This window comes from Canis lupus, chromosome 19 (assembly GCF_011100685.1).
Source record: "Canis lupus familiaris isolate Mischka breed German Shepherd chromosome 19, alternate assembly UU_Cfam_GSD_1.0, whole genome shotgun sequence".
NCBI lineage: Eukaryota > Metazoa > Chordata > Mammalia > Carnivora > Canidae > Canis > Canis lupus.
The window spans coordinates 40,527,240-40,815,597 of record NC_049240.1 but is presented as its reverse complement, the minus strand read 5'-3'; the positions used below and the strand labels follow the sequence as shown (position 1 = coordinate 40,815,597).

The 288,358-nt window shown below is 40.8% G+C and overlaps 4 long non-coding RNA genes and 1 pseudogene across 5 annotated transcripts; 1 reads left to right on the top strand and 4 right to left on the bottom strand.

Moving 5' to 3' along the window:
- The first annotated feature begins 21,858 nt into the window (after nucleotides 1–21,858).
- On the top strand, nucleotides 21,859–21,988 carry LOC119864525 (annotated as a pseudogene).
- A 54,487-nt stretch (nucleotides 21,989–76,475) lies between these two features.
- Nucleotides 76,476–209,236, bottom strand: LOC119864393. 2 transcript variants are annotated; one of them, XR_005373808.1, is made up of 6 exons: nucleotides 209,143–209,236; nucleotides 187,446–187,556; nucleotides 179,512–179,599; nucleotides 122,998–123,094; nucleotides 98,398–98,482; nucleotides 76,476–77,366 (listed from the first exon to the last, which is right to left on the bottom strand). It is a non-coding gene; the product is annotated as an uncharacterized LOC119864393 (long non-coding RNA). The 2 variants fall into 2 exon arrangements; XR_005373807.1 differs by lacking the exon at nucleotides 209,143–209,236 and adding an exon at nucleotides 187,681–187,737.
- A 1,349-nt stretch (nucleotides 209,237–210,585) lies between these two features.
- LOC111091069 lies at nucleotides 210,586–226,196 on the bottom strand. Its single transcript, XR_005373806.1, has 4 exons — nucleotides 226,144–226,196; nucleotides 224,599–224,760; nucleotides 222,753–222,835; nucleotides 210,586–210,963 (listed from the first exon to the last, which is right to left on the bottom strand). It is a non-coding gene; the product is annotated as an uncharacterized LOC111091069 (long non-coding RNA).
- A 71-nt stretch (nucleotides 226,197–226,267) lies between these two features.
- On the bottom strand, nucleotides 226,268–260,207 carry LOC119864392. The gene is made up of 5 exons (XR_005373805.1): nucleotides 260,087–260,207; nucleotides 258,872–259,052; nucleotides 258,625–258,771; nucleotides 228,568–228,650; nucleotides 226,268–226,302 (listed from the first exon to the last, which is right to left on the bottom strand). It is a non-coding gene; the product is annotated as an uncharacterized LOC119864392 (long non-coding RNA).
- Nucleotides 260,208–277,739: 17,532 nt separating this feature from the next.
- LOC111091068 lies at nucleotides 277,740–280,165 on the bottom strand. Its single transcript, XR_005373804.1, has 3 exons — nucleotides 280,025–280,165; nucleotides 279,821–279,885; nucleotides 277,740–277,877 (listed from the first exon to the last, which is right to left on the bottom strand). It is a non-coding gene; the product is annotated as an uncharacterized LOC111091068 (long non-coding RNA).
- Between the last annotated feature and the right edge of the window lie 8,193 nt (nucleotides 280,166–288,358).

Genomic DNA, 288,358 nt, shown 5'->3' with positions numbered 1-288,358 from the left:
GTTCAAAGACCTATCTGGTTCTCCAGTCTGTGCCCCTGCATTACTACAGCGGGGCATGCAGCAAACCTATACTGGTGTGCAGCAGAAGTAATGGATGTTTTGGTTGTAGTACAGCCACTGAGACTTTGGAGAGGTTTCATAACACAGAATAACCTAACCTGTCCTGACCAACACACATATGATAAAGCTACTGTTCACATCTAGTTCCTGCCTGTACCTGTGTCTATATTTCAATTGATGTGAAACTGAGTAGCTAAAAGAGGAGGAATTCTTGCCTAATCCTTTCTTGAACTCTCTATCCAAATCTTACCCTTTAGCATCCAGATTTTCCATATTTGCCTTAGTATCTTTCTTTGCTCCTCAACACTTTTTCTTTTCTTTCCCCTCTGAACAAGGCATTTACCTAAAGATGCAAATCCTATGCTTCCAGGAGCCAGTCAGGCAGCAGAAATGGGTAATTGGGAGAACTGGAGGGAACCTGTCTCCCCTAAAGGCATCTCTATTTAATTAAAAGAAAAAGACACACTATCTCAGGCAAATAAATATAGCTCTGGTCTGCTGGGTTGTGACCTTTGTAGAATTCATAAGAAATTCATTTCTTTTCCTGGTGTTTCGAACTATTATTTTGAGCTTTCACTTTGTCTCTATAAGTGGTAATGAATAAAAAGTGTTTAAATATTATAAGTGGCTTATTGCTTCTCTCTCCAGCAAGAATATAAGTTCCCTGTAGACAACAATTAGGTTTGCTTCAACTCTGTTCTACATAGATTCTGAAACCAAAAAAAAAAAAAAAAAAAGATTCTGAAACCATACATTCATAAATGGTTTTGATATAATCTGCTTTGAGGAACAGGAGGTCCATTACAAATTGTAGTAAAATTAGCCTACGATAGTATATTTTATTAGTATGCCTAAGCCACCAGGCATTTCTCTTCCTTAAAATCCCTATGTCATCCCTTTGCCTATGTCATGGCAAAGTAATGCTCAGTGCCAATAACACCATTATTCTTCCTAAGTGTGACTGTCCTTGTCTCTTGATGAGTTAGGCTAGACGGTGGGTTGGGTAAGCTGAAAAGGCTGTCCTCTGATTGATGAGAACCCTAGGACAACGATGTCTCTAGGAAGTTTCTAGACTCTGGTTGACATGGCCTGGGCTTCCACCTGGCTTAAAAGCAGGTAACAACAAAGGGTTCTTTAAAAAAAAAAAAAAAAAAAAGAACCCGCTGGCAGCCCTTATGAACTCCAGATGCTCCTCAGGACAAACAAGCTCCTTTTGGGCTATAGAATTAACCTATGACATGGTACCATTACCTGTTTCAAGTTCATTTACTTAAAACTAATTAAATTCATCCATTTAAGGTCTTAATCTCTGCTGGTATACAATGCACCCATCACTGCAGGACATTTTTTCCCCAAATGTCAATCAAGCCTACTAATTGCCTCCAAAAACACAAGGGCAGTTTCCTGTTCTCAATGAAATTTTTCCAACATTGTCCATGGTTTTATCATTTCAAAAAGCCTTCATCGAGCAGAGAATAACAAAGCTCAACAGGAAAATTGTTTTGATGTAGAGAGAAAAATGTCACACATATTATTGAAAATTTGAAGTGGGCTCCATTCAGAGAATGTCTGGTTGCCATCCTTATTACTTTATTAATTCTCATCTGGGAGCTAAAAAACACTCTGCCCCACCTCCAGGCTCTGAGATACATACATGTCCTAGCAACTGGAAACATCACCACCATCATCACCATCACCCTCCCTCTATTGGTGAAGAACACTGGACCAGAGCTTAGAGTCCAGAGACCCTAGGAGACTGGATTGGCTGACTACTGATGTGGAGTCAATCCTTAGCTCATTGCTGAAGTGATGGGCTGTTGCTCAATCCTTACATTTAAATGTGGCCCTCTTGCTCTCCTTAGAGAGCATTCCTGATCTCTTTTTCCCCCCAGAATCACTATCTGGTCCAAGAATCTTCTTCCCCTATCTCTGGCTTCAGTTGTTTGTAATGCCTGCTTGCTCCTTTCTTGCTGTAAGTTAAGATTTACTTTAGAATTGACAAATTTTGTAGCAGGAGTCAACCCCTTACTCCCAAGAAAAAGATATCCTTATTTCTTCCTAGGCCTCCCTCATCTGTACATGCTATTCCTCCTGCCTAGAACAGGAGTCAGAGCTTGGATCCACCACCTCTGAGATGTGTGTGCTGTCAGGGTAGAAAATAGGTAGATGGGTCAGGGCTCTTCAAAGTCTTCCCTGACCACTTCTCCCATGCCATAGAAGTGATCAGGTGCCAATTCTCTGTGGGCCCAGTTCATCTTCAAGCCCCACCCCCCCAACCTCATCAGTGTCATTCCTTTAATGAGCTCTCCCCTGCCAGACTATAAACTAGTTGAGAGCACTTGGCATTATTTATATTTGTGTCCAAGGCTCTTTGTTAAGGAAAGGAAGAAAAGGAAGGAAGGGAAGGAAGGAAAGTATGCTTTAAAAGGGTCTTTCAAGGGATCCCTGGGTGGCGCAGAGGTTTGGCGCCTGCCTTTGGCCCAGGGCGTGATCCTGGAGACCCGGGATCGAATCCCACGTAGGGCTCCCGGTGCTTGGAGCCTGCCTCTCCCTCTGCCTATGTCTCTGCCTCTCTCTCTCTCTCTGTGACTATCATAAACAATAAAAAAAAAAAAAATTTAAAAAAAAAATAAAATAAAATAAAAGGGTCTTTCAAAATAAATAAATAAATAAAAAGGGTCTTTCCTTTTTTTTAAAGATTTATTTAAGAGAGAGAACAAGCAGGGGGAGGGGCAGAGAGAGAGAGAGAGGGGGGAATCCTCAGACTCCCCATTGAGCGCAGAGCCCAAGGACTTGGAGCTGGATCCCATGACCCCGAGATCAAGACCTGAGCTGAAACCAAGAGCCAGCCACTTAACCAAGTGAGCCATGCAGGCATTCCATTCTTTCTTAACCTACCATATCATTATCATAATAGTTCATTTCCCTTGAAATGTAACAGAATAGTTTAAAAATGCACCTAAAATACTAAACAAATGAATGCATGAAACACTTGAAGAAAAAAAAAATGGTAATTACAATTAATTGCCTGATTTTAATTAAAGGTCACTTTAGTCAGAAACTTACTAACACAGAATGTAATCTCTCCCTTACATCTCTTGAGGCAGAACAAAACACAGAGTCCCTCAGGCCAGGAATCTAACAGGTTGTGAATTCATAGAGGATACTATCTTTGGGGGATTCCAATTACTGGTGGGAAATCATTTGCTCTTTAAAAGTCAGTTTCAATGATACAGAAAAATGTTCATAAATCTTAGAGAGTCTGACCAACTAGCAGTTTAACCACAGTGGATTTTAGGACAAAGATCCAGGAAAAAAGAAGAAAGATAAATCTATTTAATTGTTAGCTCTAGGAACATTTCACCTTGTTTGAAGGTAATCTAGACTTTGGATCCTATTTGGAAACCATTATCTGTGGCCCTTCTGGCATAAAAGTGCCCCCAGAAAGCCATGGACTTGAGTTGTGGGCAACCTAATTAATGGAAATAGCCTCTAACTCTAACCCAAGACCTACCTATTTCACAGTTTACAGGAATGAGATTAATGAGCCACTTTCTTGGGAGGCCAGAAAAAAAATCAGAAGCAAAAATATACCTTCTACTGTCGGCTGGCTTCAATCTGTGTTATGAATTGAGGTTGAGATAGAGCAGAGATCTGGGGATTGGAGCAGCTATTTCTGTAACTGGTAAACATACAGACTGCCCAAAGACGCACACAAGCAATCCTACTGTTGTAACAGGATTAATCCTATTGAAGAAGCTGTACTATCTGCCCAGTACTTGCTGTGATAGAGACAGGGAATACAAAGGTAGATGGAAGATAGTCTCTGCCACCAAAGACCTCACAGTCCAGTGGGTAAGACAATTAATACTCATTAATATCAGTTTAAATTTAGAATGATATTTCAATAAGAGATAAATAAGTCACAAAAGTTATTGAGAGAGGAAGTTATTCTCTGTCAGAAATATTCAGGGAAAGCTCTACAGAAAAGGAAGGACTTTGAAGAATGAATAGGAGTTTTCTAAGTGAAAAGATAAAGGGGCATTCTTGGCAGAGTGACATCACATGCAAAGGAGAGAGGTTTGAAGTACTACAATGTGTTCATGGGGCACCTGCGTAGCTTAACTAGTTAAGGGCCCAACTTTTGATTTTAGCTCAGGTCATGATCTCAGGGTCCTGGACAGAGCCCCATATTGGGCTCCACACTCAGCAGGGAATTTGTCCCTCTCCTTCTGTCCTTCCCCCAGCTCATGTTCTCTCTCTCTCTCTCTCTCTCAAAATCTTCCCCCAAAATAATACTACAATGTGTAGAGTAAACTACAAGAAGATTGCAAGTCCAGAACAAGACTGAATCAAAACTTTAGGTTGCCTCATCTTTAGAGCACCTACACTTAAACACATAGAATATGTAGATGCTCCATTAAATTATTCTTGGGCTTCATGGGCTAGGGAAAGGGGTCATCCATTAAATTAAGATTGTTGGGTGGTTTCTAAAAATGTTTGAGAATGTGTTGCTGTGCCCACACTGCTAGCCCCTTGGGTCAGTGACCATCCCTGGGGAGAGGGCTCCAAGATCAGGCTAAACAGGAAGTGTGCTAGAGAAGGAATGAAGACTTCTGATTCTATAACTACAAAAGAGATAACTGGGCATGTGAATCTTCAGAGATAAACGGCAGCAGTGGGTCTGAGTCACCCTTCTGAACAGGAATAGCTCCACATCTTTCCAGATTATATGGGTTGTCTCCACAGGTAAGCTATGCGCACTGCACCAAAAGCTTTCTTTTGACCATTTTCTTCAGCTGTTGCGTCATTGCTGTAAGGAGATGTGCATTGTACATCACTGGGAGCACATAATCACAGAGCACGGCAATGTAAGCAAAGAACAAGCAGTTTACCATTATCTTCTTTGTGACAAGTGAATGTGAAACTTGTATACAGTATCAGAACCTACAAGATGACTCTGTGATAGAGACTAAATCATACATATATATGTGTTCAAACACTCCCACCCTCACAAGTAACTGTGGAACACCTGCACATATACCCACATTTTCCACTAGATAGAATTATCATTACCTTTACCAGGTACTAAAAAGATTTTATGTCTGAAATTGGCAGCAAAAGCAAATCCACATTCAACACCACCTCCCCTTTTCAAATAGACTTCAGTTTAATAAATAAAGGATAGTGAAAATTGCTTCACTAATCCAGGATTTTATAGTAGGGACTCTGAATCACTTGATTCGGGTGTTTTAAAGTTTTCTTACTATCTGTAATTCAGCCAGCCTTCTGGACGGTGAATTCTTCCTTAGTAAAATTACATAATGTATGCTATATTTCTAATTAACTGCCTCTAACTCTTGTTAGCCACTGAACTCAATTTCTAACTTGCAAGGTTTTTCTAGAATTGGCTGGATTGTTATTGGATCCCTGAATTGTACTTTCAAGGGAATTGGGTAGACAAACAGGTACAATTGGTTTATTTTTCATGTAGTAGGAAATGGTAATGGAAAATCTCACCAAATAACAAGGTGTATTTCAAAAAAAAAAGAAGAAGAAAGAATGATCTTAGCCTTGCAAAGTAGCTTTCTAAAGTTATGCAGTTCTTTTCAGAAAATGTATTTGTCTGGAAAAGTCAAGACTAACCTCCTGTGTGTCCCATTTATATGTTCTTCAAATTTTCCCTCCTCCTACTTTACCCCATCTCAGGAGGCTAGGGGAACACAATTATCTATTTTTGATTACCTCAAGTATATATTATGATTTTAAAAAATCAACTTCAAGATAAAGGAGAAATTAGAAAAATGCCAAATTTGTTTTAGAACACCTGATTTCAGTCACAGCAATCTGAATATTTTGGGGGTTCTGAGTTGTGTTACACACACAGGCCATTTCTGAGATTGTTGCTCTTTTTTCTTTTTTTCAGAGGCAACTGACCACCAGGGTTTAGGTAAGCACATTGATAACTGGGACTTGCCATATGAGCAAAACAAATCAACCACAAGTAGCAACATCAACCTCAGAGACCTCTATAAAAGTCTAGAGAAAAAAAAGCCTCCAACTGCTTTCCAACAAGTGCAAAAGCATAAGACTGCTTCATGCATCTAATAAGGGCCCACATGGGCTTGGTCAGATTCTTACTCTGTCTCCTAGTTTGGGCTCTTATAACTGGACCTGGATCTGTGGCTGCTAAATTTTGGGTCCTTTTTTATTTACTTCCAAAATGTAATCTTCTGACCCAGGAAGGACAATCAGATTTTATCTCCATGCAAACTAAAGAGTAGAGTTCAGAGAAAAAATAGGGTGCCATAAAACTTCTGTTTCTAGCAAGAAGAGGGACTAGAAACTCTGACCAAAAAGGAAAAAAGGCTCACTCCAAAAGAACTAGATGTTAGATAAATTACAATGAAGTTAAAAATATTGCTGAGCTCATATCCCTGTATTTATTGCAGCATTATTTGCAATAGCTAAGATATGGAAGCAACCCAAGTGTCCATCAAAAGATGAATGGATAAAGATGTGATTTTATATATATAATGGAATACTACTCAGCCATTAAAAGGATGAGATTTTGCCATTTGCAACCACTTGGATGAAGTCAAAGGATATTATGCTAACTAAAAGAAGTCAGATGGAGAAAGACAAATGATACTATACAATTTCACTTGTATGTGGAATCTAAAAATAACAAATGTATAAGTAAACAAAAAGCATTATTAGAGCCATAAATACAGAGAACAAACTGCCAGAGGAGAAGAGAAGGGGAGATGGGCAAAATAGATTAAGGGAAGGGGAAGTACAGGTTTCCAGCTATGGAATGAGTAAGTCAAAGGGATGAAAGGTACAGCACAGGGAATATAGTCAATGGTAATGTATTAGCATTGTATGGTGACAGATGGGATCCACACTGTGATGAGTATCGTATAATAAATAAACTCATCAAATCACTATGCCGTACACCTAAAAGAAATTTAACATTGTATGTCAACCATACTTCAATAAAAGCAAACAAAAGGCATCGCTGAGCTCACAAAAATGGAGCTAAAGGAAATTCCCAAGGGCAAAAGACCAGCAAACACAACAACAAAGTTAGGGTAAATAAAATCAGGGCAGTAAATAATCAAATGCCTTTATCAAGAATTACACAATTTGGAATTAATGGCTAGCCATGCAGGAAATTAGAAACTAGCATTGCCCAAGTATGAGCAAAACCCAATCTGAGGACCTGAGATGCTCTCCTCACCACACACACACACAAAGACTTGAAAATAAAAAGCCGGGGGAAAAAATAATACTCTGCCTGCAGGCAGCAAAGGGAGAGGACAAGGAAATCCTCCCATCTCCACCACAGCTGTGTTAGATGTAATAATGACAAACACACCATCTCTGTGTACAGGTAACCATGGGCCTGGCCCCACATGGGTCTGAATACTGAACATGTATTACACTAATGGCCAGAAAAATGAACAAAGTTAGTATTATTTCTTGTCCTTAACTGAAATCAAATAAATTCTCTTTGGAGGAAAACAGGGCAACCTTGGCCCTCTTAGAAAACTCACAAATTAAGTTCAGATAAATATGGGCTCACAATAAAAAAAAAAAATGACCAAACATTATAAGGAAACAGGCTACCATGAATAAGAATCAAAATAAATGAAGAAACAATAGAGGATCCTTAAAGTACTATAACTTAGTATTATCACATAAAAACATACAAAAGTAGTTTAAAGAAAAAATATGTTATATAAAAAATGAGGAAGATTCCTAAAATAGATAGATTTTGGGGAAAGAAGCTAATAAAAATTTTTTTTAAATAAGCACTGAAATTAAAAATGGGTGAGTTGAACAGAATCAATACACTGATTAATAGGAAATTACAAACCTAAAAGAATTACACTGAACTCATCCCAGAGAGACAAGGAGGTGGCAAGTATGAAGAAGAGGTTAGAAATCAGAGGCTGGAATGACTAGCTCTAATGTGGGGGGCCTACTCAGGGACCCCTGAGGGAAAGAAAAGGATGAAAAGTGTGAAAAAAGAAAAGGGAAGACCAAGCTCTTTTCAGGAACATAGATTCAAAATACCTCATCAAAATATTGGCAAGTCTAGGAAAAGTTAAGAAATATAATGTATCAAGACCTAGTTGGGTATATCTCATAAATTTGACTTAGGAGGATGTTGTTTCTATTAACTCAAAATATATGAGTGTAACATAGCAGAAATGATGTATGATTATCAACAGATGAAGAAAAATTTGATGAAATTCAGTTTTTTTGATAAAAATTCATAGAAACTAAGAAATAAAGGGAATTTCTCTAACTTAATGAAGCATAGCTACCAAAAACCTACAGCAAACATTCTTCAGGACGAAAATTTAGAAACATTCTCTTTAAAATAAGAACCAAGACCAAACTACCTAGAAAACCTTCAAATTATCCTGAAAATCTATGAATTCGGCCTGAGATTTAAAGAGAGACCAGCTGGAATGCAACAGTGAGAAGAGTTCGCGCTTCTATCAAGGTAGGAAGACGAGGAAAAAGAAATAAAGGAACAAAGGCCTCCAAGGGGGAGGGGCCCCGCGAGGAGCCGGGCTGAGGCCGGGGCGAGTGTCCCCAGGACAGGAGAGCCCCGTCCCGGAGGAGCAGGATCTGCACCGACCTTCCCGGGGGGAAAGAGGCTCGCAGGGAGTTGGAGCAGGACCCAGGAGGGAGCAGATGCCCTCGGGCTCCCCGGGACAGTAACAGCAACTGCGCGCCCAGGAGAGTGCGCCGAGCTCCCTAAGGGCTGCAGCGCGCACGGCGGGACCCGGAGCAGCTCGGAGGGGCTCGGGCGGCGGCTCCGCGGAGGGGGCTGCGCGGCCCGGGAACGCGAATCCAACAGCGCAGGCTCCGGAGCACAGGGCGCCGGGACACAGCCCAGGATCCCGCCTTCCCCCGGGACAGGCAGAGGCCGGGAGGGCCCAGGACAGCGAGGACGCTCCTGCCCCAGCTGAGCACATCAGCAGCCCCGCCCCGGAGCCTCCAGGCCCTGCAGACGGAGTTCCTGCCGGAGCTGAATCCAGGTTTCCAGAGCTGCCCCGCCACTGGGGCTGTTCCTCCTGCGGCCTCACGGGGTAAACAACCCCCACCGAGCCCTGCACCAGGCAGGGGCACAGCAGCTCCCGCAACTGCTAACACCTGAGAATCAGCACAGCTGGCCCCTCCCCCAGAACACCAGCTAGACGGACAACTTCCAGGAGAAGCCAAGGGACTTAAAGAACACAGAATCAGAACATACTCCCCTGTGGTTCTTTTTTTTTTTTTTTTTTTTTTGTTGTTGTTGTTGTTGTTTTTGTTTTGTTTTGCTTTTTGATTTGTTTCCTTCCCCCACCCCCTTTTTTTCTCCTTTCTTTTTCTTTCTCTTTTTCTTTTTTTTTTTTTTTTTTTCGTTTTTTTTTTTCTTTTTCTTCCCTTTTTTTTTCTCTTTCTCTTTTCTTTCCTTCTTTCTCTCCTCTCTTTTTCTCTTTTTCCCAATACAATTTGCTTTTGGCCACTCTGCACTGAGCAAAATGACTAGAAGGAAAACCTCACCTCAAAAGAAAGAATCAGAAACAGTCCTCTCTCCCACAGAGTTACAAAATCTGGATTACAATTCAATGTCAGAAAGCCAATTCAGAAGCACTATTATACAGCGACTGGTGGCTCTAGAAAAAAGTATAAAGGACTCAAGAGACTTCATGACTGCAGAATTTAGAGCTAATCAGGCAGAAATTAAAAATCAATTGAATGAGATGCAATCCAAACTAGAAGTCCTAACGACGAGGGTTAACGAGGTGGAAGAACGAGTGAGTGACCTAGAAGACAAGTTGATAGCAAAGAGGGAAACTGAGGAAAAAAGAGACAAACAATTAAAAGACCATGAAGATAGATTAAGGGAAATAAACGACAGCCTGAGGAAGAAAAACCTACGTTTAATTGGGGTTCCCGAGGGCGCCGAAAGGGACAGAGGGCCAGAATATGTATTTGAACAAATTCTAGCTGAAAACTTTCCTAATCTGGGAAGGGAAACAGGCATTCAGATCCAGGAAATAGAGAGATCCCCCCCTAAAATCAATAAAAACCGTTCAACACCTCGACATTTAATTGTGAAGCTTGCAAATTCCAAAGATAAGGAGAAGATCCTTAAAGCAGCAAGAGACAAGAAATCCCTGACTTTTATGGGGAGGAGCATTAGGGTAACAGCAGACCTCTCCACAGAGACCTGGCAGGCCAGAAAGGGCTGGCAGGATATATTCAGGGTCCTAAATGAGAAGAACATGCAACCAAGAATACTTTATCCAGCAAGGCTCTCATTCAAAATGGAAGGAGAGATAAAGAGCGTCCAAGACAGGCAGCAACTGAAAGAATATGTGACCTCCAAACCAGCTCTGCAAGAAATTTTAAGGGGGACTCTTAAAATTCCCCTTTAAGAAGAAGTTCAGTGGAACAGTCCACAAAAACAAAGACTGAATAGATATCATGATGACACTAAACTCATATCTCTCAATAGTAACTCTGAATGTGAACGGGCTTAATGACCCCATCAAAAGGCGCAGGGTTTCAGACTGGATAAAAAAGCAGGACCCATCTATTTGCTGTCTACAAGAGACTCATTTTAGACAGAAGGACACCTACAGCCTGAAAATAAAAGGTTGGAGAACCATTTACCATTCGAATGGTCCTCAAAAGAAAGCAGGGGTAGCCATCCTTATATCAGATAAACTAAAATTTACCCCAAAGACTGTAGTGAGAGATGAAGAGGGACACTATATCATACTTAAAGGATCTATTCAACAAGAGGATTTAACAATCCTCAATATATACGCTCCGAATGTGGGAGCTGCCAAATATATAAATCAATTATTAACCAAAGTGAAGAAATACTTAGATAATAATACACTTATACTTGGTGACTTCAATCTAGCTCTTTCTATACTCGATAGGTCTTCTAAGCAAAACATCTCCAAAGAAACGAGAGCTTTAAATGATACACTGGACCAGATGGATTTCACAGATATCTACAGAACTTTACATCCAAACTCAACTGAATACACATTCTTCTCAAGCGCACATGGAACTTTCTCCAGAATAGACCACATATTGGGTCACAAATCGGGTCTGAACCGATACCAAAAGATTGGGATTGTCCCCTGCATATTCTCGGACCATAATGCCTTGAAATTAGAACTAAATCACAACAAGAAGTTTGGAAGGACCTCAAACACATGGAGGTTAAGGACCATCCTGTTAAAAGATAAAAGGGTCAACCAGGAAATTAAGGAAGAATTAAAAAGATTCATGGAAACTAATGAGAATGAAGATACAACCGTTCAAAATCTTTGGGATGCAGCAAAAGCAGTCCTAAGGGGGAAATACATCGCAATACAAGCATCCATTCAAAAACTGGAAAGAACTCAAATACAAAAGCTAACCTTACACATAAAAGAGCTAGAGAAAAAACAGCAAATAGATCCTACATCCAAGAGAAGAAGGGAGTTAATAAAGATTCGAGCAGAACTCAACGAAATCGAGACCAGAAGAACTGTGGAACAGATCAACAGAACCAGGAGTTGGTTCTTCGAAAGAATTAATAAGATAGATAAACCATTAGCCAGCCTTATTAAAAAGAAGAGAGAGAAGACTCAAATTAATAAAATCATGAATGAGAAAGGAGAGATCACTACCAACACCAAGGAAATACAAACGATTTTAAAAACATATTATGAACAGCTATACGCCAATAAATTAGGCAATCTAGAAGAAATGGACGCATTCCTGGAAAGCTACAAACTACCAAAACTGGAACAGGAAGAAATAGAAAACCTGAACAGGCCAATAACCAGGGAGGAAATTGAAGCAGTCATCAAAAACCTCCCAAGACACAAGAGTCCAGGGCCAGATGGCTTCCCAGGGGAATTTTATCAAACGTTTAAAGAAGAAACCATACCTATTCTCCTAAAGCTGTTTGGAAAGATAGAAAGAGATGGAGTACTTCCAAATTCGTTCTATGAAGCCAGCATCACCTTAATTCCAAAGCCAGACAAAGACCCCGCCAAAAAGGAGAATTACAGACCAATATCCCTGATGAACATGGATGCAAAAATTCTCAACAAGATACTGGCCAATAGGATCCAACAGTACATTAAGAAAATTATTCACCATGACCAAGTAGGATTTATCCCTGGGACACAAGGCTGGTTCAACACCCGTAAAACAATCAATGTGATTCATCATATCAGCAAGAGAAAAACCAAGAACCATATGATCCTCTCATTGGATGCAGAGAAAGCATTTGACAAAATACAGCATCCATTCCTGATCAAAACTCTTCAGAGTGTAGGGATAGAGGGAACATTCCTCGACATCTTAAAAGCCATCTATGAAAAGCCCACAGCAAATATCATTCTCAATGGGGAAGCACTAGGAGTCTTTCCCCTAAGATCAGGAACAAGACAGGGATGTCCACTCTCACCACTGCTGTTCAACATAGTACTGGAAGTCCTAGCCTCAGCAATCAGACAACAAAAAGACATTAAAGGCATTCAAATTGGCAAAGAAGAAGTCAAACTCTCCCTCTTCGCCGATGACATGATACTCTACATAGAAAACCCAAAAGTCTCCACCCCAAGATTGCTAGAACTCATACAGCAATTCGGTAGCGTGGCAGGATACAAAATCAATGCCCAGAAGTCAGTGGCATTTCTATACACTAACAATGAGACTGAAGAAAGAGAAATTAAGGAGTCAATCCCATTTACAATTGCACCCAAAAGCATAAGATACCTAGGAATAAACCTAACCAAAGAGGTAAAGGGTCTATACCCTCAAAACTATAGAACACTTCTGAAAGAAATTGAGGAAGACACAAAGAGATGGAAAAATATTCCATGCTCATGGATTGGCAGAATTAATATTGTGAAAATGTCAATGTTACCCAGGGCAATTTACACGTTTAATGCAATCCCTATCAAAATACCATGGACTTTCTTCAGAGAGTTAGAACAAATTATTTTAAGATTTGTGTGGAATCAGAAAAGACCCCGAATAGCCAGGGGAATTTTAAAAAAGAAAACCATATCTGGGGGCATCACAATGCCAGATTTCAGGTTGTACTACAAAGCTGTGGTCATCAAGACAGTGTGGTACTGGCACAAAAACAGACATATAGATCAGTGGAACAGAATAGAGAATCCAGAAGTGGACCCTGAACTTTATGGGCAACTAATATTCGATAAAGGAGGAAAGACTATCCATTGGAAGAAAGACAGTCTCTTCAATAAATGGTGCTGGGAAAATTGGACATCCACATGCAGAAGAATGAAACTAGACCACTCTCTTTCACCATACACAAAGATAAACTCAAAATGGATGAAAGATCTAAATGTGAGACAAGATTCCATCAAAATCTTAGAGAAGAACACAGGCAACACCCTTTTTGAACTCGGCCATAGTAACTTCTTGCAAGATACATCCACGAAGGCAAAAGAAACTAAAGCAAAAATGAACTATTGGGACTTCATCAAGATAAGAAGCTTTTGCACAGCAAAGGATACAGTCAACAAAACTCAAAGACAACCTACAGAATGGGAGAAGATATTTGCAAATGACATATCAGATAAAGGGCTAGTTTCCAAGATCTATAAAGAACTTATTAAACTCAACACCAAAGAAACAAACAATCCAATCATGAAATGGGCAAAAGACATGAACAGAAATCTCACAGAGGAAGACATAGACATGGCCAACATGCATATGAGAAAATGCTCTGCATCACTTGCCATCAGGGAAATACAAATGAAAACTACAATGAGATACCACCTCACACCAGTGAGAATGGGGAAAATTAACAAGGCAGGAAACAACAAATGTTGGAGAGGATGTGGAGAAAAGGGAACCCTCTTACACTGTTGGTGGGAATGTGAACTGGTGCAGCCACTCTGGAAAACTGTGTGGAGGTTCCTCAAAGAGTTAAAAATAGACCTGCCCTACGACCCAGCAATTGCACTGTTGGGGATTTACCCCAAAGATACAAATGCAATGAAACGCCCGGACACCTGCACCCCGATGTTTCTAGCAGCAATGGCCACGATAGCCAAACTGTGGAAGGAGCCTCGGTGTCCAACGAAAGATGAATGGATAAAGAAGATGTGGTTTATGTATACAATGGAATATTACTCAGCTATTAGAAATGACAAATACCCACCATTTGCTTCAACGTGGATGGAACTGGAGGGTATTATGCTGAGTGAAGTAAGTCAGTCGGAGAAGGACAAACATTATATGTTCTCATTCATTTGGGGAATATAAATAATAGTGAAAGGGAAAATAAGGGAAGGGAGAAGAAATGTGTGGGAAATATCAGAAAGGGAGACAGAACGTAAAGACTGCTAACTCTGGGAAACGAACTAGGGGTGGTATAAGGGGAGGAGGGCGGGGGGTGGGAGTGAATGGGTGACGGGCACTGGGTGTTATTCTGTATGTTAGTAAATTGAACACCAATAAAAAAATAAATTAAAAAAATAAAAATAAAAAAATAAAATAAAATAAAATAAAATAAAATAAGAACCAAGTCAAGGTCGCCCATTCTATTCCACACTGTATTGTAATTCCTAGAAGTATAAAAGGATGGAAAAAAATAGAGTGTAAAAGATGAAAAGGAATTTCATTATTTCTAAGTGATATGATTTTTAAATAGAAAACTCCTAGAAAATCTTAATATTTGTAATTACTACGAATGTCAAAGTTACAGCACATAAGATCACTATGTAAAAATTTATACACAATATAGAGAAATTTTTTCTATACACAAGTACCAAATAAGAAATAGGGGATTTTTTTCAAGATAATTTGCCATGGCAACCAAAATATAAAGTAACCTGTGATAAATGTAATGAAGTTTAATAAATCGTAAAACTTAATTGAACTTCATTAAAAATTTAAATAAATGGAATATAATCATAGACAGGAAACCTAAGAATCATAAATGTATCTATTCTTCTCACTGATTTAATAAAATTTTATTAAAATCCCAACAGATTCAGTGTGTGTATGCATCTATAAAGTGGATTCAAAAGTTTTATCCTGGGGAGGGGAGGGCAGGATGGCGGAGGAGTAGGGTCCTCAGCTCACCGGGCCCCACAACTTACCTGGATAACTTTCAAATCATTCTGGAAACCTACAAACTCCAACTGAGATGTAAAAAGAGAACAGCTGGAACGCTCCAGGGAGAAGGGTTTTTGCTTCTAACAAGGAAGGGGAGAGCGGGGGAGTATAAGAAAGAATCAAGTGGGGCGGGCAGCCCAGGTGGCTCAGTGGTTTAGCACCGCCTTTGGCCCAGGGTGTGATCCTGGGGACCAGGGATCGAGTCCCACGAGTCCCACGTCGGGCTCCCTGCATGGGGCCTGCTTCTCCCTCTGCCTGTGTCTCTGCCTCTCTCTCTGCCTCCCTTTCTCTCTGTGTATCTCTCATGAATAAGTAAATAAATCTTAAAAAAAAAAAAAATCCAGTAGGGGAGGCCCCCGGGAAGCAGGAACTTTCCACCCCGCCCTCCTCTCCCCGGAGGGAAAGGCCTCCAGGGCGTCGGCAGGGGGTCGGGCAGGCCGGCAGGAGGGCGGGGGAGCCCCCAGGTCCCGGGGTCACAAGCAGAGGAGGGAGCCGGGGGAGAGCGCACCCCCACCGCGGCCCATCTCGGGGCAGGGCTGGAGCGCACCCCGGGGCCTCGGGGGAAGCCGGGGGTCGGGCAGGGGCCCCGGGAGGGGTGGGGGCAGGGGACACGGGCCTGGGGGGCAATGGTGCCTGCCTAGCCGGGCACCTGGCGGGGGCGGGGCATCCCCCAGGGGCGCACACCTGAGACAGCACCGCAGGCCCCGCCCCCGGGAGACCAGCTGGAAGGACGGGGGAAGGGCGAGCCCCGGACCCAGCAGCACTGGAAAGCTCCAGGGGAAGTCGACGGATTTACAGTATATAGAACCAGAGGATACCCCTCCTATTTTTTTTCTTCCTTTTTCCAGTACAAAGCGTTTTTATATCAGACTGTAAATTTCCAATTTTTTTTCTCTTTTCCAACCTTAACTACAATATTTTACCACCTCTTCATTTTTAAGATTCTTCCTTTTTGACTTTCATATTTCTGCAATTACAGGTCCTAGGTATATTTTCCACTTCTAGATTCCCTTTAACATACTCAACTTAATTTTGGGAGATATACAAGATCTGTTTTTTTGTTTGTTTGTTTGTTTGTTTTGTGGTTTTCTCTGCCTCATTTTGTTCTACACTGGCAGAAGTTAATACCTTCTAAAACATGACCAGTATGCACCCAGAACCAAGTGGTATGCCATGCTGGTTCATTCTGTGAGATGCCTCATTCCCATTCTGCCCCCCTCTTTTATCTCATTTGTGTTTTGGTGGTCAATGTTGGTGCCCTCTACAAGTATTTCTGGATTATATAAACTTGGGACTGACCATCTTCTAACATACAGAACTTAATAACTCAGAACCAAGAGGATCACCCTCTCAAATGCCTCATGTAGACTACATTCTCCCTCCTAGTGACTTTGTCACTACCACCATCTCCCAGTCCCCCCGCTTTTTTCTTTTTTTTTCTCTCTTCTTTACAATTCCTGGTCTTTTATTTTTTACTACTTTGTTTTAAAATTTTCTTTTCATTTTACTGGTCATTTATTTCGTTCTCATCTTTGTTTTCAATTTTTGGTCTCTGACCTCGTCAGAATCATCTAGAGTTAAATTTACTTAGGTCGTGGTTAATATTCTAGACTCAGCCCACTCATACAGCCGCTCTGCACTGAGCAAAATGACTAGAAAGAAGAACTCACCACAAAAGAAAGAATCAAAAACAGTACTCTCTGCCACAGAGTTACAGAATTTGGATTACAATTCGATGTCAGAAAACCAATTCAGAAGCACAAATAAAGCTACTGATGGCTCTGGGAAAAAAAAGCATAAAGGATTCAAGAGACTTCATGAATACAGAATTTAGATCTAATCAGGCTGAAATTAAAAATCAATTAAATGAGATGCAATCCACATTGGAGGTCCTAATGATGAGGGTTAATGAGATAGAAGAACAAATGAGTGACATAGAAGACAAGTTGATGGCAAGGAAGAAAGCTGAAGAAAAAAGAGAAAAACAAAAGACCATGAGGAAAGGTTAAGGGAAATAAATGACAGCCTCAGAAGGAAAAATCTACATATAATTGGGGTTCCAGAGAATAATGAGAGGGACAGAGGGACAGAAAGCATATTTGAACAAATCATAGCTGAGAACTTCCCTAATTTGGGGAAGGAAACAAGCATTCAGATCCAGGAGATAGAGAGCTCCCCCCGCCAAAAAAAGGCAATAAAATCGTTCACCGCCTTGACATTTAATGGTGAAACTTGCAAATTCCAAAGATAAAGAGAAAATCCTTAAAGCAGAGACAAGAGATCCCTAACTTACATGGGGAGAAGTATTAGATCAACAGCACACCTCTCCACAGAGACCTGGCAGGCCAGAAAGGTGTGGCAGGATATATTCAGGGTCCTAAATGAGAAGAACATGCAGCCAAGAATACTTTATCCAGCAAAGCTCTCATTCAGAATAGAAGGAGAGATAAAGAGCTTCCAAGATAGGCAGAAACTGAAAGAATATGTGACCACCAAACCAGCTCTGCGAGGAATATTAAGGAGGACTCTGTAAAAGAAAGAGGAAGCCCAAAGAAATAATCCACAAAAACAGGGACTGAATAGGTTTTAGGATGACACTAAATTAATATCTTTCAAGAATAACTCTGAATGTCAATGGGCTAAATGATCTCACCAAAGACGCAGGGCTTCAGACTGGATAAAAAAGCAAGACCCCTCTATTTGCTGTCTACAAGAGACTCATTTTAGACCTAAAGAGACCTAGAGCCTCAAGATGAAAGGTTGGAGAACATTTTACCATCAAATGGTCCTCAAAAGAAAGCAGGGGTAGTAATCCTCATATCAGATAAATTAAAGTTTATCCCAAAGACTGTAGTAAGAGATGAAGACGGACACTATAGCATACTTAAAGGGTCTATCCAACAAAAGGATCTGACAATCATGAATATTTATGCCCTAATGTGGGAGATGCCAAATATATCAATCAATTAGTAACCAAAGTAAAGATATACTTAGATAATAATACACTAATACTGGGAGACTTCAACATGGCATTTTCTGCAAAACACAGACCTTCTAAGCACAACAACTCCAAAGAAACTGGAGCTTTAAATGATACACTGGACCAGATGGATTTCACAGATATTTACAGAACTTTACATCCAAATGCAACTGCATACACATTCTTCAAGAGCACATGGAACATTCTCCAGAATACACCACATACTGGGTCACAAATCAGGTCTCAACCGACACCAAAAGATTGGGATTGTCCCCTGCATATTTTCAGACCACAATGCTTTGAAACTATAACTTAATCACAAGAAGAAATTTGGAAGAAACTCAAACACATGGAGGTTAAACAGCATCCTGCTAAAAGATGAATGGAACAACCAGGAAATTACAGAAGAATAAAAAAGATTCATGGAAACTAGAGAAAATGGAGATACAACTATTCAAAATCCTTGGGATACATCAAAAGCAGTCCTAAGAGGTAAATACATTGCAATATAAGCATCCCTCCAAAAATTGGAAAAAACTCAAATACACAAGCTAACCTCACACCTAAAGGAATTGGAGAAAGAACAGCAAATAAAACCTACACCAAGTGGAAAAAGAGAGTTAATAAATATTTGAGCAGAATGCAATGAAATAGAGACCAGAAGAACTGTAGAACAGATCAACAAAACCAGGGGTTGTTTCTTTGAAAGAATTAATAAGATAGATAAACCATTAAAAAGAAAAAAAAGACACAAATTAATAAAAATCAGAAATGAAAAAGGAGAGATCACAGCCAATACCAAGGATATTCAAACGATTTTAAAAACATATTATGAGCAGCTATACGCCAATAAATTAGACAATCTAGAAGAAATGGACACATTTCTGGAAAATCACAAAATACCAAAACTAGAACAGGAAGAAATAGAAAACCTGAACAGGCCAATAACCAGGGAGGAAATTGAGGCAGTCATCAAAAACCTCCCAAAACACAAAAGTCCAGGGCCAGATGGCTTCCTAGGGGAATTCTATCAAACGTTTAAAGAAGAAACAATACCTATTTTTCTAAAGCTGTTCTGAAAGATAGAAAGTGATAGAATACTTCCAAACTCATTTTATGAGGCCAGCATCACCTTAATTCCAAAACCAGACAAAGACCCCACCAAGGAGAATTATAGATATCCCTGATAAACACAGATGCAAAAATTTTCAGCAAGATACAGCTAATAGGTTCCAACAGTACATTAAGATTATTCATCATGACCAAGTGGAATTAATCCCTGGGATGCAAGGCTGGTTCGACACTCATAAAGCAATCAACGTGATAGATCACATCAACAAGAGAAGAAACAAGAACCATATGATCCTCTCAATAGATGCAGTGAAAGCATTTGACAAAATACAGCATCCATTCCTGATCAAAACTCTTCAGAGTGTAGGGATAGAGGGAACATTCCTCAGCATCTTAAAAGCCATCTACGAAAAGCCCACAGCAAATATTCTCAGTGGAGAAATGCTGGGAGCCTTTCCCCTAAGATCACGAATACAACAGGGATGTCCACTCTCACCACTGCTATTCAACATAGTACTAGAAGTCCTAGCCTCAGCAATCAGGCAACAAAAAGAAATAAAAGGCATTCAAATTGGCAAAGAAGAAGTCAAACTCTCCCTCTTTGCAGATGATATGATACTATACATAGAAAACCCAAAAGACTCCACCCTGAGATTGCTAGAACTCATACAGCAATTTGGCAGGGTTGCAGGATACAAAAATCAATGCCCAGAAATCAGTGGCATTTCTATACACTGAGACTGAAGAAAGAGAATGAAGGAGTCAATCCCATTTACAATTACACCCAAAAGTATAAGATACCTAGGAATAAACCTAACCAAAAAGGTAAAGGATCTATACCCTAAAAAGTACAGAACACTTCTGAAAGAAATAGAGGAAGACACAAAGAGATGGAAAAAATATTCCATGTTCTTGGATTGGAAGAATTAGTATTGTGAAATTGTCAATGCTACCCAGGGCAATTTACACATTCAATGCAACCCCTATCAAAATACTATGGACTTTCTTCAGAGAGTTGGAACAAATTATTTTAAGATTTGTGTGGAATTAGAAAAGATCCCTACTAGCCAGGGGAATATTGAAAAAGAAAACCAGAGCCGGGGGCCTCACAATGCCAGTTTTCAGCTTGTACTACAAAGCTGTGATCATCAAGACACAGCTTATGGTACTGGCACGAAAACAGACACATAGATCAATGGAACAGAATAGAGAACCCAGAAATGGGCCCTCAACTCTATGGTCAACTAATATTCATCAAAGCAGGAGAGACTATCCACTGGAAAAAGGACAGTCTCTTCAATAAATGGTGCTGGGAAAATTGGACATCCACATGCAGAAGAATGAAACTAGACCACTCTCTTATACCATACACAAAGATAAACTCAAAATGGATGAAAGATCTACATGTGAGACAAGAATCCATCAAAATCCTAGAGGAGAACACAGGCAACACCCCTTTTGAACTTGGCCACAGCAACTTCTTGCAAGATACATCCATGAAGGCAAGGGAAACAAAAGCAAAAATGAACTATTGGGACTTCATCAAGATAAAAAGCTTCTGCACAGCAAAAGAAACAGTCAACAAAATTAGAAGACAACCTACAGAATGGGAGAAGATATTTGCAAATGACCTATGAGATAAAGGGCTAGTATTCAAGATCTATAAAGAACTTATTAAACTCAACACCCAAGAAACAAACAATCCAATCATAAAATGGGCAGAAGACATGAACAGAAATTTCATCAAAGAAGACATGGCCAACAAGCGCATAAGAAAATGCTCCGCATCACTTGCCATCAAGGAAATACAAATCAAAACCACAATGAGATACCACCTCACACCAGTGAGAATGGTGAAAATTAACAAGACAGGAAACAACAAACATTGGAGAGGATGTGGAGAAAGGGGAACCCTCTTGCACTGTTGGTGGGAATGTGAACTGGTGCAGCCTCTCTGTGCAGGTTCCTCAAAGAGTTAAAAATACACCTGCCCTATGATCCAGCAATTGCACTGTTGGGGATTTACCCCAAAGATACAGATGCAGTGAAACGCCGGGACACCTGCACCCCGATGTTTCTAGCAGCAATGTCCACAATAGCCAAACTGTGGAAGGAGCCTCAGTGTCCATCAACAGATGAATGGATAAAGAAGCTGTGGTCTATGTATACAATAGAATATCCCTCAGCCATCAGGAAGGATGAATACCCACCATTTGCTTCAATGTGGATGGAACTGGAGGGTATTATGCTGAGTGAAGTAAGTCAATCAGAGGACAACCATTATATGGTCTCATTCATTCGGGGAATATAAAAAATAGTGAAAGGGATTAAAGGGGAAAGGAGAGAAAATGATTGGGAAATATCAGAGACGGAGACAGAACATGAGAGACTCCTAACTCTGGGAAATGAACAAGGGGTAGTGGAAGGGGGGGAGGCAGGGAGTTGGGGTGCCTGGGTATGGGCACTGAGGGGGGCACTTGATGGGATGAGCACTGGGTGTTATAGTATATGTTGGCAAATTGAACTCCAATAAAAAAAATATACCAAAGAGAGAGAGAGAGAGAGAGAGAAGCTTTGCACAATGGCAGTATTGTAGCCAATGAGGTTTATCAGAGGCGTGATTATTGCTAATTGAAAAAAAGAGAGAGAGAAAAGAGAAAAAAAAGTTTTATCTTGAAGATCAAGGTCAAAATAACCATCATATATATATTAATTAGTATATTGTTAGTTCCTAGAGCAAACACATTCAATTCAATATTTCCAGGATGATTTGCTTCTCACATAAAAATCCAACACAGGTGGATCTTTTCAGCCACCTACCCTCCGTGTGGTCCTTTGGACTGAAAGGCCCCCATATTTAGCTGGCCAATGAGAAACCAGTACAGACAGAAATTGTCCCTAATCTGCCTTGTTCCAGCAGTGACACACATCACCCCAGCTGGAAACCTTTAACCACAAGAGAGACTAGAGACTAAAGTCTAGCAACATGCCCCAGGAAAAGTAGAATTAGGCTTGGGGAACAGCTAACTACTCTGCCTTGACACCTCTAAGGAAACAAGAAGGTAAGGGAATTAATCCTATTGGATTTCAAGACAATATAGAACTACACACGCATATTCTATAATATGTATTATACTATATATTTTTATATGTTTCTATATAATGTAATTATATATATAAAACACTACAGAGAAATGAATTGACAAAACAATCTTCAAAATTCAGAAAAAGAACCACGAATAGATGAAAACTTGATATATACTATAAAGGTCATTGCAGATAAATAGGAAAAAGATAGTAGTCCCAGACATCTGCTTATAATATGGAAGGAACAAAACTGGAAACTACCTTATACCATGTACAAAAACAAATTCAATATAACCTAATTATGTGTGAAAAAGAAAAACTGTAAATGTTTTATAAAATGATACGGGGGAATGTCTTTTTGTCTGCAGAAGAGGAAAAAAGTCAACAAAAAACCATAAACCAAAGGGGAAGATATTAATAAACTTGACTATATTAAAATTTAGAATTTTCATTTGCTAAGATATAAGAGAGGAAAATATAAGCCACAAACAAGAACAAATTTGTTAACATATATACCCAGAATATATAAAAGAGCCTTTATACATCAATAAGACAAATATGCTAACAGAAAAATGTGTAGAAAATATAAATTGATTAACCATTTCATACCCACAAAATTAGCTGAAATTTTCAAATCAAAGAATACCAAAAGTTTACAAGAATGTGATGTAATAAAAACTTGTATAGGCTTCTGGCAAGAGTATAAGGGATATAATCACTTTGGATAACACTGTTTTTCACACTGTTGTTTGGATAAGTTACTGTAAAGTTAAAGAGGCACATATCCCACAAACCAGCAAATTTTACTCTTGGATATGTACTCTAGAGAATCTCTAAATACCTGTGCCCCAGGGCACAAATACTAAATGTTCAAATCAGCATTGTTAATAATTACAAAAAAAAAAAAAAACAACAACTGGAAATAACCTCAATGTTCACTGACAAGGGAATGGATGAATAAATTGGAATGCTTTATAGCAATTAAAAGAAAAGTCTTCACATGCATGACCATGAATGAATCTCAGAAATTCAGTGTTAGGGGAAAGAAACAAGTTGATAAATATGTACAGCATTTCTTTATACAAAATTCAGGAACAAAACTAATATATTGTTGAAGATATATTATTTATCTAAAACTGTAATTAACAGGGGCACCTGGCTGGTGCAGTTGGTTAAGCATTTGACTCTTGGTTTTGGCTCAAATCATGATCTTAGGGTCCTGAGACGGAGCTCCACCTCTAGCTCTATACTCAGCGTGGAGCCTGCTTAAGATTCTTTCTCCTTCTCTCTTTGTCCCTCCTCCTTCTCTCACTCTTGCTCTAAAACAAATAAGCAAACCGTAAAACAAAACAAACAAAACAACTGTAATAAACAGCATAGATAAACTCGAATCAGAATATTGGTTATCCTGGGGCAATGGGAAGTGGGCTATGATCAGGAAGGGAACACAGGAGACTTCAGTTAGATTAGTAACATTTAACTTTGCACATAGAGTGGTATGAATAGAACTTCATTGCACTTGGTTTCATACCTTATTTCCAGATTTCTTTATATGTGTGAAATATTGGTAATTATTTCAATTTTTAAAGAATTAAAATGTGTATACGCACACATATATATATTATATATATAATTTCAGATTCAGTTGTTTACTTATTCTCTCAATATGCCCATATGTAAAATGTCCCTTTCCTTAGATCCAAAACATGTGTTTTGGAAATAGAACATGTAACACAAGTATAAGTGATTATTTTAACATGCAGCAAAAAATTTTTGTGGGTTTATCTTCTTGGCTCTGCCATTTGGTGGCTATAAGACCTCGGTAAAGTTACTGAATACCTCTGAATCTCAGTTTCTTCAGCTGTATAACAGAAATAGTGGTATCTAACCTCAAAGAGTTGTTGAAAGGATTAAACAAAATAAAGAATTTAAAGAATCTAGTTATTTTAGTCAGGAATTGTTTGCTTGAACATAGTAGAAAAATCACTCATTTACTTAAGCAAAAGAGAAAATTTAAAGATTAGTGATTTTACTTAAAAAATAAAAATAAAAAAATAAAAAAAGCTGTACATGCATTTGGGCCTCCTGTGAGACCAAAACCAATGACTAAAGATCATTCAAGAAACAGGTGGTACTTCAAGAAGTTCCTTTCTCTTCCTGGAGCTGCACGGGTTCCTACCTCTGCCTCTCTCTGATCCTGGACCTCACTCTTCTTTATGCCTCTCTACTCCTATGGGATAAGAGGTCCTCTTTCCCACTCACCCTCCAAAATGTCATCCAATGAATGCTGACTATCCATTAACAGTCACAATTCCAAATTCCCAGAGTAAATTCAAATTGGGTGGGGTGTCCATTCCTGGTCCAGCCAGCTGTGGCAGTGGTACAGGAACACAAAGCATAAACATGGTCTTTCTAGTATCCTTATAGTATCTGACACTGCCCAAGTACTTGATAAGTGAATTTTCTGGTTATTTTTTTAAAGCTTTTATTCATGAGAGAGGCAGAGGGAGAAGCAGGCTCCGTGCAGGAAGCCCAACGTAGGACTTGATCCCAGGACTCAGGGATCACGCCATGAACTGAAGGCAGATGCTCAACTGCTGAGCCACCCAGGCATCCCAAATTTTGTGGTTATTATTGACCAAAATACCAGGATAAATATCATCTAGTTCATCCTATAACTTTGTCTTCTCATATATGTGAGATTTCTCTCCCAGGTAATTACAGAAAAACCCAGGGAAATTGGTTGTGTTTATCATGTTTTGCAGTGCCTTATTGAATTCCAAGAAGTTATTCGTTGGGATGGAACTGGAAGACTGGGATTATTCAAATGAACTTCATACCAAGTTCATCAAAAACCTCTTAAGCCACAACCCTCAGCAAAGGCAGTTGTTGATGGGAGGAGACTTTTCTCACAAAGATCCCCACAAGGAACAACACAGTGATGGGCCGTTGATATGGCATGTCTACACAATCTTTGTTGAAAGGTTTTATTTGGTGAACTACTTATTTACAGGAGCACGCCATAAAGAAAAATCTTTACGGATGCCATCAGGCTGCTTAAACAGAAATGGGTAAACACAGCAGGTACGAAATGCAACATGAGGTCATTGTTTTCAGGTCTCCCTTGGAACAATCAGACCTATGATCATATATTGCCTATCTTAGGACCAGCACTCATCCCAGATAACAGTGTCAGAAATCAGGGCACCACTTTCAAGACCTGGGTGGAAGGTGTTTCTCCAAGATCAACTCTAAAGAGCTGCCTCTCCACAGCCAGACACAGGATGAATCACAGGTAAACATGCTGAATGTGTTGTGAAAAGGGTATAGTTTTTGAATTCAAATAAATCTTTTAAAGAAAGTTCAAATCTTGACTTTATCACTTATAAGCTGTTTGATATTGAATGAGTCACTGAACATCTTTGAGCTTTGGTTTCTTCATTTGTCAAATGGAGAATGTAGAATTCCTCCTTGGATAAATAGAAATAGGGATCAAACAAGTAGCTAGATATTCAGCTCCTGAGTCATCATGAACCAACAAAAACAACTTAAAGGTCTTTAGAAGACTAGAAGGCAAAACAAATAAGTAAAATAGGGTATATAAAGGCAGTAGAGGTTTTGATATAAACTGTGGTGGACTGGCATTCAAATTCGATTTTTAAAACTGTTTTTCAAGAACAAAATCCCATTCAGTCTCTATGTTTGTGCTCTGTGCCCTGACATTCAATAAGTTTTAGTTTGTCATCTTTCCTTTCCTTTTTCTTTCTATGCAGACAATGTCCCCTCCTTTTTTTCCATCTATTTCGGTGACTCTTAACACAGTGAGTTTTGAAAATCTATAATGGCATTTTTGATGGTGCTAAGCCATCATTTTGATTCACTAAGCCGAGAAGTTAAGAGTGATGGTTCATATAATAAAGAATCTTCACATTCATGAGGGTGAAATATAGCTTAAAAATATCTTAGCCTAAAACCTCTTTTTTTAAATGGAGACACAGGTATTTATGCACCATTTGTGATACACGCTACATTTCCAAGAATACAACTACCAGGGAAATTGAGCAAAGAATGTGCTTTGCCTTATATGGAACTTTACCAGAAGTCCTTTGTGATGGACTGAATTAGGTCTTCCCAAATTCATATACTGAAGCCCTAGACCTCCACTGCTATTTGTTATCTCCAGATAGTAATTACCTGACCTTTGGGAGGTAATTAGGTTTAGGTGAGTTCATGTGGGGTCCTCCTGATACGATTACTGTTCTTATAAAAAGGGACCTGAGAGCCCTCTCCCCTCTTCACTACCATGTGAGCATACAACAAGAAAGCAGACATCTGCACAGTAGGAAGAGTCTTTGTCAGAACCTGACCATGCTCACACCCTGATCATAGACTCCCAGCCTCCAGAACTATGAGAAATAAATGTCTGTCATTTAAAAGCACCCAGTCTATGACATTTTGTTATGGCAACCCAAGCAAATGAAGATATCCTTCATAATTTCAGAAAAATTATATACATGCAAGATGTCAGTTCTTCCCCACTTGATCTATAGAGTCAATCAAAATCCCAGCAAGTTATTTTGTGAATATGAACAAATAGATTCTAAAATTTATATGGAGAGGAAAAAACCCATAATGCCCAACACTATATTGAAGAAAAATAAAGTTAAAAGACTGATGCTACCCAACTTCAAGACAATATAAAGCTATAGTAATCAACATAGTGGGATATTGGTAAAAGAACAAATAGATTTGTAGAACAGAACAAAGAGCTCAGAAATAGACCCACAAAAATGTAGTCAACAACTTTGACAAAGACACAAAGGCAATACAATGGAACAAAGACAGCATTTTCAACAAATGGTGCTAGAGCAGCTGGGCACCCACATATAGAAAGTGTATCTAGACACAAACTTACATCCTTAACAAAAATTAACTCCAAATGTAAAGCACAAAACTCTAAGTCTCCTAGAACATTAGGGAAAATCTAGAGGACCTTAGGCATGGCAAGGCCTTTTTTATATAACACCAAAGGCACAATCCATGAAATAATTGATTGGTTAGACTTGATTAAAATTTAAAACTTTGCTCTGTAAAAGACAATGTCAAGAGCATTAGAAGACAAAACACAAACTGGGAGAAAATATTTGCAAAAGACACAATTGATAAAGGATTGTTATCTAAGGTATTCAAAGAACAAAGAACTCAACAATACAAAAATAACAATTGATTAAAAAATGGGCCAAAGATCTTAACAGACATCTCATCGACAAAGATATGCAGATAGAAAATAAGCATATGCAAAATGCTTCGCATCATAGGTCACCAAGGAATTACAAAATAAAATAATGAAATACCACTGAGCACCTATTAGAATGGCTAAAATTCAAAATATTGGCAACACCAAATGTTAGTGAGGATGTTAGTGAGAATTACAAATTAAAACAATGAAATACCACTGAGTACCTATTAAAATGGCTAAAATTCAAAATATTGACAACACCAAATGTTACAGCAACAGGAACGTTCATATATTACTGATGGGAATGAATGATATAGCTACTATGGGAAACAGTTTGTTATAAAACTAAACATACTCTTACCACAGGATCCAGCAATCATGTTCCTTGGTATTTACCCCCCAAAACTAGAATCTTAAGTACAACAAAACTGCACATTATAGCAACCCCATTCATAATTGTCAAAACTTGGGAACAAACAAGATGCCAAACCCAGTAAGTGAACGGATAAATAAACTGTGCTACATCCAGACAATAGAATATTTATTATTCAGCACTAAAAAGAAATGAGCTATCAAGTCATGAAAAGACATGGAGAAAACCTTAAATGCCTATTACTAAGTGAAAGAAGCTAATCTGAAAAATCTATGAGCAACATAATTCTACTATAGGATATTTTGGAAAATGTAAAACTGGAGTGCTGGAGGTGGTAAAAAGATCATTAGTTGCAGAGGGTAAGGGAGGAGAAGGATCAACAGGCAGAGCACAGAAGATTTTTAAGGCAGTGAAAATATTTTGTATGATATTATAATAGACCTGTCATTATGCATTTCTCCAAAACCATAAAATATACAAAATCAAGAGTAAACCCTAATGCAAACAAAAAGAGTTTGGGTGATTAAATGTGTCAGTGTAGGTTCACCATTTTAACAAATGTATCACTAGATATTGATAATGAATGAGGCTATGCATGTATTGGGATTGGGGGTCTATGGCAAAACTCTGTACCTCTCAATTGTGCTGTGAGCCTACAGTTGCTCTAAAAAATTAGTATTTTTTTTAAATCTCATGAATGAAAGTAATGCCATCTAGTTTTTAAATCACCAACAGATCAGTAGGATTTTGCATTTAATCATTCTTCATAGAGATATAAACTCTTGACAACTTCATTATGTCTCCCAATATAGTCCTGCTCCAGCATTTACATTTTGAAATACACATTTACTATAAATTACTTATCTCTTATATTTTATCTTACAGGTAAGGCATTATGTTGACATTTTACAAATATGAGGAGGTAGATAATATTATCTATGAAATTTATTTCAGGGTGATGAAGGGGGCATTATAAAATATTTTCTATGAAAAGAGTGGAAACTTCTGCATAGGAAGAGTGTGAACTCACCTCCCACAGACTCACCAGATCTAGAGTTACATATGAATCATTGCCTTTTTTCATAGATTGGAAAACAAGATGAACTCCTCCTTCACAACAAAGGATAAAAAGACCACACTGCATTGGATAGGAGAGGCACAGATACAGTCTCACCAATGACCCCCCCCCCCCCCAACATGATGACATACAATTGGTAGGAATCTTACCAGTCTGGTGCTTCTTCCAGAGGAACTAATGGTTAGTGCCCTTTATCAGTCACACCAACCCCTGGGATTTGCACCAGAGAGACAAGACCCAAAACATCTGACTTAAAAAACCAATGTAACTGATATCCACAGGACCCACAGGGACATAAGGAATGGAGATTACTCTTCTAAAAGACTTGCACATAGTCTCGCTAACTCTGAGAGTCCACATAAATCAGCAGCTTGAAAAGCACCTTGATTACATGTGAAAAAGATTCATTCGCTAATCAAAAAGCATCTGCTGGAGGCTCAGGTGAACAACTGAATCTATCGCTGGAGATGGAGGTGTTAGTGGATGCCATCATTGAATGCTCTATCTCCTTTTAGCACAGGTAGGAGAGCTCAGATATGGTATCCTCCTGCCACTTTACTAAGACAGGCAAGAGCAAGCAGTCACAGAATTGCCTGCTGCCTTACTAGCCAGAGAATATGGGCAGTTGCAGCATTTCCCCACTCCCTGGCTGGGGTAGAACAGCACAAATGGTCATGGCATTCTCCTGCTCCCATCCTAACACCAGTAGGTATGTACAGACAAGGCACTCTTCTGATGCATTCCTGAAGCCCGCAAGCATGGCACTCAAGATATTTTCTCCCTGCCTTTCTGAAGCCAGGTATACACCCCATCCCCTACACTCTCCAGATGTCTAGCTAAAGCCAGCAGGTGTGTGCCATCCACTTGATTGCCTGATCCTGTTGGCTAAGGGGGTTGGTGTTACTGATCTCCATAGGATTATAACAACCAGACAGTCCTCGGTAGGCCAAACCCAGGTCATTGCACAGAGAGCAGATTAAAGCACAACCCCAGTCTTTCTGTAAAAAAAAGTCCAAGTTACTTAATCTGAGGTTTCAGCCTGAGGGACAGGTTTCAGCCCACACATCTAGAGGCTAAGGAGGCACTCCCAGGGAACATAAGCAGGGAGACACCATCCTTGCGCACACTGTTGGCCTTCCTACAGCTCAGTGAGGCTTCCCAGAAAGGAGCTTATACACCTTTCTGAGGTCCTATCTTTTCCACGGTTGCCTAGGGGATGCCTCCAGATACCCTGGTCTGGAAATCAGTAGAGATTAGGACTGTGGCCCTACAGAAACAAATATTTGCATACTATAAAAGCTGCTGCTTGAGGGAGTGTCTTCTGATCAGCCTGAAATTAGGTGCTAAATGATATTCCTCCGCTTGGAACACTGACAGGTTTTAGCACACACTTAACAATGTCTAAACTGCCTTATATATTCTTGATATGTCCAATCACAAAAGGAAGAGAGTTAGCCAAGAGCTAGGGCAAGGTTGAATAAGAAGTTATATCACTTACACAAAGCTATTTCTTCAAGACTGAAAGAAGTAGCTGTTTTGTCTAATATATAGAAACAGTCAAGAAAGATGAAGAAGTAGTATTTTGATATGTTCCAAACAGAGTAACAAGACATAAACCTCAGAAAAAGACCTTAATGATACAGAGAACAGTAAAAAATTCTACATGATAAAGAATTTAAAGTAGGGACACCTGGGTGGCTCAGTGGTTGAGCATCTGCCTTCAGCTCAGGGCGTGATCCCAGAGTCCCGGGATCAAGTCCCATATCAGGCTCCTTGAATGGAGCCTGCTTCTCCTATCTCTGCCTCTCTCTGTGTCTCTCATGAATAAATAAATAAAAGCTTTTTAAAAAAAGAATTTAAAGTAATGATCATAAAAATGTTCACTGAACTTGAGAAAGGAATAGATGAGCAAAGTAAAATTCAAAGAGTAGAAAACATAAGTACCAAACAGACGTCACAGTGCTGAAGAATAAAATGACCAAATTTAAAAATATACAAGAGGGGTTTAACAACAGACTGGACAAAGCAGAAGAATGGATCTGGAAGGTAGAAGATAAAGCAATGGAATTCACCAAAACAGAGCAGGGGGAAAAAAAAGTTGTTTTTTTTTTTTTTTAAGTACATACCTTAAGGAACCTATGGCAAAGCACTAAACAGAATAACATTTGCATTATAGGTTTCTCAAGAGGAAAGGAGAGAAAAGGGCAGAAAACTTATTTGGAGAAATAATGGCTGAAAACTACCCTAACCTAGGGAAGGAAACCAAACTCTAGGTCCAGGTAGTCCAAAGAGTTTCACATAGAAAGAACCCAACGATATCTATAACAAAACACATTACAATTACAATGTCAAAAGTTACAGATGAAAAACAAATCTTAAAAGCAGCAAGAGAAAGATAATTACATCAAGAGAAACCCCGTAAGGCTATCAAATTTCTCACCAGAAATGTCCAGGCCAAGTGAGTGGCATGATTTACTCAAAGCACTGAGAGGAAAAGACTGCCAAATAAGAGTACTCTACCAAGTAAGGTTACCATTCAGAATAGAAAGAGAAATAAAGAGTTTTCCAGATAATCAAACGCTAAAGGAGTTCATCACCACAAATCCGCCTTAAAAATGTGAAAGGAACTTTCTTTGGCTGAAAAAACTACAATAATTAGTTAAGGGATAATGTGCAAAGATGTAAATTGGGACATCAAAAACATAAAAGGGGGGGAAGTAAATATGTAGAGTTTTGAAATGTCTTCATATTTAAGTTGGTAACAACTTAAAAATCAAAAACTGTTATATACATAGGATGATATATGTGAACCTCATGGTAAGTACAAAGCAAAAGCTTATAGTAAATACACAAAAGAAAATGAAAAAGGAATCTAAACATAACTCTGAAGTCATTAAACCACAAAAGAGGAGAAAAAAATTTTAAGGATAGTAATAAGCACACACCTATCAATAATTACTTGAAATGCAAACCGACTAAATTCTTCAATAAATTTTAGGATTATTTGTTCTAGCTCTGTGAAAAATGTCAAAGGTACTTTGATAGGGATTGCATTCAATGTGTAGGTTGCTCTGGGTAACACAGACATTTTAACAATATTTATTCTTCCAATCCATGAGCATGGAATGTTAATCCATTTCTTTGTGTCTTCCTCAGTTTCTTCATAAGTGTTCTGTAGCTTTTAGAAGTACAAGTCCCTTACCTCTTTGGTTAGGTTTATTTCTAAGTATCTTACAGTTTTTGGTGGAATTGTAAGTGGAAGCAATTCCTTATTTTCTCTTTCTTCTGCCTCATTGTTAAGTGTATAGAAATGCAACAGATTTCTGTGAATTGATTTTATATCCTGCCACATTGCTGAGATGCTGTAGGAGTTCTAACAATTCTGGGGTGGAGTCTTTTGGGTTTTCCACATCATGTTGGGAGCCTGTGTGGCTTAGTCAGTTAAGCATCTACCTTTGACTCAGGTCATGATTCAGGATCCTGGGATTGAGTCCCACATTGGGCTTCCAGCTCAGCATGGAGCCTGCTTCTCCTCTCACTCTGCCTGCCACTACCCCTGCTTGTGCTTTTTCTCTCTGTTAAATGAATAAAATCTTTAAAAAAAATTTTTTTTTAAGTAAAGTATCATGTCATCTGCAAAGAATGAGTGATTTCTTCTTTGCCAGCTTGAATGTCTTTTATTTCTTTTTGTTGTCTGATTGCTGAGGCCAGGACTTCAGTACTATGTTGAACAACAGTAGTGAGAATGGGCATTCCTGTTGTGTTCCTGACCTTAGGGGGAAAAGCTCTGTTTTTCCCCATTGAGAAGGATATTCACTGTGGGCTTTTTGTATATGGCTTTTCAGATGCTGAGGAATGTTCCCTCTATCCCTATACTCTGAAGAGTTTTAGTCAAGAAAGGATGCTGTAGAGGTACATGTACCCCAATGTTTATAGCAGCAATGTCCATAATAGCCAAACTATGAGAAGAGTCCAGATGTCCACTGACAGATAAATGAAGATGTGGCATTAACACACACACACACACACACACACAAATGGAATATTAGTCAGCTATCAGAAAGGATGAATACTTACCACTTATATCAACATACAACAAATCCACAGCTAATATCATATTTATAGGTGAAAAGATGAAAGCTTTTCCTCTAAGATCAGGAACAGGATAAGGATGCCCCGTCTTCTCACTTTTACATAGTATCAGAAGTCCTAGCCACAGCAATTAGGTGAGAAAAATAAAAGGCATACAAATAAGAATGGAAGAAGTAAAACTATCACTCTTCACAGAAAATATTGATAACTATACCTAGAAAATCCTAAAGTCACCACCAAAAAGAAAAAATGAATTCAGTAAAGTGGCAGGATACAAAATTAACATACAAAATCTGTTGTGTTTGTATACAGTATCAGAGAAATCAAGAAAATAATCTCAATATCTAGGATAAATTTAACCAAGTTGCTGAAAGACCTATACACAGAAACTATAAGACATTGATAAAAGAAGTTAAAGAGACAAATAAGTGGAAATATATTTCATGCTCTTAATTGGAAGAATATTGTGAAAATGTCCATACTACCCAAAGCAATCCACAAATTCAGTGCAATTGCTATCAAAATTCCCCTGATATTATCCACAAAACTGTAACAATTTTAAAATTTATATAGAACCACAGAAGATTCAAATTGCCAGAATAATATTAAGAACAAAGTCAGAATATTCTACTGCACACTTCCTGATTTCTAACCATATTGCAAAAGCCATAGTTATCAAAACAGTAAAGTACTGGCATAGAAACAAACACATAGATCAATGAACTGAGTAAGAGCCCAGAAATAACCCCTCCATAAAGTTATCAAGATATACTAAAAGGAGGCAAGAATACACAATAGGGAAGAACAGTCTCTTTAATAAATGCTATTGGTGAAACTGGATAACTACATGCAAAAGAACTCAAAAGAACTGGACCACTTCATTACACTATATAAAAAAATTAACTCAAATTGGATTAAAGACTTAAACGTAAACCTGTAAACCATAAAACTTCTAAAAGAAAAAATGGGCAGTGAGCTTCTTTACAATGAATCTTTTTTTTTTTTGGATCTGACTCCAAAGGCAACGATGATAAAAACAAAGACACAACTGGGACCATGTCAGAGACAAAAGCTTCTGGACAGCCAAGGAAACCATCAATAAGATGAAAAGGTGACTTCCTGGAGAAGAGAAGCTATTTGCAAATCATATATTTGATAAAGAGTTAAAATCTGAAATACATAAGGAATTCATACAATTAAATAACAAAAAAATCTGATTAAATAATGGGCAGAGTACCTGAAAAAACTTTTTCCAAGATGACCTACAGATGGTCAAAAGACACACAAAAAGACGTTCAACATCACTTATCATCATGGAACACAAATCAAAACCACGACAAGGTATCACCTCACAGCAGTCAGAATGACTAGTATCAAAAAGACTAGAAATACCCAGTGTTGGCAAGGATATGGAAAAAAGAACCAGAATACTCATGTACTATTGATGGAAATATATATTGATACAGCCATTATGGAAAACAGTATGGAGGTTCCTCAAAAATTAAAAATAGAACATATGACCCAGCAATTCCACCACTGGGTATCTATCTGAAGAAAATGAAAACACCAATTCAAAAAGATATACGCACATCTATATTCATTGCAGCATTATTTACAATAGTTATGATAATTTCCATCAATAGATGAGTGGATAAAGAAAATGTGGTGTACATATACAAGGGACTATTACTGAGTTATATGAAAGAATCAAATCTTGCTATCTGTGACAATATGGGTGGACCTCTAGGATATCAGGCTAAATGAAATAAGTAAGGCAAAGAAAGACAAATACCACATGATTTCACTTAAAATGGAAATCTAAAAAAACAAACCAAACCCAGACCCATAGATTCAGAGAATAAATTGGTTGCCAGAAGACAGAGGGCTGGAGGTAGGGGGACAAAATGGATGAAGGGGAATAAGAAGTACAAATTTCCAGTTATAAAATAAGTGAGGTCATGATGATGTAATTCATAGTTTGGGGAATACAGTCAATAATACCATATTAACTCTGCATGGTGATGATGGTAATTAGGCTTATCATGATCACGTTTCAATGTATAAAAATGTCAAATTGCTATATTGCACATCTGGAACTAATATGAATATATTCCAATTACACCTCAATAAGGAAAAATAGAGAATGTTAGAATTATGAAAGTGAGAAAGGTCTTATCTAGATTTTGGTTTTAAAACCAACTCAAGGAAATTACCTTCAATCCAACTGGGTCATCATCCAACCCCACTGATAAACTCTTCTGCAAATTCGTGAAAGTAAAGAGAACCATTCATGCGATAATAACAGTAGAGACAAGAGTATTAAAAGAGTATTGAATTTTATTGGGAAGAGTCACCAATGCAAAGAAATGCAAATAAAAATCACACCTTTCTCTACAGAGTATGGCTGCAAGTCATTAAGGTGAGGGATTTGTCAATTTTCTGCCTATTTGCTCCTTCACGGAGTCTGTCCTACAACGTTAATGTTATTTTAATGTCGCTTTTACTCTATAAATTTTGCAGGATAAAATTTTATTTAGTTATCACCTCTCTAACTGCTGCAATTAAAGAAAATCATATATTTAATTAAAGGAATCTGCTTATTCGTGGAGAGTGGAGCAAAATCAGTTGCCTGTGTAATGCCCATGTTTAATGTGGAAGTTCTGTGTAAGGATTTTGCAAAATAACTTTTTGAAGCTGGATTTCAGATGTAAAGTAACATCTCGCAATGGCACAACACATTCATTGAAAGAAGAGCTGCCTCAAACATTTCACTTTTCAGCCATAAGATATTTATGTGAGGTCCTAACATGTAGACGGCAGGAGAAATATTCGATCAATCCAGTAGTGAGTTGAGCTACAGAATCAGATTGACTTGTTTATTGAATTGATCTCACTTTTGACTGGGTTGGCTGACACTTTGATGGATTTGCCAGTGTGGACAGGATGCTCTCTCCCCCAGCACCCTCCAATCATACTGCCAGGGGAGGACTGACTGTAATGGAGAGTGGGATCCGGGTATCTCAAGGCTCCTGCACCTGGCTTCAGAATGAACTGGGCTTCTGTTCGAATGCAGATTCCTGAGCTCACCATAGGCTGCCTGACTCTGGAATGGGTCCCAGAAATCTGTCAATCAAGTACTTCCCATGTCTCTTAGAGAATGATTTGCTGGAGTTTCTGTCCCCAGGGCCACATTATGACATTCATGGAGGGACTTTTGCAGGCCTTTGTGGCCTACTTCCTTCGTTAAAAATAAGTAAATAAAAAACATTAAAAAGCATATTTTATAACTGTATCAGTATAAAGATGAATATATAAATACAAAAATTAATATATAAACATTTTCTTCAACCGGAACGTTCATTTTCTTCTCATTTTAAAAGAAATGAAACCATTTTGTGGGTCCCCGAAAGTATTGTGGTGCCCACTGTGTACATTGGGTCTCATTGATACATCCGTGCCTGTCTCAAAATCCTTTTAGTTCCCACAACGAGTGGACTTTACTTTCACCACTAACCAAATCCCCTAATAAGAGGTTGAGACTTACACTGGTTTTGTGGTGGAGAGGATTTAAAGAAATAAAAATGTAAGGGGGCCCAGAAGGGGGCATCACGAGAGAGTTATCAGGATCTCTGAGGAACTTTTGAAATACAATATTTATTCCCAACACCCAGGTTGGGGTGAGGGTGAGAAGATGTAAAGTTTGCAAAATGAGCCAGTTGGATTCCCCAGCTCCTGGTCACTGCTCAGAAGTCTAGCACCAAGCATCCTGTGCCTAATCAGGTCCTATCCATCGTTGCCTTAATAATTTTCTGCCAGGTAGTGTGCTAAGTGCTTCACACACAATATCTCATTTGATCTTCTCAACAATTACACCCCCATTTAAGAAATGTGGGCACTGAGGTACAGAGACATTAAATAAACTGCCCAGTCACCCAGCTAGGAAAGATGGAAAATTTCAATTTGAATGGCTTTGATGACAGAGCAACCATTCTGACCCTTTGCTCTCTGCTGCCCTGGAGCTGTGCTCTGTCCCTACTTCGCACTAACTGAATTCAAGTTGTGTTTCTTCCTGCCTGAGCCCTGCCCTAAGGACCTGCCCTCAGCCCTAAGGCAAGGGCTTGCCCTTCACTTCACCCTCCATCCACAGGCGTATCCCCAGCTCCAAACTGCCTGTTGCCACACTCCACCCACTGACCCGCCCCCGCTTGCTGAATCTCCCTGGTGCCCTACACTTGTCAAGGTTTTAATTCAGTGTATCATTTATTTATGTATTCAACTGACATTCAATAGGTCTCCTTATACCAGCAGTCTGCTAGACACTAGAATATAAAGACGTTGGCCCTGCACCAAGATACTCCTGGCCTGCTGGTGAGAGAGTGTACAGATCACTGCAATATAGTGTGTGAAGAGCCTAGGAAGAGTGGGGAGCTCAGTGCCCTGGGGCTCCAGGGATGATGGGATAATCACCACATCTTAACTCGAGTGTCCTGCTGACTTCTGGCCTCTCTCCCCAGCCCTAGATCTGCCCCCAAGCAAAGCCTGCCCCAGGTGCCTCTTCCATTCTGGCTCTGCCACTACTCTCCAGGCTCCACACTTGGGAGTTCTGGAATGGTTGGGCTGCTGAATATGTGGATGCATCTTAAGAGATTACCTCTCTCATTAGTCATCCTGTCTAGAAAAAAAAACAAAAACAAAAACCAATCTTTTAAAATCCTACTTCACTATTTACACAGGAATTTTCAGTGTAACACTCCAGAATGGAAATCAGTAAAGTATAAATCCTTCCCTCCAGGGGATTTATTTAGTGAAGTAGCAAAAGGCTTCATTATTAAAGCAGTCTCACCTTTAGGCCTGTCGCATATCATGGACCACACAAACAGCAGAATAAATAGGTTTTCCTACATTTTGAGGATCAATTATTTAAGAGGGAATTAATATTTCATGTTAATACTTTATAAAGAGAAGTATCTTCATAAAAATCTCTGCCACTGGGGCACCTATAGCATTTCCTAGAATCTCACTTTACAGCATGTCTTAGATTTGTTCTGCCTCATGACAGAGTTGGATTTTGCAGTTTCCTGCTCCACAGAAGCCCCTTCAGGACAGGGACATTATCTGGATCACCTTGGCAGTGCACGCAGCCCAGTATCTGGCACAGGATACACTCCAAAGTCCAGGATCTCAAGATGTTGACCCCTGGGCCAGATTCCGTCCAGAGAAGTGGATTTTATAGCCTACACATGGCTTTTTATTTTTAGATTTAATTTTCCATTCTTGAAAACATCTGTGGAGGTCTCCAAATTTCCTTTAAAAAACAAAAAAACAAAGCCAACAACATGGGGTCGCAGGTCCCACTGCCTAGAATCAACGCAGGCCAAGAGTGTCCGTTTAGATGGGATTGACAGGTCCCCTCCCCTTGACTGCTTAATCTGCTCCTGAGACCACCCTGCTCTGGAAGCACCTGTGTCTGTGGCTTATGCGGCCAGTGCTTGTCAAGCTGCATTGTCCCCATACCTTGCTCCTCTCAAGCTAAAACAGGCCATCCCAAAGCAAGAGTCTAGCTCAAAGTAATAGACAAATGAGCAAAATTGAATTGGAACAGGAGACCAAAATGGGATGTGAAAATGGAGCTGGAGCTTCGCCTGGTAAGAAAAGTTACAATGGAAATCTAGGCTGTAGCAGAAATGCCCACTTACCTCTGCATTAGGAAGTGTTTCAACAGGAGAAGTTGATTTCATGAGAGGCCTTTGAAAGAAGACCAGGACCTCCACTGCATGAGCAGGCAGGCCGACCTTAACAGGCCACCACAGGCCACCTTATCTAACTTAGAACCCAGTGCCGCCTTCCTCCTCCAGGCAGCCACAGCCCTGCACCAGGCCCCAGTCTTGTATAAGGCTATGATGCAGTAAGGCAGACCAGAAGCCCCCAACGCCTGCAGTTTGTGTCTCGCCAGCCCGTCTTTGCCAAATTAACTAACCTCACCATTTCCCTTGGCCTTGGTTAAAGTTCTCAAGCATCCTCATTTCCTCTCCCCGTTGCTAAACATCTGCTGAGTTCCCCTCGGCGTGCACAGAAAAACGTCTGGCTGGATGTGGGGGCTCACAGATGTGAGCCCTAGCATCAGTAATGGCATGCAGGGCCAAGCGTGATTATGTACCCGCCCGCTCACTAAACATCTGTAACGATTTACAAAGAATGAAGCTGAGCCAATGTGAGCATCATACCACCTAATTTAGTTTACTCCAGACGCACATGAAACAGATTTTCACACCACAGAAGACGCACACAGACACACTTTGAAACCTGCTCACTCTCCAGATTATAATATGGAATACTAATGGTCAAGGGCTATGTCTTTTAGAAATTACAACTTTAGAGGACCAGGTTACCTAAGAAAAAGTGTAGAAATTGGCTTCAGTGACATTCCATTCCAGCCCCCATGCCTTTCCCCATACTGTCTGCACTCTTCAAATGCACTCCCTGGCCCTCCGTGGCCTATCTGACGCGGGCACATCAGCCAAAGCAGGGATTGCAAACTCCAGTTCCTACAGGGTGGAGCAGCTGCGTTAGAGTTTGTGCTGACATACTACCTGGCCTGAAAGAGCGGGCCTCATCCATAGGCAAGACAGCAGAGCTTTTCAAAGATACTGTTCTAGCCAAAAAAAAGCATCTTTTGCACTCCTGGATCTGTGTGTCCTTATATTCATCTTTACCCTTCCCTGCTCTGTGTCCCAGAGCCCTGTGGCTTTCCCATCCCGTCTTGTCAGATGGCTTCACATTGTTCTGGAGTGGGCGACCCTGCTGAGAGGTTGCAGGACAGGATGAAGGGAAAAGGTCAGGGTGTTTCTCCCCATTTTTCTCTTGCTCAGGCTGCATCTCTGTCATTCCAGCTCCCAAATGACAGGCTACCCTAGTTCTTACCTCCTTCAGATGACCTCAGGCTCTGGGCTCTGGCAATGCTTCCTCCCTCCTCTGTCCTAGGGAAAGTAGTGGGCTTCCATTTGTGGTGATCTGAGTTAGCCTATGTCTTAGGCTGCTCACACTCCCATAACAAAATAACATATATCAAGTGGCTTAAGCAATAGAAATATATTTCTTACCGTTCTGGAGGATAGGAAATCCGAGATCAAAGTACTGGTCAATTTGGTTCCTGGTGAAGGCCCTCTTCCTGGCTTGAAGATGACTACCTTCCTGCTATGTGTTCACATGGCCTTTCCTCTCCTTGGTACGTGTGGAGAAAGAGCAAGCAAACTCTTTGGTGTCTCTTCTTATAAGGGACTAATCTCATAATGAAGCCCCCACTCATGTCCTCATCTGAATCTAATTATGTCCCAAAGGCCCCATCTCCGAATACAATCACATGGGAGGGTAGTGCTTCAACAAATGAATTTTGGAGGGATGAAATTCAGTCCATAGCATCCTGTTTGGCTTCTCAACTCTCCCATCACACATGCACACAAAATCTGTATTAAATTCTCTCTTTCTGTAACACATAGAGTGGCTTCTATTTCCCTCGCTGGTACCTAACTTTAGACAAAACCAGCCAATAGCCATGATACATACTCTGTCTATATTGTCATCATACGTCATAAGTTTGGGAGACAGGCATGCTGATACACTGCTGGTAGAGGAGTAAGTGGATACAACATTTCTGAAAGGCAATTTCGCAAAATGTATCAAAGCCCTACAATTTTCACATCATTTATTACAGTAATTCCAAATCTAAGGTTTGATTCTAAAGAAAAACTTGGATGAAAAATGCACAGAATTATGTATAAAGATGGTTATCATGACTTTATAATAATCCAAAATTGGAAGCAAACTAGATATCTAATAATCAAGTATGATCAAACAATGATGACATATCATTTGCTGGATGAAAATGCATTAAAAGTGATGTCAGTATATATTCATTAGCATGTGAAAATATTCATAATATAATGATGAAGTAAAACTTAAGAAAAAACACTATATATAACATACAAAACTGTGTAACACAAAACTAGAAAGGAATTTATCAAAATGTAATAGTTCAACCATCATTTTTTATATGGATAGTTAAGGTGCATATGCTTTTCAAATGTTTTCTTATATTTTCCTTTTTTTAAAAATTTTTCTAAAAGAAAATGTGCTGTTTTGCCATAATAAAAAGCTAATATAACCAATAAGTAGCAAATTTGAGAGTAAAGATAATACATTTGTTCATCCTATATTAGCAATTGATGAATAGGCTATGAGTTTTCAGAGTTGAATTTTACTTCAAAGCATGTTTTTCTGTTATTCTAAAAAAGGAAGGAAATAGGAATAAGAGTTGAGAAAAGAGAGGAAAAAAAAAAAAAGAACCCCTCATACTTTACAGGTCATTGGCTCATTCGTCTAATCTCCAAAACTGTCCATCTATTAATGGGGCCACCAGAGAACCACCAAGTGCCCTGCATCTTACAGGTATCCCCCCTCCCTACCCTCCATCTTAGTTTTACTTTTACTGATCGATCATACTTGGGTTTGGGAGGGAGGAAGCCATTCACCTGTTCAAACATAAGAAACAGCTTTATGAAACTTACACCAAGTTTTACATCAAAGATTTTGACCAGGATGTAATTCATCATGTTCTCTTGTCCTCTCTGTGATCCATAGGAAAAATTTCTCTTTGACGTTTCTACTGAACAACTGGTTTATTTTTGTCTTTGGTCATTGTGAAGTTTGTACTTTATCATGATTTCCAATTAATGTTGGCTGTTTCAAAGTCCAGAGGCTTTTGTTTAGGTCCAACATCCAAGAAGTGAATAATATTAAATGGCATCTGTTCTTATAATAACGTTATTACTGATTCTTCATTTTTTATTTTTATTTTTATTTTTTATTGTACATTTTTTATTGGAGTTCAATTTGCCAACATATAGTATAACACCCAGTGCTCATCCGTCAAATGCCTCCCTCAGTGCCCATCACCCAGTCACCCATCCCCCCGCCCACTCCAGAATTAGGAGTCTTTCATGTTCTGTCTCCCTCTCTGATATTTCCCACTCATTTTCTCTCCTTTCCCCCTATTCCCTTTCACTATTTTTTTTATATTCCCCATATGAGTGAAACCATGTAATGTTTGTCCTTCTCCGATTGACTTACTTCACGCAGCATAATACCCTCCAGTTCTATTCACGTTGAAGCAAATGGTGGGTCTTCATTTTTAACTCATTTAAATATGTATTAAAATGTATGTTAACATATACATATTTGCAGGCCACCATAAATGCTTTTTAGAATAAGTAAACCCTTAGGGCAGCTGGGTGGGCTCAGTTGGTTAAGAATCTGACTTTGGCCCAGGTCATGACCTGGGATCAAGGCCTGCATTGGGCTCTCTGCTCAGCAGGGAGTCTGCTTGTCCCTCTTCTGCTCTCCCCTGCTTGTGCCCTCTCTCTCCCTCTCTCTCTCTCTCTCTCAAATAAATAAATAAAAATTAAAATATTTGAAAAAGAAGAAGAAGCAAGCACTTGTAGTATCTTGGTCACATCTCCCAGCCCACATCTTCTATCAGCATACAATGAGTGAACAGCTCCCAGACCAGTGACCCTCCTCAAGGGTGGTGTGTTCCGCTCTAGTCTTCTCCAAAGTCCTGGAAGTTCACCATGCTAGTGCACGTATGCAACCTGTAAGTGCAGGGGGGGTAATGCCACTGGGGTAATATCAAACAATGCGGAAAGGAAGCTGGTGAATAAAGACTCTAGTCTCTCATCTTTCCAGTGGATGACTCAGAGTACTTCTACATGCTTCTCAGAAAATCTGGAGGAATCAAGTGCCCATTTCTACAGCAATGAGCTCAATAATACATCCTTCTACTGACTATCCTCCTTCCCTGTTTTACTCTCCCTGTTCCCTCATTCCTCTTTCTCTAATCACCTCTCAAATAAACTACCTGCCTGCAGGGCTTACTCTCAAAGTTCTGCTTTTAAGGGAAACCAAACTAAATCGGTGGGATCAAAGGAAGGAAGAAAGTAAGAAGGTAATGAATAAATTACTTGATGTGTATTAATTTACTGATGGGACTCAGTTAATAGGAAAGAATTCTTTCTACCCAGATACTTGACTATGAGTTCCTTGTATGAGAAAAATGGATGCCTGTTAAGTGATCCCTATACCAACCAGGCACATATACCACCCCCCCCCCAATAATTTCTAGACCTTTAGGCAAATAGAAGCTAAAATTTGATATCTGACCAACATGGTATGATATGCCATGGATATCCTAAATCCATTTTGAATATTTCAGGCAGCAGAGGAAGATGAGCATTCTACTGGGCATATTGCCTCCTTTGGATGCTTGTAAAACCAGAGGAGAGGAGCTCTGAGATTAGCATGCCATCAACTTGATCCAATAGGCACCCAGTGTGTGGCCAGGATCTGCTGCTGTATGGAGTAAACAAATGTCATGGAAAGGTCTCAGAAACCATCAGGAGACATGTGATCATCATTTGAGGACTTTTGAGAGCTCTGTAGCCTTAGGGTACAAAACCTCCCACTCTACATGCTTCAGGGGAGCTTCCTATTACCTTTTATGTCCCATGTGTAGTAGGCAGTTAGTCAAAATTTGATGAACTAATTGAAGCAGATGTTTATTGTCCCATTGCCTTAGAGCTCAGTCTTAAAGAATGGTGGTAATGATGCTGGTGATGGCTGCCATTTATTGAATACTTGCTCCCTAGTCCCCTCATTTGGCAGTTAAGGAAACAAAAGCCCAGAGGGATGAAGTGTCTTGCCCAAGCTGGTCATTGACAATGCTGGAACTTTGTCTCCCAAGCCAATATTTGTTCCATTAATCTTTGTGTCTGCTATACTAATGTGCAAATGAGAATTAAAACTTAGGGATTTCCATGATCCATGCCATCTTAAGATTATATATGGGACTACAAATTATCCTTTCTCCCATAAAGAAAGATGAGGAATTCTCTCCAGTCACTCTGAGCGTATATAGTGTAAAACAGAGTACCAGTCCATGGGCATAGTCATCAGCCTTTTGGGCAGAGCCTCAGACTGGAGGGATGAAAACCCTCAACCAGTCACCTCTAGTGACCTCTAGGATGTCTAGTGACCTCAATTTGACTTGCAAATGGAATTACCATTTTCTATTGTTCCATAACATGAAAACTTTGGAAGAATTATCTTAACAAGCATAACTGGTTTACTGAACATTCTGGAAAGTCTCAATAGAGTACAAGTATGAAATAGTTTTATTTTTCTCATCCACAGTTGTCTTCTGCATGCACTTCCAAATCACCTCTGATTCAATTTGAGCAGATCCAATACCTTTCCAAGCACTTCTAGTTAAAAAAAAACAAAAACAAAAACAAAAACAAGTTCCATTCTGGGATAGACTCCCCTTTTGCTTTTAAAAAGCACAATCCGGGGGCACCTGGGTGGTTCTGTTGGTTAAGCATTTAATTCTTGATTTTGGCTCAGGTCGTGATCTCAGGGTTGTGAGATCAAGCCCTGGGTTAGGCTCTGTGCTGGGCATGGAACCTGCTTAAGATTCTCTCTCTCCTTCTCCTCTGTCCCTCTCCACCTCTCTCTCTCTCTCTCTCTCAAAATAAATAAATAAATAACCAAAAACACACTCCAGTATAAATCTTAACTTGAATCACATATACAATTCAAAGTTTCCAACTTGCTCTTTGCTCAGGTCCAACCTTTGGGTCAAGATCAAAAGTAAAGAGGGTATGGTCTGTTTTTTATCTTCTTCCTCCATCTCTTCTCTCTTCTTTTTCTGACTCTCACTGGGCAGGAAGGAAGGAAAGTCAAAGAACAAAAAAAAAAAAAAAGAGAGAGAATTTTACTTAGCTGTATGAATTGTTGTGATTCCTTATGGGCTGGCTATCAATGCCCCAATGGGCAGAGGTGTTTCAGTGCTGGCTCTCTCATGGGCTACAGGAGTGGGTTCTTTGTGGGTGCCTTTCTACTGCCCTCACATGGGGATGCACTCTGGCTAACCTCCTGAACACCTCCCTCCACTCCTACCCCAGATGGGACATCCATAATATTGTATCCTGACCAAGTTGTCTGACAGGATACAATGAGAAGGTCCAACCCAGTATTTTCTGCAATAAGCACTTGACCTACAGAAAACTCACTCATACCTATTGAGTCAAGTGCAGTGTGCAAGCTGCCCTCTCTCCTTACCTTGTTACTAGGGCTGCTCAGACAACATCTAGGACTTTGGGACTCTCAAGTCAGTAAGGAGACATGGTTGCATTTCCACATTGCCCTCTAAGTCCCAGGATATGTATCAAGCCAGAGAGGGCTTTCTCTATAATACTCTCTCAGCTGCAAAGTGGCCCAGAGAAGACTCAAGGTTTCTCCACATGTACCCAGCGAGGTGGACATGGAGTACTAGTCTCCCCTTCTTGCAGACACTTACCAATCTCTAGAAGTAGTGCTCTCTTTTGACTTGAAAGAGCAGAGGGTAAAAGTCTCCTCTAAGTCTACAATCGACAACTCACATCCTTCCCCCTTTCTAGTCTTCTTTTTAGGTACTATGGTTTCTGTCATTTTTCTGTGTTGTATTCTTTGGTTTGTTCAGTGGACCATATCCACTCTCCTCTTTATAACATAGTGTTATTTGTTGACTGCTATTCTCAATGTTGAAGTTTTATATAAAATTCTGGCATAAAGATAATGCCTATTAGAAGAAAGTTTGTATTTAGAAATATATAAAAGGAAATATACCCTAAAAGAAATGTTATCCTTTGGGTAAAGCCAAAAAAAAAAAAAAAATGAAAAGAATCTGTAAACTAAACACACAACATTCTCTGTCAAATGCTTTCCAGGTACTTGAAAGAAACCTAAGCTATCCAAAGAAAGGTTCATCAGTGGTGCATAAACCCTACTAGAAGAGTTGGGCTCCTTGGTTTGATATGCACCCTAACAATTTCCCTTCCTCTTTCTTTCCCCAATTGCCAGACATCCATAGGTGCCACCTAAGCTCCTAATATCTGAATCAAGGGTCACAAGCTTGGTTATCCACTTTGAACACGTTTCTGCCGCTCAAACTTGGCAACTCTACACTGTTCTCTTACTTGTCCAGTTTCCAGGCACCACTCTCCTACTTCGGGCACAGATCCATAGGACTGGTCAGCTCAGATGCCCACCCCCTCCCTGCCATTTTGCCACAGGACCCTCCTGAATCTCCACAAGATCCTTGATTCTCAATCTTCTCTCTATAACAGTTTTAAGATTAAAGAAGATTAAAGTTCTTCTTTGGGCTGGGGAGAACAAAACAAGACACAAAGAGATACCACACTTACTAGCAGTCACAAAGCAGCTTTTGCCTGAAATACTCTAGGTCAAAATGAAGAAAAATGGCTGACTGAAATTTAGGTCAAAATGAAGAAAAATGGCTGACTAAAATTAATCAACAAAACGTTATGTCTCCAAATATTCACCATATTCATGTGACTATAGAACACAGTTTAGCACTTGTCACTGATCTTGTGAATTAATTTTAAAAGCTGATTTTTTTACTGAATTTGACTATTCAGTTATTTATCTATTCTTATTCTCAAAATGCTCTTGCTTCTAGCATGTGGGAGTGAAGCAGACTGTTCTGTGGTCTTATTTTGTGCCTAGGGCTGGAGCAGGCACTTTGCATGTGCTCTCATGGGAACCGAGGAAAAAGATTCCTCTTTCTTTGTCCCTTCTCAGCTTAAAGCCTTTTGCACCTTGCAAGTATTTTAGGTGTTTCATACTAATACTCAAGCCTCATCAGAAACACAATGCCAGCTTTAATTTTTTTTGGTTGTTGAACCTAGCGCCAAGAGCAAGTCAGGAGGATGGCTTCGAATCATGTTTTATTTATGCGGAGGAATAAAAATACACTCAAGCGAGTGAAGGGTGAGATGCAACACGAGGCAGTGCATTTTTACAAGGCAAGAGGAAGCTTTGATTTACTTCCCATTCACTAAAACTTTATGGCTTCCTCATCAAATGAGACAGGTTGCTTTCTGTCTCTTAGACGGTAAATATGGTTAATGTGCTGAGCAGTGGTGCACCCGCTCTCAGGCTGTTTATTAAGAACAGGAGTTATTTAGTGACTCTTCCTTTGTCATGAAGATGAGTCCCTGAGAGATCATTGAGGGTCCTGGAAATGATGCACTATTGCCTGAAAAGACTACTGGATAACAGATGTAAGAAGAGGTATATAAGACACTCCTCATTTCTGAAATCTTCCTCCATTCTGGAAGTAGAATATTCTTGAACTTCCAGTGGCAAAGCACTATTATTCAGTTCTTCTTATTAACATCTTCTGAGTCCACAGAAGTGGGACACAAAAGCAGTAGTAAAGAGGAAATGAATGGTGGCTTTGGCCATTACCGATGTGCAGCCATGGACAATTCATTGTTTTATTAGAAAAGTCTGGATCAACTTAAGTTCAAGTTTAGAAAGAGGTGGGCCCAAGGGACACACAGAGCAGTCAGAGTTCTAGGGATTTCATGCTTTACAGCAGTACTGGCCAAAATGTGTGCCGCGTAGCAATTTTCAATTTTTTTAACAGATAGATTAAAAAACAAAGTAACAAAATAGTTGAAATTAATATTAATAATATATTCTCTTTAACTCAGTATATTCTGATAGTGGCATGTAGTTAGCATAAAAAATATTTATGGGGTAGTTTACTTTTTTTCATATTTTTATGGACTGTATGTCTCCCCACTAAGCCTGTATGTTGAAATTCTAACTCCCTATGGGATAGTACTAGGAGGTAGAGCCTTTGAGAGATGATTAGGCCTAGATGAGGTCATGACCCCCATGATGAGATTTGTGCCCTTAAAGGAAGAGGAAGAGAGACAGAGACAAGAGCCTCCTCTCTCAGTCACGTGAGGAGGACACAGCAAGAAGACAGGAAGCAGCCCTTACCCAAACACCAGATCTGCCAGCACCCTGATCTTGGGCTTCCAGCCTCCAGAACAGAGAAGAATAAATGCTTGTTGTTTAAACCTAAGATAAGATGTTATAGCAGGCTGAACTGATTAAGACATCCACTAAGCATTCAAAACAGACCGTCTCACCTTGGGCTAGCCACATTTCAAGAGCCCTATAACCACATGTGGCTAGTGGCTACCACACAGAACAGTGCAGCTGTACAGCAGTGCTGCTCAAACTCTAACATTGATAGGAATAACCTAAGATCTTGTTAAAATACTAGTTCTGATTCTGATTCCACAGGCCAGGGTAGAACCTGAGATTCTGGGTTTTTCCAGAAGCTCTCAAGTGCTACCACTGCTGATAGTTCATGAACTACATTTTGAGTAGCAAGGAATTAGAGAGAATACCCTTGAGTAGTGTGCTGGCACTGGCTCATGAGAGCTGATTATGTGAGTCTTTTCCTACATCCACATTCAGTGATGTCACCCTCGTAGCTCAAAATCAGCCATATTGGAGGATTTATACAAGAGAAACTGGCAAATAATGCAAAAACAGGGCATTACTGTATCTGCAGAGCCAGTTGTTGAACATTTACCAGGACTGCTGCTCCTGGTCCAATGCGGAATTCAAAATTGCTGGCTCTTTTCTCAGTAATGGCATTGTGCACCTCTCTTCTCCTCTTCCTCCTCCTTCTTATCTATAATGATTTTTTTATAGTTAAGATTTGCTATTCATATACTTTTTTAAAAATACACAAAAGAAGTACACAACATTTAGATAGGGGATCTGCTTCCAGTAAATGTTATGCCGTGAATTAACTTTGTAATCTAAACATATGTTTCAATTCTGTCATTTTCTCCACCTATATGATGAATGTAAACACATTTTCTCTACCTGCTTAAGGTACATATTTAAAGAATAAGGTAAAATGATATCTTTGATTTTCCAGGTGACTTGACACAAATCCAAGGAAAACAATGAAACTGACTAGCTACCTCAATCACCAAGAGCACCATTGCTCTAGTGTGGTCAGGTTCTCTTTCAGGCTAGAGCTTTTATCATGGACAGAGAGATCTTCAGTTCTGAGTGACACAGCTACTTCACTATGAATATCCTGAACTCCTATTGTTGACCAACTCCTAACTATCCATACTGGTTAAGAAAGTCTTATCAGCAAAAGAATATTGAAAAAAAGAACAAAGTTATTGGATGCATATTTTCCAATTTCAAAACTTACTACAAAGCTATAGTAATCAAGAGGTTTTGGTGCTAGCATAAGGATAAACATATAGATCAATGAAATAGTGTTAAGAGCCCAGAAATAAATCCATGTGTGTTTGGTCAACTGATTTTGGCACAGGGACCAAGAACCATTCAACAGGGAAAGATTAGTTTTTCAACAAGTGGTATAGGGACAACTAGTCACATTCCAAAAAAGAGAACATGGACCTCTACCATACACTGTATACAAAAATTAACTCAAAATAGATCAAAGACCTAAATGTAAGAACTAAAATTATAAAATTCATAGAAGAAAACATAGGTATACATATTTGTGACCCTGGATTAGGCAATAATGTCTTAAATATGATTGAAAATTGTAATAAAACAAAGAAAAAATAAATTGGATTTCATCAAAATTTAAAATGTTTGTGTATCAGGGCACCTGGCTAGCTCTGTTGGTTGAGTAGCCAACTCTTGATATTGTTGATATTGTCTCAGGTCTTGATCTCAGGGTACTGGGATCCAGCCCCCAGCCCCCCTCCCCTCCGGTCAGGTTCTGCACTCAGCAAGGGGTCTGCTTGAGGATTCTCTCTCTCCCTTTCCCTTTGCCCCTCCCTTTCATCTCTCTCACTAAAATAAATAAATGAATCTTTTTAAAAAAATGTTGGTGAGGGCACCTGGGTGGCTCAGTCAGTTAAGTGTCTGCCTTTGGCTCAGCTTATGATCCTGGGGTGCTGGGATCCAGCCCTGTTTAGGGTTGCCTGCACTGCCTCTCCCCATGCTTGTGCTCTTTCTCTATATCTCTCAAGTGAAAAAAAATAAAATCATTTTAAAAAAATGTTTGTGTACCAAAGAACATTCTCAAGAAAGTGAAAAAAAAGTCTGCACAATGGGAGAAAATATTCACAAATTATAAATCTTTTTACAAATTATAAATTTAATAAAGGATTCACATCTACAATGTATAAAGAATTCCTACTAAACTAAACAACAAAATAATAAATGATTTAATTGAAAAATTGGGAAAGGACTTGATAGACAATTCTCCAAAGGAGAAATGCAAATAGACAATAACCACATGAAAAGATGTTCAACATCACTAATCATTCAGAAAAATTAAATCAAAACAGTTAGATAATACCTCACATCCATTAGGATGGCTACTATCAAAACGAAAGAAAGAAAAAAGACGAAAGAAAGAAAGAAAGAAAGAAAGAAAGAAAGAAAGAAAGAAAGAGAGAAAGAGAAAAAGAGAGAAAGAGAGAAAGAAAGAAAAAAGAAAGAAGAAAGAAAGAAAAAAGAAAGAAAGAAAAGAAAGAAAGAAAAAAAGAAAGAAAGAGAAAGAAAGAAAGAAAGAAAGAAAGAAAGAAAGAAAGAAAGAAAGAAAGAGAAAATGTGAGAATATATGTAAATATTAATAAATGTACTAAAAAAGCACTGGATTGTACACTTTTAAAAAAGATTTATATATTTATTTTAAATAGAAAGTATGCAAGCAGGAGGAGAGGCAGAGAGAGAGATTGAGAATATCAACTAGGCTCTATGCTGAGAATGGAACCCAACAGAGAGCTTGAGCTCATGACTCTGATACCATGACATAAGCCAAAACCAAGAGTCAGACACTTAACTGACTGAGCAACCCAGGTGCCCCAGATTGTACACTTTAAAATGGTGAATTTTTGTTATGTAAATTTTATCTCAGGTTGAAAATAAAGGAAAGAAAGAAAACCTGATCACAGTGATTTCTCTGGTCACAACATTTAACCCATTCAACAAATAGCACCAAAAATGGGTTGGATATTGTGCTGAGCGCTGAGGATAAAGTGCTACATACAACCAATCAGTCCTTGCCTTCAGGAGCTTACTGTCTAGTCCGCCCATCCATCTGCCTCTGCCCAACTTATTGTTATAAACCAATTAGCCCACACTACCATGCCAGGTTCATGCTAACCCAAAATATACTAGAGGCTGTGGTTGAGTCTTAAATATTTCAAGTCATTTTGTCAGAGAAGTGGGGTATAATTAGTTTTCTGGGGCTGCTGTAACAAAGAACAATAAACTGAGTGACTTAAACAACAGAAATTTATTGTCTCACAGTTCTAATGGCTGAAAGTCCGAGATCAAGGTGTCAGCAGAGCCATATCCCCTCTCAAGATGCTGGAAAAGGATCTGTTTCAGGTCCCTCACCCAACTTCTGTTAGTTCTTAGGCTCGTGACAGCATAACCTCAATCTTGACATCGCATTCTCCCTGTGTGCATGTCTGTGCCCAAGTTTCCCCTCTTTATAAGGACACCAGTCATATTGGATCATGGGCCCACCCTACTCTGGTACAACTTCATCTTAACTAATTGCATCTGCAACAATTCTATTTGCAAATAAGGTCACATTCTAAGTACTGGGAGTTAGGGTTTTAACATGTGAATTCTGAAGGGTCACAATTCAACCCCTAAAGTATGCACAGCATGTATGTATGTGTGTATATGTGTGTACATGTATGTGCACATACAAGCAACTTCCTTTAAAAGCATCTCTAAGGGATGGGAAAGGCAAGGTAGTTTAGTCTCAGTGCTCCAGATAATACTGAGGCTCAGAAAAGTTAAGGGATTAGGAGAAACCAGGGCCCTAGATTCTCAGTTGACCGCACCTTCTCTCTCAGAGTAGTGCCTCTTCTGATGCCATCACTTCTGCTGTTGCAACTGCCAAGAAGCAGTCAGATTCTTAAGGGTTCTGACCTTGGCCAACACAGGTGTCAAGTAGGTGGGTGGTCCCTAACGCATTTCTCAGACTGTCCTGACAGCATCCTGGCAGTAGAGTGGGCACTGAGATAAAAGCCTGTTCCAACACGTGGCATTCCTCAATGGCTGCCCGATCTGCCTGCTTTCTTTAGCAGCTAAGAGCTGTTGGCAGCTGTAGGGGTAGAAAACCAGTTGAGTCCATAGGAACTGCAGTGTACTATATTTCTAACCAAAGGGACAAGCTGTCTATCCATCCAATCCCATCTAAAGCTTCCAGTTACCACATGTTGCTGTGTCCTCAAAATCATCACCAGCGTAATAATCTTGAGGCAGCATCTGAAAATCTGATATAATCTAGTTTTAAAGCTTATAGAACACCACAAAAATCTTCCTCTAATCTATACCCAAGCCAAATCCTCCTCTGTAAAACAATGCCTGAATAGAAGAATAAGGCTGTTGTCTTGAAAGACTTGGGGATGTAGGGGTAATTAGCTTTGCAAAAACTCAAATTAACACCTGGCTCCTCAGGGTCTTATTCCAAGGCTGGATCATAGAAATACGGACAATCAGGTAAATCAGCTGAAAAGTAGAAACAGAAAAAGGGGATTTCTATGAAGGCCAGCTATTAGAGGCTATGGGAAGGATATCCTGGGAAAGGAGATGGGATGTAAGAGGACCGCCCCATCCTGGCACTTGCTATGGAGCCTCTACCAAATCGCTTCCTTTCCCTTGCTTTCCCCAGTTGTGAAATGAAAGTATTGCATTCAGAGATCACCAAAGTGTCTTCCTATTCTAACATCTTACTTAGGAAGAAAACCAGGTAAATAAATAACCATATGCTCTGAAATGAACAATGGATTCTAAAGAGTTGTGTAGCTTCCACACAGCTGAAAGCCACTAAGCTCCAGTAAATACCCCTTTCCACACAGATACCCCAGACGCTATAGAAATAAATTCTGGGGATGCCTGGGTGGCTCAGTGGTTGAGGGTCTGCCTTTGACTCAGGGCATGATCCCGGTCCAGGGATCGAGTCCCACAATGGGCTCCCTATGAGGCGCCTGCTTCTCCCTCTATGTCTCTGCCTCTCTCTGTATCTCTCAGGAATAAATAAATAAAATCTTTAAAAAAGAAAGAAAGAAATTCTGAAGTTGGAGATAGGTAGATTCTGAGGCATTAAGCAGCATTGGCTCTACTTCTCCTGGAACACGTAAGGCAGCAGCCCCCAAGCACATAGGGAGGCTCAGACAGTGTGGGACACGGAGACAACATAGATCACAGAAGCACAGGCTCTCTGTAAAAGAGGATGGGAAACTGGCAAAAGGCAAGTGTCACTGCAGACCAGGTGGGTCAAAGCTCAATGTTCACTGCCAAAAAGCTGCACTAGATCCTCACCATTACCCACTCAACAAACTGAAACCTCAGGAAGACAAAGATCACAGTTGATGACAAATACTACATAGGAGGTTGCACACGGAAACTGTGGCCAGATTTGAGGAGACCTGTTTTATTTAGCCTGTACTACATTTTCTAAAAAAAAAATTTTTTTTAATGAAACAAGAACTTGTTATTTTAATTTTTTATTTATTTTTTAATTTTTATTTATTTTAATTATTTATTTTTTATTGGTGTTCAATTTGCCAACATATAGAATAACCCCCAGTGCTCACGTTTTCTAAAAATTTAACTTAGTTTTCAATCTTTAAAAAAGTTGGGAGTTTGTTGGTTTTTTTTTTTACATAAAAATGCATATTGCCTCTCTCTATATATATATGTCTCTCATGAATAAATAAATAAAATCTTTAAAAATTAAATTAAAAATAAAAATAATGACAGAACAAAATTATGCCACAAATTTAATAAACAGCACTGTGATATGATTTGCATGAAATCAGATATTTCTGTACCTATCTGCACAAACATTTTTTGTGAAAGAATAGATCACCAAATGTTAATAGGAACAATCACAGAGTGTTAGTATTCCAGGTGATTCTACTTCACTCCTTATATTTCTTGGCATTGTGTGAATATCTTATAAATAATATATATGTGTGTGTGTATATAAAATTAGAAAAACACAGTAAAGATGTTTTTCATTGTCAAGGAATCAACAGACAATTCACATAATAACCTTCAACGATAGATTTATTGGTCATCCCACCAAACCTTATTCTTGTGCCATTAACAAAGGCAATCATAATTGATTGGCATCTACCTCTTCCCCCTTCCCTCGCTCAACCTTGGAAGGGCCTTCCTGACCAAGGGCCAGAAAAATAACGTGTTTCTTAGCCAGAAAAGCTCAGGCAGCTAATCAGCTGAAGAGTCGGTACCTAACAACCCATCTGTTGGCAATCAATGACCAACCAGCTGACAGGACAACAGTTCCTCTCCCTTCTCCTAGTCAATAAGTTTCCTCTGAGTACAAAGAGTTCCCAGAGAGAGAACAGAGATGAGGACATGGGCCTTACTGTTAATGAGCTTATATACCATGTAGGAGATGGACAGAATTTGACAAAGCTGTGGAAGCCAATAACAAATCTCACAATCCAGCTCTGCCCCAGCATTAGGTCAACCTCCCCATCTTCATATCATGCCGGTAACCACTTTGTGGTCTAAAAAGCAGCACTTTCTGCAATGTCAGAGGTTCCAAAAGGCTGGAGCTCAAGCAGGCTGCATGTGCATCTGCTGGAGCAGACACAGTACAGGGCCAAAGACTGCTCCCATGAGTGGCTCTCAGCTTCCCTTGCTTGGGTATCATAGCATCATCACCAATGACCCCAGCGAAAAGTAGTATTGGCTGCTCTGTTGTACCTCTCATCCCCTTATGCACATGTCTGATTAGTGGGCGCTGAAAATAGATTCAGTCTATCTCAAAATGAGTGGGTTTGTATAATTATCTGAATGTGTGGAACTGATTTTGTGAGAGCATGAGTATATGCACATACTTTCACAAGTAAGTAGTGATGACTCTGCACACAAATAGGCAAGGGTTTCAGGGCACGTGAGACAGTACTTTAGGATCAGGGTAAGAATGTATATTTAGCAATGAGTGTATTATACATACTATTCAACAAGTTAAACTTCAACATTAGCTAGACGATTTAGCCGATGCGCATAATGATAAAAATGAGATTCTGAACTGTGCTATGTATTAGCTTTTTGCTAGGCGCTTTCTAAACATGTCTTCAAACCTCCCAGAACCCCTGCAGAGAGAGTCACATCACCCTTATTTAATATATGAGAAAACGGGAGCTCAAAAAAATTAGATATATTTTTCAAGCCCTCTCAGGTATTAAATGTCAGGGCCAGGGCTCAAACCCATATCCATTTACATGCAGTCTACTTTCCACTGGATGATGCTTTCTATGTGTTTACTGACCAAACCCCATGATAGCCCATGGAAAGGGAATTCATAACATCAATTAGAAGAGCCACAGTTCAAAAGCTGGTGTTTTCAAGAGGTTATGCTTATTTTGGATACTTGTCTGCCCTTTAAGGAATAATAGTCATTAATTATATGTCATTGGGAAAGCAAGATATAAAAGCCAAAGGTGAATATCCAAGGTATCAATATCTGGAATATCCATGTTAGTGAAACTATAGTTTTTATGGTTTTGAGCACAACTAGCGATGTTTCATTTTTGCTAAAGTAGAACAAAATAGTAACATTGGGGCAAGTGACAAAGCCCAAGGGAGGTTGTCATCAATTTCATATTTCCAGTTCATGCAGGAATTGTTATTTCTACTTATGGAAGTACAAAGTGGTGCTCATTATGGCTGGGACCTTATGTGAATTTCTGTGATGAGCAGGTTAACATCAAATTAAAATTCTCCAAACACAACAGGCATGTCAGTCTCAGCTGGTTTCTTGTACCAGCTTCTCATTAAACACAAGAATGAGTCTCCTGGGAACTTCCAGGTCAGGCTTGCTTTCTTGGGTTGTGATTACTATTTTTGCTAACTTTACAAATAAACAGTGTTTCTCAACAATTTTTGTACTCTTTTAAAAACTTATGCCCCATTTGGTGACTATAATATTTTTATGCAGCTCCCCTTCAAAAAAAAGGAATCAGACACTAAATCCTCTTATTGATAATTTCTGTCACTCCAAAGATAATCTGCCTTCAAAGTATCTTCAGAAAGCAAGGGTCGTGTGCCTAGCTTATTGTCTTCAGTTTTAAGAAAATAACAGTGTTTTGTTTGGTTTGGTTTGGTTTGGTTTGGTTTGGTTTGGTTTGGTTTTGTCCTAACACTGTGTCATGGCAATAATTATGACTTTCAAACTGCACACAACCTCAGAAAAAAAGGCTGATTTTTTTTTCTCTAACAGGTCCTGGCAACCCGGTTGAGAATTGTAGTTCTAAGGTTTAATTAACCCCCATACCAGGAAATAAAACTGTACAATTTCATCATGATTGGTATATTTTCTCACACTGATGGGGGAAAAAAAGTATTTGAGAAGAGAGGGGGCTAATAAAGGAAACAGAAGGAGGATGTGTGTCTTCCTTTCAAGGGAGCAGTCCAGAGCTCCTCTAGAGAAGGCTGAAGGCGGGCAGGAGAGGCCTCAGAGCTCAGCCCTGTTTACCAAGGATACTGAGTAGCTTTCAGCTTCGTATGAAAGACAGACATCCATGGATTCTGGATTCCACAGAGCTTGCTCACCTTCACTCCTTCTGTGTGCTGAGGAAGCAGGCCTACTCTTGAACCCACTTTTCATTTATAAGAAGGGATTTACAAGAGGGATAGATAAAAGAGAGGGAAAGGATGAGGGGGCAGGGGGTGGAAGGAAAGAAAAAAAAACTTATAGAGGAATAAAGACATATAAGGGGAAAGGAGAAGAAATGAGGGGAACAACCATGGAGATATCTAAGAAGTTCAGACCATAAGGAATAGGAAGGATCATTTCAATTACAATTTCACATTGGTAACAATAACTACTTCTAACTAAAGTATAGTATTGTTAATAACTATACTCATAGTAATTGTAACAATAATAGCATTGTTATTGTTAATAACAATAACTTACTGGGCTTTTGCTATATAAAATGGATAAATAGCTAAATATATATATATTTAATTCAATTTGCCTTCATTCCAGTTAACTTAGTCCTAACAAACACCTAGTGTAATCTCCCTTTTACCCTTGGGAAATCTGAAGCTCTCATAGCTAGTGACTTCTCCAAGGTAGCAGAACTATAACTCAAACCCAGTGTGTCTGGGTCCAAATCTCATGCTGTTGATCACTACACCATTTATTTGTAAGAAATGTCAAAGAATAGATATACTTAGTTGCGTATTTTCTTATTCAAATTAGTCATCTTGAGACATGATGCTGTTCCAATGACGTTTCCTCTAATGAAACTCACTTAGGGACCCACTTTTGAAACTTCTCCCACAGCCTTAAACACATTCTTTTGATTATCTTCATTGATGACATAGCCTCATGCTTTCATAGTGGAGCTGATTTAGAGGACAGTCAAAAGTCCCTCAGAGCAAAGTTGATTTAAAACTGGGGAGGGGGGTAACACTGCTAGGTGATATTATTTGAGATTTAAGGAGAAAGAGTGCGATTATTTTGTGTGTCTTATCTACTGTCTTCAGAGAAATTCCCAAAGGAGAGTTGCTAGCAGATTCTGATCAATGGCCCATCGCTGCAATAATACAGACCTAGGGTAGCCCCTTCAAAACTTAACATTGAACTGGAATATTTGTTAAAATACCATTCTTGTGACAATAAAATCAGTCCTTAGTCATTCCTTAGGGTACATCAATCTGATCTTGCTTTAACTACTGGTGAATGGAACATTTCATTAAAAAAAGAAAAAAACAACCAGTAAGGACCTAATTGTCTTTGATGTTAATGCTGTTAAGACATTTTGTGCCCTAACTTCTTGCTGAAAAGTCCAAAGAGAAATGATAATACCCTTGAGGCATTATTACCTCAAACTTTTAATCATGTGGGCAAGCTGATGGATAACTAGACATTTGGGATGGGATGGACTGCCCAATTCCTGCCCTGTGACTAACTACCCTTTGAGCATCTAACAGGCTTGCCTCTAGCACATGAGAAAAATGGCATCATATCTGGGCTGAAGTGGTTCCTCTTCTGTTCATGGTCCACGTAGCAAGTGCTCTGCTCTGAGCAGTTACTGTTTTTCTCAAGAGCTGCCAATTTTCATTACAGCGATGGACTGGAGGAGTGCTGAAATGTCATATGAAAAGAAAATTGCTGGGCAGCCCCCTTTTTTTTTCCATTAGAATTTCGGCAACATGAGGAAGGCAAGGGCAGATGAGATAATGAAGGGGCTTCACAGGCATTCATTTCACTTTCATTTTCCTTTGAGAAAGTGTTAATAAAATTAGCAGTGTTCCAATAACAGCAAGGATTATAAAAGATACATTTATCAACAATGTGCAATTTTCCTACTGGAATGTATAATAAAACTTTTCAAATGCAAATCTCCTATCAATGAACATATAAAGCGGCAAGATAAAGAAAGAAAAAATGACATTTAAGCTAATTCTTACTCATCTCTGAAAACTAAAAGGATTAAAACTTTTAAAGTTAACTGACAAATCTCCCCAAACTTAATTTGAAACTTTCATTCAGTTTTTGGGCTGTCAAGGCTTTAGCCAAAGCTCCTTACAAGGAATCATGCTAATTCTTTTGAATTGCAGGGAATGGGTCAAAATCAGCAATACCTTCCCATCGCCTACCACATAAAGCCAAAAATCCTCTTACGTGGCCCTCTGAAGTCAGGCCCTGTCCAACAATCAAAGTCCTCTGTAAGCCAGCCCACTCTGCCCCCAAAGTCATTTCCCCTCCTTGCCCAACATAAATCCCTCAAAGGTCTGTGCTGCTATCTGCTTTGTGTCTACTTCTCCCAAATTCTCTGAAGCCTTTGCGATTCATAGACTGCCTCTCCTTAGCCTTGCTTTTCCGTCCTGTGTCTCACCAACCTCTCATCCCTCTCATGCCATCTGAATCAACAATTCCCCAAATCTTAATAAGCCATCTCAAATGTATCAAAACTTTTTCAGGGATACCACCTCCCAGGTGAATGAACAGTGAGCTCCCATAGGGCAGAGAGAGTCCTAGGCATATATACATGATAAGCATGTGTTGACTACATGATAGACTCTATGGCCCTGCTTTTCTTTCTGTGGAGATACAACAGGTTAAAAGACAGGCAAAGAGAGAGAGAATGGAAGGAAGGAAGGAAGGAAGGAAGGAAGGAAGGAAGGAAGGGAGGGAGAGAAAGAAATACAGACAATAGGGCAATGGTCTAAATAACCTTGAGTTTACTGTATACATAAAAAATATACAGATGGCCAATGCAATTAACATTGAAAATGTTTTGAAAACTAGGATGAGGGATCCCTGGGTGGCGCAGCGGTTTGGTGCCTGCCTTTGGCCCAGGGCGCGATCCTGGAGACCCGGGATCGAATCCCACGTCGGGCTCCCGGTGCATGGAGCCTGCTTCCCTCTCTGCCTGTGTCTCTGCCTCTCTCTCTCTCTCTCTCTCTCTGTGACTATCATAAATAAATAAAAATTTTTAAAAAAAGTTTAAAGAAAACTAGGATGATTTGTTAAATATTGATTTAGCAAACCTAATATAAAGGGTACTTCCAGGAAATGCAAATAAGTAGACATAAAATATTTCCTGAAATTTAAATACTAAAATCATAAATAGGCGAAAGAAAAATTCTCAACTCACAGGGGTAAATAAAATTCATTATTGTGATAATCAAACATGCTGATGATGTTGACTGTTGATTGTTCTTGCTGAAAACAAATGAAAACGTTGAAGTCTTCCAGGAACATGATGAGTGCTGGTTTCACACAACCATTTGAAGTCTCCATCTGTCTTTCAAAAAGCTTAAAGCTGCATTGGATCCTTTATAAAAACCCAAGAAGATGCTGCCCATGGCAAGAATGATGCCAATGTTTCTATCAAACCAAAGCCATAACAATTAGTTGAAAATGCCCAGTATCACGACAGAAAGAAGAGCTGGTGCTAAACTGACGATGCCAAAATCCACAGTATTTTTTTTTTTTTTTGATGAAATGGCATCTATCCCACTGTAGCAAACCTCGTGAGCACAACATAGCACCATTTCTCACCTAGTCATTTTTATGGCAGCAAAGTTTCATAAATATAGAGGCTGAGATTCAGCCTAAGGCAAGTCACCAAGAGCAATTCTATAGCTGGAATGTGTGGCAGGCCAACAAACTTTTTCATTTTTAACTTGAGGTTTTTACTCTGCAATATTTCTGAAAGGGACTATGACTAGGGATGGTTGTAAATTTCGCCATGTTACCAAGAAGTGCTTTTAGGAGATTAAGTACCAAAATAGTATAAGATGTATGCCTCTAATCCATTCCTATCCCTCAAAAATATCCTTGTATGTGTTTGAAAAGTATATGGAAATAGAAAAGAAAGACACAGACCCTGAAAAATACTAAAAGAAAAGAAAGGAAAAAAAAAAAAAAGATACAGCATGGAAGACAACTATATTTGCATTCCCATGCAGACACAAATGGCAACAAAAGGATTAGTATAGGATGACTAATTAAAATGAAACTTACCTAGGATGCTGATATCACAATCAAGTTAATATATATATTTCAAATACACAATATAAATATTATTTCAATAGAAAACATATTTTCTATTGAAATATATTCTATTTGAAATGTAGATATTCTATTTAATAAATATCTAAGAAGTGGTGATCAACCATTTCTACAATTCCTCATGCATACAACAAATATCTACTCAGCATCTGATATATTCCAGAACCTGTGAACAAGACAGACCCCATCCCTGACCTCATGCAGCCGACAACCCAACAGGCATACAGTAGTCAGTTATTAGTGAGATTTGTGCTACTCCAAAGTGCAGTATTTTGTAAGGCTTAAAAGTAAGTGACCCCAATGTAGATAGAGTAATGGAGAAGACTCCATGGAGGAAATAAAACCTAGGCTGAATTGTTCAGTTGAATAGGAGTTGGCTATGTGAAGGGGAGAAGGGAGGGTGAGAAAGTGTTCCTAGTAGAGAAAAGTCCATCAGTCAAGGACCATAGGCAGGAAAGAACTTGACATGTTGTGGAAAGAGAGCCAACATGGCTAGAAAGGGGAGACTGAGGACAAAGCTGGAGAAGCAAGGAGGGATCATGTAGAAACTTGAAAGCCACAGTGAGCATACTGGACTTTAAATCACACAATGTTTGGGGTCCAGGATTGACATCAACAGGTCACATTGTCCACATCACACAGGCTGCTTTAGGGAGACTGGGTGGAGGGCAGGCCGGGAGCGGGAATAGCAGCAAGCACACTAAGATGCTAAGACACTTTTGCAGTTGTTCATCCAGGAGAGAAATAGCTTGCCCTCAGCTGATTAGAAGAAACAAAAGGATTCAAGAGATGTTCAGGGAAAAGAAACAAGAGACCTTGGTGATGGACTGGCATAGGGATGGAGGGACAGAGAGAGGCCAAAGCGGTCTCAGAGGTTACCAGCATGAGGAGCCAGGTTGGTGTAGGGCACACCCTGGTAGCTTGGAGGAGAACCAAACCTCAGGGCTGAGGGGTGGGTAAACAGCAGACTTTCCTGCAACAGAACGTGTTCTTAGCTCACTAAAAAACATATTGATAAGCTTAGAAACTTCTCCATCTATCTTGGAACCACATAGTTTCACGCCTGCAAAGGAATTATGAAGATCCTCAAGCTGAACCAGCAAGCCCATCGGGACCAACAACCCCAAATTTGAAGGTAGAATGTTAGACTGAGCAATTTCTGAGTTACTACTGGCATCATTAACACCTCTAGAAACAAGGGGTTTATCCAGCCGTGTCCTGGGCACATGTTTTACCTCTCTTTAAAGGTAGAATTACATGAAATGCCAGAGTTCTGAAGCAACCACATCCATTAGTCACTACAGAATTTATGCTAAGATTTCCAGAAAGCTAGTGAGAATACCAGAGGTCTTTTGAATTATTTTACTGCACAGGGACCCCTGGAGTTTGTAGTGATTGGACAAGATCAAGCAGAAAGCTTTCATTTTCCCCAAGTGTAGACTTCTTTGTCAGATTTCTCAAAAGATAATCCACTTAATTATGTCAGCCCTGGTAAAAAAGTGGGTGCAATAATAATTCTTAACCTGCTTATTCTTAAACAATTCTTTTGCCAAAAAAGCAATCAATTCCTAAAGCTCTTGGATCACATATTCAGTAGTGCCAGAGTCAGCCCAGAGGGCTTTCCTCTCCACTGCCACACACTTGATAGTCACCTTCCCCTGAGGCCCTTGCTTGGCATTTTTATTGTTTTAATGTCAGAGGTTGCAACTCCCAATAACATTGCTAAATTTCTCACTTCTCTGATATAATCTCTTCCTGATTTGAATGGACATTTTCCCCAGGGCCCATTATAAATAACACAAGGGAGCAGCTGGGAAGAGAAATGGGTACTTCATAGCCAGTGATTTAGAAATTCAGAGAAACACAAAAATTCTGCGCAAAGAGAGGTGCAAACACAGAGGGGAGGTTAGAAATATAGGACAGGAGTCACTATATATGGACTTGATGTCCGTGTGATACATATTTCCCTAGTAATGGAGTTTAATAAATCCAGGCCAAATTGGTAGGGGTTGGATTCTCAATGGCCAGGAGATCTACCGCATTGGCCCAGACACCAGACCTGTGGGAAGAGGATGGGAGTGGCTGGCACTGTATTCCAACAGAGCAGAAAAGGTTGATGGGACAGCAGACGCCCAAAAAACTCTAATGGAATAAATATGAAGAGACTCCCCATGCCATGAGCCAATATGATTGTTTATGTGCCTGAAATTAGTTCGTTGGAGGCTGCATACTCTCTTCTGCCGGTATTCTGGGACATCATGAGGCATCATGAGGGAAAAAAGGATATTTTTTTCCTGCTATCAAGCAGTCAGTTTTCAGACATAAGCAGAAAGGATATGGAGGTGATTTTTAAAAGTTTTTCTCAATAAAGAGGCTTAAACAATTATTTGTCCAAAATGCAGCTATTTAACGAAATCATCACTCAGCCCCACAAGGATCAAAGATGCCTGATTCCAGTCAATTCATAGGCATTCCATTGGCCAAAGGAGTTAAGGAGATAAACCTCTCTCCTTAATTGAGGCTTTGCCTCAATTTCTATCCCTGCGACACTCTTCTCTTCTTAGTTCAAGGTCAGTGATTCTATTATGGAGACTGGGGTCCACCCCAGGATTTGAAGTCTTAGTCTCAGGATATAGACTCAAAGCCCTAGCTTTAGTTCTGATAACAGAATTCTTGCTGACCCACCTTTGATAACCTGTCCAGCGTTGCACATCCTGCAACCCAGGGCCTTGCTTTGCCATTATCAGTGACCTCACCCAACCCTTTCCCCACCAGTGATTGGCATCTTGACTATGATCCAATGTGCAGTTGACATAGGAGACAATGGGTTGGTGGGAATTTACCAATATAAGCAATTAGAGAATATATTCATTCTACAGATATTTATTGAGTGTCTTCTATTTGCAAACTCTGTTCTAGATAATATGGATACATCTATGAAAAGTCATGGTTTTGTACTCTCATGGGGAAGACAGATAACAAACGATACAGAGCTTCTTTAGTGGCAAAAAGACAAATTCATAGAGATGGCACAAAGAAAGAAGCAACACAACAGACTCCCACATATAAATGTGACCTTCAAGTACCCTCAGGAATATTCAATAGCGGTGATCCACCTATGGGAAGAGAGAATTTCAGTAGGTCCAGTCACAGGTCACCCAAACTTCCACAGGCTTTAGCTACAAGCCTGGCTCCTCAACAGGTGCCAGCAGAACATGTTGTGTGGACTGTGAGATAAAAAAAATCAAAGCTCAGTTCCCAAGCCTAAATATTCCTTCAGAGAACCTAATCTCAGGCCAGACTGCAATTGCTCTAGAGCGGGGGAATTTTGTAATATTCTTTTTGGGCTCACCTCCAGCAGAGATGCAGGAAGAGGAAACCAGGTGTCACCTTGTGTAAAAGCACTTTCCACCAAATACTGCTATGATTATTTCACCTTGGAAATAACACCACTCTGTTTACAGTTAGATATTGAGCTTCTGACTTGGTTTAAAACATACAAGGAGTAAGAGAAAGTATAGATGAATCAATGAGACCCAGCTAGGAACAGGTTTTAATTGGCCAAATGCTTTGTTGAATAAAATAAACTAGCTAAGATAATAATAATTGGATAACCATTCTTCTGTCTTAGGAGGAAATAATCTTAAGAGAGAGTTTATTTTTGCTTCTGGGGAGGAGTTAAGTTTTGAGGAACAGGAGTCATAAATCAACTCATCATGGACCAAGCCTGCTGAGGATGACATACTCCACCCAGTCTTTTCAGATGATACTCTGAAACCATACTTAGCTCCTCTAAGTTCTTCCCTAAGAAGAAGACTTCTCAAGGTCCCAGAGCAGACTAATTTTGGTCCAGAAGGAGTCATACCTTCCATTAGTCACATGCATGATCAGGGGGAAAGTTCAGATTATAAAAATTTTCTTTCCCAAAACAGAGGCAGGAGAAAGGGAGAATGTGAAGTATGTGCCACTTTCTAGTTCCAAAACAATTAAGCTTCCTTCCTTGGTGAAATATCTAATGTCAAGAGTGTCCAATTTCATCAGGAAATGGGGTTACATTTTGGCTGCATCCTCCATGGACCCACACAATATGGCTTGAGCCCTGTCTCCTCAGAAAATCTCCACTGCCTGCTCCAATACCTTAATATTGGCCCCTTAGAAGCCCCATGACATGACGCTGTGTTTGTCAGCACCACTGACCGAAGTACTCTTGTATGCAGCTGCTCAAGATACTGACTTCTGCCATTTGGTTTGGGCTTTTCTCAGCACACCCAGTGGATTGCACTTTCATCTGCCTCCAATGACGTGTCCATTTCCATATCAATTCCCCTTTTGGAATGTCCCTGTCCAAGTCCAGTTATCTTACCTATGTCCAAATATGACAAGAATGGTTTTGGGTACACACACACACACACACACATACACACACACACTGGAATGTTACTCAGCCATAAAAAAATGAGATCTTGCCATTCACAATAACATGGATGGACATCGAAGGTATTATGCTAAGTGAAATAAGTCAGACAGAGAAAGACAAATACCATGATTTCACTTGTACATGGAATCTGAAAAACAAAACAAACAAACAAAACCAAGACTCTTAAATACAGAGAACAAACTGGTGGTTGCCAGAGAGGAGGAGGATGGGAGATGGGTGAAATACATGAAGGGGATTAAGAAGTACTTCCAGTTATAAAGTAAGTGAGTCACAGAGATAAAAAATACAGCATAGGGAACATTGTCAATAATATTATAATAACATTATATAGTGACTGATGGTGACTATAATTATCATGTTGAGCACTGAGTAATGTATAGAATTATTGAAGCAATATGTTGTACACCTGAAACTAATATAACATTGTGTGTCGATTATACTTTGATTTTTAAAAAGAATCATTTAAAGCCTTTGTGTAAAATATGAATAAGACTGTAACATTTGGTCCAGCCAAATTTCTATAACCCTTACCATCTATACAACTCACTTAGTATTTTGCATATATTATTCCATACTACTATATTTCCATATATATGTATGTCCGGACGTACAAACATCCTTCCTTTCCAACTAGATTCCATGCTTCATAAGAGCAGGGACCATAATTTATATTCTGCATTCTCAGTATCTTACATACCTCTCATTTTTAAGTACACCAAAATATTTACTACCAGTGGTGACAATAATAAAGATTTGTCCAGGACTACCTCAGTAGCAGTGCATAATAAGCACTGAGATAGTTGCACCTGCCCATAAACTGACTACACAGATGAAAGAAAGAAAATCAACCCATGGGTGTGCTCAATCAACAGAGTAAGCATCAGACAAAATCAGCTTTGGCCATTCTGAGCAGTACTTGCAACAAGACCAACAATCCTTCTGGCTTTTGGGGTGAAGAGATATTTCAAAGGTTCAGTCCATGCTCCATTAACCAAATCACCAGATGAACTGCCACCCTGCATTTGCTCTACAAAACATAGTGGTGGGTGCCTGTGGTCCAATCCAGACACGTGGCTGGTAGGCCACTTGTAGAAGCCCACATGCTTTTGTACCCACCGGTTTACCATCCATTTCTGCCAAAAGCATGCTCAAATTGTTCTTGAGCCTATTAATGATTTTATATGATATTTAAATTATATAGTACAAGTAAATATTATATAAAGTGATGAAATGTGAATAAAAAAGCGAGCTAATTCTATGAAAATTAGATTGAGTACTGTAGAAAGTTTCCAAAGTTGTGTTTAATTAGGTGAGAGTGAAGAAATTTTATAAGACTGGGAAAATTACTGTAAATATCTAGAAGTATTCTGTGCTCAGGAGTGGCTGGGTGGCTCAATTGGTTAAGCATCTGACTCTTGGTTTTGGCTCAGGTCTTGATCTCCCTGTGGTGAGATCAGCCCTACATAGGCTGAATCTTCCTTCAGGGCAGAATCTTCCTTTTCCCTCCCCCCTCCCTCATTCATGTGTGCGCTTGCTCTCTCTCTCTCTCTCTCTTTCAAATAAATAAATAAAACCTTTTTTTAAAAGTATTCTGTGCTCAGATTGCTTTACAAGAGTCTAAGTTTCCTCTCTGCCTTAAGAACAGAGAGAAAGAAAGGTTGGTAATGTGTATGCAATAGTTAAAGCCTCAAGGACGCCTGGGTGGCTCAACAGTTGGGTGTCTGCCTTTGGCCCAGGGAGTGATCCCAGGATCTGGGATCAAGTCCTGCATCGGGCTCCTTGCAAGGAGCCTCCTTCTCCCTCTACCTGTGTCTCTGCCTCTCTCTCTCTCTCTCTCTCATGAATAAATAAATAAAATCTTAAAAAAAAAAAAAAAAGAGTTAAAGCCTCAGCTTCTACATCAAAAGATTGAGAAAGGGAAAGGGATATACATTCACAGGTTTTAGGTGAACATAAAATGTTTGAGTTGTGTATGCTTTTCAGATTCACATTTTTAACCAATCTTTACATTAAAATACCTACCAGTCATGTCATGTTTGATAAGAAAGCTCTTGCCATCCACCACCCTCCACCTTACTCCTAGAACCCAATTGAGGAACTGCTCAGAACCCAGGAAGTCAGAAGCCTTAGGAGTTGCCACCTAAATTGCAATAAAAAATGTTAACAAAGAAGCCACTGCTAGAGATTTTCTTCTGTTTTGCTGGTTTTCATTTTCAATCATATATATATATATCTCCAATCACTTATACACACAGACACACTCACACACACACAGTGCTTTTGTAAGTTTCTGGGTCTATATAGAATATTTATAGAAATACAGTACATAATTAAAATCAATAGCAACAAATAGGAATTATGAATTACCTGCCAAGCTGAGCAATTCACCTTCAACAGGTCACCACACAGATTCAACACAATCAAGCAATGAGACGGTCAGTTAAGCAAACAGGCAGAGTAGTGCACATAGGATCCGGAACCACAGTTCTGAGGTGATCCACAGAGGAGATTAGACATGGTCCTTTTCCCTTCAGAGCTTACAGTTCAATAATCAAACCGGGGCCATCAAGTTGCATTTAGTTCTTTATAATAACAGCAGGCAGGACTAAAGATGGAGGGGAGGGAGGAAAGGAGCCAGTTTTGAGCTTCCCTCCTTCAATAATTCTGTGCTCACTGCCAAATAGATATTGGAAAGTAGAAAGCATGAGAGTAGAAATGTTTTACTGTAGAAATGGTTTTCATAGATTCATAAAATGTTAAAATAGGAAGGTGATCTTAGAGACATCTTGTCTAACCACCTTATTTTATAGATGCAGAGACCAAAACACAGGGGGCAGTTGAGAAGGGTAGCAATGCTAATTAGGAGCAGAAATCAGATATCCTGACTCTCTAAGTCCAGTGCTCTTTCCAGAACGCTATAAAGCAATGTTCCCCTTCTTTTTGGTTAGCATCTTTCCTTCTCCATTTCATGGCCCCAAATCTATCCAGAACATTGAGAAAGATCAGAACCCCTGTAAGTTCATTTCTAAACAAAGTCAAATACTAGATAAAATGTTTAAAAGCTTTAAAAATTTTAACCAAAGATCAAGTCAACAAAACTTTATGCTAATTGTGTGGTTTTATGTAGACAAAATATTTAAAGTACTAAAAGAATCACTGATTGAGCTATCTCCCTTGAGATCACAGACCCCATTCACCTGGAAGATATTCCCATCAGAAAACTTACCTACATTTCAGTCTAACAGCATATACTCTGCTTCTCTGGAAAAAAAAAAAAAGGAAAGAAAGAAAGAAAAGAAAAGGAAAATGGAAGGAAGGTAGGGTGGGTAAATTTCACCAGAATTATTACAAGAATCTACACTGCTTTCTCTGATGCTAGTTTCTAAGTCACTCAATCCAACAAATATTTCATGATGCCTACTGTGTACAAGGGACATTGTGAGCACTGTGTTCAAGGCTGGGTGTTACAGGTGACACCAGGTAAGGATCTCACATCTCAAGGAGTTTGCAATCTAGCCCCAGAAGCTGTACTCAAATAACAAACACCGACCAGATTGTGGTCAGGGTTACAATGGAAGGGAAGAATGACCTGGAAACACAGACAGGGAAAGGGGTATAGGAGGAAATTTAATAGATCAGTCTGCATTTGAGCTGGGCCTTGAAGATGGGATGAGACACTACATAGAGAGAATTCAGACATCCTGATCTTAAAAGAGTGGCCCACTGCCATATATTCTTTATCCCCCACTCTTCATTCCTGGCTCATGTCCCAATTCCTTGAAATTTACATTCCGTTTCCCACCTTGAATTTAAACTATTCACACCAATTTCTCCAGTGACCTCCTGGGTGCCAGATTCAACTGGCCTTTTTAGTTCTGATTCCAAATTATCCCTTTGCAAATCCTGTCAGCTTTGAACTTCTTGAAACTTTTCTCTGGTTTTCATCATCTCCCTCCTGCTGCTCCTCTACCTCTCTGACAGCTCCCTCTCAATCCTCTGGTTCTCCATAGCTCCTTGCTCACATCTTTTGTATTTTGGCCCTACACATCCTACCTAGATTATGTTCCCATCTCCACAGCTCCAATTCCTTTCTTGTGCTGATGACATAAATGTAAACTTCTCATTCTCTAACTCTTTTCTAAACTCCAAACTCATCTTTCCAATTATTCACTGACCTGCCAATGTGGACAGCCTATAAATGCCCCAAACTGAACATGCCTGAAACCTAATGCATCTTTTTTTTCTCCAAACCTCCACATCCTCCAATGTCCCTTATTTCTACTTCAAACTCTAATGCACACTCTCTCATACATCTGTACCTTTTTACATCCTATTCTGTATGCTAGGAATTCTTTTCCACATATGAACTACCGAGAAATGTTAATCTATAAACAAATGACACACTTGTCACTTCCTTTGTGACAATCCAGGGAGCAAAGTGCTATCCTGAAAAGGTAACAGATCCAAATTTAAAACCTGGTCCCAGCACTTAGTAATCTTATAACCTTGACCCCAATGAACTTACCTTTCCTCAGCTATAAATCTACCTCAAAGGGTCATAAACTTCAACTGAGATGGCCTATATGAAGAGCCTAGTGCAGGAAATGGGACCTGTCAGGTTCTCCATGGATATATGTCATCTTCCCTGCCCTCTTGTCACTGGGCTGATGAGAGAATATGAACCTGTTGACAACATCTCTGGCTATATGGTGTTCTCATTGAAATTCTCCAGACCTAAGCTCTTCAGTGCAAAAAGCTTATGACCTAGCACTATCAATGGGCACTCAATAGTATTTACTTAATTCATTAATAGTAGAGACAGCTCAGCACCCAACACCAGGACTCAGGATCCTGAGTCAGTGTCACTGAGGAAATGATGGTACTATTTACAAAAATAGTGAAATCAAGGAAAAATTCCTTTTAGGTATAATGTGACAAATTCCACATGGGGCACATGGACATTTAAAGAGCAAAAGGGGGATCCCTGGGTGGCGCAGCGGTTTGGCGCCTGCCTTTGGCCCAGGGCGCGATCCTGGAGACCCAGGATCGAATACCACATCGGGCTCCCGGTGCATGGAGCCTGCTTCTCCCTCTGCCTGTGTCTCTGCCTCTCTCTCTCTCTCTCTCTCTCTCTCTCTCTGTGTGACTATCATAAATAAATTTAAAAAAAAATTTAAAAAAAAATAAAAATAAAGAGCAAAAGGAAGATACCTATCAGGCAGCTGGGGCTGTGCCTGGGGTAGAAGCCTGCATTTAAGTAACACAGGGAGGAAACAGGAGACAAAAGCAAGGGAAAGAGGCAGGAAGACAGCAGGACAATGCAGTGACAAAGGAATAAAAAGAAGAAATTTATGAAGAAAGCAGAGGGCCTGCAGTGCTGAATACAAAAGAGAGTTCCTAGAATTAAGACAAAAAAAAAACAAAAACAAAAACAAAAACAAAGACAGGCTCTGGGGTTTGGTCAAGGAGGAGAAAACAATTCCAACAGAAAAGTGAAGGCAAAAAAGATTGCAAGAGATAAGAAGTGAGTGAGAGAAACTGGCGGGAAATCTCCAAGTAACTAACTCATGTCTAGCATATGTGTTTATGTAAATGTACAGAATTTCCCATTCCTGACGTTGGATACTGTCAACAGCAGAGCAGAGTTAGAACACGGGTTTCCTGCCTCCCAGGAGTCATGATTCTACCCCACTGAGATGGAAAGCATGATGTCTTCTTTGTATCCACTTATTTCTCCCTACCTTCACCCCATCACAACTACATAACTCTTACCTAGACATCAGCCAGCAGTCTCATTCAACTAAAGGCTGAGAATCTGATATGCTCCTGCCTTGCATCATTGACAATTTCATCACTCAGAAGGTGAGGAAGCAATGAGAAGAGCAGTTTTCCTCAATTAATTTTAATCAACAGTCAGCCTTGAGTGACAGAGTGGAAGTGACAGCTCCCATGGAACTTTGGGAGAAAAGCAATGAAATTGTTTTGTAATAATCAAGGAAGAGAAAGCTCGTCGTAGTCAGACACAGCTCATGGTTTAGGAGAGAAGGTTTTATGTTTGACTCCCTAAGGCACAGAACTCCTAAAAGGAAAATATAGGACCCTGAGCTGAGTGCTGTTTGTTTTATCTTTCTTTTTAATGACTTGGATAAATGCATGTATATTAAATTGAAGATGACACAAAACAAAATGAGAACTTGGAGGAGTGGAATGGGGACCTCTAGATCCTTCAATGGATTGGTGGGATGAATTGAAATTAACAAGATTAATTTTAATTAAAAAATATAAAACTCTGCTCTGTTAAAAAAAAGTACAGAAGAAACACAGGATAAGGATATTAAATAATTTTAGGCTTTAAAAAATTTGGAAAGAATTTTAAAATTGTTAATAACAAGCACTTAGAAACTAGAAATATAATCTATAACTACAATCAGGAGGAAAAAATGGGAACTTTAAAAATCAAGCAGAGAACAGGAAAGGGGAAAGGATGGAATGATAAAATAAAAGTACAAAATTATGGCATAAATGAGTCCAATTGTATCAGTTTTTTTCAACAAACGTAAGTGAATAAGCTCAGCTGTTAAAATTCAGAGTATTAAATAGGTTTTTTTAAAAACCCAGATATACACTATACACAAGTGTATATCATTCTAAAACAAAATAATGCTGGAAATAAAAAAAAATAATGTAAAGGCAAGAAATGCAGGGAAAATCTTGGCAGAAAATTTCTAATACAGTAATATTTTTACAAGATGAAATAGATTTTAAGGTGAAAAACATTCATATGAATAAATAGGGCACCTATACATTAATCAAGGGAACTACTCCAGGAGCAGATAATGATCATTAAATTGCATGCAGAAATGTAGGATGGAAGAGCTCGATTTAATAGTAGTTCATGTAAAAAATGATGGGGTTTTGCTTTTATAAGTTTAATGATGGCCACAGGGTTAACACAGTTGCCTTCAAAAGTCATTGCAATCTTGGTTAACACTGATAGTGTGCAGAATAGCTCAGGTTAAGAGCCACTTTCCCTGCACTGTCAAAACTCATCTGGAATGGAGTGCTCAGGTCTGGTTATGTCATCTTGAGGCAGACATTGTCAAATTGGAGAACTTCCAATAGAGATCAACCAGGATGAAAACAGCATGAAAAAACATCACCTAAGTAACAGTTGAAGGACAAGAGATATTATTTAAGAAAAATTTAGAGAAGCATGTCAACCGAAGTGGGCATTGTAACAAGTGGTGGAGCCATGACTGAAACAGAGCAAATCTCATTACAGAGAGCATTCCAACCATCCTTAAGTACTCTATCCTATATTGCCTCTCTATAAAAATACCAGAAGAAAATAAAGAAACAGCTTTCATAGTATCAGAGTGAAAACCACATCCCTAACTATAACATAAAAACCACTATCATAAATGAAAATATGGCTTTTAAAAACAATATTAATTTTTGAAATTTTGCATAGAGAAGGATAAGTAAATGTAGATTAAATTAAGACACAATAAACAAAAGAGTGGCAATACAAAATGCTAGTGAAGATGTAGAGTAACTAGAATACTCATACATGATCAATGAGAATATAAAATGGTACAGCCACTTTGGAAAACAACTTGGCAATTTCTTATTAAACTAATCAGTCATTGACCATACAGCCCAAAACCACACTTGGGCATTTATTCCAGAGAGATGAAGGCCTACATTCACACAAAAACCGATATATGTATGTTTACAGCAGCAATGTTCATAATGGCCCAAACTGGAAACAACCCAGATGTCCATCGATGGGTGAATATTTACATAAACTGCAGTATGTTGAGACCATAGGACACTGCCCAGCAATAAAAAGAAATGAACTACTGATATACACAATCACTTGAATAAATTGTCAAAGAATTATGCTGAGTGAAAAACATCAGTCTCAAAAGGTTACTGAGTGTAGGATTCTATTTTGTATAACATTTTTGAAATGACAAAATGGAGAACAAATTAGTGATTGCCAGGGGTGGCAGCAAAGAAGGGAGGTGGATATGGTTATAAAGGGGTTTAATAATGGATCCTTGTGGTCATGGAACTGTTCGGTATCTTGATTACAGTTGTGGATACAAGAACCTACATATGTGATAAAATTGGAAAATATTTTGAAAGTTCAAAATGTTAAAAATAGAGTTACTATGTGACTTAGCAATTCCAGTCCTGGGGTATATACAAAAGAGAAGTGAAAACATATGTACGTACAAAAATTTGCACATCAATTTTCATAGCAGCACTAATCATAATAGTCCAAATGTGTAAACTACCCAAATTCTATCATCTGATAGAATAAATAAAATAAATAAGTACATTCATTCCTTTGGCAAATGTATGTATGCTGTGTTGAGTGCTTACCTGGTACTCCCTAGATCTGGATAAAATAATGTGGTACATCCATACAACAGAATATTACTCTGAAATTAAAAGGAATAAAGTACTGATACATGCTACAATGTGAGTGAATCTTAGAGGTGTTATTTATGCTAAGTGAAATAAACCAGTCACAAAAGACCACATGTTATATGATTCCACTGATATGAAATGTGCAGAATAGACAAATCCATAGAGAAAGTAGATTAGTGGTTACGTAGAGCTGGAGGGAGGGATGGGGAATGAACACTAACAAGTACAGAATTTCCTTCTGGGTTGATAAAAATGTTCTAGAATTAGACAGTAGTGAAGGTTTCATCACTGAATTATACGCTTTAAATGTTAAAGCATATAGAACTAAATACACACACACATTAGTATAAGTAAAAATGGGCAACTGAATAATATAAGTGGATTCTATCAATGTCAACATCTTAGTTGTGCTATTATACTACCATCTTGCAAAGTGGTACCAGTGGAAGAAATGATAAAATGTATACAAGATTTCTCTGCATTATTTCCTACAACTGCATGTGACTTTACAGAAGCTGCTTCAAAATTTCACATTCACCATATGCTGCAAAACTTCACATTCACCTACATACACTCGCTCATCAGTGCTAGAGGAGCAATACTACCTTCTGCTTCTCTCTGCTTTCCAATCCTGAATGAGGCCTCTCACTGACAGAGTCTAAATTAGAACCCAGCTGGCAAAGCATTCTGGGACATGCTGTGCTAGGCTTCCAGCCCCTCTGATAGAGGGAGATCATAGAAGAGAGTAGGGATGAAGTCCAATATATGTCATTTATATTTACATAGATGTATTAATTAATATGCATATATAGAAATATAAATTATAATCAATATAAATATAAGTTAATATGTATATGTGTATGTATATATATATAGATATATATATCAACTAAATTCAGCAAAATCTTTAAATGAAATGTTGAAAATTGCATATATAGTACCTTAGCCTATATTCTCCCAAAAGAAACATCTACAGCAAAGTTTGATGCGTGGGTGGTTTATTGAGGAATATGATCCCAGGGAGCAAGAGTAGAGGAGTAGGAGGAGTGAAGAGAAGAGGAGGGAGAGAGACTATAAAGATGAAGTATTGCAATGGCATGTCCCTTTAGTCAAAGGTTTGGGTCGCCCATATTGAACTGCTCTCTTAGATGTGTCACACTGACACCACTGTATCAGAGAAGCAAGAGGCACGTTGTATTTTCCTAAAGTGAGACAAAGTCAGTTTACACCTGCGATAAACTGGTTGAAGCCTGCGTAACCATGGCTGATGATAATACAGAGATCTGAAACAGTGCACAAGAGGTATCTGATAATGCCTCTTGATGCCAATTACAAGAAATACATGTATCAGAATGAAAAATATCTGGAAGGGAATTTAGTGATATGCTAGCAGTGTTTATTGCTGGGTTATAGAATTATGGATAATTTTTGGTTTTTTTTTTATATGTTCTTATACTTTCAAGTTTTCTGCAGTAAGAATATACTATTTCTTTTTTTTTTTTAATTTTTATTTATTTGTGATAGTCACAGAGAGAGAGAGAGAGAATGAGGCAGAGACACAGGCAGAGGGAGAAGCAGGCTCCATGCACCGGGAGCCCGACGTGGGATTCGATCCCGGGTCTCCAGGATCGCGCCCTGGGCCAAAGGCAGGCGCCAAACCACTGCGCCACCCAGGGATCCCGAATATACTATTTCTGTAATCACAAAATGCAACAAATTATTTTTAGGGAGCTGAACTACATGATTTGAGGATGAATATTTACACAGAGACCAGATTACTTAGATATAGAATTCTACTGGATGGAAAGATCTGACCTCTCGGATCACCAGCCAGGACTCTATGATAATCAACCGGCTGTAATGTTTAGGGAGGACCAGGTAAGCACTCAACACAGCATACACACATTTGCCAAAGGAATGAATGTACTACAGCAGCACAGACAGAAAAAGTTAGAAAACTCTTGCTCCCAGGAGTTCACAATCTCTTAGATTAAAAACAGAGACTTAAAGTCAAAGGGTCACCATATGACCCTGCAAATTCACTCCTAGGTATACGTTCAAAAGAAATAAAAACATATGTCCACACAAAAACTTGTGTACCATTGTTCATAGCAACACCATTCATAATAGTCAAAAAGTGGAAACAACATCAACAAATAAATGAATAAACAAAAATCCTTATATAGATATCATATGTCTATAATGGAATATTCAGTCATAGGAGTGAGGTACTGACACATGCTACAACATGCAAGAACCTTGAAAACATTATGCTAAATGAAAGAAGGTGTGCATGAAAGGCTATCTATTGTGTGATTTCTTTAATGTGAAATACCCAGAATAGGCAAATCCATAAGGAATAAAAGGTAGATAGCATCTGCCAAGGGCCAGGGGAAGGGGGAGAGGGGAGTGATTATTTAGTGGGTATGAGGTTTATTTGGGAGTGATGAAATGTTCTAGAAGTAGATGGTGGTGATGGTTGTACAACATAGTGCATATACTAAAAATCACTGAATTGCCACAACATCCACTTTATATACTTCATAGAAGCTACAATGATAACCAATGGCTTTACAATGGTTACAATGGTAGATTTTATCTTATGTGGATTTTATTTCAATTAAAAATGACAGTAAATGTTCTGGGTAACATGTAATGTGTGACAAATAATGGTATTAAAGTCTAGGGGAGAGCAAGAGAGATCACATGGGTCTAGGGGCAACAGGGATGGCTTCATGAAGGAGGTAGGAGTTTGGGACTTTGAAGGAGCAGGATATCAGACATTCCAAAGACGCTTATGGAATTGAATTCAACTACAAAACATTCAGGAAGAGGTATCAGCAAGGGCATCAAGACAGCAAAGTAGAGGATGGTGCTACCTCTCTGGATGACTGGTCAACTTTTCTGGATAAGGAACACTGTAATAGTGAAGGAGTGGTAGCAGATACAGCACATGGAAAAAATCTTTGAGATTCAGAAAAACACTTTACACTGAAAAATCCTGACCAGATAATGCTTTCTCCAATTCCTACGGTTTTCATTTCTAATTATAGAAATGATATAAAAAGAAGGCACTCTGGTATCATGGTTTAAGGATTCTGTGCCTGTCAGATGGTCATGCTGCAAAACAAATGACCCCAGGGTTTTAGTGGCTTCCGATAGCAACCATTCGTCACTCATTCAAAATACCCATTATGGATGGGCTGTGGCCATGCTCTATGTTTAAGCTTCAGTCTTCATCTATTAGATGAAGATAATTATTCCTATGCTATGGAAGGAATTATTATGAGAATTGAATGAGATACTGTAAGTGAAATGCTTGGTACCATACTTGCCTCAGAGTCATTGCTAACTAAGATGAACAGCTCTACCAGATATAAGTTCTTCGAGGGCAAGGACTCCGTTTCACTACTGTTTACTCAATACCCAGCAAATGTCAAGCACACTCTAACTACTTTAGTACCTGCTTGGTAAAGGAGTAAATTAATGAATAAATGGATGAATTAATATATGCTCACTAAAGAAAATTTAGAAAGCATAGAAAAGTATTCAGAAAAAAAAGAAACCCCACTCTTTTCAATTAACGTCCAATGCACAGAGAATGCACTGGTGAGCAAGTTACAGGTCCTTTTTAATTTACATCCTTTCTTGCCCTGGCTCACACCTGATGGAAAAATCAAAGCTTAAATGTACAGACTCTGCTCTTCTTTTGGAGAGCTGAATGTAATTCTGAATAACCTTTCTAGTGCAGCAGGGTCCCGGCAATAAACAGTCCTTATGGAGATCAGGGTCCACACAGGGCTCTGGATTGTGCTGGGAACTTCCTGAAGGTGAGAACAAGAGACAGGAAATGGAAATTAATGCCTGACTTGCTCCTTCCTGGGATGAAGTCTCCAAAGAATGCATTTTTTTGTCATCAACTCTGGATAACAGAGAAGTTATTCTTGTGATTTTTAAATGTTTTATTTAAAGGCCCATAATTTTAATTTATACCAGTAGATATGGAAAAGAGGAAATACAAGGAAAAATCACGACCAAACCCCACCCTAGCTAAAGACAAAATCAAATCTGCTTTTTCACACTCCTTTCAAATATATGAATTATATATTAAATTTACTTTTATAATATACAAATTTTCATTACTTGTACACCCCTTGATTGGCATAGCCCATTATTACAAAGGTTTGTTACAGGTAAGATGATGTTCCCCTCACACCACACACCATACACACACATTCACTCACACAAACACATTCATTCACACACATGCCCAGACACACACATATACACCCACACTACATATATGAGAAGAGACATAATGGCTATCTATTCTAAGGGCTCCTCTAAGGAATAGAAATCTTTACTCTGTGTAGACTAATTGGTAGAAGCCACAGGAAACATTTCTCAGCTAAATGGAAGACTTTTCAAAGAGATAGCTTTTAAAACCCTGAGATGCAGTGATACTGGTAATAGCCTGCTCAAGCCTAAAGAGCCCACTGGGCAACTGTTCCATTGTATTTATGGTTCTTTCTGTTCCTTGAGGGTCTGACAATAAATGCTTGTAAGCACCTGTGTTCTGTTCCCTACTCTGCCAGAAGTTATGAGAGTCATCAGACTCAGGACAACAAACCCTCCCTCTGAGGAGTTTACCTTCTACCTATGCAAAAGAGATACCTATAGGAATTTCAGTCATATGGCCAACAATGACACAACAGCTCAGAATGTCACAAGAAAGAATGAGGTCAATTGTCAAGAAAGTATCACAGATTTTGAGCGCAGAGGGAAAGGTACATATATCAAAATCTACTGTAGCCCTGTAGTCACTGCCTAATTGACAAATTTAGATTAAATATGCTATCAGCAAAACAGATTTTTCAGGTTCTTTCAGGCAGATGTCTCAGAAAAATCTCCATTCAGTCTCAAGTCCCTGAGTCCACCCTCAAAACCAGCTCCCCATAAATATGCACTCACATGCACACTCATACCTCCCCAATTTCACTCCACCCAAGTACCTCTCTCCCCCCCAACACACTCACATACACACACCACAAGCACACATTATGACTCACTCTGTGGGGAAGGCTCTTCAATGGGACGCCCTCTGCACTGTTAACTGTACGTAACCTTGATATTTCTCTCCACTTTTTTCCCTTTTGGTCTGACCACCTGCTTATTGCTAAAAGCCACTTGTTTCCTTATAGGGCTTTGAAACTTGGCTGGACAATCAAAATACTACATCTGATCTCTTGAAGAACATAAGCAAGATTTGAGAGGAAGTGAGAGAGGGCATTCTGAGAAGAAGAAGACATGACCACTGTTTTCAAATATTTAAAAGGAAAAAGCAGGCCTGTACTGTCTGACTTCAAAAGGCAGAAGTTAGCATGATAAAATGTGGCTCAACCTACAACAAAACTCTGAACAGGCAACATTGCCCGCTGGTGACATGAGCCATCTTGGGCACTAGTGAGCTATTTGTCACCATCAGAGTCCAGGCCAAAGAGTGGCAAATGCCTGGCAAGGGTGATCTAGGAGGCTGGCCTGAAGGGTCTTGAGGCTACTCTCAACTCAGAAAGTCTCTACTATACAATCCCAGGAATGCATAGGGATTGTCAGGGAAAACAGACTGGAGCTAGGTGGAGGTCACTGAGTTAATAGGTTAGAACAAATGGCCAAAATTCTTGGGACACAGCCTTGAGGAAAAGCACAGGGATTAAGATCATTTGGGGACAGTGAAGTGATTAGACCTGTGTAGCTCTGAATGAGCGGCTTCAGAAGGCTGGTAACTAGGGACAACAGGGAGAAATTAGCTTGGAATTCAATTTAAGATGATCATAAGGCTAAGATTTAAAAATGTAGATATTGTCTTAAAGGCCATTGATTACAAACTGGTAAACACTGAAGGCTTTTTACTTAAATTGCCTGGCGTTTTAGAAGGCATTTGGTCCCAACACAAGCAGCTTAGAGCCCAGGGTCTTACATGCAACAGAACTTTACACATTTATATTACCTGTCAGACTCTGTGACTGCTGCCACAGATGATGATAAATCACTGATGATTTTAAAGTGGGAATGTGGAATGACAGCAACTGTAGGGAAATCAGTACAGCAGGGACGTCCAGCTTATATCTGAGGCAAGGGAGTCTAGAACATTCCTCCTGCGATAGCCCAGGCATGAGACACCGAGGCCCCAACCTGAGGAGTGTTGGTAGGAGAGGAAAGGAAAATGGAGATGCAAGATGGGTCAGAGAAGAAGGAAGGGGTGGTGAGAGAAGAGGTGCATCTAGAGGGGAAAGCCTCAATTGCGTTCAAATCCCCATTCAGCCAAGATATGCTGTGGATCTTTGGGAATGTTACCTAAAAGCTCTGTTGCTTTACTTTCTCACACAAGGTGAATACAATTGTCAATCTTGCTCCAAGGATTTGTAATAATTTATGTAAATCTACATAAAGTTCTGAGTCTAGGCGCTGCCACAGTAAGCATTTCATAAATGATACAAAATTCTATTGTATATGATGGAAATAAAATTGTCTGGTTATATGTATGTGCATATGTGGTATATTGACAGCCTGAAAAGAGGAAGTCAAAAACCACTAATTTTAATACAAATTTGAGATGTAGATTTGAGGACAAGATGAGTAGTTAGGTCAGATATTTTGAGTCTGAAGAATAATGGTTCATAGGATATACCTAAGTAATGATTTTGAGCTGGAAATTGACAATATGCCATGCAAGTGGGAAAAAGTTAGACTGAAGTTTCAGATTAATTTAGAAGTTTATGCTGCAAATAACTAAAAACTCAAACTCAACTGGCTGAAACTATAAAGAAAATAGATTAGTTCCTACAATGGGAAGTCCAAAGGTGGGACAGCTCAGTACTATTATTTTAAGGGCTCTGTGGTGTCCTGGGGGGCCCCTGTTCTTTCTATCTCTCTCCCACTCCCATGCCAGCAACCTAAACCCATGCCAACTTATCTCTAGGCTTCTATCCTCATGGTCAAAACATTAAGGATTAGCACATCAGGACACAACAACAGAGCCACCCTTTCCTGTGAGAAAACATTTACCAGATTTTCCTGTTATATTTCTCCTCTCTTCTCTTTGGCTTAATTTAGGATAGATTCCCCTTCCTAAACCAATCATTGGCAAGAAGAACTAGACTCCTAAATTTGGCTTTGATTAATCCAGGCGTAATTCTTGAGTTCTGTCCCTGAATCAAGAAGCAAAGGAATAGACACTCGGATGAAAGACAAGAATGGTTCCTGGGTAGTGGCATCACCAGCTGGGTCTGCTGTTCCTCAGCTCCAAGCATCAGATTACATTCATCACCATCGTCCTAGAATTACTTCAATGAAGCAAGGCAATAGTGGTGGCAGTTTCCACTTCCCTGCCACCACCTGCAGCAAACCCCGCTCTGGCATTGTCTTTGCAATGCAGGGATGGATGGATTGTATCTGTAACATAGACTGCCTGACTCCCCCCACTGAGTCACACAACAGGCAGGAAGCCGGATTGGCTGGCTGGCTGGCAGATGGCGGCAAGGGGTGGCTGGCAGATGGTAGAAGGCTACCCAGTTGCCAAGAGGAGCAGTAAACCCTAGTCCTAACAGAACATAAGCCCTTTGTCTCCTTGATCCACGTGACAATCTCACTCTCAATCAGCATAGGAACCTTTCCTGAGGTTCTCCTTGTTTATGACTGACCAGGAGATGGCATCAGAGCACTAGACAACATGGCTGGCCACCTGCAGTTCTCCAATGGGGCAAAGTGGAGGACTCCAGATGAACTTAGGAGCCTCTCCTCACTGTCACTGAACAGGAAACCCATAACAAGCCAATCTAAAAATGGCAGCAGGAAAAGATCATTAACCCACCTGCCTGTGTCTTGCAAGTCTGAATCTAAGTCATGTTGGAAAGACAACATTCTCTTATAAAGTTCATAACCATACCACAAACTGTCCATGGACTCTCTTGCTAACACACATGCCACCAGTGAGACAGTTTATTTTAAAAGTTGAGCCCGCTAATGATGGATAGACTTGTCAAATCACTGTTTTACACTTGAAACTACTGTAACATTGTGCATCAACCATACTTCAAGTAAACACGAAAAGAGTAGGGCCCAGAGAATTTTTTTTTTTTCTGAATTGTATTACTCAATTTAAAATAAAATAAATTTAAAAATAAGGCCACTGGCTCTGAAGCCATTCATGAGTGATCCCCCAGGAAATTGCTCATCATATTTTCTCCCAGGGTTGGGCCCACATTTAAAAAAATCATTGCCTTCCAAACAATTTTTCCAGCAACAACTAATTTCCTCTCTCATACTATGAAAAGTCATATTTAACTGGGCATGCAATTAAAAGCTGAAATGACTATCACATAGTTTCCATTAAGCATTTTTTTTAATTTCATCTTAAGTATGATGTCGAAAAGCACATGTATCAAAAGTACACTCAATTTATCTTCACAAGCTGAACACACCCACATAACCAGCACCCATATTAAGAAGCAGAACACCATCGGTACCCTTAACTATCAGCACCTTTGACGTCTCCTCCGGTCACTACGCATCACCACCACCCTTAAGGATAACCACCATCCTGATTTGAAGTAGCATAGAGTAGTTTCTCTGTCTTTGGACTTCAGGTCAATGGTTCCATAAACTGTGTTCTTTGTCTCTAGCTACTTTCTGTCAACATTAGCTATGACCCATGCTACACACAGTTAAAAGATGATTCATTCTCAAGGCATTGGTGCATATTTTATATATACAATATAATAAATACAATAAATTGGAGGATACAGCAATTTATCAGTTCTGTATAGGTGAGCATTTGCATAATTTCCAGGTATTGGCTATCAGCTACTTTGCGCATTCTGGCACCTGTCTTTTGTGGAATATATATAAGCACCTCTGTATCGAGTACCCATACCTAGTGGAGGGATTGCTAGGCATGTGTGTTTTCAGGTTAGTAGATAGATTCTACCAAATAGATTCTGTCAAAGTGGTTCCATTAGACATTAGAGATTTCTTGAAACGTAAAAAAATAAATTGCAGACCCCACTATGGCCTTCATGGATCCCTTAGAGGTCTAAGGACATCAATTAAGAACTTCCACTTAAAAGAAATTTGTTGTCTTCTATTCCCAGTTAAAATGGGTGACGCTTACTATTTTTCATAAAGTGCACTTCAGTTATTTTTATAAAATCTCAGCCCTGTTACCCCCGGGCTGTAAAAACCTTTTCTCACAGGTAATGCCCAGCTGAGGCCTTTGCACTTACCCGAGGCCTCTACATGATGAGGACCAGACCCTGAACCTCAGAGCATTACATAATCACAGTTAGAGGAGGTAGATGAGTTCCAGAACCACATCCCCTCTAATACACAGCTTCTCTCTTAAGTATGAGATAGAAAGGATTCAGAAAGGGATCAAAAAGGCACACACTTTGGAGTAGATAGGCCCCAGTCTGGACTCTTGACTTGTGACTAACCAGAGTTCCATCTGGTCTGGTTCCATCCATTCACCTACAATTAGCTTTGCTTTTCTAAACCCCAAACCTTCCTTCCTGTTGGTTAAAATAGGCAATTAGAGGGACACCTGGGTGGCTCAGCAGTTGAGCATCTGCCTTTGGCTCAGGGCATGATCCTGAAGTCCCGAGATCAAGTCCCACATCGGGCTCCCTGTATGGAGCTTGCTTCTCCCTCTCCCTATGTCTTTGCCTCTCTCTGTGTGTGTCTGTCATGAATAAATAAATAAAATCTTTGGGAAAAAAAAGAGGCAATTAGAATGAAATCTAAATTCTTTAACTTATCCATAAGGCCCCACCTGAACGGAATGTGTCCTGATCCCATTTCCTTCCACTCCCCACTTTGCTCATGAGGCTCCAGGTACATGGGTACTTTTTCTCCCTTCAAAAATGGCAAGTATGATGTCTTTTCAGAGTGTGTGTCCTTGCAGCTCCCTCTGTTCCAGGTGCTCTTCCCCTTGATCTCCACCTGGCGGCTTCATCCTCATGGTTCAGGTTTCAGCTTAAATGTCACCTCCTTGGATGTGCCCTTCACTAACCAGATCTCAGAAAGCAGACTTCCACCATCTTTCTATATCCTATCAGCCTATTGTGCATAACAGCATAGATCATATGACATCATTTGCTTATATGCTTATGCCATCCAAAACTACAATGAAAGCTCCGTAAGAACAGTGATGATTTTTTATTTTGTTTTGTGTTCATTTCTAGGTCCCCAGCATCTAGAAAAGTCTCTGGCACATACGAGGTACACAATAAATGTTTGAGAAATGAATGACTGTGGCCCCATCTAAGGAGTGTGTGGGCCCAAATTTAGCTACCATTGATGGCTTTTGGAAAAAAAAAAAATTTGAAAGCCCAGGTCCCACTCACCATAGTTCAGTACCCTTCACTTCTTAGTCCCAGAATCAGCATTTTTTTTCTGGCCCTAAAGATACCTACTCATTTGGGGACCCAACATTTCTTTGACCTCATTTACAACAAATCAATGTTGTAAACTTTCTTTTCCATACAAGCTCGCACTAACGCCTTGTGGTGAATCACCAATACACCAAGACTATTAAACTTGTCAAAATGAAAACTGTCAGCTGTGGTAAATGCAAGGCTCTGCTCAACCTCCCAGCATTTTGGGGTCTTAGAGTCAAGGCATGATCATTGGGGAAGCCGTCCAGGAGGGAAGGCCACATGCAGGCACAGGATGCTGCATCTGCCAAGCCCAGGAAGGCAGGAAGCAATGCTCAGTATTTTGTGTCATATGGCCATGGTCAGCAGCTTTGAGTGATTCCCAAAGATCTGCCAGGAAGAAGAGGTTCATTTGTTGGAAGTCCTCATATTTAAAAACAATATGCATCAGTGGTTTTATCTTTTCCCGGAAAGTGTGAGTTCCATGAATATGAACTAATAAGTTTTTGCTTTGCTAACTTCAGTGCTGGTCAATACTTGTAAGAGATCCAGACACAAGACAAAATAATGAAAGTACTGAGGAGCTGTAAGTGCTCTTCAAACAGAACACTTCAACACACAGGTTTCATCTGGCAGAAAATGAACCAAGATCATGTAATCAACTGTAACAGATGAAAGAATTTTAAAGTTGGCCTGGCCTGGGCCCTTGATGCTGACATAAAAATAGGCCTTGAATACCCTCTGGTATTCTGATTATTCACAGCTTTGATGCTAACCACCTATTCCAACCCATCAGCAGATGAGAACACAAACCACCCTTGATCCCATAGACTTCTGGCAGAACTTCCCTCCTATCAGAATAGAACGTTGCCTCCCCTCTTGACCAAGTCCGCCACCTTAGGCTGTAAATGTTGGTGTTGCCACTGTGTTCATCTCAGTCCCAGGTGAGAAACCAAGACACATCAGGAATCATTATGGCCACAGTTCCATCCTGAACCAGCTGTTCTGAACTCCTTGGCTAAAAGTGCACGATGTGGATCATGGTAGTCATGGCACCAGCCTGCATCTAGAGAGGACTAGGAAGGCTGTGTTGGGAACCAGAAGCACTAGGTGAGATCTTTGTTCAGGGTCCTCTGAGTCCTTTGGCCAGGGTGGATACACAGAGACTGTGTTACATGGCTAGAATCCACATATAGACTTCCACCTCAAAGATTCTCGGTGGAGCAGATGGTGAAGCTGGCATCATGGCAGGAGCAGCACAGGCATCAAAAGTTAAGGTTCTGGGGGCTCATGGAGCCTACCTGGGGAAAACCACATCTCTGGCAGCAACACAACTGTGTTTAGCTGGTAGGGGGTCAGGCCAAAAGAGAGCATAAAGAATGTTAAAGCCCAAAATACAAAAATGAGGAAACCAGGATGGGAGCCTGAAATGGATGTGGAAATCACTACCAGTCACACTGGTAGATGAACCCTTGGAGCCACAGGAGGCCTCTTTAAGTGGCAATGGCCTGATACATAAACTTTTTATTATATCTTCTTTCCCATGATTATGGCTTATATTGTTATTATTATATGGTGCTCACTCCATATCCTAACAGGACTGGGTCAGATAATATAAAAACAAATGGTATACAGCCTACAGATGAGGATTCTTTCTTTTTTTTTTAATATTTTATTTATTTATTCATGAGAGACACAGAGAGAGAGAGGCAGGAACACAAGCAGAGAGAGAATCAGGCTCCCTGTAGGGAGCCCGATGTGGGACTTGATCCCAGAACCCCAGGACCATACCCTGGGCTGAAGGCGGACGCTGAACCACTGAGCCACCCAGACATCCCAAAGATTTTTTTTTCTTAATGTTAATTATTTGTTAACATTTTTACATGGGAAATTGCACATAAAAATCCATATTTACCATCTCTCTTGAGAAATGCAAAGATCTGACAGGAGCGAGCCTATAGTCCAGCCTGGCTACATTCCACCAGAGCTAAGTAGCAGTCTTCTCTCTGGTGAGGCCACGGGCTCTGGTTTACTGCCATCCACGTGGCCTACTTCCTTATTTAAGCTCCTGCCTGGCCCAGCAGGAATTTGAGTTTGAGACCCCTGAGCTCAGCACTTAGTGCACCAAACAGTGGGTGTCTGTGGTGGGCTCTGGGGTAACATTAATCACAGTGGGTGGCTGATGCAATTGCTATCATCCTCATTGTCATTGCTGAGGTCTGTTGTTGTAGATTCTATGTGGTACAATGCCTATTTCAGGAGATGAGATAGCCATAGATCTTCACTACAGGAGCTTTAAACCAATGGAAAGATCAACATAGGTTGATTTTGTAAGACACTGCAAAAATTCAAAGTGACAATGATTGATGAGGCACAGGAACAGAGGCTCCATAAAGAGAATGGGAGATCATAAACTGGAATTTCATTGCTCACTGTCATATAGGGAATGAAAGATTCAGCCTACAGCCTCAGTTATGAGAGAGACAGCTGCAGTTGGCCCCCTTCTGGGTTTTAGTTGTAAAGTCCTGGGATATCCATAAAAAAGAGAACCCCTGACTCTAAAGCCTGACCTCCTGTCAACTCAGGATGCCCCTGAGCACTTAGTATGTGCTGGCACTATATGAGGTACTTTGCCTACACTGGTTCAGAGGAGAGGCAGTCTTGGAGTATAGGCTCATAGTTGGCTGACTAGGTTCAAATGCTGGCTCTGTGCCTTACAAGTTGTCTAAACTTGGACATCTAACCTCTTTAAAATTTCTCTTCCCAACCTATAAAAGGGGAAATTAATGGTATCTACCATAGTTTAGTTAAGTGGATTAAATGAAAGGGTTTAGCATAGTAGCTGTTTCTAGTAAATACACATAAGTAACTATTAGCATCATCATTATTATTATTACTAAACTGCCTTTTAGCAGGTGAGGAAAAGTAAAAGACAAAAAGAGTTAGAACTTGCCCAAGATTGGGATGCCTGGGTGCCTTAGCAGTTGAGTGTCTGCCTTGGGCTCAGGACATGATCCTGGGGTCTGGAGATCGAGTCTCACATCAGGGTCCCTATGGGGAGCCTGCTTCTCCCTCTACCTATGTCTTTGCATCTCTCTCTGTGTCTCTGATGAATTTAAAAAAATAACTTGCCCAATATTATTATATAATCAGTAATAGAACCAGAACTCAAACTCAGGTTCATCTGCCTAAAAATATCTATGGTTCTGGCACCTTCCTTCCAATGATGTCTTAGGACTAGATGAACAAATAGAGATGCTACCTGAGAAAGAGAGAAAGAGTTTGGGTAATGCTTTTGAAATATCGCACTGTATCATTCCTAGTTTCTGGAACATTTTTTCCCCTTAATTCCCATTGTTTTACCCATCAGTGACGCCATTTTCCACACACATGTTAAGCCCAATTCTCCATGGAAAGACAATGTCATCCACCCCAGGCACAAGTCATGCTTAATAGAGAATGGCAGGACAGGGCCATCAGCAAAGACTGGATCTCAGCCAGTCCTCCCACATGGAAGGTGAACTCACTGCCACTCAACTCCACTGTCTTGGACATTCTCCAGGAATGAGTGACAGGTCTCACCATGTGGGCAGCCAAAGGCATGGGGGTGGTGGAGATCGTATGGGAGACGGGAGAAACACATTGGAGATGAGCAAAAGCCAAACAGATGGCATGGCCTCACTGCGGGTAGCTAAGAAACCACAGCAGCAAGCTGACTAAATAAGCATACATACAGCGGAGAGAGCCAGGAGAGAGGCAAAGAAGTCTTGGCACCAGGCTTGGCAAAGAACAACCACAGTGCTCACGGACTAGTAAAGAATCAAACCCCAGTGGTGTGAGGGGCTCAGGACTGGTGGGGAGCAGCAGGGGGTCGGGGGAAGGGCAGAAGTGGAATAAGTCAGAATGCAGAGCAGTTGAGAACAGCCAGAGGCCAGGCTGGCCAAGTCTAAAAAATTCAGGAAGAAGTGATCACTAACACAAGGATGGTGGGCAAAGTTAGAAAGCCTGAGTAGACCAATGCCAAGGACTCTCCTAATGTCTCAGCAAGCTAAGGAACCAGTTAGATTTCTGTTAGCAGCTCCATCCCACTTCCCAGAGACAGCCATTGTCAACAGGCATAGACACATATACACAAACATACAGATGTGTGTATATACAAATATGCACCCATATATACCCTTAGATATTCAAGAACGGAATTAGACTATATATAGAGTGTCCATTTTTTTTCACTCAACTAGACGAGGAACATTTTTTCATGCCTGCGAATGTACTGCTGCATGGTCATTTTAGTGGCTTTGCTGTATTCCATCACATATATGAACCACAACCGACTCAGCCACTCCCTATTCAAGGGCATGAACAGTAAAGGGTGTGTAGGATTTTCCTCTTTTATAATACAATATAGTCATCATCATCTGTTTCCTTGGGATTAATACCTACATGTAGAACTGGTGAAGCAAAGGGCAATAGCATTTTAAAATCTTTTACCACATAAGAAAAAAAAGTGAAAGCCTACATTAATTTGCCCTCTCTCCAGCAAAATGAAAGGGAAATTTGCTCCACATGCTCCCCAACGCTGGGTATTATTATTATTTTGTCAGTTTGCTAAGTTAAAAAATGCCATGTCATTTATCTATCTGTATGACTCTATTTATTAGGGAGGTTGAACATTTTCATAACCACATTCTTAACTCGTAAGTACAAGATTGAATCCCTTACAGAAAGATGACATGGAAGAGGGTGGTGGAACTCACTGGCCAGATGCTCAGACCTGGCCTCAGAGACTTTGTCTTCATGTCTACAAATCAGTGGTTCCCAGAGATTGCACCTCAGCTTTGCAGGTGCAAAATCTGACTTCTTTTCACCCCAGTGTTTGCTAAAAACAATTCACAGGTAATGTGCTGATAAGCCAGGATGCTAATGTATCAACTTATAATAAAAAATACAATCTTGGGGCACCTGTATGGCTCAGCGGGTTAAGCATCCAACTCTTGATTCTGGCTTAGGTCATGATTTCAGAGTCAAGGAACTGAGCCCTGGATCTGACTCCAAGCTCAATGCGGAGTCCGCTTGAGATTCTCTCTCTCCCTCTTCTTCTGCCCCTCCCCTGCTCATGTGCACGCGCAGGGACGCATGCTCTCACTCTCTCTCTCAAATAAATAAACAAATCTTTAGAAAAATATATGATCTTTGTAACAGTAGAAATATTCATGTATAATATCTAGAATACTCTGTTCTGAAACACAAATTAGGAATCAGAAGGTTATCTGATGAATAAAAATGTATCCCCAGAGTCAGAGAGGAGCAGCAAGAGAACACTGACAGACACCAGAATATATCTGCAGATGGTCAGAATCCCACCCACTGGAGAATTCTTTCTCCAGCTCCAGGTGTCCTGAGGAAAGTTAGTCTCATGAAGCCCATCCAGAGACCTACCCTCCTCACATGTACGGCCAGGAGAGGGGTCTGTGGCTGTGGATGACCCACATGATGGCAACTAACAACTTTAACCCCAGTCACCCTCTAGCCTACAAAACTAATCAGCCACACAGGCCTAAGGGCACAGAACCAATAGCCTCCCTTAACACCCTGTCCTAACTTTCTGGGCCAATCAATCAATCAATCAATATCCTCTTTTTGTCTCTCTTTCTCTGTCTCTGCCTCTCTCTCTCTCTCTGTCTCTGTATCTCCCTCTCTCCTCCTTTCTCTCTCTCACTTTATTTCCTTGTTTTCTCATACAGAAGTACATTTCTTTTCTGTTTTTCTTTTCTTTTATTACATGAATCTACACCTTGTCTCCCCAACTTATACCTGCCTGAGGCCACCCACTGGTTCCCAAACTGGGGTACATGTACCCTGGAGGGTTCATCAAAGTTGGTTTAGTTATACTTGGAGACAGAGGGATAAATGGCTTGTCAGAGAAAACTAATTTTTCTTAATGTTACATAATTTAAAACATTTCAAAAGTAGAGAAAACATATAATATGTGGAATACAACATATATGAGTCCTTTGAATAAAATATAATTTTAAAAAATACTCAAAGAAATTCCAGTTTGCCTACAGTGTCTGACTCAACCTCTAACCAGCTCCCACCCTCCCATATCCATACCCACCACGGGAGCGCTATGCATCTGAGCTCCTCTGCCTCTTAAGAACACTTTGGTGTTAAGTTAGGAAGCACCAATGCTAAATTAGGGCAAAGGTTAAAGGCAAAGATCAGATGGACCTGGCATCCTATAGTCCAGGGTCTTGTAGACCTGGCCTGGAAAACATTTACAAGTTGGGCGCCGTCAAGTGAGTTATTTAATCCTCTAAGCTTCAATTCCCTCATTTGCTGAACGGTATAATAACAAAATAATTGATAAAATGTTTGATAGTCATAAGAGTCTAATAAAATTTGCAAAATTGATTTTTACAAATTTATTTATAACCAATCTTAGCTTAGCTCTTGGATTTCCATTTCTGCTGAGGGTGGAAAGTTGTTCATTCTCCAGTACAATATAACCTGGTCTTTTCTAATTCAAGACTTTCTTTGGGGGTAAATACTGGGAAATACTGAATCAAGGTTCACCCTTCAAACTTCTCCATCCCTGTAAGGCATCTGGGTCCAAGAGGCTTCTTCATGGTATTGGAATGGAGCAGTATCTGTCAAGTCATCCCCCCTGCTGGGGTTCACATCTGTTCTGGTGCTTGGGCTGGAAGTGTCATACCAGCCACAGCCACAGCCACAGCCAGAGTTAACTGGAGAAAGGCAGGCCTCCTTGTTCTATACCTGGATGGATCTAACTTTGGTGATTTCTGCTAGTATCCAAGCTTCCCAGTGTGTAGATCCTCAAAGACCAAGATACCCTGTGGCACCTCCAGGGGCATATATCCCACTGCAGTGTCCTCTCTGGTATGTCTTCATTTACTCAATCAAGCGTTTCTAAGGGTAACACACTGGTATTAACTCCTGGGCTCATGCTCACACTTTCTCCACTCAGGGATCCGGGGTGGAAGTGGGAAGAGGTCTGAGGGTGCTTGTCTTTGTGAAACCTACTTGATATTCTCCCAACGGTGGGACCAGCTAGAACCCAGGACAACTCTGCTGTTCATGAAGCAACTTGCTAGTTTATCCTGTGCCACTAGTCTCCCTGTCGTCAACCTTTAACTCTGGGGAACATATCCAGGCAGGACACAGGACCTTTGAGGTCAGCTCTGAGCCCAAGGCTATTCAATTAATGATGGCGCATCAAACAAAAGTTATCATGTGTTCCAAGTCCACAAAGAATGCAGTAAATAAAATTAAATGGAAGTCTTCGTGACAGAAAATGAAATAGCTACTGACAAAAAAAGCAGGCGGAGAACACTTATGAACTTGAAACATATACAAATCATGACTTGAAATGACACTTATCTCTAAGTATCATGAGAATTAACTAATGTTGAGCTCCTGGAGAATATAAGTGATACATAAATGCTAAACAATTTACGTTTGCTGAATCACTTAGGATGCTTACTGAAATACCATGTAATACTGATATTCTAGAAGATTAATTCCCCCTAAAAGCAAACGACTTCCAAAGTGGCTTGACAAATGACAAGGAAATAGCAGTTTTATGAATCTGATACTGTTTTGTGTGACAATGGGACAAGTAATAAAAGAGAAAAATCTATCAGTATCTCCAGGATAATACTATGGTGACTGGATAGCTGCACCTGGCTTTCTGAAGAAAACCATATCAACATAAAAGCTTTCCCTAAAGGCACTGGCACATGAAGAAATGGATTAGCTACCTCAGCAAACATTTTGTGAACCCTTAGATTCTAGTACTATGCTAAATCTTGGGAATACAAAATAAATAATGATCCAGCCCTGAGGTCACTCACCCTCACTTGATATTTCACCTATGACCTCTACCTTGACAGTATCATCCCTGGGATTGACCCAGTCTTCCCGACCTCAACAGCCTGGCAGCTATCCCACACTCTTCTTTGCCCTTCAAATGCCAAACCAATCAGTCACCGGGACCCAGGGTCACTGCTCCAATCCCCCAATGGTTGAGACTTGTCCCTGGGGTGATGACTCTCCTGCACTAGCAGGCTGCCTTGGCATTAGAGAAGGTCCTGAGGTAGAAAAGCAAGGAGGGCTTGGACTGTCCTTCACATCTGTGGCTGGAATCACTGATAGACCCAGAGATATCATACTGGGCATGTAAGCATTTGCTTCGCCAATTGTGCTACTCAGGGAGGGCCCAGAGAGCACTTACTGGAGAAATTAGTGGAGATAAGGGACCAGAGAGATTGAGGAAGAAAGATCAAGAAAGATGGTAGGAACAGGGACAAGGAGGAGATAGAAAAGAGAAAGGAAGGAGTCCAGAAGCCAAGCAAGAGAAAGTAGTGAGGATCCTAAGAAAAGCTCAATCACCTGTTCAGGAGAAGAGAATTAGGAGAAGAGAACAGTGTTTCGAACAAATAAGACAATGGTACTTTATAGAAATGGGGTTAGGAGCTCTTAGTGGCCTCAAGGTATCTATGTGAGTGGACTTCTTAGATCATGGAGGTGGGAGTCAGGAGTCAATATATAACATATAACTATGCTGTAAAACAGTTTAGAAAATTAGGGGGGAAATGGCACTGGGCTTTACCCCCAAATATAGTCATATTCTGAACAGAACGATCTGAGAATTTGAAATCTGAAACTTTGAGGAAGAAAAAGCAAAGGCAATCACCTACCCTATAAATTCCACAATGATTGGCAACCTCCACTGCTGGAAAAAGTGTGCTTCCTGCACTGACCTGACATTCCTAATGCATTGTGATTAGAGAGGGAGAGGAAAGGAGAAAGCTGGCACCTAGAATATGTCTCTCCTCCAAAACTATCCTCTCACCAACTTGCTGATGCCTGAAACTCCACAGAGTTTTGTATCTGGTAGAAGAAAAGAAATGAATGACCGAGTATTGAGTGACACTCTTGTGCTAGCTCTAAGCCAGGGGATTTACATACATTATTTCATGACATCCTCTGAAATCAAGAGGTTTAATTCCCCATTTTATAGGTAAGAATATGAAAGTGAGACTGGTTAAGAAACACTTCCAAGGTCACAAAGCTAATAAGAAGTAGAGCCACAATTCAAGTGACACCACAGTCCCCAATCTTTGCCTACACCATTCTGTACCCATCGAGCTTAATTAATTTAATTAATCTAATTGGCATTGGTAACAATGCCATCAATCCTAAAAAGAATCATACTTTTATACATGACTTTTTTCATTCATTCAATGCATATCTATCTAGTGAGCACTCTTCTGGATTCATTCATTCAGCAAGTATTCACAGAGTCTGACTACATGCTAGGTACTATACTAGGATACCTCAACAAATGACTCAGATGTGATCTCTGTGCTTTGGCAGGATAAAGGAACACATGAAAAAATAAAGCAATTACAAATTGCAAATTGTGGAATGGGCTATATGAAGGAAGCTGGGACAGAGAATACTAAGGAAATGGTGGCCCACATTGGAAGGCAACAATTCAAAACAAGCTCTGAAGAATGGGAGGGGCAGCCTGGGAAAAGGGTACTCCCAAAATCAGGCATAACCCAGGAAAAGATCCCAGAGCATAAAACAACTTAAAGAAGGCTCATCTGACTAGAGAATGCTGAGTGTAGGAAATGGGTATGCAGGATGCTTAAGAATCAGGCAGGTCCCATTCTGCAGGGCTCTGTAAGCTCTCTTGGGACTTGTGGTTTTATGCTGTGTGTGTAGGAAGCCATGAAGGATTTCAATCAAAGAAAGGACATGATATAATTATTTTTTAAAAGATTTCCCTGATGCTCATGGAAAATGGACTGCCAGAGGCAGGGAGAACAGTTTATAGGCTGCCACAATAGTCCAGAAGGGAAACAAAGATGGCCCAGATTAGAGTGGTGGCATAGAGGTGGAGGGGAGGAGTTGGCTCTGAGATCTTTGTAGGCTGAGCCAAAAGAGATTGCTAATAAATCGGATATGGGAAACGAAAAGGAGATAGGTTCTAGTTTCTGACAGAGAAATTAGATGGATAGTGGAGCCATACACTGAGATATTTTGATAAGGGGGAATGGGATGCCTGAGTGGCTCAAAAGTTAAGCATCTGCCTTCAGCTCAGGGCATGATCCTGGAGTCCCGGGATTGAGTCCCACATTGGGCTCCCTGTAGAGAGCCCGCTTCTCCATCTGCCTGTGTCTCTGCCTCTTCTCTCTCTCTCTCTCTCTCATAAATAAATAAATAAATAAATAAATAAATAAAATCTTTAAAAAAAAAAAAGGAGGGGGAAGAAGGGGAACAATAGTTTGATTTTGAGCACTTGGGTTTCTGAAATTTGACTTGTCTGTGAGACATCCAAGTGGAGATGTCTAGTAAAAATCCAGCTATGTGAGTCCAGAACTCAGAAGAGAGATCAGCTCAGGGAACATCATTTCTGGAGTTGAGAGAGAGAATAAAGAGAGAGAAGCCCAAGCAAAAAGCTGATGTTTAGAGACCTGGATTTGGAAAACTGAGAAGGAGCAGCCAGTGAGAGGTCTAAAGAGAACTATGTCATAGAAGGGGAGGAGGATGTCATGGAAGCAAGGCAAAACCACATTTAGGTCCATTCTAAGGCCGCTGAGGTGAAAGAAAATTCAAAAGTAAAATGATGAATAAGATACAATTCTCATCCCAGAAGAGTTCAAGCCTGATAAGAAAGAGAAATATGATTGATGAAGGAATAAAAAGCTAGCGTAACATTTATTGAGCACTTACTACCTGACAGGAACTAAGCTAAATGATTTACATGTATTATCACCAAAGCCTCTGATGGGGTAGGAATCATTATTATTCTCATTTTACAGATGAGAGAACTAAGGCTCAGAAAGAATGGCTCACCAAAGGTCACAGAGCTAGGAAGGGGGAGAAGCAGGATTTTAAAGGTAGGCAGTCTGATGCCCAAGGCATACTTCTAACCACAAAGATATCCACATCTAGTTGGGAACATAGACACATAGCCAACTCCCTTAATCACTCTCCTTAGTTCTCTCCTGCCTAACTTACTCCTTACCCCTATTTCCATAAGGTCTTTGCTTAAGGACCTGGGACAGCTCTTTTACCTGCAGGGACTTTGTTCAACATAGCGGTGATGCTCAGAAGCAGCCCCAGCACTGGAGCTCTCACAGCATTGAGCTTTCATGTCCCCTCTACTTCCTTACACCTACGAGGTTAACCTACCAGGACAGTAAACCTTACCCAAGGTCCCCTTAGAGGCTCCAACCCCAGAACCTGTCCTCCAGATATTTAACCTTTATTTTAAATCAGAAACTGATAAGATCCATCTTGGGCAATTATTAGATGTGGGCTGACGTGGCACAGCAGCAGCAGGGAGTAATCACTCCTGATAAAATTGAAGAAAAAAAGGAAAAAGCTATTTTAACTTAAATTGTTTCCTATAAAACAGTTTTGAAGGTAAAAGGTACTATCTTCTTGTCAGTGTCAACATTTCTCTTGCTGGATAAGTGAAATTATGTTTCTGTCAATGATGAAATCTTTCCAAAAGAGAGGTGACATTTTGTTTGGTTTCTGGCAAAGAATGATTAGGTCTGATGAGACTGGATGCATAAAAGAACACTTCCATAGGGCATGAGTGAACATCACCAAATTTCTACTGTCTGCAATGAGTGTATGGCCAGAACTCTTAAACCTTGCCTATACTAATTTGGTTCAATGGCCTTGATGAATATTTTTCACTAAGTTTTTGTCCATTGTCAGAGTGATAGATATGGCCAGAGACTGTATACTCCAGCTTTCTATTATCTACTATCCAAACTCATCGCCTAATTGTCAGCAGCCAGTATCTAGAGGGACATCTTTGCTCTCTCCCTCATAACTTTCAGTGGTATCATCTTGCTGAACCCACCAGCACAGCAGGCTATCCCACATTCATCTGAGTTCAGCTGTATCACAAAATTAAAATGAGTTTAAGAGATTCCTGATCCTTCATGAAAACAACATTTAAGACTTCTGACCTGAAAGTACTAAGAACTGACTGGGTTTCCAGCTTCACTGCCTCTCTCTGTGTGTGAGATGACACACATGCCAACTGAGCCCATCATAGTTAATGTCTTCACCTCTAAGTGGGAGTCCCAAAGACCTGTAGCTACAGAAAGGAACAAAAGGAATTGCTCTGAAGGGTTAAAAGCATTCCTCCCAGTAGGAGAAAACCAAGGCTCTTTTATTTCACAGTTGCAGAGCTGAAGCTTGCAATTGCTTGGCATTGAGCATGAGCTTGTGCCCAGAACACCCAAAATGCGAAAGAGAAGCAGAAGTACAGCTTGGGCACACGTCAATGTGTTTGGACTTAGCAGAAGTGGAATTCTCTGAAATATCAAAAAACCTCTGTGTCCCACACTACGGTATGGCTCTGGTGCTATTCTCAGGTCTTGTCATGACTGATTCTTCTCCAATCAATAGTTAATCTAAGTCATGTGCACCTTTTGGGAAGTTGCAAGTGTGCAACTTTGCACTAAGCCAAAGTCTCAAGTATATGAGAAGCAGAGAAGGAGTAGGGGGGAAAAAGTGAAGGAGAATTCAGAAGGAAGAGTTTAATAGTTTTCATGGATTCATTCAAAGAATACAAGTAAATGTCATTTTTATTCCCAAATGGTCATACAAATAATAAGAATTAAAGAAAAACAGTTTTTCTGAATTATGCCATTATACATGGCATCAAATTTTCTTCCACTTCTGTTTTCTTCTTCCTTCTCCACCCCCACCTCACCTCTAAATAAATCAAATTTACAACCTAAGATGTGGCTAATTATAATAAGAAACATTACTTTGAAAACCAGCACTAAAGGAAAAAAAAAATCCTGCCAGTTAAACCCTGTCACACACATGTGGGTTCCAGAGATGTTAAAATGTAAAAAAGGTGTTCATCATAAAATCCATGAACCACAGCAAACACACACACACACACACACACACACACACACACACATACACACATCACACTCATCAATGAATTTCTCTAGCAAGGGCAGAAAAACTGTCATCAAAAACCAATTTTCCAAACAGCTAGAGTTGTGCCACTCCTAAAAAGGAGGGGGTGGAGAGTTTAAAGTTTATTTTATGGCATATATTTGCTGCCTGAAGACAACTCAGAACAGCATTGGCAGATAATGGACCACATTTCATATCTGAGAAATGTGTCTTATTTTTAAAACCGAAAGCAGAGAAAGTCATTAGATTTGCTTTCACTCTTGCCAACAGGATGGCAGGGCAATTTTCATCATATCTGCTCCTCTTTGTTTCCTTCATTTTCCATTTTCCTCTCTTCTTTACATTCATCTTTATTCTAGCCTTCTTGGTTTTGTGGGATTTTTTTTTTACTTAAAATCTCATTTAGTTGTCTCAGTACCTCATTAATGTGGCCTGCCTCAAAGATCCTTAATAATAACTTATTGTACATGTTTATTACACTTGATAGGAAGCAATTTTATTGAAGCCCCTTTTGTCTCCTCATTTGCAAGTAATCTGTGCCTCCACACCTGTAATACTCTCCCTAAGAAACTAGTTCTTAGCTTTATACTTGTTTGTTATTGCCAGGGAGATGATAATGAGAATTCATGAGGCTGAGAAGCAGGTACAGTGACTCCGTCTCCAAACCTGCCCAGTGCCTACCTATAATGAAGATGATCTGTATTGATTTGGCATAATGTTCCTGACACCTATTATAGTGGCTATTTTCTCTTCAAGACTAAGGATTTGTTTAGATTAACTTTCTTATTGCATTGGTGATTTGTTAAAGCCTTAACCAGGTCACTCATAGAAAAAGTTGGTGCCAACTAGTGGAAATTTAATTACTCTGCAAGTGAACATTTACAAAGTGTCCAACTTTTGCCCAGACATACTGGCAGGCACTGAGGATAGCTCAAGAGCTAAGACATAGTCTGTGGCTTCAAGCTAAGCAGAAAAAGGAAACACATTGGAAATAAACATGGCCCAGTTCATTGGTCTGTACCAGCTGCTATAACAAACAACTGCAGACTGAGTAGCTTATGAAGAACAAATATTTATTTCCCAAAGTTCTGGAGCCTGAAAGCCTGAGATCAGACTACCCAGCATGGTGATATGAGGGCTCTTTTCTGGGTCACAGACTTCCCATCATATATTTGTATGGCAAAAGGGGCTCGGAAGTGACATGGGGTCTTTCTTATTAAGAGTACTCATCACATCTGTCAGGGCTCCACCCTCTTCACCTAATCGCCTCCTGAATCACCACCCCACCTTCTAACATCATCATGTTGGGTGTTGGAATTTCCCACGTGAATTTTGAGGGGATACAAACATTCAGAACATAGCACTCAAAAGCCCTCGGGCAGTTAAATTAGCACCGCCCCTCCCATATTTCCCCCAGCTGATTAGCACTTACCACCTCCTCTGGATCCTTGTTCTCAACTAAGAGAGCCCGATGGCAGCACTCCTACTTCCTAATCCCAAAGACACACAAAATATATCTGTGAGAAAAAAAGAAAAATGGAAGTATCAACAAGAGGCATGGCCAATTCCATGATTTATGTCTTCAGCTGCATGTCTCTAAGGCCTTCAAACAAAAACAGAAACTAGAATGTGTTTCAATTATACTTTCACCATTGATTATGGAAATTTTTCAAATATATAAAGTAGAAAGAGAAGAATATGAATGCCAAGTACCTAGCCCCAGCTTCAGTAATTACCAACAAGTCTGCCATTTTGATTTTATCTCTGCCCCCTGCCTTTTTTCTTATTACATTTCAAAGCCAATCCCAGATGTCCTACCATTTTGCCCATAAATACCTCAGCATGTATCTCGAAGTGACTGAGACATTTTTCTTTTTAACATCACCACAGTGCCATTATCTCATCCAACAAAATTAATAAGAATTTCTTATTATCACCTAATAACCTGCCTTATTTTTCCCTGGTTTCAAAAATGTATTTTTATAGCCAATTTGTTCAAATCAATAGCCAAACAAAGTCCACAAATAGCATTTGTTAGTTTCTTAAGTCTCTTTCAATCCAAAACAGCTGTTTCTCCCTTTCTTCTCCATATCATTTATTTGTTGAAGAAAATTAGTCATTTGTCCAGTGACTGAATGCATCACTGGTTTTCATCCAGCATGTTTCCTTTCTGCTGCATTTTCTAGAAACTAGTAGTTGGATCTAGAGACATCTAGGTTCGATATTTCTAGCAACAAGATGCCATAGATAATACTGTGAGTTCCTACTGCATCACCTCAGGAGGTGTAGAATGTCTGGTTTGGGGGGTTTCTTTTTCCCCACTTGTTGTGATAATCAATGAGTGCAGGACATGCCAACCTGATCTCCCTAAAAAGTCTCCCCGTGACCTTTCACCTAGTGCTTGTGGTAACTAAGATAATTATTGCTTAAAGAAACTATTCCATTAGGGATTTTATTTAAGTTAATCAATCTGTTCATGTTATAAGTATACTGCTGAGTGAGATCATTTACCCTCTTATTGGTTAAGCTAAATCAGAAAAAAACTAAATTTCAAAACACTTTTTAAACCATGAAAACTTGAGACAGTTATCAAAAAAAAAAAAAGTGGCATTTTCAACCTATAGATTTCTCTCTTTTGAGAAGAACCTTATTTTAATATCTAAACATTTCACAGCTCCCCTACTTGATAGTAGTTGAAATTTTAATCCTACTGATCAGGAAAATATAAATGATGAAAAGCTTCTGTGAATTCAGTGACCCCCTAAACAGATTTCTGTTATTTTTATCATAACAGTACTCTAAACACACTTGAGATTTAGCAAAGTCATGTGCCATAGAAATAAAACAAAACACTTTAAAGTATAGAAGTTGCAGTCTTTCCCCTTTCTGTCTTACACCCTAAACCATGCCCTACTGGAGAAAGGAAGTATTTAAAGGTGCAGGTCCAGCCCTGTGCTCTTCTCTGGAGATCAGATCACCAGTAATTAACTAAGAGGGCATATGGGAGGATGCGGCGGGGGGGGGGGACGGGGGGGGGGCGGGGGGGGGTTTGCATATGACTCAGCCCAAACAACCTAGAGAGTGTACACAATAAAGAGCTGACCAAGAAAGACTAGTGAAGACTAGTGAAGGAAGAAGCGGTTTCCGCTAAGTATCAGGAAAAGTCTGTGGGAGTTTACAGAGAGCAAAGAGCAAGATTATATTTTCTGGCTGGATTTGTTCCCCATTCCACCCTCCACCCTTTGCCATTTTCAAAAGAGACTTCAAAAGCCTTAAATTCCTATTCTGATTACCCTAGACACCAGGATTTATATGACTTATAGATGTATAATGTAAGACACAGTGTTGATTCAGTAGATAATGTTTCCTTACAGATACACAACTTAAGGCTGGCCCCAGTCCCTCCCCTGATCTCCCTGGGATCCAGAGTCAAGCAACTTCCCACAGTGGGTGTCTGGAACTTTGGTTCCTAACACTTCACCTAGGCTCTATCATCATCACATCCCACAAGAACATCAAGAATACTCTATTAGGGATGCCTGGGTGGCTCAGTAGTTGAGCCTTTGGCTCAGGGCCTAATCCCGGGTCTGGGGATTGAGTCTGTCATCGGGCTCCCTAAGAGGAGCCTACTTCTCCCTCTTCCTATGTCTCTGCCCTTCTCTGTGTCTCTCATAAATAAATAAAATAATAATCTCTTTTTAAAAAAGAATACTCTCTATTAAATGCCATGTCCATATGAATTCCCCCCACAGGGCACATTTTAAGCTAGGGGTTTGTCCCCCAAGAGCAGTCAGCCCACAGGACCATCAGTCATCAAGATAAGAAGACCTATTGGCCTATTGTGCTGAGGTGAGAAATTTACCCAGTACAACTACCTGGTTAGGCTGGTTGATCACCCATTAGATACCAGGCTAAATGAGCCAGTGACTCAAACTCATGTTTGGAATGTATACTCCTTGGGGGCCCAAACACAACCCTCCTTTATCTATACAGTAGACCACTTAATACTTCTGCAGATATGCTTCTCTCAATGAAGACATTGCATTCAAAAACTCATAAAGTGGAACTCTTGAAGGAATAAAGTGATTTGTTCTAAGCAGAATTGGCTTTATTGAGATGCTGAGAAGATGACGTGTAGCTTCAATCCATCAATCAGAAAGAATTTGCAGAACATCTTGCATGAGTCACCTCCCTGGGAAGATAGCTCAGCAGAGTGGTAGGGGGCATCACGGACCTGAAAGGAATGGTAAGGCTGCCAGCTAAGCAAGGGCTCCTGCTCCAATCCTAAACTCAAATTTTGTTAAAAGGATGCTTTTCCTAATATTAAAAATCCAGAAGTAACAACTTGCCATGATCCAAAAGGTTAAATTTGCTTTCCTCATCAAGCATCTAGCTCAATACTTTTAAACACTCTTAACTTTTGTTTAGAATTGCTCAACCAAAAGAAAAAGAATTGCTCAACCAGGGGGTGCCTGGGTGGCTCTTGGTTTTGGCTCAGGTCGTGGTTTCAGCGTCAGGCTCTGCAGTCAACGGGGAGTCTGCTTTAGGAGTCTCTCCTTCTACCTCTGTCCTTCCCCCTGTGCGCTAGGTCTCTCCCTCTAAAATAAATAGATAGATGATAGATAGATAGATAGATAGATAGATAGATAGATAGATAGATAGATGATAGATAGATAGATAGATAGAGCTTTAAAAAAAAAGGTAATTGTTCACCCCGAGCAAACACCTACAATGCAAATCAGTGGGAATAAAATAAAACAATATTATGTTGACACTGATTCCAGCCTTGAGAAATGGATCTTGACAAGTATCATTTCTTTTAGAGAGCCACTGCTTCTGACACCTCCTCCCCCAAGTGGAACTGAGCAGTAATAAAGTCAGCCTCAGAATTCATTCATTCATTCACTCACTCATTCATTCAACAAATGCTTACTGTAAACCCTTGTGCTAGAGATGAACAGGACAGAGTGCTGCTGCTTTTTGATTTCTTGATCTAATAATTATGCTACTAACGTCAGAACCACATGGTGCAATGATGTCACAAGAGAAGTAAATCTATCTACCATTCTTTTGGTGCAGCATATTAGTTTTTTCAGTGGGGAGCAAGAGGAAGCTATCCAGGGGTATGCCTTTGGAGTCTTGCTTTTGCTCTTGATTTACTGCAGCTACAGGTTGTGACCCTGAGATAAGTGGAAGCTATGTTTCCCTGACCTCCCAAGACACTCCATATCTCAACTTGCTGGATTTTCCATGTCCAAAACTCTCACCCAACAATGCCAGTCAGCTGAGGAGAACACTTTCTGTAAAAAGAGGGGAGTGACTTAACCAAAGTTAAGACCTCCTCCTCAGACAGCTTGAGGGTAAGAAAACAGAAAGGTCCTTTAATAAAGATCTACTCCAGATGACTGAGGACAGCAAAGATGAGGTGTGAAAGGTGAAATACAAAAAAAAAAAAAAAAGGTGAAATCCAGGCTCTATTTTATTGATTAATTAAAATTTTAGTTCAGAAAATCAGAGTCACATGCAGTTGTAACCAATGGTAACATTTTGCAAAACTATACTATACTATAGCAACCAGGATACTGACATTCATACAATCCATCGGTCTTTTTTTTTTTAAGATTTTATTTATTTATATTATTATTTTATTTATTTTGTTTCTAACAGGTAAACCAGGTTTGGCTCCCCCCAGCCATGCCATCCTTCTGGCTCATGCTTCTGTGTAATCTCTTCCTCATGAGTATGTGTGGGACCCATGACTTTCTTCTCAACCAATGAAATATGTTAAATGATGGAATCACCTCTATGATTAGATTGTTATAGAAGACTCCATCTTGCCAGAAGACTCACTCTAGAAATTTCTTGCTGGTTTGATCAAATAAGTGGCCATGTTGGAAAAACCTAAGTGGGCCAAGAACTGTAGGCAGCCACTAGGAGCTGAAGCAGCCTCCAGCCTCTGCCAGCCAAAAGGCATAACCTTCAGCCTGACAACCACAAGGATGTGAATCCTGCCAGCAACCTGGGTGGCAACATTCTTCCACAGGTGGGCTCTTCCACAACCTGGGCAGACAACACTTCATTTGTAGCCTCATAAGAGGACACAATCTGGGTGAGCCTTGCCCAGGTCCCTGACCTCTGGGACTGTGAGATAACAATGTAGGTTGTTTTAAGCTTCTAGATTTGTAATAATTTGTTACACACCAACGGGGGCGGGGGGTGTTACAGAATGAATGTTTGTGTACCCTCCCCATTCATATGTTGAAGTATAATTCCCAATGTGATAGGTGAGACCTTTGGAGGTGAGACCTTTGGGAGGTGATTAAGTCATAAGGGTAGAGACCTCATGAATGAGATTAGGGCCCTATAAGAAGAGGCCAGAGACACAGCTCACTTTTTTTCAGTCATGTGAGGATATAAATCAGCAGTCTATGACCTGAAAGACAGTCTTCACCAGAACTCAACCATGCTGACACCCTGGTCTTAGGCTTCCAGCCTTCAGAACTATGAGCAATAAATATTTGTTGTTTAAGCCATCAAGCCACTGTGGCATTTTATCACAACAGCCTGAGCTAAGACACCAGGTAATTCCTATTTATGCAGCAAAGATACCAACATACCAGGTGACCTGGTGCAAGTAGGGGATCCTGCCCTGGTCCACACCTGGAGAACCACTGATCCAAATCAAAGTGAGGCTAAGCCTCAGGGGGCCTCTAGTACTAGCCTGTTTTGAATCAAACCCTAGAGTTCCTCTTGACATTAAAGACCTGCCTGGCTCCTAGAGTGGGAGAGAGGAGGTCCTTTAACTCTTCAAGAATATTTTGGAGTTTCACTACACCTGCCTCCTGCTCCCAGGCTTCCATCTGATTGTCCAATTCAGAAGTGGCCCATGACTATACACTTGGAAACCAAAAAGCAGACACTTTGTAGTTTGTCCCTTTTGCTATTCTTTGAGGTAGTAGGGAGTATCTGGAAAGATTTCACAGGTCCTAAATGTCTCTACTTGGTTTTTAATATCTAATTGATCACAAGATCAGATTTTAAATGACAAAAAGACTGATGGGTATAATTATGTGTATATAAAAAAACATATATTCGTTTTAGTGTTTGTCTCCCTCTACATACACACACACACACACACACACACACACACACACAGAGGGAGAGAGAGAGAGAGAGAGAGAGAGAGAGAGAAAGGAACATAAGCACTGTACATAAGGTCAGGGACTTTTTCTATGGTGCTCACCGATGTATCTTCGGGAACCTAGAACTTTGCCTAACATATTTGTAGGAGGGTAAGAAGGATGGATTAGAGGGAGAAGGGTCTATACTATAGTGGTCTCCCATCAGGACAGTGCTAATCTAATCAATGAAACTAAGCCAATAGTAATGGGTAATCATAGTCTCATCCTTTTTCCCTCAGAGTAGCAGCCACTAGAAATATCCCAAAGGTCTGACACAGTGATTCATATTCCAAAGATAGTTGAACATTTCATCTCCTCTCAGGGACAGCAGGGCATCTTAACTGCATATTCATCTGTCATAAAATGCCCCCAGTGCCCTCAATTAGCCATAATTTGCAGCCAATTGAAGACAGCATGCATATTTTTAGAAACCCTTGCAGTGACATACCACTGTTCACCCATGGGCCTTCTTCTCATGATAACTCACTTCCTGTCAAACAGTGGAGTCACACAACTGGGATGGCCCATTGGGGGAAAGCCTTGTTAATGCACAATAGCTTTAATGGGCCAATCTTTAAACAGACCACCCAGTATGGAAGTGGAGTAATAAAACCAGGTCTGAGAGAGACATTTCTCTTTAACTTTTAATTTCCGCTTCTGGCTAAAGACAGATCTGTGATGTGATTTTAACATGGCTTTTTGCAGCTCCAGATTTCTCTAGCAGTAAAACCAGCTTCATGGCAGTATTTTTCCTTCTCAACCACTTCTCTAGTTTTGGGGATCAAATTCTTTCAAATCTATCTGTGGATGAGTGTGATGAGCTTCCTGCATTATTCATCCTCAAGTAAATTAGGAAAACCATTACCAGCTTGCCTCGAGTTTCTTGCCAAGTCTAACCATTGACCATACTGATGTCCTGTTTAATCAAATAATTTATTTACACAGCATCAACATTTCTATTCATACTTCACATTATGAAATGAAGGAGGAAAGACAAACTTCTTCAAACTCTAGTCTTTAATTTGGAACCTGGTATACCACCATCACCTACCTCTCTTCATCCCAGGGAGCAGGGTTGGGGAGACAGGGAAGGTCCTAGAATATGCACTAACAAAGGTCTGCCTGGCATGCCCTGCCTGTGTGAATATGTGTGGGATGAGAGTAAGGACTGTGTCTGGCACCATACATTCTCCCTGAAGCATGATGCTCAAATAAGCTCCCATAATTTACTCTAGATTCCAAACAAGAGATCAGAGAGCAGCATTGAGGCAGGCTGTCTGCCACCAGGGTTTTGGAGAATGCTGACTCCCGGCCTCTGTACATGAACCCACAAATCTTAAGTCCTCATTATGTGCCAAGGACTGAACAATAAATATGTGAAGACAGAAGGCCACCAAGTGAGAAGAAGGGAGCCACTATGTGCCATATTCAGTGATAGGCTCTGACCCATGTTTTCTACTTTAATTTCCAAGAGATACAAATTTGTTCCTCCCATATTTCCCCCCATATTACTCAGGCAGAAACAGGCCCAAAGGAGTTGAGTAACTTGCCCAAAGTCATGCAGACAATTCTGCACCCAAGCCCATCTTCTTCCTGCTATATCACAAATTATTCATTCTACTAACTACCACTCTTGCCCACATGGCTTCTTTATGCTTCCATTTCCTTTAAACAGCTAAGGTTTTGTCTGACTTAAAAAAAAAAAAACTACAGGATTAGGGTTACTCTTTCCCTCCGTTATCTTCCAAAAGGGTCGGTATTTTGTTACTACTAAGTTCACCAAACAAGTTGGGCCAGATTTTAGAAGAATGGGATAATACATCACTAAAGCATTCAACATAAACCCCCACCTAGTACAGCTGAACAAACCGTAAGATATGAATCTTCACACCAAGAGCTGAAAAACAAGTATGTGACCCTAAAAAGAACAAATTTTGGCAGCACAAACTCTTAAAAACATAGAGCTTTATTTCTTCAATAGAGGCCTTTCATTAAATTGCACAGATAAATAGCCAAATATACAAATAAATGAATCAATAAAGCTTCAAAGGAAGTAAGGACCATAGAGAAAGCCAAATGTGTTCATTCTTTGCTTTCACTGATCAAATCAACACTTTCCCCAGGTGCTTTCGGGATTCTCTTGCTCTTCTATGCATTTGCCCATAAAAGCAATGACATTTGTTGATTACACTCATTTGCTTTTTAGAGGCCAAGGTGGATTGTATTCGCCTTTTCTATTAGCCTCGCAATACCTCCCTGTGTTTTTTGCAGTAGATTTTCTGAACAGCAATAGGTTCTAATCAATCTTTCTGGATTCATTTCTCAGAATCTCACAATCACCTCAAGGAACATTTCAAACCTGATTTATCATCATTACCAGACCCTAAATATTCACCAGATTCTTTATTATTTATTACACCTAGTTAATTTCCCTGTTCTGGCCTTATGGGTCAAATCACAGAGCATGTGAAGGATTATTCGCACAATATGTCATGAAGACTCTACTATAATGCACAGTCACATTTAGGAAGAAGTATTTCACTCTCTCTTTCTCTCTCTCTCTCTCTCACACACACACACTCACACACACACACACACACACACACACACACACACACACACTAGAACAGTTCTGAACTGTAGCTGAGCCCCTCTGCTTCTCTTCAGGACTGACCCACATCCAGGCATTCACCTCTTGCTCCAAGCACCTCCTGAACTACACATACACAGGGGCAAGCAACAGCAACTTCCCCATCTCCCTCCATCTGTGGGAGGGAGCAAAAGCCCCATCTGTGCTCTCTATTAAAAAGCCTGGCAAGGGACTACATGGGATAAAGTGATTCCAGGTCAGTCCTGGATGGGGAGAAAGTGTCCTAAGGTTATAATGAGGTAAGAAATGGAAACAAGTACATTACTACCCTTCTGGGATAAAATGACACCCCCAGGATGACCCATCCTAGAAAACAAAGATCTCCCAATGGTGACCCTCTGAAGAAGACACATCACACCTGTACCCTCATGCCACCCACCAAATTAGCTGTGGCTTCCCAGTCCACACCTCCTAGGACCCTCCCCTTTAGCCCAGATGAAGGAACTGTGGCTCGCCATGAGCAGTCCAGACTTTGTTCCACCCACAGCACACGGTGATGATGGAAGAGGATCTGTTTGAATTCTCTTTTAGAAAAACATCTCTAGTTCATCCCGTGTTCTGTGCTCTAAGACCTTTCAGAGTCTGACTGCCCAGGAAACAGCTGTCTGGTGTGTTAGTGAATGGAAGCAGGCTCACCCAGGACTAAAGCTCCAAGACACCAAAGACACTGCATGCTGTGTTGCTCCAGATGACAGAATTAGAACCAATCAGAGAAGTTGCTGGACAAGGTGTTTCTTCTTCATTCAGGGAAGACCTTCAGAGTCCCTTTTCAGAACAGTCTGTCTTACGGAACAGCTAAAGAGATTAGGTAACAATTGCCAAGGGATAGTGCATGAGAGGCAACCCACTTACCTGTTAGGACCTCTTCCAAATCAAAGCTGGTATGACTCTGAGGAGATGTTCTAAATTCAAGTCACAGAGTCAAAGCATTCTATACCTGCAACAGATTTCTGGGTTCATCTTGTCTAGACCTTGCAAAGTAGCAATACCAGGCTGAATTTAGCCCAGCGGGAAATTTCATTTTGTTTACAGAGTGTTGGTGCACACAGGTTTATTGTTTCCTCCAATATTTAAGAACATTCATCCAAAATAAAGAAAAGATTTTGCATAAAATCTGGATTTTTCAGCTTCTCTTTAAGAGAAAAAAATCAAAAGATCTGGTCACCTGAGGCCTGCATGCAACTTGAAGCTGAATAATGGTTCACCTTTTAGATGGGGCTGTGGTCTGTCCCCATCCCCACCATCTTCCATTGCCCAACAGTCTCTCGTTAAAGTTGGGGTTTTGTTGGCTTTCTGTTTTATTGTTATATTCTGTTTTGTTTTGTTTCAAGTCCTCTTTATTCATGTGTATTTTCTATCTTCCATGTGGCCATAAGTATTTGCTGCTGGTGGCCTAGTAAAACTCTAGATAAAGTGACTAAGGCTCAGAGAAGTTGAGTGATTTGTCCAAGGTCACCAGCCAGCTAGTACAAAGCAAAACTCAGTTTCTCTTGTGAGCCAATGCTCCATTAACTTGGCTACACTGCCAGCCTTTATATAGCTAATTTTCTGGGACCAATTTGACTATTCACATTCAGATTGTGCAAACTATCCCTCTACACTTCCATTTAATATATCCTAGCAATATGGCTCCACATTTATCCTTAAACAAACAATAATAATAGCAAACAAACCTACAAAAACCAAAACTCTTCTCTCCAGCTGACTCTGCAAGTAGCTAGCACCCAAAGACCAAACACCCTTTTGTGTGTCCAATAAAAAATCGATCTGATGAACACATAAGATTTCAATCTTCCTTGCAAAATCAGGAATAGGCCAAAACCTTATTACTTCAGACTCTGCATTGATAGTCCAAATCAATAGTGCAAACAAGATTTCTGGGGGAAAGGTTAAAGTAATTGGCTGAACACACTGGTGTCAAGCCACCATAAGTACTTTCAAAGCAAATAATTAAATACAAATAATTGATAAGCTCACTATAAACAATACATTTATATATATTAAATTTTAAAAGCTATATATATATATGGCTTTATAACACATTTCTTACAATCTAATCTACTTACTGTCCATACTTGAAAATGATATAACCATATACCTCTCAAAATCTCCCATAATCAGACCTGTATCTGATTTAACCTGCCTAGGCTCCACAGGAATTTTAAGGATAGAGTAAACCAAAGACTGATGAAGGACTTTTTATAGAGAGAGCATGGGGGGTGGTGGCAGAGGGGGAGTGAGAATCTTAAGCAGGTTCCACACTGACCATGGAGCCAATGTGGGGCTTTATCTCACAACCCTGAGATCATGACCTGAGCTGAAATCAAAAGTCAGATGCTTACCTGATTGAGCCACCCAGGCACCCCCTGATGAAGGACTTTTTTAAAGCTTTTAGTTGGGCGAGGAGATCACTCTAGGCAGAGCCTAGCTTAACTCACTTTGCCTATGTGTCAAGCAATTCTATTTTGTCCTGGCACTAAACAGAGACCCGACTTGACTGACTCATGGTCAGGTCCCCCACATAGGAGGTAGTCGGACTTGCCTGGTTCAGATGACATTTAGGCTCACCTTTTAGAAGAGACTGATTTAAAGACAGCATGTTAAAAGACTGCCTGGGGCCGTCATCACTGGGGCCACATATCAAGCTGTCAGACTAGAAAACAGGTTGGGGATTACCTTAGCTGTCCTTTAAGCCTAACCTCAGCTAGAGACATAACAGACTTAGTCACCTGCTGCCTACCCAGGATTTATTCTCCTTTCCTCCTTCCTAGGAAAACCCACATTGTGGTTACCTATCTAGGATTGATAATCAGAACACAACAGACAGGCTTACTGTTGTTCACACCTAGTATCCATTCTGATTCATCAAGACCAAACTGTACTAGACATAACATATTTTAAAATGTATTTAGGGACGCCTGGGTGGCTCAGCAGTTGAGCACCTGCCCCTGGCTCAGGGCGTGATCCGCGGTCTCAGGATAGAGGCCCACATCAGGCTCCCTGCCTGGAGCCTGCTTCTCCCTCTGCCTACGTCTCTGCCTTTCTGTTGCTGTGTCTTTCATGAATAAATAAATAAAATATTTTTTTAAGATGTATTTATTTAAGAGGAAGAGAGAGAGCACCCACAAGTGCAAGAGCAGGTGGCTGAGGGGCAGAGGGCGAGGGAGAGAATCTCAAGCAGCCTCCCTCGCTGAGCACGGAGCCAAGCAGCACAGCACAGGGCTCCATCTCACCACCCTGATGGCCTGAGCTGAAACCAAGAGTCTGCTGCTTAATCGGCTGTGCCACCCAGGCACCCCTAGACCTAACTAACATATTTAGAATCTCAGTCCTCTGGGGAGGCAACGTACCTACCAGCCCGGACTGCAGAAAAGAGCCCTGATTAGTATCAGCCAATCACAGCAATCCTATCCTTCTTGTCACTAATTGGTTTAAGTATCCTGCCTTCAGCCAATCAGTACAGAGTATTCCCCTTGTTAATTGCTATTTTTTTCAGGGTGGGACCCACGGTCTGACCCAGTCAGACTAAAGAAATGGAATATTTAGTCCATGACTCAGGGAAAGATTATTCTCTCACTCACACAGAACAGACATCACTAGTCCTGGCTGCTAATTCAGCCCTCTTGAAACTCTGAGGGCAGTCCTCTTTAGGACTGAGCCTACACACTGATGAGGGTAAGGAGGGGGAGCACAAGGAGGGGGAGCACGAAGACTTGCAGAGAAATAGAGCCATAGGTTCAAGGATTAGGTTAGGGTACTGTGCCTGGGGCTTGCCCTACCTCCTGTTATGAGAAATACTAAATTTCCTGACTGTTTAAACTGCTTTAGGTGGGAATTCTGTTCCTGCCAGTTAAAAATATCCAGTATTTGCACAAGCCAATATATTCAAAGCAGGTTAGAGGGACTTTTCTGGTGAAGCTAGTGTTTTAACCCATCCCTACACAGACTTTTTAGTCAGAGCAGATAGAGCAACTATTTGCAGCTGCAAAGTTCAGTTTGCATTCTTGTTTTCAACTGTAGTTGAAACACAATGTTACATTCCTTTCAGGCTTACGCCATGGTGATACAACAAATTTATACATTATGCTACCTTCACCACAAGTGCAGCTGCCATCTGTCCCAATACATCACGATTACAGCATCATTGACTGTATTCCTTATGCTGTGCCTTTTATTCCCATAATTTATTCATTCCCTAATTAAAAGCCTGTATCTCCTACTCCCCTTCACTCATTTTGCCCATCCTCCCCCTTCTCTTCTTGCAACCATCACTTTGTTCTCTGTGTTCATAGAACTTATTTTGCTTGTTTATTCTTTTTTTTTTTAGATTTCACATGAGTGAAATCATGTAAAAATCAAAATCATATGGTATTTGTCTTCCTCAGTCTTATTTCACTCAGCATAATACCCTCTAGATCCATTCATGTTGTCTCAAATGTCACTATCTTATCCTTAGTTATGGCTATAAAATATTCATATATATTCATATATATATGAATAATGTGGTGTGCGTACATCACACACACACACACACACACACACATTTGTCTATCGACGGACACTTAGGTTACTTCCATATCATGGCCATTATAAATAATGACGTAATAAACATAGGGGTGTATATACTTTTGTAAATTAGTGTTTTCATTTTCTTTGAGTAAATATCCAATAGTGGAATTATTGGATCATATGGTGTTTCTGTTTTTAATTTTTTGAGGACCCTCCATACTGTTTTCCACAGTGGCTGCACCAATTTACATTCCTACCAACAGTGTACAAGTGTTCTTTTTTCCCACATTCTGTCCAACACTTATTTCTTGTATTTTTTATTTTAGCCACTCTGAAAGTGTAAGCTGATAGCTCATTGTGGTCCTGATTTGCATTTCTTTGATGATTAGTGATGTCGAGCATTTTCATGTGTCTGTTGGCCACATATAGGTCTTCTCTAGAAAAATGTTCATTCAGGTCCTCCGCCCATTTTTAGTCAGACATTTTTGGTGTTGAGTTGCATAAATTCTTTACATATTTTGGATACTAATCCCTTATTATCATTTCCAAATATCTTCTCCTAGTCAGTAGGTTGCCTTTTCATTTTATTGATATTTTCACTTACTGTACAAAACCTTTTTATTTTGATGTAGTCCCAATAGTTTATTTTTGCTTTTGTTTCTCTTGCCTCAGAAAATATATCTAGAAAAATGCTGCTATGGTCAATGTCAGAAAAATTACTGCCTGTATTCTCTTCTAGATTTTTATGGTTTCAGGCCTCACATTTAGATCTTTAATCCATTTTTAACTAATTTTTGTGTATAATGTAAGAAAGTGGTCAGTTTCATTCTTTTACATGCATTTGTCTGGTTTTCCCAGCACAATTTATTGAAGACACTGTCTTTTCCCCATTGTATTTTCTTGTTTCCTTTGTCATAGATTATGGATGCTATAATCTCGGGTTTATTTCTATGCTCTCTATTCTGTCCCATTGATCTATGTGTCTATTTTTGTGTTAGTACCATACTGTTTTCATTACTATAACTTTGCAGTATATCTTGAAATCCAGAATTGTGATACCTCCAACTTTGTTTTTATTTTTCAAGATTACCTTGGCTATTCAGGGTGTTTTGTGGTTCCACAGGAATTTTAGGTCGATTTGCTCTACTTTTGTGAAAAATGCTGTTGGTATTTTGATAGGGATTGCACTGAATCTGTAGGTTTCTTTGGGTAATATGGACATTTTAACAATTATAATTCTTTCAATCCATGAGCATAGAATATCTTTCCATTTGTGTTTTCTTCAATTTCTTTCATCAGTATTTTTTAGTTTTCAGAGTACAGGTCTTTCAATTCTTTGGTTAAGTTTATTCCTAGGTATTTTATTACTTTTGGTGAAAATGTAAATGGTGAGAGAAATTTCTTAATTTCTCTTTTTGCTATGTTATTACTAGCATATAAAAATGCTACCAATTTATGGGTATTAATTTTATATCCTGCAACTTTACTGAATTCATTTGTTACTTCTAATAGTTTTTGGTGGGGTCTTTGGGGTTTTCTACATATAGTATCATGTCATCTACAAATAGTGAAAGTTTTACTTCTTCTTTAGCAATATGGATGTCTCATTTCTTTTGCTTTTCTTATTCCTGTGACTGGAATTTCCAGTACTATGTTGAATAAAAGATGTAAGAATGGACACATCCTTGTCTTGTTCCTGATCTTAGAGGAAAATCTCTTGGTTTTTCACCATTGAGTATGAAGTCAGCTGTGGATTTGTCATATGTGACCTTTATTTGGCCCCACTTCATTGAGAACTTTTATCATGAATAGATGTTGAATTTTGTCAAGTGCTTTTTCTGTATCTATTGAGATAATCATATGATTTTTATGCTTCCATTTGTTGATGTAGTGTATCAGGTTGATTGACCTGTGAATATTGAACCATCTTTACCATCTCTGGAATAAATTCCATTTGATCACAGTGTTTGATTCTTTTAACACATGTATTGTTGAATGCAGTTGCCTGGTATTTAGTTGAGGATTTTTGCATCTACATTCATAAGGGTTATTGGCCTTTCCTTCCTTCCTTCCTTCCTTCCTTCCTTCCTTCCTTCCTTCCTTCCTTCCTTTTTCTTTTTATTTAATTTTTTTATTATTTTGTGTGTGTGTGTATGTGGTTTCTTTGTCGGGTTTTGGCATCAGGGTAACACTGGCCTTATAGAATATATTTGGAGGTTTTCCTTCGTCCTCTATTTTTGGAAGAGTTTGAGGAGAATAGATATTAACTCTTTTTAAAATGTCTAGTAGAATTCCCTTTTTGAATCCATCTAGTCCTGGAGGTTTATTTTTGGTAGTTTTTTGATTACCAATTTCATTGCTTGTAATTGGTCTGTTCAGATTTTCTATTTTTCCCTGATTCGGTTTTAGATTACGTGTTTCTAGAAATTTATCCATTTTTCTTGGTTGTGCCATTTGTTGGCATAACAATTTTTTGTAGTATTCTTATAATCCTTTGTATTTCTGTGGTGTCAGTTGTACTCTCCCATTTCTGATTTTGACTCTCTTTTTTTTCTTGGTAAGTCTGGCTAAGAGTTTATTAATTTTGTTTATTTTCTTAAGAGAACCAGTTCTTCATTTCACTGATTTTTTCTTTTTTCTTTTTATCTTTATGTCATTCATTTCTGATATTTATTATTTTCTTCCTTCTACTCACTCTGGGCTTTGTTTGCTCTTCTTTTCTAGTTCCTTTAGGTATAAGGTTAGGTTGTTTGAGTTTTTTCTAATTTCTTGAGATAGGACTGTGTCACTATATATTTCTCTCTTGAAGTGAGATTTTTTATTTACTAAAAAATAATAATGATGATAATAATTGCTTTTACTGTGTCCCAAAGATTTCAGACTGTTGTGCTTTCATTTCATTCATCTCCAGGTAATTTTTTTATTTCATCTTTGAATGCTTTGTTGATCTAGTGGTTGTTTAATATCATGTTTTTGAACTTCCAAATGTTTGCATTTTTCCAGTTTTTTCCTTATGATTTATTTCTAGTTTCATACTGTTGTGATCAGAAAAGATGTATGGTATGATTTCAATCTTCTCAAATTTATCAAGACTTATTTTGTGGTCTAATATGTGATCTATTCTAGAGAATGTTCCATATACACTTAGAAAGAATGTGCATTCTGTTGTTTGGGGATAGAATATGCTGTCTATACCTGTTATGTCCTTCTGGTCAAATGTGTCATTCTGTTTTCTTTTTTATATAGAGATTTTTTAAAATTATTATTTATTTATTTGACAGAAAGAGACAGAGTGCATACAAGGAGGGGGAGCAGCAGAGGGAGAGGGAGAAGCAGGCTCTCCACTGACCAGGGAGCCCCATACGGGACTTGATCCAGGACTCTGGGATCATGACCCGAGCTGAAAGCAGATGATTCACTGACTGAGCCACCCAGACACCCCCAAAGACACTGTTCTCTTGTTTATTTTCTGTATGGATGATATATCCATTGATGTAAGTGGGGTGTTAAAGTTCCCTACTATTATTGTATTACCATCAATTTCTCTCTTTATATTTGTTAATATTTGCTCTATGTTTTTAGGTGCTCCAGTGCTGGGTGTGTATTTATACTTCTTATAACCAATGGTTGGATTGGTCCTTTTATCATTATGTAAGACAGTTTAAAGTTTTTAATGTACTCATATGGGTTATGCCCAGAAACTTGTAACTGGGTAAGGAAGAGAGGTTAGAAAACTGGGAAAAACATGGTTCTGGTATGAGATAACCTTGGGTCCATCCCAGCTGTGCCACTTATAAATTCTGTGACCACGGGAAAATGTCACTATCAGTAAATTACATGAAAATGCATATCTTATATCTAAATAAAAGACACCCTCCTTTCCCTTTTTCTATCCCATCCTCTGAGAAGTCTTTCCAGATCCCCTTACCCTGAAGTTCCAGGTTCCCCAATTGCTCCAGTTCCTATTTCATTCCTTTCCTTTCTTCCCCTCCAACTCCACACTTGTTTAATTATCTATCCCTGACACATTTTGTGTGGCTAATGTATGCTTTTCATTGACTCCATTTACTGGTACTTAATATGCATAGGTATTGTTATAATACTTAGCCCTCCAACCACAGTCACCCAGTGAGAAACATGATATGCTTGTTTTATAGTTGATGAAATGAGGCTCAGAGAAGTGATATAAACTTGTCCATGACTTTTTTAAGGTGAATTAAGAGGAAGGAATTCTAGGCCAATGTGACTCCAAATGCTATGCTCTTATCTATTTCATTAAACTGCCCATCCAAGGAGTAGTTTATATATGTGCTTCTGTATGTCTCTTCCAACAGACTAAGTTGTTCAAAAACAGAGCCATTGTTTTCTGAGTAAAGGTAGGTAATGCAAGAACTGAACAGTCACCTATTACAAGCCATCATTGACAATACATACTTTTGATTGCCCATTGTACAAGCCTTCTTGAGGCCTGGGATACACAAAAATGTACAAGATGCTCTTCTTGCCCTCCAGAAACTCAAAACCAGATGTAAACATAGGACCTTTACATAGAAAGCAATATGAGATAGCATATCTTTATTTCCCCAGGAAGAACTGCCAAATCCAAGTCCCATAGGAGGTCAAAGGAAGGAGATCATCAAGAGCTAAAATGAGATAAACAGAAGTGGAGCGAACACTGCAGGCCCATAGGATTAAGCAGAACTTTAGAAGCAAGATCCTATGTGCCTGGAGGAAGGAGAGACTGATAAAGGGGGAGGGGCAAACATTGGAGGCAATATAGAACAGAGAAGGTATCAAAGATAAAGCCAGACACTAGTTAGAGTGTTAAGGATAGATTCTAATCAGTAATATCCTATTGGAATAGGAAAAAGTGTCCAGCATGAACTGAACCCAACCTTTGATTTGTGCAGAGGTAACTGGGCATTTCAAAGGAAGGGTGAGAGAAGAGGGAGGGGGTGAGCAGGGTCTCAACAGAGTCAGGAAGTGAAAAATGACAAAAAGCAGGAAGAGGGTTGGTCCATGTGAACCCAACCTGGGTTTGCTAACCAGTGCTTATTAAAGTTAGGCTCCTACCCTCTCACAGAGACTGAGAAATTGGGGCCCTATCTTTAGGTGTTGGCTGGAAGAAAGCAAATTCTTTAATCAGCCTTTAGTTTTCTCAGGCAGGCACTTTAAGAGGACTAGGGTCATCCTAGGGCTGCAATATTGAGCTGTTAGAAACCATGCTAAGTGTTTGTTCAAGTCTTTATAGGCTAATATTGAGGCCTAGTAGAGAAGAGAGCTCAGAGGAGCCTGGCTGCAGTTTGGTCAAGGACAGCCTCTGCCAGGAGGCAGCTTCTAGCCAGCAGCCCAGGCATGGACAGAGTTCTCTATGTAGAAGACTGGATTGATAATGAGAGGTAAGGTGGTGATTTTGAACTCCCCCTTAGAGGCTGGGCAAGCACCAATCCCAATTTGCCCAAGACTAAGAGAGGGGTTTCTGGGCATGGGAAACATTTGGTGCCAATACAGGAAAAATCAGGCAAACAGGACCCATTGATCATCAGCCCACTTGGAGGCATCAGGCACCTGAGACAGGTTATTGAGCAGGAAGGTACTGTAAGCATTCATGATTTTAGGTGATTCCTCCTGCTGTAAAACATTAAAGATCCCAAGCCTCACTGGCCATTTAGAGAATCAGATTGTGTGGTATGTCACTCTGCCATGGCACACTAGTTCCGGCCGTCTTAGTCACTGTTCCAAAGTTTCTGAGCTAAGTCTAGGTCTGCTTCCTCTACTTTGAGAACCTCAAACATAGAGCATTGCACTTCACGAACTGTCTGAGAAGGAAGGACCACTCATTGCTAGATCTGCCTTTAAAGAAATTGAGGAATTATTTGATGCCAGAGGCAAAAGGACCAGATTGGAACACACTCCTCCACAGTGTCTAGCCGTGTGAGTCTGGACATGATCTTTCTATTCCTTAAGCCTCATCTCCTCATTTGTAAACAGAGATTAAAAATACCACCTAGTTTACAGGGCTAGAAGGAGAATTAAACGAGATTATGCATGAAAGGCCCTTACCAGGGTGCCTGTAATATATGAAACATTAAGTAAACAGCAGCTATTGTTGTAATTGTGGTAGTTGGTTTTGTTATTAAGCATGGAAGAGAAGCATTTATTCAGTGTTTAAAGGTCAGCATCCTGAAACATTTCCACAGGGTTAGATTTTCAGGTGAGAGAAACAAACACGAGGAATCTGTCACATAAATAGAAGTTGACCCTGGGTCCCTTAGACTTATGTAATGGCCACTCAGAGACGTCTGGAAAAACAAAGTAGATTCGTGAAAAATGCTTGTATTGCCCTGGGCGTCATCCATCAGTGGGAAAGGCTTCACCCCAGATTTTATTTCCTATGTTAGGAGAAGGCCAAAAGAAGGGGAACAAAATTCAATTAACAAAAACATAATTGATTTCAGAAATCCATACACAGAGCATCACTCTTGCTCCTCAAGGAAAACACTATCAGCATCAAGGGTAGTTAACACAGAGAGTTAAACACTTATTTATTAATTTTTTAAAATATGCTCTTCTTTTAAAGCCTCAGGAGCAAAGTATAATCAAATCACTCTGTAAAATATTGACACTGGATTATCGCTGCAGTGATGAGCAAAATCCAAATGAGCAGTGTAGCAAGGTACCTGTCGAGGCCCCCTCAGTCCCAAGAGGCCTCTAAAAGGGGTGGCATGAGCAGCTAGCTTAGGATCCTTTAAAACCCCAGAGCATGGCCCAGCCCCAGAAGTCCTGCCACTACCCTGACTACACAAGTGCCTCCATTTGGCCCACTTGGCCTTCTCCTGCACTCACAGCCCCAAATAAGTCCAGGTTTTGTCACCAGTAAATTCTAGTACCAGACATGACTTCTCTAAAGCATCAGTTTTCTCATCTTTGCAATAGGAAAGACAAGATTTACTACCCAGAATTATTCTGAAGATTAAAAGGAAATGTATGTGAAGCCCTTAGCTCAGTGCTTGGCACACAGCAAGTGCCCAAGGATTTTCCCCTCCCTGTGCTCTGAATCTCGTAGTTCCCCTGACTCTTTCAGACTGCCAACTCACACCTTTTCCCAGAACATTATGGTGTGGGTTTAGCAATTATGTCTCATTTCATCAGTATCCATTTTCCCAACCTAACAACAGGGTCAATCCTTTAAAGCCAGAGATGGTTGATTATTTAATAAACACATAGCACGTATGTACCAATTTCAGCTCTAAATCTTGACAAACATTGTTGTTAAGTCCTCATAACAACCCTACGCTCTTCACCACCAGACCCCCTCCACTTCAGACTTTCACACCCACAACGCCTACCACGGGGAAGGTCCAATCAAAACCTGTCAAAGGAAAGATGACTTAGTCAACACGTGTCACTTTGAACAAGAGGAAACTGGAAAACAGTGAGGTTATATAGTTGATCCTAAGTCAAAAGGGCAATTGGCAAGTTTATTATGGCCCAAAGTGTCACATCCCCAGGGGCTTACTCTTCTGGCCATGCCATCTGAATGGTGTTTTGAGAGAAGAGTTACACTCTGATGGAAGGACAGGAAGAGAAGACATTTGATCCCACATTTGGCCACATGAAGGCCACATTTCCCTCACCTCATGACCCTACCCACCATGTCCCAAAAGGAGCCTTCACACACAGGGTCAGCTATTCCTACTTACCGGCTTTTATTTTCAAGAGTATTTAGTGTTACGCATGTACAAGACAGCCAGCTAAACTTGAGGCCAGGAGAGTGAGACAGAGGCCCAGCCCAGATCCCTCATAGGCTACTGCGTGGGCAAACTTTCACAGACTTAAAACAAAAATCTCACTTACTGGAGGTTTTCCAAACCAAATTCTGGTGGGCTGTGGAATTTTTTGCAGGAGTCATTCTACAATTTTTTGCTACTTAGTAAAGCAGTTTTTAAAAATTCCAGAGAATACACTGCTGGGGACTTAACCCAAAGATACAGATGCAATGAAACGCCGGGACACCTGCACCCCAATGTTTCTAGCGGCAATGTCCAAAATAGCCAAACTGTGGAAGGAGCCTCGGTGTCCATCGAAAGATGAATGGATAAAGAAGATGTGGTCTATGTATACAATAGAATATCCCTCAGCCATTAGGAAGGACAAATACCCACCATTTGCTTTGACGTGGATGGAACTGGAGGGTATAAGGCTGAGTGAAATAAGTCAATCGGAGAAGGACAAACATTATATGGTCACATTCATTTGGGGAATATAAAAAATAGTGAAAGGGAATAAAGGGGAAAGGAGGGAAAATGAGTGGGAAATATCAGAGAGGGAGACAGACCACGAGAGACTCCTAACTCTGGGAAATGAACAAGGGGTAGTGGAAGGGGAGGCGGGCACTGAGGGGGGTACTCGATGGGATGAGCACTGGGTGTTACATTATATGTTGGCAAATTGAACTCCAATAAAAAATAATAATAATAAAATTAAAAATTCAAGATAATAAATCCCTAATTTTAACCATTTGTAGTCTATCGATATGTTACCCTGTGCTGCCAAGAAAACTCACTGCTGTCTTGTGACCTGGGCACGGTCTTAGGACTCAGGGACCTGGGTTCAAATCTCGACCCCTGAACTTGGTAGCTGTGGGGTACTGGGCCTTGTACCTCAATTTCCTCATGCTTAACAGGATAATAAACACAGTACCTACCACATAGGCTTGTTTTGAGGATTAAATGAGTTTATGTGTGTGTATGTATACATATGTACGGACATAGATGTATATATGTACATACACACATGCACAAACACACATATATAGAGTATACATATAGTATAGTGTATTTACTATATATGTGTGTATATATATATATTTATACACACACATATACACATAGATATACATATAACTATACCTATATAGTATATAACTATACTTAATAGTTATAGGTACCTATTAAGTATAGTTATATATGTAGATAATTTTGGGTTGAATTGTGTTCCCCCAAAATTTATACATTGAACTCCTAACCCCCAGGACCTTACAATGTGACCTTATTGGGAGAATGGGTTTTTACAGAGATAATCAAGTTAAAATGGAGTCATTAGGATGGGCTCTAATCCAATAAGACCTATAAGAAGAAATTTGGACATAAAACACAAACAAAATTTTGAACATATGAAGGCGCAGGGAAAAGAACCATCTACAAGCCAAGGAGAGAATCCTGGAGGAAGAGGAAGAGGGAGAACAGATTCCTACACAGCCCTCAGAAGGAACCAAACTACACAGCCCTCAGAAGGAACACAGCCCTGTTGACACCTTGGTTTCAGACTTCTAGCCTCCAAACTGTGAGAAAATAAGTTTCTGCTGTTAAACCACTCAAATTTGTACTTCATTACAGTAGTACTAGAAAACTAATAATTGTTTGTCTGTGTGTGTATATGTGTGTGCGTGTGTAGAGAGAGAGGCACCACCACTCAACAGGGTACTCAAATGGGACGTCTGGGTGGCTCAGCAGTTGGGTGCCTGCCTCGGCTCGGGTGGTGATCCCAGGATCCAGGATCGAGTCCTACACCGGGCTCCTTGCGAGGAGCCTGCTTCTCCCTCTGCCTATGTCTCTGCCTCTCTCTCTCTCTCTCCCTCTCTCTCAAAAAAAAAAAAAAGAAAAAGAAAAAGGTATCCAAAACATGTAAGTAGTAGTACTTAAATAATTAGCTATTAATAGTGGTAAATATGTTATTAATCAGAAGGTGTAGAGTTTACACTACACTTTTTTAAAATGTAGACCTGTTAGGGCACCTGGGCTCAGGTCATGATCCCAGGTTGCTGGGATGGAGTCAGGTTCCCTGCTCAGCAGGGAGTCTACTTCACCCTCTCCCTCTGTCACCACCCCCCCGCTCATGCTCGCTCATGCACACACTCTCTCTAATAAATAAACAAAATCTTTTTTAAAAATAAAAATAAATCAACTGCAGACCTGTGGAATACAAAATGGCACAAGAGGAAATGTAGGGTGGCTGCAGTCTACATGTATTCCACCAAAACACCGGGCTGGCCGGGCTCATCTCAGACCTAGACTCAGCCATAAGGGATGGACCATAACCAGTAATAATGGAGCCTCTCTACAGCTTGTTCTAAATCCTGAGTGCTTGTCCCTGGCTGCAATAAGTCAAACGTGAGCCTGTATCATCACTGATTTCATGCTGAAATAAACACTTCTGACTACTCTTCTTTCCAGCTTCAAAATGACTCTAATGAGAGTGTATTCTGTTACACAAAGGCAAGCTACCAAAAATGTTACATTTTATAGCTAATTATCTGCAAATTCATCCCAGTATTGCACAACCAAGTCACGGTGGGATTGATTAGGATTTGGGGAACTGAGGCTAATGTAAGATTGTGATTGCCATCCATAACCCCTTACTGCATATTTTGTATTAACCAAAACAGTCTCATTTTCTCTCATTGACTGCTTATAAGTAAATTATAAACTTGAACTGATGTAATATAGATTTGTACTGGCACAGATTCCCGATTCATAGCTGTGTCATGAGTTAGAGAACAACAGGACATTCTGTTTGAAAAGGAGGGGGATTGTGATCATTGTACGTCACCTTGACGAGGCCATAAGGTGCCCAGATATTTGGTTGAACAGTATTCTGGATGTGTCTGTGAGGTTTTCCTTCATGAGATTAGCATTCAAATCATTAGACTGAGGAATATAGAACATTTTCCAGCTTTCTAGTGTAGATGAGCCTCATCCAATCCACTAGAAGCATGAATAGAATAAAAAAGGCTGAGTAAATCCACTGGAAGCATAAATAGGATGAAAAGGCTCAGTCCCCCACCCCACCCCTGACTGTCATTGAACTGGGACATAAGTCTCCTGCCTTCAGACTTGGACTGGAACTCACATCATCAGTTCTTCTGGTTTTCAGGCCTCAGGCTCAAACCCTCAAACCCCACTACACCACCAGCTCTTCTGGGTCTCCAGGTTGCTAACTGCAGATCTGGGACCTGTCAGCCTCTGTAATCACATTGAGGCAAATCCTTGTGATAAATTTGACGGAGGTAGAAATGGGGTGGGGAAAGGGAGGACAGAGGAAGGGGGAGAGAGGCAGAGAGAGGAGAAAGGAGAGAGAGGTCTCCTACCGGTTCTGTTTCTCCAGAGAACGCCGACTACTAACATGGGAGCTGTTCTGTTACTGGCTAATATTTCCTGTGCCTTCCTCTTTAGTAAGACCTGCATTTGGAATTTCATTTAAATAAGCTTTGCCTCCTGTAAGCATCGCTGCTGTGTTTCTTTCTGATAAGGAAGAATGGTGGCCAGGAAGCTCAGACACAAGGTTTTGTTGAACCAAGCAACAGCCCTGACCCCTACAGTTGGTATCTTTGCCTCCTGTTCATTCTTGGGGCACATTATAGTTGCTAAACCGGTTTAGTCATCTCACTCACACACCAAATTCTTTTTGGGAAAGTGTAAGCATAGTCAATAAATAATTTTGGTTGACCTACAGATCCAAATTTTATCCGCATTTACCTTTATATGATAATAGTCAGTTATTTTCCATGAAAGAAATAAGTGAACAAAGTTTGGCTTTTCTTTCCCCCTCTTTTCTCCATCCACCAACAGGTATTTCCTCCAGACTACAACTGAATAATGTAAAAAAGTATGATTTCAAAATGTCGCATCACCTGACAGTTTCTGAAGCATCACCATGTTCCCTATAATTATTTTTAACTGTACGTTCAACAGGCAGATATATTGGCTTATCTCTTGCTGCCCAGGTTCCTGAAAGACAAAACATAGCAATTACTGTTAAAGGAAAGAATTATTTAAAAAATCATGCATCTTTAATGAAAGCCACAGGAATAGAAATATTATTATCTAGCGAGGCTGGTTCCCAGTTTGAGCCTCTCAAGAGCCTGTCCTGCCAGTAATTCTGCAGGGAGAGGAAAGAACCTTGTATTAGGGAGTCAGGATCCCAGGGTTCAGAATCCTGGGGTTCCAGTCCTACCCCTGCATTTAAGCAGCTAGATGACCTTGGCCAAGTCAATTATTCTTTGCAGATCTGAGTCATGTGCAGAGTTGGGGGTCTGGACTATAACACAGTTAAGGCAGTTTAGCATAATGCTTAGGGTATGGGTCCAGGGCAGCCAAAGTGACCTTGGATGAGTTACTTAACTCCTTACTTCTATTCCTTATCTGTGAAATGGAAACAATAACAAACAGACTTCCCTCCTGGATTCTTTATAAGATATAACCAAATTAATACAAGTAAAGTGCTTCCAGGGGTACCTTGCCCAGAGCAAAGCCTTCTTGAAATGTCAGCTATTATGATTATCTCTACAGTGTCTTATCACTAGAAAATTATTCAAATGGACTCTGATACCTCCCCCAAAGTTCCTAGTATTCTGAGAGAAGGAGAGCACCCAGTAACTTGGACTGGAACTCCCCATCATTTTATCAATCCTTCCAATATCACTATGAAGCAATTAGTACTGTCTCCATTGGACAGATGAGGAAACCAAGGCTTAAGGAGGCTAATTACAGTTCCAAAAGCATATGCAAGAAACTCAGATGCCACCAGGCCTGACGGCAAGCCTATACCTCTTCCATACCAGAACACTAGCTCCAGAACACGGGCATTCATTATTCAGAGTGGTGGTGGTTAGGAAGAAGTTTATTTTTATAAAATAAATTATAATTTAAGTGCACTGAGAAAATTTTATTTTTAAAAGGTCCCATACAGGCAGCCTGGGTGGCTCAGCAGTTTAGCGCCGCCTTCAGCCCAGGGCCTGATCCTGGAGACCCGGGATCGAGTCCCACATCAGGCTCCCTGCATGGAGCCTGCTTCTCCTTCTGCCTGTGTCTCTGCCTCTCTCTCTCTCTCTCTCTCTCTCTCTCTCTCTCTCTCTCTCTCTCTCATGAATAAATAAATAAAATTAAAAATAATTTAAAAATAAAAAATAAAAAAATAAAAAAATGAAGGATGCCTGGGTGGCTCAATGGTCAAGCATTTACCTTTGGCTCAGGTCGTGATCCTGGGGTGCTGGGATCTAATCCTCTATCAGGCTCCCAGCAATGAGCCTGCATCTCCCTCTGCCTCTCTCTCTGTGTCTCCCATGAAGAAATAAATAAAATCTTTTTTAAAAAATTGAAATCAGACAACCTAAGTTTCAGGCCTACTTTTGACACTTAAAAGCAGAAGCATATATAGTCACTGTCTCAGATTGGAATAAGACAACTGCAGGGTCTTCCTCATAATCTATGACAGTGGAGTAAAAGATGAGAAAGACTCCAATTTCTGCAAAGACCATTCTAATTATTTGGTTTTATCTTCAGAGAGTGGTAGTGTCTTACAAGTTTGAACAGTCAGCTACAATCTAAAATAGCACCTCTATAAATTCTTTCTTGATCCCTCCCATCACCAGGGGCAATTGGGAATTTACATCTGTTCCCCATTTGGGTATCTCAGTTCTACAAGCATCTATGAGACTGGATTGCAGGGATGTCTCTTGGAACGAGGTGGTAGGGTCCAGGAAGCAGAGACTACCCCCTTCATTATCTTTGTATCTCCTATGCCTTGGACTATGGTGTACTGAGTAAATGTTTGTTGAATGAGTGAATAAATCTTGGGATTCCATTTAGCTGTGCCTGGGTACAGAGCCAGCTACATAATTCACGGGGTCCAGAGCAAAATGCAAATTCAGAGCCCTTTGTTCAAAAAGTAGAGGGGAAAAAAGTGATGTTAAAGGTACTCAAATATAAAGCTTTTTCCTTCATTCTGTGGTCTCTCCCATCACTTGTTATGGTGACTTTTATTTGCTGTTTCATGTTATTCTAAACAAAGAAAAAATTAAATATTAAAATTATTATCAATAATTTGTTCATTTTTATACGGTATAATGCTAGCTTTAAATGCAACTAGAAGAGACTTCATAGGTCATGTGCCCATGAAGTCAGCCCAGCCCAAATATAGTTCTAACAAATTGAGGAATAAAGGACAAAATTCAAGTTATCTCCTGGCATGAGCTTATACAACAGTAGCAAGCAAAGTCAAGAAAATCTGCCTGTGATAGGCCAGAAGGCATTGTGGAGTAGCTTTCTTCAGCTCATAACAACACTGAGAAAATCACCCATTTAACTGACTGCAAACCAGATTTACTCCCATGGAGATAAAATCCTTCATAGTACATAAAATGTTCAAGTAAGTAAAGTTTCTATCTTCTTTGGAAAAAAGAGACAATAGAGAAAATATGCTATTGATATAAAGAATTATGGATGGAGAAAATTGTTGGGTTTTATCTACTCATATTCCATTCTACCTTCATGCATGCAAGAGGCTGGCAAAATATTATATCATAATTATGGACTCCCCTAGTAGCTTCAGTATCAATGGTTCCTATTGTTCCAAGGTTTGCACAAGCCCATGAGCTCCCAGTTTGCATCACGCAGAAAAAGAGCAGGCGCTAATTGCATTGCATATTTATACTTCCCCCACGCCACCATTACCCACATAATTCCCTGTGAGTTCTAATTAGCTCAATCAGGGATGAAGGAGAATAAAATTTTAAGCAATTTCAAATAAATATGGGGCTTGCTACCACCACAAAATTTGGCAAAATGCTAACCTTACCCAAAAACACTTTCTTTATCTCCCATTTCTGAAGAAACTGGATAGCTTTTTTTTGTTGTGCTTAGATTTAATCAAGAATAATAGCTCTTAAATAATATTAACCTAGGTGGTTTGCATTTTGGTGTTTTCCTAGAATTGGAACCAGAAAAAAAAATCCATTTTAAATATAATCTTTGTTAAGTGATAGCTGTGAAGATAACCTCCAAAAACTGTCCCGTGGCTCCTTTTCTCTCCCATTTTATAATCTGCACTGTCCATAATCCTTATCTTTTAATCCTGTGCAAATTGTAATTAATGGTGCTTAGGAAAAGGCTATTCCTGAAGAGTCGGTCATACTCTGAGAAAAGAAGCTTAATTAATCCAGGTACCAATCAGTTTGATTTAATGTTTAGAGAAATATTCTTTTTTTTTTTCCTTGGTGAAAGCACCTAAAACTTCTCTTAACATAACCAAGAGCAGCATAAGAGTCTCTCCTTTTCCCTATCACCTCATTATTAATTCATCTGGCTTCAGAATCTCAGTTTTAATCAGGGAGTTGGCTCCTGCGGCTGCACTTACAATCAGCTTGATGCCAAAACGGCCTCATGCAATCACCCTCCTCAAATCTATCCAGGCCTCTTGATGAAGAAAAGCATTCAGAAGGCAACACATACACTGAGACTCAGTTCCCAGTGTCTAATGCCTGATGCTCGGGGGCTCATACCCCCTGCCTTTTCCTTACCACCCAGTTTTGATCTTGGGGAAGGTCAGGCCAAGCAGGGAGAAGGAGCCCCAAAGAGACTTCCAGAGAGGATCTGAGGAGGAAGCCTACAGCACAGCCAAGCCTGGCCACCCAAGGACTGAATGCAGTTCCCCAACACATTTTGTTTTTTCCCACCTTCCACCCCCTTTCCCAGTATGTAGTCTTTTACTAGTGGCTAACATTTAAACAATAGAACTATCATATAAAACTCCAGAAATGGGAGGCTTGTATTCTGATCTATTAAAATAGGTTAAGTGTGGAATTGAGACAGCCATCTTTCCACAGGACAATGACTCCTTGTTCTCTGTCATTCCTACTCCACCAATCTGGTTTATTCTTTGACCTGCCTAGCTCCTACAGATGTTTGCATTCATTCTCCTGAATCCAAAACTCATGGTCCTCCACATGGGCCTTTTCCCCAAGCATCTCCAGATGGTGGTTGGCCTGGACCAAAGTGTCAGAGGCCATCAGCCCATTAAGGAAGAAAAATATATAAAGCAAAGCTCTACTCAAAGGATCATATTTCTAGAAACTGAAATAGAAGAATAATCAGGCATCATCATTCAATACATATTTACTAAGTACCTACCTTGTGCCTGGCACAGTTTGAGGAGCTGGAGATGCAATGGTAACAAGACTAGACCCCTGCCCTTACCAAGCTTCCCTTTTCTTGTGGGACAGGCAATAACTAGAAAAATAAATACATATCACATTTGGTAAACAGTAAGTGCTGAGAGACTAAATATACAAACGGCTGATGGCCAGGATATATGTGAAAATAGAGTTCTGACCTGCAACCTGCAACAACCTGCCCAGGAAACCAACCCAGGAAGCCAGCAAGCTAGAAGTCAGACTTGGAGGAAGTCAGACCACAATCTCTAGCGATTGTCCAGGAATCCAAACAATAACCCTGTAACAACTGGCCAGGACTTTATTAATAACTGGAAGCTTCCTACCTTTTACCCTTGCTTCCAAATCAGGACCAACCACAGAAAGCCAAATATAAAGCCCTGACCAATCACATAGAAGGCCCTACTTCTACTTAGTGCACCTACAGTTTCCACAGGACAGGAGCCTCCTGTCAGACCATACCTGAGGCCTTCCCTTTTTCCACTATGAAGCTTTCCACTCCTCTGCCTGCCTTTGAATCTCTGTCAAATGCAAAAAATGGTGGCTGACTTTCTTGCTAGAAGATGTCTGAATAAGTGGCCTCTGTTTATTCTCTTTTGGGTGCTCTTAATTTATTTCCATAGGGCTTTGAAGCAAAATAGAGCAGATTAAGAGGACAGGGTAATGAGTGGATAGGGAGATTAGGAAGGAGATGACATCGGAGCCAAGTCTTGAGAAGAGAGAAGGAAGGATGGAGGGAGCCATATGACCAGTAGAAAAGCATTCCAAGTAGAGGAAACAGCAACACAAGGCCAGTGGAGAAAGAAGGCTGGCATGTTCCAGAATCATCAAGCAGAATAAAATAAGGAAAGATAGCTAAGGGAGCAAATCAGAGAGGCTGCTGCCAGCTGAATGCCCAACTGCATAGGGCTTGTCCAACTGCATAAGGCTTGCTAAACATGGGCAGAACTCTGACTTTCCTATTAAGTGGAACAGAAAGGCTTTCTTAGGTTCTGAGCAGGACAGTAACATGCCCAAGCTCCACTCAGCCTGCTGTATGGAGAATAGAGGGCAAGGGTAGAGGCAGCAGGGTGGTTACAGGCAATTACAATGGTGCTTGTGAGAGAAGATGGCCACCAGGCTTAGTGGAAATCAAAGAAGGTGGTGAGAGATCACCAGGTTTGGAATATGAATATTATTAGGGCTTTGAATGTGAGGTGATAAAAAAAGTAAGGAGTCAAAGATGGCTCCTATTCCCTGTTCCTCCTATTTTCCAACCAAAATTATCAACTCCTCCCGCCTCCATACCCGACACTCGTATCACCACCCTCTCTATCCAAAGTCACTTCCCTAGAAGTACAAATAGATACACACTCACATAGCCAATAGTGGATGAGGCCAGGCATGTGGCCCACAAGTTTCTGAGGAGAGAACAATAGGAGTCATAACAGCCAGCCAGGGCGGTCATTGTGAGGGAAGTTCTGAGAAACCCTTATCTAAAATTCTCCACCCAAGTCAGGTAACCTCCAGGATTCCCAGAGTACCTTCCTTACCAGGACCCTCTGTTTCTCAGTCAGCTTCACTATGCTCTCCTGGTGGTACCAGTACCTTATGACTAACGTTCTTGATGCCAACACCTCCACCCCTCTCACCACATAAGCCAGCCTGATTTCCAGCCACTTTTCCAGACTAGAGGAGCCTGGAAATGAATGCCTCCCTGCAACCTGCATCCTACACACCCCACCACCCACCCTAGAGCAGTTTCTGATAGGTGTGAGGTATACACACACCAGCTTTCTCACCCCTTAGCCAGGGTAGTTTTGAGACGTTTGCTGTATACCATTTTCCAAAGTGGCCCACTGTGGTAGGTGGCCCAATAGCACCCTTCCTGTCTTGCCTTACCTTCATCTAACACTGCTCTTCCCAATCAACTTCTTGCCTCTGAATTCTTGGTTCAGAGGTCTGGTTCTGTGGAACCTAAACTGAGACCATCTTCTATTGTCTGAATGTTTGTGCACCCCCCTAAATTCATAAATCCTAACCCTCAAGATGATGGTATTAGGACATAGGAATGTGGCTAGGTGATTCAGTGATAATGATGGTCCCTCATGAATGGGATTAATGTCCTCATGAAAGAAACCCCACAGAGCTCTCTAGCCCCTTCAACTTGTATGTGAGGATACAAGTCCTTACTCTACAACCTGGAAGACAATCTTACCAGAACCCAACCCTACTGTCACCATGAACTTGGACTTCTAGCCTCCAGAACTGTAAGCAATAAATTTCTGGTATTTATAAGCCACTCAGTCTATGGTATTTAGTTAAAGCAGCCTGAATGGACTAAGGCACTGCCTATGACAGATTTTGGTTTTTTTAATTCTTAGATAGCAAATGTGTAATGAAAAAAATTGGGTCTAAATTATGGTTTATAATTACTGTTGCCTACAAAAAGGGACTGGACTCCTTGGAGGAAAAGCTAATTCCAGAGCAGGGGCAAGGAAAGTATGAGACAATCTAGGAACATCTTATTGTATCAAAAAGTGAGGAAGTACTCAAAGAATGATGAAAACATGTTAAAAGAACATGGGAGGCAGCTTGAAAGGGTTCTCACTGGTTAAATAGTGGGATGATTGAGCATCAAAATAAATAAAAACATTATTGAACTATAAATAAATTAAATAAATAAAAACATTATTGAACTATATAAACCATTGAATAAAATAAGAATCCATGAGTCTATGCAGATAATAAAGAAGTTAAATAAATAAACATAAAAAAGGGAAATCTCTTCCTTTCCATAAAATGCTAACTAACAAATACAGAAGGGATGACTATTAGTAAAATTCTATTTTAAACCACCATAGCAGAAATTGAGGCAAAAAATCCTTCATGGATGCTAAATCCAGAAAGAAAACTTTGATGAGGAATGGGATATTTACATGGCCTCAAAGCATCTCCCCACAAGTTACTTATTAATTATAAAAGGAAAAACAGTAGCTATACAGTAGAGAAAGTAGAACAAAATAGAGACCATGTCTTCAAACATACCCAAAGATTTTCACTTATTCCTTAACTAGAAAGGGGATGAGGAATAAGATCAAATCCCACTGACTATATCACAGACATCTTTATTATAAATGCTATGCTTATATTAACGTTCTAGATACATGTACCTAGGGCTAGGGCCATTCTTCACTACTCCCTTTGCCCTTTCCATAAAGCCTGGGTTTTGTTGGAAAACCATACCACATCCAGGTTGAGCACCACATGATTCTCCTTCAAAATCATCAACATTCAGTATTGAAACAAGGGAAGAGATTGTGAGCGACAGTGGGTGACTTAAGCCTTCCCTGATGGAGACCTCACAAAGCCAGGGGCCCCACCACATTCAGCCCCTGACTGAATATGCGTGCTACCCTTTCTGTGAGGCTTAAACTATCCTGTTGCATCTACCTAATATTTAAACTATCAAATTGTGGCATAATTGTTCTTCCCTATCTCCAGCACAGAGTCTCCAAAATTTAGGACCTTTCCAGTCTTCTTTCTTAACCAATTTTTCATGTTCATGATTTAAGATCAGAAGTTTTCAAGCTTTTTTGCAGCATGTAGTGGGCTAAATGGTGGATGTGGACATATCTGCTGGATATGTTTGGAGCAGATATGTCCACATTCTAATCCACAGAATGTATGAATGTGACCATATTGGAAAAAAACTCTTATAAGGAGTCTTTTTAGCTATAATCAAGTTAATTATATTACATTGATTTTTTATTAATGTAGAGATTTTGAAATCAAGAGACTGTTTTGGATTATCCTTATAAGGCCCTAAATGCCATCACAAATGTCCTTATAAAAGAGAGGCAGAAGGATACTAGAAACGCCTTTACAGAGAAGGTGGTGTGAATATGAAGCAGAGAAAGAGGCTGCCACAAGCCAAAGAATGCCAAAAGCAACCAGGAACCAGAGGAGACCAGGAACATGTAGGGGCCAAGAGAAGGCTGCCCCAAAATGTGCCACTCTGGCTTATCAATTAGTTTAAGTAAAAGTTGCTTAAGAAACAACCAGTGCAAGGACATCCAGATCCTCCTCTGTCCCCCTTAAAGCAGCAAACAAATCTCCCATATGACAAATATCCTCTTGATAACAAAGTAAAAGGACATCCTTATCACCACAGAGAGGGACTTTAAAGCCAAGAAATCCATAAAAAGAAACGTTGTTACTTTCTACTAACCTACTACCTCAGTCCCAATTCCACCTTATCCCATAAATTCCTCACTAATTAATTGTCTCTTTGTCTAAAATGTATAAAAACTGGCTGCTTTGGTCATTTCTTTAGGTCTCAATTTCATTTTTGGGCCTCCATGTGCACGTAATAAAACTTAAGGGTTTTTTCTCCTATTAACCTGTCTCATGTACATTTAATCCTTAGTCCAGCTGGAAGATCCTGAAGAGTAAAGAAAGAATTTTGCCTTCTCTTCAAATGGATTCTTCCCTTTGAGGAAGTGTGGTCCAGGCACTCTGATTTCAGACTTCTGGTCTCCAGATTATAAGAAAATAAATTTCTGTTGTTTTAAGGCACCAACTTTGGTACAATTTGTTATAGCAGCCACATGAAACTAATACAACCAAAACATCCTTTCAAATGAAATCTTATATAACCCCCCACTGTGTAAAATAGATCAAAGGAGAACTATTGCTGTCAAGGGGGAAGCAGTGGCCTCCATCACAGGTTACTCCCCCTGCCACCCTCACATTGACTTGGGAAAACATTCCCATTGGCCTGCAAGCACCAAAGCACTCTGTTCTGAGGAACAGAGTTTTAAAAACACTCTTCAAAATATTCATCACAGTCAGTATCCTAATGCTTTAACTCCCTGGATATGCATCCCATCCCATATGTCTGTTTTTCCTCTCCCTGCCTTTTTTATTTAACAAACCATTTCTTTGCATGACTGTACTTTGGAAAAGGTAACAAAAATAGGTATGTGGGTTGAGCAACTGGCTCAATTTCTGAGCCACAGCCTCTGGAGCATTCTGCTAACAACAGCTCATTCTGCCTCCTGTCCCTCGTTTTAAATTGTAGTTTAATAGATGAACTGTCCCTCAGCCTCTAGCTTTGACTCCACCTCCATCCCCAGGGTTTCTCTTTGGTCTCTTCCAGAACCTTCCTTTTGGTTTCACTTGATGTTTTTCAAATTCAGAAATGTGATCGTGACCCTGGAGTGCAGATTCATTTTCTGTACTCTCTGAAGCTCTCTTGACATCATGAGTCACCTGCTCTGTGCCATACATTAGTTCCCTGCAAAGTCAGCAGGTGTTTCCTGCCATTCCTTCTAGGCTTTTTGAAGCCAGTAGATTTATTCCTTCAAGTACCATCCAGAGTTGATTCTATATATTTCAATGTCATTCACAGGCCATGATTAATACCCAAGATGCAGAGGTAAAGTCGCATGCCTTATAAAAACTCTGTGAGTAGGACATGGGAATAGAACAAGAACCATAATGCCTCTAATTCACACATTTTTTAGATGATTTCTGCCATCAATAGCAGAGCCCTCTCAGGATTCAAGCAAAACCACCAGATAAGTGAAGAGGGAAAGAAAAGATAAGAGAGAAGTGAGGAGGAAAAGAAGTGAGGAGGACCATAGACCTGTACACCTCCAGTCATAATTTGAAGACTATCTGCACATTCTTCTCTGCATTTTTGTGGTTCACTTTTAGATGACCCAGCAGCTGCCCATGCAGCCTCTCCCAACTTCTCACAAAATATAGAGGCACCTCAACTTTCATGTTCCACTTGCAAACATCTACAGATTATATATCATCACTCCAAACCCCTTTTTGTATGTCAAATTCTGACAGAATTCAACAGCTGAGGACCAACTGATTCAAGCTATCACATAATAGTGTTATCTGAGAGTGAATTATTCTGTTACAGTCCAGAAAAATTTGTGCAATTATCTGTATGTTTATTTTTTGTCTGATTATTTCATAAAATGAGAGAAAACTGAAATGTGAAAGTGCATTGATACAAGTGATAAGAAGTATAAGCCATGCAAATGTAATATAAGGGAAAAAGATGAAAATGATTAAGCAGCCTGAAGACAATCTTTCACTTTAATCGGATTCTCACTGGACTCAGGCAGGTCAATTGTGTGTTCAATTAATTGTGAAGGAAAAGAACACAATTAAAGAACATGTACCAAATATTGTCAATAAATCATAAACTATTGTGTTCAAAAAGGTGAGGTATAATTAGGGGTCTTAACCCTCTTTTAGCTCTCTATGATGGAACTCCCACTTCCTTTATATCAAATAAGTCTATTGTTTAGGTTTCCCACATTCAAGTCTTGTACAAATTTTCCTTTTTTTTTTTTAATTTTCAATAATATATTATGCATTACAGGAGAGAACTGCTTGTACTTATGACCAAAAAAGAGACAAAAATACTTAAGTTTTAACTGATTTCAACCTGATATCAGAATCTGAAAGGAACTTACTTGCACCCTAAAGAAAATAAAGCTTATTTGAGAAACCTAACCATGGACTTCTCCCCAAGACAAAGACCACCTGAACAAATACAGAATAACAAAGACCATGAAGACAAAACTCCACAAATATGAAACAACCCATGCACAAGATTATTTATGGCTATAGCATTTGAAAAACAAATGAAAAAAAATGGAAATCCAAATGTCTCTTAGTAGACAACTGGTTGAATAGCCTATAAGACACAATGGAGAACCACACAACCATTATAGCAAAGTCAAGATTGCCGTGAATTAATATGGAGTGACTTCTAGAGGATATTATTAGGTTATAAGATCAAAGTGGAAAATACTATATAGTTTCACATCTTTTATATAGGAGAGGCAAAGGAATGAGTAGATACACAGATAATTTGCTTATTTTTCAAAGTACATAAAGATTAGCTAATGGTTGTCTATAGAGGGTGGATAATATGGAGAACAAAGGAACTTCTTGAAATATACTTCTGTATATAAATTTTACTTTTGAAGTATGTGAATATTCTATATATTTAAAAATTATACTAAGCCAAAAATAAGGCTTGTACACAATCAGAAACAAATGAACCCACCTGCATATAAAAATCTTAACCACACAGAGAAAATCAGTATTTGAAATATCTTTGAATACAAAACTATGACTGTATTTCTTTAGGGTATATATTCTAAAGGTAATGAACTGCAATGAAATACTAAACTTAGTGGGCTTATTATGAACATTAATATTAGAATTCTAACTTTTAAACTATTTTACAGTTGCTATTTTGAGTGGGGAGATTTTTATCTAAGTATTTTATACCCAGCCAAGTTGTCTCTCAAATATAAAGGTAAAATATGCTATCACATAATCTTCTGTGGAAAAAGGAGTCACTTGGCAATATGTTTCAAGAACCTAGAGATAAAAAATGTATTCTTTGGAGATATTTTAGACCTCAAACATTGGGTTTAAGGTTTCCAGAAGGATTTCACATCTCTGGACATAAATGGCCTTGAAATGTACCCTTGGCTGCTTTATCTTACAATACCAGAAAATATGTTTCTTTAGTACTATGCTTTATCCCAGAGTTTGGATAAAAGCTTTTGCCATGTTTCATTACCACTTAAAATGACCTATATTATTCTGTTCCAGCACTTGCTCCAATAATAGATAAACTATTTACATGGTTGAGATTCTGTGCTGGGAGAATTACTAACCTATGGTATATTTCTTTCTTCTTTCATAAAAGTATAGCGAATAGTGCAACAGAATAACCATTTTCATGGCCAAAGAACTAAAGTAATGATTTTCTGCAACTTTAAAACTCATACTGAATGAACTAAGTCTCAGAGCTTTGTTTTGTAAGCAAAATAAAAAAAAAAAACTAGTCAATAGCAGATATTATCTTCTTCAATTCCTCTTTTTAGTCATCTTCCAACCAATAGTTACAAATGTCCCTGCATTTACTATATTTTAAACTTTGAAACAAATACATTTTTTTAATGCATACAACTAAATGGAGCAATAGCATTTATCTCCAGATGGTAAAATTCTGTGTAATTATTTTTTCTTTAAACTTTTATATTTTTCAGGTTTTATGCAAAGCATATATATCTCTTTCATATGCACAAAATAGATGTTTAATTAGTACAATTTTATATATGTAAGATAATCATAGTTATGTTTTTTTAATATATATGCCAAAAAAGAAAACCAGCATCGTTACTTTTTCTGATAAGACTACGACTAATTGTTTTCTCTCTCCCTCAGCTTTCCTGTATTTTCCAAGTTTTCTATGATAAATGTGTATTTATTTATAATGCTTAGGGGATTTTTTTGTTGTTGTTATTGTTGTTGTTCTGGTGGTGAGGGAAAGAACAATTCAAAATCACTACTCAGCTGGAAATCACCAAGCTGTCACTAATTTGAAATAAGGATAGAGGATAAGCAAGAAAGAGACATTAAGGCATATCTATTTTCAAGCACACTTAGCTTTCACATCTACTCCAACCACACACAGCAGCAAATATATGTCTTTATCAAACTAATCTCACTCGTGTTCCCAACCTTCAGTTCTGTACTACTGTGAGTCACAGCAGGAGGGAAATGGACTTTACTATACCTTTCCCTCCCCAGATTTTCTACTGTGCCATGAAACTGATACAGCCAAACCAACACATTAATGCTCTTTCCACCTGGCATCTAAATTGGAAAGCTGTGTGTTTATTTGCAAAGAAAGACATGGTTGCCTTGTAAAGCCCAGAATTAAGTGCCTTAAACAGATTTTTTCAGAAAAAAATCTTTTTAGAAAAAAACAGAAACAGGACTCTTTCAAACTGCATTACTTTTCCTCTAATAAAGTTTCCCTCCTTGCTGCCACAGTAGAAACCTTTTATGGCTCTCCTGGAAAAATGGTATGGTAGGGGGCTGATAGTACAATAAAAAATTTGATTTTTCTGATAGAAAAACCAGCTCTAGCAGACATTACTCTAGAGCAACTAATAGCCTCTAAGTACAAATATCTCTGTTTTTTAAAGCATCCTAGGGTAAATTCCTGTTGTGCATTTTGTAAAAAAATTGACAAGTTTTCTTTTGCTATTGTGTTAGCCTGTGTGACCTAAAAGGAAAAGAAGTGGTTGATCTACCAGGGTCTTCAGAATTATTTTTAATAATATGTGTTATCTCTGCACTACAAGATGACAAGGAACATGCAGAGGTGGGTGCTATTACAAGTCCTCACCCCTTGAGTGTTTATACTAACATTGCACTCATAATCATTCCTCTTCAAGCTCAATTATGGGAAGAATTATATTTTATTTTTCTTTATATTTTTCCTAATGCCCTCACTGTTGTAGGTAATATTTCTTTGGCCGCTCTGGGGACAGCTTGGACAAATTTTTCCAGGAAATATACCTATGCTGCTTCATTAATGCTGTTGTTGGCCTGTCAATTTATCTATCTCTGACTCCATTCCATATTCTAAATGAGATAGACGGATTTTTCCACAGCAGAAAAGAGCTAGACTTTGGAGCCAGCCACAGCTCGATTCTAATCCAAGCTCAGCTACTTACTGTGTTCATGAGTTAGAGTGGACAACTCATTCTAAGAGTTAAGACTTAAAAAGATGGATAAAAGGCACTCATATCACAAAGCTGTTGCAACTTGACACTTAAAAGATGGATAAAAGGCACTCCTTGTTGCAACAAAACGAGATACTCTGTGGGAGCTTCTAGCCAATAGCAAACCTCTATTGAAAGACTGCTGTTATTCTAAACCTCTATGAAAAGACTGCTGTTATTCTAATCAGTCACATCATTAACACTTGTCCTCACCAAACCCAACTGCCAATATCCTGGCCTGTGAGGTATTACTAGGGCTTTTCTTAGTGCCTTGTTATTTATTACTTAGATGAGGTTAGTGTTGTTCTGAGATCTACATATTTCCCTACATATTTCACTGTCATGTGTTTGGACGAGTCCGTATACTCAGTTGTGTTTGCTGATGGTATTTAATAGTTTTGGGTGATAAAGAAGAGCAACCCAAAACTATTAAATACCTTCAGCAAACACAACTGAGTATAGGGACTCGTCCAAATACATGACAGTGAAGCATCTACCTGCCCAAAGCTTACAGTCTAGGACAAAGATAAGATGTCTCTCACACACCTGAGGAGGAGTTAAGACAGTGGAGGAGTAGCTTGTCTTGTCCCTCAAACACAGTTAAATAGTTTTCAAATCATTCTGAACACTGAAGAAGCCAACTGCAGGTTTGAGAGAACAAAAGCTACAAGTCTACAAGTAGAAAAGTGACCGCATTTTGGAAGGCAGGAGGTGGGGAGAGTTGAGATATAATTGTGGGTATTAGGGCAGGGAGGGAGCCCTTACAGAGGCTACTGCAAAGTATTATAAGCAGCAGAGCACAAAATATGATTTTTTCAGAAGTCCACTACCATGCTATATGTGCCTGGCTTAAAGCTGCTCATGTGGCAAAGAGAAGCAGGATCCCGGGAGTGACAGCATGATCTGAGGTTCCCCTGGGTCACAAGAAATGGTAGTGCCAACATGCTGGACTGTTCCCAGACATAGGAGCAGGGACCCGAGCTGAGAGCTGCAAGTCTTGGTACTGGCTTTCTACCCTGTTTTGCCATAAACTCCAAATTGCTATGCAATCGTGCTACTGCTACCTGGGACAGACCAGCAAACAACAAAAGCTTGGATGACCCTCCCCCAGAGGACTTCCTAAAATTTGAAGTTTTGAAACTCAGTCCTGAGATTTAAAAATTTGGACATAGGCAGGGTGAATACAAGGTTCTATGGAAACCACGGACACAAGAGGGGTAAATGAGGCTCTTCTGTAAGGGCTCTCAGAAGAGTGGGGGGTACACACTTTTAGCTCCAAGGCTAGAGAGCAAGTTGCCAACATATTCATCCCACTCATCAGCACTGAAAGCCTTTAGGGAGCAAAACAGCACCACCTAGTATAGGCCAGAGCTGCTTACACCAAACCCACCCCCTACCCTGGAGGCACATTTCCACTAGGGTAAGTCCAGCTGAGTGAAACAGGCCCCTCCACCAGAAGACAAGCAGTCTACTGATCATAGGATACTGCAAAGCTTCAGTTCTAGGGGAAACAGGGTCTAGCTTCCCTTTTACTTTTACTTTTTTATTTTTTAATTATTTTTCATTTATTTTCTATTTTTAATTCATTTTTATTATTACTTTTTTAATTTTTATTTTTATATATATTAATATATTTTTTAATTTATTTTCATTTTATTTATTTTTATTTTTTTCTTTTTGGATCTAGATTCTTCTAACAAGCATACCAAGGATCTAGGGGGTTTTTTGTTTGTTTGTTTGGGGGGCATTGTCCTTTGATGTATTTTTTTTTTCTTTCTTCCTTATTTTTTCTGAACACAATGATGAGACAGAGAAATTCATTCCAAAAGAAAGAAGAGGAAATAAAACCCACAGCCAGGGACTTAATCAATACAGATATAAGTACAATATCTGAACTAGAATTTAAAATAATTATAAGAATATTAGCTAGGCTTGAAGAAAGCATAGGGGTACATGAGGGCCCAGTCAGCTAAGTATCTGCTTTCAGCTCAGGTCGTGATCCCAGGTTCTGGGGATGGAGTCTTACATCAGGCTCTCTGCAAGGAGCCTGCTTTTCTCTCTTCTCCTCTCCCCTGCTCATGTCCTCTAAAATAACAAATAAAACCTTTAAAAAGAAAAGAAAAAAAGCATAGAAGACACTAGAGAATTCCTTACTGCAGAGATAAAAGAATTAAAATCTAGACAGGGCTAAGTTAAAAATACTATAACTGAGATGCAAACCCAAATGGATGCCATAAAAACAAGGATGGATGATGTAGAGGAATGGATCAGTGACACAGAAGATAAAATTATGAAAAATAATGAAACTGAAAAGAAGTGGGAAAGAAAGGTACTGGTCCATGAAGGTAGACTTAGGGAACTTAGCAGCTTAGTAAAATATAATAACATTCATACCATCAGGGTCTCAGAAGATGAAGAGAGAGCAAAAGGGACAGAAGGTTTATTTGAACAAATTATAGCTGAAAACTTCCTTAATCTGGGGAAGGACATGGACATCAAAATCCAAGAAGCACAGAGAACTCCCATTAAATTCAATAAAAGCCAACCATCACCAAGGCATATAATAATCAAATTCACAAAATACGTAGACAAGGAAAGAATCCTGAAAGCAGCAAGGGAAAAATATTTCTTAACCTACAAGGGAAGAAACACTGGGTTCACAGCAGATCTGTCCATAGAAATTTAGCAGGCGTGAAGAGCGTGGCAGGCTATATTCAATGTGCTGAGTGGGAAAAAATATGCAGACAAGAATTCTTTGTCCAGCAAGGCTGTCATTCAGAATAGAAGAGATAAAGAGTTTCCAGGCAAACAAAAATAAAACTGTTGATGATCACTAAACCAGCCCTGCAAGAAATTTTAAGGAGGACTTTGAGTGGAAGAAAAAAGACCAAAAGCAACAAAGACTAGAAAGGACCAGTGAACCTCACCAGAAACACCAACTCAATAGGTAACACAATGGCACGAAATTCATATATTTCCATAATCACTCTGAATGTAAATAGACTAAATGTTCCAAACAAAACACAGAGGTATCATAATGGATTTAAAAAATAAGATCTATCTATATGCTGCCTGCAAAAGACTCATTTCAGACCTAAAGACACCTGCAGATTGAAAGTGAAGGGATGGAGAACTACCTATCATGCCAATGGATGTCAAAAGAAAGCTGGAGTAGCCATACTTATATCAAACAAACTAGATTTTAGAACAAAAACTGTAACAAGGAATGAGAAGGGCATTATATCATAATTAAGGAGTCTATCCATCAAGAAGATTTAACAATTGTAAATATCTATGCCCCCAACTTGAGAGCACCCAATTATATAAATCAATTAATAATAAACATAAAGAAACTCACTGCTAATAATACAGTAATAGTAGAGGACTTTAACACCCCACTTACAGCAATGGACAGATAATCTAAGCAGAGAATCAATAAGAAAACAATGGCTTTGAATAACACACTGGACTGGATGGATTTAACAGATACATTGAAACATTTCATCCTAAAGGAGCAGAATGTACATTCTTTTCCAGTGCACATGGAACATTCTTCAGAATAGATCACATACTGCCACAACATTGCAGGATACAAAATCAATCCACAGAAATCAATTGCATTTCTATACACTAACAATGAGGAATCAATCCTATTTGCAATTACACTAAAAACCATAAGATACTTAGGAATAAACTTAACCAAAAAGGTAAAAGATCTGTACTCTGAAAACTATAGAACACTCATGAAAGAAATTGAGGAAGACATAAAGAAATGGAAAAACATTCCATGCTCATAGCCTGAAAGAACAAATATTGTTAAAATCTCTATGCTTCCCTGAGCAATCTATACATTCAGTGCAATCCCTATCAAAATACCATCAACATTTTTCTCAGAGTTGGAACAAAAAAATCCTAAAATTTGTATGGAACCAGAAAAGACCCTGAATAGTTAAAGAAAAGTTGAAAAAGAAAACCAAAGCTGGTGGCATCACAATTCTGGACTTCAAGCTATATTACAAAGCTATAATCACCAAGATTATAATATGATATTATAATCACAATATGATATAGGCACAAAAACAGACACATAGATCAATAGAACACAATAGCACAGAATAGAGAATCCAGTAATGGACCCTTAACTCTATGTTCAACTAATCTTTGACAAATCAGGGAAGAATATCCAATAGGGAAAAAAGACCTCTTCAACAAATGGTGCTGGGAAAATTGGTCAGCCAGATGCAGAAGAATGAATCTAGACTATTTTCTCACACCATACACAAAAGTAAACTAAAAATGTATGAAAGATCTAAATGTGAGACAGGAATCCATTAAAATCCTAGAAGAGAACACAGGCAGCAACCTCTTTGATCTTGGCTGCAGCAACTTCTTGCTATACAGCTGTCCAAAGTCAAGGGAAACAAAGGAAAAATGAGCTATTGGTACTTCATAAAGATAAAAAGCTTTTGCACCGCTGAGGAAACAGTCAACAAAACCAAAAGACAACTTACAGAATGGGAAAATATATTTGCAAATATTTTATCAAATAAAGGGTTAATGTCCAATATCTATCAAGAACTTATCAAATTCAACACCCAAAGAACAAATAATCCAGTCAAGAAATGGGCAGAAGACATGAGCAGACATTCCTCCAAAGAAGATACACAAATGGCCTACAGACACATAAAAAAATGCTCCAAATCATTCAGCATCAGGGAAATACAAATCAAAACCACAATGAGATACCACCACCTGACACCAGTCAGAATGGCTAAAGTTAACAGGTCAGGAAACAACAAATTTTGGCAGGTTATGGAGGTTGTGCTACTGCTGGTAGCAATGCAAGGTGGTACAGCCACTCTGGAAAACAGTATGGAAGTTCCTCAGAAAATTAAAAATAGAGCTGCTCAATGACCCAGCAATTGCACTACTAGGTATATGCCCCAAAGATACAAATATAGTGATCCGAAGGGCACCTGAATCCCAATGTTTGTAGCAGCAATGTCTACACTAGCCAAACTATGGAAACAGCCCAGTTGTCTATCAACAGATGAAAGGATAAAGAAGATGCAGTACACACACACACACACACACACACACACACACACACTGGAATATTACTCAGCCATCACAAAAAAAAAAAGAAATCTTGACATTTGCAACAATATGGATGGAACTAGAAAGTATTATGCTAAGTGAAACAAGTCAATCAGAGAAAGACAATTATCACATGATTTCACTTATATGAGAATTTTTTTCATATGGGAATTTAAGAAACAAAACAGAGGGGCATAGAGGAAGAGAGGGAAAATAAAATAAGATGTAATAAGAGAGGGAGACAACCATAAAAGATTCTTAACCATAAGAAACAAACTGAGGGAGGTGGGGGGATGGAGTAACAGGGTGATGGGAATTAAGGAGGACACATGATGTATTGTGCACTGGGTGTTACATACAACAGATGAGTTACTGAACTCTACCTCTGAAACTAATAATACACTATGTTAATTAACTGAATTTAAATTAAATAAAATAAATAGAGTATTTGTCTACAAAGAAGTCATATCTTGGCCCAAATTCTGTCCACTATGATGCTAACCACATCTCCTTCTTAGGATGGTTGTATACACACTGTTTCGACCCCCAAATCGGGTATTATCACTGTTTTCTCTTTGTACTTCACCTGGGCTGACCTGGGATTCTCTTTCCTTCTCTGCCTGACCCAGTAGCCACTTAGGTGTATTCCCACTGGTTTTGTCCTTTTCTTTGTCATGTCCTTGATGTTTCACTTGAGATACTTTTAGGTCCCAGAATTTAAAATGCTAATGATATCTTCTCCACTTCAAATTCCTTTATCTCCCTAGCTGTTATTTAGGAGTTATAGCCTTCAATTGTACATTATAAATTGACCACTAACTTGTGTACCTTTAGAGCAGCAGTATTACTTACATAATAGCCAAAAGGTGGAAACAACCCAAGTGTCCACCAGTGGATGAATGCGTAAACAAAATGTAGTATAACCATATGATGGAATATTATACAGTCTTGAAAAGGAAGGAAAATGTGACACATGCTAAAGCAAGGTTGAACCTTTAAAATAGTATGCTATGTGAAATAATTCAGTTATGAAAGGGTAAACACTGTATGATTCTAGTTTTACAGGTTGCCTGAAGTAGTCAAATTCATAGATAAAAAGTATAATGGTGGTTGCCAGAGGGTTGAGCACGAGGGAATGAAGAATAATTGTTTAATGTGTACAGAATTTTAATCCGGAATGATGAAGAAAGTTCTGGAGATAGATGGTGGTGATGCTTGTACAATTTACTTAATCCCATTAAACTGTATATTTAAAAATGGTTAAAATTGAAGATCTGGTTGACAGAGACCTTGCATTGGAAACAGATAGTGTAGGATGAGGGAAAAAGATATTCCAACTTTCTCAACTCTCTTTCTTTGGTAGTGGTGGGCACATTTTTAAATATGGGTACCTTGTGGTGATATCTTGAGTCTTCGTTATGATTTTAATGTTGAGAGTCTATCTTTTCTTGGAGTATCTTTATAGTTATTTCCATTAAAATATGAGTGGGGCCATTTTCACTAGAAGCTCCAATTATTTGGCTATAATTTTGGTGATTTATGGTGCGCCATACTTTAATATTGACATTGTGGCAATTTCTGGAAAAATCTAGGATACAGGGCTATGAAATATATTAGGGCTTTCTTTGCCTAAGTGAAGCACCTATAAACCTGTATTCAACTTCTACCTGCAAGATAGGTTGAGGAAATCCAACATAACTAATGTTTTCTTGTACTATTGTTTTTGTGATACAATGCAGAGAGATATAGGTGAAAGAGAAGACATATTTGGTACATTGGAGAACTTTTTATGTCCTTCGGAGAACAAGATATATATGTTTGGAAGAAATCAAAGCTACCTATGGGAACTTGGCACGTGCCTAACTTCTCCGAATCTGCATATCTGTAAAATGTGTATAATGTGCTGGGCATAGGAGCTGGAGAAAAATAATACCTTCCTTAGAAACTTGCTATAAAGATTAAACAAATGTAATATAAAGGATCTATGTTTTTTACATAATAGGTGCTCAACCAGTGTTATTTTTTTCCATTAGAAAGCAGGATATAAAACAGAGAAGCTAGAACTCCAACCAAGCAATCACATGCAGTGTGACTAGGGCATACTACACTTTCTCCTAAAAGTGAAATTACTCTGAAATTTAGAAGACATAACTGAATCATCTGGGAGTGGATTTTACTGTGAATTCTTGCCTGTGTGGGCAGATTGCTGATTATCTCTAAATCTGTGAGGAATCTAATATATCACACATGTGTGGGTTGCAATTCTCACTCAATTAATCCTTTGTCAACTTATGTTTTAAAAGTATAGTAAAATGCCTATTCTCTAAGGGTACATATACCAAGTCTGCCTGTTCGTACACATGTGCAGACTCACATCCCACACCACAGTTTTTATGCTTTGATGATTTGAAGACTTATATAAATTTTTGCTATAAAGTTTATCTTCCAGCCCTCCAAATATCATTTTCATGTTTTGACTAGGCATAAACTACTGTGGCCTCTTTGGGTAAGAATTATAAATTGACCAGAAGCAAATTTAAATAATGATTTTCATTCTCTGTGCTCTTTTAAGACTCTTCCTTGAGGCTGAACACCCTTCCACATGTTTCCATATCATTTTATGCACACACCTATTATTTCACCTCCAAATCATATATAATTATTTATGCATCTATCTCTCCATATAGGTTGTGTACTCCTTGAGGACAGGGACTGTCTGATGCATTTCCATATTTCTCCTATCATGCATAATACTTGATCAAGGTATTAGTGTTTGTTGAGTTAAATTGAACCCTGATCATTACATTCATTGAATTAGTGATCTTGGCTTTCTCTCCTATTGCCAGACGTCAAAGAGGATTATCACTACTCTGTAGAAACAAAGCTAAAGCCTTAAGTATGTATCAAGTATCTCAAACAATCTTGGAAGTACTGGAAATGCTTTTTAGAACATCCCCCAAAGCATTCAGGTTGATAACATCTTTTTTTTTCTCTCTCAGACCCTCCAGAAGATCTATTGAGTATATGGATTCACCTTGTCTCCAGAAGATCACATTTCAGAACTTCAGGATCATGATGTTGGAATAGATTACATTATGTGTCAGTAATGAAACTCCATAGGATAAACTGCAGGGCAGGACTATCTCATCCTCAGCTCTGCCCCCTTGCTATCAGTTTTGTGGTGAGTTTTTGAGTCCTGACATGAGGAAGATTCTAGTTAGTTTGATTCTCCTTGCAGAGTAGAAGGGGATTTTGACAAGGGTGAGTATGAACTCATATTTGGAGACAGAATCATAAGGAATGATTTCTAAGTGACCGGACTGAGATGGTCTGAGATTAGAATCTTGTTTTAGCAAAAGGGCTAACACTATAAAAAGCCATCTGTGATAAGGCAATTTTTCCATTGCTCTCTTTCAACATGAAGCAAATATTAAACCTGCAAAGTTGAGCAAAAATAATCGAACAAGAAAAACAAAACTAGAAAACCCCCAGCAATCCATGTTTCAAATGCACACAAGTTAGACATAATAGAATTCAGTGTCAGCTAAGAAATGACTTGTTTTGTCAACATCTGAAGTTAGAAGGACCAGCAAAATAGAATTCAACTTTGCAGTGTCTAGTAAATGCATTAGAGGAATTTACTACTGAATTGTAGGTAGGAACATCCATAAATCCCAGCCTCCCAGCCTTTTCAACCCCATATTGACTAAATAGACTCAACTCAGAGAAATGAGGTTGTTCCATCTGGGAATGCAATTTAGGGAGGGAGCCAGTACAGTCCTAGAGACAAGGATTATTTACTGCATGCCATTGTACACACAATGAAATCACAATTGATCAAGTGGGAAAATTCTATCAACAACTCAAATTAAGATGCAGGAAAGGGTAAAGGTCAGACAGCAAGAGGAAATAATCCTTTGCTGGAGAACACTGGGATTTAATAAATGACAAAATGAAAATTTCAGATCATTGTAATGGACATGGCATTACATGAGGAGTGAGGTATCCCCAGACTCCTGTGACATAAGCTAGAAAAGTCAGCCCTGCACTGGTGAGATGCAATATCTGCAGGTGCATCTTTTAAAACAGACCCCAAACCATAAAAGGAAGACATGGCCATGGCCAGAGAGATGGATTGACATGGCCAAAGAAAGACTTCTCTTAAGAGAAGGGACAGTTGTCATAGGTTTAAAGGAAAAGGAATCCAGCAATTCAGAATTTAGTTGGTTTACCCATGTGTACAAGAGATAAATACAGAACATCTGAGAGCCTTAGCTATTCGGCCTCCTTGGAAGAATCTGTTCTATCATGGGAAAGTCTTCATGGGGCCACACCATGGCCTGGTGAGTGTTTCAAGGAAATGGTGTGTCCCTGTCATGGCTGGCCACCTGCAATTTCCATGTCTGTCACCCTGTCAGTCATCCATATAGGATATACTAAGCATTTCCCATACATCATTATGTAGGATTTTAATACCCCTCCATTCATCTTGACTGCTGTTCTAAGTGTAAGCTTTAAGGCATTAGGCACACTAATTTTTTTTCATTGTAGTTTATTCCAAAAGCACTCTAAGAAGTTCCCTTTTGCCAAAAATATTAAGAATGATTTGTCTGCTAATTTTTTAATCAAACATATATTGAGTTGCTGTTGTATAGCCAGGCTGTATTGGAGAGTAGAGATATAGAAGTAAAAGCCAGAGGAGGTCATGACCCCGTGAGGGAGATAGACAACCACAGCTGAATTTGATAAATATTCTGATGGAAGAGGAAGATGATTCAGAGAGAAGGAAAGTCCAGCTGAGATTGCCAGGAAGGCTTCTCGAAAGAAGTGATCCCTTCGTTGGTTTTGAGAGACATGTGGGATTAGGTGAAGATAGGAAAGAAGGATTTACAGAGGGAGCTGCTCACATTAATTAAACCAATAATCACTGAGCATCTCTAGTATGGACCAGCCACTGTTCCAAGTACCTGCCTTCATGAAGCTTATGTTCTAGTTAAGGGGTGAGATGAGGGCGACAGCCAGTAAATATTTAATTTAATAACTAATACAATTTTAGATAGAGGTAGTATGGAGCAAATAAAATAGGCACAGGTCAGAGAATGTTGAGGTAGGGTGGTACTTTAGCTAGAAAAGATGGGAAAGGCTTTTCTGAGACGACCTCTGAGATTAAAAGGAGGCCTGGAGGAAGAGCACTCCAGGCAGGCGAGCAGCAGGAGGGTGCTTGGAGGGTGTGGGAGAAAGCCAGTGGGTAGGAATACAGTGGACTACAGGGCTTGTGGGGCATGAAGGAGGGAAGCGAGGAGGAGATGAGGTGAAAAACAGGGGCCTACTTAGGACAGACCTTGGGGACGATGGTCAGATTTAGGATTTTATTCCACAGTCAGTGGGGATCATCCTGCCTGCCACAGGGAGAAATGGGGTATCTGGACCAGGAGTGGAAGTAGAGAGATTAGCTAGAGTGGGGTCCAGGCCAGACCTGATGTTGGCTTGGAGTAGAATTTGAAAAGTAGAGAAGAGAAATGAGTTAGGTTCAGGATGCCTTTTGGAGGCAGTGCCAGCAGGACTTGATGACTTATTGAATGTGGAGTAAATGAAGGCAGGGATCAGAGGTGACCCCTGGGTGTTTGGCAAAAGTACAAGATAGGCAAAAGCAAAGATGCATTAGGGACCAGTGAGGAGGCACTTTAGGGTACTGAATGAGATATTCATTTGGGATCAGAAAGCATATTCTAATGCTGACTTTTCCACTTCCCAGCCTTGTGACCTTGGACAAGGGACATGCCCTCTCTGGGGGCCGGTATCCGCAGAGTGACAATATTTATGTCCTCTCACGATTGTTGTAGGGGTTCAATAAGCTAATGTATGTCAATTTTAATGGTATCTGGCTTGTAGTAAGTACCTAATAAATGGTCGCTCTTATTACAGGTTTAAAACTATCCTGTGTTTTGTCCTCACAAAAGCCTTGTACATTAAAATACAAATATAAACACATTATATCCAGGGTTCCCAAAGTCTTCGCCTGTATAAGTGCTTCGATTAGAGCCCAGTAAAGGAGAAGCCAACTCTCTAGGACAGTTGGTTATCTACTATAAACATTCTTTCTGTTTGTATAATTGAATACTCCCCTTCATTCTTCCCTTCTCTTGCCCACACTTATTTCTTGACTGTCAGTCATTATTGACTTTATCTGGAATTAAAATACTTTGCGTATTGAACACTCAGAGGTTATCAGCTGGGGATAGGAGACCGGCACTGAGCACATCTCAGCACTCCTGATGCTAAGGCTAATTCACTAAGGAGAAATAGCCAGTTTTTCTTTTTCTTTTTTTTTTTTAATTGTTTAAGCAGCAGCTTATAGAGGCAGTATGGTGAGGAGCATCGAGGGAGGATTAAGTGATTAAAGCAGAGTGTGAGGGGTGCTATTAGGTGTTGGCAGGCTCTGAAAATGTTCCCCTCCTGATAGTTGAACTTAGCATAGATTGCATGCCTGCTGGGCACACATTATGTGAAGGGGTGGGTACATTGTTGAAAAGATAGACTCTGGACCTCCAAAGAGTTTGCTAGGGCAGGAGTGGGGCTTCGGCTGGGGCAGAGAACACTACGTAAAGGAGAAAATACCAGGAAACTGACATGAAGGCTCAAATAGTAGGTCAAGGAAAGCTGTGGGGATGCAGACAGAGGGACAGTTCATTCCAACCTGGTGCTCTTCAGAATTTCTAGGAGGTGGAACTCAAGCTGGACAAACAGGACGGTGGCACTTTCAGCTGTGGGTCTCGACTGAGCACAGACGTGAGATGTTTCTGCTTCTTCTCCAGCCCCTAGCACAGTGCCTGACTCACATTAGGCTTTTAAGAAACACTTAAATGACTAAATTGCTGTAAAAGGCTTTTGTACTGAGCCACATGTAGTCCAAAGGGGCCAGGATATGGCAGGAAGGGAGACACTTTGCTGTGACTCTGTATTTTGATTTTTTTTAATTGCGATAAAATTTCTATAACATAAAATCTGTGGTTTTAACTATTAAGCGTTCATTACAATGTGTACAACCATCAGCACTGCTTCCCAAACTCTTCCATCACCCCAATTTGGGACTTTGTAATCAGTGAGCACTAACTTCCATTCTCCCCTTTCTTCAGCCCCTGGCAATCTCTAATCTGTTTTCCATCTCTATGAATTTGCCAATTCTGGATATTTCATATAAATGGAAGGATATAGTATTTGTCTTTTTATTTCCTCCTCTTTGCTTTGCAACATGGAAATAGAAGAAGGTGCTTAAACATCTATGTTAACATAGATTCAGGCTTTATCTAAATCATGCTGGGTTGTATTATCTTGTTACTGTTTGATTTCACAAAATAAAATCTCTTGTGAAAAGTTCAGCTCTGTTTCTAGTATAGTTAAGGATGTGTACATCTTTTTTTCTTTTTGTTTGTTGTTTTTGTTTGTTGTTTATTTTTGTTTTATGGGTTTAGGCCATGGACCCTAGCACAGGGACTCATTTATTTTATTTATTTATTTTTATATTAAAGGTGTTTTTATTTGTTTATTTGAGAAAGAGAAACAAAAGAAAAAGACAAAGAGAGAAAGAGAAAAGAAGAAAGAAAGAAAGAAAGAAAGAAAGAAAGAAAGAAAGAAAGAAAGAAAGAAAGAAAGAAAGAAAGAAAGAAAGAAAGAACGAGCATGAGCAGGGGGTAGGAGTAGAGTGAGAGAAAGAAGCAGACTCCCTGCTGCAGGGCTCAATCCCAGGACCCTGAGATCATGACCCGAGCTAAAGACAGACACTTAAACTCCTGAGCCATCCAGGCGTCCCTCATTTTTTTAAAAAAAATTATTTAAATTTTAGTGAGTTAACATTCAGTGCAATATTGGTTTCAGCAGAATTTAGTGATTCATTACTTACATAGAACACCCAGTGCTCATCACAAGTGCCCTCCTTAATGCTCATCACTCATGTAGCCCATCCCCACCCACCTCCCTCCATCAATTCTTAGTTTGTTGTCTGTTGCTTAGTCTCCTATTGCTTGTTTTTCCTCTCTCTCCTTTTTCCCCTTCCCTTATGTTCATCTGTTTTGCTTCTTAAATTCCACATATGAGCTTCCACATATGACTGATTTATTTCACTTATCATAATGCATTCTAGCTCCATCCATGTCATTGCAAATGGCAAGAGTTCATTCTTTTTGATGGCTGAGTAATATTCCATTATATATATGTGTGTATATATATCATATCTTCTTTATCCATTCATCAGTTGTTGGACATTTGGGTATTGCAGCTTTGTAATTTAGCTTGAAATCCAGAACTGTGATGCCTCTGGTTTTGTCTGTCTTTTCCAGAATTGTTTTGGCTATTTGGGATCTTTTGTGGTTCCATACAAATTTTCTGATTGTTTGTTCTAACTCTGTGAAAAATGCTGGTAGTATTTTGATAGGGATTGCATTAAATGTATAGATTACTTTAGGTCAAATAGACATTTTTAAAATGTTAGTTCTTCCATTCTATGCACATGGAATGCTCTTCCATTTCTTCATGTCCTCTTCCATTTCTTTCATAAGTTTTCTGTAGTTTTCAGAGTACAGATCTTTAAACTCTTTATGTTTATTCCTAGGTATCTTATTGTTTTTGGTGCAATTGCCAATGGGATCAATTCCTTGATTTCTTTTTCTGCTGTTATTATTGGTATATGGAAATATAACAGATTTCTGTATGTTGCTTTTATATCCTGTGACTTTGCTTAATTCATGTATAGTTCTAGCAATTTTTTGGTGGAGTCCTTTGTGGTCTTCCACAGAGAGTATCATGTCATCTGCAAAGAGTAAGAGTTTGACTACTTTTCTGCCAATTCAGATGCTTTTCATTTCTTTTTGTTATCTGATTGCTGAGCCTAGGATGTCTAGTAGTTTGTTAAATAGTAATGGTGAGAGTAGAGATCTCTGACATGTTCCTGACCTTAGGGGAAAAGCTCTCAGTTTTTCTCCATTGAGAATGGTATTCACTGTGGGCTTTTCATAGATGGTTTTATGATATTGAGGTATGTCCCCTCTATCCCTACACCGTGAACAGTTTTAATCAATAAATGATGCTACACTTTGTCGAATCCTTTTTCTGCATCTACTGAGAGAATCATATGGTTCTTGTCCTTTCTTTTATTAATGTAGTGTATTCATTGATTGATTTGCAGATGCTGAACCACTCTTGCAGGCCCGGAATAAATCCCACTTGGGTGTGGCAAATAGTCCTTTTAATGTACCATTGGATCCTATTGGCTAGTATCTTGATGAGAATTTTAGCACCCCTGTTCACAAAGGATATTGGTCTATAATTCTGCTTTTTGGTGGGGTCTTTGTCTGCTTTTGGTATCAAAGTAATGCTGCCCACATAGAAAGAGCTTGGAGGTTTTCCTTCCATTTCTATTTTTTGAAACAGCTTCAGAAGCTTAGGTATTAACTCTTGCTAAATGTTTGGTAGAATTCCCTGGGAAGTCATTGGCCCTGGATTCTTGTTTCTTGGGAAATTTTTGATCACTGCTTCAATTTGCTTGCTGGTTATGGGTCTGTTCAGGTTTTCTATTTCTTCCTTTTAGTTTTGGTAGTTTATATGTCTCTAGGAATGCATCCATTTCTTCCAGATAGCCTAATTTGTTGGCATATAGTTGTTCTTAATATGTTCTTATGATTATTTGTATTTCTTCGATGTTGGTTGTAATCTCTTTCACTCATGATTTCATTTATTCGGTTCTTTCTCTTTTCTTTTTGTTTTTTTTTTTTTCTCTTTTCTTTTTGATAAGTCTGGCTAGAGCCAGTAAATTCTTTCAAAGAGCCAGTTCCTAGTTTCATTGATCTGTTCCACTATTCTTTTGGATTCTATTTCATTGATGTCTGCTCTAATTTTTATTAATTTTCATCTCCTGCTTGATTTAGGCTTTATTTGCTGTTCTTTCTCCAACTCCTTTAGGTGTATGGTTAGGTTTTGTATTTGAGACTTTACTTGTTTCTCAAGAAAGGCTTGTATTGCTATATACTTCCCTTAGGACCACATTTGCTGCATCCCAAAGGTTTTGAACAGTTGTGTTTTCATTTGCACTTGTTTCCCTGAGTTTTAAAATTTCTTCTTAATTTCTTGTTGACCTATTCATTCTTTAGCAGGGTGCTCTTTAACCTCCAAATATTTGAGTTCCTTCCAAATTTCCTCTTGTGATTGAATTCAAGTTTCAAAGCATTGTGCTCTGAAAATATGCAGAGAATAGTCCCAATCTTTTGGTACCAGTTGAGACCTTATTTGTATTCTGTTGCTTTAGAATGGAATGCTCTGAATATATCTATGAAGTCCATCTGGTCCACTGCATCATTCAAAACCATTGTTTTCTTGCTGATCTTCTGCTTAGATGATACGTCCATTGCAGTGAGTGGGGTGTTAAAGTCCCTTGCTATTATTGTATCATTATCAATGTGTTTCTTAATTTTGTTATTAATTGGTTTATATAATTGGCTCTCCCATTTTAGGAGCATAAATATTTACAATTGTTAGATCTTATTGGATAGACAATTTAAGTACGATATAGGGTCTCTCTTCATCTTTTATTACAGGCTTTGGTTTAAATTTTAATTTTTCTGATATAAGGATTGCTACCCCAACTTTCTCTTGATGTCCATTAACATGATAAATGGTTCTCTACCTCCTCACTTTCAATCTGGATGTGTCTTTGGGTCTAAAATGAGTCTCTTGTAGACAGCATAGCAATGTATCTTGCTTTTTTATCCATCTGATACCCTGTGTCTTTTGTTTCTTGGGAAATTTTTCTCATTAGCCCATTTACATTCAGAATAACTATTGAAAGATATAAATTTAGTGCCATTGTATTGCCCGTAAAGTCACTTTTTCTGCATATTGTCTCTGTTCTTTCCTGGTCTATGTAATTTTTGGGTTCTCTCTTTGCTTAAAGGATATATATATATATATATATATATATATATATATATATTCAGAAATATATATATATTCAGAAATAAAACTGAACATAATGATAGGAAGCCAAAAATGTAAATGTAAAAATGAAAATTAAAAAAGGCTTTAAAAAAGATTTGATTAAATAAGAACTAGTTGAAAGGAAAAAAGAAAAAGGAAATTTTAAACTAAAAGAAGACTAAGGAGTCATGAGAAAAAATACCTTGATTTCTATACACTATTTACCCCTAATGCTGGAGTTTTTCAGTTCTGTGTGATGGGTAAACTTTGTCTCAGCCGGATATTTCTGCTGGTCTTCTGGGGGAGGGGCCTGTTGCACTGATTCTCAGGTGTTTTTGCCAGGGTAGAGTTGCATCACTCTGGTCTGGCTGTGTAAGTGGCTTCAAATTGTTTTCTGTAGCTTTTGTTCCCTGAAGGCTTTCAACCCACTTTAGAGGATGAAAATAAGAATGGTGGCCTCCAACCTCTAGCCCCTGAGCTAAAATATCACAGCCCCAACTCTTCAGTGCACCCTCAAGGAAAAGCAGTCAATTACTTTTATCTTTCTGGTTTCCGTCTGTGCACTGTGTTCACCCAGCTTGTGACCAAGCATTTTTATATCAGGCATGCAACCCTGTTTGGAGTCTCCAAACCCTGCAGAGTCCTATGCTATACACCCACACTGCCAGAATCCAAACTCTGCAGACTCCTGTGGCATGCACCCCTGCTACTCCAAACCCTGCAGACTCCTGTGGTGCTCACCTGCACTGCTCCTCTCTAGAGAAGAAGGAGGATTTTCCCATGGTTCATGGTTCTGAGGGTGTCCTCATGGTTCTGGTTCTCCCCCTGCTCATAGAGCAGTCACCTCATCCAGCCACAGTTCATTGTTTATGGCAACAGTGATCTGAAAACCCACTCCTGGGTTTGCTGATTGTAGTTGTCTTCCCTGATCCAATGCCTGGGAACTCGGCCACACTCAGGTACCCCCATTCTTTCTGTGACCCTGGAGATCCTGAGAACTTGCCATCCCACCTAGGATTCTCCCCTGCTTCACCACCTCAGCACTTTTCAGGCACTGATGTACCTCACCAGAGCAGACTTCTTAAAGTTCTGATTTTGTACTTTGCTGCTATATCACTTTCCAGTAGGCAGCTGATGGAGGCTCCCTCCCTCCTCAGTTTATCTTCTGATATATCGCCTCAGATTCACTTCTCCCCACCTGCTACCTTGTGAAAAGTCGTCACTTTTCTATTTGTGGAATTGCAATTCTTTTATTAGAGCTCAGGTTAAATTCACAGGTGTTAAAAATGATTTGATAGCTATCTAGCTGAATTCCACAGACCAGATGAAACTAGAGTCCCCTACTCTGGATTTTCCTCCCATCTCCCTGACTCTGTTTAGATCTCTCTTCATTTTAGAATGAGAAAAGAGAAGGGTAATGAATGAGATTTATGAAAAATCACTACAGAACAAGGAAAAGCTAGTCTGAAAGACTGGAAGAAGTGTTTGTTCAATCAAATGTAGACACCAAAGCAAACTACATGGATCACGAAGAACCAGTCAAATATAACACCCCCAAAGGAAAGTAATAAAACTCCAAAAACTGACCCCAGAGTAATGGAAATTTATGAATTGCCTGACAAAGAATTCACAATAACAACCTTAAAAGAACTCAATAAAATGCAAAAGGGCAAAGGTAAACAATTAAATGAATCAGGAAAACCAAGCATGAACAAAATGAGAAATTTAATTAAAACTAGAAGCCATAAAAAAAGAAGCAAACAGAAATCCTGGAATACAACAACAAAACTGAAAAATTCAGTTGAGCGCTTCAACAGTAGACTTGGTAAAGCAAAAGAAAAAGTCAGCAAGTTCAAAAACAAGTGATTTAAAACTAGCTAGTTAGAAGAATAAAAATAAAAAAGAATGAAAGAAGAAAGCATGTGGGATTTATGAGACACCATCAGAAGAACTTACGTTTGCATCATAAGAACTCCAAAAAGGAGAAGACAGAGAAAAGGGGGCAGAAAGCTTATTTAACGTATAGCTGAGGGGGACGTCTGGGTGGCTCAGTAGTTAAGTGTCTGCCTTTGGCTCAGCACATGATCCTGCAGTCCCAGGATCGAGTCCCACATCAGGCTCCCTGCATGGAGCCTGCTTCTCCCTCTGCCTATGTCTCTGCCTCTCTCTCTCTCTCTCTCTCTCTCTCTCTCTCTCTCTGCATGTATGTCTCTCATGAATAAATAAGTAAAATCTTTTTTAAAAATAAAATAAAATATAGCTGAGGGACTTCTGGGTGGCTCAGTGGTTGAGCGTCTACCTTTGTCTCAGGTTGTGATCCTGGAGTCCCAGGATCCATTCCTGCATTAGGATCCCTGCAGGAAGCCTACTTCTTCCTCTGCCTATGTCTCTGCACCTCTCCTCCCACCCCACCCCCCATACGACTCATGAATAAATAAATAAAACCTTTAAAAAAAAGTATAGCTGAAAAATTCCCAAACCTAGGGAAAGGAGACATATGGACATATAAGTATAAGAAGTTCAAAAGGACCTCAAGAGGGGCAGTTGGGTGGCTCAGTCAGTTAAGTGTCTAATTATTGATTTCATCTCAGGTCACGATCTCAGGATTGTGCTGAGATCCACATTGGGCTCTGTGCTCTGCACAGTCTGCTTGAGATTCTTTCTCTCTCTCTCTCTCTCTTTCTCTCTCCCTCTCCCTCTCCCTCTCTCCCTCTGTTTCTCCTTTCTCTCTCTCTTTCAAATAAATAAGCAAGTAAAATCTTCAAAAGACCTCAAGCAATATAAACCCAAATAAGATTATTCTATACCACATTATAATCAAAACATTAAAAGTCAAAGACAAAGAGGAATTTGGAAACCAGCAAGAGAGAGATGATTGTGTATGATTCCCTCATCATACACAAGGGAATTCTTATAAGGCTATCAGTGGGTTTTTCAACAGAAATTTACAGGTTGGGAGGGAGTGGGATGACAAATTCAAAATACTGAAAGGCAACAAAGGAAAATTGCCATTCAAGAATACTATATCCAGCACAACCATCCTTCAGAAATGAAGGCCAGGTAAAGACATCCTTAGACAAACAAAAGCTAGACAAGCCTTACAAGAAAAGCTAAAGGGACTTCATGTTGAAATTAAAAGATGCTAAATAACAGCATAAAAACATATAAAAGTATAAAATTCACTGGTAGAGGTAAATATATAGTCAAGTTCAGAATTTCTAATAATGTAATGGTAATGTATAAATCATATTTATCTCTACTATAAAAGTTAAAAGACAGTGGTAGTAAAAATAACCATAGCTACAATAATTTGTTATTGGATGTACAATATAAAAAGATAAAGTGTGGCATTAGTAGCATAAAAGGTAGGAAAAGAAGTAAAAGTGTAGAGCTATCATCTGTGACTGAAGGTAAATTGCTTTCAGCTTAAAATAGGCTGTTATATTTGTAAGATATGTTATGTCGGCTTCATGCTAATCAAAAAGAAAAAGAAACTTTTAGTAGATATACATAAGATAAAGAGATAGTGATTCAAGGATACTACTACAAAAAATAAATCTCAAAGGAAGGCACCAGATGAATGGAATAAAGGAATAATAAAATAGATAAACAGATAAACCTGAATAACAATCACATCAGTGTAAATAACCCAGAAAATGCCCCAAAGAGTGAAAGAATAGACACTCCACAATTAATCGTAAAGAAGAGGTCACATCAAAAATAGGAAGAATGGAGACCAAACTGACTATGGGAGGGAGGTACACCACAGAGAAAGAGGAGGAGCAGATCCCATACCAAGCACCCCAGGCATGGAAGACCCACACTAGGAAGACAAATCCCCATAATATTTCATTTTTGAAACCAGAGGGGTTGGGCAGCCCGGTGGCTCAGCGGTTTAGCGTTGCCTTTAACCTAGGGTATGGTCCTGGGGCCCTGGGATCGAGTTCCTCATCAGGCTCTCCCTCTGCCTTTGGAGCATGGAATGGAGCCTGCTTCTCCCTCTACCTGGGTCTGTGCCTCTGTCTGTCTGTCTCTCTCTCTCTGCGTCTCATGAATAAATAAATTAAATCTTTAAAAAAAACAGAGGGGTTTGGAGGATGTGGGTGGCTCAGTTGGTTAAGTGATCAACTCTTGATTTCAGCTCAGGTCATGATTTAAGGATCATGAGATCAAGCCTCACATCAGGCTCCATGCTTGTGGAGCCTCCTTAAGATTCTCTTCTTCCTCTTCCTCTGCGCCAATCCTCCATCACAATCTCTCTCTCTAAAAATAATTAATTAACTAAAACAAAGAAAACCAGAGAAACTTAACAAATTTTTACAATCAATGGCACTTAATACATGGAAATTGAAAAATTAGCATGCTTCACTCTAGGAGAGTCAGAGGCAATAGGAAATTGAACCTTTAACCTTAAGGAGACAGAATAACAACCCCACTGAGATAGAGCATAAAATAGCAGTTTGAAAAATGCCTGGGATATACAGGAGGGAGATTTATTTACTAATCTCAGAACATGCATGGAAGGGATAAGATCTTTAGGAGACTTCACTAAGAACAAAAGAGCTGACAGTCATTATTTTTCTCCCCCACTGCCAAGCTTAGATACACAGACACCTCAGGAATACTCTCCACCTACTTTGCTAACAGTGCACCCCACCCCCATGCTCTCCTATGGATCCACCCCATCCAACCCATTCCACTTGGGAGGAGCCCATCCAAGAGTGGTTCCACAAGCATAGCATTGTGCAAGAACACCCCACAGTGGCCAATACCACTCCAAAGTGACTACTACCCTGTGGAGAAGGGAAGATAACCACACATACCAGTTCAACTGCAGCCCCAATAGTGATCTGGGGACAGACACCTGCTCTGACTGCAGGCCCTGCCACCAAAAAGCTCCTTAAGAGATAACAGGAGGAGAGCATCCTGCAGATTGGTGCCACCACAGTTCTGGAAAACATCCTCTTTAACATAAATCAAGTCCAAGATAGCCCCAGACTGGTGCATTAAAAACACAGGGATCAAACTCTACCCAGGACAGACAAAGAAAGCCGTTGAGGATGACTAGACTGAAGCAAATACAGCTCAGCCAAAACAGCAGGATGCACACAACACACATAAAAGACACCTCTGAAGTGTTAGATTCTGGTGAACAGGGAATACTGTACTGCAGAGCACTACAGGATCTCTTCTTCATAAGGCCATTACTTTCAAGAGCAGAAGATGTTTCCTAGCACACAGAAACAGACACAGAAAGTCAGACAAAATGAAGAAACAGAAGAATGTGTCCCAAATGAAAGAACAGGACAGAATAATAGCAAGAGAGCTAAACAAAATGGAGATAAGCAATATGCTTGATAGAGAATTCAAAGTAATGGTCCTAAAGATACTCACTGGATTTGAGAAAAGAGTGGAAGACCTGAGTGAGACCTGTAACAGAGTCAGAAAATATAAAAAAGAAGCAATCATAGATGAACTACTCAATTACTGAAATTAAAAATACACTAGAGGGAATCAATAGTAGACTAGAGGAAGCAGAATAACAGATAAGCAAGCTGGAAGATGGAGTAATGGAGAGCAATTAATCTGAACAAGAAAAAGAAAAAAGAATAATAAAAACCAGAACAGATTAAAAGAACTCAGCAATACCATCAAGTATAATGATATTCATATTACAGGGATCCCAGAAAGAGAAGACAGGAAAGGGGGGGGCAGAAAATTTTTTTGAAGAAATAATAGCTGAAAACTTCCCAAATGTGAGAAGGAAAGAGAAGTCCAGATCCATGAGGCACAGAGATCTCCCAACAAAATCAACCCAAGAAGGCCCACAAAAAGATACATAAAAGGGCCTTTCACAGAGATGGTGCCAAAAGTGAGGAAGGAAGCCCCTGCCCCTCCCAAAGCCGAACCCAAAGCAAAGGCTTTGAAAGCTAAGAAAGTGATAATGAAAGGCGTGCACAGTCACAAAAAAGAAAGAAAGAAAAGAAAGAAAGAAAGAAAGAAAGAAAGAAAGAAAGAAAGAAAGAAAGAAAGAAAGAAAGAAAGAAGATCCATACGTCACCTACATTCTGCTGACCCAAGACCCTGCATCTCCAAAGGCAGCCTAAATATCCTTGAAAGAGCGCCCCCAGGAGAAACAGGCTTGATCACTAAGCCATCATCAAGTTCCCCCTGACTATGGAGTCAGCCATGAAGAAAATAGAAGACAACAACATACTTTTGTTCATTGTGGACGTCAAGGCCAATACGCACCAGATCAAATAGGCTGTGAAGAAGCTCTATGACATTGATGTGGCCAAGACTAACACCTTGACCTTGGCCTGATGGAGAGAAGAAAGCATATATTCGACTGGCTCCTGACCATGATGCTTTGGATATTGTCAACAAAACTGGGATCATCTAAACTGAGTCCAGCCAGCTATAAATCTAAATATAAATTTTTTTACCATAAAAAAATGGCAAAAGATAGCAATAAAGAGAAAAATTTTAAAGCAGCAAGAGAAAAAAAAAGTTCTAGATCAGAGAAACTCCATAAGGCTATGAGCTGATTTTTCAGCAGAAATTTTGCAGGTTGCAAGAGAGTGGCATGACATAGTCAAAATGCTGAAAGGAAAAAAAATAAATAAACCTGCAAGCAAGAATACTCTATACAGTAAGGCTATCATTCAGAAAATAAGAAGGGGTAGTTTCCCAGACAAATAAAATGTTAAGGAATTCATAACCACTAAACCAGTTTTAGTTTAACAAGAAATGTTATGAGAAATGTTAAAGGGGATTCTTTAAGTCAAAAGTAAAGACCATAAGTAGGAATAAGAAAAGTAATAAAGGAAAAAGTTTCATAGGTACATATAAACATAATAAAAGTAGTAGATCACTTATAAAACCAGCATAGAGATTAAAGCACAAAAGCAGTAAAATCAAGTATATCTACAAAATTAGTCAAAGAATCTACAAAATAAAAATAGGACCTCATATATCTGAAAATGTGATGAAGAGGAGAATAAAAATTTACTGCTTTTAGAATGAGTCCAAACTTAAGCAACCATCAACTTAATATAAATTGCTAAATTCATAAGATATTATATATAAACCTAATGGTAACCATAAATTAAAAATCAGTAATAGACATACAAAAAATAAAGAGAAATGAATCCAAGCATATCACTAAATAAAGACATAAAACCACAAAAGAAGAGACGAGAAGAAAGAATCAGGAAAGAACTTAAAAACAACCATAAAACAAGTTAAAATAAAAGACAATGAGTACAAATGTATCAATAATTATCTTGAGTGTAATAGTGTAAATACATCTTTCAATCCAAAGATGTAAAGTGACAAAATGGATTTAAAAAAGTAAGATCCATGTATATGCTGCCTTTGAGAGATTCATTTCAGACCTAAAGACATATACAGATTGAAAGTGAAGGATGGACATCAGGGAAATACAAATCAAAACCATGATGAGGAACCACCTCACATCATCAGAATGGCTAAAATTAGCAACACAAGAAACAATAAGTGGTGTTTGCAAGTATGAGAAAGGAGACCCCCCCTTCTTGTGCTGTCCATGGGAATGCAAACTGGTGCAGCCACTCTGGAGGACAGTATGGAGATTTCTCAAAAACTAAAAATGGAACTACCCTATAATCCAGCAATTGTACCTGTAGGTATTTACTCAAAGAATACAAAAATACAGATTCAAGGGGTACACACAGCCCAATGTTTATAGCAACACTGTCAATAATAACAAAACTATGGAAAGATCCCAAATGTCCACCAACTGATGAATGGATAAAGAAGATATGGTGTGTGTGTGTATGTATAGATATATATAATGGAATATTACTTGGCCATCAAAAAGAATGAAATCTTGCCATTTGCAATGACATGGATGGAGCTAGAATGCATTTTGCTAAGTGAAATAAGTTAATCAGAGAAGACAAGTACCATATGATTTCACTCATGAGGAATTTAAGAAACAAAACACATGAATGTAAGGGAGGGGGGAAAAGAGCGAGAGAGAAACCATAAGAGATTCTTAATGATAGAGAACAGACTGAGGGTTAATGGAGGGAGATGGGTGGGGGACAGGCTAGATGGGTGATGGGCATTAAGGAGGGCACTTGTTACAATGAGCACTGGATGTTGTATATAAGTGATGAATCACTGAATCCAACTCCTGAAACCAATATTGCACTGTATGTTAACTCACTAGAATTTAAGTAAAAATTTAAAAATAAATAAATAAAATAAAAATAAAAAAGAAAGTGAAGGGACAGAAAAATACTTATCCTGCAGATTAAAGTAAAAGATGGGGTAGTAATATTTATATTGGACAAAATAGACTTTGAAACATAATCTGTAACAAGATACAAAGAAGGACACTATATAATCATAAAGAGAACAATCCAACATGAACATATAACAATTGTAAATATTTATGCAACCAACATGAAAGCACCCAAATACATAAAGCAGCCATTAACAAACATAAAGGAAGTAATCAATAGTATATAAAAATAGTGGGGACTTTAATATCCCATTTATATTAATGGATAGGTCATTCAAACAGAAAATCAACAAGGAAACAATGGCTTTGAATGATATATTGGAGCAGCTAAGTCTAACGGATATATTCAGAACATTCCATCCTAAAGCAGAATACAGATTCTTTTCAAATGCACATGGAACATTCGCCAGAATAGATCACATTATGCCACAAAAAAACTCAACAAATTCAAGAAGAATGAAGTCATATCATGTATCTCTTCTAACCACAACACCATGAGACTAGAAATCAATCATATGAAAAAATCTGGAAAGAAAACAAATACATAAAGGTAAATAACATTCTACTAAACACTGAATGGTCAACCAAGAAATCAAAAAGGACATTAAAAAATATATATGGAGACAAATGAAAATAAAACACAATGATTCAAAATCTTCAGGATGCAGCTAAAACTATTCTAAGAGGAGAGATTATAACAATACAGGTCTATCTCAAGAAACAAGAAAAATCTCAAATAAAAACCTAACCTTACATCTAAAGGAGCTAGAAAAAGAGGAACAAACAAAACTCAAAACCAACAGAAGGAAATAATAAACATCACAGCAGAAATAAATGGTATAGGAACTCAAAAAACAGAGCAGATCAATAAAACCAGGAACTAGTTCTTTGAAAAGATCAACAAAGTTGATAAACTTTTAGCCAGAGACATCAAAAATAAAAGAGAGGACTTAAATAAACATAGTCAGGAATAAAAGAGGAGAAATAATAACCAACATCACAGAAATACAACATCTTGGAAGAAAATATTATGAAAAATTTTATGCCAACAAATTGGAAAATCTAGAAGAAATGGATAAATTACTAGAAACATATAGCCTCTCATAACTGAATCAAGAAGAAATAGAAAATTTGAACAGACTGATAACCCATATTGAAATTTAATCAGTATTCAAAAGCTCCCAGTAAACAAAAACCCAGGACCAGAAGCCTTCACAGGTGAATTCTACCCTACATTTAAAGATGAATTAAATCCTATTCTTCTCAAATTATTCCAAAAAAAAAACAAAAACAAAAAAAAACAGAAAAAGAAAGAAAGCCTTCAAATTCATTCTATGAGGCCAGCATTACTCAGATACCAAAATCAAATAAAGAAACTACAAAAAGAGAGAGAGAAAGAGAGAGAGTGAGAACTACAGGCCAATATCTCTGATGAACATAGATGCAAAACTCCTCAACAAATATTAGCAAAATAAATCCAACAATGCATTAAAATAATCATTCATCATATCAAGTGGGGTTCACTCCTGGGTAGTTCAATATTTGCAAATCAATCAACATGATATATTACATCAACAGAAAGCCTAAAAACCATGTGATTATTTCAATAGGTACCGAAAAAGCATTTGATAAAGTACAACATCATATGTGATAAAACCCCTCAACAAAATAGGTTTAGAGGGAACATACTTCAACATAATAAAGGCCATATATGAAAAGCTCCCAGCTAACATCATCCTTAATGGGAAAAAAACTGAGAGCTTTACACTTAATACAGGAACAAAACAACGGTATCCAGTCTCATCACTTTTATTCAACATAGTACTGGAAGTCTTAGCCACAACAATCAGACAACAAAAAGAAATAAGCTCCCAGCTAACATCATCCTTAATGGGAAAAAAACTGAGAGCTTTACACTTAATACAGGAACAAAACAAGGGTATCCAGTCTCATCACTTTTATTCAACATAGTACTAGAAGTCTTAGCCACAACAATCAGACAACAAAAAGAAATGAAAGGCATCCAACTTAGTAAGGAAAAAACAAAATTTTTACTATCTGCATATGACATGATACTATATATGGAAAGCCCTAAAGACTCCACCAAAAAGACTACTAGAACTGACGAATGAATTCAGAAAAGCCACAGGATACAAAATCAATATATGGAAATCTATTGAATTTCTATACACTAATAATGAAGTAACAGAAAGATAAATTAAGAAAACAATACCATTTATAATTGCACCAAAAACAATAAAATGCCTAAGAATAAACTTAACAAAAGAGGTGAAAGACCTGTACTCTGAAAACTATAAAACAGTGATGAAAGAAACCGAAGGTGACACAAACAAATTGAAAGACATTTCATGCTCATGGATTGGGAGAACAAATTTTGTTAAATTGTCCATACTACCCAAAGCAATCTACAGATTCAATGCAATCCCTATCAAAATACCAACACAATTTGCATAAGAACTAGAACAAGTAATCCTAAAATTTACATGAACCACAAAATACCCTCAATAGCCAAAGCAATCTTGAAAAAAAAGAAAACATGAGGTATCACAATCCCAGGTTTCAGAATGTACTACAAAGCTGTAGTAATCAAAATAGTATGGTATACTGGCACAAAAACAGACACATCAATCAATAGAAAACAATGGAGAGCCCAGGAATAAATCCAGGATTGTATGGTCAATTAATAGATGACATAGGAGGCAAGAATATGCAATGGGAAAGAGACAATCTCTTCAACAAATGGTATTGGGAAAACCAGACAGCAACCTACAAAAGAATGAAACTAGACAACTTTCTAATACCATACACAAAAATAAACCCAAAATGGATAAACGACTTAAATGTGAAACCTGAAACCATAAAACTCCTAAAAGAGAACATAGACAGTAATTTCTTTGGCATGGACCATAAAAAATTGCTTTCTATGTCTCCTCAGGCAAGGGAAATGACAGAAAAAATAAACTGTTGGGACTAAATCAAAATAAAAGGCTTCTGCACAGCATAGGAAACAATCAAGAAAAACAACAAGACAACCTACTAAATGGAGGAGATATTTGTGAACAACATATCCAATAAGAGATTAATATCCAAATTTATCAAAGAACTTATGCAACTGAACACCAAAAACAAACTATCCCCCCAAAAAACAAGTAATCTAATTTAAAAATGGGAAGAGGATCTAAAAATACATTTTTCCATAGAAGACATACAGATGGCAAACAAACACATAAAAAGATGTTCAAAATCACTGATTATCAGGAAAACCGAAACAAAAAATACAATGAAATATCACCTTAGATCATTAAGAATGGCTAAAATAAAAAACACAGAAAACAACAAGTGTTAACCAGGATGAGGAGAAAAAGGACCTTCATGCACTGTCGGTGGGAATGCAAACTGGTGCAGCTACTGTGGAAGACAGTATGAAGATTCCTCAAAAAATTAAAAATAAAATTACCATATGATCCAGTTATTCCAATACTAGGTATTTGTCCAAAGAAAACAAAAATATTAATCATTAACTCAAAAAGATACATGCACCCGACCCATATGTTTATTGCAGCATTATTTATAATAGTCAAGGTATGGAAGTAACCGAAGTGTCTACTGACTCATGAATGGAAACAAAGATATGGTATATATACAAATAAGATATGGTAAGATATATATGCATATATACACATATATGCACAATGAAATAATAGCCATTAACAAGAATGACATCTTGCTGTTTGCAACAACATGGATGGATCCAGAGGGTATAATGCTAAGTAAAATAAGCCATCTAGATAAAGACAAATATCATATGATTTCACCCATATGTGGAATTTAAGAAACAAAACAAAGAAGAAGAAAAAAAATAGTCTCTTAAATATAGAGAACCAGAGGTTGCCAAAGGTTTGGTGGGGGCAGGGAGCAGGGAGATGAGTGAGATAGGTGAAGAGGATTAAGGGTAACTTATGATGAGGTACTGAGTATAAGATTGTTGAATTACCGAATTATATACCTGAAACTAATATAGTGCTGTATCTTAATCATACTGGAATTTTTAAATTATGAAAAATATTTTAAAGAGGAAAGTTTATAACAAAAATGCCTACAATAAGAAAAAAAGAAAGATTTCAAATAAATAATCTGCCTTTATACCTCAAGAAACTAGAAAAATTAGAAAAAAGACTAAAGTTCATAGAAAGAAGGAAATAACAAAGATTACAGCCGAAATAAATGAGACTAGAAAAACAATGGAAAAGATCAATGAAACTAATAGTTGTCTTTTTTAAAAAGATAAAGTTACAAACCTTTAGCTAGACTTACCAAGAAAAAAAAAAGAGAGAGAAGACTCAAGTAACTGAAATTATAAATGAAAGAAGAGACATTACAACCAATACCACAGAAATACAAAGAATCATGAGACTACTGTGAATATACACCAATAAATGGAAAATCTAGAAGAAATGGAAAATTTTATAGAAACATACAACCTATCAAGACTGAATCACGAAAAAAAAAATCTGAACAGACTGTAATAAATAGGAGATTGAATCAATAATCAAAAACCTCCCAAAAACAATGAAAATAAACCAAGGGTAAAATGGCTTCATGGGTAAATTCTACCAAACATTTTTTTTTAAATTAAGCCAATTCTTCTCAAATTCTTCCAAAATATTGAAGAGGAGGGAAAGCTTTCAATCTCATTTTATGAGGCCAATATCACTCTCATACTAAAGCCAGATAAGGACACTACATGAAAAGAAGATTATAGGCCAATCTCTCTGAAGAATATAGTTAAAATATCTTCATCAAAATACTAGCAAACTAAATTTAATACCACATTAAAAGAATCATATACCATGATCAAGTAGGATTTATTCCTTAGATGTAAGGATGGTTCAACATATGCAAATAATAAATGTGTTATTTTAACAAGATGAAGGATAAAAATCATATGATTATCTCAATAGATTCCCAACAAGAATTTGACAAAATTCAACATTCTTTCATGATAATAACTTGCAATAAATTGAGTATAGAAGGAATGTACCTCAACACAATATGTGACAAACCCACAGCTAATGATGACGAAATATAGAAAGCTTTTCCTCTAAGATCAAGAACAAGACAAGGATGTCCACTTTCACCACTCCTATTCAACATAGTACTGAAAGTCCTAGGAAAACAATTAGGCAAGAAAAAGAAATAAAAGGCACCCAAATTGAAAAGGAAGAAGTAAAATTGTCTCTATTTGTAGATGACATGATCTTATAGATAAGAAACCCTAAAGACTCCACCAAGAAACTGTTAGGATAAATTAATTTAATGAAGTCGCAAGATACAAAATCAGCATACAGAAAAAAGTTGCATTTGTACATACTAAAAGTAAACAATCTCATTCGCAATAGCATAAAAAAGAATAAAATGCCTAGGAATAAATTCAATATGTGAAAAATCTGCACACTGAAAACTATGACACTAATTAAAATAACTGAAGACATAGATAATTGAAAATATATCCCATGTTCTTGGAATGGAAGAATTAATATTGTAAAAATGTCCACATTACCCAACACAATCTACAGATTCAATGCAATCTCTATATCAAAATTCCAATAGCATTTTTCACAAAAAAAAATTTATAAAATTTGTATAGAACCACAAAAGACCCTGAATAGCCAAGATAATAGTTAGAAAATAGAACAAAAGCTGAAGACATCACACTTACTGATTTCAAACCATATTACAAGGTTTGAGTATTCAAAATGGCATGGTACTGGCATAAAAACTGATGCATAGATCAATGGAACAGAATTGAAAACTCATAAATAAAGCTACATATACATGGTCAACTTAATCTATGACAAAGGTGCCAAGAATACACAATGGGTAAAAGATAGTCTCTTCAAAAATGGTGCTGGGGAAATTAGACATCGCATCCAAACATAAAAGAATGAAATTGGACCCTAATCTTATACCATATGCAAAAAATTAACTCAGACTGGATTAAGGACTTAAACATAAGGATTTGATATCCAAAATAAATTTCAAAACTTACACAACTCAGTATCAAACAAGCAAACAAAAATTAAAACAAAACAAAAAACCTGCCAAATAACTCAATTTAAAAAATGAGCCAAAGACCTGAATAGACATTTTTCCAAAGAAAACATACAGGTGGCCAAGAGGTACATGAAAAGGTGCTCAACTTCACTAATCATCAGGGAGGTACAAATCAAAACCACAATGAAATAGCACCTCACACCTATTAAAAATCCTGTTATCAAAAAGATAGCAAGTGTTAGCAAGGTTGTAAAGAAAACGGAATCCTTTTATATTGTTGGTGGAAATGTAAATTGGTACAGCCCTTATGGAAAAGAATATGGAGGTTCCTCAAAAAATTAAACATAGAGGGACGCCTGGGGGCTCAGCAGTTGAGCATCTGCCTTTGGCTCAGGGTGTGATCCTGGAGTCCTGGGATTGAGTCCTGCATCAGGCTCCCTGCAGGGAGCCCGCTTCTCCCTCTGCCTATGTCTCTGCATTTCTCTCTGTGTGTCTGTCATGAATAAATAAATAAAATCTTTTTTTGGAAAAAAAGGACATCTTTATTAAAAATTAAATATAGAACTACCATATGATCCAGCAATCCCACTACTAGTTATATATCTGAAGCAAATGAAATTGGTATCTCAAAAGGTATCTGCACCCCATGTTCACTGAAGCATTATTCACAATAACCAAATTTGAAACAATCTAGGTGTCATCAATTATGGATGAATGGATAAACAAAATATGATACACACACACAGAGGAATATTATATGATCCTACTTACACGTGGAATCTAAAAAAGTCAAACTCATACAACCAGAGAGTAGAACTGTAGTTACCAGTAATAAGGTAGGGGAGAGGGGTTTCGAAGATGTTGGTCAGAGTGTACAAACTTTCAATGATAAGATAAATAAGTTCTAGGGACCTAATGTACTAAAGAGAGTAGATCTCAAGTGTTCTCATTACACTCAAAAAATAATAACTAAGTGAGATATATGTGTTAATTATTTCATAGTATATATATGTCAATCCATATATATCAAACCATATATATATATATATATATATCTCAAACTATATATATGTATATCAAACTATCATGTTGTTATACACCTTAGCTATACATAACTGTTATTTTTTTCAAGATTTTATTTATTTATGAGAGACAGAGAGGCACAGACACAGGCAGAGGCAGAAGCAGGCTCCACGCAGGGAGCCCAACGTGGGAGCCGATCCCTACATAACTGTTATTTGCCAATTTTATCTCAATAAAGCTGGGGAGAGAGGGTGGAGAGGATATGGTAGGACTGGCCCAAGAGGGCCACATATCTATCCAATAGAAGCTAAAGAAAGGAAACCAAAAATATACAAGGAATAAATTAATCACATAAATAATCAAAGAAAATTTCCCAAAACTGATGAAACACTCAATCCCTCATGACCTTCCTCATATTTAAGAACATTAAATCTAAATGCAAGATCCAGAATGAGGGGAAATAGTTTACTGGCAATAGATAGCCTTTTTTTTTTTTAATTTAAAATATCTTCTAGCTATTTTGGATACTAGAAAACAATGAAACAATGCTTTCAAAGTTCAGAAGGAAAAACGATTTTGAATGTAACATTCTATAGCAAGCCAAACCATCAATCAAGTTCAAGGGCAAAATAAAAGATATTTTCCAGACATGCTTTAACTTAGAAAGTTTAACTTCTATAAACACTTTCTGAAAAATGTATTGTGAGTATACTCCACCAAGATGAAGCATGGAAAAAAAGTAAAAAGTAAAATATAGGATCCTAGAAACAATATAATTAGCTTAAAATACAATGAAAAGTAATCCCAGGCTGACCTCTGTACAGCAGGCAGGTCTAGAAAAACATTAGCGAATTCAACAAGTGGTTTGCTTTAAAAAGCTGAATGATTTAGGTATATGGTGAAGAAGGCATATGTTCGTCTAATCAATAAGAAAAACAATGAATGCAATTATAAACTTTCAGTAAAGCAAATATGTGTTCCTAGAAAGTTGTATTCCAAATACGCATAATTTTAAAAAGAATCCTTGAAGCTTGGGGTGTCTTCTTTTGGCCCAAGTTTGGTGGGCCAAACCTTTTTCTAAAGGTGTGAAAATAGATAATACTAAGTAGTCCTACAATAAATATTATGAACGCTATTGAATCTTGATATTTTATTTAATTAAAATATAATATAAATGCTACAAACCTTATCAATAAAAATGTATCAGTATGGTTGACCAGCCAGGAGATAGATGAAGGAAGTACAATAGGAAGCGTTGAGGCACTAAATTTCTCATATAGATTAGAAATTAGAAAATTTAAAAATCAGGAGTATGAAAGATCAGGTTAAAAGCATAATAGAAGTGAATTTCATCATTTCTTTTTACTAAAGTGTCAATAAATATAATTTAAAGCTAATAAATTAGTGAATTGAGATACAGATCTTCCTTGACTTACAATGGGTTACATTCCAATAACTCCACCATAAATTGGAAATATAAGTCAAAAATGCATTTAATACTCACCAAACATCATAGTTTAGCCTAGCATACCTTAAACATACTCAGAATACTTACATTAGCTTCCAGTTGAGCAAAATCATTATACAAAAAGCCTATTTTATAATAAAGTGTTGAAAACCTCATATAATTTATTAAATACTGTACTGAAAGGGAAAAACAAAATGGCTCTATGGTACAGAATGGTTGTAAGTCTATTGGTTATTTACCCTGGTGATCATGGCAGACTAGAAGCTGTGGACTGCTGCCACTGTCCAACATCATGAGAGAGTATCTTACTGCATATAGCACTAGCCCAGAAAAAGATAAAAATCCAAAATTCAGGGACACCTGTGTGGCTCAGTGGTTGAGAATCTGCCTTTGGCTCAGGTTGTGATCCCAGGGTCCTGGGATCAAGTCCCACATCAGGGTTCCTGCAGGAAGCCTGCTTCTGCTTCTGCCTACGTCTCTGCCTCTCTCCTTGTGTGTCTCTTACGAATAAATAAATAAAATCTAAAAAATAAAAAAATTCAAAGTACAGTTTATATTGAATGCATATCATTCTCACACTATTGTAAAGTAAAAGAATTAGAAGTCAAGCCACATAAGTCAGGGACCATCTGTATATGTTTATTATTTAGAATTATGCTTTAACATTAACAGAATTGGGTTGGGGGAATTTTATTATTCATGCTACCCCATTCTGTACTAATACTTTAACTTCCATATACATATACTGTAATAGTAATAATATAACAGGGAGTATGAGCTCACCACTGCCCTGGCCCAAGGGACAATTTCCCATTGGTTCTGTCCAAACCCCACTTAGCCCCCATCTTGATCAAGAAACAAGGTTTTCTCTTCTTACCACCACGTCTACCCCACAAGGATTGCAATTTCCCTAGTCTCTATCCCCAAAGGCATACAGTGGCCCATCATCAACAGCAAGTTATGGTTGGGACACGGAAAGAGACTGGACTGAATTTCCATGGCCCAGACAAGTGTCACTTTGACCTAGATATTCATGGCCACAAGAGGCCAACCATTGGCTGTTGATAACAAGATGCATAGCAGAGTCAGCCAACCCAGGACTCCCTGGTGTTCTCCACAACATGTCATGCCATCCTTCCTCCACTAAGCCAGGTTTGAGGGTTTCCCACTCCCCTTTTCCCTCAATCCTCCGAATTCCTCACCTTTTTTTTCACATTTCAGTCATAATTTATAAAAATGGAAAAATTCATTCAGTAAGCCTGCTTCCAAATCTTGCATTTAACTCTTTCACCTATTTTTTATAAGCAGCTTCTTCTGCATTTTAAGCTCTTAGTTGCTGCCTCTGAGAGTGAAATTTCACTCTCACTAAACTCACTAGTGAGAGTGAGAAACATGCAGGAAACACGCAGATATAATCCAGCCATGACATGAAAAATAGAAATAATGAGAGTAATAACACTGCAGATTTTAGAATCAATGATTCTTAGAGCCAAAAAGAAAAATAAAACAGCTTCTAGCTTACCATATTAGCCAAATCTTCCCTGAACTGGAAAAATATCTAGAATGTCTCTACAAATCTGATATATATAATAAAGATATTATTATTTTAAGGAAGTACATGGTTCATAAGTTTTATGATAAAATGCAAGTGCCTTGGGGTACATGGGTGGCTCATTTGGTTAAGTGTCCAACTCTTAGTTTCAGCTCAGATCATGATCTCAGGGTTATGAGATCAAGCTCATGTTGGGCTCCACACTCAGTGCGGAGTTTGCTTGGGAGTCTCTGCCTCTCCCTTAGTCTCTCTCTGGTTCACACATGCTTTCTCTCTCTCTTTCTCTCTCTCTGAAATAAATCGATAAAATCTTTTAAAAAAATGGAAATGTCTTTGTACCCTGCCTAAACAAATTCTAAAAGTAAATCTAAAAAATTAAAAAAAATAAAAGTAAATCTACTGGTATTATGGATAATCTACTTGATTTTTAAAGTACATTTAAATCTGAGTGTATTTTCTTCTTCCTCTTCTTCTCCTTCCCATTCCTTTCTGAAAAATTCAATCCAAAAGTTCTGGGTGATGGAGGAACTTAGCAGGCCCCGAGTGAGGTATTAGAACCTTACCAAGGAAAGGAAAGCATCCTTATGTGAAGTGGGGTGGGAGGGTGGGAGGTGGAAGGAGTAGGAGGGGATGGAGAAGATGGAAAGAAACAGTCCTAGATAGTTTGTTGAAAGCCAAGTGAAGCAAGCAAGGCATTCACAAAAGATGGAGAAGGGTTGCTGGCCCAGCCCAGTGTGTAATTTCAGAGCCTGAACAGGGCAAGAAGGGCAGTAATACAAGGTATCAGAGCTATGCTGAGTGGGGAGATTAATATTGGCTGCATATGAGGGGCAGCATAAAACAAAGCATCAGAGTCTGATCAGGGCAGGGAGATCATCTATTTAGGAAAGTGGTCCACATCGGGTATAAAAGCCCAAGTTGGGTGAGGGGCATCTGTGCAGCCCAAAGCAGCAGCGAGTATAGGCACAGATGTCAGAGCCCATATAGGATGGGAAGGGTGCCCATGTAGGGAGTGAGGTAGCGGTGGTGAGGGCAAACTGATTATATATAAAATATATAAAAAAGCTGATCAAATACACAAAAAAAATAAAGATAGTGGGAATCAGATCTCTCACCATTACAGTTAGGAGCTACAAATAAAGAGAGAAAACTGGAATAAAATCAGGCGTTAGACTGAAATTGAAGATATTAATGTGAACTTATGTGTTTCAGTATGTATAGCTAGATATTAAAGCAAATATAAATACAAATGTACACAGACATAGGCACACACACATACACATATAACCCCTAGCCTGTCTAGTAAGCAGGCCTGGAAGTAGTGACACCCCAGGAGTAATAAGTACACCTAGTACCCAAATTTTGATTTCTAAATACTTTTTGCCACTAAGAAAGAAAAGAGAAGAGAAGAGAAGAGGAGAGGAGAGGAGAGGAGAGGAGAGGAGAGGAGAGGAGAGGAGAGGAGAGGAGAGGAGAGGAGAGGAGAGGAGAGGAGAGGAGAAGAGAGAGAAGAGAAGAGAAGAGAAGAGAAGAGAAGAGAAGAGAAGAGAAGAGAAGAGAAGAGAAGAGAAGAGAAGAGAAGAGAAGAGACAAAAAGAAACGAAATGAAACTAGGCCTCCTTAGAGAATTGGCTGATTCCAGGGGCCAAGGCAAAGAAAATGTAAGATAAACCTGGAACATATTGTACCAGAAAGCACGGAAGGGCTCAACAAATGATGTGGACATATCAAAAGAACAAAGAAGCAATCCTGAAAGGGCTTCCACTGGCCCAATCTAAGACAATTTGAGCATCATCATAATAAGAGGAATAGATTATAATCCATCAATAAAATATGAATCTATGAGTCCCATACCCATACAAATGGATAAATGGGTGGATGAATGGATGGATAAATAAATAGTTTGATTAAAAAAGTGAATTTACATAACCTCAAATTTTTTCTTTACAAAATACCTATTAATTACAGAGAGAGAAAAATAACTTTATAGAGGAGAAGTGTAATAGAAATCATTTTAACCAAGTAGCTAAATTAAACATCATCAGGTATAGAATAAAAATTGCATACCATTTAATTGGATGTAATGGGGAAATACTCATCATCGCATCTGGGATATTTCTGGGAAGAGTCCATAATCTGAGTCTAATCATGAGACAACAACAGACAAATGCTAATTAAGGAATACTTTACAAAATAACTGGCCTGGCATCTTCAAAGGTATCAAGGTTATGAAAATCCAAGACAGATTAAGGAACTATTCCAAACTAAAAGATATTTTAAATAAGCATGACAAATAAACGCAAGGAGAGAGTCTGGGTGTCATCCTTGCTATAAAGGACATGAAATCTGGGGACACTGGCAGAGTGTAAATTGACTGGGAGGAGTAAATTGTGGTAATGTATCAGTATTAACTCCCTGATTTGTATGGTCATGATGAGGTCATATAGGATATTCTACAAAATACATGATGTGTAACCTTGAGTGTTGTTCAGAATCACCTAGAAGATTTGTTAAGACATAGTTAGCTGGACTCCATTCCAGAGTTTCTGATTCAGGGGCCAATAGCAGGGGCCCTAGGTGTTCGCTGGGAATGGAAGGAAAATCATAGGGGAAGAGAGAAAAAAATAAAACAAGACAATATCAGAGAAGGAGATAAACCATAAGAGACTCTTAATCATAGGAAACAAACTGAGGGTCCCTGGGGGGGTAGAGGTGGGATGGGGTAACTGAGTGATTGATAGACATTAAGGAGGGCATGTGATATAATGAGCACTGGGTATTATATAAGACTGATGAATTACTGACCTCTACCTCTGATACCAATAATACATTATATGTTAATGAACTGAATTTAAATAAAATCTTAATAAATAAATAAATAAATAAATAAATAAATAAATAAATAAATAAAATTAGAACTCTGAGTTTAAAAAAAATTTTAAAAATAAAATAAAAGTTATTGTCTTCAGGAGCTGAAGAGGAGGGGTACCCTCCAGGGCAGAGAGTTCCTCCCCTGTTTGCTGTGTATCAAATGCCTTGAGCTCAAAACAATCCCATGCCAAAGTAGTACATTTTGGGATAGCATATCCTGATCACCTTCACTTCTAAGCTGAGCCATTTAATTTCCAGTACAAGATCCTCAAGAACACTTTCCCTCTGACATGATGACCGACAAATTGCTAGACAACAGCTGCCTGGTCAGCTTGGGGCCTGAGTACTTGCAATAAAAACAGAGCCACCTCTGTGATTTACAAGGCCACGCACTAGGAGCATGAATAAATATTAACCTTTGTTATGTATGCCACTGAAATTTAGGAGTATTTGTTACCACAGCATAACCTATCCTATCCCAACTGATCGAGCACAACTACCACCTACCCCACTGCCAAGGAGAGCCTACCGTGAAAGAGGATAGAATTGGACTATTGACATAGGCATGGGTGGGGGTAATAGGGTGTTGTTTCTGAGTGTGGTGTGTGGCTGAGACTGAAAACTCTCTTCTTACTCAATAGATGTTGGAATAGTTATCCACTGCCATGTAACAAATTATCCCAAAACTTAGTGGCCCACATGCAAGACCACCATGTCATACTGTCTGTGGGCGACCACGAACTAACTGGAGTAACTGAACCAAACCAGTCCCGGACTTGCATCCCTCATTCACTCAAAAGGCTCAGGAGCCTAAAGGGTGAATAGTTGGTAGACGCTTGAGAAAGGGCTTGAGCAATGGTTCTCAGGGCTCGCTTGTACATGATCGCCCACATAACACAATAGATACAACTTATTCTGGCCTGGTCATAAATGTAAATAAGGGTCTGTGCTGTCCTTGCTGGTCTGTTTACCATACCTAATATTCCTTTGAAGTATGCACATCTGGAGCAACAAGCTTATCTATTTACCAAGGTCTTCTGGCACCTGTGAGTCTGTCTTGCATGCTGAGAAAGGGGAACTTTGGAGGGTTTCACAGACCTGCTAAAAATAAACACCTTCTTGGCTTTGTTTTGCTCATGCTATAAAATGTTGTAAAACCTTGAATAAATCTGGCACTGCTTGGACATCATCCACTGTGTCCCTCCTGTCCCCATCTCTTTACTTTTATTTTCCTCATCCCCTTATCCTTAGGACCCTGATCGGTCTTGCTGCAGCACGCGCAACAATTGGCGCCCGAACAGGGACCTGAGCACATGCAAGAGAGGTGCACATATAGGTAAGTCAACGCTGACAATCAGGTAAGGAGAGCCCGGTTACTTAGGGCCACGACAGGAGTAAAAAAATATGGGACAGTCGCAATCTAAGAACAGGTCTTCTTTATGACCGCTTTGCAGGCCCTTATGAAGCGAGAAGGGTCCAAGGTCTCTAAAAAGGCCTTGCAACAATTCTTTTGTACTGTATCAGACTTGTGTCCCTGGTTTCCAAAAGAAGGGACTGTCAGTTTGGATGCCTGGCAAAAGGTAGGGCAGGAAATTAAAAATCACCTTAAAGAACATGGTCCTATGGCCTGTCCTCCAGGCACCATGCATATTTGGGAGGAAATAAGAGAGACTTTAGATCCACAACACACTTGCAAATTAATCTCTATAGCCTCTCCTGAATCCCTCCCTGAAAATGATGTTCAGACCTCTTCAGAGGAACAAAAAGAAAATAATAATTTGGTGATTGAGTCACCATCACCACCAATTACTTAACACTGCCCCCTCCAGATTCCCCCACCAATGTCTCAGATAAAAATTAATGATGGGAAGCAAATTGATTGACTTTGAGTGGATCCAAATGGAACATAGTAAACAGGTCTTGAAAACTATCACTACTAAACCTAAAACTTTTATTCTATTGAGGTTTACTAAAGGTCACATAAGCTCTGTTATCTTTTTGCAATCTGTTAGTAAAAAAAAAAATGACTAAATTGATGGTTAATTGTCTGTTTACAAGTTTTTGTAAGTAATTGTTAAGATACCTTTCAAAGTCCTTGGTAACCTAAAACCTTAGTCACACGTTGATGATAAATAAAATTAAATTCATCGGACATCTAGGTCTTTTCCAAACAAGGAAAAGTACTAAAACGTTGATTTAAATCTGTTGATGAACATGCTTTATGCTTAACTGTTTCATAAATTTGCCATCTAAAAAGTTCTGATGTTCAAAAATCGGTTACTCCTTAGTTTTCACTGGATACTAAGGTTCCTAAAAATTAAAAAAAAAATAAAAATTAAATTAAAAACTTCTGCTAAAATAAAACTGATGACTGATAAAAAATAAATAAAAGAAAAAAAAGCAACTCTGTATGTAAAAAAGGAGATATGTAAGAAAAATGTAAGGAATGGGAATATATTTTTGTTCAAAAAAAAAAAAAAAAAGAAGAGAGTAATTTTGTCCCAAATGAGACTGAAAAAAGAAATGGCTTAAAACAAATTCTAAATACAAAAAAAGGTGTAAAAATGTTATGAAGGGCAATCCTTAAAAAGGAATATTAGGTATGGTAAACAGACCAGCAAGGACAGCACAGACCCTTATTTACATTTATGACCAGGCCAGAATAAGTTGTATCTATTGTGTTATGTGGGCGATCACGTACAAGCGAGCCCTGAGAACCATTGCTCAAGCCCTTTCTCAAGCGTCTACCAACTATTCACCCTTTAGGCTCCCAAGCCTTTTGAGTCCGGGCCTGGTGTGGTCAGTTACTCCAGCTAGTTCGAGGTTGCCCACAACTGTCAATCTTCAAAGCTGGATCTCCCACCTCTCCCAGCTCCTGTGTCCTTCCTCTGTCTACTGACATATACTTTCCAGCACATGAGGATTACATAAAATGTCAGGTGCAAGTCAGGTTTCTGTGAAAAGAAAGGCAAAATCAGCTGGCTGCGTCTCAACACTTAGAAAAACACATGGATAAAAGACCATCAGGAAACATAGACACTTGGAAAGGGTTGGGCAGGGAGCACAAGCCAGTACGTGTCATACCTGCACCCTTGGTTGATGGGGTGAACCAGGACATAACTATGGTGTCTCCATGGACTACTCTTTTTCCTCACCTGACCATCTACCCATGGATGTTTCAATTGTTTATTTTACACTGCTTCCCAAAAGTCTTTTCAACATAGTCCTAACAACCATCATACCAACACATTACTTTAAAAATATGTATAAGGAAGAGGCCACTAGATAATGTACTGCCCAACCCCTCCATCTTCCTTTTAGCTACATTTAGGGCACCAAACAATGTCCCAGCAAATCCTAACATATAAGTGGACAGGTCTAACAAGGGCCCTGATATAATAGCCTAGAATTCAGGAACCAGGAAGAGTTGAAACCCCCCCCCCAAAAAAAATGCAAGGAGCCACAGCAAGTGATTTAATATTAACAGGCCGACACCCCTCCTTCCCAAGGAAAAAGGGCAATTTAGCGATTCCCCCCGTCCCCATTTCCATGCACACATAATTGCTTCAGGAAAAAGAGAGCAGGAACTACTGGCACATTCTACTCTGAGATAGCCTGCCACCCCCACAGGCAGTGTTTCCAATCAGGGTGTGAGTGAATGGAGATGATAGAGTTCTTCCCTGAAGACAGAGAGGTATCATTTGCAGAGAAATGGAACAGGGTAGAAAAGGGATGTGAAAAATCATCAAACTGTTCCCCAGGCATGGTCAACGAAATAAGTTAAAGCCATCATTTCAAGGTTAAGTCAGGAGACAAACACACATGATGCTATAAATACAGTGTCCCTTTGGGGACCATGGCATAGATCATAACAGGCCAAGGGCTAAATGGACACATGGTGGGTGCCCATCTCTGCCGGGCCTGATGGATTGACAGGCAGACAAATATGAAATGCAAGCCTCACAGCCAGGCCCTGCCCTGGGTGAAATCTCATTAAAACGCACATCAAAGATCAAATGGTAGGAACAAAAAGTAAAAAACAGAGCAACAGCCAAGAGGGAGGGGAGTGGTGAGAAAGGAGGAAAGGAGGGAAGTTAGCATTATCCAGGAACCATTCCCAGCTGCCCACTGGCTGCCTGACCTTCAACAACTTGGCAGGCTCCCTCTGAGGGCCAAGAGATCTCAAAACCATCCTGCTTCACAGCCTTGGGAGGGACTCATGAGATAATGTCCATTATCTATTAATGAGGTAATACAAGAACCACCTCACTGCATGCCAGGCACTGTGCTAAGTGCTCTGTGTATATTTCCTCATTTCACGATCCTGGGGGTTGGATGAAGCAGGTATCGCTCATCCCACTTCACAGATGCAGAAGCTGGAGGTCAACAAGAGTTTATTCACCGGTCCAAGATCACACAGGCGATAAATTAGCCAGTGTGTTTGAACCCAGATATTTCCACCAAAGCTTATGCTTTTATCCCTATGCTGCTGCCTCAGCTCTTGTAGTGTCACAAGCTACCCGGCCCTCCCACCACCATCCTTCGCGGCAGCTGGGTCGATTGGAACACAACAAGCTGCTACTCCCCTCCCATAACCCATTCATCACTAATTAATGATCATGGGTCCCGGCGGGTCTGCACCCCACAGAGAACCCTGCTGAGAGCAGTATTTGCAAGCAGCCTCTGCCAACCCATTAAGGGCTTCAGGAGCTAACCAAGTGGACACCCATGGTGAGTACAATGTGGAGGTGATGGCCAGCATGAAAGTGCCCAGTAAGGAAAATATACCCCTTCCTCCTTGGTCATATGTGTCTCCTCTACATTCCTACAGCTAGTTGCCTAGTTCAAGTGCTCTTTATCTCTGCTGGGCTACATTTGGCCACAGAGGTCTCCCACCACACAACGAGCATGCCTCTTTCCAGTTTGGCATCCTTCAGGTGCCCCTCACCGCTCCCAAGATCAAAGGAATCCTCCCCAGCAAGAACCCTCCCAAAGACCCTCATGCCCCATGACCACCTGCAAAAGGCCTTCTCAGCTTACAAGATTCAGCTCAAGGACACACACCAAAGAGTTGCTAGTGATGACTTCTGAAGTTGAGTTTAAAAGGGATAGGAGGGAAAATGTCAACTCTGTGTTGACTCAGCTCTGCATTATTTTACTTACCATAAACATTTCCATGGTTTTAAAAATCATGATGAAGTCACAAAGTAATAAATATATAAAGACGGGGCTAAGGATACGTAGTTCTACATACCTGCTCACTCTCAAATGTGTAGGTAAGACCCAGCATCCACAGCTTCTCACTGCCATCACTGACCCAGTTAGATTTTACTTGCACACTCCTGGAAGACAGAAACTTCCTTTTACACCACTGAATTTGTAGGGTGAATGCCATGTAGGAATACTATCTGATGAAGAAAAATGAATAAACAATGGAAGAAATGTGCCTCCTGAGAAATGTTGTTCACCATGTGGCGAAGTCATCACCTCTGAAGGCTGCCAGTCTGTGCAAGGAGATACCTGAGTCCATCAGAGAGCTCTCCAGAAAGAAAGACTCTTGATAACCTAAATAAGAAGTCTAGACTGGTGTTCTCAAGATGTGATCGGTGAAACGAGTAGGACACATGACCCATTTCTTTAATAAGTATACAACACAGGTTAAAAAAAACACCTGAGCACCAGGTGCTGTATGCAAGTGATGAATCACTAAATTCTACACCCTAAGCTCATCTTGCAGTATATGTTAACTAGCTGGAATTTCAGTAAAAACTTGGGGAAAGAAAGCCTCAGACTTAAGAAATGTAACCACCAAAAACAGTGGGCTAGTCTCTATTGGATATTAACAAATCAACTTTAAAGAGACATTTTTGAGACAACTAGGGAAATTTCAACAATAACAGAGTGTTAGAGGATGTTAAAGATTATCATGAATTTTGTTAGGTATGATACTGGCATTGTGGTTGTGTAAAAAAAATCCATATGGATATGGGTGAAATAATGTACAAAAATTGCTTTAAAATACTCTAACTTTAAAAAAAATTACACAGGGAAAAAAATGGTACAGGGATAAGCAGATGCAACAACATTTGGAAAATGCATTGCTAATTATTGGGGCCGAATGAACACATATGGGGTTCTCATTTCTGCTTTTTTATGTACTTCCAAAGATTTCCTACAGTAAAAAGTTTTAAAAATAAATTTAAATAGGGTCCTAAATTTTTTTTTACAAATGTAGCCCATTAACTGCATGGCAATCCCTTGGTGCTTGTTAAAATGCAGATTCCCAGGATGCTCTGACGGGTCAGGAGGAGGGCAGTGGCCTTGAAGCTGCACGTTACAAGAGCACCCTCCCCTACCTCCAGCTCTAGCACACCTTGGGCCTGAGGAGGATTCCACCGAGGATGACCACACGTGGGATTTGCCAGGAACCAGCTTGGATTACACCTGGTGTCTCTTCTTCACTCTCAAGAGTGTCCCAGTTTGGACAACAAAGCACAGTCATCGAAGTTGGAGTGAACCACCGTCACTCCTCACATGCTGCCCCGACCTGACCTGCATGTGCTGAACCCCCACTTGTCTGCCAAGACCCAGCTCAAGCACCCCCAAGACCTCCTCTGATGACTGCAAGTGAGAGAATTCCTCTACCCTTTAAACCACAGACCCAAGCCCACAGAGTCCTTGGTGCTGTCCTCAAGTATATCCTTCGAGCTGGATGGCTGGGATATTGTGACATAATGAGAAATAGTCTATTTGGTCTCTGTCCCTGGTTCCTGGCACAGAACTCCTAAAATCTTTGAAATTTCCTGAGTGATAGCAGTAAGAAGAGTGTCTTTGTTATTCATAATAAGCCCCTTTCAAACCCTGCTGAGTTTATGCTAATAAGGTGACTCTAGGCAGATGGGAACTGTTTGCCAGAGGAACCAACCAGATGATCAGAGGGTTGGAACTTTCAGCCCCACGCCCGGGAAAGGGGCAAGGGAGAAGAGCTAGAGACTGAGCCAATGGACCGTGGTTTAATTAACTGTGCCTACATAATGGAACCTCAATTAAAAACTCTAAACCATGGGGTTCAGAGAGCTTTCCAGAACACACGGAGGTACTGGGAAGGTGAAATGCCGATAGAGGGCCTGGTAGCTCCAAACTCCAAGCTCCGTCCCACACACCTTGCCCTGTGCATTTCTTCTGACTATTCCTGAGTTGTATCCTTTATAATAAACTGATAAGCCTGAGGAAAGTGTTTCCCTGAGTTCTGTGAGCAATTATGGCAAAGTATCAAACCCGAAAAGGGGAGTGGAGGGAGCCCTCCCTCAATTTACAGCTAATCTGTCAGAGTGCAGGAAGCCTGTTCTCCTGATTGGCATCTGAAGTGGGGCAGTCTTGTGGAACTGAGCCCTTAACCCGTGGGGTCCGCGCTAACTCTGGGTGGTGTCACAATTGATGTGCAGGAAACCCAGTTGTTGTCCAGAGAGTTGGAAACTGATTGGTGTAGGAAAACCTCCCACACATTTGGTGTCAGACGCACCGTGAGTAGAAAACCTGTTTTCTTTTAATGATCATCCTTAGTTTATGTGTCTCTAGCCTGGGGACCCCTTAAAGACAAGGATTATGTCTTACTCTCTCCAATGCTGGCACAGAACCCATGTCCAATAAGTGTTAGTTTGATAAATGAATAAACAAACAAATGAATTAATAAATAAACAGGAGTCATTATGCTAGTCACCTCATGAGACTTATCTGTGCTAACTTAAAATCTGACATCAGCATGATGAAATGTTGGGTAGCTTTAATTTAAAATGACTAGTGTGAAATCTGAGTAAAATGGGGAGAATGTGATATAGCATGGGGGGGATCAAAATTCCAAAAAGTACGTGTATACTAACTGTAATTATAAAAATATATATGTCTACTATTATTTTTATGACATCAAGAGGTAATATGCAAGAGAAAAAAATAGTAAGGTTCTTGGCAACTGTGTTTTTTAAAAGATTTTATTTATTTGAGTATTTGAGAGAGAGAAAGTGAGCATATGCATGAGCAGAGGGAGCCATGGCCTCCTGGCTGAGTGGATAGTCCAACTCGGAGATCCAACCCAGGACCCAGGGATTGTGACCCAAGCCAAAGGCAGACACTCAACCTACTGAGCCACCCAGGTGTCCCCACACACACACTTTTTAAGGAAAAAAAGAGGGGAAAACAGCTTGGAATCTGTCTTGGTCTGGTAGTAAGTGCATGACCCCAACCTCAGCACCACAGGGCCCCTCCCAAGGCCCCCACCAACCCCAATAGAGGAGAAAAAGCCTGCAGTGCTGCATCTGGCACCGGGCGCAGGAGAGGGAGGTAGAGACAAACTGTTTTTCCACATAACCCATAGGCTTCCCCTGGTTGAGTTCAGTAAGACCTCCAACCCCTAAGACAGGGAATCTTAATAAATTTACATGTTCTGCATGCAGCAAAGACCCATGTATACAGAGGTATTTAAAAGAACAAAGAGCTTAAACAGTCACTTGGTCTGTACTGAGAGCATCCCAGGCTTTCCAATCATCCTGCAAGGAGCCCGCTCGAGTAGTAACAGGTATCAATCTAATATATTGTGCAGCAAGCACCATTATTTTCTTCTCAATCTATTTTACCTGCCACATCTCTCAGGGGCAGATTGGAAAATATGTGGTAATTATATATTGATAGAACGTGGGAGCAGGTTATATACGGACCCATTGTACTTGGCTTCCTTATTAACCGACTAAAATGCGCTCTGTGGGATATTTCTTTGCTCTTTAAGGAATCTCTAGAGCTGAGCTATTATTTTGCTGTTTATGATTTTTCCCTTGCTCATAAAAATTGTCCAGCTTTACCAGAACCTCACATGTACCAAGCCAAGACGAGGCTTTGAAGTACAACCCCGGTGTCATCCTCCTTGGCAAGGTTCTCGCCCGAAGCTGGCGACTTCCACACAAAGATACACAACAGCTTCACTGGGCTGGCTTCCCAGTTCCCTGGACCATCTTATCAAGGAAGAGTTAGTATGAAAAGTACATATTAAGAAAAAGTCAATGAACCATATTTGTGAGCCTTCAGAACAAATAAATTACTTTTTTTTTTTTTTTTTTTTTTAAGAAACATAGTAAGCTAAGGGTTTAAGAGTAGGTTTTCCTCACAAGCACTAACAATAGTAGCCCTCAGTGAAGAAGCCACAGGAAAAGAAGAATCGGTACCTCTGGGAAGTTTAATGGTCTTTACTTAGTTGATTTGTCTGGAATGGTTAAGCAAGGGGAGAGGGAGGAAGGGATGAGGGAGGAATGAGGGAGGGGAGGGGTGAGGGAGGGGTGAGGGAAAAGTGAGGGAGGGAGATGGGGTGAGGGAGGGATAAGGGAGAGATAAGGGAGGGGTGAGAGAGGTGAGGGAGAAATGTGGGAGGGAGAGGGTGGGGTGAGGGAGGTAAGAGTGGGGTAGGGAGAGGGAGGGATGAGGGAAGGATGAGGGAGAGGTAAGGGAGACATGAGGAGGGATGAAGGAAGTGAGAGGGAGGGATGGGGGAGGGGAGGGAGGGGAGCCTTTGATCAAAGGCATCTGAGTAAAGGGCAGGTGGAAAGCGAGCAGTGGTCCACAAGCCCTTTTGGACTTTTGCCCAAGTGATCCAAATGGATGGTTGGTCACTATGAGTGATCTAACTGGATCTCAAGTCTAGAAGAAATGTGAGGCCATATAATCCACATATAGAGGGTGCAGCCAAACTGCTCCGATACTGTCTGTCGCTCAGCAGGCACTCACATAGCGTTTTCTAGGCACCCAATCCCAGCTGGGGTCCACCTGTCCCCAGCTGCCCTGACCACGAGCTCCCCAGTGGAAAGGTGACAAACGGCAGTTCCCTTAAAGTGAGTCCTGAAACCTGGATTCTCCTACCAGCTCTGCCACTGGGTCAACAGGCTGAACTTCCACAGGCCTTGCCTCTTTCTCCCCTTTCCAATCAGAAAATAAAAAGCGGGGGAGACAGTGGGTCACTTGCATCCCATCCAGCTGTGACAACTGACTGCCTATGTGGAAAGAATTCACTCCAAATTGCTGCCTCTTTCTTACCTGGTCTTGTCTGTCTACGCGGCCCTGGTGCCAAATGATATCCCTAGGTGGCTGAGCCAAACAACTGTTCGGGGGAAGTGGCTTCCGTCAGGTGGACCAGAAAAGGACACAAGGATACAGAACTCACTCTTGAAGATGAGACTCTGCCAGTTAAAAATTCAAGCCCAGAAATCATCATCTAACTTATTAAATACAACCTTTTCTACCACCCCTTGCAAAAAAAAAAAAAAAAAAACCACAGCCAGTATAACCGTAGTAATAAAGTAATTAGGGAGACACACTCCCTTTAAAATGAAACCACCAATACTGTAACTTCCAGTTAAATTTAATTACTACCTTATTTCCTTTACAATAGATGACCCAGTTTTTGGACAATATTCTCAGAAAGAGATTACGTGTGGGTGTAAAACTCTGCTCTATCTTGGAGAAGCAGAGAGACCATTCACTGAGCTCGCCTAATCCATCCAGATATAAACGTGTGCAAGGCGAATGGATAAGATACGGCCACTGAAGAAACACGCTCTGGTCTTACACAAAGGCCAAATAGGCAAGCAGTCCAAGTTTATGCCTCTATCAAAAAGCAACCCCAGGGAGACCCAAGAGCTCTTTGTCAGATGACAAGCTTCCAGAGGGCAGCCTTGGACATTTATATGAAGAACCATCCTGTCTCTGGCCATCACCCCCAACATAGGCAGACCCAGCTATGCCCCCAGGCCCTGGGTCCCAGGGCAAGGATGGGGCACATTTTGGCTGCTGCACAGACTCTTGTACCTAGAAAGTCCCTGAGCTGGCAGGAAAGCAGAGAGGGTGGATCCACGAAGGCTTTCTTTGGCTCGCCCTCACTATTCACCAAAGTTGTCCCAGGCTGAGCGGAGCACAATGCATGGTGACATGTGAATGACCATGAATGTGACATGCGCAGTGACTGGGTAACGGAGAGGTGTCAAGAGCATCCCAATCCCAGGCAGCCAGAACATCCCCAAAGACAAGATCAAATTCCTCTTCGTTCATTATTTCCCATAATGAAAAGTGAAGAGGAATAAACATCCCTACCCTCAAGGAGCTCAGAGACTAGGAGGGAAATAAATATGTAAACAGGCAATTATAAAAGAGTGTAATTAATTCTACAGCAGGAGAGTACAGTGTGTTATAGGTGGAAAAGGCAGCAGAGACAAGAGTCAGAGAAGGAGGTCAGGGTGGCTTCCCAGGGCTCAGGACCTCGAAGCCTAGGTCTCAAATACAAAAAGAAAATAAGAGCTATACAGGATGTGGAGTGGGAGAAACTCAACACCGCAGACAGGGGCACAGGACTGCCAGCAGAGAGAGAGGATGGTGGTCAAGGAAAACAAGGGCTTCCTCGGACCGGACCGTATGGGAGCGGGGAGGAGACCAGGAGAACCAGCGGAGCCTCTGATAGAGCGGAGGCCGGTGGGTACAGATCAGCCTGAGCCTGCAGATTTCAGATGACACGGAAAGGCTTTAGGCAGGCCAGTGACAAGTCCAGATTTGTGTTTAAGAATAATCACACTGACCATATAGAAAAATTTTACTACTCAGGCAAATACAACAGCAAAAACAGAAAGGAGAGGTGATGAAGAAATGGTGAATCATTGACAGTGGTTGAAGTCAGGTGATGGGGACATGGGGGCTCACTATACTATCCTCTCTAATTCCATCTAGGTTTGAAACTTTCTAGAGTAGAAATATTTTTTAAACTAACATGATTTTTTTTAAATCAGAAGCACATATAGGACAGCCCCAGTGGTGCAGCAGTTTAGCACCGTCTGCAGCCCAGGGTATGATCCTGGAGACCCGGGATTGAGTTCCACATCGGGCTCCCTGCCTGGAGCCTGCTTCTCCCTCTGCCTGTGTCTCTGCCTCTCTCTCTCTCTCTCTGTGCCTCTCATGAATAAATAAACAAAATTAAAAAAAAAAAAGAAGCACATATATTCTTGCAACTTTTTATATAAATATATATCCTAACTCGTTAGCCAAAAATAAATGGGGGAGTGTGTTTGTATATTTTGTTTTCTACATTTTAAAAATATCACTGCGCTGCAGGGTGGTGAACAGAAGGGAAGAGGGGACAAGAGGCCATGAGGAGGCTGTGTGGGGACCCGGGTGAGAGATGGTGGTGGCCTGTACAGACACGGTGGCCCAGCGGATGAAGGGCTGGATTTAAAACATTCAAGAGGTAAAATGGCCAGGACCCAGTGTTGACTAGACACGAATGAATCATGCATTCAGTCACTCTCTCTGTAAAGATTTAGGGCCACCTGTTCTGCCCACAGCGCTGCCAGGGACTGCAGGAAAATGAACAGGCAGGTCTGACATGAAGCCAGACATCAGCCCAGCTACGTATGACAGAAATAAGATGGAGAAAGCTAAAAGGACAAAAACAGTTTTGAAAAAGTAAAAAAGTAAAAGCCATATGTAAACAGTAGCTTTAAAATATGCTAAAATGAGTACTAGCAAAACTGAAAAACGCTGGAAAATAAATTTGATGAGTTTAACCATACGCACTTAAAACCTGAGAACTATAAAAGACAGCCAAGGTAAATAGTAAAATTACACCATAAAAGAACAGTAATGCCATAAAAACTATAGATAAAAAGGCAAAAGTAAATAATAGTAACTAATGGAACATACTAAAAAGATTAAATCGTGAAATAAAATTATTTAGGATGCACAAATTTTGCTGAAATTACGTTCTAACCACAGTGTATCAGGAGAAGCACAGGTTGTGACACGCTCACCAGCTGGTGGTTCACCTCGAAGGCCTCGGAGCCCAGCCACACCAAGTATTTCCCATTCCCCAAATCTGCCATGTTTTCCTTAAAAGACACTGCTGTGGGGGGAGAGGTAAGGATTACACTGCACTATCCACAGAAAAGACTCATAAAAATCCTCTTTGGACATCTGTCCTTCTCAAAGCTTCCCAATGCCAAAAAGCTCTGCTCTCGTGCCCTCCCTGATATACTATCCGTTCCCACGGATGCCTTCTTCTCTGCCCCAGGACCCTTGCATCAGCTGAGAGACTCTCTCCACACCTGTCCCCTGGGGAAAAGCAGTCCAACTTGAGCCTCAGAGCACTCCTCTTTCCAGAAAACATACCTGAGACCCTCATTACATATACACACATGTCCGGCTTCCACCAAAACTGGACTCTTCTGAAAGTGTCCTGGGGTCAAGCTGTGGGCCTGGCACATAGAGCTCAGCTGACACCTGTTGAAGGTAAAGAAAAGAAAAGGAAAGATCAGCATCCTTCAAGCTGAAATGGGCAGGGCTCCATTATTCAATAAGGATAAATTCCACAGGGGAGGGTCCTGGCCCCATGGTGGCTCCTTACAATTTGTATCTCAGGAGAGAGCCCTGGGCTCCTGTCTTTCAGGCAGGCAGTGTCAGCTCTTCCCAAAAGGCACATAAAGGTAACAGCAGAGATGCCCTCACACAGGGTCCATGGCAACAACATGAGGAGTGCAACAGCTTGCGCTGCCGCATGACGTCAAGGAGAGATGGCTTGCCCATTTCATGATTGGATTGTTTGTTTCTTTGGTGTTGAGTTTAATAAGTTCTTTATAGATCTTGGAAACTAGCCCTTTATCTGATATGTCATTTGCAAATATCTTCTCCCATTCTGTAGGTTGTCTTTGAGTTTTGTTGACTGTATCCTTTGCTGTGCAAAAGCTTCTTATCTTGATGAAGTCCCAATAGTTCATTTTTGCTTTTGTTTCTTTTGCCTTCGTGGATGTATCTTGCAAGAAGTTACTGTGGCCGAGTTCAAAAAGGGTGTTGCCTGTGTTCTTCTCTAGGATTTTGATGGAATCTTGTCTCACATTTAGATCTTTCATCCATTTTGAGTTTATCTTTGTGTATGGTGAAAGAGAGTGGTCTAGTTTCATTCTTCTGCATGTGGATGTCCAATTTTCCCAGCACCATTTATTGAAGAGACTGTCTTTCTTCCAATGGATAGTCTTTCCTCCTTTATCGAATATTAGTTGCCCATAAAGTTCAGGGTCCACTTCTGGATTCTCTATTCTGTTCCACTGATCTATGTGTCTGTTTTTGTGCCAGTACCACACTGTCTTGATGACCACAGCTTTGTAGTACAACCTGAAATCTGGCATTGTGATGCCCCCAGATATGGTTTTCTTTTTTAAAATTCCCCTGGCTATTCGGGGTCTTTTCTGATTCCACACAAATCTTAAAATAATTTGTTCTAACTTTCTGAAGAAAGTCCATGGTATTTTGATAGGGATTGCATTAAACGTGTATATTGCCCTGGGTAACATTGACATTTTCACAATATTAATTCTGCCAATCCATGAGCATGGAATATTTTTCCATCTCTTTGTGTCTTCCTCAATTTCTTTCAGAAGTGTTCTATAGTTTTGAGGGTATAGATCCTTTACATCTTTGGTGAGGTTTATTCCTAGGTATCTTATGCTTTTGGGTGCAATTGTAAATGGGATTGACTCCTTAATTTCTCTTTCTTCAGTCTCATTGTTAGTGTATAGAAATGCCACTGACTTCTGGGCATTGATTTTGTATCCTGCCACGCTACCGAATTGCTGTATGAGTTCTAGCAATCTTGGGGTGGAGACTTTTGGGTTTTCTATGTAGAGTATCACGTCATCGGCGAAGAGGGAGAGTTTGACTTCTTCTTTGCCAATTTGAATGCCTTTAATGTCTTTTTGTTGCCTGATTGCTGAGGCTAGGACTTCCAGTACTATGTTGAACAGCAGTGGTGAGAGTGGACATCCCTGTCTTGTTCCTGATCTTAGGGGAAAGGCTCCCAGTGCTTCCCCATTGAGAATGATATTTGCTGTGGGCTTTTCATAGATGGCTTTTAAGATGTCGAGGAATGTTCCCTCTATCCCTACACTCTGAAGAGTTTTGATCAGGAATGGATGCTGTATTTTGTCAAATGCTTTCTCTGCATCCAATGAGAGGATCATATGGTTCTTGGTTTTTCTCTTGCTGATATGATGAATCATATTGATTGTTTTACGGGTGTTGAACCAGCCTTGTGTCCCAGGGATAAATCCTACTTGGTCATGGTGAATAATTTTTTTAATGTACTGTTGGATCCTATTGGCCAGTATCTTGTTGAGAATTTTTGCATCCATGTTCATCAGGGATATTGGTCTGTAATTCTCCTTTTTGGTGGGGTCTTTGTCTGGTTTTGGAATTAAGGTGATGCTGGCCTCATAGAACGAATTTGGAAGTACTCCATCTCTTTCTATCTTTCCAAACAGCTTCAGGAGAATAGGTATGGTTTCCTCTTTAAACGTTTGATAAAATTCCCCAGGGAAGCCATCTGGCCCTGGACTCTTGTGTCTTGGGAGGTTTTTGATGACTGCTTCAATTTCCTCCCTGGTTATTGGCCTGTTCAGGTTTTCTATTTCTTCCTGTTCCAGTTTTGGTAGTTTGTGGCTTTCCAGGAATGCGTCCATTTCTTCTAGATTGCCTAATTTATTGGCGTATAGCTGTTCATAATATGTTTTTAAAATCGTTTGTATTTCCTTGGTGTTGGTAGTGAGCTCTCCTTTCTCATTCATGATTTTATTAATTTGAGTCTTCTCTCTCTTCTTTTTAATAAGGCTGGCTAATGGCCACGATAGCCAAACTGTGGAAGGAGCCTCGGTGTCCAACGAAAGATGAATGGATAAAGAAGATGTGGTTTATGTATACAATGGAATATTACTCAGCTATTAGAAATGACAAATACCCACCATTTGCTTCAACGTGATGGAACTGGAGGGTATTATGCTGAGTGAAGTAAGCCAGTCGGAGAAGGACAAACATTATATGTTCTCATTCATTTGGGGAATATAAATAATAGTGAAAGGGAATATAAGGGAAGGGGGAAGAAATGTGTGGGAAATATCAGAAAGGGAGACAGAACGTAAAGACTGCTAACTCTGGGAAACGAACTAGGGGTGTTGGAAGGGGAGGAGGGCGGGGGGTGGGAGTGAATGGGTGACGGGCACTGGGGGTTATTCTGTATGTTAGTAAATTGAACACCAATAAAAAATAAAAAAAAATAATAAAAAAATATAAAATAAAAAAAAATAAAAAATAAAGGTAACATTAATGAGAAAAAAAAAAAAAAAAAGGAGAGATGGCTTGTAGGCTTGTGATTGGGAGGGCTTAATGGAGGAAGAGGTCAGAGCCAAGGCTCAGAAGATGGCTAGGCTGCATGGATGGAGGGAGAGCAGGACAGGGTTTCTAGAAAGGGAATGGGATATGAGCTAACATACAGAGCCCTCCACCACAAAGACTGCCCTTCCTCTGGGTCCCCAGCACAAAGTCAGCCACAGAGTCCTGCAGGCAGCATTTCTGTCCAATGTGAAGCAAATTCCCCACATTCAACGGTGGCCACTGATTTTGTGGCCGGATCTCATCTTTATGATGCAGAGACCTGCTACTGGGCTTTCAGCACACCCCCCAGCACTAGGCTGCCATGGGCAGCCACTGCATTTGCATTTGGACAGCCTTAAGTGTGAGAAGCTATCGCACTCTATTTTCTGAGAGAACATGACAACTCTAGCTGCCTCTTCCACAAGGCACTCCCGGTGAAGTTGAAATAGCCAGTGACAGTTCGCAGCATTATACTCCTCAGCACGGATTTGCCTAACCTCTTGTATGAGCCAGTCCTCGGCTACCCCAGCCATTTGGATTATGTAAATCACTATACATACTTATTATTACCAGGACAATTGCTAGGTTTTATTTTTTCAGGTCCAGAAAGAGCAAGAACCTCCTTTGTCTCAACTTTAGAGAAGCCTTAATGAGAAGCTCATCAGCTATACAGCCTTGCATTCATCTGAAAGAAGATGCTCACATGGCATCCTTCCTGTCTGCCCCAACCCGGCCTGTGATGCCACAGATATCAGACAGCAAAGTGAGTGTGGGAGAGCCCTGCTGCAGACTGAATCTCTGTGTTCCCCCTCAAATTCATATATGGAGATTCTAACCCATAATGCTACGGTGTTGGGAAGTGGGGCCTTTGGGGCGTGATGAGGTCATGGCACCAGAACCCCCACCCAAGAGATTAGTTTCCTTATAAAAGAGACCTCAGAGAGCTCCCAGGTCCCTTCCAGCACGAAGGACACAGAAAGCAGATAACCGTCTATAAACCAGAAAGCAGGCCCTCGCCAAACACTAAATCTGCAGGCACCTCAAATGTGGGACTTCCCGTCCTTCATAACTGTGAGAATATAAATTTCTGTTGTTCGCACACCCTCCAATCTATGATATTCTGTGTAGCAGCCCAAGCAGACTAAGACAAGGCTCCAATGCAGAATTTATAGGAAATGGCTAGGAACCAGTTTCTTTTTTTTTTTTTTTTTTTTTTTAATTTTTTATTTATTTATGATAGTCACACAGAAAGAGAGAGAGAGAGAGGCAGAGACACAGGCAGAGGGAGGAGCAGGCTCCATGCACCGGGAGCCCGATGTGGGATTCGATCCCAGGTCTCCAGGATCGCGCCCTGGGCCAAAGACAGGCGCTAAACCGCTGCGCCACCCAGGGATCCCTAGGAACCAGTTTCATGACTTGTGAGCTCACCACCCAGAGGCCTTTATTTGCCTTGGGAATATAAAATTTTGAGAGGGGAGAGGAAGGGGGAGGCTGTGAAGCAAGTGTTTTGAAGAGAACTCTTAAGATCCCGTGAGCCCCACTCTACCCTGCCAGGTGAAGTGAGCAGAATGTGCTTTCTGTCAACTCCAGTCCGGGAAGGGGGCTCCCACTGGTCTGGTCAAGGACAATGAAGATGGTCCTAGCATTTAGGGGACACCATGCCCTGTAGAGAACACCGGGCAGCATGTGGCAGGAGGAGCGAGCATACAGCTGGGACTGGCCTACACCCCCACGGTCTACACAAATAGGATATGGACCATATGGGAAAGCCAACCAGGGTCCATCTTAAAGCCTGTCCCAAAAGATGCCTGGCAGGGGGTGAGGCCTCCGAGGGCAAGACAATATGTGGAGAAACATCACAGAACCAGAATGAGAACAACACAGATGAGGAGAAATGACACAGTCTGCGTCAGGGGAGCTGCACTGGGGCTCCAGGTGGAAGCATTCCCGAGCAGCCCACCAAAGCATCAATGAGGAAGGCTCAGCTAAGAATATCTGCCAGGCCTGGGAGTGTGACGCATAGGGTAGTTCAAAGAAGAGTTCTCCCGCCCCTCCTTCCCATCCTCTTGTCCTTCCTGAGCACCAGAGGTCAGTAAAAGCAGTTTCAGGGTACCCCTAAGAGCAGACAAAAAAAGAAGGTCATGTCTCTGCTCTGGCAAGGGGCCAACCACAATGAGAGTCTAGCTGTGGGAAGCATGCCATCTCATATTAATTAAATTTAGAGATTTGATTAATTTGGGGGGGGGGGGTCTAGATATTCCTAGTTTCTGAAACGTGTTCGCAATTAACATAACCATTGGATTGTCTCTGCTGCCTAAGAATAAGCAGAAAAGCCATGGACCTGCCCAAATTTTCATAATAGGCAAGGGAAGTTCATCCCCTCACCCCTACCCAATAAAATTTAAAGGGGCAATGAGAGACAAAAGAAAGCTACATTTGATTATATCCTAAAGTCAGGTTTGTTTGATATATAATAAAAGCCATATACCACCCCTGCTATCCTCATAGTTGCAAAAGTAATTTTTAAACCTTTTCTTTTTAATTATTATATACCTTTTGAGCGATATATTTTACACTGAGAACTTATCCTAAGAAAGCCACGCTAGCAGCAGACAACTATGCTGAATGCATCACTGTCTCTGCAGTAGACACTGGAGTTCAATCAGCCCAACACCAATTCCAGGTCTCTCCCGTTTGCCTGCCGTTCAGTAAAGGCATAAAAGCTAAACATTTATCTTCGCGGTCAGCTTGCAGCTGGGAGTGGTCTGTGACACAGTGCGAGCCAGTGAAACGCAGCCAAACGTCCACAGGTGCTGCCTTTCGCCTTCTCCCTTCTCCCTGAAGTAAATGCAGTGGAAATGGCTAGAACTGCAGCCATTTAGCCACCATTAGGTCTTAAACAAGTGGCCAAGGGAATTGTAGAGAATCCAGAATTGACATCATGAGCCACTGAACCTGGCAATTATCCCCTCTCTGCAGACCTGATGCTAGGTGAGACAAATAAGCCTCCATTCATTTTAAACACTGTGGTTGGGCTTTCTGTCCCTTAGAGCTCAGTGCAGCCCTAACCCACGGAACATGCACATACACAAGGCACATTCTTGCACACCGACATTACATATACATATATATATGCATGAGAGATACACCAAAATGTGTGCGTGCTGGGACTATGTATCATTTTTATTTTCTTTTCTCCCACTGATATTTTAGAATTTTTCTGCACCGAACATGTGTTGCTTTTGTGCTAAGACAAAAAAATTTATGAAAACTACTTCTTGATGGTGAAACCCGAACTACACTCACAGAAATGTAGACGTTTCATGGTCCTCAAGGGCCTTGTCTGTGTTCTTTGTTCTATGGCTGTCTCAGCACACACCCACTTCTCTGAAGATGGAATTCCGAAGAGACCAGATAAAATTCTACCAAGATAAACTGAGCATGAAGGGATAAGGAGCAGATTTATCAAACATGAGAGGGCCGATGTTTATCATATCTTGGGGTAAAATCTGCAAGGCCTAGAGACTAATAGGTACCATAGGAGAAAAGGAAACACATCAAGGATGGCTGAGTCTTGGAGCCCCAGATGCTCAATAGTAATGAACAGGACTAGGAAAGTTGGGAAGCGGAGCCAGCTTTGCAGTGGGCAGAATCATGATCTCTGTTTAGGAAAGGCTGAGCTTAAAGTTGATGATGGGACCTCCCAGGGAAGAAGTACAATAGGCTGGGGTGCCGAGGTGACTCCGTCAGTTAAGTGTCTGACACTTGATGTCAGTTCATGTCTTAATCTTGGGGTCATGAGTTCAAGCTCCATGTTGGGCTCTATGCTGGGTGTGAAGAAAAGAAAAGGAGAGGAGAGGAAAGGAGAGGAGAGGAGGGGAGGGGAGGGGAGGGAGGGAGGGAGGGAGGAAGGAAAGAAAAGAAAAAAGAAAAGAAAAGAAAAGAAAGAAAAGAAAAGAAAAAAGAAAAGAAATCCAATAGGATGATGACAAGTAAGATGGTCCCTGCTGTACTCAACAGCTTGCAGTCTAGAGAAAAGAAGAATGTAAGCACCAATGGCACAGCAGAAATTTTACAGAAGAGCTAGAAATTAAAGGACAGTGAATTCTGACTACATAACGAAGATTTCACAAAGATGGTGGAGCATGGACTAAGGCTTAAAGAATAAAAATACAATATATAAGAAAGAAGGCAGGGGAAAGCTTTACAGACTGCAGGAACTGCATGAGCCAAGGCACAGAGCTGGGAAGACGGTGCCCGCTCCAGGTGGGTGTGATGGAAGAAGGGGCAGGGCCAGCTGGGGAGCGAGGGAATCCACAGGCAGAGGAACCCAAATTACAGGCCACCAAGAGACCCTGGGAAGATTCTAAGAGGGTAGACGAGTGATCCTACCAGTATTTGAGGAAGATAAGCCTGGCTGCGAAGGCCAACCGGCAGAGGCAGGATATCAGAGGCGGGCAAACTAGTTATGAAGCTACTGTAACCGCCCAGTCAAGAAAGAAGAGACTTGAACTTGGGGAATTCGGGGAATGGTTACGAGAGATTAGCTGAATGATAGGACTTTGTGACTCACTGTGGGAATTTTTGAGTGAGAAACAGAGAAGTAAAAAAAAAAATGCTCAGTGTGGTACCTGAGAAGGTAAGGTATTTCCTCTAATACCCTTGCAAACCCAATCCTGCTCTAGGATCTACTTCTTTATCCTAGACTAACATAGGCTCTTGTTGCTAATATAAAAATATTTGTACTAGCTAGATTGAGATACCTGACACGTAACACTGTGTAAGACGTACAGTGTAGATTACTTGATCTCCTTCTGTATTAGAAATGTTTACACCAGGGGCACCTGGGTGGCTCAGTCAGGTAAGTGTCTGCCTTTGGCTCAGGTCATGATCTCAGGGTTCTGGGATCCAGCCCCACATTGAGCAAGCAGCATAGCCGGGTGGGCAGGCAGTGGGAGGGTGGGGGGTGTCCTGCTTCTCCCTCTCCCTCTGCTGCTCCCCCTCACTTGTGCACACTCTCTCTCTCTCAAATAAAATCTTTTTTAAAAAAAGGAAATGTTTACCCCAATGAGATTAATTAATACATCCTTAACCTCACATAATTGCTATTTTATTGTGGTGGTGACGGTGGTGGTTTGATAAAATCTAAGTTTTACCCTTATAGCAACTTTCAGGTACACAATACAGTGTGTGTTAACTATAGTTGCCTGTTATACATTAGATCCACCCCTGAAATCTGTTCATCTTAGTTTGTACCTTTTGGCCAACATCTCCCAGCTACCCCCACCCTCAAGTCCCATCAATCTCCTCTGTTTCTATGAGATCCACATTTTCAGATTTCACATGGAAGTGTGATCAGAAAGTATTCGTTTATCCCTGTCTGACTTATTTCACTTTGTATAATCGCCTCAAGGTCCACTTCCATTATCACAAATGATAGGCATTTCCTTCTTTTTGTGGCTGAATAATACTCCATTGTGTGTCTATGTGTGTATCACATTTGAGATATATATATGTTTGCATATATGCACATAGCAAACATACATATATCTATCTCATTATTCTTTATCCGTTCATCCGTCAATGGACAATTAAGTTGTTTTCATGTCTTGGCTATCGTGAATAATGATGCAGCGCACATGAATATAGGAGAGCAGCTATCTCTTCAAGATGGTGGTTTCATTTCCTCTGGATACATACCCAGAATTGCAATTGCTAGACAATACTGTAGCTCTATTTTTAATTTTTTGAGGAACCTCCATACTGTTTTCCATAGTGGCCGCACCAATCTACATTCCCACTAACAATGTGCAAGGGTTCTCTTTTGTCAATATCCTCAACAGAATTTCTCTCTTGTTGCAATAGCCACTCTACCAGGTATGAGGTCATATCTAATTGTGGTTCTGATTTGTATTGCCCTCATGCTGGTGATGTTAAGCACCTTTTGTTTGTTTGCTACTGGGTCGATGAGTCCTATATATTTACAATATTAACCCCTTATCAGATATGCGGTTTGCAAATATTTTCTCCAATTCATTGCTTGCCTTTTCATTTTGCTGATTACTTCTTGTGAGAAGCTTTTTAGTTTGATAGAGTCTCTTCACTGAGTTTTTGCTTTGTTTGCTTTGTGCTTTTGGTGCTTTACATCACACACAAAAAAATAATTTCCAGGATGTGTTAAGGAGCTTTTCCCCCTCTGTTTTCTTCTAGGACTTATACAGTTTCAGGTCTTACATTTAAGTCTTTAATCCATTTTAATTGTTTATGAATGACATAAGGGCCCATTTTCATTCTTTTGCATGTGAATATTCTGTTTTACCAAAATAATTTATTGAGAAGACTACCATTTCCCCATTGAGTATTCTTGGCTCCTTCTTGTCAGACATTAGATGATCATAAATGTGTGGCTTTATTTCTAGACTCTTGGTTCTTTCCTTCAGTCTCTGTGTCCGTTTTTATGCCAGGACTGTACTGTTTTGATGTCTACAGCTTTGTAACATAGATTGAGGTCATGAAATGTGATACCTCCCACTTTGCTCTTGCTCAAGATTGCTTTGGCTATTTGGAGTCTTTTGTGTTCCATACAAATTTTAGGATTGTTTTTCTATTTATTTGAAAAAATGCCATTGGAAATTTCATCGAGATTTCATTGGCTCTATAGATGGTTTCGGGTAGCATGGGCATTTTAACATTAACTCTTTCAAATCATGAACATGGAATAATAACCTTCCCTTTGTTTCTGTCTTCAATTTCTTTCGTCAATGTCATAGTTTTCAGCTTGCAGGTCTTTCACTTTCTTGTGATTTCTTTCTTTTCTTTCTTTCTTTCTCTTTCTTTCTTTCTTTCTTTCTTTCTTTTCTAAGATTTATTTGTTCATGGGAGACACTTAGAAGCAGAGACAAAGGCAGAGGGAGAACCAGGCTCCCTGTGGGAAGCCCGATATGGGACTCGATCCCAGGACCCCAGGATCATGACCTGAGCCAAAGGCAGATGCTCAACCACTGAGCCACCCAGGTACCCCGGTCTTTCACTTTCTTGGTCAATTTACTCCCAAGTACTTTTTTGCTTTTGATTATAAATGGGATTTTTAAATTTCTTTTTCAGGCAGTTCATTGTTAGTGTATAGAAATGCTACTGATTTTTGCATGTTGATTTTAAATCCTAAAACTTTACTGATGTCCCCATCAGTAAAGGGGGCATGTGCATCTCTGGGTCTAGAGGAGCATGCTATTTTGTCCGTTCAGGCCACTGGGGGCCACAACATTGACAAATGTGTGGTATTTGGCACATGCTGTGGGGATCCATGGTGGCTCTAAAGGCTATTGGGGGGGGATCCCTGGGTGGCGCAGCGGTTTGGCGCCTGCCTTTGGCCCAGGGTGCGATCCTGGAGACCCAGGATCGAGTCCCACGTCAGGCTCCCGGTGCATGGAGCCTGCTTCTCCCTCTGCCTGTGTCTCTGCCTCTCTCTCTCTCTCTCTCTCTCTCTCTCTCTCTCTCTGTGACTATCATAAATAAATTAAAAAATAAAATAAATAAAATAAAGGCTATTGGGGACCTCATCAGTGCCTCCAGGTCCAGTGACTAGGGACCAGGGCTGCCAGCAGTAGTGGCTGTGTGTGGTGCCCACATAATGACAGGGGTCTGACACACACACACAAAGTAAGGGCCATGGCCAGCAGCAAGAACTGGGGTCAACTTTGGGTGCACTGGTGGCTGCAAGGATCCTGGCTGTCAGCATGTACTCCTGTGGCTGTACGGTCTCACCTGGGCATGCACAGCAATGAAGGCAGGTGACAAGGGTCAGGCCAACGGTGTTAAGGTACACAACTAAAGGGGCTTAGCTGCAGGTGAACCCAGCAGTGCAGGCCAGTGACAGGAGTCAGGACCGTTTTCAGGCTGACAATCAGCTGTGGGGACCCTGGTTGTCGGCATGCACTCCTACGGCTATCAGGTCCCACCACAGGCACATGGCAACGGAGACCAGGAATAGGAGTTGGACAGGGGGCATGCAGGTGTGTAGTTGGAGGGGCTAGCTACAGGTGAGCCCCGTGGTTCAGGCCAATAACAGGAGACAGGGCTGGATGGATCTGGGCCCTCAGTAGCTATAGGGTCCTTGGGTATCAGCATGCACTCTCATGCTGCATGGTCTCGTCATAGGTTCACACACAAGAATAAAGGCAAGAGTCCAGCCGGTGGCGTGCAGGTGCATAGCTGGAGGGTCTAGCCCCAAGTGCATACATAGCAATGAGGTCAACCGTGGGGGTTTAGGCTGTTAATCTTGCACTTGTGCAACACAGGGGCTGGAGCTGGCTGCTGGTACGGATCCCCGGCTCCAGAGGATGGGGGCATGGGAGGAGAGGTAGAGAGCCTCTCAAAAGGACTCTCAGGCTGGCTTTAGCAAACACAAATACCTGTGGGGTGAAACCCAGTAAATCTGCAGGGGGTCTGTTGGTTTATTCAGTGGTGAAAGCTGTTGTGGCCCTCTACAGAGCGGGTCACCAGGAACCACGGTCTCTCCTGCTGTGTGGCTGATACTGGCAGCCTTGGCTCTTTTTCCTCGTTCTGAGCCATCTCTGTACCTCCCAGGTCTGCTGATTTCTGGGAGGAGTTAAAACCAATATGAATCCTGTGTACAGAGCCTGAGAAGCCTCGGGAAGCTGGCACACACCCTGCTCTCCCTTTTCCAGAGAAGGGAGTTCTTTCTAGGTGGGGATTGTCTTTTGACACTGAGCAGATTCCACCTGCAAGATGAGATGATACAGACAAAATAAAGCTGTTCTTCCTTCCCTTTCTGTGTGGTTATTCTCAAGTGTCTTGTTCTCAGGTGTTGTGCTGCTGAAGTTTCTTAAGTGGACTGCAGAGCTCTCCTGGGCTATTTTTGTTCATGGATAGCAGTCTAATTGTTGATCTGTGTGGTGGGATGGAGGACAGGGTCTCCTACTCCATCTTGACAACATCGCCTCTCTAACACAGGCTTTCTGAAGGAAGGAATCGTATTATTACTCCAGTCCCTGTTATACAACAAATGTTCAATAAATTAATAAATACAAAATGAGGGAATCAATCAATGAAAACAGAAGCCCCTACAGTTTTAAGGCAATAAAAAAGAAGAGCAAAGAAATTACAAAAAACAACTTCTCTTCCTGGGGGCCTAGCTAGTGCAGCTGTTAGAGCATGCAACTCTTAATCTCAGGGTTGTGAGTTCAAGCCCCAAGTTGGGCATGGAGCCTACTTAAAACAAAACAAAACAAAAAAAAAAAAGCTTCTCTTCCTTGTCTCTAATCAGTCCAACAGCTTCCCCTATTTATCTAAATCCTTCATTTTTCAATGAGCTGCTATGGCAACAAAACAAAACAAAACAAAACAAAAAAAACCCTGACATAGATTCTGCACCCTTCTTATTGCTTCACCAACTCTCCCTGGGACTCAGTGGCCTGCAAAACTCTTCACTAGCAAATTAGTCCCCAAGTGCCCATGAAAGAAGTCCCCATTGGCAGACTGGCAGATGGATGGTTTTTCTGATTTGACAGACGGACCAAACCCACACACCACTGGGCATCTGTTGCATCAAAGCCTGAGGAGGCTGAGCCCTCCTCCTATGTGCTTGACCAACTATTTCAGCACCTTTTACTTATGTCAAAAGCCAGACTGAATCTTCCAGAGCAGTTCCAGATTTGGCGGATTTATGCTCAGCATGTTGAGATCCAGGAACTCATTATGACACAGAAGGTCGTTTGTTCAGTAAAACCACAAAAGCATAAATGAAAAGAGAAACCAACGGCCACACGGCAACAAAGTCTATAAAACAGCAGGCACCACACAGACTCCAATCCCATTAGGAAAATAGGAGGTGATTAAGGGGGAAAACAAACAGCTTTAACACTCTCGCATGGAATGATTGCAGTCTTTCCCTGAGTCATCATTTATGAAAATAAATTCACTTATTTCCAGCAAGCTATGCTAAAAATGCATATATACAAAAGGCCTGGGCTTCTCTCTCAATTGTTTAGATTTCCATATTAATTCAGTCTAGGTTAGTGGTTCAACTCTCATGTAGCCTACATAGTTTCACTGAGAAAAACTCAGTTCACAGCCCAGATCACTGTGCTGCCTGAAGTCAGTCTTCCCTCCAAGTCTTACTGGCTACCAGCATCATGGGTAGACAAGCAACCCCCTCCCCAATTTGGAAAAGCAGCACCAAATCTTTATGCTTTAAATGTAATGAGTCATCATGCATCAATATCGCTTTTTTATTCATGCCGTGTTATGAGCTGAATTGTGTCCCTCCCATAATTTATATGAGGAAATGTGACTCACTCAGAACATGACTTCATTTGCAGACAGTAACTTTAAAGAGCCAATTAAGTTAAAAATGGAGTCACCATGGTGGGCCTTAATCCAAAGTGACTGGTGTTCCTTTAAGAAGAGGAAATTTGAACAGAGACACATGCAAAGAAAGAACAATACGAAGACACAGGAGACACCATGGCCATCTATAAGCCAAGGAGAAAGGCCCCAGAAGGAACCAATCCTGTTGACACCTTGCTCACAGGTTTCTCACCTCCGTGACTGTGAGACAATAAATTTACATTGTGTAAGACCCAGTCTGAGGTACTTTGTTTTTGCAGCCCTGACAAACTCATCCATGCCATGTTTCCTTTAATCAACTTTGCAACTCCACCAGAATGTAAGCTCCAGGAAACCTCAGAGTTTTGTAGGTCTGGACTCCTGCCATATTCTCAGCATCTAAAATAATGCCTAGTAGAGAACTGGCACTCAATCAATATTTGCTGAAGAATGTGAAGACTTACATAACTTCAGTTCGAAATGTGATTTTGAACTACTCTTCCCTTCCATCCTACTCCACTCAAGTCAAATCCTGGTTATATTCTTGAAAAAATGATTTGGAGAATCCAAACCACCAGTCACAGCAATGCACCATGTCCATTTTTTCCCAGATGTCCAGTCCAATCAGATGTGAGCGCATTCTCTGAACCTGCTTTCTCTTGGATACACAGCTACTGGCAATAGATTCTGACCCATCAGACACAAAAGGAACCATCCTCCTGGTTCAGTCTTACTGTGGCAAATCCACAGTATAGTCACCTCCGACCTGAAAGACTAGGAACCACACAGGAACCAAGGGTCCTGTCTCAAACTTATCCAAAATGCCCACCTATCCATCAGTCAGGGGAGCTTTCACCAATGGCCACCTCCATTACTGACTCAAACCTCCAGGATCCTCCAATTCAATTTAACAAGTTTTTATTGAGCACCTCCTCGGTGCTTAGCAATACACAAAGCAAAAGGAAGTGGAATAAATGGATATAAAAAGCATAAGCCCTGCCCTCCAGCCTAATGACATGTCTGAAATGCAAAAAGAATGGAGTGCTTGGGTGGGCCTCAGTCAATGGAGTGTCTGCCTTAGGTTCAGGTCATGATCCCAGGATCCCAGGATCAAGCCCCCAGTCAGGCTCCCTCCTCAGCAGGGAGTCTGCTTCTCCCTCTCCCTCTGTCCCTCCACTTGTTTGTGCCCTCTTTCTCACTCTCTCTCAAATAAAATCTTTTTAAAAGAAGAGGAAGAGGAAGAAGGATGAAGAAGAAGAGGAAGAAGAAGAAATCATCATCATCATCATCATCATCATCATCATCATGGAAGCATGTGGCCTGCAGACAGCAGGGAACCTGGAGTCAGGAGACCTGCTGACCAGGGGCAAGTTCTCCGCCTCTGCAGTGTTAGCTCTCCCATCTGCAAAATGGGGAAGGCCTCTTCCAGTCTATCAGGCTGTGCATCTGTGGCCACTGGGACAGTCTGCCCTGTTCGGTTGCAAGGACAAAGAGACCCAAGCAAGTTACCTCCAGGGAAGGGATGGGTGAGGCAAGTCGTCAGATACACAGGGGCTGGACCTGAACCTAGAAACCCCAAGAACAGGCAGGTTGGGGGCTCCTCTCTGGCACTCATGATTCACTGTGTGACCGACACAGTTCTTTTCTGTCTGCCAACATATTCATATTTTCTGGCTCCTCGTAATCTCACGTTACACGTGCCTTTAGCCATGGCTTTATCCTGCTCTCTGCCTCAGCAGATCCCCAATAAATCCCCCTCAAGTTCAGTAGCTCAGATTCCTGAGAAAAGACATCTCTCACTCATTTTTTTATGTCAGATCATTATCATAATCGAATATGGCCTGGCCATGCTTATGTCAGGCCCTATGCCCAGGCTATGGACATGATGGAGCTGGGGTGCAGGCCATGCCTAGTACTAAGCCTGGCAGCTGAGGCAGCAGAGGTGATGGCCAGGCAGCTTCCCTCAGAGGGGGGGCACAGTGGGCGATTTGGAAACCAAAAGTCTTGATACATGGTACAGTCAAAAAGTGCCTAACAAAGCATGTTATCCGGGATTCAGGTTGGATTGCCCCACAAGTGATGGCACTTAATCTCCCATACCCGACCTCCTGAGTCCACAATTAGACTGTACCAGGGGGTGCATGAGTCTTTAACCTCTCACTTAAGTCTTCTGGAGATGGGGAAAAAAGCTGCAGTGAGTCCCATAGCCATCAATAATCCTAGGGCTAGGGGCCCTTGGGTGGCTCCATTGGTGAAGCGCCCGACTCTTGGTTTCAGCTCAGGCCCTGATCTCAGGGTCCTGGGATCGAGCCCCATATCAGGTTCTACACTCGGTGTGGAGTCTGCTGAAGGTTATCTACCTCTCCCTCTCCCTCTGCTCCCCGCCCCCACCCCACCGCTTGCTCTCTCGCTTTCTACAGAATAAATAACTAAAATATTTAGGGAAAAAAAGAGAATAATCCAAGGGCTGTCCCCATGATGGGTCATGCCTCCATGCACAGTGAGGACTGGGATCCAGCACGAAGACCCCTGGATGACAAATGAGAGTCCTGGGCCATTTGAGTGACTTTGAGAAAAATCATTTAACCTTCTGAACCTTCATTTCTTACTTGTAAAGAGAAAAACATCTTCCCCATATCCTTTATAGAATTATAAAGAGAAACAAAAGTGGAAACAAATTAAAAATTGCTTTTAAAAGCATAAAGTGAGGGTGCCTGGATGGCTCAATCAGTTCATGAGCTTCAGCTCAGGTCATGATCCAGGGGTCCTGGAATCGAGACCCGCATCAGGCTCCCTGCTCCAAGGGGAGCCTGCTTCTCCCTCTCTCTCTGCCTGCTACTCCCCCTGCTTGTGTCCTCTGTCAAATAAATAAATAAAATCTGAAAAAATAATAAAAAAATAAAAGCCTAAAGTTCTAAATGCATTTAAATAAAGAAGTTAACAATAACTTCAGTCAAATCAGAATTTAGTCTATAGAAAATACAGGCAGAGAAAAGGAAAAATAAAAACCCAAGACTAGGATCCCTGGGTGGCTCAGTGCTTTGGCGTCTGCCTTCAGCCCAGGGCGCGATCCTGGAGTTCCAGGATCAAGTCCCACATCAAGCTCTTAGCATGGAGCCTGCTTCTCCTTCCTCCTGTGTCTTTCTTTCTCTCTCTCTGTCTCATAAATAAATAAATAAATAAATAAATAAATAAATAAATAAATAAATCTATCTTAAAAAAAAAAAAAAAACCAAGACTAGAACGAATATACCAAAATGGTCGTCTCTGGTAAACAATGGTCATTACCTCTGGATGGTGAGATATGGGTGATTTTTATTTTTTCATACTTTTATACTATTTTCTTCAAACTTTCAGTAACAATTAGTGTGATAATTAGAAAAATATTCCATTAAAAAAAGTGTCAATGAGATCTTGCTTGGCTATGTTAGTTGCATTCTGGACATTTTATTGTTTTGTTTCTAAGTGTTTCACTTAGAGGCTGAGCAAAGGAAATAAAAGAAGGTCAGCTTCAAACCAGTCGATTGCTGCTGCACCTTAGCACTCCTTTGAAAGAATTCAATAGCAAGAGAACGCAGAAACCTCCCAGCTGAAATGAGGCTCACAGGGCATGTTTGCATTTCAACTATTGGGGCTGCCCTGGCTCTCCACTCCTAAGATTTAACTCTGCAATTCTGTTTCATCTCATTTGGGGAACCCACATGATGCTGTAGCGAAAATTATTTTTTTTAATGTTCAGATATCCTCAAGGAAAATAGGGATGATGTGGAAGTTTTGTGCAGCTGTGATTCATGAAGTGCTATTACATACTCGGAGCCAACAGGTCAGTGGTGGTAATAAAAACACACACTTTCATAGCTGAACTAAATGTATCCTCAGTCCCTACTGTGTACTACACCCTGCGCTAAGCAGAATAGGATATAATGGTGACAAAGACAGACCCAGTCCCCCAGCACCCAACACGGTGCCTGGGTAGATAGGAAGCTGTGAAAGAATGTATTCACTGAAAGAATACATCAGCATTTCTACCTCGGTGGGGGTCCCCTCCGCCCTCAGACGTGGGCAGGGCTGTCCTTGAAGGGATTCAGAACCCAAGGTCATGCTAAGGAAAGAGGCAGGTAACCAAGGTGAGTCAACTATGTGCCCCTTTCACCAACTACACTGTTTCAAAAAAGGGGAGCAAATATGATTTATTCCCTTGGGAGCAAATTAAAATCAAAGGTAAAGGAGAAAAAAAAAGGTAAAGGAGAGAAGTCAGTGTCTCAAAAGCCAAACTGAGCAAAGATAGACTATTTGATGATACTAAGGCATCGTTGCTAAAATTTTGGAGTGATAAAGTTATTGTGCTAATGGGTTTTTTTTTTTTTTTTTTAGGTTCTTAATGCATACTGAAGCATGTAAGGATGAAATCACATAAGCCTGGCATTTGCTTTAAAATAATCTGTAGGGGGCAGCCCGGGTGGCTCAGCGGTTTAGCGCCGCCTTCAGTCCAGGGCCTGATCCTGGAGACCCCTGCATGGAGCCTGCTTCTCCCTCTGCCTGTGTCTCTGCCTCCCTCTCTCTCTCCTCTGTGTCTCTCATGAATGAATAAATTAATGAATAAATCAATAAATAAAATAATCTGTAGGTGATGGGAAACTGGGGATCCAGGACACAAGGAGGACAGGGTCGGGGAGACTGGCCACCTGTTGACAATTGTGGCAGCCAGGTGACAAGGACACCAGAGGTTCCCAGACTTGTCAGTACATGGGAATGAGCCAGGGAGCATCAAAAATATGGATATCGGGATCCCTGGGTGGCGCAGCGGTTTGGCGCCTGCCTTTGGCCCAGGGCGCGATCCTGGAGACCCGGGATCGAATCCCACGTCGGGCTCCCGGTGCATGGAGCCTGCTTCTCCTTCTGCCTATGTCTCTGCCTCTCTCTCTCTCTCTCTCTCTCTGTGTGACTATCATAAATAAATAAAAATTAAAAAAAAAAATATGGATATCTTCATTCCAACCCCAGAGACAGGGAGTTAATGGTCGGGAAGGATGTTAGCATTGGGATAAGATTCCTAAGTGATTCCAAATGCAGGAACCAATGGGTTGGTTATACTATTCTCTATATTATCTTTAAGATTTTTATTTACTTATTTGGAAGAGAAAAAGAGCACCTGCGTGGGGAGGGCAGGGAGTGGAGGAGGCGGGGGACAAGCAGACTCCAGGCTGAGTGCTGGCTCAATCCCATGACCCTGAGATGGTGACCTCAGCTGAGATCAAGGCCCATGCTCAACCGACTGAGCTACCCGGGTGCCCCTATTCTCTATATTCTTGAGTGTATTTGACATTTTGCAAAATGAAAGTGTTTTTTAATGCAATGAGGACTGAGGACAAAAGGTAGTTAAGCATCTGAGGATGGAGGACCACCGGCCCCCCTCTCAGTGCCTTAGTCTCAGGCCACCCCCTGCCCACAGCTGTCTCTGCATCTCTTGGCTCCTGAAACAGGGAGGGAACCTGCAAACGAGAGCACAACCACATCAACCACATCATTCGCCTACAAATGGCCCCAACCTCGCTCCCTTAAAAGGCAGGAGCCCCCGAGTGTGCCATTCCCGAGTTTTCATGTCTGGTTCTGATAATCAGCCTCCTTCCCCCCTCCACCCGCCCCCTTCCACTTGGCCACCGGCACACTGGTCTCCCTCTGCTCCTTCTTTTGTGACATGAATTATCCACTTTCACCTCCTGCCAGGAAGGGGAGGCCAGGGCTTCCTAACAGCCCCATGATTGAGATTAATCATCCTCGGATGGACGGATGTTTTTTACCTACTCATTTCCAGCAGGACCCGCAAAGCCCTCTCACCTGGCCTCCCGAAGACCCCCACGGACAGGCACATCTTACCGGATAATGCTTCATTTTAACCAGAATGTCTCAATAGTAGGTTTCATGTTCTCAGCTGTGCTCACAGTGGGGATGTGATTTTCCTTCATGAAAATGCCATTATTACAGGACTGCGGGCTGACAGTCCTACCAACAATAGGCCTCTATTATTTGTGAGGAAATGGTACTTTGGAGAGGGATTTGCATGTTGTTCTCCACAATGAGCCAAGCATGGCAGACGATCAGGAGCCTGCAGATAAACCGTCACTTGAGCCAGACTCCCAGACATTCCAGGGGCCCCTGGCTATGGCCAGGACTTCACTCTGAATGTGACAGGAACCCCCAAAACAGAAGCCCCAGTGGACTAAATCCTGACTTTACATTCTGTGGCTCCAAGTGTTCTCTTTCCTCCATTATTTTTTTGTTGAGTCCTTCCTGGATGTGGGTCACTGTTGAGACAACAGCCTGTGAGGCCAGCTCAGCCATCAAGAAGGAAAGGAAGCAGCAGGCTTAAGTACCCCAAATGTGCCACCGTTCTGGACACTTTAAGGTAGAGGTTGCACGCTCCACTCTGATGTCCACAGGGTTAGGGATGGAAAGCAAGCAAGCTGAGTTGGGTGTGCAATAGGGTGCAGTGGAGGGGGGGAGGGGGTGCACACCAGCCAGACAAGGGAGCCACTACTTCGTGGGGCGCCTAGGAGGTTCAGCTGGTTGAGTGTCTGCCTTCAGCTAGGCCCATGATCTCAGGGTCCTGGGATGGAGCCCCAAGCCCCACATCTGGCTCCCTGCTCAGAGGGGAGTCCCCTTCTCTCTCTCTCCCTCCACTCCTCCCCCTCTCCCTGCTCATGCTCTCTCTCTCTTTCAAATACATAATTTTTTTTTTTTTTTAAAGGCAGCCACTACTTTAAACCACTGTTTCATGTAGTAAAATTGGTTCGGTGTAGCCATATGTAGATCTTTTCAGAGAAGCTGGAAACATGGAATTCAAAGTGAAATCACTCCACTTTTAAATGATGGTAAAGAATTCTATTTTTAGGAAAAATACAGTGGAAACACTATACATTCCAAACTACGAGTGTGTTGGGCTGGACGATACCCGGCTCCCCCACGGGAAATCCGCTATGTCTGCTGGCTACACCCGCCTCTCTGCTCCTTCCCTGAACACCCCACAGGCCCTGCTGGGCACCCACACCAGCTTCATTTTAACTTTAGCTGCTTCTCCTGCCGCACACACGAGGACAGTCCTAGCCATACGCCCCTCGGCCTGGACCCTAAGGGGCTGTTCTTGTTGCCTGGCCATTCTCAGGACCTGGCTTGCACCTGCCCATTCTCAGGACCTGGCTTGCACCTGTCCACTCTCAGGACCTGGCTTGCACCTGCCCACTCTCAGGACCTGGCTTGCACCTGCCCACTCTCAGGACCTGGCTTGCACCTGCCCATTCTCAGGACTTGGCTTGCACCTGCCCATTCTCAGGACCTGGCTTGCACCTGCCCACTCTCAGGACCTGGCTTGCACCTGCACCTGCCCATTCTCAGGACCTGGCTTGCACCTGCCCACATTTCACCGACTCCCCAGCACAGCCCCCGACGCCGGTGTTCTCACCCACATCACACAGATGAGGAAACGAGCCTCGGACTGGGTGAGGGACTTGTCCCAAACCCCCAATCTCTGCCCACGGCCGGGGAGCCCCAAGCCTGTGCTCTCAGGGCTGCAAGGGCACCGCTTCCTGTCCTGTCATGTTTCACTTACCAGCAGTTCACTTACGAACATTTTGTACCCGCTGAAAGCCACAGCCCTGCCTTAAGATACAAACAAACAACACGTTATAATCACATCAGGAGTCCTCCACTCCGCGCTCAACGTGTCACCAAGCCATCCACGGGGTTACTTACCGCTGTGAACTGTGACCCCTTGCTAGGCCACGGCTGAGCAAACCCATAATTTTAAGATGCCTATTAAATATCCAACAGCTGGCGCGTGTTGACTGGAGTCACCCTTCCCCCATCGCTCAGGAGTTTTCCAACAACACAGAACATCTCCTATTTTTTGCCTCAGGCCGTTTAATTATTTGAAAGAAAAATATCACCAAAACATTGCTCTCCTTCTGAGGGGGGGTGGGGGGGGGGAAGCAAAACAGCTGGGACACCTGGATGGCTCAGTAGTTGAGCGCCTGCCTTCAGCCCAGGGCCTGATCCTGGAGACCCAGGATGGAGCCCCACATCCGGCTCCCTGCATGGAGCCTGCTTCTCCCTCTGCCTGTGTCTCTGCCCCTCTCATGAATAAATAAATAAAAATCTTTTTTAAAAAAGCAAAAAAGCAAAACAGCTTGCCAACATTACTCCTGAAGACAGGTGCACACACACGCTCCAAGGCCCGCATCCCCAGGAGAGATGCCCTGGAGCCCTAGGGGACTCCACGCCCTGGGGGTGGGGGGGCAGGGGGCAGGGGCAGGGGCTTGCTCACCTCCCCCTGAGCACGCACGCTCCTCGGCTCCGGCTCTAGCCTGGCCATCAGCGGGAACCCCCGCACCTCCTGCGGGCACCCTCCCCGAGCCCCGCGACGTCCGAGTCCGCAGCCGGCCGCCCAAATGCGAGTGCCTGGCCTGCCACCTGGTGGGCACGACGGGGAAGACGGGCCCCGAGCGCCCGGCCTGCGGATTACCCCTCTGCTCTGGAGAGGGCAGCAGGGGATGGGAATGCAGAGCGGCCGCAGATTGATTCGACAAAATTAAAGAGAACCCACGAGGGGGGTCTGCGGATCATTCTTCCTCCCTATGATCAGAGCTTTGTAGGAGGGATGGTTGCAAGTTTTAAACGCTCCAAGTCCACGCCACAGATGCATCTTGGATGAATGCGCGGCCTAGCGGTTACTAAAGTTTGGTGTGGAGGTCAGAATCTTCCAGGGATATCTTTAAAATGCAAATACCCCACCCACTCCAATCTATTTACTCAAAATCTAGGTCAAGCATCATTTATGTATCTGTTCTTATTGCAGTAAAAATCACATAATATAAAATTTACCACCTTATCTAATTTTTTAACATCCAGTGAAGTACGGTGCATGGGATACGGCCCTGGGCTGCCAGGAATGAAGGCGTCCTTTCTGGCCTCCGTAAGTGCACCAGCCCAGGAAGTGGAGGAAGAGAAGTGCAGCCTGCATTCCACTTTCCTTGCCAGCTGTCCTGACTCAAGACTCTGTCTCCTGCAGGAAAACCCACTTTGCCTGTGCAAATCTAGAAGTGGGGATGTTTCCTAATTCCCACAAAGATCCCATGAATTTTAGTTCTAACTTGGAAAACCAGGGACCAGTGCGGAACATGTGTGAAGGCCACCAGGAATCACCTGTACCAACTGGAAGGGACTGGGAAATCTGACATGACCTTCTTTCTACTCATTTTCAAAGTCAGGATTATTGAGAGATTTCTGTTTGTTGACGAGGACTGAGACCATACAAACCCCACAGGCCAAGGTGACCTAGGGTATGTTCAAACACAGAAAGCCTGCAACACAACTGTTCCTACTCTGTTTTCCAGGAACTAGGCAAGCTCAGTGGCTCCTCTTCCTAACAAAGCCAAAGCCAGATTTTGTTGTACTTCTCCAGGTAACATGACAATTATGGCCCTGTCAGCATCCCCTCCAGATAATCACATCTTGGAAAGTTTATATCACATACATGGAATCATTCCAAAGCCCAAGCTGGGTGAGCATTAATTTCTTAGCTTTTTCTTTTTTTTTTTTTAAGATTTTATTTATTTATTCATGAGAGACATGCAGAGAGAGGCAGAGACACAGGCAGAGGGAGAAGCAGGTTCCCTGCAGGAAGCTTGATGTGGGACTTGATCCCAGGACCCCAGGATCACGCCCTGAGCCGAAGGCAGATGCTCAAGCACTGAGCCAGCTAGGCGTCCCATGGCTCTATATCTCAATTTGTTTATCCATTCATCCGTCAGTGGACAGTCGGGTTGCTTCTACCTTTCGGCTACTGTGAATAATGCTGCCATGAATATGGGTGCGCAGATATCTCTTCAAGACCTTGCTTTCCATTCTTTCAGATAAACACCCAGAGTGGGATTGCCGAATCATACAGTGGTCCTCTTTGGCACCTTTCATTTTCACAGGCCCCGTCGGTGACTGGGATACACAACAGAATTACTGAGGAGGTCCAGCTCCTTAGCTACCCGGGGCGAATGTGAGAATGCCATTCCCGAGGTCTTGCTCCATCCTCCCCTAGGAAGGAATAAACCTGGAGCTCTGTGTTGTTCCAGGGACTCAACCTGTAGATAGCCTGGAAGAAAGAGATAATAATTAGGCAAATAAATTTCAAACAGTGATTAGTGCTGCAAAGAAAACAAAGCAGATTCAGTGGCAGAGTGACTCGGAGTGGCAGCTCCTCTAACAGTGACACCAATATTTAATGTAGCACCGACTGTGCCCCCAGGCCACGTCCTAAGGGCTTCATTTGTATTATCTTCTATCAACTGTACAACCATTTAATGATATAAGGACATCACCATCCCCACGTACAGCTGAGCAGAAGGAGAAGTAGAGCAGTTGAGTGCTTGCTGAATATTACACAGCCCGCACAGGACAGAGCCAAGAATGGAAGCCAGGGAGGAGGCCTCTGGAGTTCCAGAGAGCAGGTGACATCTGAGCTGAGGCCTGAATGGCAAGGAAGCGTCAGCCATGCACAGTTCTGGGACAGAACATTCTCAGGTAGCAAATGCGAAGCAGCAAGAACCTGCTTCCACTACTGAAAGTGACTGAAGCAGCAGGTATAATCAGAGGGGAAAAGAGCACATGGGAGGTCAGGGGCAGATCATTAAAGATTTCATAACCAGAATGAGGAGGTTGGATTTTATTCTACTGACTCTGGGAAGCCACTGGAGAGTTTTAAGCCTGGGAGAGACCAGCTTTTGCTTTCCTTCCGATAGCTTGCTTTGGTGATATATATTACACACGGTTGCAACAAGAAACCAAATTCTGGTGGGGACCTTAGAGTCCAAGTTTCTGAGTTTCTTCATTCTTGGACAGATTTCACTAATATTCTACACGTGATTAGAATCTCTGAGGCTCACGCGTCACATCCATGAACATCTTCACACTGAGGCCAGCTCTCCTCAGCAACCATTACTTAACTGATGACCTACGTCCACCTTAACCACAGACTGTAATTTGCTTTTACCTCACCGTGCTATCATCACACCCCAAGGCCCTGGGAACAGCACTTGATTTTTTCAGAGCTCTGATTTCCCACCACAGGGGGACAAGATTACTTGCCCCCACTTAGGGAGATCTGCACGGACCTGTAGTTGCTGCAGGTGGGTTAATGAGTGTGAATTAGAAACTGCAACCCGATTAAGGAAATAACAGGCAGCCAACGAAATAGATGTGTTAGTATTTTACCTTGAAATGGCACTTACGGCTACATGAACTGGAGAAGATTATAAGAGCTCTTTCGGGCTTTTACATAAAGCGTTTGCCCTCCTCAGAGGCAGGGCCATCATTGTAAGCCTGGGTCCCCAATGAGGGCAGACCTGTCCAGAACTGCTCATCCCTGAAGTTTTCATGGCATAACAATCTGCCTTTTATCTTAACCAACTCACCTCATCGCAAGAAAGTCTAAATCCTCTGCACTTCTCAACAGCACTCTGATTGCCCCGGAGGGACTGGCCTCTGTTGTGTGGGACAAGAAATCAAGGTGCCTAACCAATGGTGGTGAGCACCACCCCACCCAATACTGGGAGCTGGATGAGTCCCTGCTCTGCTCCTCCTCTCACCAACTTGGCACAGGATGGTCATGTGACCTTCACCCAGGACAAATACGTCACCTTGGCTTAGCTGATCAAATCCTTGCCTCCCTGGGATGCTGAATCTTGGCTGAAGGACACAAGGTCTCACAAGGAACCAGAGTTCCAATGATATCAATGAGCAGAGCCTGCCATCCGCATCTTCTAGAGCAATCTGGTGCCCAGATGCTCCTACCCAGTTCTTCAGCTCTCACTTCACTCTTGGGAGCAGTCCCACAACCTTCCTAAAAAATAATTAGCCCTTTTATGCTAATATTAGCCAATGTTTCTGTTGCTTGCAACTAAAAAACGCAACTAGATACAATGAACACTCAGAGATTACAACTAGGTATCACCAAGCAACCTAATATCTGCAAGGAGATACATGCATCTGCTATCCAAAAACACAATGGCAAAAAAAAAGGGGGGGAGGGAAGGGAAGGTAGTTTCCCTCACAATGAAAAGATCCAGAGACAGGGACTCCAGGGCTGGTACGATGTTCACATGGTCCAGGCTCCGCCTATGCTTCTGCTCCAATATCTTTAACTCATGCTTTCACTTATGGGGTGTCCTTATGATCACAGATGGTCACTGTGGCTCTAGTCATCTCAGCCATGTTCCAGGTAGGACAGAGGGACAGGGAAGAGGCAAGGGTCCCCCAGCAGCAAGTGAGTGTTCTTGAAAAAAACTATGCTGGAAGTTACTTCTACCCACTTCTTTGGCCCAACCTCAAGGAAACCTAGCAAATGAAGTTTTTTAAAAATTGGGCAAATTTCCTTATTCAAATATACAGGAGCCCTATCCTACAAAGGAGAGAATGGATACTGAGTAGGCAACCAGCAATCTCTTTCAATATTGTTTTCTCAAAAATTGCTGCAGCTAGGGGCACCTAGGTAGCTCAGCCAGGTAAGTGCCTTCAGCTCACATCATGATCTCAGGGTCCTGGGATTGAGCCCTACTGAACAGGGAGCCAGTGTCTCCCTCTGTCACTCTCTCTTTCTCTCAAATAAAAAAAAAATGATTCAATTTTAAATTTCTGAAGCTTCAGAAGGATATTCTGAGGATTCTCACTCATCTTTTCTCAAATAGTTTTAAAAACTCTGATTATGAAGAAAATGACAGAAAAGTGTCCATTTCCATAGACCTGACTTGGCATCGTGGTTCCAGCACATCTTTGTGGAATGCTTTGAACCAGATACCCAATCCTAAAAATGTAAAATCTGCCTCAATCAACAAGGACTGGCTGAGGTAACAACCCACAGTCCCATCTATGTCAAAGATAGTATAGAACTAACATTTCCAATAGATGAAGTGTCCAACTGCACTGCAAGACCACAAAAAAAAGATGCATTGGCCATAAAGTGAACAGAACTCTTACAGTTCTTAGCCTTGGCCCCAGGAAGAATTTGAATTGTGCCGTAAGCTTAGTCAGGAATCTGTCTACCCGTATTTCCTTAGAAATTAGAGAAGAGAAACTACCAGGAGCCAAAGCCAGGGGTGCACTCATCTGAGGCATCTGGGGAGGATGGGAGAAATTGTGACGTTAAGGCAAAAACAGGTCTTTGTTCCTGCTGGAAGACAATTCTTCATGTATCTCTTGAGTTTCTGCACTTGTGGCAAGGGGAGGCACTATCTTTTCCAGACTATCTACATAGAGAATAGCCTTAAGAAGACAAAAATAGTATCTCTCTCCAGAACAAAGGATAAGTTTGCTTGCCCGTAGATAATGTCTCCCTCCAGAGCTAAGGGCAAGCATGCTTGTTTCCCACTATAAAAGATTCAGGCTCCCTCAACTCAGGATGCCTCTCCTGTAACACAGTTCCCTGTAATTGTGGGGGTCACCTGGCCCTCTCCATATGACCCTATGGAAATGGGGTTCAGGAAACTGGCACAACCATGACACTCAGGCTACTGCTACTGTGTGAAGTAACAAACTTCTTTGTCCTGAACCAGGAGTCCACCAGCATCCATAAAACTGCACCAGGGTAACTGGTTGGTTTGCGAGGTACAAGTTGGGTAAAATCCCAGACCCTTTAAAATCTTCATCTCTTTTTCCTCTTTATCACCATGTTCCCCCATGAGTTCTCTAGTCTACTTCCTGAATGTAAACACTGGGTCCTTAGCTCCCAATCATCCCCCAGAAAACAGAAATATTTTTAACACATTTGACTAAGTCATAGAAATCTCAAAATAATGCTCTGCATATTTTTAAGAACTTTCTAGTTGCATAAAAAAAATCCATCCAAGCACTTAGTTCCCTGCTATGGCCAAACCCTTGGCATGACATGGTTAAACCACACTTGCTTATGGCAGTGGATGTTTCTCATGAGACTCAACCACCTACAACAGAGAAAAAGAGATTCATGTCAAACCCAGTGCTGCCCAGAAGTGACCCAAGAACCAAGAAGGATGTATATTTATCTCCAAACTCCATCTTCTGACATTATCAGGCTGAGCTGCTGATGGCTGATTTTTATTTTTTTTTTTATTTTTATTTTTTTAAGAATTGGAAAGTTAAGGGAATGGGCCTATAAATAACAGGCTAAGCTGACAGTGGATGAAATGGTCCATGCTGTTTGACTTTTCAATATTAAAAACCTTCATTCACCCCAAATACACACAAAGAATGATCAGATAAAAAATAATCTACTTCTGGTCAAGCCTAGCAATCTGTTGTCATCTGCCAGGGTCATAGCAGAAATCAAACACTGAACAGTAATAAAAAAGATAGCAATCAACTCTGCCAATTCCATTCATTTCCGACCCATCTGCACCCGGGCCTGTTGGAAATTCAGCCTGCAGAGAGCAAGAGTGTGCGTGCTTCAGCTGTCAAACCCCAGTACGACCTTTCTTTCCATTCTGTGAGAAATCTGGAGTGAAAGCCAACTTTCTCAAATTCCATTCTCCCCAGGGAAATAATAAAAGATTCTTTATTTCCAAGAGCACATCCCCATTGGCCTGCTTTTCCTAAGAGAAGGGCTTTGCTGTAGAATGGGACCTTGGAAATCTCCTTGCTCAAATTTTGATTTTTCATATGAAGAACTAAGGCTCAGAGGGGGCTAGTGATCACCTGTATATTAGGTGATCACTAACTCCTTATCAGACAGATGGTTTGCAAATATTTTTTTCCCATCCCATAGGGTTGTCTTTTCATTGTACTGATGGTCTCCTTTGCTGTGCCGAAGCTTTGTGGTTTGATGTAGTCCTGCCTGTTTATTTATTTTGTTGCCTCTGCTTTAGGCTTCATAGCTAAAAAATCATTGCTAAGACCCATGTCAAGGAATTTTTTCCTGTTTTCTCTGAGTTTCGTGATTTCAGGTCTTACATGTAAGTTGTTAATCAAACCATTAACACCTCATGGAAATCCAGCCAAGGCTGTGTGGAGACAGAGTGGTTTTCACAAAATGCCTACTAAAGAGCCTCTTGAGTTGCTCCCTTCTGAGAGCAAGACTTCCTGTTATATTTGGGGAACTTCTGATGTGCAATAAATAATCTATTCTCAGCCTCCCTGAACCAGCTATTCAATTAATCTCGTGCCCTTTTAGGCATGATAAACCCCAAGCATGTTCCTCTCTCTCTCAGCTGCACAGGGACAGAGAGAAGACAAAGAAGGAGCTCTTCTGATGTGTCCCTTCTGCCCCACCCGACAAGCCATGTGCCAGTTCAGGTCAAGGAGCGGTCATAAGCAGGTGCCATTTGAACCATCTGTTCACTTTGAAGAGTATGTTCATTTTCCAAGTTTTCTCATATGTAAAAATCAGATTTCACCTTCCCATCCCAAAACTCAAATTTCAGGTTTTTCTTGAAAAATCAAAATTAAAACCATAATGTCAGATGGCAATGCCAAGGAGTGGCTGTCCTCTTTAGATGGTGACATGAGCTCTCTGGTTTGCCATAATCCCCACTCCACCCCTGACATTTCCTGCCTGTTCTTCATAGGAAACTGGACTTGTGACCTCTGAATGAGGATTTATTGTGGCAGTTTGTTCATTGTGCCAAAAAAAACCATTCATCGATTGCCTACGATAGCGAGCTAAACTCACAAAAATCCCTGACAGCATGGAGTTCATATTTTGGTGTGGGTTGACAGACAATAAACATATAATTATAGGAAATATTGGAAGGTGATTGTTCTATGAAGAAAAAAGAACAAAGAAGGAGACACCAAGTGTGGGTGGGTACGATTTTAAAATACAATAGGCAGGGAAAGGCTTACCAAGACATTTAAATTAAACCTTAAAGAAGGTGCAGGAATATGCCATGCAAATATGGCTTAGGAATAGCTCTATGCACAAAAGAGCAAGTGCAAAGGCCCTGAGGCAGTGAGATGTAGAAAGACAACATCTGGGGATACAGACACTTCTGTATGTTCCAGGGACATTCACTGTGTGTCCTTCTTTCCTGTTTCCCACTCCCCCACTTCACCCTCAACCCAGACTCCAGCAAAGTTAGTTCACTAGCCCCGAAGGCTTCACAGGGATAAGTACACCCCAGCTTGGAGGCAACTAGACACCTCTCCAAGGGATCCACAATCATGGATAATTTTAGGAAAATCAAATGCTGGACTTCCCACTCCCATCTCCACTCTTTCTAACGTTGAACTCTACTCCTGAAGTAGAGGCTTCCTGCCAGTCTGTTGATCCCCTCTGCCACCTCCCTGCTAAGATCACCCATGGCTCTCTATGAACACCAGCCCTCCCACCCAGCCTGACTCCTCCCACAGGACTTGACGCAGGTGTTCCTGAGCAGACCCTAAACAAAAGCAAATTAGGAGACATCAGTGCAAGGCACCTGGCAGGGCCGCCCCTCTCTCCCAATGTCAAGCATGTCCTGTTAACGACCAACAATGGCATTAAAGACAAAGTATTCTGGCCATGTTAGGAAGTTCTGAATTCAACTATTCAGAATTTCTACTTAACATCCTCTTCTCTTCTATCTCTGACTTGCATCAAAGAAAGCAATTCTCCTGAGGCCAAGAGCAAAGAAGAGAATCTGGCATAGGCCTTATGTTACCAGGCAGTAAACTAGCAAGGTTTCAGATCCCACTGCTCTCTTTCTTTCTTTCTTAGAATTAAAACCAGAAGTGAAAGCATTATCACAGAGATGTCTACTGGAATTGGAAAATGAAATCAGATATTTTCTGACAGGAAGCAAATAGATTTGGCTGATGGGCTTGACCATGGTGAACATTTTCCACAAATTAAGTTTATGGTTTCATATAAATGCATTCGAAGTTCTGCATTTGATATAAAATATTGCACTGGCAAAATTCTGTTGTGTTGACCAATGTTTTATTTTCTCAACCATTTACAAATATATCAGGTTAAAGATTATACCTAGTATACCTATCATTGAAAAAATAAGTATAATTAAGAATAATTTGATCAGGATTAATAAATACTTTTCATACAATTCCAAGAAATCAAGAGAGTGAATAAGCCTAACAACTGGATAAGAAATCTTTTGCAATTCAGGCTATCTCCAATTCTTTGTTTTTAATAAAACTGAAAGGAAACCTAACTGCATTGTCAACTGATCTGTCATTACTAAAATCACTGGATAAGTGTTGTGATATATCACTATGTAATTGTTGTTATATAAGCACAAAAAAATTCAAACTGGTATAATAGATCTCCTTCTGTAACTATTTCACAAATGAATTTTTTAATTTGCAGCTATAAAAAAATGGGAATAGAATTGATGCTCCCTCCATCTCCTTCTGACAAGAAGCTATAATCAACCATGAATACATGAACTATTTGTTAAAGCCCCAATCATGTCATTTAGCAGATATATTTCCAAAACGTTTTTACATTTTGCGACCAATATCAAAATTGTGATGTTATGATATTATGGTCAGCATACTAACGGTGAATTTGTGTACTACTAATAATTATAATGATTACTCAATCAGAAAGATTTTGTTAATACTTAGGGCTTTATTATCACAGGCTATAAAGGAAGAATTCAGCTTTAGTCAGCGAATTTTTGGTTTTGGAAGAACATGCTGGAATGCTCAATAAAAAACTTAGAAGCATAAAAAAATATATATACTAAGATTTTGTGGAGTAAGCAGAATAGAAATTCAAAGGAAGAAAGTAAAGATGTAAAATGTTCAAATGCTCCTGCAGAGCTTGTTTATGTATTCAAAAAGAGACAACAATGGGTATAGAAAACCTATGGTATTTAGATTTCATTAAATTCAAAAGAATAATGTAGGTGATCTATTTTTAAATGTCAATATTTGGAAATATCAGAAGTTACATACTTTGCATTATACTTTCTATTATACTCATTTCCTTAGGTGTGATAATGGTATTTATTGTCTTAGTACAGGAGAATGCCCATATTCTGAGGAGATGTACCAGCTGTCATGAAATTTCTCCATACTCATATATCAACAGGACTATTATTAATTTAATACTTTTATTTCAATTGGCTCATTTTCTTTTACTTAAATTAATTTTGAAAGAAAATGTTATGTCATTAGCACAAATAAAAAATTGTCATTACTTATTATAAAAAGAAGATAAAAATCAATAGACAAATGAAAATAAGATGATGTTTTTAACTTTCTGGCTAAAATCTATTACTTACACCATGAATCTGAGCCTGAAACCTATTCTCTCATTTAAAAAAAGGGTAGAGTAAAAAATATATAAATATAAATAAATAAATAATAATAAAAATTTTAAAGGGCAGGATTGTACTGGAGAAAGCAGTTTAGGGAGTGGTAAAAGCATTAAAGTAACTCAAGATACAAAGTGACTTCATTTTTTCTCTCAGGTGAGGTTGAAAATAAAGACAATTAAAATGGAGTGATGAGAAGGAAATCTTGCCATTTTGTGCCAACACGGATGGACCAAGAGGGTATTACTGTAAGTGGAATAAGTCAGACAGAGAAAGACAAACACCATATGATTTCACTTACATATAGAATGTAAAAACCAAAGCAAATGAATGAACAAGCAAGCAAGCAAACAAAACCAGAAGCAGACTCAGAGACGCAGAGAACCATCTGGTGGCTACCAGAGGGTGATGGGTGGGGGGATGGGCGAAACAGGTCAAAGGGGACTAAGAGGCACAAATGTCTAGTTATAAAATAAGTTACACGGATGAAAAGTACAACATAGGGAATATAGTCAATAATATGGTGGTAACTTTGTATGGTTACAGATGGTAATAGCACTTGCTTTGGTGAGCATTTCGTAATGTATATAAATGTCAAATCACTATGTTGTACACCTAAAACTAATACTGTAATGTTGACTGTATTTCAATTAAAAATAAAAAGCTCAGGGACGCCTGGGTGGCTCAGCGGTTGAGCATCTGCCTTGGCTCAGGGCGTGATTCTGGACTCCCAGGATCGAGTCCCACGTCTGGCTCCCTACATGGAGCCTGCTTCTCCCTCTGCCTATGTCTCTGCCTCTCCCTCTCTGTGTATCTCATGAATAAATAAATAAAGTAAATAAATAAATAAATAAATAAATAAATAAATCTCAAAAAAATAATAAAAATAAAAAATAAAATGCTTCCAAAATTTTGATGGAGTGCTTTATATATAACATGGATAAGGTACAGACTGTTAGAAGAACACCCAGGTGGCTAGAGGTGCAAAAATGCAAAGAGGGGACTTCAAAACAAAGGTCTACAGATGAAAGAACATGAACCACATGTGAAGGTTCAGTATGACTTGGGTTGACCGAGCCTCCTGGTTTTCATGAGAGTTTTCATTTTCCCGGGGTAATAATTGACGGTACCTTCTTTCATCCCAAGTATACTCTGTCTGGACAATCAACTAGAGATCTCCCCAAGTATGACCGAAATGTTGAGTATGGTGAGAAGAAGCTAGAAATGAGGCTGAAGAGGTGGGCAGAGTCCAGCTAAATCCCGAGGACAAAAGGGAACCACGAAAGCACTCAAGCAAGGGAGTCAGTCCCCTGATGAGACTGCAAACAAAGGCAGCTAAGTGTGGTCAATGGCCTGAAGGGGGCCAGACCTGATGGAAGTGAGGACAGCAGCATCAGCGGGGAAGAAGAGAAATGACCTGGTGCATATGATTTGGGGAGGTAAATTCATGAGGGCTTGGTAATCAATGGTGGGCATCAGGCCGGGGGTAATAGAACAAGAGGGGTCAAGGATGATAACCAGGTTTGGGCTTAAGCAACTGCTGGTTTAGTGGTGCACTCACTCAAACCGGAGATGAAAGAAAAGGAGGAAGTTTATGGGAGACCTAACTGTTACTTAGGTCAGAATGAGTGTGAAGTCACTAGAGGACATCCAAGTGGATATGTATAGTAGTACCTACATGTACAGGGTGACAGACTGGGGTGTGTGAGCATTAAATAAGAGGTCCTCAGTGTGTGCACATGCACACACACACCCTCCCCACCATGTAACCACCATCTCTAGAAAGGACTGCTGTGACAGAGATATATGGTGTATTCAGAACCATATGCAGTTTGAAAAACCCTTTCTCCTGACAGGTAAGTTTGACAGCCAGGCCTCCCTCTATAATGGTAATCAGTGATGCCAAGGGTAGTGGATGCCCAGCCCAGAGATGGAATTGTTCTGGAAGCATAGAGGCTTGGGTAGAAGTGGGCAAAGTTCTAGCATGTAATGTAGAGTAGAAGAAGGTAAGCCAGCAAAAGAGAGTGAGAAGGAGCACCAGAGAGAAGAAAGCCAAGAGAGTATGGTGTTTCTTAAGAGAGAACCTTTAAGAAGGAGGAAGGGGTTAAGTGGTCCCTAACAGTGACAAATAGTACCAAGATGGCATGGTAACAATCAAGATATGTCTATTGGACCTGACAAGGAGGTCACTATGGCCCTTGGTTGGGCAGCTTCTAGGCAATTGATGGATAAAAGCCAGATTACAGTGGACTGAAGAGTGGAGACAGGTGAGAGAGAACACCCTCCATTAAGACATTTATGGAGAAAACATTATGTTTTGGTCTGTGACCAAAACAAGAGAAATAATGTGACTCCCAATTAGCAATGTGAATTTCTTAGTACCAGGAATGTGAGCTCGGCTCAGGGAAAGGTAGTGGGAATTGCATGTCAGCTCCCCGCCCCTCCCCCCCCCACAGCTAGTCTCAGCCCACGGAAATTATCACTGGTCTCCCCAGGCTGGGGTGCCACTAGAGTGCCACACACCTGGCCAAGCAAATCATACTCACATCTGGACATGGGTGTCTTATCCATTGGTTCTCAGAAACCTCTCCATATTTAAGCCAGAACTATGTCGCCTGCATCTTCATAATCTCAACAGTAACATCAACTATTACTATATAACTAGACCTGAAGGAGCATGTAGTTTACACTTCGAGAACATTATATTATTTATTCTTTAAAAACAATCCAATGTTTGTAACACAAATCTCCACACCTTGTAATAGAGGAAAAGTAAAGATCAGAGAGGTTAAGGTACTCACTCCAGGCCATGCAGCTATTGGGTGGCAGAGCCGGAATGCAAGAACACATTTGCCTGGCATTCTGGAATACCTCTGCTTCCTACAAGGCTTGATAACAGGAGCATTTTACTCAAAACTGTCCAAGGCCTCATGGTGCTAAAATAGGGCAAACTGTGCAACTCATTAAATCTCGGGGTTGGTGGGGGAGTGGGTTGCCTGGGTGGCTCAGTGGTTGAGCATCTGCCTTTGGCTCAGGTCATGATCCTGGGGTCCCGGGATCGAGTCCTACCCTCAGGCTCCATGTACGGAGCCTACTTACTCCTCTACCTATGTCTCTGCCTCTCTGTCCCTCATGAAAAAATAAATACAATCTTTTTTAAAAAATATCTCTGAGGGAGAGAAAATAGTATAGGAGCTTGATCCTGGCCTGGAGTCAGAAGAACCCAGTTCAAGTTCTTACCTTGGGTGACTACTTCACATAACTACCCTGGACCTCACCTGTTTCCTCATGCATAATAGTAGGGGAGATAGTGACTTGGTCATATACCCCACCAATAAAAAATATATATGAATACATACTGCCAATACATATGCTTTTATTTATCCTCTCATTTATAAGGCAGAAATGTGCATCTTAATGAAGAAATACTGCACACATTATTAAAAGGCATAAAAATAAAATATTTAAAAGGGTGAGATAAAGGCGAAATAAGGAATATTAAATGTCCTATCGATCATGATGTCTTGATACTCTCATTAGCTAATACCCCAAGGCAAACATGAATTGGGGTAAGATTGATTCATCATAATAATAGTAGATAGAAATCCAGAGACCAAATATCTTGGTAATTTCGAGACATTCTTAGCTATCTTCTTACCTGGTTAAATGGAACGATCTTCATTTATCCCTCATGATGGCGGTTGATGAAAGGTGCAGTGTTGCCATGTCCCCGTGGCCCCCCTGCATTGCATGAGACATGTTATCTTCAAATGGTGGTATATTTGCAGAGTGTCCATTTGGTGAGGGATAGTTTCATTTAAACAAGGAAATAGAATTCATAAATCTACCTATGTGGGCACATCTATTTGTTTCCTGTGGCTGCCATGACAAACTAGGTGGCTTAAAACAACAGAAATTTATTCTCTCACGGTTCTGGAGGCTGGAAATCTAAAATCAAGGTTTAGGCAGTGCCACATTCCCTCTGAAACCTGTAGAGGAGAATCTTTCCCTTTTTTAGATGCTGGTGTTTGCTAGCAATCCTGGCATTCCTTGGCTTGCGATGCTTCATTCTAATATATGCCCCTGCCATCTCGTGGCTGTCTTCTCTCCAAATATCTCAGTCTCTGTGTCTCTTCTCTTCTTAGGGGGACACCAGCCATATTGGATTTAGAGCTCATCCTAATTCAGTATGAAGTCATCTAACTTAACTAAATGCATCTACAACAACTCTATTTCAAAATAAATCACCTTCTGAGGTACTTGGGACTGAGACCTCAATGAATCTTCTTATGGGACCCAACTTCACCTATAACAGCACAAATATGCTGAAAGGAAATGAAATAGGGAAGGCAGCTTCGTCCATGCTATAGACCTTCCACCTTTGTCTCAGGGGACATTGTATAGAAAAACCAGGACCTTCTGATGCATAGAGCAAGTAAGAATGTCATGTCAAGCCATTTATCAATTTTTTTAGATTCCTGAAGTGGGAAACCCATAAAGAAGGCTGAAAAAGAGCTGCCAAAGAGGAAGAGGAAGAAAGGGACAAGCGTGTGACCTCATTCAGCTAAGGGAGGTTAATGCTTCAGAAAAGGAGGGTTGACAGGGACAGTGGGAGCCAGAGTCACTATGATAATGTCTAGGAGGTGTCCACTGAACTTCAAGACAGGAAAATCACTTGGCCCTTAATCTCTTTGGTTTTACACTAGTATTTTCTTCACCAACTCCAAAGGATAACCTTGTACACCCCTTAAGGCACAAGCACTCTATTTTAGAGACTTCTGTCCTAGAAGAGCCCAAAGGTTCCTTTCAATTTAAAAAATGTAATGGCCCCATGAATGTCCCTTCCCCATAGATTACTCCCAAAATAGCTAAGAAATCAGATGCTGTGAAATAGTATCAGATTGAGTTGCATAAGAATTTTGTGAGGGCAGGGGCACCTGGGTGGCTCAGTGGTTGAACGTCTGCCTTCAGCTCAGGATGTGATCCCGGGATCGAGTCCCACATCAGGCTCCCCAGAGGGAGCCTACTTCTCCCATTGCCTTTGTCTCTGCCTCTCTCTGTGTGTCTCTCATGAATAAATAAATAAAAGCTTTAAAAAAAAAGAATTTTGTGAGGGCAGAAAGGGGAGACATAAAAAGAACACCTGAATATATTCACCTATTTATTTTTATCTTCAGGGCATGCTTGCAAGGAAAGCATGTAGAAAAACATTATGTTGAAACAAATTTGAAGAGTTTATTACTAATCAGTAGTAGTACTAGTATTCTGCATTTAGTTTCCTAAATTTAGTTTCCATTTCTCAGCTTCCTCATCTGTAAAATCTGTTATAATAGGACAGCTTCATAGGATTATTTTGTATATAGATATGTGTTAAGTGCATAAAACAGTGCCTGGTACACAAGAGCCGTGTAGGGTTTAGTCACGGTTGTGATAATCATCATGATGATGGCCAACTTACTGAGCTACTATAATGGACTAGAAACTCTGCTAACCATTTGACTTACCTCCTCTCTTTTCATCAATGTGAAATTAAGAGAATGGGCTGACAAACCAGCCTGACTTCAAATCCACATCTTGTCAGTTGCCAGAAAGTCATTCAACATTTTTGAGTTCTTATTTCCTCATAGGCCTCTCAAATAATCCATGCAATCCATCCAGAATAGCAGCTGGTGAATAAGCAATGTTCAATTAATGTAAGCTCTTATGCTTCACGACTCAATGAAGAAAGTAAAATTATATCCATCCTGGTCAAGGGTCTCACAGCCAATGTAGAGTTGAAACTGGCCTAAAAATCAAGTCAGTTATGTGGGCACCACATGCCATGATAGGCACAATTAGAAATCATTTTCCATTCAGTCCCTTATATGTCACGACACTGTCCTACTCATTGATTGACAGGTTCCTCAGAGCAGCAGAAAGCATACACGTAAGCACCCAAACTTTCACAAGAACAACAGTAGTCACACACAGTCTTTCTTAAAAGTAACAGGCGCTGGCATTGTGGAAAAATAAAAATTTTAAATTACTATTGAGTGGAGAGAATTTCGACTTGCTTCTAGACCCAGTCCAAAAAATCAACTAAGGTGCAGCCTTGGTTGAACAGATTATGAGGTCTCTGTGGCCCCCTTTGAATTAAAAAATTCTACAATTTTATGAATTTACAATCCAGGTGGGGCTATAAGACAAAGACACATAAGATAACTAGAGAAAAGTTTGACACCATTTATGGCCAAAGGATACGGCTTCAGAAAAGTTAAGGTAGCCTTTAATTGATGGTTTAGACAGTAATTTCTAAAATATCCAATCATGAGAATATCTTGAAGCTCTTCCTAAAAGTACAGGTTTCTGGACCACATCCAAGACCAACTGAATCACCGCCTCCAGAGAATCTGCATTTTTTAACAAATACCTTTGATTTTTGACCTACGGACTCTACACCTAGACATTTAATTGGAGTGATGGTTCAAAGAACAGTATTTTTAAAAAGTTCTGAAGGTGATTCTAATGTAACCAAAGTTGAAAAACACTAAGATCACTGAGTTGTTGGGGAAAAATTGTATACCCGTGTTCACAGCAGCATTATTCACAATAGCCAAAAGAGGGAAATAACCCAAATGTCCATTGACAGATAAGTGTCTAAATTATATACCAAACTGTTCTATATACATAGAATGGAATATTATTTAGCCTTAAGAAGGAAGGAAATTCTGACACGTGTTATAATGTGGATGAAACTCAAAGATACTACATTAAGTAAAATAAGCCAAACACTAAAAGACAAGTACTGTATGATTCCACTCATCTAGAATAGCAAACTCACAGAAACAGAAAGTAGAATGGTTGTTACCCAGGGGCTTGCGGAGGGGAAGATGGGGGTTGTTTAACGATAGAGAGTTTCAGTTCTGCAAGATGAAAAAGTTCCTGAGACAGACTCCACAACAGTATCAATATACTTAACACGACTGAGCTACACACTTAAACACAGTTAAGATGATAAATTTTATGTTATCTGTATTTTACTATGATTAAAATTTTCTAAATGTGGGCACCTGAGTGGTTCAGCCACTTAAGCATCTGCCTTCGGCTCAGGTTGTGATTCCAGGATCCAGGGATTGAGCTCCATGCCAGGCTCGCTGCTCAGTGAGGAGTCTGCTTCTCCCTCTCTTTCTGTGCTCCCTCTTGCTCTCATTCTTTCTTGCTTGCTCTCTCTGAAGTAAAAAGATAAATTTTTTTTTAATTTAAAAATGACAAACGATGGGGATGGTAAAGCATAGCTTGCTCTGCAGCCCTCATCCCCATCCTGGCTGACACTGCTCCCACACAGAGCCCAGGCCTTCACAATACCCCACACAGGAGAGAACAGGATGAGAGTGAAATGATTAAGGTCACATATCTGTGTGTTTGGGGAGGGAGTGAGAGTGGACGAGCAAAAAGGAGAGGATACTGCATGGATGGAAGGGAGTACAGGGAAGGTAAAAGGACACAACAGATGAAATCCCCTCAAACTCACTATGCACCATCTATTCTTGTAAACACTGCCTAGTGAGCACAAGACCAAATACTTCTTTTCGTTTGCCATGTGACCCTATTGCCTTTCTAGGGGACTGCCATAGAGGTCTACTGGCAAGTGCTCTAGGGAGGACAGAGACACGGGGTTCAAGGCCTGACTGTCCCTGGACCACTGGAGGGGCACCCACCCCTCTGTCCCCAGATCCCTCTCCAGGCTGGGGCTGTGCACAGTCCTCGTGGCACAGACACGCACTGGTCCCTGACCCCTGAAGACCTGATGCACCAGCAGGAGCTGAAGTGTCTGAAGCAGGAACCACTTCATTAACAGAAAGGTGGTAGTGGAGGCTTTTTCACCTTGCTCCACTTGACATTTGGCTAGACTAGGTTTCCACCTTCAAGGAACTGACTTTTTGAAAAAACTAGCCAACACCTTTAAATGAGCCACATCCTCTGGAGGTGTGCTCTCCCCTTCTCTCCTCACAATCCCTTTTGTCTTTTAAAACCAGAGGAGACAAATGTGGCATAATTCTCTTCAATAATTGGGTTCTCCAGTCCTGGCCTAGCAAAACCAAAAATCTATGAGGAAGGAAGCATGCGGTTCAAACTCAGGGTGTGGGGGGAGTTTATCTGCTTGGAAGGGGTTGGATTGTTCCCAAAATAATCATTACTACAAAGGCAAATCAATGCTTGAAGATTTGTTCCCCGCTTTTAGACTAATTGGTGCACAGAAAGGAGGAGGAGGGGATGAGATGCAAAAAGCAGCCACCAGCTGCGAAGATTTGTGATGTTAATTAACAACATGATTAGACAGGAAAACCAGAGTCAGGTCTGATCAGTCCCAGGAAGCCCAGACTGGTCCTGGTAATGCCCAGGGAGTTGGGGGCCTGGGGGAAGGGACACTGACTGTCTCCCCTTGGGGCTGCCTCTGCCGCCCCAACGCCAAGGGGTTGGGAGCCTGGAGAAGACACCAGAAACTCTAAAACTCCTTCAACTGGGAGTCAAGAAGCAGCTCCAACCCCAACCCAGAAACCCACTTGAGGCACCTGAGAACAAGACCAGTTCTGGAAGCATTCTCTGTCATAGCTACAGCCACTTTGCCAGCTCAGGCCACCACCAGGAAGCTTTCCCATGGCATCACAGCTGTGATGTGGGGTGTAAGTCTGAGTTTATAGTGAGGAGGAGAACACCAAAGGGAAATATGGAGCGGAGTTGAGAGTTAGTGATAAAGAATAATGGAGCTCGGGATCCCTGGGTGGCGCAGCGGTTTGGCGCCTGCCTTTGGCCCAGGGCGCGATCCTGGAGACTCAGGATCGAATCCCACGTCGGGCTCCTGGTGCATGAAGCCTGCTTCTCCCTCTGCCTGTGTCTCTCCCTCTCTGTGTGTGACTATCATAAATAAATAAAAATTAAAAAAAAAAAAAAAAAGAATAATGGAGCTCTAGTAGTAAGGTAACTCTGCTTTTCAAAAGGGGGTTGCGGGTCCGAGCAGCGATTAAGTGCACTCAAAAGCAGCTTGATGTGCTTGCTTTACATCTCCTCATTCTTCTTGTGCCCAAAGAAGCCGTCTTGCCAATAGACCTGCTTCATGAGGGGGCAAAGGCAATTCTCCTGCTTGCTGCCTTCACTGGTATCTGGGGATGGGCTGCAGCAGTTCAGGCAATGCCACGCCGAGTCCTCAGGCAGAGCAGGGGCTAGAGCCCCTGCAGTGGTCTCCTTGCTCCCCTGAAATGGCCCCTTCAAATACAGGCAGTTCCACTAGACACCAGGGGAAGGACGCACCATCGCGATCATGGGGCTTTATAGCTGGAAGGCAACTGGGACAGTGTGGTCACCCGGCAGCCTGGAAGGAGATGGAACAGCTGAAAGGTGCAACGGACAGTGGAGAGGAACAAAGGGTCAGAAGCAGAGCCAGATAAGAAGCCAGGGCTGCAGCCCCGGGGCCTGCACTCTCTCTGTTGTCCCACCTGCTGAGACAGCTTGATTCGGCTCTGGTCACTGTCATTTGCCAAGGAAGCTCCCCCGTGTGCCTCTGGTCAGTTCCAGCAACCTTGGAGGGGAAGATAAAGAGCTGGAACACACTTACTCATGGGGAAAACATTGACTGTGAGCCTCTTCTCTGTGCCAGAGACGGAGCTAAGTTACGGGGACTGAGAGGCAGGGGCAGGGCTCACAGTCTAGCAGGGACAGCAGGTCCACACATGAAGAATCCAAAGTACCCCTTACCCCCCTCATCCCTAGAGCAACAGCTGTTTCCTTGGTCTTCTCTGTCCTCCTTCGGGGGTGCTTCTCCTGGGAATCAGCACCTTCACACTTGCCCACTGGCTGCTCAGGACCCAAAGGAATGCCTTTTGGTCCCGCTCACCACCCTTCAAAACTAGCATCCCATCATATCAGGATGAGTAAAATGTTCTAAAAACGGATGCCAACAGTTGCACAACTCAATAAATTAACTAAAAATCATCAGTTGTGCACTGAAAATGGGTGAGCAGTTTCACATATAAATTACACCTCAATAAAGTTGTTTTTAAAAACTCCCAACAAAAAAATAAATAAATAAAAAATAAAAACTCCCAACTTTTTTTATGTGAGAACATAGAGAAAATGACAGCATTTATATCATGCCCTGGAGTAAACTGAAGGAAATTTAGACTTTAATGGGGAAAAAAAATCACTATACTTTGTTTATCTCAATACAGGAACAATAAAATACAAAAGTTTCAGAAAGATATTAAATATTAAACTTATGTAAGACTTCCAAATAAAATGTTTTCAAGTATTTCAGTGAAACACTTGAATCTGTATCAATGAACAAACTTTTCATAACCTCTGCCCATTCTCTTGCGGGGAACAGGTTGGAAATTGTTACATGTAACTCTACAATCACACTTTTTAATGATAATCTCTTCAAGTTCTGGATGATCTCCATCAACAAGTAAATCTGTTGACACAAGGAGGCAATACAAATTTTTAAATCATTTTTATAACCATTCAAAAATCTACAGTGAAAACTTATGTTGGAATAAATCTAGTAACTGTTCCTTCATTGACAAGTAATAGTGACATTTTTGTGATAATGTAAGCAAATTTCAAATTCAATCAAATTTTTCATGCCAAGTATTTCAACATAATGATGATATGTATATTTTCAAAATATACAGGAACTGTTAGGACAATCAGCTTACAACTGGCTTGGATGCCACTATAAGGGTATAGAAGCTACAAAAATAATTATCCAGCATAGGTAAAGAGACTTAGAGTTGTACCACCAGGACACCTTGACTGGCCCACACCTTGGATAGCAACCCCTGCTCCTTGGCTTCCTAGGACATTAACTTTTCCAGCTCTAACATGAGCACCTGGAATGCCAGCTCCTTCCACTGTTCCTTGGGCCTTTGTCTTCAATGGGAAGTGGTGGTCACTATAACTAGCTGCCAGAAGGATGTCCAGAGTGAGGCAAGTAGTAGATGAGCTCAGAGCACAACTGTGGGCCATATCAGCAGACTCTCCTCCATTCATGCAGATGAGCTCTGAGAGATACTTGAGGCCAGGCCTACCATCCCAAGGGATGAAGGATCCTCGTGTGGGGGTGGGGGGCAGTGCTGATACTCTTGTGCTTGGACTACTAGACAACCCATGAGCATTTTCTAAGAGGCTCCAACCACCCTGAGACTATCCATTTTGAGGTCATGGGGGTCACTCACTGGAAAGGCATTGTGTGAAGAACAAGGGGAGCAAAGGGTTAAAAACACAAATTTGAAAAAAAAAATCTATTTAAGAAATGGGTGGACAGGTACCAGCTTGGAGAGAAAATAGAAGAGAAGGAAAGACAAATGCTGAGAAATCACAGAGATTGGGCAGTCCCGGTGACTCAATGGTTTAGCACCCCTTCAGCCCAGGGCGTGATCCTGGAGACCCGGGATCGAGTCCCACATTGGGCTCCTTGCATGGAGCCTGCTTCTCTCTCTGCCTGTGTCTCTGCTCTCTCTGTGTCTATCATGAATAAATCTTTTTTTAAAAAATCACAGAGATTAAAGAAGGGAGTAATTAACATAGAAGGTAAATAAAGTCCGAGGTGCTGTTAGGAGGAGGAGGAGGAGGAGATATGAGGGCAGGGATCACTAGGGAGAAGTGACTTTCAGTGCCTGAGAAGACAGAGTCACAAGAGCAGAGGTTTACAAGGTCAGGATGGGGAGTGAGGATGCTATTCAGGAAAACGATTCATGATGCTTGTTAAAGGCAGTAAGGACAACTTTTTCAAGAGGGACCAATGCAAGGGGTTTTGGAGTAGGAGAGAGATGGGGCTCAACACCAAATACAAGGTCAAGTGAAGATTAGTAGCAAAGTGACAGGATAGGGGTCAGTAGATGGAAGAGCACTAAGGGAAAACATCAAGGGTGAGGGGGATTCTCGCTGAGGGCAGGCCGGGATGATTAGGTATCAAAGGTGGGGGATAAAGAATTTGATCAGATATTGAGGATGATCAGACACCAAGCATGGGGGGATTCTTGCTAAAAGTGGACTAAGCAAGCCAAGGACATAGTCCAAGTTCAAGGCTTAGTCAAGAGGAAGCCTCAGAGGAGCCTCACTCAGCTTTGGTCAAAGAGAGAGTCTTTTCAGAGTAGCCGGGTATCTTTAGGAAGTCACATGGCCAGTGGAAGTATTGCATTTTGATTTTCTGGCCCACAGAAAAGAGGCAGTGAGGGGTACTGCTGGTGGTGCTGGGGAGATGGGATCTCTTGGGAAAGCCAGGACTTAGGAGGTCATGAGATCAGAAATCCAGAAGGAAAGTTCTTCCTAGGAAAGAAAGAGTTCCTTTGCTTCTTAGTTGGGAGCAAAGGTTTTCCTGTTGGGATGACAAGGAGGAGATTAATAGAGCTGAGAGCCCCAAGTAGTCAGTTGGTGCAACAGATGGGGACAGCTGGCCCATGGCAATGTTCCTTTATTATTCATGTGCCAAGATCTTCTGGACAGCTGCTGTGTGCCAGGCTAGGGAAAACTGAGAAGCGACCCTCTCCTGTTAGGAGCTCTGAAGCCAGGGGAACAAGTAAGCTATTCAACCATCACAGAGGCAGCAAAAAGGACTGGGAAACACCAGGATGCAGTCAGAAAACACAGAAGGAGCACCCAACCCACCCTAGAGGCCCCAAAGAGGCTTTCATAAGGAGGTGACATCTCAGCCAAACCTTCAGGAAGAGGAGAAGTTAAACAAGAAGGGGCAAAAACCATTCCAGGAGCAAATGGGGCATGGCACATCTGGAGACTGAAAGTGCTCAGTTTGAACGCAAGCATAGCAAAAAAAGATGGAAGATGATGGCCAGAGAGATAAGGCAAGAGTGAGACCATGAAGGACACAGTCATCTGAGTTAAGGGTTCTGTAGTCCGCTCAAGGTTCTTCCAAGTCTTTGTGATAAAGAGACTAGTCTAAAATAAAAAGCCTTGCCCTGTCCTTCTAGACTCAGGACACAAGGACCCAAAGATCCACAGAGGAAAATAAGGGGGGTATTGGGATATTCAGATGATAGTGTTTAGATCAGATGGACAAAGCAAAGTGTCCTGAAGATCGAGGCCTTTACGGAGAAGGCTAACTGGGTTTAGTTTTCCTGGTTCTTTCCTTTCTGTGCAGGGATTATACTGGGTGCTTATGAGCCCTCATTACTTTCCCTTAAAGACCATTTTTTTATGTTTTATTTCTTCACTCAAGAACCTTCCGAGGCTCCCCACTACCTGTGCCAACAAGTTTGAATTTCACTGTTGGGGTTTTAAGATCCTCCATTAGCTGACTTCCCTTTTTCTTTTTTTTTTTAAATCTAATGTAGACTTCTATATCCCTCTTCTCAACATCAACACATTGACTGATTGCCTTGGAACACGAAGACCCTGCTCTAAGAGTTTGTGTGTTGAGAGAGTTTCATAGCCTAAGAAAGCAAAGTGTGTACAAAAATATGTTGAGTGGACTCACCTCAGGAATTCAGAGAAGAGAGCTGTAAGGAGCCCTACACGCCTGTACATCCCTGCCTCTATGCCTTTAGTAACTGTCTGAGGTCTGGTGACTGACAAAGGAAGCAATATTGAAGGAATATGAAAGAATTCTTGAGTATGAATGTGAAGATCCACACTCAGTAAAGCGTAATTATAAAGACAGAGGTCTTCAGAGCAACACATACTAGCCAGGTGGCCTTTAGCAGTTTAGATGACCCTTCAGGGCCTCAATTTCCCATTTGTGTAAATCTGGTGGTCATACTTACCTTGTGGAGTTATTATGGAGAGCCAACTAAATGAGACACTACATACATGCACAGAATTCAAAGTACTCAGCACAAGGCCTAGAGATAGCTCTCGATAAACAGTAGTTATTAGTATTTATTAAAATAATAATATCCTGAAAAAGAGGACAGATATTATGATAGATAGTTGTCTGTTTCAGGACTCCTGGTGCTCTTCTACGTGCTAGCTATGTGACCTTGAGCAAGTAACTTCAACCTCTCTGTTCCTCATTGTCTTTATCCATCAAATGGGGAGAAATGTATGTACTACAGGCTTCACTATGAATATTAGTAGTAATACCAGCATCAAGTCTGAAAGGAGAACTAAAGAACATGGAAGAGAAGCCCACCTTCCCCTGGGCTTGAGGAGCTGCTGCCTCTCCTCCATTCTCAGTGATATTGGCATAGAAATAGATAGTGAAGCAGAAGACAAAGTCCAGAAACAGATCCAAACATACAGGACATTATAATATCCTCTCAAATCAGTGGAGAAAATGGGAGTTGAGACCACTCAGCAGACATCTGGAAAAGCCGGCTCTACACCTCCATCCTCTCTGATGAGGAAGGAGTGAAGAAGTGCCCAGACAAGGAACAGAGGTGGGCCAAAGACTTTTCTCTCCATGCTTTTGTAATTTTTGAAGTTGAACCTACTCAAAACCATTATATACTTTAAAGAGTTAAAGGAAGAAAAAAAAAGACAAATCTATAGTTCTCCAGAAGCAGTGAAAGATGGATATCTAGAAGAGCCTAGAAGCCCAGGGATAGGATTGGATTCTCTGGGAAGTAGTCCTCCTCCCTCACAATAGGTCAGATAACACAGGAACAGTCAAGGCTGGAGTGTGGAACGGAGGAAAGGGCTGTAGGGGACTCGGAGGTCCCACTTGCTGTCCCTGCCTGCCACTGGACATTGGGCCATGACTTCAATGCAAATTCAAGCACTGTCCAGGAAGGGAGTACAGTGTATGAGCCAGTATTCCCAGAACCACCATTGTGTGTGCCAGACTGGCAGAGATCAGAGCTACTAAAGGTGGACATGTAAGTCTGCCAGGACACAGGGACTAGGGATACTGCTGAAGCTGTAGGACCCGAAGGAAGCCAGAAGAGTAACAGGGCAGAGGGAACACAGTGGGATCCCAAAGACAAGGAGTCCCGAGCATTCACTGAGAGAGGGCAGGAAAGGAGGAAACACAGGGATGCATTCCCCCAACCCCAAGCTCACCCTCTGCTAGCCTTGGTCTTCAAGAGACTGGCCTTCCGAAGAAGCTGGAGGCTGCACAGAACCACTGCACAAAAACCTCTCAGGCTCCATTGTCCTCGGCAGTGATTTAAATTCAATTGCTCAAATGGTGAAAGTTTACACCCCCCAGACTTCAAAGACACATGAGGTCCTTCAACCCCGCTGAGCCCACCCAGGGGAATTGCCAGTTCCCCTGCCCTCCTTCACAGAGCAGACAGGCCTTGTCCCTCTTGTCCCAGCCTTTGATTTGTAAATCCTACTGGCACTTCCTAAAAGGACTCATCTCATGTGGCTACATTACAAGCAAGAAAGGAGTACAAAATCAATGCAGCTCATAAACTCTCATTCCCTCACCTCCCCGACAGCTCCACGGAGCAGAGTCTAAAATTCAACATATGTAGAAGGTACTGCTGAGGAACTGCCTTAACTTTTTTCCTTATTATAAAAGGAGAACTATATTTCTTGCCCTTCTGGGTCTTACCCTGACATTAGACACAGTGACAGCATCCTTCTAGACAAATCAAAAATACCAAAGAAAAATAGAAGGAAAAGAATTTAAAGACCAATTATCCTACTAATCAGGTTATCGTTACTGTATTGGTATGTTTCCAATCATTTTATTAAAGCCTGGCTAGTATAATTCAGAAATATTCTATATTAAGTGAATATGCTATTTACTTGACATATATCACTTGCTCATGGATTTAAACTCTTTATAATTTTTAGTGGTAATATAATATTCTATCCAAGGGACTTCTGATATGTTGAAATTTATTTAATCAATTCCATAATGTTGGACATTTTTTCATGGCTTTTTTTCCCTAATATAAATAGTGCTTGAGAGATAATGTTTCACCTAAGGCTTAACACATATGTCATTCCACAGGAAAAACTCCCAAAACTTAAGATTACTAGGCCAAAGTGAATGAAAATGTTTAAGTCAATACATAGCACCAAACTAGCTGCAAAGAAAATTATATCCATTTATACTCCTCCAGTCCACTGCAGATTTTAACTTTTACTCTCTCTGTCAAACTATGAACCACTTCCCTGCTGAGCTGCAATATCCGGGACTGGAAGGAAGGTGGTATTCTATCAGACTGTAATGCCCACGGGATTCATCAATCCCTTAGGAGATTGAATCCTTAGCAGATCTGGAATCCAGTGTGGGAGGAGGAAAACAGTGGGCATGTGCTTTCAGAACACCAGCCTCCACTGATCCACCTGAGGGTTTCTTCACTTGACACTAAATATGTGGTGCCTTTTCCAACACCAATTCTCTGATTTTCCAATATCAAGTGGGTATTCAACAATTCAATTCAATTCTGACATTAACCATTCAGAATTAGTGCAGACCCCACCGGCTAAGGAATGAGTCCCATGAGATTGCTCCCCCTTCATACACCAAGCACAAGTCCCAGGCTGCCACCCTTACTTCTGGCTGACTGGCTATATACATCCAGGGGTTCCCACAATCTCTGCCTCAGGGTCAGTAATTTGCTAGAAAAATTCACAGAATTCAGGAAATCACTGTACTTACTATTACTGGTTTATTATAAGGGATTCAATTCAGAAACAGTCAAATGGAAGGGATGTGTGGGGCAGGTATAGGGGGCCTGCATGGAGTTTCCATGTCCTCTCTGGGGATGCCACCCTTCTAGCACCTGGATGTGTTCACGAACCTGGAAGCTCTTTGAACCCCATCATTTAGGGGGTTTTAATAGAAATTTCATTATACATATGGTTGATGACTAGACTCAATCTCCAGCCCTCTTCCTCTTTCTAGAGTTTAGAAGTGGGGCTGAAATTTCCAACCCTATAACCAAGGCTTGGTCTCTCTAGTAACCAGCGCCATCCTGAAGCTATCTAGGAACCCCTGTTTTGAGTCCTCTCATCAGCCAATGGACCCTAAGGGAGAGACTATCAGCTCTGCCCCATTCTGGGCCCTCAGTGGGTAAGGAGCAGGTAAGTTTGCTGCCAGAAGGCAGCTTGCTATCACTTAAAGTAGGGGAAAACCTCTGGCCAAAGCCAAGGGTTCTCAAATGTCAGTGTACACCAGAACCACCTGCAGGATTTGTTGAAACACAGATTGCTGGGCCTCACTCTTGATGTGTCTGATTCCGGCAAGTCTGAACAGAGGCCTGAGAACGTACATTTCTAACAAGTTTTGCCAATGTTGCTATTATGGAGACCACATTTTGAGAACCACACCCTAAGCCCATGGCTCTCAGCTCTGTGCATTAGAATCGCCTGGGGATCCTAACACTCAGAGACTCTGATCCAATTGGACCGAGGAGGGACCGACGAGGTGTGGGTATATTTTCCAACATTCTGTAAGCAAGTCTAATATAAAGCTAGGCTTACAAAAAAATCTACCATCCTAGGTGCCAAACCAATTCATTAAGAAGAGATAGTCTTTTCAAAATATGGTGCTGACACAGCTGGATAGCCACATGCAAAAGAATTAAGTTGAACCCCTTTCTCTCTCACACACACACACACACACACACACACACACACACAAACTCAAAATGGATCACAGACTTAAGTGTAAGAGCTACACTATAGAAACCCTTAGAAGAAAAGACAGGAGTAAATCTCTGTGACCTTGAGTTAGACAGAGCCTTGTTGGGTTTGATTTCATTCACATAAAATGTCTAGAATAGGTACATCTACAGAGACAGATTAGTGGCTGCCTTGGGCAACGGGAGAAGGAGCAGGAGAGTGAATGAGTGCTAGCGGGCGTGGGGTTTCTTGTGGGGGTGATGATAATGTTCTAAACTTAGATCACGGTAAGCACTGCACAACTCTGTGAATATACTGAATACAAATGAATTGTATACTTAATGGGTAAATGGTACGTCAATTTTATCTCAATAAGGCCATTAAAAAAAAAAAAACACCTTTTCTAAGCCTTGTTGAAGAGATGCTCTTGTGATGCCTGGCAAGAAATAATATCTGAACACATTTCCTCATTTCACCCACCCCCGAAGCCTAAGAAATATGAAAGTGGATGATTCTGCTGGAGTTAACTATACATTCCCGGAGCCTGATCTGAGACTGATGCTTCCCGTCCTTGCTCCTCCCCTTTAGCCATGACCTATTCCAAAACCTTCCATACATTCGCTACCATGAAATACAACAGTCGCTCCCCTCCAACCATGGCTTTGTTTTTTGTGATTTCAGTTACCCACAGTCAACTGTGGTCCAGGAACAGATGATCCTCCTCCTGACATGTTGTCATAAGGTCAGCAGTAGCCTGATGCTGCCTGCATCATTCACCTACTTCATCTCATCACGTAGCCATTATATCATCTCAAGTCATCACAAGAAGGGTACGTATGGCACAATAAGATACTCTGAGACAGAGACCAGATTCACATAAATTTTGCCACAGCATATTGCTGTAATTATTCCATTTTATTATTAGTTATTGTTGTGAATCTCTGTCTGTGCCTAGTTCATAGATTAAACTTTGTCATAGGTATATATGTGTGGGAAAATATATAGGGTTTGGTACTATCCACAGTTTCAGGAATCCACCTGGGGTCCTGGAACATATTTCCGATGGATAAAGGGAAACTACGATACACTGCATATCAATCTTCAAAAATACACTGTCACTATTGACTGCCTACACACTGAAGGTACCCTACCTCTCTGTAGGCTTGGTTTTCAGAATATATGCTCTGTGAAGGCTGAAGCCACTGTCCCTGGAAGTCCTCACCCATGGCCACACCCCCCTCACTACTCAGGCTAAGCTAGTGTGCAAGAATTCTGGATTATAATAATGTCATTTCCAACCTTCCCTGCCCCACCCCCAATACCACTCACTCTAGAGGCACATCTGAAAAACCCCTATTGCTCAACCTATAACGTGCCTACAAATCACTGGGGACCTTACTTAAAAGTAGACTCAGGGGATTCCTGGGTGGCGCAGCGGTTTGGCGCCTGCCTTTGGCCCAGGGCGCGATCCTGGAGACCCGGGATCGAATCCCACGTCGGGCTCCCGGTGCATGGAGCCTGCTTCTCCCTCTGCCTATGTCTCTGCCTCTCTCTCTCTCTGTGTGACTATCATAAATAAATTTTTAAAAAATTAAAAAAAAAAGTAGACTCAGTCGGGGTGAGGCCTGAGATTCTGCATTTCTAACCAATATGCAAGTGATGTCCACGTCGCTGGTCTGTAAACCATTTTGAGTATCAGGGTCCTACATGGTTCTGATGGAAATGGTTAGGGAACCACACCTGAGAAACATCCCTCGGAAGTCTCACTGCTATAGAGCTTGCTGCATGCAATACATCCAGGGCTTTTGTCTCAGCTTATTAATATTCTAGGGAAGAGGCTGGTCGAGCCAATATTGCACTGATTAAGATTGTACTCCCCTGAAGCGTTCCCCTTAGTGCAGTGGTGTGAAAAGCAGAATCAACATCACTTGGAAACTTGTTAGAATTAGAAAAGTGAATTCTCAGGCTCCACCCGGACCTACTGAATCAGGAACAATGAATTTGAGTTTGAACAAGCCTTATAGGTGATTCTGGCATTGCTAGAGTTTGAGACCCTCCATCCTGGTAACAACAGTGGACCGCATGACCCCCCAGGTCTGCACCATCTAGCCCTACCCCACCCCACCCCAGGCTTTCTTTCTGCTCCTCTAGTATGTCTTGAGACCTTCTTAGCTGCTATTCTTTTTGCCTGGTAAGACAAAGCAGAACTTTTTTTAATAAGAAAAGCTGCTTCCTTGGGACACGTGGGTGGCTCAGCAGTCGACCGTCTGCCTTCAGCTCAGGGTGTGATCCTGGATCCCCAGGATCGATTCCCACATCGGGCCTCCTGCATGGGGACTGCTTCTCCCTCTGCCTGTGTCTCTGCCTCTCTCTCTCTCTCTCTCTCTGTCTCTCTGTCTCTCATGAATAAATAAAATCTTAAAAAAAAAAAAAGAAAAGCTGCTTCCAAATTCTGAGTGTGCACAGCATCTAATCATTTAAGTGTATTTTCTTTGGCTCTCCCTTGAAGGCTAAAGGCTCCTCTTCATCTATAACTTAAAGAAGGAGGCATCCATTGCCCTGAAAGGGCCTTCTGTGGAACCGGCTTCAACCTCCTCCCCATGTAGACCCTGGGAACCCAAAACTATCTCTGGCAGAAGAGCAGAGTCAAGGAGCCTCAGGGAGGAGACTATGCCCACTTCCTCTTCTTCAGAGTCAATGTTTTTATAACTTTCCCCTTATTCTTTGTTGGGATGAAGTCAGTCAGCAAGAAAGGGAACCAGGCAAAGGGAAACCAATGCCATGCAGAGCAGGAGGTTGAACTGGTGATCAGGGATCAACTCACTCACAGGCCTAAAAGTCGGCAGGAAAAGATGACTTTGGCCCAAGCCAGTCACACAGGCCCACAGGCTGTGCTTTGGGACTGAGCACTGAGCACATGGAGCCTTGCATCAGCATCTAGCCTGGTGAGTCTTCTTCATGGCTGTGTCTGCAGCACCTAGCACAGCACTGGGGCAAGGTAGAAATGCAGTAAGTATCCTTGTGTACCGGCTGCCTGCAAGCTGCAAACTCACTGGAATCACTGAAATCAGCCTCTTCATTCAACTGACCCAGAAACTGAAGCCCAGAAAAGTTAAGTGACTTCCCTTAACACACGGCCAACAAATGGGAGCCCACCTAGAACCCAGACCTTCAGACTCCCAGGGCTTTTACTCCAGCTAAACTCCTTATGGCCCCACTCCTTGCTTTTCTATGAGATTTAAGATATACTTGGGGAAATAGTTCAGGGCTTGAATTTGTTTTAATTAATATTAAATTTTGATGTGGAGGAAGAGGGTCTCTGAAAAAAATCATTTCAATGTGAAGCTATTTTTGATCACCTTGGGTCTTTATAATCTCCAGCTCCCAGGGCTGTAAATATTGCTGATAGAACAGCACTGATATTGGGCTGGAGGGGGCAGGCCTAGAGTGTAATCCAATTTCCTGAGCTACATTCATATGTGAAGAGCTAGCAAAACTGAAACATGGGGTTGGGCCTCATTTCCTATAAACACTCCTGGATTAGTGAAAAGGGGCATTAAAGATGAACTTCACAGCTGGGTTTTGTTTTCTGGTTTTACACTAGAGGAAAGACATGTTAATTGATACAAAGTCAAACATTTATAAAAAGATTTTAAAAATCTTCATGAAAAATAGAAATGAAAAAATTCCTTGAATAAGCATAAATATTGATTAGACTCTATACAAGTGCCTGGAAATAAAATGATTTTCTAAAATTATCAGAATGCATTATTTATTATATATGTCACTGAGGTAGGATAATAGCATATTATAGGAAAAAGTGAGGATTATAGAATTTTTTTAAAAGGACAGGGTGAGACTCACAAGCAGCTCAGTTGTAGTATTGGCTGAACAGAGGCTTCAGGATCCCTCTCTGACAATTAAGAGAGCACCCCAAGCTGTGATGATGACATATAGAAGGATCCAGAGGCTGTGGAACTCAAGAAATCTACTCCATAAAGGGAAGGGCACACCTTCCAGCAATGACGTGTATCATAGTAATAACATCAGTAGCAACTGTTATTCTATTACAAATAATCTTGCTGTATTTTAAATAATTTTTAAGCTAAGAACTTTATTTTCATCAATTTCTTCTCATAGAAGTATATCTATGATGTATATAGACCAGATGATGTGCCAATTTTATTTATTGAGCACCTATCATGTGCCAGGCAACAGGAAACAATGTTGAGCAAAACAGAAATGTCCCCTGCCTGAAGGGAGTGAACAGTCTTGTGGGGAGGCAGATATTAAACAGTAATTCTGCACGAAGAAAATTTCTGCTCTTTGTATCCGTCATTCAACAATCATTAAAATCCTGCTTCATGCTACATACACTCTTGCTAGGCACTAGGACACAAAGATGACCAAGACACACCCCCAGCCTGGAGGAACTTCTGTCTAGGCAGGAAGAGAGACTCCAAACAAAAAGTAATGCTGAAGAAGGAGAGGAGACTTCACCAAAAAGGAGACATTTGAGCTAAAAAAAACTAATAGGATATTTGCTTTCCTGAGAAATGGAGACTTGTAGGCAGAAGAGGAAAAGAGCATGCTGTGCTCAGCTGTGAAGGAGACGAGGCATTGGGGTGGGTGGGCAGTGGCTGGAGGGTTAAGGAGGAGCTGTAGGTGAGGCTGGTAAAGTAGACGGTGGGGCTGGCTTATGCAGGGCTGAGAATTCCTACACTGCAGAGTCAAAACATCCTCTGGGTGAGAGGGTGCCTTTAGGGTCTCAGTAAAGCATCCCTATAATCAACTTTTCACTTTGGAAAAAAGAATTCTGTGTCCAAAATAGGGTATGGTTTGAGGAGTAAGACACAGGGGTGAGGTCAGTTAGGAGTTACAATCTGCAAAAGGACAGTTCAAATAAAGATTTAAAAAGAGGGGGAAAAAACTATATAAGAAAGAGACAAAACTGTCCAATAACTGTAGGCTGACAATACTGTGTGCTATAGATCCCATCAACATTATTTCATGTTAGCCCCACAACACCATTACTAAGAAGGTGTTAGTGCTCCCATTTTATAAATGAGGAAACTGAGGCACAGACAATTTAGGTAATTTCCCCAGGCCACATGTCTAGTAAGAAGCTGGAGTCTGGACTCAAAGCCACTCACCCATTACCATACCTTGCCCAGAGTGCACACTCAGTAAACATCTGTCCTGGCTAAGGGGGTTGCCCAGCAAGGAGCAAATGCAGTGAACAGTGAGGAATTTCAAAGGAGAGAATGGTCAGAGTGACTCTTGCCCACCTGGTGACAGTCTTCACCCTACAGTCTCTGGAAGTGTCATCCAGCCTCCCTGCCCTCTGATGGAGAAACATCTAGGAAACAAACAAAGAACAGTCTCTGGGAAGATCCACCAAAACCTCATTTATTGAACAAAGGGTGATAAAATGGCAAGAAACCGACCGCAGGGAACAGAAACTGTGGACTCTGGCCGGGACTTCCCTTTCCACCCACTCTGCCTATTCAGCAGGCCCATACATCACTTTTCCCTCAGACTGTTAATTAGAGAGACACCCACCACCCTGACACAACACGTTAATTATGAAAACAGAGAGCTGTGCACAACATAACATGGAAATGAAGTGACATGCATCCAATTAATTAAACTTTCACAGCTCCAATCGGTTTTAATTAGAGAAGCTATCCTTTTCACTCTCCTCTCAATCAATAAATGAACTTTGCAATACATACATATTTTTAATCAATTAGCAAGCAGGAAAAAACAGTATAAGTCTGTTGCTGAGGGCACCATGAATTCCTTCATAGGCTACACCATGTGTATTATCCACTTTATTCTTGGTTGAATTTACAAGCAACACAGGTTGAATCTCTACAGCTTGTTTCCAAGTTCGATGAAAAATGAAAGCTGAGAAATGGAAGCCCCATTGTTTCCACACAACCCCTTACCCTCTTTGTTTATAGACCTAGGAAATGTATTGAGGACTCCAGAAATTAAGAAAGGCTCATAGTACAATGTCAGCAGATAAGCTCAAAAGCTGTGTTTTTTCAGGTCATCAGTATACTGTGTATCCTTGACCAAAGGAAAGCTCCTCCTCTCCAGAAAGAGCATCCTCTTTGATGCATGCATATGGTTTCTGGAGGGCAACCCATAGATCAAGGAAGTCCAGACGGGGGCTGGGGGGACATTCAGACCCTCAGGTCAGCCAGCTCAGCCCTAGCAATCGACGGAGCCACACTTAGGCAATCAGATTTGTTTCACATGTGATCTTCTCACACCACACATCTGGTGCTTCCAATAGGCTGCAATGTGTTGTCTTCCTGTTTAATCCCCCAGGTGGATTTTTAAACGCCTATACTGGGGAAGAGGAAGGTCATAAGAATGGAATAAGCAAAAGGTCAGTACCCATGGGAGTCAAAAGGTATAGAAAAAATAAGGTGTAGAATGGGTTGGGGAGTTCAGGAAGCTAAAGCATAGAATGAGATATAAAGGCAGGAAACTCATTTTATGCAATAATTACTGCATAGGAACCCTTCCAAACTCATTTTACAAGGCCAGCATTAGCCTGATATCAAAACCAGACAAGGACGCCACAGGAAAATAAAATTACAGGTCAATATCCCTGATGAACACAGATGCAAAAATCTGCAACACAAAATTAGCAAACAGACTTCAACAATACATTAAAAGGATCATATACCAGGATTGAGCGGGATTTATTTCAGGGATAGAGGGATGGCTTTACAACCACAAATCAATGTCATCTACCACATTAACAAAAAGAAGGGTAAAAATCATACAGTCCTCTCAATAGGTACAGAAAAAGAATTTGACAAAATTCAACATCCAACTATGATAAAACTTTCAACATAATAAAGGTCTTATATGACAAGGCCACAGCTAACACCACACTCAACAACAAAAATCTGAAAGCTTTTCTTCTAAGGTCAAGAACAAGACAAGGATGCCCACTCTTACCACTTTTATTCAACATAGTATTGGAAGTCCTAGCCAGAACAATTAGGAGAAAAAAAAAAGGAATAGAGGTCATCCAAATCAGAAAGGAAGAAGTAAAATTGCCACAATTTGCCGATGACATATTAAATTTAGAAAGCTATGAAGACTCCACTAAAAACTGTTGGAGCTAATCAATGAATTGAGTAAAATTGCAGAATATAAAAATCAACATACAAAAATATGTTGTATTTCTATACATTAATAATGAACTATCAGAAAGAAAAATTAAGAAAGTAATCCCATTTGTGATTACAGCGAAAATAATAATATATCTAGGAATAAACTTAACCATGGAGGGGAAAGACCTATACACTGAAAACTAGAAGATGTTGATGAAATAAATCGAAGACAACAAAAATAAATGGAAAGATATTCTATGTTCATGGAGTGGAAGTATTAATATTGTTTAAATGTCTATAATACCCAAAGGGATCTACAGATTCAATGCAAACTCCATGAAAATCTCAATGGCAATTTTTTTACAGAATTAAAATAAATAATTCTAAAATTTGTATTGAAATTACAAAAAGCCTGCAGAGACAAAGCAATCTTGAGAAAGAAGAACAAAGCCAGAGGTATCATGCCCCTAGATTTCAATCTACACTACAAAATCGTAGTAATCAAACAGTATGGTATTAGCATAAAAACAGATACATAAATCAACAGAATAGAATAGAGAGCCCAGAAATAAACCCCCACCTATATGGTCAACTAACTTATGACCCCCAAAAAGCTAAGAATATACAACTTGGAAAAGGATAGTCTCTTCAATGGAGTTGGGAAAACTAGGCAGTCCCGTGCAATAGAATGAAACTAGACCACTACTGTACACCACGGACAAAAATCAACTCAAAATGGATTAAAGACTTAAACATAGGATCTGAAACCATAAAACTCCTTAGAAAAAAAAACATAGGCAGTAAGCTCCCTGACATTAGTCTTGGTGATGATTTTTTAGATTTGACACCAAAAACAAAAGCGACAAAAGCAAAAATAAATAAGTAGGACTACATTATGCTAAAAAGCTTCTGCACAGAGGAAATGATCAACAAAATGAAAAGGCAACCTACTGAATGGTAGAAAATATTTGCAAATCATATATCTGATAAAGGATTAATACCCAAAATACATAAAGAACTTATACAACGCAATACCCCCAAAAAATGTCTGTTTAAAAAAAAATGGGTAAGAGATTTGAACAGACATTTTTCAAGAAAACACATATAGATGGCCAAAAGGTGCATGAAAAGATGCTCAATATCACTAATTATCAGGGAAACACATCAAATCTACAATGAGATATCATCTCACACTTGTTAGAATGGCAGTTATCAAAAAGAAAGAACAAGAGTTGGTGAGGATGTGAAGGAAAGGGAATCCTCGTGCACTGTTGGTAGGAGTATAATTTGGTACAACCACTATGGAAAACAGTTTGGAGTGTTCTCAAAAAATTGAAAACAGAACTACTATATTATCCAACAATTCCACTTCTGGGTGTTTATCTGAAGGAAACAAAAACACTAACTCAAATAGATATATGCACTTGCCCCTCCCGGGTGCATTGTTACAATAGCCAAGACATGGAAGCAATCTAAGTGCCCACTAGTGATGAATGGATAAAGATGAATGGAATATTATTCAGTCATTAGAAAGAAGGAAACCTTGTCATTTGCAACAACATGGATGGACTTCAAGGGTGTTACGCTAAGCGAAATAAGCTAGACAGAGAAAGACAAATTCCGTATGATCCTACTTATATGTGGAATCTAAAGTAAAAAGTGAACTCAAAGGCACAGAGTAGAGAATACACTGGTGATTGCCAGAGGCAGGGGTTAGAGGTGAGCAAAATAGGTGAAGATGCACAAAAGGCATAAATTTCCAGTCATAAAATAAATAAATCCTGGGCATATAATGTAGAGCAAGGCAACTGCAGTCAATATTATACTGCATATTTGAAAGTCGCTAAGAGAATAAATCTTAGAAGTTTTCAATACAAGAAAAGAAATTTTAACTGTGTGGGAATGTATGTTAACTATACTTATGATGGTGTTACTTCTTAATATATACAAATAGCAAATCATCATATCATACACCTGAAACTAATAGGATGTCATACATCGATTATACTTCAACTTAAAAAATACAACTCTGCGTACTAAGGAAAGCAAAACAGGAGGAGCTAAAGAGCAAAGGTTCACAAATACCTACACCTCCATCCTTGACATAGTAGTCAATCACAGCTCCCTTTGGCACCGATTCCAAAAATGACTTCAGAAATCGTATCAGTTGGTTTAATTTCAGAAACCTTGACTCAAACTGGTTTAAACAATATGGAAATATATTTCTCACATAACAGAAAGCCTAGAGGGCCAGACTGGGGGTAGATTGAGGGTTGGTTGAGTCAGTGGTCAATGAAGTTGTCAAGGAGCCTGTTTCTCTCCATCTGTCTCTTTTGCCATGTTTAAAGTTGGCTTAGGATTCATTCTGGTTCCAAGGTGGCTGTGGCAAAAATCGTATCCAGGATGACAAGATACAGAGGATACAAGACCACTTGTAGGAGAAAAGTTACCTTTCCCAGAAACCCTCAGCAGGCTTCTTCTCACGTCACAGTGCTCAAAGGTAGACTGCTTGCCTTTTCCTAAATTATTTAGGGAAGGAGATGATCCTGGCTGCTTTAAACTCATCCATTTTAACCAGAATGGATGTTAGGCAATTAACCATTACACAATGGTTCCCTAAGAAGTTCTCATTCTTCACAGCATCATGGTGCCCACTACTAACTACGGTTCAAATTGGCACCAAAGGGGTGCTTGGGTGGCTGAGTGGTTGAGTGTCTGCCTTCAGCTCAGGGCATGATCCTGGGGTCCTGGGATCAAGTCCCGCATCAGTCTCCCCACAGGGAGCCTGCATCTCCTTCTGCCTATGTCTCTGCCTCTCTCTGTATGTCTCTTGTGAATAAATAAAATCTTTAAAAACAACAACAACAATAAATTGGCATCAGAGATAAATCTCTTGCCCATCTTGGACTGAGAGAAGAGTCAACCATTGGGAACTAGAGAGCATGACTTAGTTAGGGTGAGGGAGTAAAGAGACAGAGGGAAAGCTATTTTGTTTAAGAAAGAGTTCAAGAGTTCATGTTTTTGAAGTTGAGGAGAAATCCATGCCCCACACCCAATCCCCAAAGACCTATAATAACTTATCTAAAATGAGGAAGAAAAGGTTTTCAGTAAATGATCCATGTCAGGGGAAGCTGTGCTCCAATACTATGGGCAAGAATTTAGGCCAATGTACACTTTCAGGTAAGGAGTTTAAATCAGTCATCAACTTCCACAAGAAAAGTGAAATGGGAGCCACCGATCTGGGATCCAGGGCTCAGAGAGTAACTACAAGCAACATTCACAAGAAGGATACTCAGAGAAATTTGGTACCTAAAGGACAAAAAATTTCCTGGCCTCTCTTTCTGGCAGAGATCCCTGCTTTTTCTGAGTGCTTATCATAAAGACCTTTTTCCCTTGGTTTGAGGTGAAAAGGAATAATAATAATAATAATTTAGTAAGAATTATTATCAAATCTCTAGGGGAAGTAGGAAGAAGAGAGATAAGAATAGGTGACCATGTATAAATGAGCCAATTCCTCATTTTTCATAGTAGAAATTTAAAAGTATTATCCAACACTCATAAATCAAGAAATAGAGGTATAGAATATTAATAAGGAGATAATCATCAGAAGAAGTAAATCATAAATAGATCAAAGCAGGTGTTGGGGAGAGGCAATGACCAGCAAAAGACTGCTTCTTGCCATCACTAAGCTCTTTACTATTTATTACTTTGATAAACATTAATTTTTCAAGGATTTTATTTATTTATTTGAGACAGCAGAGAGCACAAGTGGGGAGTGGTGGGGGAGAGGGGCTGAGGAAGAGGGAGCAGCAGACTCCTTGCTGAACAGGGAGCCCTATGTGGGTCTCCACCCCAGGACGCTGGTATCATGACCCCAGCCAAAGGCAGACCCCTAACTAAGCCACCAAGGCATCCCTACCCTTTGATAAACATTTAAAACAAAGTATCTGAGAAGATCAATTTAAATAATTGTCCATTATTGTATCCCCCCTTCCTGGCAGATAGTAGGTATTCGATAATTTGTTGATTAAATCTATGAAATGTCCCAAATAAGAGCAGCTGGTGAGCACCCAGCTAAGTATGTTACAGAGCTGTGTTTTACCCTTAGGCTTTCTCAGATAAGATGGTTCAAGAGCACCTACACGTGCATCCCTGGACTCTCAATCTGGGCCTCGATTATTACAAATCTAGAAGAGCAATACTGAATGCTCTGTCAACTTGAAATTTCAACATCAAAAGGGCATCGCTCTCTCTCTCTCTTTTTAAATGAACATCTCTTCTTACTGATCATGTACACACTTTCACAATATGCCGTAGTGTAGACCATGGGTGTAGACCAGGTTCCCAGCTGAACAGCAGCATTCAGAGGTGTTAACACGAGTAATCTACCCACAGGAGAATCTTTATCAGGCAGTCAAAAGAAACTGTTGTCATCAGGTGCTAACAACTTTACCAGACCGCCTAATGCCTACACTACAGATAATCAAATGTCTACAGTAGATTACGGCGCAGAGCAGCTCACACAAAATACTCTGTACAAGCCCCCCACACCATCCATGGGCATTGATTAAGGAATTTTCTCAGTGATTCTCCTGAAGGTTTCCAGGGAAAGATCTTTCTCAATAATGGAATGTTCTTCAAAAACACAGTGGGAAAATCCCTTTGAAGACCAGTACACTAGTGTTTGAATATAGGGATTTCCAGTATATACTGGACAGGAGCTGTCTGAATATGAAAATATAAAAAATGTAAAATCTTATTGGTTATAAAAATGATTTGCAATGTGACAACCACTGACATTGGGTTTACACGTTTTATTTATTTTTTTTAAAGATTTTTCATTTATTTATTCATGAGAGACACAGAGAGAGAGGCAGAGACACAGGCAGAGGGAGAAGCAGGCTCCATGCAAGGAGCCCAACGTGGGACTCGATCCTGGGACCCCAGGACCACACCCTGGGCCAAAGGCAGCACTAAACTGCTGAGCCACCCGGGCTGCCCGGGTTTATATGTTTTAGTTTAAAATGTATACTATACAAATTAGTGAAATGTTCAAAGTATTTGGATTGGTTGTGGAAAAAATGCTGATTTAATTCCCTGTGGGGTATCTCCTAACTGGAGGTCACCATCGGTCCATGAGGCCCACCTCTGCTCTACTGCCCCAAAACAGCCACTGGCCCTGAGCAAAATGGGCTAGGAGTAGGTCCTTCCAGGCTGCCTATGAAGAGACATACACCTAACGCTCTGCTTCAAGCAAGCTGGAGCCAGCTAGGACTCCTCTGGGACCCATGGACTGCCTGGACTTGTTTCTGCTGCAGGAGATGCCACTATCAGGAATAGCTGGGACCCCTCCCCACCCCCTCCATATCTCCCCAGTCCACCCAGGGCTACTCAGAGGATCTAGGGGTTGTGACAGCAAGGCTTGTGTGAAAGCAAATCTACCTTTAGCCACTAGGCATTCTTTGCCATCACAAAAGAATGGACTCTTTAGGTGACAATGAATCTAGTGGCTACAGCACAGGCATGCACACTGTCCCAACACACACCCAGATTCTAGCTTCAAGTGACCCAGTACTTGTAGTCTCAGACTCCTGCTCCAATAAACACAAGTCTGCCCCGGTTGTTTGCAAAGTCGGGGTGCCAGATATTACATTTTCTGAACTGGCTTAGCTGCTGTGTCATGACACACAAATGATCAGCCTAAAAGGACATCCGGGCACAGACTGGGAATCTCTGTCCTGCTGAACTGCCAATGTTGCCACCTGGCTGGGGGCATCTCAGTCGCCTTTAGCCAGAGACAAAACCAGGCAGCACTGAGGTGCTACCATTTATATTTCCCCTCATTTTTAAGGTGCTGCAGTTAAAGTATCAGGTGGCGCCACTGTGAAATTGAGCTGAGGACAGCTCCAGTCATGATCTCCGAGATCACAGGCCCTTTGTCACCCAAGGTTATGCCAACAACAATGCGACATCTGTGCATTGATTGGTACCGAAGGCATCCCTCCTGGGGTGAGAGGACAACAGGTCGTTTGAATGATCTCCTTTCCAACTTTCCTGCTTCCATCCCTCCTTCCTGAAGGCTCACAGTGTCACAAAGAAGAGAGCCCACTAACGGTTTGGGGGTACCACAATTACTGCTGTTTCCACAGCAGTATAACACAGATTCAACTTCAAAGAAAGAGTACCCCTTGCCGGTTAATGTTGGCAAAGCAGAGGAAGCAAAGAAGGAAGGAGAGACGGTCGTATAAGACGCGGGGGTCTGGTTCTGGTTGAATTAGCCATGTGTCACAATGATTTACAGCGGGGCTCTTCTTGCAACATTTCGCTCTAATAATGAGATGAGCTATTTATCCAAGACTCCAAAGTGCTTGTCTGTTTTATTGCTACCCAGCCCCAGCAAGAAGACCCTCAGAACATTTTTTTTTTTTTTTTTAGCAGACAGAAGATGTCCCTCCACAACTGGGATGCTAAAAACCTGAGATATCCAGGTTTCCTTCCCACAGGAGCACAGTCAGGGCATGAATTGTAGTGGGCCTGCCTCACCACCAGAGGGTGCCCTGTGGTCACTTTTCCCTCTCAGCTCCAAGTTGGATGTCCCTCCTGAAAGGGGGCAGAATGAAGTGTCAAGTGCATCACACAAATTAATACCAAGGTTTTTTGTTTTTTTTTTTTTTTTGTCACTGTTATTGTTTTTAGGAATGCCTGCTGGGATGATGTCAGACTTTTACCATACATAATTATTTTGCTTTGGGCAACGTCCTTTGACCCATGCTATTGTGAACATCTTAACCAAGCAATAGTTCCCTGAACATTGTGTTTTCATTATGACAGCTGTTCATGTTTGCAAAGTACTCATTTCAAAACAACACACTATTCTAATACCCATGATTCCAGGACGCAGGGCACAGGGGAAGAAAGGGGAATCTCTCACCAGCCCATCAGGACTCATCACTCTGACAAAGACATAGCACACCACTATGGGTTTCCCATATGGATTTGGAATGGGGAACCCATTCCAAAGATCCAATCCCCACCAATATCTTATCTGCTCTTCCACCACTGGCCTTCCCAGCCATCTTCTTCCAGTGGGCAGATAATGGTGACTAACACCCTAGGACACAGAAAGCTTTCAACTGCATTAATAGAATGAATAGGAAAAAAAATAGAAAAAAAATAATAGAATGAATAGGTTTGGTCATTCCTGTGACAAAAAGATCAGTTTACAAGCTGGATGGCTATAGCTTAGATGGCCTATATCCATGGACCTGAATTTTTCTGTGTAAAATGTGCTGGTTCATCAGAAAACCTGTTCCTCTTCTCTTCCCAGCTGTCATTCTTTTCTCTGACCCTCCACCAAAACTCCCAAATCATAATACATCCATGTAGATATTGTACCCACATATATTCTTTTCTAATTTCCCCCACATTTTCACTGGCATCTCATGATACAAGGTTGAAATGAGTAGAGAAGGGATTAATGAATTTTTGCAATTCTTCCAAGAAAAATCTGTTGGTCTGCTCCATGTTCCCTTATGTTACATAGCCCTTTATTATAGGTATTTTTTGCTCTCTTATAACATCTCCTTTACCAAGTTCTACCATCATGTGCTCCCCTAAGACAGGGACCAGCTCTATCTTACCAGCTTTATATCCCCAAAGCTTTGCAAAGTTCTTGACATATAATAAGTATTTAATAATTGTCTGTTCATTGGAATTATTATACCCATTTGACAAATAAGGTAATCAAGTCACCAGAGGGGCTAAGTGACACTATGTGCCACATCTACTGCTGGGAGTGAGTAATGGAATGGTCCAACTAGAAGAAGAAACAATCAATGAGAAAATATGTGCTGGATTCTGACTCTGGAACAAGCATCCTGATAAACACAAAACATAAAATAACAAGACGAGATGCCCATAGCAAGTCCTAGACGTCCATCCAGTGACTAGTGGGGCCCTTTAACTTCTCTGGGTTTCAGTTTTACCCTGTTAAGAAATAGCAGTTTGGAGGATAATATCTATAATGGCTCATTTAGCTCTAACACTCTACTACCTCTATCAATGCTCTCGCTGGGGAGACACTACACATACTTTTGCAGAGATGTAGGACATACAAACCAGCAGACACGGGTCACAAAAGAGTTACCAAAAAATTGCCCTATTGCCACAGGGAGTCAAGGTGGAAAGAGCAGTTCAGACGCATGCTGAGAAAAGTCTAGAGATGAAAGCACCTGGAACATGGAAGAGGTAAGAAGCTTTACTCACGTGGGACTAGAGCTGAGCCCAGGGCTAAAACATACACAAAACTGAAGCGGGGAGGCCAACGTGTCCAGGTGCGGGAAGCACAAAATGTGCATTCAGACGACACAGTATCAGGAAGCAGGAGAACTGCATTTCCATGGTCAATGCCTTCGTGAAAGAGAGGTTTGTGTCTAATATTAATAAATAAAAGCCTGTCTCCACTTCAGTCAGTGTCTTTTCCTCTCTATCCAAAAGCACACCCATTTCATTTCTCCTGGCTGCCAACCCCCCCAATCTAAATTAGGTTTGATCCTACTGTTCAGTCTCACAGCATTCTGAACTTTCACTACATGGCAAAAGTCGTAATTACCCATGTACATAGGCTATTACTCGTCCCCTACAAGACTGCAAGGTCCGGGAGAGCAAGACTTCCATGTGTTTTGTTCGCTGCTGAATCCCCCACACCTACAGTACACTAAATGTTCAGTACGTGTACGATGAATTCATAAATGAAAATCGGCCAAATTTGGGAAGTGGGTCCGTGTAACGGAGGCCACTTTCCAGGGCCCAGTTGCTGGGGTTGCCTCAGCAGCTTAGCCCAAAGTCAACTGAGGGTATATGTGACAGGTGCAGACGGAGCCTGGCAGCAAATCTGGACCTGTGCCTACCGTTTGAGAAATGTAACCACCGAGTTTCATCAGCCAGCCCCGCCTTGAGTGTGCTACACCACAGCCCTCTCCATTTCCTCTCCGCCGAAACGGAAGACACACTCCTCTCCAAACACCACTTCTCCTGATGAGCTTCAGACCCCCCTTCCAGCCACCCCCAACACACCAGTTCAGGCATCCTGCCTCTGATTCCATCTCATAACGAGAGGCTTCCTCCGTGCACATCCAAAGCCAGGGAGCAGAGGTGTCTAACCCATGCCCCCCCAGCTGCAGGTCCCTCAGGCTACTCCTGCTTTTTAAAAGCTGAGGCAACACAGTCCCAGAAAGCACAGGTGACCCCTTGAAGGTCACACAGCTAAAAGTCCATGCAAAGGAATCTAAAAAATACTCCTTCTCATAACCCTAGTTTTAATATCCAGTGCTTCTGGTAGACCAGGAATTCTGCTCAATGCTCCCTTGCATTATCCCTGTTAATCCTCACAACAGTCGGGTGAGATAGGTAGATTATTAATCCCATTTTACAGTCAAACCTGAGTCACAGATTAGTTACATAACCCCAAATCACTCAGCTTAAAGAAGATCGGGATTCTAACTCAGGACCAAATCTGACCCCGTGGCCTGAACTCAGTCTCCTACATATTCATCACACTGATAATGAGATGCATTTTTCCCTCTCATTCAATTATGAACTCCCTCAACAATGGGGTCACGCTGTGGGAGAACTGGTCCATGGTTCATGAGAAGTATTTCAGAGTAGGACTCACCCAGAGTAATCTTCCCTCAGAAAAATTAAAAACTAAACTCCAGTATCCTGCTTCCAACCTCTCTACTTCTCCAGACACCCTTTCTTTCCTGCACTCCCAACCACATCAGAACCTGGACCCTTTATACCTCCACAGCAGCCTCACTCCGGCCTCCTTTCCTTCCTTTGCTTCACCACCAAACTTTTCCAGGAGAAATGCATTAAACAAACCCAGTGACTTAGTGAGTACGCACCTACCACATACATGGGGCATACCTTTCAAATTCAAGCACATCCCATTTTAACCAAATCATCAAGGCCTAGTTCCATCATTTCTGTAGGAAAGGCTTATATTTGCTTCTCTGGGGTAGTCATCTGATGCTGTTGCTCTAGGCCAGCATTTCTGCTGCCCTGGGAATACTAGCGCTTTTATAGCCCTGTGGGTACCCTCCACTGGGGGCTCGTATACTCACATTTTAACACAGAGAAACCTTAAGGGTGCCTAGGTGGCTCTCAGTAGTTGAGCATCTGCCTTCAGCTCAGGTCGTGATCCCAGGACTCTGGGATCAGCCCAAGTCTCACATTGGGCTCCCCTTCCCCTCCCCTGCCGCCCCACCCCCTCCAACGGAGCCTGCTTCTCCCTCTGCCTCTCCTCACATGAATGAATAAATAAAATCTTAAAAAAAAAAAAAAAAAAAAAAGAGGGAGAAAAAAGGCCTAGACCACAAAGACTACAGGTGTGGATACTCACAGCCTCTTCCAGCCCCAGCCCTCCGAGACTGGGAGTTTGCTACTCTATATTGAACACCTACTATGTGCCTTACCTACCTTTTCTCGTTTAATCCCTAAAACCACTGCATGAAGTGGGTTGCAGTGTTCCAAATCTACTGGTGAAAAAAATGAGATCCAGAGAGATCAAATAACTTCCCATAAACTATAACAGATCTGGGGGACCAGTCTTGCCTGACCCCAAAGCTTTGCATATACACCACCACACTAAGCTGCCTCATCCACTCTCTCAGTAAGACTTAAGATTTTACAAAGCAAAGCCTAGCTCTTACCTTCCCAGACAATGCTGGTCTATCAGGTCCCAGTTGCTGGGGTTGCCTCAGCAGCTTAGCCTAAAGTCAGCTGAGGGTAGACTGAGTCATAGAAGGTCTATCAGAGGAACTGTGTACAGTCCGCAGACAGTAGAGACTACATAGGACATACGAGCAGACATTTGTATTATCTGCCTTTAGAGTATGGCTCTCAGCTCTGATATTTCTTACGTATAATTGTGCCCACAAATCCAGTTTGATTTGCTGTCCTGCTTATTCACTCTTTGCATTAGAATTGTTTAGATTTGTTGGACCAACCAAACTTATAAATGGAAAATTAAACCAGAGGTGAATGTGCTTCATGCAAGGAATATTGATCAGAATAAGATGACACAGAGCACAGGCAGGCCTTTCAATATACAGCCAAAATTTCCGAGACTATTGACAATTTTCACAAAGCTTTTTAATAATTGTATGTCTGCTTTGGCTCTTCAATTGCCCCAACTTCGGGTGGTGAAATCACAGCATGTTATTTTAATCCCTTTATAACAGACTAGTTCAATTCAAATAACCATGTCTCCTGAGTGCCCATGGTAAATGGCAGGAAGGGCTGAGAAGTGGATCTCACGGCCACACAGAACCTGAAAAGCCTGAGATACGTGCTCCATCTGAAAACCACAAAGGCTTTGGGGCCTGCTGCTCTCACCTCTAAAAACCAAGCTCCTAAAATCCAGCCCCCAAGGCCAGCAGGATCAGCATTACCTGGGAAATTGTTAGAAATGCAAATCCTTGGGCTCTTGTTCAGACCAACCCCTGTATCAACATCACCTGAAACAGGGTTTGCCCATAATAGTCGCTGAGTACAGATGCCTTGTTTACTCGGTAAATAACACACAGAGGGGATGGGGAGGGATGAGTATCATGAAGAACCCAATGGCTGCCAATGTCACCTGCTTCACATTTGTCCAGGGGTAGCTTCTATTCCCCCAAATGGTAGCTTGAGCTTGCCTCAGAATGGGCTAAAAACACAGTTCTCTGAGCTGCACCCGAGTTCCCGAGTCAGCAGGTCTAAGCCAAGGGCCAAGAACATGCATGTTAACAAGTTTCCCTCACTGTTGCTAATGCAGCTGGCACAAGGACCATGCTTTGAGAACCTTCGCCCCAGAGGTAAGAATTACCTGTCTCCACTTTCTGCCTCCTTTTCTGGACTTAAGTAGTATACTTCTTTTTAAGCTTTTTCTCCAAACTTCTCAAACCTTCACTCAAAATACTGCCTAAGGGCTGATCCCAGAATAACTAAAACCAAAACGATAATGAATTCCTTTCTCTTTAAAGGAACAGGCAGGAATCGACCTCAATAATACAAGAGGTACTTCCTTCATTCCAGAAACAGAAAAACAAGGATAGCACACAGTTATTAGAAATTGGTGCTCAATTTTTCTTCTGGGCAGGCAAAGAACACGCATTCTGAATACCTGGTTCCTTTTCCAAAAGCTGCTCCAAAGCTGCTGGCAGCCTTTAGAGTTTACCCAGCCATGAGATGGCAGCACTAAGTTGGTGTTCACACAAAATGTTATGCTGGGCCCACAGAGCCCCTGCCTTTCCTCTCTCTGGGTGACTTTCCAGATCAAGGCAATAAGCAATGGACTAATACGTTCAATGGAACAAAAATAAGCCACAGTCCCCCCTCCCAGAAAAGGTGGCATTTAAGAAATTTGTCCGGCAAATGCAGACCATGGAACACAGACCTGAAATGGAGTTGCATGCATTCCATTCAGTCCCTAAAGATGGAGCCTCAAGTTCCTACACCCAAATTAGGAAAGAAAGGGCTGTTAATTGGTCATACCTTACTAATGGGAGACAATGGGCAGAATGACAAATCTGTGCCCACCTCCCACCCCCCATAATGTCTGGGACAAGTAGCCATCTTAGCTACAAGGCAACTGATGCTGACCTGAAATAAAAAATCAACTCAAAATGGATTAAAGACCTAAATGTGAGATCCAAAACCGTAAAATTCCTAAAAGAAAACATGGGCAGCAAACTCTTAGACACCAGTCTTAGTAATATTTTTTTGGATCTGTCTCCTGAGGCAAGGGCAACAAAAGCAAAAATAAACAAGAGACTACATCAAACTAAAAAGCTTTCACATAGTGAAGGAAACCATCAACAAAACAAATAGGCAACCTACTAAATGGGAGAAGACATTTGCAAATCATATCTCCAATAAAGGGTTAAAATCAAAAAAAATTCAAAAACTCATACAACACCAAAAAAGTCCAATTAAAACATGGGCAGAGGACCTACATAGACATTTTTCCAAAGAAGACAAACAGATGGCCAACAGACACATGAAAAGATGGTCACCATCATTAATCATCAGGGAAATGCAAATTGAAACCACAATGAGGTATCACTTTACACCTGTCAGGATGGCTAGAATCAAGAAGATAAGAAATAAGTGTTGGCGAGGATGTGGAGAAAAGGGAACTCTGTACTGTTGGTGGTAATGTAAGTTGGTGCAGCCATTGTAGAAACCAGTATTAGAAAATTAAAATTAAATTAAAAACTAGAAATACCATACAATCCAGCAATTCCACTTCTGGGTATTCATCCAAAGAAAACAAAAACATTAATTCAACAGGATAGATGCACCCCCATGTTCATTGCAGCATTATTAATAATAGCCAAACTATGGAAGCAACCTGTGTATTGACAGATGAATGGATAAGGACAATATAATACTCTTCCCCCCACCTCACCCCCATACACATGCCCACAGAGGGATATCACTCTGCCATTAACAAAATAAAAAATGAAATCTTGCCATCTGCAACAACATGGACAGTCCTAGAGGGATTATGCCAAGTGAAATAACTCAGACAGAGAAAGACAAATACCATATGATTTCACTTATACATAGAATCTAAAATATCAAACAAACAAAACAGAAACAGATTCATAAATACAGAGAACAAACTGGTGGTAGCCAGAGGGGAAGGGAGATGGGTGAAGTAGGTGAAGGAGATTAAGAGGCAAAAACTTCCAGTCATAAAATACATAAGTCAGAAGAGTGTAAAGTATGGCACAGGGAATATAGTCAATAAAATTGTGATAATGATAGATGGTAACTACACTAATCGTTATGATCATTTTATAATGTATAGAAGCATTTATTCAATGCTTCATCTATGCTTCACCTAAAACTAATACAATATTATATGACAACCATACTCTAAAAAAAAGTATATGGGGCTGCCATATACTCAGTCAATTAGTTTTCTGCCTTCGGTTCAGGTCATGATCCCAGGGTTCTGAGATTGAGCCCTGCATCAGGCTCCCTGCTCAAAGGGGAGCCAGTTTCTCCCTCTACCTCTGCCTCTGCCACTCCGCCTGCTTGTGCACACTAGTGCGCTCTCTGTCAAATAAATAATCTTTTTTAAGTGTATATATTTATATATAAAGATGCATTAGAAATTTTAGATCCTAAACAAGAGGAACACTGCCCCAAGATCTATTCTCTCATGATTTGCCAAAGTACGGTATACTGTAAGTTATAGGCATTATTTTTCCATGTCAAAAATAGGGATTTATGGTTTATGAGCTATGAGGCTACTTTGCAATAAGCATGTATTAAACACAGAGACTCCCAGCACATCCAGAATGTAGGGTGGCCACAATAAGTGTAAAACTGTTCAGAAAATGCAATTCTTCCTTCTTTGCTCAATCTCCCACCATTATCACCTCTTCCAGAAGCTTGGTCTGAATTTAAATCTATTTGGGGAAAGACTTTGCTTCACTTATATGCTTTCCACCCAAGTGTCTCAGATATAGTTACTCATGCTTCACATAATCCTAATGAAAATGTGGGGTTTTTTCCCTAGAATTATCTGGATGATTCCTTCCATTTTCCTTGGCATTGGAGACTGAAGCCCTAAACATTATAAGGCTCTTTCCTTCACTGGATCAATTTACTAGGTCAGTTGTTCACTACATCTAGTTGTTCACAGTTGGTTCCAAACTTGGCTTATCATCAGAATAAACTGTCGAGTTTTCTTTGGTTTTGGTTTCATTTTTAAAGTATAGATTCCATGACACTGCCCAACCTACTGACCTAAAATCTTGAGGAGGTAGAAAGCTGGAAAGTTGTGCTGGTTTCCAACATGTGTGGGGAACAGTAACCCACCTGAGGGAGTTCCAATGATCAAGCAGGTTCAGAAAAGGCTGCACTAGGAAGCACACCTTTCCAGACTTCAGAGCTGCTTCTTCTCACCATACTCACAGTGTCCTGTGGGACCACTGGGAAGGAAACATGGTGAATCTACAGGATCTTCTTACAGAGGAAGAACAGAAAGAGATTTTCCTAGAACCCAAGAGTGTCATGTGGGAGGATTCAAGCTTCAAGCAGGGACAGGGTCAGGGCCTCTCATTACCTGCTTCCAGTTCATCCTCTTCTAGTTCAGAATTCCCTTACTTTCTGTGGGCTTTGTAGACTCGAGTTTACCAGATACAGTACTGCATGGCATAAAAAAACCATGAAACTGCTCTTCCCTGTCGCTGTGTTCCTTCAGTCAAGTACATCTTCAAGGAGGCCTTGTAATCCATCCCAGATCTCTGGCAAAGGAACATGGAAAGGAAATGAGTGAAAACAAAGACATGAGGAGAGAATCAAGTTGTTGGGACTCTCTGAAGGAGAGAATCAATAACTCAGGGAGGAGTTCATCTTGTTTCTGAGGGTAATGGAACTGTCCGAGCAGCACCCTGAGGGTGTTGGGCTGGAGAGCCAACGAGCCCTCCACCAGCACTCACGTCCACAAGGAACATCTGTTCACACCCAGGCTACTGCAGGGAGATTTATTTCTATTAACTGGGGGAAGAAGAAGGCATTTGGTTGGGGTAGGGTTGGGAGAAGAGAGGAAAAATGGAAGGTTTGTGTTGGTAACTCTCACCCACTCAGTCCTGTGGTTTTAGTGTCTGATAATAGAGGGCATGGTCAGACGTTGGACACTCTGCTTTCAGGAGAGGTCTTTATAAAGGTTTTGGCAAAGCAATGTTGCTCTTGGATCCAGGTAGCACAAGGGTGGGTGGGAGACCTGGGTTAGTCAAGGTTTAATCAGAGAAGCAGGACCACTGTGAGTGATATGAAATAAGGAGCTAGATCTCACCTGGCTGTGAGAGGCAGTAGGGCAGTCTATGCAGGACATTGCCACAGATCAGCTAAATCAGTCATCAAGAAAGAAAACTGGATGTGGTCAATGGCAAGAACAACCTGGGACCTGCCTCGGTCTCCCACTACCTCTTCCCTTGATGCCTTAGGTGATGTGCAGGAGACAAAGGGCCCCTTCACCACAAAGTTGCACATGAACCTGGCCAAGAATTCACAGAAGCAGCAAATGTGGTGGGACTGGCCCCAGCCCAATAGCAAATCAGTGATAAATGGGGGCAAGTTGCCACTCTGCTGTATAGACTAACAGAGTGGAAAAAATATGGCTGCTGCTTCACTCCTGCCCTCCAGATCTCAAAGTATCTCTTGTGAGCAAAACTAATCTGTGCTTATAAAAAGAAGAGAATTCTGTGAATGGAAAATCTTGCTTGGCTAAGTTTAGCTGATAATGCAGATGCACAAGACTTTCTCCCTGTTCTGGTACCTGGTTGCTCTGGGTACATCCAGCATTTCAAGAAGCGTGATGTGAACTCTGGAGTCCTCCCAGTGACTGAACTCCAAGACAGGTCCAGGACTGTGAATGCAGCTTCTTGGGTCAGCTTGCTGGGGAAAAGATGTCAAAATGTGTGTCTTGGGAAAGAAAGGAAGAACATGACAGACTGTTTGATGAACATATATGTATATATGAAAGCCCACTTGGAGATTCTCCAGAATAATTGGGGGGTACTGTGGGCAAGTAGGGGGTCAGAGAGTCATACCACTCTAATTTGCATATAAATGGAGATGTCGCCCCACATTGTATTCAGGGATGGGGATGCCTGGACAAGCTGGTTACACAAGTTAGTGGTATCTCATAATGAGAATTACATAAACTCATGAGCTAGAAAGGAATCGGAGTCATTATTTGCCTCTCCTCTCCCCTCCATGCGCATCCTCTGCTACTTGCAGGTCTCTAGACAGATCACACAATTACATGCTTTGGAACCTTGCATTTGGTGTAGCCTCATTGTGAAGACTATTTCCTTGCCCTTCCTCATCCCCTTTCCCTCAATAACACAGACTCAAATTCCAAGTCTCAGGTCAAGTATCTCCTCTTCTCTGACTTCCAGGTAGTATCAATTAAAGGACCCTCCCATGGACCATCTGTTGATAGCACCTTGATTACTTCTTCCAAGGCACCTAAAATAAACTGAACAATTTGATGGTCTTTTTTATTTTAACCAATCTATTATGTCTTTAGTGATACTTTATGGTGGTATAAAATTGCATTTTCCTAATGAAATAATGATGTCAAGCACCTTTTCATGTGCTCTTGTGCCATTCACATATCTTCTCTGATGAAATATCTCTTTAAATCTTCTGTCCATTTTTTAAATTGAGTTGTTTAAGTTTTGAGTGTTCTTCATATATTTTTGACACAAGCCCTTTATCAGATATAAAATCTACATATAGTTTGTCCCAGTCTGTGGTTTGTCTTTTTATTCTTTCAACATTGTCTTTTGAAGAGCAAAAGTTTTAACTTTGATAGAGACTAATCCACCAATTTTTTAAATTAGTTGTATCCTTCCTTTAATTTTCTAGTGATCTATTCATCTCCACTGAACTATAAATTCTTTGAGGGCAAAAACTAACTTCTTCTATCTCTGGAGTCCTAGCAACAGGACCATGATTAGCACTTAAGAGACACTGAAATTGTAGTTCTTAGGGCTGCATTATTACTCCTGGCTATTGTGGGAGAGCCGTTGAGTTTCCTGGCATCTTTATGTAATAACTACTCCTTTTTAAAGGAATAGAAGTTTTAGTCAATGTGACAACTTTTTCTAAGCAAGGACGGCCCTGGTAAGGCCTCTGTACATTTCCCTATATGTATATCTGTATATTTGAACAGAGAAGGATGAACAACAGAAAAATCCTCTCCTGAAGGTCCTTCATTTGGGAATCTGCATGCTTTCGCTTCTCATCTGGGAGAACTCTTTTTTTCTAGAATAAGTGAAGAAAAATCTCATAGCAGTCTCCCCATGGACGTCACCAGGAAAGCAGTTCAAGTAAATTTCACCATGGACCTGCTATTTCTGCTGTAGGAAAGATGTTTAATCAAAGAGATAAAACAGGGCACCTGGATGGCTCAGTAGTTGAATGTCTGCCTTCGGCTCAGGACGTGATCCTGGGGTCCTGGGATCGAATCCCACATCAGGCTCCCTGCATGGAGCCTGCTTCTCCCTCTACCTATGTCTCTGCCTCTCTCTGTGTCTCTTATAAATAAATAAATAAAATCTTTAAAAAAGAAAAAAAGAGATAAAACATCTCCTCTATGTATAAAAAGAACCACAGCCTGGAAGTTCCCTGCGGCAGCCACACAATAGCTGCCAGCTCCCATCACAGTCTTCCACAGATATCAACCCAGCCCTGAGGTTGGCTCCTTCAGGCTAACAGCAATGAAGGAACTATCTAAATATTGCTAGGATACTGCATTCACGAGAAAACAAGAGTTGAAATATTTTAAGAAGCATTTGTCTTGTGGTGCCCTGAAATATCTCCATCTTTCACAATTAAAGACTAAGCATGTATTCTAGTTCTAAAAATATAAGACTAAGAGGACAACCACTAGCAACAAAAAACATCTTGCTTCAAACACCAAGAATTGCTGATAAAGTATAATTTTAAAATGTATTAAATATTTTATTAGGTTCACATACAAAAAAAAGTGGAAATTTCTAGGTGCCAAAAAGGAGCATGGAACAGAGTGATGGCTTAGAAGCTGATAATGCTGTGGTTGCCATAGAGCGAAAAACCTAACAGTTTGAATTTTAAAATAGGAGACATGATGTTGGACCCAATGCAAGGTAAAGAGTTGGAAGGAAGAACTCTCAAAGTGGAACTCTAAAATCTGATAACCCTTCTGAAAAGATAGGCTACAACAAAGTCTATCAGAAGAGATAAACAAATAGTCTTGTCTGTGTCTGAATTCTAGATGAGCCAAAACAACTCCTTTAGGAATTAGAAATCCCAGACAGGCCTGGAGTTCAAATTTATCCACATTTTCTAGGAACTCCTCAGTGCCTGGGCCAGTGATAACTTTGAGGCTCTTGCTAAAAGAACAATTATTAATGCCACAAAGGATTCATGGAAGGGAAAAGGTTAACCTAAGATAAACTATTAAATTTAAATTAATATTAAAATTGTCTATTAAAATTGTCAAAATCCACAAGGAGAAATCTACCACAAACAGAAGGCAGAAAACACTGTAAATACAAGATTAGACCTTGAGAATCTGAGGCAATAGCATTATTATCTGAAAAAAATGTTAACAAGGTAGTGTTTAAAATAATTAAATATCTAATGAAAAATAGAAACCTTTATAAAAGTATAAGAGTCAGCCTGTAGAAATTTTAAAGAGTGTGACTGACAACCTTGATCTAACAGACATTTATAAAACTCTGTACCTAAGAATTAAAGAATATACATTATTAGGACTCACAGTCATCTTAAGAAATACCAAACAACAAATATCACATAACCATGCTCTCTCATCATAATACAATAAAAATAAAAATCTATAACAAGAGGATGACTGAGTGGTTCAGTCACTTGAGCTTCTGACTCCTGATTTGGGTTCAGGTCATAATCTCAGGATCAAGGGATCAAGCCTTGCATTGGGCTCCATGTTTAGCGTAAAATCTACTTGCCCCATTCCATCCCACACTATTCTCCCCTGTGTATGCACCCGCTCTCTCTCTCTCTCTCTCTCTCTCTCTCTCTCTCTCAAGTAAATACATAAATAAAATCTTTAGTGCCTGGCTGGCTCAGCTGGTAGAGCATGCGACTCTTGATCTCAGGCTTGTGAGTTTGAGCCCCATGTTGAGAGTAAAGATTACATTTTTAAAAACCTATAACAAAAAGATAACCCTTGAAACTCTCATATGTTTGGAAATAATTCATGGTCAATTAAAACATTTTAATAAATAGTAGGAAATATTCTTCATTCCAAGTAAATGAAAATTCTATATATCAAAACATGGGGGATGCAATTCAAGCAGCACTTACAGGTAATTTTATATCATACATATGTTAGAGCTTAAGACTGCTAAGCATCTGGCTCAAGGTTGGGAAAGGAACAAGAGAGTAAACTTTGATCAAAAACTGAATAATAGGGATGTCTGGGTGGCTCAGCAGTTGGGCGTCTGCCTTCGGCTCAGGGCATGATCCTGGGGTCCAGGGATCGAGTCCTGCATCAGGTTGCCTTCATGAAGACTGCTTCTCTCCCTCTGCCTGTATCTCTGCCTCTCTCATGAATAAATCTTTTTTAAAAACCTGAATAATAAAAAATTCTAAAGCTCATTACAAAAATAGAATAAAAATGAAACAGAAAAATCAATAAAATCAACAGTTACTACTTAAAAAATGACTAAGGAAAAAAAAAAAAACCTCTCAAGATAAGCAAAGAAACAGTGATTGGTTTAAATATTACACACATGCCTATAAATGACCAAAAAATACATTTATAAAGGAAACTAATCACATTTTAGTGGAGATTTTCAGAAATCATTAGAAAATACCATGAATAACATCAGAATATTCAGATTGAAGTTAAAATATTTTAGAAAATCATAATTTCCCAAAACTATCCAAGAAATGTATAAAATTTGAATGGTCCTATAATCAGTAAATAAAATGAATAGTTTAAAATTCATTCACACACAAGTACATATGTACACAGGCATACACATATACAAATATAGACAAAAAAAAACAAACAAACCCCAACCTCAAATGATTCCATGGGTAAGTTTTACCAAATATCACAGGAACAGATATTTTCAATCTTATTCAAATTGTTTCAGACACAGAAAAAGAGGAAATGCTCCCCACTCATTTTATGAGTGTCAGATTCTTAGATAACCCAGACAGGACAGTGTGAGAATCAAAAACCATTGGGTGATCTCACTAATATAGGCACAGAGAATTTTTATAAACAGATTAGCAAATTAAGTTTAGTAACTTACCAAAATATCTTGACTGTATGTCAAGATTAGTAAGATTTAATGTTAGAAAATCTATTCACATAATCTACCTAATAATAAACCAAATAAGAGAAGTTACAGAAGCAAAAAAAAAAAAAAAAGGCTATGATAAAATAAAAATAAATTCTGATTTTGAGGTAAAATTCTCAGTAGAAATAAAAAGAACTTCTTCTTACTACATAAAGAATATCTACCAAAAACAAAGAGCAAATATGAGAATTAATAGTGAAAAATTGGAATTTCTTGCTTAAAATAAGGAAAAATATAAGGACTTCAGGTATTATTGCTTCTATGCAAACTTGTACTGTCAATGTTAAAGCAGTAAGACTAGAAAAAGAAAATTTAAGATGTAATCATTGGAAAGAAAAAAGTCTGAACTCAGATAATAATGTTAACACAGAAAAGTCAAAAACATCTATAGACAAATTGATAGGACTAATAAGAATAGTCAATAAAATTGCTGGCACACAAACAATACCTAAAGTCCATAATGTTTTTTACACACTAGCAAGAAATGTACAAAAAATGGGATTTTGAAAAATGCATGTCATAATACCAACAAACACTATAAAGAACATAGAAATACACTTAACAGATGGTATGAAAACTTTTATGGACAAAATTATGTTTTAAAATTTTAAGAATATATTTAAAGAAACTAAGTAAATTGGAGAGATACACGATTTTTAAATTTGGGATATGGATTACAACTGAGCACTTATATTAGCTTACAACTGGACACAGTCATCTAACTCAAAGTCTATTCTATAATAAAAGTGTTGACTGTCTCACGTAATTAATTAACCACTGCATTGAAGGTGAGAAAGAATGGTTGGCCAGCTACAGAGTGGTTGTAAATATATCAATTCTTTGTCCTCATGCTGCCACTGCCCAGCATCAGGAAAGAGCATCGCACAGCATATGGCTAGGCTGGGAAAATAACAGCATTTCACAATTCGAAGTTCACTATCTACTGAATGCCTATTGCCTTTGCACAATCATAAAGTTGAAAAATCATCAATCAAGGCCTGTCTGTGTTATAATTTAAAAATACAAAACAATCATAGCATGACCATTTATGAATACATCCATTTCAGTCAGATTATAGTCATATGTTCACAAGAATAACATACAAGCAAGTTCAAGTGAGTGGTTACTTTTAGGGAAGGAGGGAGAAAAAAGAAAAAGATGTAGTAGGGCAATAGCTGTGCAGGAATTAACTTACCTTTCTCTCTTTTTTAAGAACTCTTAAAGCAAATGTATCAAAATAATAACCATTGTTTAAACTCGGCAATAGATTCATAAAGCTCTGTTATATCATTTCCTCATCTTCTGTATTTTTGCAGTGTTGTATAAATAAGTTTTTTTTTTTTTACATATTAACATACTGTCTGGACTAGAAAGCTGAGCAATCCCCAAGTGTATCCTACCCCCATCACCCTCCGAGGGTCTGCACTTTTGTGGTGAAGGCACAGAATGATGATTATCCTCCTGAAGCCAGTCAGCAAACTTGTGCCATAAGTGGGGCTACAATCCACCACAATTGCCTGCTCTCTCTAGAAACAGCATGTGTCTGCCACTCTGGGCAAGCATTCAAGGTATCTCCACTCTCAGGTGTTATATAGATTTACTAAACCAGTAAGAAGTCAGGGGAGAGGGGCACCTGGGTGGCTTAGTGGCCAAAAGAAAAGGAAATTACGGGCAAAGTCTGATAAACATTGATGCAAAAATCCTTACCATAATATTGGTACACCAAGGGGCACCTGGGTGACTCAGTGGTTGAGCATCTGCCTTCGGCTGAGGGCGTGATCCTGGAGACCTGGGATCGAGTCCCGCATCGGGCTCCCTGCATGGAGCCTGCTTCTCCCTTTGCCTATGTCTCTACCTCTGTGTGTGTGTTTCTCTCATGAAAAAATAAATAAAATCTTTAAAAAAGAAGTCAAGGGAGAAACTTAAATTATTGCCTTTGCAAATGACTGTATTTCTGTTACTACTGAGAACTATTCCACCATAAAATCAATGAGGGAGAAGTGAGTAAGGGTGGGGAAATGAAATACCATCATTCCCATGAAGTGCATCACCCCTGCACTCAGTGGGGCTGTTTCTCTGCTTCCCTGCTCACCATGGGTAAACACAGACGCCCAGGCAAAGGCATCCATCTGTGGCCACCAAGTCAAGACAGGGTAAAGGGGCACTTAGAGAAACTCCCTGTACATGGGAGCCTTAACCAAGGGCCTGGTAACAAGCAAGAAGGGGTCCCTAGAGAATCAGAGAAATCCCACCTGCTGAACTCTTCCTCTTTGGCCACAGAACATGAGGGGGTCGGTTCTGGGCAGAGGTTAAGGGTGCAGAATGATGCAAAACTGGGTGCTGGAAAGCAGATAGAATTTTCCTAAGGCAGCCATTCTTAACCCTAACCACATGTCACAGTAACTAAGGAACCAAAAAATACAGATGACCAAGCCTCACTCCCAGAGATTCTGATGCAATCAGTTTGAAGCCAACCATTGGTATTACTTACCCTTGCCTAAGGACTAACAAATAGTTTGAGAGGACTTTTAAGAGAAGTTATTTCCTCAGAGCTGTCCAAAAGTGGAATAAAATCAGATATGCCCAGACTCTAAGCCCAGTTCTGCCACTGATTATGTGACCTGGAGCCAGTTACTCCATTTGACTCAACCCCAGTTTTCTCCATTGAACCTGGGGACAACACCTACTACCCTTCTGTGATGAGAGTAACGGAGATGATACAGGCAAAAGAGTGTCCACCACTTGGCTGTCATTACGAACAGTCATCTGTGGTCGAAGTACATCCTTGTGATGATGATTTACAACAGAGAAGCCAGAGCCTTGCATACCTGAGTCACTCCCATGTTTGTGAAGGAAAGTGATCACCACAGTACCCAGCTGGTTCTCTCTGGATCAAACACTGGTGTTGGCTTGAATGGGAAACCCTTAAGCAAGTAACTCTGTTATTCAAAGGAATAAAAGAGAGCTAAGGGTAGTTACCTGGACTGACTGTTTTGTATCCCCACCCTACCCCAAATTCCCATGTTGGAACCTAACCCCCAGTGTGTTAGGACATTTGGGAGATTAGGTCATGAGGGTGAAGCCCCCAGGAATGGGATTAGTGCCCTTATGAAAGAGCCCCCACAGAACTCCCTTCCCCCTTCCCCCTTCCACCATGTGAGGACAGCAAGAAGATGGCTGCTGGTGAACTAGGAAGTGGACCTGCATCAGACACACGGTCTCTGAGCACCTTGATCTTGGTCTGGCCTCCAGAACTGTGAGAAATAAATTTCTGTTCCTTATAAGCCACCCAGTCAGTGGTATTTTGCTACAGCAGCCTGAACAGACTAAGACAGGCAAGTAACCAAAAGACTCCCCATTTGAGATTCAAAAATATATCACAGGGCTGCCTGGGTGGCTTAGCAGTTGGGCATCTGCCTTCAGCTCAGGACATGATCCCAGTTCAGGAATCGAATCCCACATCGGGCTCCCTGCGAGGAGCCTGCTTCTCCCTCTGCCTATGTCTCTGTCCCTGTGTCTCTCAAAAATAAATCAATAAATAATCTTTTTTAAAAATGTATCACAGGCTCCGGTAGGTAGAATAATGCTCCCCACAAAGACCTCCACATCCTACTTCCCAGAATATTTGAATAGGTTACATGCTGAAAAGAAATTAAGGTTGCGGATGGATTTAACGTTGCTAATCAGCTGACATGGGGACATTGTCCTACATTTGAGGTTGGCCCAATGTAAGAGGAAGGCAAAAGAGGGCAAACCAGGGAGATAGTGTCATGAGGACTTGACCCACTGTTGGAAGAAGCAACAGGAAGAGGGAGAAGCCATGAGGAAGCAGTGTGGGTGGATCAAGAAGCCAGAAAAGGGAACCAGAATCTCCCCTTGAGCCTCCAGAAGGAACACAGCCCTGTTTACACCTTGCCTGAAGGCAGCCCACATCAGACTTCTGACCTCTAAAACGTCAGATAATAAATTTGTGTTGCTGGGCTGCCTGGGTAGGGCAGTCAGTTAGGTGATTGACTCTTGGTTTCAACTCAGATCATGATCTAACGATCGTGAGATAGAGCCTTGTGTCACACTCATCTTGAGTCTGCTTAAGATTCTCTCTCTCTTCCTCTCCCTCTTCCTGTCCCCACACCCTGCCATGGGCTCTGTCTCTCTCTCTGTCTCTAAAATAAATAAAATTAATTTGTGTTGCTTTAAGGTGCAAAGTTTGTGGTAACTTTTTTTTTCTGACCTCTCATTTCATTTTAATTATTTTATCTTTTTCTGTCTTCTCTTCAGTATCCATCACATGGGTCTCAGTGCATGTTATCAAAAATCCTTCAAGGACTTCTTTCTGACAGTTGGTTCCAGCTGGGGATGCCCATCTTAAGTTTGTGGTAACAATACCAAAAGAAAATCATGGGTCATATCTTGTATAACCAGAGGATTTCAGGCCCTCTTCCTTGGTGTTCCTGGCTAAATTAGATGGCTGCTGGGTGGTGGGGGGAGTGGAGGAAGGGTAACAGAGGGAAGCTTCGGGCCAAGAAATGGTCATCACAATTAATGCTTATGACAAAATCCAAGACCAAATCCAATGTATTCACTTGAGAACAATTGTTGAGCATCCTCTCCGTGCTGGATGGTGGGAACACCAGATGACTAGGGCATGGTCTCACACTTGAGGACTTCACCATCTAGAACACAGGAGGCAGGGACTTAACAGAGTTGGTAGTACTGTGATCTGTGTCTAATATTAGGAAGTTTTCATGGTGGTGTGCCAGTTGAATTTGGAAGAACTAGCAGATAGTTGTGCAGCAAACTATTTCCCAAGAGAGAAGTATGAGCAAATGCAGGGCTCTTATGAAGATAAGCACCCATAAATCATCCCGCATTGCCAGAAATCAACAGATAAAACTTGTCCTCTGTGTCCTTAACCCAGGTCAAATGTTGCTCTTCCAGGACAAGCCCAGCCTGACCTACTGCAGGCTCTGATGTACAGAATCCCTGGCTCACAACCCCTCTCATATATCCGTGCCTTACACTATTTCTGCTGTACCAGTACCTCTGGTACCGCTATTCATACTTACTATGGTGCTCACCCCCAGGAGCTCCCCATTACCCCCTCTCCCACTTCAAGAGCCTTTGAGACACAGCCCAGCCCATCCTCCTCCCTAATGGACCACATTCCTGCCTTTCCTCTTAGCCCTCCCTCCAGCCCTCTGCCTATTACTTGCTTCCACCTCCCAGTGCTGCTGAGAAAGAGAACAAAGATGCTAGTGCCCTCCCTAGAATCTTTCTATAAACAGTATCTTGGGGCTCCTGGGTGGCTCAAGCGGTTAAGCACCTGGCTCTTAATTTTGCCTCAGGTCATGATCTCAGAGTCCTTAGATGAAGTCTCACATCAGATTCTGCACTGGTTCCTGCTTAAGATTCTCTCCCCCATCTCCTAATACCCCTTCCCCCCGCATCCTCCACCACCTCTGCCTCTCAAAACAAAACAAACAATACTGTTCCTTCTCTGGAAGATAAATAGGGAAACTAAGTTAGTACAGTGTGTGTGTCTTCTAATGCACTGGAGATTAGACTTTTTTCCAAAGCAGAAGTCACACTTATTTTCCAAAGGAAAGAGAGCACTTCTTCTTCCACAGTGGTGATGCTAGGGATGGTTTAGAAGCTTCCAGCACCCCCCAAACAATCCCACTTTTTAAAAACAGTAACATTCTGTGATATGGATAATTGCCATTTCCTTTATTGTATTTCAAATGTAACTAAATATATCTTAAGAAAAATGTCATCTTCTTATTGATCAGTATTATACAATCTAAGTAATTTTGTTAAAAAGCTTCAAACAGGTTCCTACTCATTCTCCCTCCCTCTTACTGCTCAGTAAGACTGCTGTTACGCTGCCCCTAGGTATTCCAGAGCCTGTGAGGATGCTTACCAAGAAATGAGTAGTTACGAACATGGACTTGGATTTGCTTCAAACTACATGTGCCATTACCACTGGTCACCCAATCTCTCAGTTTTCTGTTAAAAAAAAAATCAAAACTAACATGACACATATTTCTACCAGGCCAAAGCACTGGAAACATAACTTTGAAGAGTAAAGAATTTCCAAACCAAGATTTAAAATCAAGAATATGTTCAACTTTACAAGTAAATAGCACCTGAGGCATATTGCATCTGTTGCATCACTGTTCAACCTAGACCATTAGAAGGGGGATTTACAGTAGCTTCTGATGGGTCTAAGGAAGAAACATCACCTGTTGCACATTTTTGCTGAGGCCTGCCTGGGCAGAAACCACATAGCTGAAGGCTAATGTTAAAAAAAGATACTCTACATAAACCAAGATGGAAAAGATGAATCAATACATGTTTTTCTTTATTTGTATGATTGTTTGGGACCTAATGTTTCCTTCACAGCTGAAAACAATAGTCACACTGTGTGTGGGAGATGTGAAAAGCAAAGCCAGCCTAATACCCCAGCACTTTCCGTACTATATACACTCAAATGCAGAACTTGACCAGTGGCTATGAACATTATTTGCTCAGCTACTCAGTGGTTGCCTTTCTCACTCCACCTCTGACTCAGCTTGGATTATATGTGCTGGGTTGCCCACAAAGCTGATGAGCTTTTTTTGTGAAAATGGTTTCTCAGCTGTGTATAGCTCAGTTAAAATGCTCCAAGGGGCTTCCACCCTCAACTGCTGAATGTTCCACTTGGCTTTCAAGCTGTTCTCACCCATCCAGAGACATTGCTTATATACTTCTCCTACTTCCACGTACAGAGCAAGCCCGGCAAGCTTCCCACAGTCATTCTGAGACCTTCCAGACTCAGCTCTCATTTCTCCTCTTCCAAACTGGGTTAGTGGCCCTTTGTCTGACTCCCTTCATGCCCTGCATCTACCTGTATTGCTAATACAACAGAATGATACAGAGATAATAGGTTGGATTCAAGCCATACCTTATGTATCTTTGTACCCCCCATGTGTAAAACCAGCACCTAACAGATTCTCAATAGAACCTAAGGTGAAGGTGAAGCAGACTTATGTCATTGCCAAAGCTCTGTCCCATCTAAGAAAAGTTCAGAAAGTCAAGTCAGCCCTTCAAGGGTCTGGACCAATCCCAACCGGACTGCTGTCTGGGCGGGAAGACTCCCTCTCCTGAAGTCCACTGCTGCTATTCTCCATTTGTGGTGAGCTCTTTGAGTTACATTACAATAGCTAGTAAGGGAAGCCTGGCTCCAAGTGTTACTTTACTAGCTGACTTTGCTTTTCTCTTTATGTGGAAGAAAAAATGGGGTGCCTGAGTAACTCAGTTGGTTAAGCATCCCACTCTTGGTTTTGGTGCAGATTATGGTTTCAGGGTCATGGGATCAAGCTCCAAAGTGGGCTCCACGCTCAGTGCAGAGTCTGCTTGGGATTGTCTCTTCCTCTCTGTCTGTCCCTCCCATTCATGTGCATGCACTCTCTCTTAAATAAATTAATTTAATTTAATCTTTTTTTTAAGTGTTGGGGGAAAGAACATTTCATCTGATGGGGCAACAAGCATCAGATCATAAGATAAAGAGATTTGCTGTCCAGAGCCTAATTGTGCAACATATGAAGTTGTACATAGGAGGAGGTCATATCTTCTCTCTCTAATCTCCTGCTTGTCCTTAAAATGAGATGGATGGATGCCACTTCACACCTGCTATGATGGCCACACTAAAGATAATAACAGGTGTTGGCAAGAAATGTGGATAAATTAGAACCTTCACATGCTGTTGACGGGAATATAAAACAATACAGCTGCTTTGGAAAAGAGTTAAGCTTCAAGTCACAATGACTCCTCAATTCCACCCCTAGGTATATACCCAAGAGAAATGAAAACAAATATCCAGACAAGAACTTGTACATGAATGCTCATAGCAGTATTACTCATAATAGCCAAAGTGGAAACAACCCACAGTCCATCAACTGGTTAATGGACAAACAAAATGCGGTACATCCACACAATGGGAGACTCCTCAGCCATAAAAAGCCAAGTACTGATACATGCTACCACATGGATGAAAGTTGAAGACACGTGCTAAGTGAAAGAAGGAATGGGGACTGATGTTTCGTGGTACAAGGTGTCCTTTGGGAGTGATGACAATGTTTTGGAACTAGAAAGAGAAATGGCTGTCCAACATCGTGGATGTTGCAAATGCCACCAAAGTATACACTTTAAAATGGCTGGTTCTACGTTATGTGAGTTCACCGAAGAAGAAAAGAAAAGAAAAGAAAAGAAAGGAAAGGAAAGGAAAGGAAAGGAAAGGAAAGGAAAAAGGAAGGAACGTCAGAGCAGGAATTCACACCGAAAGAAAATACACAGAAAAGTCACGCCCCGCCCCCCACTCCCTCCCCTACCCCCCGACCACCACTCCCCTCCCTCCCTCCCGCCTCCCCTCCCTCCCGAATCCCCCCCGAACGCCACTCCCTCCCGCACACGACCTCCCGAAAGAAAGAAAAGAAAAAGAAGAAAGAAAGAGGTTTAGAGTTCAAGAGATGTTTTCATTTTTAGCCAGCCTGGATTACATTTATCATTTACCAACAGAGCCTTAAAATGTAATTTTTAGTATCTATTTTCGAGTGGAAAAAGAGGCCCACGAAAACCTTCTGCAGCCCTACCCGGGGGTGTGCACTGACTGTCCCACTGGGAGGTTTCCCTGGAGGCAGACCTACCAGCATCATAGGCTCAGAAGAGCACCTCAAATGACCGAGGGGAAATGGTGGCCAATGAGCCTTGTTTGGGAAAACACAAGGCACAAGGGTGCCTACTAGGGATGTTCACAAACCATTCCAGAGGGCTTTGCTGGGATGCAGGGTCACTGCAAGGGAGGCCATACAAATAGCAGTTACTGAATTCCTTATTTTAACACCAGTCTGCAGTGGTCTTTAGAAATTAAATTAGTAGTGACTACTAATTTTTTATTCAGCCTCCCTTCTTTGCACACTGCTTGATGTTCACCCTACAGAGGAGGCCTACCCATTTTACAGATGTGGGAACTGAAGCCCTGAGAGAAGGCAAGCAGTTCATTGACATCACGCAGAGTGAGAGAGTAACAGCCAAGGAATCACACCCAAATCCGTGTGTCTGGCTTTTCCCACCACACCATGTGGCACCCTGCAAAGGGAATGTTTGGTTTTTAAACAAAAGCATCTTGGCTGCAGCAAACTCTGCGTGTTGTGCCTTTACCCTGTGCTCAGTTTCTGAGAACAGTCACTCTGGGCTTTCTAGAGAAGACATGTGGACAGCACCTGCCGTGAGGCTCTGCAGACAATCTTGTAGAGACAACAGACCCTGAAAAAAATGTCATAGATGATAAAGAGGACCCCAAATAGGATCAGAAAAATCTGTGGACTCTCACTGAGGGCATTTGCTTTCCTCCACCTAAAACCATCACTGATCAATTGCTCTTGTGGACTGACAGCTAATCACTTTCTGATCTCATTAGCAGTTCTAGGGCTTAAGCGTATTAGTGAGCCCGGGAGGAAAAGCGGGGTGAGCTTCAAATAGCAAAGAGATGAGGGAAATGAGCCTCACACATTTGGTTCTTTCTAGAAAGGTTTATGCAGATCAAAGAGTTCAAAATTTATCTCCCATAAAGGTCTATGGCGGAGGGCGGCATAAACCTGTCCCGGAGGGTAGCCCTATGAGAAGCAGGTAAAGAGGGGGAGGAGCCTTTAGACCTGATTATACAGCAGACAGCCTCTGTGCACACCAGCACCTGGGGCGACTTGGCTGTGGGAAGATGACCTTTCAGAGTCTATGCCAAATTAGCCCAATTACCCGGTTAAACAAACAGAGCCCCAGGCGTCTCTCTGGATACCACATTTTATCATCTTCTGGCAGTGTGCAGTCTTTCCAAGAAAGCTGTCCTGTTGAAAAATTGCTGGGTGGTGAGAGAATCAGCAAAAGGTGCATATTTGTAAACAGAACCTCTAATATTCATTATTTTTCCCAGAAGGGATAAGGCCAGCTCCACCACCAGCGGATAAAAACAGCTTTGCCTGCTGTGGCTGTCGTTTCAATGATAAATGTATTTTTCTCCGCTGCCCAAAGCCAGTCTCTTGACATACTCTGAAAAGTAGGGGAGGGGGGATGTTACTTGCTGAGCCCCACAGGAAGGAGAGAGGAGTGCTAGCGATGCATATATTTTAATGATGGGATCTGCACCAAGAAAGGGTTGGCCTAAATCCTTTACTCAATGGCCCTTTCTCCAAGGAGAGTTCTCTGATGGAGAAAAGCAGGGGCAATTAGAAAAGCCGCACCAAAAAAAAAATAATAATAAAAATAAAAAATAAAAATTAAAAATTAAAAATTAAAAATTAAAAAATAAAAATAAATAAATAAATAAATAAATAAATAAATAAATAAATAAATAAATAAAAAAGAAAAGCCGCACCATGAGGAGGGACCTGCACAATGCTGGAGAAGGGCTCTGCTGGGGGACTGTTCCTGGGGGCCGCAGGTGATGGGTCATTACAAGAATGAAACCGGGGTGGCTGGCTTGGGCGGAGCAGGGTCTGTGCGGCTGTAACAAAGCCTCCCTCCACTTTCTAACCCACTTCTGGGGCCCACGTTTCCCCTTCCTGTTTCATAGGAGTGTCTCAGGGAGTGTGAAAGCTGGGGAGGCTCACTGAGGTCATGCACTCAGGGACAGCAAACACTTGCCACTGCTACCCTGTCCTCCACCCCCTCCCTGTGCCCAACTGATCACCCTGCCTAATCTTTTCAAGCCTACATGCAGCCTCAAAATTCTCATCAGCTCAGCATGCCACAAAGCCTCAACAGAGTTAGTACGCCAGATGAAAGCCGGTAGGTTAGTTTTGTCTAACCTCATCTCGTCGTTTCTGTTTCAACACACTGCTTGTTCGTTGGGTTAAAGATTATATGTTATGCTATTGTTCTAGATTTTCTTCTTTTGTTTCTTTGTCCCTGCCACCACCCCCGCCGCTTTTACTGTTTTTAAAGATTTTATTTATTCATGAGAGACACACAGAGAGAGGCAGAGACATAGGCAGAGGGAGAAGCAGGCTCCCTGTGGGAAGCCCCATGTGGGACTCCATCCCAGGACCCTGGGATCACGCCCCGTGCCAAAGGCAAGACGCTCAACCACTGAGCCACCCAGGGATCCCGACCCCTTTGCTTTTAAAACATAAAACAACAGCTTTATTTGAGATATAATCCCCATGCCACAAAACAGACCCTTTTATAGTGTACAATTCATTCATTTTTAGTATATCCACAAGGTCGTGCAACTTTCACCACTAGCAAATTCCAGAACGCTTTTATCATGTCAAGAAGCAACGATACACACACACCCCAAACCCAGAAGCAGTCACTCCCCACTGCCTTTTCTTCCCAGCCCCTGGCACTCACTAATCTACTTTCTGTCTCTATGGAATTTGCTTATTCTGGACCTTTCCTATTAATAGAATCATATGACATGTGACTTTTTGTATCTTAAGAGTTCATTTCTTGGGACGGTTGGGTGGCTCAGTGGTTGAGCGTCTGCCTTGGGCTCAGGGCATGATCCCAGGGCCCCAGGATCGAGTCCCACATCGAGCTCCCTGCGAGGAGTCTGCATCTCCTTCTGCCTGCCTCTCTCTCTGTGTCTCTCATGAATAAATAAATAAAATCTTAAAAAAAAGAGTTCATTTATTTTCTTCTGATTTTAAAAGAAAGCAAAACATCACTGGGGCCCCTCCAAGTGGCATGGGCCCCAGGCACCAAGCCTGCTGCAGAAGTCGGCCTTGCCTCCAAGGAAGCCTCCACCCTCCCCAGGGCACCTCCAACTCTGCTGGCCACCACACACTGCCACTGCCCGTTTCTGACACCTTCACAGCGCTGCAGGAGTCCCAGGTGAGGGCAGACGTGGGGATGCCTCCCGCCCTCCGCACCACCCAAGCCTGCCCTGCTCCCCACTGCCCTGTTCATGGCACTGACCCAGAAGTCAGATCCAGCCTGTCCTCCACTCAGCCCACCCTCTGAGACCTACTGCTTTGATCCTAGGCCAGGCCTGCCTGCCTGGCCTCTTTCTCACTTAAACTATTCCCTCCAGAGGGTTTCCTTATGCAAAGAGGCTGTCCACCATCAGGCCTGAAACCTGGGGTGGGCTGGCTTACGCATAAATGCTATCCTGTTAGCAGATCTCTTTTGCTTTGCCCTTGCTACCAGAGGACCACTTTGGAGGCAGCTCGGAGCCCTGCCTGGGCAACAAGTACAGAGCAGAGAAAGCCCAAACTTGTGCCTTTGTCACTCTTCCTGGCTCCTCCTCCCGCGTCTGTTCCCAGAAAGCTCCTTCTGTTCCCTGAGCCTGTCCAGCTGGAGGGGTGGGAAAGACAGACCGTCTGTCAGACCCTCCAAAGGGACTTCCAGAAGTTGGGGTGGAGAAACAGACTTTGAGAAGAGGACCACACAATGGGACCTCGGGGAATTCACATCTTCTGCCTGTGATCAAGTGGCCGACAGCCTAAAGGGAGGGCTGAATGCCAGGGGCCCAGGCCAGGATGCTGCAAAGCACAGGACTCACTCACTCATGTTCCAAGGCCTGTGAGTCAGCAGGAGGAAGTGCAGCTGGGAGGATGGGGCGGGAACCAGACGACCACCACTCCTGGGTCCCGCCTGTCTGCCCGACCCCCACCATCTCTGGAGTCCCTTCACCCCTCCATGAACATCTACAGTGTACAGGAACCAAATCAATCTACCACAGGCAGTTGTTGGACCCCCTACTCAGAGGCCAGGACACCGGGCAAGAGCTTGAAGCCTCAGGTTGCTCATTCATTTATCCCTTCATCTCCTTTCCCAAGTCTAGGGTGTGCTCAGCACTACACAAGATGCCAGAAAGGCAGAAATGAGACATGGCCCACAAAGAACATGTGGCCCAGAGGTTGTGACGAACAGGAAAACAGTTCACTAAGGGGATCTGGTGAGAGCAAGGAGTGTTAGCTCTTCCTGGGGGCAGGACTGGGCATCAAGAAAGGTTTTAGAGAGTGTGTTAGTTTGCTAGGGCTACCGTATCAAAATACCACAGACTAGGTGGCTTAAGCAACAGAAATGTATCTCCTTACCTTTCTGAAGGCTGGAAGTCCAAGATCAAGGTGTCAGCAAGGGATGGTTTCTCCCGAGGCCTCTCTCCTTGATCTGTGGATGGCTTCTTCTTATTGTGTCCTCTCACGTGACCTGTCCTCGGTGCATACAACTCCCCAGAATCTATATCTACAACCAAATTTCCTCTTACAAGGATGCCAGTCAGATTGGATTAGGGACCACTTTAATGGTCTCAGGGGTAGCTCAATCACCTCTGAAGAGCTTCTCTCCAAATGCAGTCACAGTCCAAGATACTGGAGACTGACATTTCAACATACAAATTTTAGGGAGACACAATCCAGCCCGTAACAGAGAGGTTGTCTTTGGGCTGTGCCTTAATAGTAGAGCCGAAACTGGCCACATGGGCCAAACAGAGAACTATTCTTGATGTCAATCAAGCCCAGCAGAGCAAAGACCCAGAAATACCAAATGCCTGTCACCTTCAAGGAGTAGCAAGAGTTGGCTACGCAAGAAAGAAGGCAAAAGTAGCCCACGCTTTAAGGATGTCGTGTGTTTTCCTGGTGGTTGTGTACGGGAAGGGGGATGGTGGGCAAGAGTTCAGGCTCTGAATGTCCTCATGTGCAGACTGAGTATTGTGTGGACTAAATCAAAGTTTGTTAGACTCGGAGTGTTTATAATAATTAATCATCACTATTATAAGTGGTTCTCCTTTTTGGTACTCCTTTATGTCCTTTGGTGACTATATATTAGTTTTTTGTTTTTTTTTTTTTGTTTTTTTTTTTTTTAATGAAAAAGTAAGATGGTCAAGAGGTGGGAAAGTCAGAAGAGTGAGAAAAATCTACTCCGTGTAGCAAATCTACTCTAGTCATCAAGTGTTTGCTGGGTGTAGTTGTCTGCTCAGTGCTGTCTGGAGGGGAGAAATCTAACGCAGGCTCTTGTAGCAGAGCTGACAACTCATCTGGGAATGTTCCTTCGGAGGATGAGCCCACCCGCAGGAAGCTGGCAGGGGTGCTGTGGTTTGTAATCGCAGCCCTTACCCCTCTAACCCCCGAAGGCACCAGACTCAGAACTGGTAGCTAAATCAAAGCTCCAGGGACAGAGATGACTTAAAGACCTCCCAGAAAGTGGCTAAAAGCCCTGAAGGATGTTTTTCACATAAGCTCTCTTGAGAAGGGCTTAGGGCTCACCCTCAGATTTCCTTGAAACTGTAACTGAAAGAAAGCTTGGAAAATCTGAACGCTCCAGTCTCTGAGAGGGAAGTGTACAGAGCAGGGAGCCGGGAGCCAGAAGAACAAGCCCGAGTTCTGACTCTGCCTTTACTAAGCTATGCAGTTTTGGTGGAATCACTAGTCCGGGAATCTTTGAGTGGTCAGTTCCTTCATCTCTAAAATCAAGAGCAAATTACCACCTACCCCCACCTGCCGTAGGACTGGGTAACTGTTGGGATCAGATGGGGGAACTGAAGAGACAGTGCTCTGAAACTGCACAATTCCGCATATCCTGAGCCATCGACAGAAGGATGAGACCACTAGGCTTCCAGAGTGGGTGTAAAGGGACATCTCCGTAGTTCCCAACCTGGGTGTACACTGAAAACATCTGGTTGCTGGTAAGAACTAGCTACACCTGGGCTCTCCAAGATGTTTCCCAGGTGATACCAGTGTGCAGCGAGGGTACAAAACACAGCTTATTTGATTGATTAGGTCATTTTACTCCTTCAGCAAAACCCATCGTCCACAGCTGTGATGGTAGAAAAAAAAATCTCTCCTAAACCACTTCCTGGGGTGCCTGGGTGGCTTAGTCCGTTAAGCTTCAAACTCTTGATTTTGGCTCAGGTCATCAGCTCAGGCTCCTGGGATCCAGCCCCTGAGTGCTGGGGGATGGGGCCTCTGCATGCTCAGCAGGGAGGCAGCTTGGGAGATTCCCTCTTTCTCTTCACCCCCTTCTTGTTCTCGCTCTCTCTCAAGTAAATACATCTTTAAAAATAAATAAATAAAATGTTTCCTGAGCAGAGTTAAATCCTCACACCTAATCACTAAAGACTCTGGTTCTCAAAACATAATATGCAAGAGGATCCCATGTGTTACTCGTTAAAGAAGAGGCCAGAAACTCACCTCTATGGAGATTCTAATCCATTCAGTCTGATAACGGGCTCGGGAAATCTGCATTTTAGTCACATCTGGTGTAAAGAGAATCCATTGGACCCAAAAGAAAAAAGAATTAACTTCTTAACCTTGCCCTCATACTAAAACAACAAGTAATCTTAGCCTTCTGACAACAATAATAACCACAATAGCTACTGTTTATTGAATACATACCTCATACCAGGTTCTTAGGTACAAGTATCTGGAATCTTCTTAAGAGCGATGAGGTAGTATTCCAAGTTTGCAAACGTGCACCCAATACTCCTCCCTCTGGGAAGAGTTCTTCTCCTCCCACTTTGTGTTAAGGAACTGCACTTTCCCCATTTCACGTGACTGTAGTGGAACTGCCCATCAAACTGCCCAGTACCACCCCTTGGGGGAGAGGAAGAGGCCCAGAGGGCATGCGACTCCATCCCAACCAATCAGGTTCCTCCTTCTGGGCCTCTGACTTGAGTGGGGACAGATTGGGGCCCAGGGCAGGTGTGTCCTGCTTTCCCTGGGCTGAGGCCCTGAGCCAGCTGTTCCCAAGATTTGATGGTTTAGCTTTCTCTTCCATTTCATGAGCTATTCAGTAATCTTCCTGTAAATATTTTTTTGGCTTAAGTTAATCAAAGTTGGTTTCATTTATTACAACAAAAAAATTAATGAAATATTCATTTTACAGATTAAGAAGCTGAAGCTCAGAGGAATTCAATAACCGAGTCGAGGATCCCACGTACAGGAGACAGCAAAGCAGGACGTACCCCTGGGCCTCTCTGGCTTCACAATACCTGACGTTATTTCATTTCCCCTGAAATTCATTCTCCTGAGAACTCCAAAGGGTCAGAGGAGGAAGAAGAGAAAGTGCACTTTCAAAACATATATGTTCTTTGAAAAATATGAAGAGAAATTTAAAGGTTACTACAAACTCCCACACTCATCCCTCTGTAGGTTTAAAACCTCCCAGAGACAATTATTAATTTAATTATCCATTTCTATTAAATGTCTCAAGGGTATAACCAGCAACTCTCTTATTAAATTATATATTACAATACAACACATGGCTGAGTAAAAAAGGCATAAAAAGCAAACAGTGGTTCAAGTTGGGAAAATGCCAAAGAAAAACATTCCAACAAAGTAATAATTAAGACCAGAATTCACCACCACTTCAGCTGAGTTTGTTTTATTTTATTAAGTTATTGACTTCTTAAATTCATGGATTCTAGATTATGATCCTGAAATCAGAAAACAGAGGCTACACTGTGACCAAAAGTGTGACCAAGTCATCCTTCCGAACATTAAATCTTCCAGCTCTGGTTCCCATAACAAATGGCTTCTCTTGCTTCCTCTTTCCAGCCATACACATGAGACTATCTATCAAGAGAAAAAATATCTGTATTAGTCAGTAATATGACTGTTGTTCTGCTGGTCACTGCAGCCCAAAGCCAAGACCAAACAGACATTTGTCACTACATGGAAATTAATTTTGCAGAATTTACTTTTAATATATACATCAGCCCTATTCACTGAGTGTTGACTGTCTCAAATACACCTCATTGAAGAATTCTAGGAAGCCTTCTTTTGCCGAACATACCCAATGTATGCCCCATAACCAGTGCCCCTAAATGATAAGCACTTGAGTAGCTTTCACACGCCGCTTCACTGCACTTCTATGCAGTACCAGGTATCAGTGTATGGCAAACCATTTATTCCCCTCAGGGAATTCAGTCTAAAAATATAATCAACAAAAAATTTAAAAATGAAAAATTAATAAAAATATGATCACCAATGTATGCAAATATTTAAGTCCTAAGTCTATTAATCATAGCATTGTTTACAAGAAGAAAAAAATGGAAACAATTCAAATGTCCAATGATTAATTAAATATGTTATGGCATAACCATTGTAAAAAGCCCATTATAAATAAGTGTTCATGAGAAAAATGTTCATGGAATGCACTCATGATTGTTAAATGGAAAAACTCATAGAACAGTAAGTCCAATGTGATTCTTTTTTTGTGTATATATATATATACAAATATATATGAAATATTTTCCAAAAAAAGATTAGAAGGATATTCACCAGAATAAAGGACAGTTATTCCTGAGAACTATAATTGTAAATTTATTTTAAGATTTTATTTATTTTTTTGAGAGAGAGAGATCACGAGTAGGGGAGAGTGGCAGAGGGAGAGAGAGGAGCAGACTCTCCACTGAGCAGGGAGCTCAATCTCAGGACTCCAGGGTCATGACCTGAGCCGAAGGCAGATACTTAACTGAGTGAGCCACCCACGTGTCCCTATAAATTTTTTTTTATTTTCTTATAGTCCATATCCCTCAAATTTTAAGGAGCATTTTTTTAAAACAAACTATTGGGTTGGCCACAGAATGGTCAAGCTGTTAGGTTTGCTTTCCCAGTCAGATCTTAGTTGGCAGCTAATAGTATCCCACAGGACTGGACTTTCAGATCGTTAGCTGCATGCTATCTGGGAGGCCATTCAGATGATTCCAGGTATTGTCATGTACAAAACTGTCAAGAAAGAGTCCAAATAGAGAAGTAAATTCAAAGGATTAAGAAATAGAAGGGAAGAAAAAGGTAAATAGATTGCCATCAACATAAAATGTAACTGGTGATTTGTGCAGCTTTACCAACAGATGATTTGCAAAGCTTTACCAACTTACTTTCAAAAATAAGGGAAATAGCCTTATGCAGGTACAATTCCTTGAAGAGGTCAAGTCTAAAGTCAGTGTGTAAGAACTACTGCCACTCTAGTAGCCTAAAGCAAGTCTAACAGAAATGTAATAATTATCTATCTCCCTCCAGCTTCAAACTCATTCTCAACTCCATTACCAGGCAACCAAAAGCAGGATGTTATTTGGAAAGACGTGGAGGGGCAGCCCAGGTGGCTCAGCGGTTTAGCGCCGCCTTCAGCCCAGGATGTGATCCTGGGGTCCTGGGATGGAGTCCTACGTTGGGCTCCCTGCATAGAGCCTGCTTCTCCCTCTGCCTATGTCTCTGCCTCTGTGTGTGTGTGTCTCTTGTGAATGAATGAATGAATGAATGAATGAATGAATGAATAAATAAATAAATAAAATCTTTGAAAGATGTGGAAAATTAACTTCCTCTCTAACCTAGTTCAGAGTATAGCGATCACTTTGGCCACCATCTTGGTTTTGACCCAACCTCCCAAAACATCCCACAGAGAAGGCTCCCATTGTCTCTGACTGCCGCTGTCACGAAGACACAAAGGATTATGAGGAAGTCTTCACTTCAGACTGTAACACTCCCTCACACACTTTCTGCTAATGTGGTCAGCCAGTTCTTCAAACTCTCAATACCTATTTACCACAACAGTGAATGTTTCTGTGTTATGGCTAGAATAATTTCAGAACAAGTGCTTCATACAAAAGACAAATAGCTATAAAATATGTCTTAAAGTCTTGAGGGAAACACTGAAATGTTTTTTAAATCACTTTTCATAGATCAAAGATCTTGGATAATTGGGGACACACTTATGTATTCTGTATATCATGTTTGTTCTGTAGCCCAAATGGTCCCTGGCCTGAGAGCACAAGTCAGGATCCTGGAGCACTCACTCTGTGTTTGTCCTCTGTGGGAGGGCAAAGGCTGGCTCTACCTCTATTTGTTGCCTCCCAACTGCCATCCTTACCCATCTTCCCTTCAGGCAGAGCCTGCCTCCCACGACAGAGACTGAAAAACACCAGATAATTGCTTTCCCAGCCTCCCTTACAGTAAAGTAGCCAAGTGATACCATTTTGGCCAGTGAAGCATAAGAAAAATTCTGAGAAACTCCTGAAAAAAGATTTTCTTCCTTCATTTTATGAATGAAGCAACAGAGAAGAGCTTCTTCCCCACCACCTTCCCTTCCTTTTAAGGATATGATTGTAAGATGATTTGTAGCTGCAGCAGCCATCATGAGGCCATGAGGAGAAACATTGTTGACTCACTATGGATGGCAGGGCAAGAAAAGAGATAGAGCCTGGGAACTTGAACTACTGCACAAAACCCTGTATTCACATACTTCCTGACTTCTTAAGTGAGATACTAAGTTTTCACATCTTTTTCAAAACTTTTTTTTTTTTTTTTTAATTTTTATTTATTTATGATAGTCACAGAGAGAGAGAGAGGCAGAGACACAGGCAGAGGGAGAAGCAGGCTCCATGCACCGGGAGCCCGACGTGGGACTCGATCCCGGGTCTCCAGGATCGCGCCCTGGGCCAAAGGCAGGCGCCAAACCACTGCGCCACCCAGGGATCCCCTTTTTCAAAACTTTCATTTGCATATTCTACTATTTACAGCTGAAAACATCCCACCTAATTCTACTCAGAGAGCTCTATATCCTCCCCAGACCTCAGAGCCTCCTTCCTCTCCTTGAGAAGGCTTTCTATTATTCAAGGCAGAAATAACATCACAGCCTAAAGAAGTACTTTTGATATACTTTACCAGCTTCTAGGCCTTCCAGAAAATAATGACTATGTATTTCCCCAACTCTTTGAAAGCTTCCTTGTGATTAAAGAGATGTCCAAAAGATTGCCAAGGTGTTTCAGTTATCAACTGCTGTGTAACAAACCACTGAAAAATTTATTAGCTCAAAATGACAATTATTTATTTGCTCACAGTCTTGTAGGTCAGTAATTTGGGCTGGGCTCAGCTGGGACAACCCATCTCTGCTCCATATGGTATCAGTCAGTCTCCCTTTGCATTTGGAGTTCATTGGCAGATCTCAGTTGGCAGGTCAGCTGGAGACTGGCTGGGCCTGAATGTCTGACAGTTAGCCTGTTAGTGAGCAGAACTCATTTCTCTTCCATGGTCTTTTTAGCAGGAGCTCAGCTTCCACACATAGCATCTGAGTTCTAAAAGCCTGAAAGTGGAAGCTGCAAATCCCCTTGAGGCCTGCAATCAGAAATCACAATCTCTTTTATGGCATTCCGTTAGTAAAAGCAAGTCACCGGACAGCCCATCTTCAGGACATGTGGGAATAGGCTCTGCCTCTTGATGAGAGGAGCGTTAGTTAATTTGTGGCCAAGTTTAATCTACCACCCAAGGTACTTGCATAATTAACAATTGTTAGAATTGGAGTAAATGAAATTCTCCAACAACGACAAATTTTTTTTAGTTGTACATACTGGTCACACAGCTACATCTATGTTAATGTAATTATGCAGATGAAGATGCTGACCAAAAAATTAGTGGAAAAGGAGGGCAGATATTTTTATTATTTTCCAATTTGAGGGATAAGTCTACAAAACAAAATTAGAAAGTTCTTAGAGGGGTGCCTGGGTGGTACAGTTGGTTGAGCATCTAATTCTTGGTTTCAGCTTGGGTCATGATCTCAGGGTTGTGAGACTGACCCCCACGTTGGGCTCCATACTCAGCACAGAATCTGCTTGCAACTGTCCTTCTCCCTCTGCCCCTCCCCGGCTGAATACGCATGCTCTTCCTCTCAAAAATAATTTTTTAAAAACTCTTAGAAAATAAATTTGCTTATTTTTCCACAAAATTTGTGTTTCTAAGTGACTTAGAATTATTATTCCATTTAATCACAGATTATCTTTGGAAAGTTTTTTTGCAGTGGTTCTTCATCTGGGTACATTATCAAATCTCCCAGAGAAACTTAAACCCCCAAAGATTCCAATGCAATTGGCTAAGGATGGAAAATCATTTATTTGGTGTATGTCTGACTTTTTCCGTTCTGCTACAATCTACTGAGGATGTACCATCTCTGAATCGCAGACCTTGGAGCATCCAGATTTTCTGGCTTTTCTGTTGAGTTCCAGGAACGTCTTGGGTTCCAAGTCAAAATTACATTCCCTGTGGTCATCTAAACCCAGAATTACTTACTTATACCCTAATGAACAATCCTTCTATGATCCTTCTAAATGCTTTTGCTTAAAGGCTGCAGAATAGTAGCCCACAGATTGGAAATGACCTGAGTTTTCTTTGACCTGCACACACATCAGTGGCCCAGACAATATATTTTTTAAAGAGGGAAAAGGGGTTAGGTGCCCACATTCATAAATCAGGATCTTCACCTTAAGATCAGAGTTGGGGCTTCTCTTGAAAATGCTGAAGATCTAAGAACACACAACAGAGCTCCTAGGCTCCAGTCAGCCCTGGACTGCTTTTTTAGTCTACAACAGTTTTTATTCCTAGCTGTCTTCACTCATTTGTATTACTTGTCTCTGCTCTATAAGCATTTGAGTTTCTACACTTGATCTAGTTCAACACCAGCTAACACTTTATAATTGAAGATTCTTAGGCCCAGAATCTTGGGTGGATGAGTGGTGTTGAGTCCCTATGCTATACGTGGCCCCACATATACATCATCATTTGGTTTTGATATCAACTCTGGGAGGAAAGGGTTTACCAGGACCTTCTAATAGAAGATGAAACTGAGTCTCAAAGAGATTAAGTAACCTGGCACATATAGCTGGTAAGAAATAAAACTGATACTCAAGCCCAGGTTTTTGTGGGTCTAAAACAAGGCTTTTTGTGCCCCTCCATAGTAATTCCTGCCCCTCCATGAGGACTGCTTTTTCTTGCTTCCTACCCCTTCCTACCTCCCTTTCCAACACCCTTTCTACCCCTACATTATCAGGTACCAACATTTCCTGGCTCCTCTCTCTCTCTCTCTCACCTCTTATTCTCTGACCCTGTCCACCAACTTATAGTTCCCTATTGGTCCCAAAGCCCATATTTCCATATCACACACCATATCACAGTCATAAAATAACTTGTTCTGCAGTAGGAAAGGGTCCAATTACAACTCCTAAAATTGGCAATAGAGAGTCATTTATCACAATGGCCCTGGGATTGGAGGTCACCAGAGCAATTCCATTTTTTGGACATTCTCCTGTTTGTTTCAGCCATTCCTTCATCACAATCCTTCACAGATCCCAGGGGGCTCACTGGGACATTTCACAAGTTATCAAATACATGCATTAAGGATTGTTAATAGCAGCCAAGGAGCAGAAATCATTATGTGAGAATAAAATGCATCACATAAAATGAAATTTTGGAGTGACAGAGTGGAAAAGGAATGCTTTTTTTTCCCCTCCAACTGACCCAATAAGCCCAGAACTAGAGCCTGCTGGAGTTACTATCTTGCATGGAGAAAATCTTACACATCCTATAAACCTGAGAAATAACATGATGGAAGTCCCATTGCCTTGCTACTTCAACCAGTCTTTCCACATTGTATGTTGATTTTCTCCATGTTATTGAAGAAGCAGCCACTAGTTTTCTAGGAAGCAAACTTCCACGAGATTGGGGAGACAAATATAATGGTCAATCTTTACCATGTAACTCAAATAATTTGGTTTGAGTTTGATTAGTCTGTGTGTTTCTCACCACAGTGGGAGAGATGGAAACAACTTAATGGAAGTATAGAATTTTAATAGAATGGAAGAGAAGAGAATTTTAAAAGGAGAGTATCTAGTCCAGAGATCTCATCCTGGTGCCCACCTCACAGACCTGTGGTACATGTGTTTCATCTGAACTAGAGAAGGTTTTTGTAAAAATATGACTTGGCCACCAACATTTAAAAATCAGGTAATTTCACTTTAAAAAATACTTTCTGGCTTTTCTCTAAAAGAAATTGCTTTCAAAAAAAAAAGAAATTGTTTTCAAATATAACAATACTGGGCCACCTTCCCTGAGACAAGAGTTGGCTGAAGCTGCAGAGTGGCTGTCCCCAGGCAAAGGAGAGCTGCTCTGGAAGACTGTCCCAATGCCAGCAACCCCTCTTGGCTCTCCAACTCTCAGGCTGAGGGGCAGTTGCCACTTACTCATTTATGTTTTAGACACAGAGGAAAATTTAAATAACATGCTTAAGATCATGCATTCAACTCACTCAGCAAATATTTATCAAAGTATAGTATCTGTGTCAGGCACTATTCCAGGCACTAAGGATATAGCAGTGACCAAAACAACATGCAATCCTGGCCCCGTGGGGTTGACATTCCAATGAGGGGCACAGACAGTAAACAAAATCAGGAAAATACACAGTATGACAAATGGTGATGAATAATATGGAAACAAATCAAGCAGGCAAAGAGGAGAAGGAATAGTGAAGAGTCACAATTTTATGTGGAGTAAGGAGAAAGGCCTCTGAAAAAATGAGTGACATTTGGGCAAAAGCCCATAGAATGGGAGAGAGGAAGCCATATGCAACTGCAGGGGAAGAGCATTCTAGGCAGGAGTTGCAGAACCTGCAAAGGACATAGCATGTTAGCACCAGGACTGGGATTCAAACCAGAGCTGGGTTGTCTTTCCAATTGGAGGTAATGCTGCTGGGCATTAACTCTTGGCAGACATTCCAAGAAATACTTTTCCAAAGCACCTATCATCTGTATTTTCATGGAAACCCAAAAACCCTAAGTGAAAATTCAGATTTATGCCGAAGATAAAATGGAGAGGGATTATTTGCTTTACCCAGGACTTCACAATAGGAGCCTTTTATTCAGGAAAGTCCCCTGGCACTTGTAAAATGGTTTTCTTTTATTTAGA